The sequence below is a fragment of the Ahaetulla prasina genome, chromosome 1, assembly GCF_028640845.1.
Source record: "Ahaetulla prasina isolate Xishuangbanna chromosome 1, ASM2864084v1, whole genome shotgun sequence".
Lineage (NCBI taxonomy): Eukaryota > Metazoa > Chordata > Lepidosauria > Squamata > Colubridae > Ahaetulla > Ahaetulla prasina.
The window spans coordinates 232222529-232510886 of record NC_080539.1 but is presented as its reverse complement, the minus strand read 5'-3'; positions in this window follow the sequence as shown (position 1 = coordinate 232510886).

Genomic DNA, 288358 nt, shown 5'->3' with positions numbered 1-288358 from the left:
AATTGATTTTTATATCTCACAGAGAATGTAGCTCTCTAAGTAAGTAAATACACAAACTAATAGAATAAAGACACCTAAATTATCATGCAGCACTTTGATAATGAGGATATTATATTGATAGTCCTCTTTGTGCTTTTGCTAAAGCCGATTTCTCCTCTAAATAAATCCTTTTGCCAGATTTGAAGGTCAGGCATAGTTATCTTTTTCCAAGCCATTCATACTTTCTTTAGGATGATGTGAACTGTCAATCAGTGTGGAGACTGTCACTCCCACAGAAATGTCACTGCCCAATTGGGTTTCTTCGATATATTTCTTTAGGTATCATGAGCTGCCAAAAAAGAAAAAAAAATGTATGAAGCATTGGATTGATTTTGGAATAAATCAATCTATTCAAATCAGCTTCTCTTCATTTTTTGCCCTCTTTCATTCTCTCTTTTTGTGCCATTTTTCTCCCTCACTCTCTTTTTGCTCCATTGACATGTTACAGACTTTTTTTAAAAATAAATATGGTACACATTTTTCTTACTTTTTTTTTTCCAGAATTGTTTGCAATTTTTCCAAATGTACACAGGTTCTGGAACCCAGTTTTCCTATTGTGATATAGTTATATACATTATTTTCATAAATTCATTTATTTTGGTGCAATGCATGTTTCTTTTTTCCCCCCCTTCAAATGTAGGTTTTCTTTACCATGGTTGAATCAGTTTGAAAAGGTTCCGGTTACCACCTTTAAAGCACTCTATGGCTTAGGGCCCGGGTACTTACGGGACCGCCTGCTGTTACCTCATGCCTCCCACCGACCCGTTCGCTCCCACAGAGAGGGTCTTCTCAGGGTGCCGTCCGCCAAGCAATGTCGGCTGGCGGCCCCCAGGGGAAGGGCCTTCTCTATTGGAGCACCTACCCTCTGGAACGAACTCCCCCCCGGTTTGCGCCAACTATCTGACCTTCGGACCTTTCACCGGGAATTAAAAACTTATTTATTTATCCAAGCGGGACTGGCCTGATTTTTTAGATTTTTTAATTTTTTTAAATTTTTAATTTTGAGTAATTTTATATGGGGTATTTTAGGCTGGGTCAATTTGACTGTTTTAATTTGGCCATTATTGAATATGTATTTTAATTTGATATTTTAATTTTGTATATTTAACTGTTTTAACTTTGGCTGTACACCGCCCTGAGTCCTTCAGGAGAAGGGCGGTATAAAAATTTAAATAAATAAATAAATAAATAAAATAAATAAAAATTCAGATACGTGTGCTGACTTTCAGTTCACTTGAAAATATGGCAGAGAACTAAGTGTTCATGCCAATATCACCAAACTAATTTGTCCCTCCCTTCTACTAATAGCTGGCTTTAGATGATTATTTCACATTAGGTTGCAAATAATGGTCAGCGATTGGAGACACCACACATTGCACACTGCATTTGGGCAACATATGCAGCGGGTGGATAATGTTTCCAAGACACGTCATTCACTCAGAATTTTTAGCTGCTATTTCTTGTTGTGATGGCTTATTTCTACATGTTTCCTAGTTGGAAGGAAGGATGAAAAAAATATTGATAGAGTGTTATATAATGTGTATTATTTACTTGAGAGCTGTTCTGGTCTATTGGGTAAATATATAGCCAAGCAGTTTTAAAAAACACGTATTATGTACCCAAGAGACCAGAAAGCCTTTGAATGAGCGTTTACAGTCTATTGGGTAAATATGTATTTAGGCAATTTTTCAAAATACATTACAACTGCTTCAATGCCATTCTGGTCAATTGGTTAAATATGTATTTAGGCACTATTTTTTTAAAGTATGTTTTATGCAGCTGATAGACTAAGGAGCAGTAGCTGCTATATATGTTGCAGAATTCTAAAATTTGATATTATTCCATACATTTGGAGCTGATTCTTGCCATTAAGAGTTTCATTTCTCAGGTATAAGAGGTAAGCTTTGCAATATACGAGGAGAGTTAACAAAAAAACATAAGGTCTCAGGGACATGAGTCCAGTTTGTATGTGTTACACATGGAGCTGTGTAGGCCTTTGCTTTTAGTTTCAAAAAGGTACTTCAAAGTATGTGTCTGTGTGTGTGTGTGTGTGTGTGTAAAGAGGGCACCTCCTACAATTCATTAACATTACTATATCTGTTCCCAGATTCACCTTTCAAATGAGGAGAGTAGTTGCTCAGCCCAGGTGAGATATCTTGTGTCCCTTATGCTCCCAAGTATATGTTTGATATATGTTGCTTAACCTAAACGGTTTATCCATGCATGCATACATATGTTAATAATGGTGGTATTATCCATTCAGTCATGTCCTTCTCTTAGTGATTTTATGGGCCAGGTCTCTCCATATCATCCAATCTCGCACAACTCCTTTGAGTTGTTCTATGCTCTGGCTAGTGTGAACTTTGATGGTGTCCAGCCACAGTGTTTTTTGGTGGCCTGGTTTCTTTTTTACTGTTAATGCTTCCAAATATGATTGCTTTCTCCAGTGAATTCCCTTGCATGATATAACTATGCATACATGGATATCTAGATATTATATCTGTATTTCTCAAAAAAAAAGAGCATATCCATTACACTACCTCAAAGAGACTTGCATGCTCAGTTATATTAAGTGCGTATACATGTGTATCATTCAGCCTACAAATTCAGTTTCTAGAAGAGAACTCAGAATTCTTATCAACCTTTGTAAATGAAATGAAATGAAAATGCCAAGGTTCTCATTTACAAAGGTTGATAAGAATTCTGAGTTCTCTTCTAGAAACTGAATTTGTAGGCTGAATGATACACATGTATACGCACTTAATATAACTGAGCATGCAAGTCTCTTTGAGGTAGTGTAATGGATATCCAGATACAATGGTTCTCAATCACATTTTATATAGTAAATTCACACAGGCATTAAGCCAGGAATGTCAAACTCAAGGCCTGAGGGCCAGATTTGGCCCATGGGATGCTTAGAACTGGCCCACGGGGCCATTCTGGAAGCAACAAAGGACCGGCCTGTGGTGCCTCTGCCAGTGAAAATGGTCCTCCCGAGCTCCTTTTTCGCTGGCAGAGGGTTGCAGAAGGTCGCTACAGCTGATAACGGAGCTCAGGAGCCCGTTTTTGCTGGCAGAGCACTCGGGCCACTATAGGCATCCCTGACAAGAATGACATCAAATAGGCCATGTTCACCTTTGCCATGCCCACCCTGGCCCCCTTAGGTCAAACTACCCTGATGCGCCCCTTAATGAAATCGAGTTTGACACCCCTGCACCAGGGATGAAATCCAGCAGGTTCTGACAGGTTCTGCAGAACCGGTAGAGGAAATTTTGAGTAGTTTGGAGAACTGGCAAATACTACCTCTGGCTGGCCAGAGAGTGGGGTGAGAATGGAGGTTTTGCAGTATCCTTCCCCTACCACGCCCACCAACCCACACCATGCCCACCAAGCCACAGCCACAGAACCAATAGTAAAAAAAAAAATGAACTTCAACATTGCCCTGCACTAATCGGTAAGTTAACATCCAAGAGGTAGTATTCTGGAATATTTTAAAGCTGTGAATTATAATCAACATAGAACACATATTTCTTACATCTCCAACCAATAATTGATACATTGTTTAGATGAAAACTTTCCATATTTTGGGTTACTCAATATATTATACAAAATACATATGATACCTATTTTATTATAATTTAATTTTAATAAGTTTGCTAGTATATTATTCTATGTTACTTTTTGGTCTTAATATCAGGAAATTTTATAAAGATCTTTGTGTTTTAATGTTATAGAACTGTGTTGTTGTTTTTAATATCTCACAGGATTCACAATTATTGAAATGATTGTAATTCTTATAGATTTTTAAAAATATTTTCTATCGTCCAAAATAAAGGTTTGAAATTTGGACATCTTTAAGTACTAAATTTAGATCACAAAAACAAAATGTACACCCAAAGAAATGATCTTGCCTTGTGTTCACAAGTTCTGTTTCCAGTTCATGAAGGAGAATTAGTTTCTGAAATTGATTCAGAGGGAAAAAAAGACCATTTGTTCCCAATTCTATGATGAAATTAGTGTTAATAGATGTAATGCATATCCAGAGCACTTGTAAAACTCAGAACTATGACATGTAAAAATTATGATACAAAAGGAAAAAGCAATGGAAAAATAGATTCACTGAAGCCCTGGAATCTTCTTAATCAGTTTCAGTGCTAATGAATTTAAACCTAAAGCAGACAGAAGGATAACTGAACATTGGTAGATAGGTGTCCCAAGATTGGGACGTAAGCTTTCAAAAATAAAATTTATTAACATCAGAATTATGAATGAAAAAAATAAAATGAAAGGTGGAGTTAAATTTAATTGTATTTGTAGAATGGAACCGAGCAAGACAAGCTAGCTAGCTAAGGAGCTATGTTGGTAGGAATGAAGAGATCTTGAAGTTTTTAACTCACGTCACAAATTTGAAATGACTATATATTTGTCAATTAACCTATGGAATGCTAAGAGTGAGAAAAGGTTTCAACATGGGCATGTTTGCTTCATTTTTTAAAATTGTTTTCCTGTCTTCTTTTATTATAGTTGTCTGCTCTTTTTATTCCACTTTTCTTTCAACCTGCTTTTCTTCTCTTCCTTTCCTATTCCTTATTATGGTGTGCTTTAAGACATAAAAGCAAATTAATTTATTTCAAAAAATGTGCATAAAATATCTTAATGACCAGAAGGAACGGCTTTCTATAGTATCTCAATGACCTTGAATTGAAAGCAGATTACATATATACCTAACCTACATGTGATACAGTATACAGTACATTGCATAAAATTATATAGATAAAATTTCTTTTCTGCATTAACACCATCTTCTATTGATGCACATGTACCGAAATATTCTGAAACAATGGTATATTCATTTATCTGGGGAGTTAATTAGTTTAAGAATGCCACATATTTGCCAGCTTGCTCCTCTGCTTTCACTGCATTCTAAATTGCTGTCATCTAAATTACTGGTCCATGGCTGACCTTGACCTCAGGTTGAAAAAACATTAGCAATTGCTTTCCACCTGTTGTTTTGTTACGCAGTGGGGTCTTTGCAAGGTGGACATTCTGTATCTTGGCTTATCACTTAAACTGCAGGTGGGAATGGACATGACTGAATGTTTCTACATACAAAAACACTTATCTCTGTATAGAAGGTTAGATTTCTAATGAAAACATTATATATGCTTTTCTTGGCTGAGTTTGTGTATGTATGTGTGTGTGTGTAGAGAGAGAGGTGGAGGAGGCAAAGAAGAGGAAGGAAGGAAGGAGGAAGGAAGGAAGGAAGGAAGGAAGGAAGGAAGGAAGGAAGGAAGGAAGGAAGGAAGGAAGGAAGGAAAATTAAATCAGTATATGACTCCATTCAGAATGTGAAGTGCTGGATCAAGCCAGGTACACATTTTCTGCTTCAGTGACCACTAAGCCAAAATTATATCATAATGTTAAAATGTTACAACCTTTCAAGTCCGCACTTGCCAATTTCTTAAAGGCAAACGAGTGAACTTCTTGAAGTTATTACCCTCCAGAAGTCTTCAAACCCTCTCCTAGAATATTGGCAGTTTGGAAATTAGGCCAAAGAAGGAAACAAAAGCCTTGATCCTGAGCAAGAAAGTTTAGCGACTTACCCCTCTAACTCAAGAAAAAGGGAAAAGCCTAACAAGCCCCACATTCAAAATGTAGGCCAATTAGGTTGCAGAGCCCAACAACCACAACATACTCCGTCTCACTACCTAAATCCCATAATTAAAACTGAGGCACTAAGAGAGTCAATACTTTGATTTCTTGATAATGTTTCCCAGGCTTCTTTACTGCATCATGGACAAAGAAGACTTTCTCAGAGAAGTCTAAGTTAGGAACCAGTGAAAGAGGACCATAATTTCAAAAAGAATTACATTTGTGTACGTTGAGGGGGATTCAGTGGTGGGTTTCTACCAGTTCACCTTGGGTCGAGTGAACCGGTGGCGGCGGCAGTGGGAGGCTCCGCGCACCCGCCTGGACGTCATCACGGACACTCTTTGCATGTGCAGAAGGTTCTGCCCATGTGCAGAAGTGCTGTGCGTGCGTTCACAGTTCCAAATTGGTAGCGAAAGTAAGTGAAACCCACTACTGGGGGGATTCACAAGATGTCTTATAGCAGGAGAATTTCCATTTTTTTTCTCAGCTATTCTATTTAGAATAACTGTTCTAAACCTAGCCAAGTAACAAAAGAAGACAAAGGCTTACCTAGCTATTTGGAAGAAGGGATGGATAGTGTATGACATTTCTCCATCAAAGGAAGCTATGATATCTGTGCTCATCCAAATAAAATAACTAGTTGTTTCAGTATGAGAGCTTAGCATAAATTAATTCTCTTTTTGGAATCTGTATAATCCTTTGGATCAGGATATAGTCCTCTCACAATAAACAAATGCTCCCATATGGAAACCAAAGTTCTAATATCGGAGCAGAAAATCTACGAACATGATTCTCCAAAAATATTTGTTACTGTAGAAATTAATATTTGTTTTGTTAGGAAACTGAGGAAATGATGTGTAGAGCTACTTGATTTTGAGGTCTGTTCAAGATCTCATTAGCCTATTTAACCTAGTTACTGCATACAAATAAAAAATAGGTATATGAAACAAACTTTTGATGTGCAAAATAAAGACATATTTTGCTTTTTTACTTGTTAGCATTCTTCCTTGCAATTTTGTAGCATGTCTTTTTAATTTATTTATTAATCTAGTCTATTAATCTACATATCCACCTGTCTCAGCAGAAATAAGCTAACTTCAAAATGAAAAGGGTTTGTTATCCAGGGACTATATATATATGTGCAGGTTTTGGTATGTTCAGGTCTTTTCCCATTTAAGATTGGAAGTATTTAGGCAACGTTTTGATGAGATCTCACTCATCATCTTCGGGCTTTGGCTTTGTTCTTATGAATAAAGGAGCACGAAGCTGATAACACCAGCCTGAAGATGACGAATGAGATTTCGTCAAAATGTCGCCAAGACACTTCCAATTTTACGTGGGAGAAAACCCAAATAACAAAAGACCTACATACAAACACCCACGAAAACCTCAGAAAACATATATATATATATATATGTGTGTGTGTGTGTGTGTGTGTGTGTGTGTGTGTGTGTAAGTATGTAAGTATGTATATGTATATGTATATGTTTATGTATGTATGCATGCATGCATGTATGTATGTATTTAAAGTCCTCATAATCTAAATTCCCCAGGTGAACTCAAGATATAGCTGCTTTGAATAAGATTAAGGTGAAAACATGAAAAAGGAAATAGATTCATGATTTTAGAGTAACTCTAGATCTGGATGCCAAGATTTTAGCAGTGGCGAGGAATGTTTAGGTTCTATTGAAACTTGTGGACCAACCATATCCATTTATGGCCATGGTGATAAAAATTTTAATTACATACATAATTGCATATTATTTGAATGATTGGAGCACTGTATGAGAGGCTGCTTTGAAGACTGTTCATAAACTGTAGCTGAAACTTGAAGCTAGAAAATTGATTAAGGCTAGTTATAGTCAGCATGAAACTCATAATTGATGGCCAAATATATATATTTGCTGCTGGTTTTGACCTGTGGCCATAAAATATTTACAAGCACTTACTTACTTACTTACTTCCAAATCTGTCTTTTATTGTAGAAACCAAAATGGACCACTCAATTTTAGAATCTGATTTAGCCAAAGCCTGGATTCCTAGCAATTACTTTTGAAAGGAAGACCTTCAACAAGTAAGGTATAATGCTTTTTCATGGATATTAATAGAATTGGAAGGGATCTTGTAGGTCTCCTAGTCCAATCCTCCATCCAAGCAGGAAATGCTACACCATTTCTGACAAATGGCAGTCCACTTATGAAGAGGTCTTCCCTCTGTTCCATCACTATCTGTTGCATATTTAGTGGAAACTCAAACAGATCTTTGCTGGTGACATCAACCAAATTTGTAGCCAACAAAAGATCCCGCTTGGATTATTGTAATGCTCTCTACATGGGGCTCCCTTGAGGTGCACCCGGAGGCTTCAGTTAGTCCAGAAAGCAGCTGCGTGGGTGATAGAGGGAGCTTCACGTAGCTCCCATGTAACACCACTCCTGCGCAGACTGCACTGTGGTCTTTCGGGTGCACTTTAAGGTTTTGGTCACTACCTTTAAAGCGCTCCATGGCTTAGGGCCTGGGTACTTACGGGACCGCCTACTGTTACCGCATGCCTCCCACCGACCCGTACGCTCACACAGAGAGGGACTTCTCAGAGTGCCGTCCGCCAAACAATGTCGGCTGGCGGCCCCCAGGGGAAGATCCTTCTCTGTGGGGGCTCCTACCCTCTGGAACGAACTTCCCCCTGGTTTACGCCAAATACCTGACCTTCGGACCTTTCGCCGTGAATTGAAAACACATCTATTTATTCGCGCGGGGCTGGCTTAAATTTTATTGGGTTTTTATTGGGTTTTTTAAATTTTTATCATGGATTTTAATGGGTTTTTTAGTTTTATATGTTTTAAAGTCTTAGGCCAATAGTGTAATATTTTTTTAATTCGGGTTTTAATTGTATATTGTATTGTTTGTTTTATTTTGGCTGTACACCGCCCTGAGTCCTTCGGGAGAAGGGCGGTATAAAAATCGAATAAATAATAATAATAAATAATAATAATAATCATCTAGTTTCCTTGTTGGTGGTCTTTGATGAGCATGTAAAAAATGCCATAGCATTTTTTTCCTTTAGTCCTCAAAAGACTCACCCAATAAATGAAAACAGTACTGGCTAACTGTGGTCTGGACTGAACCTGACTCCATTGCCATGGCTAAAATGACAGAAGAGTTGAAATCTAGAAAATGATTGCTTCCTTTCACACAGGTGATTTACCCATCAAAGGAGACAAGCAGCTGAAAATGGCTCCGTGAAAAAGTTTGAGACATCCAGAATTTTCATCCCATTCTGCTGAGAAAAATAAAAGTTGCAGCTGTCTTTTTTTTTTTTCTCATGCTAGATAGTGTTTCTTTGAATCTGATTTTAAAACTAGAATTTAAGCAACATTGATTGTCTTCAAAGTGATTCCTAGCAGAATAGGCTTCTTTCTGGAGCTCCAAATAAAGTCCCCAAATCCAGCTAACTAAGCTTTGTACATCACTAGCAAAAATATGTTTCATTTATATAGGTTTGGTTTACAGAGATATGTGTGATTTCTCTTTTGCATTTTAGCCTGAATTTAAATTAAAGATATTTTAAATTGATGCTTGTTCTAATGCCTTTAGTGTGTGTGTGTGTGTGTGTGTGTGTGTGTGTGTGTGTGTGATATAGTTCTTATTTTCTTATTTTTTATTGTAGGTTGCATTGCTGTCACTCACTTTGCATATTTTTTATGGGAAGGTGGTGTGTACAAATGCATTTCCTTAGTAAATTACCTAAATAAGTAAGAAATGTATTTATTAGTGTGGTAAGTAAATACCAAGCACACATTTTGCTGTCTGATATAAAGTTGCTTGTTTGTGAAAATGTTTCTGACTGGGAACTCTTCCAAAAAACACTTCAACATTGCATCTTGGAATTTTCTCAGCAGTTGCATTTGTTCCTTCTCCACACCTCATCCCTAGTGCATAGAGACACATCTGTCTGTTTTCTGCCTTATCAAGCAGACATCTACATCTGTGAGAAAATTCCATTTCCTCGGCTAAAACTCTATATCTGATTGTAGTAATAAAGCACTACTTCCGAAGTTCAAAACATACATCTGACAAAGCCTATTACTTCAAATGACTTGGAGCAACAGGCACAGCAAGGGCCTTGTTTCCTTAGGCTTTGAATGTTTGACTTTTACAAAGTCTACTAAAATACAGTTACGAGATGACTGTCTCCTGACTGCCAAATTAATCATTTCTAGCTTTAACCTTTGATATTCTGAATTGCTGGATGGCAGAAGGAGGAAAAAGAATTCATTGAGAAAAAGGGGATTAGCAGCATCATCATCATCACTACTACTATCACCACCACCATCACATTCTTGATCTTGGAAGAACAACATTCAGGATCAATCTGAATTGTGTTTTTCATATAACTAAATGATCAAGTCAATCCAAAGAGCCATATGACACCGAATCCAGTCCAAGACTGCTGAGTACATTTGACAACATTTTAATCATTTATTGCAGACTAGATTGTCCACAGAGTTATTAGCAGGAGTTGGACTCTTTCACCTGCAGGTCAGCAGCTTGGCTATAGGTCAGGTTGGCAGTTATGGAGGCTTGGTACCATCTGGTGGCCATTGGGTCATCTGTATCAAATGAGCTAGTGGACTCTGTCCAGCACATGGCTGAATCATGCCTGATCTCTCTAAGATTACAATCTGTACTAATTGGCGTATTGATTGAGCAGCCAATGCCAAATGCTTGGGATCAGGTAGGAAGAGGCCTCGCTCAAGAAGAGTCTTACATTCATGTATCAATCCAGACTTTGCATTTCTTCTGTAACATATCTATGTTTTTATATTGTGGGATCCTAACAAGAAAAGATATTTATTTATTTATTTATTTATTTATTTATTTATTTATTTATTTATTTATTTATTTATTTATTTATTTAATCACATTTTTATACCGCCCTATCTCCCAAGGGACTCAGGGCGGTTTACAGCCTATTAAAAACACAAATACACAAATATAAATACAAGATAAAACACTAATTAAAAAACTTATTGAATAAGGCCGAATTAAAATTTATAATTAAAATAATAAAACCCCATTAAAAACTAAATTAAAATTAAAATCCTAGCCCAGTCCTGCGCAAATAAATAGATGTGTCTTAAGCTCGCGGCGAAAGGTTCGAAGGTCGGGAAGTTGATGGAGTCCCGTTGGAAGTTCATTCCAGAGGGTGGGAGCCCCCACAGAGAAGGCCCTTCCCCTGGGTGTCGCCAGTTGGCACTGCCTGGTGGACGGCACCCCAAGGAGTCCCTCCCTGTGAGAGCGCACGGGTCGGTGGGAGGCAGTCAGTGGCAGTAGACGGTCCCATAAGTAACCCGGCCGTAAGCCATGGAGCGCTTTGAAGATGGTTACCAAAACCTTGAAGCGCACCCAGAAGGCCACAGGTAGCCAGTGCAGTCTGCGCAGGAGTGGTGTCACGTGGGAGCCACGAGGGGCTCCCTCTATCACCCGCGCAGCTGCATTCTGGACTAACTGGAGCCTCCGGGTGTTCCTCAAGAGAAGCCCCATGTAGAGAGCATTGCAGTAATCCAGGCGAGATGTCACGAGAGCATGAGTGACTGTGCATAGGGCATCCCGGTCTAAGAAGGGGCGCAACTGGCGAACCAGGCGAACCTGGTAAAAAGCTCTCCTGGAGACGGCCGTCAAATGGTCTTCAAAAGACAGCCGTCCATCCAGGAGAACACCCAAGTTGCACACCCTTTCCATTGGGGCCAGTGACTCGCCCCCAACAGTCAGCCGTGGCTGCAGCTGACTGTACTGGGGTGCCGGCATCCACAGCCACTCTGTCTTGGAGGGATTGAGTTTGAGCCTGTTTCTCCCCATCCAGACCCGTATGGCCTCCAGACACCGGGACAGCACTTCGACAGCTTCCTTGGGGTGGCCCGGTGTGGAAAAGTACAGCTGAGTATCATCAGCGTACAGTTGATACCTCACACCAAAGCCACTGATGATCTCACCCAGCGGCTTCATATAGATGTTGAACAGGAGGGCGAGAGAATCGACCCCTGTGGCACCTCACAAGTGAGGTGTCTCGGGGTCGACCTCTGCCCTCCCGTCAACACCGTCTGCGACCGGTCAGAGAGATAGGAGGAGAACCACCGATAAACGGTGCCTCCCACTCCCAATCCCTCCAACCGGTGCAGCAGGATACCATGGTCGATGGTATCAAAAGCCGCTGAGAGGTCTAATAGGACCAAGGCAGAGAAATAACCCCTATCCCTGGCCCTCCAGAGATCATCAACCAATGCGACCAAAGCCATCTCCGTGCTGTATCCGGGCCGGAAGCCGGACTGGAACGGGTCTAGATAGACAGTTTCTTCCAGGTACTGGGGTAATTGACGTGCCACCACACTCTCTACAACCTTCGCCACAAAGCGAAGGTTGGAGACCGGACAATAGTTACCTAAAACAGCTGGGTCCAGGGAAGGCTTCTTGAGGAGAGGTCTCACCACCGCCTCTTTCAAGGCGGCAGGGAAGACCCCCTCCAACAAAGAAGCATTAGTAATCCCCTGGAGCCAGCCTCGTGTCACCTCCTGTGTGGCCAGTACCAGCCAGGAGGGACACGGGTCCAGTAAACATGTGGTGGCATTCAACCTCCCCAATAACCTGTCCATGTCCTCGGGAGCTACAGAGTCAAACTCATCCCAAACAGTCTCAACAAGACAGCTCTCCAACCTCTCACCTGGATCCACCCAATTTTGATCCAGACCATCCCGAAGCTGAACGATTTTATCGTATAGATAACCACTAAACTCCTCGGCACATCCCTGCATTGGGTCATCCCGCTCCCCCTGTTGAAGGAGAGAGCGAGTCACCAGAAACAGGGCGGCCGGGCGGTTATCTGCCGACGCAATGAGGGAGGAGACGTAGCCACGTCTCGCTTCCCTCAATGCCACTAGGTAGGTCCTGGTATATGACCTAACTAGTGTCCGATCAGCCTCCGAACGACTGGATCTCCAGGAACTCTCTAGGTGTCTTCTCCAGCGTTTCATCTCCCTCAGCCCCTCGGAAAACCAAGGAGCTGATTGAGACCTTCGCCGAGTCAGAGGCCGCAAAGGCACGACACGGTCTAGAGCCCCAGCCGCGGCCAGTTCCCAAGCTGCGACTAGTTCTTCAGCCGTGCCGTGGGCCAGACCCTCAGGAAACGACCCAAGCTCTGTCCGGAACCTCTCCGGGTCCATCAGGCACCTGGGATGGAACCAACGTATTGGTCCCATCTCCCTGCGGTGTTGAGTGGTGGTCAGAAAGTCTAGATGAAGGAGAGAGTGATCTGACCATGACAAAGGTTCAATGACTAAATCTCTCAAATCCAGATCCTTCAACCACTGTCCAGAGATAAAAATCAAGTCCAGCATGCCACCCCCAATGTGAGTGGGGCCATCAACTACTTGAGTCAGGTCCAAGGCCGTCATGGAAGCCGTGAACTCCCGAGCTGCTTTGATGACATGCCGGTCGATGGCAGGTTAAAGTCCCCCATAACCATAAGTCTGGGGGTCTCAACCGCCACTCCAGCATGCACCTCCAGGAGCTCGGGCAGGGCTGCTGTCACGCAGCAAGGAGCCAGGTATGTGACCAGCAAGCCCATCTGTCTGATAGACACAGACAGATAGGTCTCAGTAAAGTATTTAAAATACTTCAAGTTCCAACTAGTGATACACATTCTTGATTTACTCAGGAATAAATGGAATGTGATTTAAACGCTTCCCTGGCAAATGCCAAACAGGATTGTAATCAATAACATGACTCTTCTAAAGGGGAAAAAAAAATAGATGTCAAATTGCACAAACCATCCGTGGAGACTCTTTGCAGATTTATTCTCTACCTCCCCCTCACAGTCTCCTTTTTATATTAAACATACAATAAACCTTTTTCAGTTTGAAGGCTTAAGTTATGTGCAAAATGAGACCTGGAAACAGATTTTCTTTCTTTCTTTCCTAGAGGCCTCTTTTATTTTATTTCCAGGTATTGATTGTGAAAGTGATATCAGACCACAAGGTGCATTGATAGGGTGTTGAGTAACAGAAAACTGCAAAGAATCCTCACTGTATAATCAAAGCTCCTGTTCAAGACTAACACTCTGATGAAATTCAATCAATAAGGACGATTAAATGACTCACAGAGAGCTATCAATATTAAATACAGTCTATTTCCTGTACACAAGCTAGGCAAAGTAAAGGGGACAAGATAAAACTTAAATAAATAAGTTATTTACAGTGACCACCCAGAACTAAGAAGCAGTGGCAAAATACTCTTTTAGTACTAGTGGCTTGGGGGAAGAGGAAAGGGCTTTAAATCACAGCTACATCCATGTATCATCATTATTACAAACAGTAATAATATAGAGGTATTTTTCCCTTCGTAGTTCTAATTGAAGAAAAAAAATCTTGAGTAGTGTATAATGCTGGGAATGGTAAAAGAAAAGAATAGAAGAAAGCAATAAGTAGTTAGCCAGATGAATGCACCATTGGAAAACCTAAAGGGTCAGACTGGGGACATATCATCCTGTAATAGCTTCATATATGTGCATGTTAAGAATTGACACCAATATAGTATTAGTAATAACACTTAGACTTATATACCGCTTCACAGTGCTTTCCAGCCCTCTCTAACTAGTTTACAGAGTCAGCCTATTGCCCCCAACAATCTGGCTCCTCATTTTACCAATCTTGGAAGGATAGAAGGCTGAGTCAACCTTAAGCTGGTCAGGATCGAACCGCTGGCAGTGGACAGAGTTGGCCTGCAATACTGCATTCTAACCGCTGCACCACCACAGCTCTGTATGATATGATGGCACATCTTATTTATTTATTTATTTATTTATTTATTTATTTATTTAAATTTTTATACCGCCCTTCTCCCAAAGGACTCAGGGCGGTTCACAGCCTGGTAAAAATACAAGATAATACAATATACATATGATTAAAATATAATTAAAAAACTTATTGAATTGGCCACGGTTAAAAATTTAGAATAAAACCCATTTAAAAACCCATAAGTTTAAAAACTAACCCAGTCCAGCGCAGATGAATAGATGAGTTTTAAGCTCGCGACGAAAGGTTCGGAGGTCCGGAAGTTGACGGAGTCCTGGGGGGAGTTCGTCCCAGAGGGCGGGAGCCCCCACAGAGAAGGCCCTTCCCCTGGGCGTCGCCAGACGACACTGTCGCGCCGACGGCACCCTGAGGAGTCCCTCTCTGTGAGAGCGCACGGGTCGGTGAGAGGTATTCGGTAGCAGCAGGCGGTCCCGTAGATTAATCTTCAATTAATCAATTAAAGAAATCAAATCAAGCAGCAGGCGGTCCCGTAGATTAATCTTCAATTAATCAATTAAAGAAAGACATCTTGATGCTGAGAATAATTTGTATCCATGCTCTGCGTACCAATGGAAATGAAAAATAAAAAGAGAGGGTGTCACTACAAAGCTGTAATGTGAGAAGAAGTTGAACAAAATCTGCAAAGTTCTCTCAGTTTTGTTCATGGTTTCTTTCAGTTTATATTTTCAGGGATTCTGCTGATTGTATCTACTCCACCTTACAACACACCATGGTCACTATGCTACCCATATATTTGGAGATTTTACAAAGGGGCTCTACTGATGTATAATGCGTAGAATTATTTCAAGGGAAGAGGCAACTGAGTGAACCCCTATAGAAACATATTCATGCCTCCCGTTAGATCTGGCACCTGAGCTAAATTTCTATAAAGGTAAAGGTTCAGGAGTGGTGTTCTGTCCCCTCTCGCCTCCGTCCGAGCGATGGCTTAATTAGCTGGCACTATCAGCTCTGGCAGCATCTGCCAAGTGTCTCTGTTATCTCCCTCGATGCTGATGAGTCACCCAGGAACAAACAGTACTTCAGCTCTCAGTTAAGCAGTTAATTTGCCTGCTAAGAAGAGGCACAGCAGCTCTTGCTGCCTTTATATCCTGTGGGGTGTGGCTCCATGACTCAGCACTTCCTAGGCCTGCCCCACCCCTGCTTCTGTTGTTCCCACCTCTCCTGCCTACGAAACCTAGGATCCAGCCAGGCCTGATTGCCATAAGCTGGGTCTGGAGGCATGGCCTGGGCGGGGGGGAAGAGTCAGGGGACGGAGGCCTTGTTATCTCTTCCACCTGGCCTGCCTCTGGCTCCTGGAGCTGAGCCAGGGAAGCCGGTGCTCCCAAGGTAAGTCCTGATGGCCCTTCCCCCTCACTTTCCAAGTCACTTTCTGGCAGGAGGCCCGGATCAGGGGGCACAGACACAACAGGTGGGTTTGACTTACCTTTACTACTGGTTCGCAATGGGGCTGCGCGCTCGCTCCACTCACACACATGTGCGCTTCTGCACATATGCAGAAGCTTCTGCACATGCACAGATTGTCATTTATGATATCCGGGTGGGTGGATGGAGCCTCCTGCTGATTTTACTACCAGTTCTATAGAACCGGACAGAACCAAGAGCAACCCACCAGGGTAAAGGTTCTCCTCGCACATATGTGCTAATCATTCCTGACTTTAGGGGGCGGTGCTCATCTCCGTTTCAAAGCTGAAGAGCCAGCACTGTCTCCATGGTCATGTGGCCAGCATGACTAAATGCCAAAGTGCACAGAACATTGTTACCTTCCCACCAAAGGTGGTCCCTATTTTTCTACTTGCATTTTTACGAGTTTTCGAACTGCTAGGTTGCCAGAAGCTGGGACAAGTAACGGGAGCTCACCCCATTACACGGCACTTATGTATCTTATATACACTTATATATACTTATATACCTGCACCTATTTTTTCTAACTGCATATTTGCTGTGTTGAAACAAAAATAGCTGTGTTTCTTGTCCCCTTTAGCCTAAAATTAGGTACTGCTAATGAACCACTCAGAAAATCTAATGAAGTCACATTGGTGAGAAGAAAAAGGACACCCACACTCACACAGAGACACACAAAGAAAGTTACCGTATATCAGGCTTACAAAGTTCATGTTGATAGATCAATAATTAATAATGCCCTTGTGACACTAAGTGTTTGAGCAAGGCTTACTGGGAAGAGACATGAATATCCTAGATTTGGCCAGAAAGTGAAGTTTAGAAGGAAGACAAAAGTGAACAGCGTGAACATCTGTCCCTTTTCTGCTGACAGAACTGAAACCAAGATTTTTTTGTTAGTTCCTTATCTACAGTACAAACAACATAAAGCAACAATGGGATTGATGTTGAATATTACACAAAATGTTTGCTTATAATTATTTCTAGCACTCTTTTGAAGCTCAGGAATAAAACATTTCTAATTATTCATGAACCCTGTAGAAGTCCAAGGTCTTCGCAATAAGAACAGTGGTTAATATACACGGATTTAGCTGATAGTAGAACATTTGAAGGGATTCTTTAAACAAATCATAAAAGAAGGAATGATTCTTTGAAGGAGTTACAACAATATCGGGTAAGATAGTGAGGAAAAGAGAAATCATGCTCATTGATACATACATATCTGCTTAAATATTAATTTGATCTGTTGCTTGGTTGCCAAAAGTGCATTGCCTGTAACTTTCATTTGACAGAATAATTCTATCCTTATCTTAAGTGCACCTTCCCTCTCTCATAAATACTTCTTTACGCACATGTGTTATCTATCAATGCTCAAAAGCAAAATCTATTTCTTCAGAATATAGGAATATAACTTTGGAATCTTTGGTGCTTTCTGAGTTTGGTTATTTTCTTTATATACAATTGCTTGCCTTTCCAGTGTTGGTTTGTGTGTGAGGGAAGGAGCATACCGTGTATATAAACAGAGAAGAAACACCATTCTCACTAGCACTGATGATGTTACCAAGTTAGGTGATGAAACATCTACAACCAAACATTCCAGCAGGTTTGTTTGAACCATGAAGCTTGGTTCAGAATCATAATTGCCTTCTGGGCCCTGTAACAGAAAGGAATTTTTGCAGGTGTGATATATCATCTGTCTATTAAATTTATATCCTACCATTCCTCCATGAAGTCAAAGTAACTGGCTATATTTATTTATTATTATTATTATTTTGAAAAAATAAATGGCTACCCAACTCTCAATGACTCTGGGTGGCTTGCTAAGATAAAAAACAAATATATAAAACAATAGACAGCAATAGTGTCCCACTTCCCTGACAACAACTGTCATTCATTCAGTCAGTCAGTCAGTCAAACAAGCCACTCAATATGCTCTAGCCCACTCTGGGTTCCCCAGGCCCATTGTCAAAACTTGTAAAAAAGTGTCAAAGTGATTTTTCTAATTTTTCTGTGAGGATGATGTCCTATAGCAGGGGTGTCAAACTCCCGTCATTATGGCAGTGTCACATGACATATTGGGACCTTTTTCCCCTTCACTAAACTGGACATGGGTGTGGCCAGCCCATAACACTTCTGGCCTGCAGCCCACGAGTTTAACAGCTCTATTCTATAGGGAGGGAACTACCACAGAAAAGGCCAAGCAGGTGGTTAGACTCGAACAGGGGTTCAAACTCGATTTCATTGAGGGCCGCATCAGGGTTGTGTTTGACCTAAAGGGGCCAGGGTGGGCGTGGCAAGGGTGGGTGTGGCCAACTTGACATCACTCATGTCAGGAGCACCTGTGGTGGCCCGAGCAATCTGCCAGTGAAAATGGGCTCTGGTGCTCCATTTTCAGCTGCAACAACCTCCTGCAACCCTCTGCCAGCAAAAATGGAGCTCAGGAGGGCCATTTTTTAAAATTTATTTACATTTATATCCCGCCCTTCTCCGAAGACTCAGGGTGGCTTACAGTGTATAAGGCAATAGTCTCATTCTATTTGTATATTTACAAAGTCAACTTATTGCCCCCCCAACAATCTGGGTCCTCATTTTACCTACCTTATAAAGGATGGAAGGCTGAGTCAACCTTGGGCCGGGCTTGAACCTGCAGTAATTGCAGGCTGCTGTGTTCTAATAACAGGCTTCTTACCAGCCTGAGCTACCACGGCCCTTGCAGAGGCCCCATGGGCCGGTCCTTTGCTGTTTCCAGAGTGACCCCATGGGCCAGATCCAAGCACCCCATGGGCTGGATCCAGCCCTCAGGCCTTGAGTTTGATACCCCTGGACTAGAAGATCTTTAAGGTCCCTTCTAACTTTGTTATTCTTATAAGCATTCTTCTTTAGTACCAGTATAAGGTTCTTTCAATTTCCTCTCACAAAGTCACCCTGTTTGGTTGAGAGACGGAGGGTGGGGTTGCCAGTCTTGCTATGCCCAAAGTGCATTACTACAACTATTGTCATAATACTGTAGGGTGACAAAAATCCACCCATTTTGAATTTCTATCATTATGCAACAGTTCACAGAACAGTCTCACTTCTTGGTGTATCAGATCACTTTGGCTGATATGAATGGCATGATAGGTGTTTGAGACCAGAGTAGGAAAAAAGATTTGGGGAAGTATAAAATGAAAACAACAGAAGTCTCAGTGGTGGTAAGGAAGGAAGCTGAAACAGGGAAAGGAGAGATGGAATAAACCAACTCCCCTTCATGGAAAGAATAGCTTCCCATCCCAGCAATTGTGGTTTAGTCCCCTTCAAATGCAAGAAGCAATTATTTTGAACCTAAAACGTTCTGACTCTTTGTGACTTTTGTTGCCATTGCTTTTGAAAAGAGTTTGTGGAATGTTGCTGCTAGGTATTTGAAACGGCATCTTTTTTGAAGTGGCTTATTTTAAGATTGTTTAACTTGAAGGTTCTTTTATCTTTTTTTGCACTGAATGTTACTGTTTTATATTGTCAGCCCCCTTGGGAAAAGCAGAGTACTGAAACTTGGCCAAGAAATGTATCAAAGAAAGGAAAGGAAAATATTTAATTACAAAACCACATTTTGGATATAATTTTGAGGCACCGTCCTCAATCCATGCAGGAGAGATCAGCAAGGTAGCCTTTAGAATGTAATTTCAGCAGCTGTTACATTTCAGCATATTGTGGTTTATAGATTTGGACCAGGTGGGTCAGGAAAATTCAAGGCAGACATTTTTGTCACTATCTCACACTTCAGGATATGTTATGCCATGCCGTGCCAGCCATGCATTTGCCTTGTCAAGATGCACAACTTTCATCAGTGGTGAAATCCACTTACCTTCGCTACTGGTTCGGGAACGGGAGCACGCAGGAGCTCACGCACAAACCTCTTCTGTGCATGCACAGATGGTCAAAAACAGGAGGTAATGACGTCCTGGCGGGTGGCTGGAGCCTCCCGTCGCTGGCACTACCAGTTCGCACGAGCCGGATAGATCCAGCCGGATTTCACCACTGACTTTCATCTAAAGCCGACTTTTCGTTGGACCAGGTCTCATAGATGCACAAAGTGAGACACCTCCTTCACTTTTTGTTTAGCAACAAAGGAACGTGTTGTGTCAGAAACCAACTCTCAGCAACTTTCCCAGAAGAGGAACTCGATTTCAAGGTTTTGCCTAGCTCTACTGAGAATTGGGAAACAATTGGCAACCATTCTTTTATCAGAGTTACCAATTTTGGTATTGGTCTGGACAGAGAGATGAGTGGCAAATGAATTTCACAAATATATGAATGAATAACATTGTTCATGATGCATGCGATCTTATTGCGATCTTACGAGACCGCCTGCTGTTACCTTATGCCTCCCATTGACCCGTACGCTCTCACAGAGGGGCCTTCTCAGGGTGCCGTCCGCCAAACAATGTCGGCTGGCGGCCCCCAGGAGTAGGGCCTTCTCTGTGGGAGCACCGACGCTCTGGAACGAACTCCTCCCTGGCTTACGTCAAGTGCCTGATCTTCGGACCTTTCGTCGTGAGCTAAAAACATATTTATTCATTCAAGCAGGACTGGCATAAATAGTTGATTTTAAATTGGGGTTTTATTAATATTTTAAATTTTTAAATCTTTTTTAATTATCAGCCGTTTAGTAATAGTTTTATTTTAAATTCTTTTAATTGTATATATTCTGTATTTTATTCTGGCTGTACACCGCCCTGAGTCCTTCGGGAGAAGGGCGGTATAAAAATTTAATAAAATAAATAAATAATAATAATTGTGATATTATCAGGTGTTTTAGTCCTGAGTGAAGGGTAGTAAGCCATGTTGGCATGGTGATTAGAATGCAGTATTGCAGGCTAATTCTGCTGACTGCCAGCAGGTTGATCCTGACCTGCTCAACCTTCCATTCTTCTGAGGTTGGTAAAATGAAAACCCAGGTTGTTGGGGGCAATATGCTGGCTCTGCAACTGCTTAGGCAGGACTGTAAAGCACCATGAAGAGGTATATAAGTCTAAGTGCTATTGCTATTTACAAGGAAGGTGCCATGGAGGATGAGGGTCAAGGCAAGATGTCTGAAAAGGCATCATGATGCAACTACTTGCCCCCTTTTGACACTCCTCTCACCCTTATGAGGATGCTGGTGGACATTTCTTTAATGCATTGTAAAAAATGTATCTAAGAGAACAAGACATGGAAGAAATCAGAGCTGTTGACAAAAAGTCCATATGTTTGTCTCCCTTCCCAATAAGACCACCATTTCAATCCAAGTCAGTCACTAAGCTAGAAGAAGCATAGAGAGCATTCAATTCACTTACCACAAATATAACTGGATGCTTATTCATTTATCTTCTCCCATTCAATTGTGTCCAATTCTTGGAGACTGGCCTGGAGAAATCCCTGAAGTTTTCTTCGCAAGGTTTTTCAGAAATGGTTTACTATTTTCTCTTTCCTAGGTCTGAGAGAAAGTGACCAGCAAAATGTCACCCAGATTTTTTTTTTTTTTTGTCTAAAGTGGGATTAGAACTCATGGTCTCCAATTTGCTAGTTCGATTCCTTAACCACTACACCAAATTAGCTCTGCTTCTGTATTCACTATGGTCAAATCACAAGACTAACTGACTAAATGGGATGAATGGCAGGCAAAAACAAGGAAAGGGAGAAACATAACTTATAGACAACAGATTAATATTACCTATATATCTCTGCATTTATTTATGAAAAGACACCAAACTTTCTAGACCCACTAGAAAGGGGTAATTAGCATGGACGGTCTCAAAGGAAGAGGCCTCTGGGGATTCTGGTCTTAATCTTGTTATATAAATAACAGCAGCAGGAGTGAGATGGAAAGTAGGACACCAAGTGATCCCTCCCCTTATTCAACATGACGAAAAACACAGTGCTGTGAATGGGGATGATACAGCCAACAATTTGCCTAGTTCATTACTAACAAACCAGAGGACTGATTTGCCAAAACCATTCATCCACACCTTGCTACGAATTTATACTCTCAGTCTTTAAAAATCCATTCTCTCTCTAATCTGCTCCGGGCTTTGTTTTCCAATTTTGATATAGATGGCAAGCACAGATTTATTAGCGCAGCCTTCTTTCCGATGTTTTAGTGCCTTTTAATCTGCAGCGGGAGAATCCCTGGAGTCCATTTCACATGGGTAGAGAGATTCAATTCAGGTTATTATCTTTTCTTTCCAAATGAATTAAGAACACTAAGAATCCCATGTTTAGCTGAGATTTGGAGAGTTAATGCTTGTCACCTGCAAGCCATGTCATCCAAGTAAGGCTCAAACATGTCTCTGCCCACTGTTATTGGATTTTCAGGGTGTATCTGAAGTTTAATACTCAAAGGGCATTACAGTTAAAAGAAAAAAAATGGTAATGTCTGTATATAAAATGTGATTTACTGTAATAAGGTTTAGGAGCAAAACTCTTAACGTGATACTTCCTGCTTTAATCTGGGACATACAGGATATTTTATTAAAGAAAAACCTACATTACAGCATCCAGACTTTGTAATGCTAATAGTTCAAAACTACTTAAACACTGTAGCTCTGTTAAAGAGGGAAAGATGATCCACTAATTATTAATCAAAGAATAGACCAAAGTATTGGTTTCTTTAAGCTGGTTCAACCCCGTTAAATTGAAATAAATAAAATCACTTTAAAACTGCAATAGTGAACTTATTCCAGAAATATAAGCTTTTGTAGGGAAATAATGCCTTCCTTGTCCTTTGGATGGTGTGCCAAAAGCCACATGGCAAAAAGTCTGCACTTCAAAGTTTCATTTAATTATCTATATCTATTGAACATTAGACATAATTAATATGATTACTCCAGTCGCATATTTAATCATTTTCTCCTTCTGACATATTGAAAACCTCTATATAGGAGCGAGTTTGAATGCCCAGGTTAAGCACCTGTAAATTAATCTGCCAATCAGGGAAGAAATGATAATTGGAATGAGATTCTCTTTCTGAGATTTTGACAGATAACCTCTTTTCAGAAAGCTGCTGATCCAAGCAAAGGTGTGCTGTTCGAAATCCCACAATTCAAATGTAACATTTCTACCTTAAACTGCCTGCCCTGGTTGCAGCTAATGTTGAAGTCACATTTTCATAAAACAGTCGCTATGTCAGGTGGCTTTGTAATATTATAGGTGTGCCTATCCCCATTTCCCATGAAGGTGCCACCACGCAGAAGCCACCTTGAGCTATAAAATTTGGGTGAAATTAATAAAGACTGAAATTAATGCATCCATAGGACAACTTCTTGCCCAAGTTATGGAAAAGAGATTGAAAAAAAGCATGGGAAGCATCCCTTCCCACGCTTGTCACACATAGGTACAAGGGAAAGAATGTCAGAGGGTGAGGCTATTACAATTCCAGCGCAGGATTCCTTTGTGGTTTTAAATCTTCCACAATTAGGGAGCTAAACCTAAGGAGAACTTAGGGTTAAGTTCTCAAAGATCAGGATGGAGGCTTAGAAACAGATTTGTAGAAGGATCAAGGGGTTACAGGGCATGTAACTGAAAGCGCCCCAAAAGATACGTTTTAGAGTACGTAAAAATAGAGAAATTCCCACACACATTCCCAGGAAGGGAGTGTGGAAATCATATAAAGAAACATCATACTTGTGGGCATGACATAATATAACATCTGTATCATTCCACTCAGAAAGCTTAAAAGAAGATGATCTGTACAGGGAAACTGGAATCCAAGTCAGTAAAAATTCTATTTTTAAAATATTCAGCCATTTTTTTCACTTTCCTTTCATTTGCCTCTAAGATAATGCTGTATGCTTTACAAAATTGCTTTAAAAGTAACCTTGCCCGAGTATTTCTTTTCATACTCGGAGGTGATCATAATTAGAAGTGACTATAGAATTTAGCTTGAATCCCAGTCCAAGTCAGAATAATTTAAGACAGATTCAGGAGAAACTCAGATTCCTTCAAAGACGACAGAATAATAATTTGAACTATCCTGCATATTCTGCCATTTTCCCCCCCAATATTATCAACCACTCCTTTAAAAACAAACAATGAAATAAAAATGCAAAGGCAATTGATACAAATCCTTTTTCATTTACTAAGAATTTTGTAGAATGGGTTTGAAATTTGTATAACATGGATTTAACATCTCTGAGTGTGACAACCACTTCAGTAAAACAGAAAAAAAAAGTTGTATCCACGAATTAATTTCCACTGAGAAACAGAGGTTTGGATTTTTAAACTGATTTGAATTGAAATGGAAATGGGTTGGTCACATAGCAAGAAGAACTGATGGCAAGGGGATTCCCCTTGTGTAAGGGTGTCAAACTTGTGGTGTCACGCTGGCGTCACGCCGGTGTCATGTGACATAACACAACTTTTTCCCCTTTGCTAAACCAGGAGTAGATGTGGCCAGTATGTGATGCATCCAGCCCATGGGAAGCAAGTTTGACAGGCCTGCCCTTGTGCTTCATCTATCTATCTATCTATCTATCTATCTATCTATCTATCTATCTATCTATCTATCTATCTATCTATCCATTTATCCATCATCTATCTATCTGTCTGTCTGTCTGTCTATCTATCTATCTATCTATAATCTATTTCTGTCTAATGTCTTACCTTTTTTTTAAAAAAAGAAAAGAAATAAAAATAAAATAAATCCCACATTCATAGTGATAGTCAATAAACCTACAGCCTAATAATCAATTGCTGTTTGTAGCAGCATGACTAGCAGTGGAGGCAGATCAGCACAAATTGCTGTCACCATGTGCCGCTGTGTTGCTACAGCCAGGCTATATGCTGTGAGACAAATGTGACCATGCTCAAGGCTACCAGACGGTGCTTAGTTATACCTATTCAATAGACTCACGCTTAGAGCTGGCTTCACATTTAACTGGATCTTTTAAGGGGGGGTGGGAATAGTTGGATGGAAATCTGGCAAATAGAGGAGAGAGAATTTCAAATTAATTAAGTTAGCCTAGAGCTGCATTGCCACGATTTTAAAGTTTTTTTTTCTTCCTGGGTTTGGCATCCGGCTTCTATGGAGATGCTAAAGGAGGAGATTTAACTTTAAAAAAAAATTCAGTAACTCAGCTCAGGACTGCCTTAGCTCATTTGAATTCCATTTGCCAGATATATATATACATCCAATCTTTCTTTCTTTCTTTCTTTCTTTCTTTCTTTCTTTCTTTCTTTCTTTCTTTCTTTCTTTCTTTCTCTCTCTCTCTCTTTCTTCCTTCCTTCCTTCCTTCCTTTCTTTCTCTTTCTTCTCTCTTTTGTTTTCTCTCTCTTTCTCTCTCTTTTTGCTGTTACACACACACATACACACAAACGTGTGTGTGTGTGTGTGTGTGTATATCAATCAAGCTGTATGTTTTTCTCATGGACAAAAGAGTGCCATTGCTTTAATTATCTAGAGAATTAGATATTTTGCACATTCCCTCTGAATTATATTTGAAGAAAAAAGGATTCAATTTTTTAATCTCACTGGGTGGCAAAACTGTTAACTGAGGACAGAGTTTATGAAGTAGCAGGTCAAACAGGTACATTTGGGGGGGGGGAAGGTACTCTGTATTGAGAGCTTTGCCTCTCCAAACAAGGTAATTTAATGGAATCCCACATGACTCCTGATTAATGTAAAAATATGTTTATGGCATCAAGAGAAATGAAAATATATTAACCAGAGATAAAAGGGTATTCAGTTGTAAATGAGAGATTAAAAGCTGTTCATCTGTAAAACTGAGATTGGGCTAAGATTGTGAATGTTCAGAACAGCTTCCCAAGAAAATGTCAGCAAATATTTCTGCCAATCAGCAAATTCTGCAAAGAGTGTATGAATAAAGAAAGCTGAATAACCATTCTAGCAAGATTGGCCAAAGTGGGGATGGGGAGAATCAAGCTAATGGGAAAAATCATAGAGAACTGATCCATCTGAGCTCCTAAAATTTGGGTGACTTCATAGCTAAAATTGCCACCAATTTTTCTACCTAGTAACTCTGCGTTTTTCCTTTTGACATCATCATCGTCATCGTCGTCATCATCATCATCATATTTGTGTACAGGTTTTTATCCCAAAGGATCCCCAAGTAGAAATATACAAAGAATACATTCAGTGAAAACAAATAAAACAAGCAATAATGAATTCCAAACCACAATAAGAAAGTTGCAAGAATACAAAGTTCATTTAAAAAAAAAAACAGTTTAAAAGGTATTAAACATGGGACAGTTGTAACCCTGAAATTCATCTTCAGTTGTTTAGAATGAGACACTGTGAAGCAACTGTAATCAGTCATAGTGTCACACCGGTTAAAATGCAGTATTGCAGGCTAATTCTGCTCACTGCCAGGAGTTTGATTCTGACCGGCTCAAGGTTGACTCAGCCTTCCATCCTTCTGAAGTCAGTAAAATGAGGACCCAGATTGATGGTGACAATATGCTGACTCTGTAAACCTCTTAGAGAGTGCTGTAAAGTACTATGAAGCAGTATATAAGTTTATTGCTATTGCTATATGGTTTCATAACTGGAGGTTTGCCCTTGTGAAGACTTTACTCCTGGTGGCACATCGTAAACTGAATCCATAGACAGGATCACAAGCAAAGACTCATCTCAGATGACCTCAGTGCACAAACGAGTTGGTATTTGCAAAAGTGACCTTTCAAAAACTTTGCTTCATTGTTCAAACCAAAGATTAAAGAGTGACACATCTAGAATTTTCTGAAATTCTTTCTTTTCCAAGAGAGATTTTTTTTTCCCCAAAGGGACTACTAGTGTCAATTTAAAAAAATAATAATAATCTTCCCCCTTGTTTCTAGTGGGGAATTTTGAGAAGTACCTGGAGACGAAATAGTAAAGCTTTTCAGAATTTGTATAGTGATCCTATTCCACATGGGGGCCTCAGTATTTATTTTCAATTTTTGTTACAAATGAAAAAAAAAAAAGAAGGAAAAACCCCAGTATAGCTTTGCTGTAGCTAGGAAATTAATGTGATATTATTTTCACCTCTTTCCTAAAAAAACAAAAAACATGGAATCTTTTAAGAGGTTGTTTAACAATATAGGGTTTATATTCATTGGGGATTAAAATTAAGTCCTGCTGGAATCCCAGTGAGAATGAAGTAGAATATTTCAGTCTCTCCAATTCGAACAAGATGAAGACTAGCCAGAATTAAAGTAGCTATGAGGTACTTTCCTTTCTTTAATCACCGAGAAAGCTTGGCAAACTTAGAGCAGTGCCAAGTTCTCTAAAGAACATTTTTTTTTTGCCAGTGTTTTTTGAAATACTGCACTGAATTGATTGTATGAAAGGAAACTATAGGGTTGAGATATGCTTTGTGTTAGCTTTCTTCCAACTGATTGCCTTACTTCAATAGCAGCAGGCAGACATGCTACAAGAGAACAGTTGTGCCTCTGCTACAACCCGGACTAATTTTTCAAGGTGTCTCCAATGGAGGAAATGATGGATATGTTTAACATGAGCTTTGGGATATGCAGGTCCAAAAAAAAAACTGGAAGGGGAAACAAAGATTATTTTAACCCATTGGCACATTAGTTAAGAATGAGCTGTCATGATTTGATCCAGGCCAGAACAAAACCATTGACCTCAAGGTGAACATCTCTGGTTTTCGTTTCTGAATCTCTGAGCTGTAGAGTCCTTGAAAGAATATTGACAGCCTTTCGGGGGGGGGGGGTATGGGAAGTGCTTAAGTGATGCTTAAGAGAATGAAACAATAACCTGCCGATTAAGGAAACTAAAACGCTAACCAGGCTGATAGAAATATTTTGTCTTGTTTGGATTTGAAGTAGAATTCATCCAAAGCTCTTTCCAGCTGCTCATTTTCTACCTCCTCGTCCTCCTCTTCAGATCTCTTTAAGGGCCAGTAGAACTTAGGTGAAAGTCAGACATGACATTTTTGGCAAAGCCTGAATGTCAGTGGAAACCTGAGGACCTGTTGTTTAGCACACGGTAAGTATTATGGTGGTCAGTGAGCAGAAATCACCTGGATGATTGAATGAGAATGTCAGTTGCTTTGCTCGATTGGTTGAGCCATGCCTGCTGGCTCAAGAGATTCACAGGCAGAGAGGGACTTGTAGCTTTTGCTCCTTTGTGATGGGAGCAGAACAATGACACAGTGCTTGGACTGGGGGTACACGCACATGCACCATTTTGAAGAAAACACTGCACTTCACCGCTATTATACAGCAAAAAAAAATATTTCACTTTGTCTCTCAGCATTATGAGCTTAAGTTTAGTGCTCTCTTTCTCCCTCCCTCCTTCCGTCTCTCTCTCTCTCTCTCTCTCTCTCTCTCTCTTTCTTCCTGTTGATACTGTTTGCTTATTCTTGATAACAATGCCTCTTTCTCTTTTCATCGACTTAAAGAGGATAATTTTACAAAGGAAATCAAAGATTAGCCATGGTGCATGATTGCGCTTGTGTATTATACAGTATGTCTGTTCTGGCTAGAAAGCCAACATCGGAAAGCATGATCACTTCAAAGATTGTTTTAGCTACGCGAGAAACATTTTTCGCTTTGCAGTTACAAAAGCTCTTGTGTTTGATTTTGATTTTCTTCAGAATGTCAGATGATGCGCCACTTTTTTCTTTTCTTTGAGAGATGTTTAAGTAATGGAATTTTCCTCTGTGAAGAATGGAGTTAACTTCAAATGGTGTTTTAATTAAATGAAATAGAAGAAGCTCTGGCAATATATCTCACAAGTACTGACTGCACTGTTCCTGGACATCCATATCTCCTGGGTTCTTAACCTGCTAAGTCATCGTTCTCTTTGCTTTAGTGTCACTGCATTATCTTCTTACCTACCAAAAGCATATGATGGCTTCTGCTGCTAGATACTGGGCTTTTACAATAGGTAAAATCATAGGTGAGTTATTATTTATCTTCAGAGGATACAATGTTCTTTATAGAATATTTTCGTTTTTAACCAGTGACCTGAATATTTATAAAGAACTATACAACATGTTTGGAATGGATGTAATGATGTGTTCTGGTTCTAAAACAGAATCTGGATTAAAATCTGGGTTGGTAGTCATCGCAAAACATTTCTCAGCTCAAAACTGTGTATACTGAGAGGTAGCATAAATATGCATAAAGTAAAATATATCTTTTAGACAACACTATACAAAAGAGTGTAGGGATGTCTGATTGCAACAGATCTATCCTGATATGACTTTTTTTTCCTCACACAAAACTGTGACATATTATCTTGAGCACTACAAGAAGAGCTGATCAATCTCCATTGACCAATCCACCTTACAATCAGTTGTTTCTGTGGAAGGCTTGTATATATGCAGAAACGACTGTTCAGATGAAGGTGTGCAAACACTTTGCACTGCTGATCTGGATTTTTCCTCCATATAGGGATGGACATTCTGCTTATATCTCCATAGAAAATATTTACTTATTTATTATTTAACAACATTTCTGAACCACCCTGTCCATCAATGAAGAAAGATTTCTTCGCAAGAAGAAAGCTATCCTTGTATCCTATCCCATCAATTAACATAGCAAGTTCAAAAAGAAAAGATAATTGTCCAGTTTGACGCATCTTAAAAGAAAGATTTTGAAGGGATTGAATTGATCATTGGACAGTGATCATTGGGGTTAGCACCAGGACATCTGCTTTCTTCTTCTTCTTCTTCTTCTTCTTCTTCTTCTTCTTCTTCTTCTTCTTCTTCTTCTTCTTCTTCTTCTTCTTCTTCTTCTTCTTCTTCTTCTTCTTCTTCTTCTTCTTCTCCTCCTCCTCTTCCTCCTCCTCCTCCTCCTCCTCCTCCTCCTCCTCCTCCTCCTCCTCCTTCTTTTTCTTCTTCTTCCCTTTTTACTACCTGTAGGAGAAGATCCTTCATTAGGCCTCTCCAGACAAGCAGATTCATTCTGGACAAGAAAAAGAAAAAGAGGAAACTAGCACTAAAGAAAAAACAAATGGTGGAATAAACTTTGCTTGCTCTGGGACTTTTCTTCTCAACCTTGTAAAACTCTTCACTCCCTTCAGAGAGGCCTGGTACAACTCACTTCCTTGATATAAAGTTGAGCTGAGTGTAGGGGCAAAACAAATTCTACCCACCAAGAGGTTTTTGTTTTCATCTGAGTTGGAGTTTATAATTTGTTGGGATGACTTGACAGACTGATGTTGTGAAGTAGACTATCCTTATACTAATGTTCTGACTTAGGCTCCCTTAAAAAGCAGGAAGCAGAGTTTGGTCCCAACAAAGCCTTTTTAATTTACACAAGTGTGAATAACTTTCATTCACCATCAGCAAGGCTTGTCCAAACAGTTTTTCAAAGGAATATTTAACAACACACCTTGGCAAGCTGCCAAGTAACTTGTTTCCAAATGCAGAGTAAGGCACAGAGTCTCTTAGAGTCAGGAACAGAACTTTCCACTCTTGAAATCTTTGTTGAAGAGCAACAAAGATGATTAGAGGACTGGAGGCTAAAACATATGAAGAACGGTTGCAGGAACTGGGTATGTCTAGTTTAATAAAAAGAAGGACTAGGGGAGACATGATAGCTGTATTCCAATATCTCAGGGGTTGCCACAAAGAAGAGGGAGTCGGGCTGTTCTCCAAAGCACCTGAGGGTAGAACAAGAAGCAATGGGTGGAAACTGATCAAGGAAAGAAGCAACTTAGAACTAAGGAGAAATTTCCTGACAGTTAGAATAATTAATAAGTGGAACGACTTGCCTGCAGAAGTTGTGAAGTTGAAATGACCAACTAACTAAACAGATTGTTTCCTGCAAAAGCCCCTTCCCCATTTGCTCCTCTTTTGCTTCCTATGGGGGGGGGGGCTTTACTCCCAAGTTGACCCTGCTTTCTGAATTGTTCTTGTCTTCTGGCAGCTCTGCACATTTGCACACTGGGAACGGGCTCCAACTATTCCTCTGCCTCACTGCTGTCTATTTCCCTCTCTGCCGCCGACACAGAGCCCTCGTACGAGCTTTCCCCAGCCCCCAGGACTGGCCCATGTTCCTCCCCAACCTCCTCACTGTTTGACTCTGCTGCCAGCTCTGCTGGCTGCCAGCAGGCCACAACAACTAAAGCTCTGGCACCCGATCACAGGTGTGAATAAATTATCCTCCCTGCTCTTGATTTATGTAACATTTCCCTTCTGACATTTGCGAGTGCTTACTGGGTCCCCAGTTCTCTGCAAAAAAAAGGGCCACCTCCATACTGAGTCATCTCCAAAGGTGAAAAGGCATGGCAGTAGTCCAAGTGGGCAGTGCTCTTATCCTTAAGGCTTCCTGATTAAGAGAGAGAGGCACTACAACATTGAAGAAATTTTGGGTTCTAGATATTGTAGAGGAAAACTGCAATACTGGAATAGGGTGGAAAGGATACCCACTTGCAGAGATACAAAAGGTAGCAGCGAATAATGTTACAGCAGCTAGAGAAAGTCCATTCTAGATACCCTGAACAACCCCGGTAAGGGGGAAGGTTAGATAATTAAAATCCTAATCAATGTCTATATGTTCGTTTTTATACACTTCCAGATCCATTCTTCTTTCTGGGGAAAGGGAGGAAGGAAGAGAGGAAGGGAGGGAGGGAGGGAGGGAGGAAAGGAGGAAGGAAAAGAGGATATGTTGTGCTAGTTCTCAAATTCTCAAATCCACTTAGTGTGTTTTTATTTCCCTATTTCAATCATTTCAGCTGCATAACAAGAGTTCAGAATGACAGTTGAATACATCAGTGATATCTTTTCCCTGGGAGCAAGTCTCACTGAATTTCATAGGACATATGAAACATGTCCTATGCAGGGCTACATTTGAAATCAGCCCTGTGCAAAGTCTTTCCTGAAAAGGAAGTCCTAGGATTCTGGTTGAAAGGAGCTGTTGGAGCCATGGAGTTCAACCATAAGATCCTTGCAGGCATGCAGATGAAAGCATTCCTGATGGATGGATGGTTATCTAGCTTCTATATGAATGCATCCAGAGAAGGGGAACTCAACTTGTCTCCTGGCAGTTGAGGCCTCCTGACCGAATAACTTCACTACCCAAGTGTTCAACAACTTTCTTGTCCTACAATTTCAAGCAGTCAGTAGAAATGGGAAGTTTTTATCAAACTAATAATGGGATGCAGCCTATTTGTTACATTTTGTTTGATGTGTTACATGCATATCAAGCATTGGATACAACATGCCTATTGTTGTTCTCTGTTATTAATTCAGCCTTCCCATCCATCCATCATCAGGGATGGATATATGAGCAAATATATAATGCTGAAACATAACAGATCCACATCAGTATAAAATACAATTCAATAAAAACGAACAGCATTTTTTTTTTTAGATTTCTTATCACTTTGTTTTACTTCAATTTTTTTTTGTGGGAGGGGGGAACCTTTCATCTTCAGTTTACAGTGTGATGTGTAGGCTCCCAGGAGCTAAAATCTGAAAGGAATTAAATTCCATTGTTATAATTTCAAAGGGAGGCAAATTTTGGAGAACTGTCCTTTCAAAATTGGTCCCTCCTCCCTCTCACACTAGAAGCACATGGTTCAGCCAAGCTTTGAATCTGGTTACAATGTCTGCCCACCATGCAAGTATTGATAATCAGACTATGTAAAAGATGACAATAACAGCACATTGAGAAGAATATTTATATCCTCACGTTTTAGGATTCAAATATATAGGGCCATGAAGTGAAGAACCCAGCCAATGTTAGCCCAGTGAAAGACCTCAGTGTTGTACAATTGACACAAGAAATGACAGAATCCTTCTGCTCACCATTCTCCATTCTAAGAACAAAAGAAAACTCTGTCCAGGTACCTTTCCATTTAGCTTGGGTCCTTCTTGTTCTTATAATCCGGATGCAGATTGCAGAGGGAGAAAAGAGAAGCTGTTCCATTGTTCCTGCTGAGAGATGCTGCCCTTAGATCTGCCTCAGTTATCAGCCACTGGGCAGCCATTCTATCATTCTGCTGCCGAATGAGAGAAGTGGACAATTTCATCATCATTACAGAAAGATTAGTGGCTTGGGGCTCTCCCCAGCTGTCACATAGTCCATCGCAGTTCCATCATGCCATCTGAACTGTCGGATCCCAGCTTGTCATGTTGAAAGTCAAAATGTTAGGAAATGGTCCCTGAGTTTCTTTTTCTCTATATATCCCTTGTCCATTATCTCTTTAAGTTTTCAAAAACTACTTTACATCCATAGGTGAGGCACTAATCTAAGAACAGGAAAAACTAATTTCTACTCTTGCCTCAGCCAACGGGATGACCTCCAGTCACTCTGTTGTTTATTGTATCTTTTTTTTATTCCACCTTTATTACTTTATAAGTAATTCAAAGTGGCAAACATACTTCCTAGTCCTTCCTCCTCTCTTTCTTTCTTTTTCTTTTTTTATTGAAAAAGTTTTACAAAATTTTCCCCCCTTGCTCCTCCCTCCCCCCCAACTTCCCAGAACAAACACAAGGTATAGTAAAAATAAAGCAAACATATACTAATTTCTTTTCCTTCCTAACTAAATTATAATCCTTCAATTCTCATCAGTTCCTAACTTCCCCCAAAACAATCAAAAATAATACATCCTAATCATTCAAAGGCAGTCTGATAACTCTTAGTCTGATATCTGTTTTCCTCCTCTCTTTCTTGACAACAACCCTGTGAGGTTGTTGGGCTGAGAGAGAGGGACTGGCCCAAAGTCACCTAGCCAGCTTTCATGCCTAAGGCAGGTCCCTAGGAAGAAAGCAACGGCAAACCAATTTCAAAATGTGGCTTAGAAAACCACGTAGACTTGTCCACATAAAGCCAAGGCTGATTCGACGGGTTTTTTTTTTAAAAAAAGCTTTTTCTGGGAGATTTTAGAGGAGGTTAAACTGTTTCAACAAAACAACTAAGACTGAGTGTTAGATTTCTGTGGTCTGTTTATGCTGTTTTCCCTTCGCCAGCCCTAAAGTACAGGCTGAGTGGCACATTCGGCCTCAAAGCAGGTGGATAGATTTCCTCTTTGGCTGCTGGAGCCACACATGGCCGAGAAATTGCACTGTACTTCCACAAATAACTACAAGTTTTTCTTCCTTTTTGGGATTTTTCAATTGGCTCAGGATCATTTGCATTTATCCATTTTTATGCACTCGGTCTCAGTTTCACATGAGTTTAATCATATATCCAATCCAACATATTTTCTATGTCCTATTGAAAAATAACTAATTTAGCTGCGTAAATGTTATACCAAAAAGAAAAAGAAAAAAAAAGAAAGGAAAGGCATGGAAAATCTTAGAAACGGGTGTGTAACTGCATACACACAGATTACTGGATCTGATGAGACAGACATAACTGCATGATTTCTTGATATATTTTTTTCTTGATTTTTTTAAATCCAGAAACAAAGTCACAATTGAGTAGTTTGGTCACAAGTTAAGCCTCATCAAAAGAGCCTAGTGGCACAGTGGTTAGAATGCAGTATTGCAGGCAAACTCTGTCCAAAGCCAGCAGTTCAGTCCTGACCGGCCTCAAGGCTGACTCAACCTTCCATCCATCCAGTAAAATGATGACCCAGAGTGTGGGGGGCAATGTGCTGATTCTGTAAACCACTTAGAGAGGGCAGTAAAGCACTGTGAAGCAGTATATAAGTCTAAGTACTATTTCTATCAGAATATATAAGAAGTTTCATTTACCGTGGGGCCGGAGGATTTCAGTATCTGTTCTTGGGCAGGTTTGTCTGGAAGAACTCAAGTGCACAGAAGCCATCAAAACTGATTTAGTCATAGTTAGTTCAGAACCACCACATGACGGAGATCACACACTCAATTTGATTTTTTTTTCTGGTCAAAATATTGTTCTGACTCTGGAGATGGCTTAGGGTTTCTCACTATCAGGGATGGACCACTATCCAATTAAAAATTGGATTAATAGCTATGAAGGGATAGTAGAATTCTGAAGGGATAGTAGAATTAATGTAGATAGTTTGCTCAAAAAGGATCCCCATAGATTCCAAGGTGACTTTGAAATGTTGGGGATTGGTTATATTAATGATTCTATTTATACTCTCTTTGGTAACCGAGAAAAAGAGCCTGCTAGGATGATGAACGGAACCGTTCCTAAGGACCCTCTCTGACCCACTTCACAGATGATCCCATTCATTCCAATGATTTTGTGCTTAAAATCTCTCGTGTTTGAGCCAGGCTAGATGCCCCTTTCAATGCAGAATCAATTACAGGGGTGTCTGGTAATTTCCCTCAGATAATTAGACTGTTTCAGGTTCTGTTTATTGTTTATGTAACTTGTATGCCATCCATTTCCATAGGCTGAAATTGCTAATAGAATATCCAGAATATCCAGAAAATCTCAAATATATACATACACACATGTTCAAAAAGAGAAATATAAACATATACCAAGTGCCATGTCCTTATAGCCTTGGTCACCCTGATGTATTACTTGTATTAAGGCAATAGCAGAGACCTCTGTTGGTTCTACTTGATCTCTCAGCAACTTAGTGCCATTGATCATCTTTCAGGGATTACTTGGAAGATTTTGGAAAGGGGGCATAAATTTGCAAGGTCCATTTCGATTTCTAGGATAGTTTTCAGATATTGAAGGCAGTACATTTTCAAAATAGTATAGTATAGTATATTATAGTATAGTATAGCGTACTATATAAATATATACTATATAAATAGTATAGCATACCTCAGGGCAGTATTCTGTCCACAGTGCTTCTCAACATGGACATAAAGCTGATAGAGAAGATGATAATTGGAAGATCTGAGTTCTGGTCCATTAATATGCACACAGATCTATTTTGGTGAGACATCTTCAGGAAACAGTGTGGCTATCCTGAGGTCCTGCTTGGGGTCAATTGGATGAAGGGTATTAAATGGAAATTTAATCCAGACAAGACAGTAGTGCTCATTGCATAGCCATAAATCCTGAGAGGTGGTAGATCAATCTGATCTAAACTAATACTCTTCCAGAAGAAAGAAGGATGCAATTTGGCCTGAATCTTTTTCAGATTTTTGGATTTCTTTGGAGTTGTGATTTTTTTTTTTTAATCAGCCTTAGTTGATATGCCAGTGTTGTCCATTCCTGGATGAAAATTATCTCAAAAAAATACAATGCTGATAATCTCCAGGATCAATTATTGTCATGCACTTTATTTGGGGCTGTTCTCATGCCAAATTTGAAACTTTCAGTGATATGATACTTGGCAGTCAATTTGGCTGGAAATATCCAAACAGTACCAAAAAACAACAACAAAACCTGAAACATATTACACAGTGTTTAAAACTCAACACTAACTGCATATTTGTTTCTGGGGGAAATACAAAGATCTAGTTATTACTTTGAAGGATTTCCATGGCTTAGGCTATTTGACAGAACATCTCCTTCTGTAACAACTTCCTCATTTAATTGTGATAATCTGAGCAGGGTGCACCGGGTGACTGCACCAATTTTTTTTTTTAATATGAAACATTTTGTAGCAAAAAAGAGTAACATTCTGATTTTCTTTTTTATATTACAATCATATGTTTGTTGTTGTTGTTGTTAGTTGCGAAGTCGTGTCTGTCCCATTGCAACCCCATAGACAATGTTCCTCCAGGCCTTCTTATCCTCTACCATCCTCTGGAGTCCATTTAAGCTCACACCTACTGCTTCAGTGACTCCATCCAGGCACCTCATTCTCTGTCGTCCCCTTCTTCTTTTGTCCTCAATCTTTCCCAGCATTAGGCTCTTCTCCAGTGAGTCCTTCCTTCTCATCAGGTGGCCAAAGTATTTGAGTTTCATCTTCAAGAACTGGCCTTCTAAAGAGCAGTCAGGGTTGACCTCCTCTAGGACTCACTGGTTTGTTCGCCTTTCAGTCCAAGGGATCCAAATTCATATGTTAAGCTAGAATTTGTTTTAAAAAATAGTAAGCATGGCTGTAGAAGCATATTTGGATGCTTGTATTTACTCACATCCTTTGGCTGCTGTGTTCCTTTAACGCATTGCTGGCCAATTGTAAATTGATCACTTACAATTTTACTTGAGTGCTTAGTGACCAGAAAATGTATAAATGCTGTCTCTGCCAGAGTATCTGAAAGTGCATGAGCAGATATAGAGAAAGACTACAGGCAACAATTAGACATCACAGTTACCCCTGCTAATACTGCAGAAAATTGAAATGTTTGCCTCACTGAGAATTGAAGAGCATTTCAGAAGTTTATCCAGAACTAAAATGGGGGGGGGGGGAGAGAATTCTGCCTCAAAATACTATACCTTCAGAAGCCAGCAAATTTTGCTTTGTAGTGCTTTCAAGAGCATCTTTTTTTCTCAAAGCCATCCAAGATCAATGTGTCCGGCTAAACAGAATGCTGGCAGTCTTGCATAACATTTCAAACAGGAGGAGAACATTGTTCCACATGATAATATCTTGGAGGCTAACATTATCAGAAGAAGTAGACTTGAAAATGACCCACACTGATCTGTAACACATCCAGCTAAAGGAACAATATTAAAGTCCACATATGAGAGATCAACCACCTAAACTTTTCTTACTGTTGGCTTATATTTCTTTGGCTTTTAGGACACCAAAAGAATGCAGTTTTTGTTCTGTGTTCTTCCAAATCCAATTAGAAAGCCATTCTGACTCTGGAATCTTTGGATCTAGCAGCATTCCATATATGGACTAAGTGATCAAAGAAATCACTGGCAATTCATTAAATGGTGATTTACTGTAATCTATAGGTTAGCTTTTAGGGAAATTGTTATTGAAGCATTCTACTAAAACATGATAATTTGTTAACTATCAATTTTTTCCACATTACCATTCAAATATACCTGGTTAATATACCCAAATATAAGTAGGATCTGATCAGTTTCAGTTGGGAAATGGATGAGTCAACTGTGTTACTCATCCATTCGGCAAATACTGGTAAATTGGTTTCTCATGTCCTCAATTTCCAGAAGGAAAATGGAAAGATGAATACCTAGATCATTATACTTCTGCTGCAAAGTTTTTCACACACAGCACACACACACACACACACACAGAGAGAGAGAGAGAGAGAGAGAGAGAGATACACAAAATAGAAACCTGCTTAGCAGAAAACACAGACAGTTTGTTATTTTAAAAAGGACTGTAAAGTAGCACTCATTTAAAGGTATTCAGACTTTTTTTTGCTTGTATACTTTAAAGATTTGTATGATTTTAATTTATTTTTATTTTTCATTTAAATGAAACAAAGTTCTGTAAAGTATAACCTACCCAGTAGGTTTAAATGTAAACAGAAACATTGATTTACAGTATAAGTGCAAGAGAATTAAAGCATAATCTTTAATTTATATGTCAGATCTTTGTTCTCCAACCAATATTGTTGTCAATATTTCTGTCAAGTACACTTTTTTCAACACCTGTTAGAAATGCTACAGGGCTTTTGTGCACACATGGCACCATATTGGAGCAATACAGCTGATTTGGCATAATGCAAATAGCTAGGTAAACGTTATCTAATATGCTTAACGTTATATTGAAGTTTGAGCTAAATTGTCTTTTAAAACTAGGTCTGCAGCTTTACAACATGGTTTCATATATTCTTCAAGCAGTGGAAATTTTGGGCTGTTAAAGATCGGAAATATTTTATTTTATTTATTTTATTTAAACATTTTATCAAAATTAGGAAGCAGTCTTTGGATACTGGGACAGCAGGAAAGCAGCCAGAGAGCCCTTAGGCCATATCCATGCATATTCTTCATCTGGATGCAATGATGGCTTGCTATCCATTTCTAGAGGACATCCCTTCATGCCATTTTGTGCTAGGCCATTTAGTTGTTAGGTCATGTCTGACTCTTTGTGACTCCATAGACTATAGCATGCTAGGTTCTCCTGTCCTCCACTGTCTCCCAGAGTTTGCCCAAATTCATGTTCACTGCATCAATGACACTATCTAACTTTCTCATCTTCTACCTTCCCCTTCAAAGCATATATTCTAGGCTAAATATCTACCCATAGCTACGCCACACTGATATAGATTACGATATTCCAGTCTAAAAATGATATTTTCTCTAATATCATGGCTCAAGATGATGCATGTTGGACACATGAATGAGCATTAGAGAATTGGGCTAAAAAGATATTGTCGAAAGTCCTGCATCTTCTAGTGGTTTCCAGTGGGACTGCCTCCTTCCATAAAATAGATTTAAGCTTAATGTGAACCGCTCCAATCTTGATTGCAGAAAATATGACTTCAGAAACAGAGTTGTTAATGCCTGGAATGCACTACCAGACTCTGTGGTCTCTTCCCAAAATCCCCAAAGCTTTAACCAAAAACTATCTACTATTGACCTCACCCCATTCCTAAGAGGTCTGTAAGGGGCGTGCATAAGAGCTCCAACATGCCTACCATTCCTGTCCTAATGTTCCCTTTGATCGTATACAATTTCATATAGTTATTACATACTTATGGTTATATATATGCTCATATATCATATAGTTATTTCATGCTTATGCTTATATATAATGTTGTGACAAAAAATAAAATATAAATAAATAAATAAATAAAATCCCCACTCTCCTTACCTATCCCCAGATGGTGAGTGGTTAGAGTGCAGTACTGTAGGCTACTTCAGCTGACTGCTAGCTGCAATTCGGCAGTTCAAATCTCACCGGCTCAAGGTTGACTCAGCCTTCTATTCTTCCAGGGTTGGTAAAATGAGGATCCAGATTGTTGGGGGCAATATGTTGACTCTGTAAACCACTTAGAGAGGGTTGTAAAAGCACTATGAATTGGTATATAAGTCTTATTGCTATTGCTATCCCACAGTTCTCTTTTGGCTGTCATGCAGACTAGATCAATGGTGTTCATAGTTCATTCAATTAATGGTTTGGTTAATTCCTTGATCCAGTACAGTGCAGCAGTTAAAGTATTGTATGATGAGTGGAAGACTTGGATTCTTGTCCACACTCAATCACAGAAGCTCATGAAGTGATTCTGGATCAGTCACTTTCTTTCAGTCTAGCCTATATGTTAGGGTTTCTGTTGTAATAGCGCAGACAAGTTATTTTACAGAGCAGAAAAATGAAAAAGTAGAGGAGAGTACAATGTATATCCTCTTCAGCTCTTAAATGAAAGGTGGAATATAAATAAAAAGTAGAACTCTGTAACTTAGTGTTCAGAATTCTTAAAATGGTCTGCTATGAACACATTTGTCTGCATAGTCTGGTGGTTCCCAAATTCTTCATTAAGTTTTAAATTGTTAATTGACTCCAAACATTAATGATAAGAACATAATTTAATAAATACTACTTGGATACTACTGCAAATAATAACAACAATAATGGAAGGTTCCATCAATCCTTGGGAGTTGATATCTACCATCTGTGGGGGATTCCAGTATAGTTTAAAACTAAAAATTGGCATTTAGATTTCTTGCTTTAAATTAGCATTTTAATTAGTTAACTGGTCCATCACAATGATTTCTTAAAAAAAAAAAAAAGGCCAATAGTGACAATATATATCAGAAAAAGAAAAAAAAATAGCCACACATGGAGTCTCCCTATTGCTTCTTGAAGGAGCCACTTAAGGAATAGGAAATCTGGTGAGATGGTTATGTTGGAACAACTTACTGCTGCCTCTACTGTATTGCATGCCGAGTCTGCATAAACAGCAGTACTGCACCAACCAGTTGTGGGTGCATAAATGAGGAATCGTTGCATAGAGAACCAAATGCCAGAACTGCAGATTCTGGCATGGGATTGAAGCCCAGTGAAGCAGTTGTGTGGAGTTTGCCATTAACCACATCACATTTCGCCCTCCCTCCTCTCCCTTCAGTTTTCTCATGGAGTTATTCCACTTCTACAATCCAGGAATATTTATTAGCCATTAACCCTGGCAACTGTTCAATGTCAGGTGGAAACTATACTTTTCCCAAGCCTTTTGCGATCAGCTCAATGAAAAAATTCTGTGAGATTGTTTCATTTTGAATACTTTATCATTTCTTCTTATTGGACCTTTTATAACCCTCCTCAAAAGATAAATAAGGGAAAAAACCATATTGTAATTGCCTGGGGTTGATTCAACTGAGGATCCTAAGACTTCTGTTCTGGCAGTGTAAGGATTATGTGGGGAGCTCTGTTTAACAAGCAAGCCTTCAGTTCTATTTGACTACAACCACCTGGCCTCTTATATAATACATGATTTGGTGGAAAGAGCGTAAAAGAACTGCCTGAGGCAATGCCATGGCCATTGGGGCACTCTCTGAGCATGGTTGTTTTCTTGCATATGTTTCATTACCCAAACTAGGTACCCCTCATTTCAACCCTGAGCTACAAATATTCTCACCAATCAAAAAGAACTGCCAGTCTGAATGTACTTTTGAAATCATTGTAAGGTTATTTTAGATGAGGAATGATTTATTATTCAAGTCATTATTATTTGGTGAATCTGTTCAGTTTTCAGTGTGATAATGTAACGTTGGTTCTTATGGATTTAAATTCATATCATAACATTGAGCATCCCTAAATGTCAGCTTTCTTGAAAATTTATTTGCTAGAGGTTGTGTTTTTATGTCTCAGATATTCACAAGTATTATTGACAAGATCCTGGATCCTAGATGCATCACTGCTTCAAGAAAACAAGACGTTTGCCTCAGGCTGTAGTTTATGCAGTATGATCTCTTGGTCTATGTAGTGACAAATGATAAGTGATTGAGGATCCACTATCAAAAATGGAAGGAAGCAATCAACTGCCTTGCAAGAGATTATTATTATTATTTGGGGATATAAAATTTGTGATAATTAATGTTTCAACTACCAAGCATATTTGTGGAAATTCTGCCTCTAAAGAATTGCACAGGGCATATTTTGTTTTTGCCTTTGATCTCACATCTTATGTCAAGCTTGAGAGCAATCAACGATTAACCTTTACTTAAGCTTAAGGAGTACTAAACAGAACAAGGAAAGTTAATTGGTACAAGCTACATTAGGAGACAATGTTTCTCATAGAACTTTAGTCACTAGGTATAAAAAATGGTGCATTCATTGGTAATTCAAGACAATGATTCAAAAATTGGCATAGATCATCGGCAAATAAAATAGGCAATCCCATAGTTTCATGGTATATACAGAGCTACTCTGGAGGCATGTGAAATAAGGATGCTTGAGAAATTCAGCCTTTGTAAATACTTGTACAATGTGATCTAATTCAATACATCTCAGATACTCTGATATTGTTGGCTCACAGTGGTATGGAATGTGAATATAAAGCATCATACCAAAGAATATATGAAAGAAAATATATTTAGAATGTCATGTTTTGTTCAAAAGGAAGATTTTAAAATGCCCGTTTAAATTGCAAAGAATATTGCAATAAGCACTAAAATTACAGAGAATATCTTATTTATCACTACATAAACTTTCATTTATCACCAAAGAGGGCTAAGCTTCATGAAAGCTTAGATGGCAATATATTTGTTCCATAAATTCTCTTTAGAATATTTAATGCAGTAGTATACTTGACAATAAGATAGGAACAAACAGCTGGCCCATTCGGATTTTCAGTTCAGATCATATCACTTCATTGTAGCTTTACCAAAGGAAACAGTACACTTCCCTCCCTCCTTCTCTCCCTCCCTCCCTCCCTCCCTTCCATCCGTCCTTCCCTTTTCATTTTTTCTCTCTCTCTTCTCCAGTTCCTACAGAGCAAATATTCACAACTTACTGCAGTGCTAATCATAAGCATGTTATACAGTAAGTTTGCCTGAAGCTAAGTTAAGCAGGCAGATTAAGACTGTAATATAGTATCAGGGCTCATAAATCAAGTGGGCTTGCAGATTTGCTTTCTCTTACTGCTCCTTCTTACAGTTCAGACAAGTCATAATTACACATCAGTAGGCACTGTGAGCAGAGGAATGAACTACAACATAATGCACAATAAACCCTGTCATATAAAGCAAACTGGATAAAATAACAGAAGCAATACTCCATTTTACATTTCACTCAAGAACTACATCATGTCATTGCGTAATGTTCTGATCAATCAAAAGCCCATCCATTTAGACAGATGTAACTTGTCTAAAATGTAATGTAGAAGGATATGTTTTTGCTTTACATTATGGGCAACGGAGCATTGGGAAACATAACAGGTACAATATGTTAGTTGACTCCAAACATACCCCAAAGAGAAAAGTTTTTTGAATACTAGGTGTATTTCCATTTTATTATATAAGCTTTCAATAATACAAAATGGAAAACCTCTGGCCACCTTCCTTTCTGAGTGTCCTGTAATTTTGTGGGGATCCGGTTATGATTCTTTGTTATCAGGATAGTTATTTTCATCCAAGCTGTCTATGTCATTGTATGTTTTAACAGTTTAAACATACACATTTATTTATTTATTTATTTATTTATTTATTTATTTTGATTTTTATACCGCCCTTCTCCCGAAGGACTCAGGGCGGTGTACAGGCAACAATAAAAATACAAACACCACAATATACAATTTAAAATACGAGTTAAAAAACTTATTATAATTAGCCTAGAACCTTAAAATTATAAAACCAAACCCCATTTAAAATTAGTAGAAAATTTAAAATCGATAAAATTTATGTAGTTTAAAATTTAAAATGTAAAATTTAAAATTTAGGCCAGCCCTGCGCGAATAAAAAGGTATGTCTTCAGTTCGCGGCGGAAAGTCCGAAGGTCAGGTATTTGACGTAAGCCTGGGGGAAGCTCGTTCCAGTGTGAGCCCCACAGAGAAGGCCCTTCCTCTGGGGGCCGCCAGCCGACATTGTTTGGCGGACGGCACCCCGAGAAGTCCCTCTCTGTGAGAGCGTACGGGTCGGTGGGAGGCATATGGTAACAGCAGGCGGTCCCGTAAGTACCCAGGCCCTAAGCCATGGAGCGCTTTAAAGGTCGTAACCAACACCTTAAAGTGCACTCGGAAGGCCACAGGTAGCCAGTGCAGTCTGCGCAGGAGCGGTGTTACGTGGGAGCTACGCGAAGCTCCCTCTATCACCCGCGCAGCTGCATTCTGGACTAACTGAAGCCTCCGAGTGCACTTCGAGGGGAGCCCCATATAGAGAGCATTACAATAATCCAATTATTTTGTAAAACATTCCATTGTATGTTTTAACAGTTGTATGGTCTTTGGATTTTATAAGTTTCTCAAGTCTACTAGATAATTTAAATACATTGTTTATAACAGATAAATACATTGTTTGTAACAAATAATTTAAATGTGTTCTATGTGGAACCTCTCTGCATTTTTCTTTGATTTCTTTCAATATTCTGTTTTATTTTATTTTTTTAATAAAAGAAAATAAATTCCTAATGATCATGCCAATAAATGCAGGAGATAAGTGACTGAATCTGATATTCTCCTGTTTTCTGTGTACCCTGTTTCCCCCAAAATAAGACATCGCCTGATAATAAGCCCAATCGGATTTTTGAGCGCATGACAATAAGGCCAAGCGTTTATTTCAGGGTTCAAAAAAAATATAAGACAGGGTCTTATTTTTGGGGAAACATGGGGAAACCTATTTGAAACAATATTCCTTTCCAGAATGCATAGGAATCCTCGGTGCTGATTAGAATAGCATTTATTATTTGAAAAAAGAATAACTATCTGTAAAGCTGTAAAGAACTGGGAATATAAAAGTGCAGAGTGGGATGTATAAGAGCTCTTTTTGGTCAGAAGGATGTGGAAAACTTCATTTTCCACATTTTTGTATGTCAAATGTAAAATATGATATTGACTGCCTTAGGAAAATATATGATTAAAAATAACCAATTGCTTATTGTTAAAACTGGCACAAGATTTGGTAGCCAGTAGGTAAATACACAGAGGAAGTGAGAAAGGGAAGAAAACCCACAGGGGTTGATTGAAAATCTCTGAATTAACTAGTTGTATTTTGTTCAAGACTCATTGTGATTTTGTATGTAGAAGTTGGGTCCTACAGAGCACTTTTACTCAATCTTATACCTTCCATACAATATGGTCTTCATTTCCCATAAGCCTTTGGGAATCTTTGCTGGAAGACCATGGAAGGACTGAAGAAGGCTGGTATATGATAGCTAATATGATCCATATTACCTGAACTTAATACTGTGTGAAACCGAGGCCTTATGGTGCTGTTTCTACAGGAAAGCCAATAACTTCTCCAAAGGCTTAGCTCTCTTGAAACGCTTTCTTCTAACCCTGTCCTATGGAGCAGGGGTCTCCAACCTTGGCAACTTTAAGCCTGGTGAACTTCAACTCCCAGAATTCTGGGAGTTGAAGTCCTCCAGGCTTAAAGTTGCCAAGGTTGGAGACCCCTGCTATGGATACTGATGCAAAGAAGGATTAGGAAAGATGTGCCAGGATAAGAGTCCTATGATCTTCAAACATTGCATAATTCATTCATGTCCGCTATGTGTAATTAATTCATGGTAGCAATGGTCACTAGTTTAGATGCTTTAAAAAGAAGATTTGAACACATGCACAGTGCAGAAACCTGTTAATAGCTAGTCAGTCTCAGGTCTAGATGGAGTCTCCATATTCAAAGAGAAGCAGTTCTATTTACTTTTTTTATTTATTTGAAACAGTCATTGCCTGTTTTTCTATTATGAATAGATAAATAAAAATAAATAATTATCCATTATGCAAGAAAAAAAGAGAGAGATGCTTCTGAGTTTAGTACCAGTTGTTTTTGATAATAGAGACAAGTTCAGATGAAAGTTGATTACTTCAAGCCTTGGAAGTATTTCTCTGACCCTAGATGGAAATAAGCTAGACTTTGGTCTGATGTTCTTATACCAGTTTATATGATTAAATGCCCAGAGACTAAAACATGAAGAACGGTTGCAGGATTTGGGTTTGGCTAGTCTAGAGAAAAGAAAGACTAGGGGTGATGTGATAACAGTATTCCAGTATTTGAGAGGTTGCCACAAAGAGGAGGGGGTCAACTTATTTACCAAAGCAGCTATAGATGGGACAAGAAGCAATGGATGGAAAATAATCAAGGAGAGAAGCAACCTGGAACTAAGGAGAAACTTCCTAACTGTCAGAACAATTAACCAGTGGAAGAGCTTTGCCTTCAGAAGTTGTGGGTGCTTCATTACTGGAGGTTTTTAAGAAGAAACTGGACAGTCACTTGTCTGAAATGGAATAGGGTCTCCTGCCTGAGGCGGGGGTTGGACTGAAAGTCTGCCAAGGTCCTTCCAGCTCTATTCTGATTGATTGAATCATTTCATTAAATTTATATCTTCTGAAAATTTTATCATATATAGTTATATAGGCTAAAGAAATTGTTGTTTTCTTATCGTTGTCTTGATTATTTTTATTTATTCAAGTTATGTAAGTGGGCCGATGCTTATTGAACATATTGCAAGCATCACAGGATGATGATTATTCTTAACCTGAAGAGAGATGTTTTTAGGGGGGGAAAAATATGCAGCTGCATCTAAATTGAAACCTTGATAGTGAAAATCTGGAATGAAATAAAAGCAGTGTTTCTGAAATCCTTCGGACCAATAATGATCTACATTTGTTGTCATCATTCATTATGTAATTTTTTTTACATGCATCACCGTGCTGTCATTCCATGTGTTTGCTGCATTCGCTGCGTAGTAGAAATCCCTAATTTACTATAAATTACCAAAGAGTTTATTACTGCATGCTTAACGGTAAGAGTTTGTATATCTATTTCAGGGGTGAGGAGAGAGGGAAAAATATTATCATCCCTCCTCTTTTTGGGGGATGGACATGAACTGTTGGAGCAGAGTAAACATGGTCAGAGATTTACACAAACTCGGGCAAACCTTCCTTTTTTTTTTTTTTTTTTTACTCTTGCATAAAACAACTACAAAAAGGGTCAGAGGTCCAATGTCTTCATGCAGAGACAGATCATGTTCTAGCTGGTGCTGAGGAGGAAAAAAACAGTAGGGTGTGCTTTAATGAATGGCTTATCATGTGGAACTCACCATGTGATAATAGTAGTGCCAGTGCGAGAAGAGGAAATAAAGCAACATAAAGAGGTTTAGCTAGGTTGTGTCTTGCTTAAAACGTTCCATTTCAACAACAGCAGAGGAAGGGTGTTTATTAAAAACTCAGAGTTAATCTGAAGCAAGTTGAAAGGCTCCTTTGAATATTTCTTTAATGCATTGGAAATGCTATCTGTGCTCTTTCCCATAAACAAAAAACATAGATACTTTGTGTTTGGTATCTGCCAATATCTATTACTTCTTTTTCCTATATACATACACATGCAAGTATGTACACACACCTAAATTCATGCTTATTGCATTTTGTAACAGAAACAAAGCATAAGTATGTCGCATGGTGCAAAACCACTATAGAATAAATTTGAGAAAGGACGTCACCGTTTTATTTAATTTTGGTTTAAACCAATAACCATTGGGACATATGGAAGTGATTTAATATTGTCAGCTAGTTTCTGTTTAATGTTAATATGCTACAAACATATAAACCTGCTTTATGCTACACCAGATGATTAATCCAACACATTCGCTGTTACCTGCACTAAATTACCATGGATCACTTGGGGGAGTTTTTCGCTGTAATTGTTGTTGTAGATGCCAAGAAAGTTAAACAATTACTGTATCCTCCTTTTCTTTTTCAGATATCCAATAACCCTGCTTAGGGCTAGAGTCTTTCCCTGATCCTTTTTATACCCTTTGGCACAGGATGAGGAATTACCAGTATGCTGAATATCCAATCATGGTCTCATCCCTTGGACATTCAAACAATCTCATCTAGGGTCTGCCCCAGTGCTTGGGAGATGATGGCTCTCCTAATAAAGGAATCATTGATTTAACTACAGGAGGTTAATCGTGTTTGGGAGCCGGGTCAGGACATTTTCTTTTTCACTATCTCCCTGTTAAAAATGGTTTAGTTCGGTCAATTTGATGAATTTCCTTCCTAAAAAGTTATATCACTGCCAAATAGTTAATACAGTGTTAATTTCTTGCAATATACATTGGTCTTTTCAGTGTACTACACACAAATACCCTGTTTCCCCCAAAATAAGACATTCCCTGATAATAAGCCCAATCAGGCTTTTGAGTGCATGGCAGTAAGGCCAAACATTTATTTCAGGGTTCCAAAAAATATAAGACAGGGTCTTATTTTGGACGAAACTCAGTAATAAAGTCCTATTGTTACTTATCTCCCGTCCAGTGGGCTTACTTATAAGTAGACATGGAAAGAAGTGAATTCTTGGAAATGAAATATATCTTTAAAATATGCCTAGGGAAGAGTTTTGATGGGAGATGTTTGTTTTGGCCCTAGTACTGATAATCAACACATAATCATCTGTCTGCCCAATATTAGTGATTATTCTCATTCCTTCAAATCTGAGTGCTCCTCAAATATGTTAGATATAGCAGCTAGGAAACATGAAATAAAATAGCCTATCTGAATGAATGTATATTAAGGTAGATTGGTTCATAATAGCTGCAAAAAAAAAAAATGACACTATGGACAGAAAAAGGTAAAAAAAAATTCCCCATGTGAATGACCCAAAGATATATATATGTTAGTTGTGTGTGTGTGTGTGTTTTTATAGGTTTTCACAGGTATAGGTATGTAGGTCTTGGCATATATATATTCCTTTTTGTACTGTCCATGGGTTTTCATGGCAAAGATACTGGAGTGGGTTGCCATTTCCTTCACCAGTGGATCATGTTTTGTCAGAACTCTCTGCTATGACCTGTCCATCTTGGGTGTCCCTGCACGGTATAGCTCATAGCTTCATTGAGCTACGCAAACCCCTTCACCACAATAAGGCAGTATTTGAAGGGGTAAAAACATGAAACGGTATAGTCAAGGCTATGATTTTCTCAGTTGCGATGTATGGCTGTGAAGGTTGGACCATAAGAAATGCTGAGCGCCAAAGAATTGAGGCCTTTGAACTCTGGTGCTGGAGAAGACTCCTGAGAGTCCCTTGGAGTGCAAGGCGAACAAACAAGTCAGTCCTAGAGGAGATCAACCTTGACTGCTCTTTAGAAGGCCAGATCCTGAAGATCAGCGGTGAAATCTAAAAATTTTCCCTACCGGTTCTGTGGGCGTGGCTTAATTGGTGGGCGTGTCTTGGTGCTCAGATGACTGGGTGGGCGTGGCCAATAGCAATAAATAATAAAAATAATAAACAAAGTATAAAAAACAATAAGAGATATCAAAAACCAACTTTCACACTTTACACACACAAACACAACACAACACAACTGACTCACACAATGTAAAAGCAGCTGCACTTCAAACTTCACACAGCCACAAAAAGCTCAAAATCCAACTTTCACACTTTACACACACACACCTCACACACACACACACACACACACACACACACACACACAATATGCCAAATACAGCTTTCTGAGATTTTATGTGTTTGTGTAGTTAGAGTGAAACACTACAGAAACACACCAAATCTCAGAAAGCTGCACAAATATTTTATTTTATTATTTTATTTTATTTTGATTTATTGTAGACTGGGTTTTTTTTCTTTCCCCCCCCCCCCTTCGGCTGAAGAGGGTTTTTTAAAAAAAACTTTTAAAGGGTTTTGATCTCTGCTCAGCCCTGCGATCATCAGAGGGTTTTTTTTTTACTTTTAAAGGCATGTTTCGGCTGAAGAAATACTTTTAAAAGTAGGAAAAAAAACCTCTGCTGATGATACGGCTCAGCAGAGGCAGCGGGGCGGGGCCAGGGATTTTTGTTACCGGTCCTCTGAACCAGCAGCTGCCATCGCTACCTAATCGGGGGATTCGGTGCGAACCGGGAGCATTTCACCCCTGCTGAAGATGAAATTCAAATACTTTGGCCACCTAATGAGAAGGAAGGACTTACTGGAGAAGAGCCTAATGCTGGGAAAGATTGAGGGCAAAAGAAGAAGGGGACGACAAAGGATGAGATGGCTGGATGGAGTCACTGAAGCAGTGGGTGTGAGCTTAAAAGGACTCCAGAGGTAGAGGATAGGAAGGCCTGGAGGAACGTTGTCCATGGGGTCGCGATGGGTCGGACATGACTTTGCAACTAACAACAAATATATATATTCATTTCACTGGACTGAAGGTAGGAAAAATTTATTACAAAGGCAGAATTGGAAGCTGGACAATTAGGATCCAATTAATTGAGGACTAACACACCATGCTCCAATTTCACCTTTAGGGTTTTTTGTTTTGTTTTTTTTAAATGGGAGCCTATGAAGAACACGAAAAAGTCTGACCATACCAGCTTAGAAAGTGTTGATAAGGTTTAGCTACCTCTCAATTTGTCCTTTCAGTCACCAATTTCAAAATCTGAGAAAGGAAAACTGAGCCATCAATAAAATGAATTGATAGAAAAAGATCCCAAAGAAATAGAAACAACAGGAGGAAAGAGATGAAAAAAAAGACAGTTGTGGAAACAATGAAACTTAGAGGGTTGTTGGTTTTTTTGTCCAAGTGCATTCAATTTTACATACATAAAAATATGTTTAGTTGAAGGATCTTTACTCCTTTAAAATAGCTCAGCATGGATGGAGCAAAAGAAGAATAACTTTCTTCTTTTGCTCCAGCAGGAGGGTAGAGAATGAAAATTTCATAAAGCACCATGGCCCTTCTTATGACAGGACAAGCCTCTTAGTTATTTCCTTCCTTCCAGGTCTTGGCTGTTTCTCTCATCTCTAGTCAGATTTCAATTTTTACCATGGGACTTTTGGAAGCCCAGGGGACCGTAGTCTATATGAATCAACCCCTATCCCCCATTGACAAAAATGTGACTTTTCTCATCTTTCATTGGATCCTGCTACATAATTATTTTATTAAAAGGCAAATCTTTTGTCTCAATTTTCTTCAGCAGTTGGGTGGGATATGTGAGGAAATAAAGTCCTGAAGTGAGATAATTTCTAAGGAATTGGGAGAAGCTACTGATTGCCCCTGATATATTGATACAACACATGTTTTCAAAAGAAAAGAACATGATTGAATTATCCAGGAAAAGCTGTTTTTTAATCTAGGCCACAAATACACACACACACACACACACACACACACACACACACACACACACACACTCTACTATAGAGCTAGGTTTGGGAGATTAGAAATTTACCAGTGAGATTTTTTCAAACATAAACAAATGAGATGGGGTGAAGAGAGATTTCTATCTTCATCTATGTAAAGTAAGGTAACTACATTAAAAATCGGTTATACATTCCCTTGTTATCCCTCAAAAAAATGACTCAAATCCCAGGCAATGTATTTATCGCTTCATTTTACAATTAAAGAGTCAAGTATGTTTCTGAAAGCTCTGTACACAAATTTCTCTCCCAATAACAATATTTGCATGGGGAAATACTCAAATGTTGGATGTTTTGCCTGAAAAATGTGGGAGAAGATTCTTCAAAGAACATGGGAAGTGCCGGTCTGGTAAAGTCCTGATAGCTATCTAAGAAATAGATCATCTTCCTACAAGGGGAAAAAATTCCTTGGTACAAATAATATGCAGCTAGAAAAGTAGGAAGTCTGTGTTTTACTTATAAGTCCAGTTGTAGCAAGTATAGGCAATAAGATAACAAAAATCTGTTTTCCTTTTCAATCCTGAAATCACAGTGGTTAGGTTTAAATCCTGGCATCCCATGGTGCTGCTACTAGATCATCATGTGTTATTTTAGAAGAAAGGGGAGTGTCTAAGACCGTACCCCAAATGTGGGGTTTCGCCCTGTTTACAATAGCTGTCCAATGCCTCCACTCCGGACTTGATTTCATTCCATGGTTCAGGCTGAATTGCACAGCAGGCATCAGCATTTCCTGGGCAAAGGCAATCTGAAGTGAGAAGACTAACATGCTGCCTGTGCAGGTAGAGGCCTGCATAATAGAGCTGTGAGATTCTGAAAGAAAGTGTTCTATTTTAACAACTTTTTCAAGCGTGGAGTGAAAGACATAATGCAGGCAGGGTAATTGAAGTGGGAGAATGAAACATTAAACATGTACCAAAAGGATTAGAGAAGATGATTTGGGGAGTTATTAAATTTTGGCTCACTTATCTATCAGTCTTGTCTGGGGATCAAAAAAAAAAAGAAAAGAAAAGAAAAAAAAGTAGCACACATATACACACACATGCAATTTAAAGTTCTTTGCCAAGAAAGAAGAGAAAAATATTATGATTTGCCTAGAAGTATTCAAGACCTTGTTAAAATAGGTAACTCGAAGAGGAAAAAACATTATTTATTATGTGACATTAAGCTCTGGAAGATCTCTTTCCTTGTTTAACTCCCCTTTCTTCATTTTTATATCACCTAATTGTGCTGGGGACTGAAAGCATGTTCTACATCAAATGAACTTGCTGCCAAAAATGCCTTCATAAGCCTTCTCATCACTACACTGTGGTTCAAAAAACAGTAAACCGAACACTGGAAAGATGTTTATTTATTTTATCTTGCCAAGCATGTATTAGGTAACTATACTAACATGTATTAGTATAAACATGATTATGAGTACATGAAATGGATATGAATAAAAGGGAATATTAGGACAGGGACGATAGGCACACTGGTGCGCTTATGTATGCCCCTTAAAGACCTCTTAGGAATGGGGTGAAGTCTACAGTAGACAGTCTAAGGTTAAAGTTTTTGGGGTTTGGGGAAGAAACGACAGAGTCAGGTAGTGCATTCCAGGCACTGACAACTCTGTTACTGAAGTCATATTTTCTGCAGTCAAGCCTGGAGCGGTTTACCATAAGTTTGTATCTCGTGTGCTTGTGTATTGTTGTGGTTGAAGCTGAAGGCTGTTACATTGACAGGTAGGACATTGTAGCAGATAATTTTGTGTACTATGCTTAGGTTGGACCAAAGTTGGCAAAGTTCTAAGTTTTCTAAGCCCAAAATTTCAAGTGTCATGGCATAAGGTATTCTGTTGCGATCAGAAGACTGGAGGATTCTTCTTGTGAAATATCTCTGGACTCAGTTGTGGGTGCTCTATCACTAGAGGTTTTTAAGAAAAGACCGGACAGCTACCTATCTGAAATGGTATAGGGTCTCCTGCTTGAGCAGGGGGCTGGACTAGAAGATCTCCATCGTGCCTTGCAGCTCTATTCTTTGGTTAATTGATTACCATTTCTTTCCATTCAACAGCACCCTGGCATAAAGAATGTAAGCAGTTCCAATTTTCCGGCATGGACAGAGAGAAAAGAGGAAAGAAAGAAAAAGAAAACACTTGTTAAATTTCTGATTGCCAGGTTTTCTTGAAAGCAAAATGATCCTGGGCCATTTAATGGGCTGGCACCTTTAGTCATCACATTGTTAAGCTTAGCCAATGGGCAGTTCGGGATTAAAAGGCAGCTGGGACTTGCAACTTTTTTTAAAAATTTTATTTTGTCATAACAGTATACACAAACATCGTCATAAATAAAAACAACACATCATGAAATATATATATATATATATATATATATATAAGTAAAAGTATGTAACAGCTATGTTAATTTGATATAATGAAGGGAACAATAGGACAGGAACGGTAGGCACTTTTGTGCTCTTATGCACGCCCCTTATAGTCCTCTTAGGAATGGGGTGAGGTCAATAGTAGACAGTTTTTGGTTGAAGATTTTGGGATTTTGAGTAGAGACTATGGAGTCAGGTAATGAGTTCCAAGTGTTAACAACTCTGTTACAGAAGTCATATTTTCTGCAATCAAGTTTGAAGCTGTTGACATTAAGTTTGAATCTATTGTTTGCTCTTGTATTATTGCGATTGAAGCTGAAGTAGTCTTTTACAGGAAGGATATTCCATTAGATGATTTTGTGTGTTAAACACAAGTCATGTCGAAGTCGGCGGAGTTCTAAATTTTCTAATCCCAGGATTTCTAGTCTGGTGGTATAAGGTGTTTTGTTATTTTTGGAGGAGCGAAGAACTCTTCTAGTAAAATATTTCTGGACGCGTTCGATTGTATTTATGTCAGAGATGTGGTATGGGTTCCAGACGGATGAGCTGTATTCAAGAATAGGTCTGGCAAATGTTTTGTATGCTCTAGTTAGTAGTGTAGAGTTTTTGGAAAAGAAGCTGCGTAAAATTAGGTTTACAACTCTTAGAGCCTTTTTTGCTATGTAGTTGCAGTGGGCTTTGGCGTTTAGATCATTTGATATGAAAACGCCAAGATCTTTCACAGGGTGGGGGTCGTCAGCAAGGTAATACTTTGGCTGTACACCGCCCTGAGTCCTTCGGGAGAAGGGCGGTATAAAAATCGAAATAAATAAATAAATAAATAAATAAATAATGACCATCAAGTTTGTACTTGTTGATAGGGTTCTTTTTTCCAATATGTAAGACTGAGCATTTGCTGGTTGAGATTTGGAGTTGCCAAGTTTTAGACCAATTGGAAACAAAGTCCCCCCTCACAACTACTTCCCAGGGAATTTCATGCTGGTTGTAGGTTCTGTATTGGAGAACGTGAGACAGAAACCATATGGTTCCATGGCATGAAATGTGTTCTGTTCAAAAAAATGCTTTTTGAGGCTAACAATCTTTTTTTTTTTTTTTTTGCAATGGCTTCACTACTCCAGCAAATGCAGAAGGACTTGAGGGCTGTTTTCCCTTTGTTTGGGTAGATAAATTTATCAAAGAAGGCTTTACAAACTTCCCACATCCTGAGCACTTGGGAAGCATCACTGACCCACCTCCTTGCCATGTTTGGTTAACAGTAAATAAAAGCAAGAACCTCCACCGTGCCTTGTGTGTAGTGTTTGTAGCATGTTAGCAACCTGCAAGAACTTGAGAAAGAAGAATATATCTGTGGATGAGATATAGTCACTCTTTATTCTTGTCAGTGGGCTTTGCTTTTGACTCCGTGGATCAATATTAGCCCTGCACCGGTTACTATGGGAATGAAGCTTTTCACTCAATAAACCTCAAGTTCCTTTTAAAACAAAGGTGAGCAAAATATTTTTAAAAGAAGGCTTTATCCATTTTGTGCCTTGCGGGACTCTGTAGCCCTCACTTTAAAGGTACTTAGACACTTTGAAATGTAGAATATTATGAACTTGCTTTGGGCAAGTAAAGACTTAAACCCACTTGTTTATCCTAGAAATCAATGTCAAATTCATGTAGAAATCTATAGCCTCTGTGTGCTCAGCCTGCACATTTGAGTTCACTGCACCTATGAGTACCATGGTCTTGTCTCTCTCCCCTACCCACCAAAAAGATAATCTGTCTGTCTGTCTGTCTCTGCTTCTCTCTCTCTCAATCTATCTATCTATCATCATCTATCTATCTTTTTTCTTTCCTTCCTTCCTTCCTATCTATCTATCTATCTATCTATCTATCTATCTATCTATCTATCTATCTATCTATCTATCTATCTATCTATGCAAGTAAAAAAATCCAAACCAGTGAAAATCACACACCAAAAATTCAGTCAAAATCTACAGTACATTGTTACCACACTCAGATGCCTCAAATATATGCACCTCTTTTTTGTTGTTGTTGCTGCCTACCATAATTCATTTGTTTTGTTTCATTCTTTTTCCTTTCATTGATTATTTTCTTGTATGTAGTTAAAGTTTCTCTTCTTTTATTTCATACGGTAAGAAGAGATACCTGGGAATTTGCACAATTACTGAACCTCTCCGCTCTTCATGATGGCAGTCACAACTTTTTTTTTTGGTCGGGTTTGAAAGAAGGTGCCAGTTCTGGGTTGAAAGCAAAGGATGGTTATGCAATGCAAAACAGCCCTTGTTATTGAAGCTGTATTTCCATTTTCTGTAACTTTCTTATTTACATTTTATGGTAGTAATGTTACTATGTAACTAATTGTCAGGTATTTTGCTTTTCAGAGGATTAGAAGCACGTGTATGGATTTGGATTTTTTTTAATGCAGAGGTCTCCAATTCTGGCAACTTTAGGATTTGTGGACTTCAATTCCCAGAATTCCTCAGCCAGCATGCTTGCCTGAGGAATTCTGGAAGTTGAAGTCCACAAGTCTTAAAATTGCCAAAATTGGAGACTCCTGATTTAACAATATGAGGATCAAATGTTATCTGGATTTTGGCTGGTGCTTCCAGAGGAAGCCCACATTTCTGTTTGACCTCTACAACAAATACTAATATAACACTGAGAGATTGTTATTAATGATTTTTATTTTTTTTAAAGAAAAGGATTGGGGATTGGACTCTACTGAACATATCAAACTAGTCTCTTTCAAATTTACTCTATTCTGTGACTCTAACAAGTGAGAAGGTTTCCTTCCTTTTGATATAATCCAGACTGACACGGGACTCTGAATGTCAGGGAGTTTTGTAGCACCCTATCATCTTTATAAATCTGCTTTTTTATAACCTCCCTCAGTCTATCTGGTAGGATTTATTCCCACATTAGGAGAAACAATGACTGCAAATGTCATGCATTTCTCTTCAAAGACAATCACGTACAGGCATTGCTCTAAACAATAACAAAACTATTTTAAAATGGGGACCAAACATATCTATTTTCTTTGAAATTGGGCTGCCTTCTTTTGAAGAAGGTGAATGGAAATGACCATTTATGTTTCAATTATGCTAATTAATCTGAGGCCTTTCTTGCTTTAGATGGTGCCTTAGAGAAAAAAAAGTGGGTTATTTTCCAAAAGAGGAACTTGGATCCCTAATAGAATCTTTTGGGGTTAGAGAATGTTCTCAAGATTCATGTTAGTATGAAAAACACCTTCCCAGCACTTTAATCAGTGGTGGGATTGAGCCAGTTTTCACCACTTCAGGAGAATTGATTGTTAACTTTCTGAGAAGTTTGGTGAACTGGTTGTTGGAAGAAATCATTAGGCAGAGAACTGGTTGTTAAATTATTTGAATCCCACCACTGACTTCAATGATATGCTGCTGTTCTTACACCATAAAAATATGTATGTGAAATTGCCACATAAAAGTCTGATGTTTTAAAGGAAATTAGAACTAAAGTTCTAGGTATTTATGCAAAGGTAAGTATTTTTATAACCATTATTTTCCAATGGGATTAATGTGTAGGAATAAAAAAAAGGGGGCGAATTCACAAACTTCCTCTCTTTGCTTCTGCAGAAATGCTTTTAATATGATTTTTTGAAAACTTTTTAAAACCTTCTTTCTGTACCTTATTAGCTCATTTCTTACTCCCAGTCTTTGTAGAGATCAACTGAGGAAGGACTTCAAAAATTCTCTTTAGGGTTCAATCTATGGCAATCTGTTCTTTTCTGCTGATGATATATCCTATTGAATACTACTCTAAAATATATTGTATGCAGAATGATATCATGAGAGTACAATGCCTGTAGATGCTTCTGCGCCTCTCCTGAATTGTATAGTAAGAACCATCTCAATTATCCAAGTTACATAGCAGACCCATGGTGGGTAATTTATAACACACTTTTCATTGCCATCTTATAAAACAAAGTGCTTTTTTGACCATGATAATTATATGGTAATGTTGAGAATGCAGTGAAAAGAGGAATCAGATATTCAAAGAAAATATATGGTATCGTATATTTCATATATTCCCATGAGGATAAAGATTTTCCACAATTTAAGAGGCTAGACCAGAGGTTCAAGTGTAAAATAGCATTTTGTGCTACTCTTGTTGACTTTTATAGATGATCTAAAACACTGGGTTAAGATGCATGCTGAATACAGAGACATGTTACCCTAAAACATGGAATTTGGATCAACAAATGGACACCTGAGTATGTCAGGAACATGTGAGATTACAACTCCTTCTGTCCCTTTTTATGTAAAAACTGGTTTTTTCCACTTTATGTGTGAAATGTATTCCATCAAAACTAGTGCTCAACCCTACCCATATATAGATATATACACACCACTTTATCTTTGGCCAATTTAGTCACTGAATGATACTTTATACCATGATGATATTAACACCAAATTCACACTCATAAACAAACATATTAATGAAGATAATGGAAAAAGTGTGCAATATGTTGGAGATATTTGTATAGCAAGAAAAAAAAATTACAGTTCATAAAAGGAGATCCCAGGGTTTCGAATTTTCTTGGTTGTTATATTTTCCTGCTGAAGAAAAAGAGGTCAATCCTTGGAGAAAAGGAATCAACCTCAAAATGTTTCTTTGGGTCACTGCAAAAACTTTTTCCTACAAAATCTGAAAGGGAAATGGGATCTTCAGGATCTACTATCCTTCTGGCCCCCATTCATGCTCCCAAGCTACTAAACTATAGTACTTTTGCAACTGACCAGTTACTTCCCAAGGGTTTCAAAGGAAGGGCATGTGTTAAGGGTAAAAAACGGATATAAGAAGATATAAAATATAGGAATATTTTCTTCTCCTTATGCAATTAGGCAAGGCTTTTGAATCACTGGAGGATTGACAGAACATCTGGCAGGATTTCTTTGCCCAGGATCTTCTTCCATGTCTACAGGAAGCAGCTTGCTGAAACTTGAATGATGGCACTTTCTTTGCAGAATTTCCTGTTTCTTTCTGAGCCCAGTTCCCCATTTTTCCACACAATGACCCTTATGTTTTAAGATTCTATATCTAAGTCTGATTAGATAGGCCAGCCACATTCTAAACCATGGGTCCCCAACCTGTGGGTCATGGCCCACTAGAGGTCCACCAGGTCATGTGAGTGGTTGGCTGGTGCACACAGATGCACAGCGAGTGTTACTCACGTGAGCATCACAGGTGTTGAAGGCCTCACTCATGCGACCATTGCGGGCACTCTTGGCCTCACTCATGTGATCATCATGGGTGCTCTTGGTGGGCAAGCTCATAACGGCTCCTCCTACAAAACCATACCCTCTTCCCCTGCTGCACCCCCTGCTGTGGGTCGGCAACCCAGAAAGATTGGGGAACTCTGTTCTAAACCACATACTTTTTGGGTGGCATTTATTTCACAGGATGTTTCTAGTAAGATCTCTTTGACCAAACTGGCCATTACCATTATGCCAAGAGGAGCAATATATCTCTGCTGCATTTTGACTGGTGTGAGGAGGAAAATAAATGCTTACAACACTATTATAATCTCCAATATAGGTGGAATACAAAACCAAATGCCAAAGAGAAGCTGCTTCTGTGATGAAAAATCCACCAGAACTACAGTGCATATTTTGAACGTATAGTTGAACTGACTCACATAAAGAAAAAAAATATTTTTAGCCATGGAAGCACCAGTCACTGAATCATGCATAAGGCTATAATAGAAATCTTCCCATGGTTACGTGTTCTCAAAAATTAAATGTATGTGAAAGCACTCAAAAATCTAAGTTCTGTTGGAAGTGTCTACAGTAGATATAATTGGACATTGCCATAAACATATTTAAAATAATTAAGATTTAGCATTTACCAGAATACTTCCAATAAACACAAATTAGTAAACAAATCGGTACAAGAACAACTCCAGAAAAATTAGAGTGTCTCATGAAGATCAGTGAGGGAACTTAATATGTGTTTTTTTGAGCATGCCAGTTAATTTAAGGCATTTCTAATTTAAGAGTAATAATTTGTTTTCAAGCTAATAACAATTTAAGCAATTTGAATAAACTACCTACAGTTGCTGACTCCTCCTGTCTCCTCTCTGGAGCCCTGAAAGGCTGTGAGAAAAAGATCCAGGAAAATCTTGTCCTATTTTAAGTGCAGAAATACAATGTAGTTTTTAAATTGAAAATAATTCATGTGCTGGAATTCTTACATTCTGATATCTTATTATTAAAGCTTGTTAAAGAGAACGGTGAATTTGTGCTTGTGAAAAGGTAAGGCTCTCTCATGTACATCCTGCTTGGTACTACCCACTACCACAAATGCTTTATGTTGTATTTGGACAGTTGAATTAGACTTTTTTTTCTGGTACTCCACTTATTTATAAGTTCTTTCTTATCAGACATTCCAGCTTTGATTGGAAAACAAGCTTTGGTCAGCTTCTCTCTGCAAGTGAACTGAGCTATGGGAAAAATGCAGGAAATTCTGCTAGCAAGACGCATCCTTATCAGTGGTGGGTTGCTCCCACCCTGGTAGTAAAACCGGCAGGAGGCTCCGCCCACCAACCTGGACATCATCATGGACCATCTGCGCATGTGCAGAAGCGCGTGCGAGACAGAGTGAAGCGACCGTGCATGAGCTCTCATGTTGCAAACCGGTAGTAAAGGTAAGTAGAACCCACCCCTGATCCTTATCCTTTTACTCAGTTTCTAATCAATTTAATAACTTTCTATAAGAACAACCTGTCCAGTTTCTTCACTCACCTTTCAGCCTTTAGGTTCAAGCCAGTCATTATTCCACTTCCCCCCTCCCTTTGCCCCATGCACAAAGGATTTATTTTACAACACTGGTGAAAAAGCAGCTGGTAGCCAAAATGCTGTCATTTAATCCTCCCAGTGTCACAGCTAAAAGAGATTTGTTTTAACACTGAAGCCAAAGGAACTGTACTGTCTCAGAAATATTGATCCCTTCTATAGCAGCTGTTCATATACAGCCATTGAGGTGAGGATGGGAGACAACTTTTCTTCTTTCCTTCCTTCCTTCCTGCCTTCCTATCTAGCTACTTACATATCTATCTATCTATCTATCTATCTATCTATCTATCTATCTATCTATCTATCTATCTATCATCATCTGTCTATCAATTATCTATCTATCTATCTATCTATCTATCTATCTATCTATCTATCTATCTATCTATCTATCATCTATCTATCAATTATTTATTTATTTATTTATTTTTCAAATTTATATACCGCTCTATCTCCCTAAGGACTCAGGGCGGTTCACAGGCAGTTAAAATACATATAAATAAAGATTAAAAACAATTAAAAAACTTATTCTATTGCCCCAAATTTAAAATAGTATAAATAATAAAAACCCCTTAAAACCCATAACTTTAAAATCTAATCCAGTCCCGCGCAGATAAATAAGTGTGTTTTAAGCTCGCGACGAAAGGTTCAGAGGTCCGGAAGTTGGCGAAGTCCTGGAGGGAGTTCGTTCCAGAGGGTGGGAGCCCCCACAGAGAAGGCCCTTCCCCTGGGTGTCGCCAGACGGCACTGCCTAGCTGACGGCACCCTGAGGAGTCCCTCTCTGTGAGAGCGCACGGGTCGGTGAGAGGTATTTGGTAGCAGTAGGCGGTCCCGTAAATAGCCCGGCCCTATGCCATGGAGCGCTTTAAAGATTGTCACCAGCACCTTGAAGCGCACCCGGAAGGCCACAGGTAGCCAGTGCAGTCTGCGCAGGATAGGTGTAACACGGGAGCCACGAGGGGCTCCCTCTATCACCCGCGCAGCTGCATTCTGAACTAACTGGAGCCTCCGGATGCCCCTCAAGGGGAGCCCCATGTAGAGAGCATTGCAATAATCCAGGCGAGACGTCACGAGGGCGTGAGTTACCGTATAAGGCATTATCTATCTATCTATCTATCTATCTATCTATCTATCTATCTATCTATCTATCTATCTATCTATCTATCTCATCATCATCTATCTTCATGCCTGTAGAGATTCTCAGTCATCCAAGAAACTTCTTCAGCTCTGACAAGATAATGGGGAATGGAAGGATTTATATTCTTGGATGAGAAGTGAAACACGTTCAAAGAAAAAACAAGAAAGTCCAGTTGCCTCCTGAAAAAGCACCTTTGGGACATGACCTGGATGACTGAGAATCTCTACAGACTTTTAGCTATACAATTTGGGATGAATACCCTGTGAATGGTGTGGGAGTAGGAATGGATTTCCAGAGAAAAAACTGCAGACTACAGAAACCAGGAGCACTACTCAGGTGACTCTGAGGACAGATAAACCTCCAAGTGTTTCAATGACCCTCTAAAAGGATGCAAATGACAGCTGTCTGCAAGGAATATAAATCCTTCCATTCCCCACTATCCTATCACAGCTGAAGAAGCTTCTTGGATGAGAAGCAAAATGCCATCAAAGAAAAAACAAGAAAGCCCAGTTGCCTCCTGAAAGGTTGCCACCTTTGGGTTATCTATCTGTATCTGCATCTGTCTGTCTGCCTGTCTGCCTGTCTGCCTGTCCGTCCATCCACCCACCTACCTACCTACCAGATGGGGATGAAAATATTTTATTTCTTTTATATATTCAATTCCTCAATCTAATCTACAAGGTTTTTTAATGGTCTCCCAGCCAAATACTAAAGTGGTTGTCCACGGTTTAACTTCACACAAAAATTCTGAGCTGCTGTGAAAGTGTTTGAACCTCATTTGTCATACTACAACAGCAGCATTGAATAATTGATTTGATTTAATTTGATTTATTTCTGGCTCTTCTGCAGTTTTGAAATTATTGCAAGGCCTTCCTTCCTTCCTTCCTTCCTTCCTTCCTTCCTTCCTTCCTTCCTTCCTTCCTTCCTTCCTTCCTTCCTTCCTTCCTTTCCACTATGACCCAATTTTTATATTGCAGGGAGGTCTTGCCTCACCTCTCCTTCTGCCTTCTGAGTTTCAAATCCTGAAAATGAATTGCTAGCTTGATGGCATTGCAGCTCCCCTTCAGGAGAGGAGACAAAATGAGCAGGGGTGGAAATGACAAGAGTGTTATCACTTTTCCTTCTCTATTCAGCACCTATCAGCTAGGATGCTAAGCATCAGGCTGTTTGGCTCCCCACTCCTCTTGATTTTATTTTCCTTCTCTCTGTGTCATTTGGAGTAGAATGGCTGGTGAGATTTTTTTTTTCTGGCTCTAGGACTGGAAGCAATTCACAATGAGACAATCTTTTCTCTATTTGCTCTTTTATCCCCAGAATTTCGGCTTGGCAAAAAAAGGAAGATAATCAGGGATCACCTACAACAGGACTGTCAAACTAACAACTCGCGGGCCAGATGCGTCACATGCTGCCCCACCCCTGCCCTGTTTAGCGAAGGGGGGGAAAGAACCGATACGTCATGTAACGCCACCATGATAACACACATTTGACACCCTTGACGTACAACCTTATTCCAAGAGTTTGGGAAAAGAAAAAGTTGGGTATGTGGAAGTGTGGAAGTAGATTACCCAGAATGTTTTGTGAGAGCATCTGTTGAAGCTGCTGATAAAAGCTATCAAGGTGGCACAGAGCAAACCTAAATAAAACTTTGCACCACTTTATTTATTTATTTATTTATTTATTTATTTTTCACATTTATATACCGCCCTATCTCCCTAGGGACTCAGGGCAGTTCACAGGCAGGTAAAAAGTACATATAAATACAGACTAAAATAACAATTAAAAAACTTATTCTACATAGCCGAATTATTAAAAACTATATAAATAATAAAACCCATTTAAAACCAGTAAATTTAAAATCTAATCCAGTCCTGCGCAGATGAATAAGTGTGTTTTAAGCTCGCGACGGAAGGTTCGGAGGTCCGGAAGTTGACGAAGTCCTGGAGGGAGTTCGTTCCAGAGGGTGGGAGCCCCCACAGAGAAGGCCCTTCCCCTGGGTGTCGCCAGACGGCACTGCCTAGCTGACGGCACCCTGAGGAGTCCCTCTCTGTGAGAGCGCACGGGTCGGTGAGAGGTATTCGGTAGCAGTAGGCGGTCCCGTAAATAGCCCGGCCCTATGCCATGGAGCGCTTTAAAGATTGTTACCAAAACCTTGAAGCGCACCCGGAAGGCCACAGGTAGCCAGTGCAGTCTGCGCAGGATAGGTGTCACACGGGAGCCATGAGGGGCTCCCTCTATCACCCGCGCAGCCACATTCTGGACTAACTGAAGCCTCCGGATGCCCCTCAAGGGGAGCCCCATGTAGAGAGCATTGCAGTAATCCAGACGAGACGTCACGAGGGCGTGAGTGACCGTGCATAAGGCATCCCGGTCTAGAAAGGGGCACAACTGGCGCACCAGGTGAACCTGGTGGAAAGCTCTCCTGGAGACGGCCGTCAAATGATCTTCAAAAGACAGCCGTTCATCCAGGAGGATGCCCAAGTTGCGCACCCTCTCCATCGGGGCCAATGACTCGCCCCCAACAGTCAGCCGTGGACTCAGCTGACTGTACCGGGATGCCGGCATCCACAGCCACTCTGTCTTGGAGGGATTGAGCTTGAGCCTGTTTCTCCCCATCCAGACCCATACGGTGTCCAAACACCGGGACAGCACTTCGATAGCTTCGTTGGGGTGGCCCGGTGTGGAAAAGTACAGCTGGGTGTCATCAGCGTACAGCTGGTACCTCACACCGAAGCCACTGATGATCTCACCCAGCGGCTTCATATAGATGTTGAACAGAAGGGGCGAGAGAATCGACCCCTGCGGCACCCCACAAGTGAGGCGCCTCGGGGTCGACCTCTGCCCCCCTGTCAACACCGTCTGCGACCGGTCGGAGAGATAGGAGGAGAACCACTGATAAACGGTGCCTCCCACTCCCAATCCCTCTAACCGGCGCAGCAGGATACCATGGTCGATGGTATCAAAAGCCGCTGAGAGGTCTAATAGGACCAGGGCAGAGGAACAACCCCTATCCCTGGCCCTCCAGAGATCATCCACCAACGCGACCAAAGCCGTCTCAGTGCTGTAACCGGGCCGGAAACCGGACTGGAACGGGTCTAGATAGACAGTTTCATCCAGGTGCAGGGGAAACTGATATGCCACCATACTCTCTGCAACCTTCGCCATGAGCGGGTTGGAGACCGGACGATAATTACCTAAAACAGCCGGGTCCAGGGAAGGCTTCTTGAGGAGGGGCCTCACCACCGCCTCTTTCAAGGCGGCCGGAAAGACTCCCTCCAACAAGGAAGCGCTCGTAATCGCCTGGAGCCAGCCTCGTGTCACCTCCTGAGTGGCCAGCACCAACCAGGAGGGGCACGGGTCCAGTAAACACGTGGTGGCATTCAACCTACCCAACAAGCTGTCCATGTCCTCGGGAGCCACAGGGTCGAACTCATCCCAGACAATATCACCAAGACCACCCTCAGACGCCCCATCTGAATCGCCGCAATTTTGGTCCAGACCGTCCCGAAGCTGAACGATTTTGAGAAATCTATTATCCTTGCAATAAATTGTTGGGATTAACTATTATATAATAAGTGATGAATTAATTAAAAGAACTTGATAACCATTTTTCTAAAATAGTATAGGATTTTCTGCTTAAACAGAGGATTGGATAGAAGACCCTTCCAACTCTGTTATTCTGTTATATCTCATATCACAATAAAATTAGGACTGACAGAAGTGGGGACACATTTTTTTGAAACAGTATTTTTCTCTTTCATCCCCTGTATCACATTCACCAGTAGTCCAGAAATGATCAGGTGATACAGAAGACAGTAACATTAAGAAGGAGTTTGGAAAATGATGCTATTTCTCAGCAGTATCCTATAAGGTTTGCTGATCGGGACTCAAGCCAATTGTTCAAGCAGACTCGCCGAAGGTTAATGTGATATACACTAAAGTTAGGTTTTGTTTAAGCACAGGGCAAGGAGAGAAAGAGACTTTGCACCTTGAAAATCTTGCCCTGAAATTTTCTCAATACACATAGTGATATTGTCTTAATCACTGTCAAATTTGAAGGCTTTCCTATCATGACTACATCATTCTCATTGTGCTGCAAATTCAAATTCAACTCAACTCAACTCACATCCTGTCCTACTACTTACCACACAATTATCTATTATTTCATCTTGACTTAAAAATTATACACAAGAGGATGTCTCTTGGTGATTCTGCCCTTCATTCCATAGTTAATTTAAATTTCAGCTGTGCCAGAGTTTAATTTTGATTCTTGAAGAAAGATTTGTCATAGTTGGAAACTAAGGAATATTTACCAGGGCTATCAAGTGATCAAGAACATTCCTTGATCATTATCAGATTACTTGATTTTCATCCTAGCCTTTTCCCACAAGTGCATTTTCAACTGATCAACTTAGTGGGCTAAGGGTGTTTGAGCAAAATTATTACAGAAAAATCTTGACAGACTTGAACATTGGGTGCTATCTAACAAAATGAAATTCAACAGCGAAAAAAGTAAGGTTCTACATTTAGGCAAAAGAAACAAAATGCACCGGTACCATATATGTGGTACCTTGCTCAATAGTAGTACCTGTGAGAGGGATCTTGGAGTCCTAGTGGATATCCATTTAGATACGAGCCAGCAGTGTGCAGCAGCTGCTAAAAAAGCCAACACAGTTCTGGCCTGCATAAACAGAGGGATAGAATCAAGATCACGTGAAGTGTTAATACCACTTTATAATGCCTTGGTAAGGCCACACTTGGAATATTGCATCTAGTTTTGGTCGCCACGATGTAAAAAAGATGTTGAGACTCTAGAAAGAGTGCAGAGAAGAGCAACAAAGATGATTAAGGGACTGGAGGCTAAAACATATGAAGAACGGTTGCAGGAACTGGGTATGTCTAGTTTAATAAAAAGAAGGACTAGGGGAGACATGATAGCTGTGTTCCAATATCTCAGGGGTTGCCACAAAGAAGAGGGAGTCAGGCTGTTCTCCAAAGCACCTGAGGGTAGAACAAGAAGCAATGGGTGGAAACTGATCAAAAAAAGAAGCAACTTAGAACTAAGGAGAAATTTCCTGACAGTTAGAACAATTAATAAGTGGAACGACTTGCCTGCAGAAGTTGTAAATGCTCCAACACTGGAAATTTTTAAGAAAATGTTGGATAACCATCTGCCTGAGATGGTGTAGGGTTTCTTGCCTGGGCAGGGGGTTGGACTAGAAGGCCTCCAAGGTCCCTTCCAACTCTGTTGTTATATTATTATATTGATAGATTTTCAATAGATCCACAACAGCAGTTTTAAATAAAGGAATGTGTTAATTTATTTTAGTCATTTTAAAATAACAACTAGCCATGTTTATTATTCAAATAAGAAAAGCAGGCAATGTTTTTATGTTTAACAGTTTGTCCATAAGAAAAACCAAGCAGATAAGCCTGACTGATCTTTTTGTGGTATTAAACAGTTCAATTTTGGGCTGAATTCCATCGATTCTAGAAAACTGCTGTCTTTATACACTATAATTTCTTGTTATAAAACCAGTACAAACAATTTGTTTTTTAAATCAATACCCCTTTCCCAATAATTACATAATTTGGGAATTCTGAGGTTCTAAACTCTGAATTGCTACAGTATATTGATTAAAATAGGAAGCTCTCATATGCAGAACAGCATACATTCTTTTCAAGTACTGATCGCAAATGAAAACCAGTCACTAGGCAAAACAGATAGGCATAAAAATTTTAAATTCAAAAGGTCCACAAACTTGAAAAGTTCAATTTTGAGTTGAAAAAAAACCTTTCATAACAATTGTTTTAAGCTCCAAGTTTTGATTATTTTGATTGTTCTGAAAGAAATTTCAAGACTTTCAAGCTAGAAACACCTTAAGTATGAAAAAAGGGTTTTGAGCTCAAAATGGGACAAACCCACCTTAAAAATGTGTCAGGAATGGTCAAGGCAACCTATTTCAAATTTGACACATGGCGTGGTGTTACAGTAAAATGTTTCAGATTTAAAGCAGATGGCATACCCTGAGAAGAGAGTATTGGAAACATGGCATATTGGCCAAAATATTGTTCTAAATGTATCTGGAACCTTCCTGGGGTACCCTGATTTCTGGAAATAAACCCTTTTTCTCATTGTTGCCTAATAAAGATTAATATCAGCTGCTATTAAATTTTATAGTCCTTAGAATATGAGATAGGTTGGATGTTGTTTCAGTTTAAGAGCCAGGAGCACAAGAACTAAATAGCCCCTTTTTTGTGAGGGGGGGGAAGGGAATTCCTCCAAATGCCTTTTGTTCCATGACAAACTGATATGATGGTGCTTCAACAAAAAGAATGAAAAATGGCTTGGCATTTGGTCCATTTGATTGAAATAGGGACTTAAAAGTGAAACAGTTACTTTGGCTTTCTTTACAGACACCTATTTGTATGGCGAGAAGTGATGCAGTGGATTTAAAGTTTGACCATGTCATCCGCTTTCTACATTCATTATGACTGCTAAATAATCAGTGTCAAGATTTTCCTGTCAATATATTTGTTGTTACTATAGTATAGGCAAACAACTAGGATTGTGTTCCAATCCTCTGATTGTGAAGATGGCCTTTGGTGCCAAACTTCTTTCAGCTTCTCCACAAATCATAAAATATGCTATTAGATCTTTCCTTCTTCAGAAATTGGTTGCAAAGCACTTATTTTCTGGCCTTGCAGGGCTGAATTATTTGGGCCTTAAGTATGGAAGATCATACTGCAGAATCCTTAGAGAAACTGACTTTGTCCTGAACAAAGTTGCCTGTTAAAAGTTGTTGGTAACTATTTAGAAATCTGTCACTTGGTATCATATATTGTTGTAAGTTTGGTTCTGCTTTTTAGTTGTTGACTAAATTTGATGAATTACTGCCAACAAACTCGCTGACAAAGTTATATTCTTATTCTTATTCTTCTTCCTCTTCTTCCTCTTCTTCTTCTCTTTTTCCTTTTCCTTTTCCTCCTCCTCTCTGTTGGGTCTTATTTTCAGAAAGATGACAGGATGCTTTTGCTTCCTAACTACAGTATACCTCTTAGGAACATGAATAGAGATGCAAATAAATGAAATATATCAAATGAAGAACTTAATTTTCCTAAACTGTATGAATGAAGTTTTTTAAGTATTCAACTTTCAAATTCTAATCACCTTACCCCTTCCAAAAGAAATGTGAGTTACTAGCAACAACACCATCTGTCTCTAGTGCTTGTTATATCTGATAGCAAGAAATATGGCAATTCTTCATTTCAGCTGTTAACTGTGATACATGTAAATGGGTATTTTCAAGGTTTTTCATCTTGAGGCGTTAGGGCTGCAACAAGATACAATTGCATACAGGAGAAACGTGTATGCAGATAAAGAACCGATAGTCCTCCAAATGTTGTTGAATTCTGATAATCAGCCAGCAAGGGCAATGGTCAGAAATAAAGACAGATGCATTTCAACATGTAATAAGTCACAGCTTCCCTGTTCCTATACTAGTTTAAATAATAGATTAATAGTTAACTATATGCTTAGAGTGCATATTTCCATTATTTTGCCATGTATTGGTTATTTTTAAGTCTATTATGTGATTTATATTTTTTAAAATACAAAATTTGCACATTCAAATGTATATTTATTCATCACAAATGCAATGAAAAATGGGAGAGAGCAGACTTGAAAGTCAATTCATATTGGAATATAGAAACACCAAATTCCTAATTGCTCTCCAAGGATCTCCTTTTGCCACTCTAAAGCTTAGAGGTAGACAAGAAGGGATTTAAATCTTAAAATATGTTAACCCAGAAGTTCAATGGGACTTAGCTTGTGATGAAAGAGACAGACATTTCAAATCACATACCTTGGCGTGTGTTGTCAATAAAGGTGATCAGTGAGGAAGAAAGTATGGGAGGAATGATGTGAAAACCTTAGCATTGCAAAGCATTTCATTAGTATCCTAAAGGCATCCAAGTATCCTTTCATTCAATACCTGGTTATATTCTAGTAGTCACAGAAAGATGTACAATATGATATACTATTCCTCTAAATGGCCCTTCCTTTCTGAAAATTCTGCAGAATTTGAATTCTTGAACTGAGATCAAAAGAGTCATTGGCTTGGGGAGTAAAGGATTATCTAAGAAGGAAAGCAAGTCAGAATATAGAAGTCAAGAAGGAAGGAAGAAGAAAAGGAGGGAGGGAGGGAGGGAGAAGAGGAGGAGGAAGAGGAAAAAGAAAAAAATAGAATTATTTTATTGTTGTCTTCAAGAAGAAACAAAACATTTTTGTTTAGCTGGCCTCCTAAATTAAGAAGATAAATAAGAAAAATATCTGTTGGCCAAAACCTGAAAGTGCTCAAATTGCCCACAAACAAATAAACAACAAAAAATCTCTCTTGGCACGGATATGACTAATCATGTTTTCCTTGATCAACATGTGACCTGCATGTTGCCAACAATCCATGTCTCTGGTAGTGTAACCTTTGGCCCAGCCACTCATGTTCCAGTGCAGGTGTCCCCCTCTTCCTTATATGCAATCTGCTGAGCTCAGATTGGTAAGGAGGAGCCTTTGCATCGCTCTGTGCCCACTCACTTTTGAAATGACTCAATGCACTGTTTATTCCAAGGTTTCCATGGCAAATGTATGCACAAGGAAATGTTTTCTTTAATTTTTGCAATATTGAGCTAGATATTCCATGCTAACAAACTTTCAATATGAATGTTCCTTTCTAAAAGTGGAAATTCACAGTAAACCAGACAAAAATGTCAGCTTAGTGATCATTATTGTTTGCTGGAGCTATTTTTCTAAGCAATCCAGATGCAAAGGAAGGCAACATTCCAAGATTGATTGATTGATTGATTGATTTTTTTCCTTCCTTCCTTCCTTCCTTCCTTCCTTCCTTCCTTCCTTCCTTCCTTCCTTCCTTCCTTCCTTCCTTCCTTCCTTCCTGGTTTACTTATAGCATTTCCCGGCAGATGAATCTTTATTGAGTTTATGGCCTTACTATATAGAATCCAGGGATGTGGTGGGTCAGTGGCTAAGATGCTGAGCTTGTTGATCGAAAGGTTGGCAGTTCAGCGGTTCGAATCCCTAGTGCTGCGTAATGAAGTGAACTCCCGTTACTTGTCCGAGCTTCTGCCAACCTAGCAGTTCGAAAGTGTGTAAAAAATGCAAGTAGAAAAATAGGGACCACCTTTGGTGGGAAGGAAACAGTGTTCTCTGTGCCTTTGGCATTTAGTCATGCTGGGCACATGACTATGGAAACGTCTTCAGACAATGCTGGCTCTTTGGCTTTGAAACGGAGCTGAGCACCGCCCCCTAGAGTCGGGAATGACTAGTGTGAGGGGAACTTTTACCTTTACCTTTACCTTTACCTTTATATAGAATCCAATTTGCAAGATATTTTTCTGGAAGGGACAGGCTCTTTTCATTACCTGCACCCATGTTTGACAGAAACTTTTGTCTAATCACAAGCTACATACAAAAGTACAGAACTAAGAAGGTACCCTTAAAGCTAAAATTACTGAACGTGCAGTATAAACTGAATCTTGAACAGAATTCAACAAGCAGAAGACAAAAACCAGGGATGTGCCAACTTATTTTAAAATATTTTACAGGTAAAATGCAGTAAAAAAAAAAAGAATAGGTTAGTTACCTACATGAACATCAATCCTATTCATCTTTTGTTCCAAGCAAATGCAAGAATGTTGATAAGTTCCACCTCCCAATCAGATTCTAACACTGACCTTTAGAGACTAACTGATTTCTTATAATAAAAGTTTTCATGGATCACCACAGTCTACTTCATGCATGGAGTATTGTCCTGAGAAAAGGATGTTATCTGAAAAAAAAAAGAGTTGGTGAGAGAATTGGAAGGAGGGACATGGAAACATGATGGAAGATAATGAGAAATACCTATTTCAATCATCCATAAAGCAGTGACATGAAGCAGTTATGTAGTGTGATAAACCACTTTGATATTTGTTTATTTATTGAGAAATGTGAACAGATTTTGCATTCATGGCTGCCTAAGGGGTTGGATCCTGCATTTATGTCATTCTGGTATATCATCTGTTGCTTATGGATTGTGGTTATGTGGCTGCTTATAGTCCTATCACCTCAAATCTCTGAAAGTCCATTGATGATGTACTTGAGTGGTGTTATGTAGTATCTACAGACAACAAGTGGTATTCTCTGGTCATCTTTTATTGTTGTTGTTTTTAACTACATTGGCTGAACACTAAAATTTGAGAAATGCCTGATTCTTTAGCTATTTGAACATATATGATTGTATTGTAAGACCTGGTTATAAAAATACATTTTGTGAGATGTCTATGGGTAACTGCACAACCATTTAGAGAAGTCAAAGTAATTCAATTGTCCAGAACAATAGATATCAGTATCATTGTTCTTCACGTTTGCCACATTTCAATCACAGAACTGGTAAAGTCTTACCTACCCAATATATAATCTGTATCACTTGCACTTTGCATGGGCTGAAAATAAACTATTGACAGTATTCTAGTTTAAAAAATATATTACATTTCATACTCAATGTCCACCAATTCTCATTGATTCTCATTCTCATTTACAGGAAGTTCATTAAATCAGTGATTCGAAATGATCATCCCACGTTTCCTAACACTTGAACTGACTAGCCATTTACAAGATAAGATACCAATGGCCTTGCTTTCTGTCTCCTAATTGTTTATGTCACATTTCATTTCTGCTAGTTTCCCAGCCTCACCACAATCTCTCCCACTCAGACTGTACAGATTAATCTCTGATTAGTAGCAATAAAGTAATGTACATAGGGAAGAAAATGAATGAAGAGTGGCTGAAGCTCATGGACAGAACACTTGCTTCACACGGAAAAGGACTTCTGTTCCAGACACCCCTTGGGATGTCTTTCCAAAGGTGCTTTTTCAAAAGGCAACTGGGCTTTTGTTTTTCCTCACACCCCCCCACTTCTCATTCAGTTCTGAAGAAGTTCTGAAGAAGCTTCTCAGATGAGAAATGAAATGTCTTCAGGAAAAAACGAAGTCCAGTTGCCTTTTGCAAAAAGCACTTTTGGGACAACCATGACCTAGATCAGGGATCACCAACCTTTCAGATCTCAAGGACCACTAAATTCATAATTTTAAATCCCGCAGACCACTAATATGATTTTTTTTAAAAAAGATAAATAGTATTTAATGCAATATAAAAAATGCAAATAATTTTTCTGCGGACCACTAAAATTTTCTCATGGCCCACCAGTGGTCTGCGGACCACTGGTTGGTGACCAGTGACCTAGATGACTGAGAATCTCCATAGACACTCTAGAGGTCTTGAAAAAAATCCTGAAAGTGTCAGGTGCAAGGAACCAGAACGACACCATAAGCTGAATTGATTCTTTATTGTTGCCTACCTATTTACAAGAATCATGCCAGACTGACTACATTCCCTTGGGAACTTCCAGATAAAAGCTTCAGAAATTCTCAGTGGATGAGGGGGGACTGGCATCTAGCGCTTCCTTCCCTGCGAGGACTCTAAACTCATCAGTCTTTTTTTCACTGCTCTGCCCACTTTAGCTGGAGATTCCATCATTAGTAGTATCATTATCAGATACTATGGATGTTACCAAGAGAATGGGCCAATTGTCTGATTTGGTATAGTAGCTTCCTGCATCTCAAGGAGTGCCTTCACAAATGCCATGCCTTCCTGTGGAGAGATATATATATATATATATATATATATATATATATATATATATATATATATATATATATATATATATGTGTGTGTGTGTGTGTGTGTGTGTGTGTGTGTGTGTGTGTGTGTGTGTGTGTGTGTGTGTGTGTGTGTGTGTGTGTGTTTTCTGAGGTTTTCGCGGGTGTTTGTATGTAGATCTTTGGTTATTCGGGTTTTCTCCCGCGTAAAATTGGAAGTGTCTTGGCGACGTTTCGTGAAGTCTCATTCGTCATCTTCAGGCTTCAACCGTGCTTCTGGGAGCAATGTGTGATCGCAGCTGTTTCTTCCTTTTAACTGCTAGTGGGGTTTGAACTGATTGGGTGGGAGCTTGGCTGTGCTCTGATTGGATGGGGTTTTTGTGCTCTGATTGGCTGGGGTGTGTCCTGTGTTGGTGGGGGCTTGGTTGTGCCCAGTTTAGTCTTTGTGGGAGGGGGATTTGAGCTGGTGAGCTGCATAGCTGTTGTTTGGCTTTGTGGTCGTGCTACATCTTCATAGTGGGTGTCAGTCTGCTGCATGTATGGATTGGAGGGTTTGAAATGGCTAATGTTGCAGCTGCGGTCTGGCTTCTGGTCCTTGGTCGTGCTTCATGATCAGTGTGGGTTTGGGTCTGCTTTCTGGGTGGATGTGGTGGTGACATCCTGTGTGGACCTCGTGAGTGTGGGTCTGGTGTCATTCCTCGTGTTAGGGACTCGTTTGTCAATAAGGCGGGTTTCAAATGGCTGGTAGGCGGAGGTGTCATCTCGTTTGTTCATGCTGTGTGGGCGTTTTCTATCTCAATGGCTTCTCTGATTATTCTGTTGTTAAAGTGTTCAGTTTTGGCGATAGTTCTGGTCTTTTAAAGTCAATATCATGTCCTGTGACTTTAAAGTGTTGGACCAGGAAGAAGTTGGTTCCTCTTTTTGAATGAGTTCTTGTGTTCTTCAATCGTGCACTTATTCTTCTGTTGGTTTGTCCAATGTATGTGGTGGGGCAGGCGGTGCATGGGTTCATATACTCCTTGATTTTCTAACTCAATTTTGTCTTTGGGGTTTCTTAGGATGGTGGATATTTTCTGTTTGTGCAGAATGCTGTCTTGATGTTGTGTTTGTGGAGGATCTTGCTGATTCTGTCTGTGGTGCCTTTTATATATGGGAGGAGGGCTGTGCCGTTTTCTTGTTCTCTGTCTTGAATTTTAGTGGGGGGTTCTTTTTGGATTAGCTTGGTAATCTTATTTCAAACAAATAAGATTACCAAGCTAATCCAAAAAGAACCCCCCACTAAAATTCAAGACAGGGAACAAGAAAACGGCACAGCCCTCCTCCCATATATAAAAGGCACCACAGACAGAATCAGCAAGATCCTCCACAAACACAACATCAAGACAGCATTCTGCACAAACAGAAAAATATCCACCATCCTAAGAAACCCCAAAGACAAAATTGAGTTAGAAAATCAAGGAGTATATGAAATCCCATGCACCGCCTGCCCCACCACATACATTGGACAAACCAACAGAAGAATAAGTGCACGCATTGAAGAACACAAGAACTCAGTCAAAAAAGAGGAACCAACTTCTTCCCTGGTCCAACACTTTAAAGTCACAGGACATGATATTGACTTTAAAAAGACCAGAACTATCGCCAAAACTGAACACTTTAACAACAGAATAATCAGAGAAGCCATTGAGATAGAAAACGCCCACACAGCATGAACAAACGAGATGACACCTCCGCCTACCAGCCATTTGAAACCCGCCTTATTGACAAACGAGTCCCTAACACGAGGAATGACACCAGACCCACACTCACGAGATCCACACAGGATGTCACCACCACACATCCACCCAGAAAGCAGACCCAAACCCACACTGATCATGAAGCACGACCAAGGACCAGAAGCCAGACCGCAGCTGCAACATTAGCCATTTCAAACCTCTCCAATCCATACATGCAGCAGACTGACACCCACTATGAAGATGTAGCATGACCACAAAGCCAAACAACAGCTATGCAGCTCACCAGCTCAAATCCCCCTGCAACACAGACTAAACTGAGCACAACCAAGCCCCCACCCAAACAGGACACACCCCCAGCCAATCAGAGCACAAAAAAACCCCCATCCAATCAGAGCACAGCCAAGCTCCCACCCAATCAATTCAAACCCCCACTAGCAGTTAAAAGGAAGAAACAGCTGCGATCACACATTGCTCCCAGAAGCACGAAGCTGAAGCCTGAAGATGACGAATGAGACTTCGTCGAAACGTCGCCAAGACACTTCCAATTTTACGTGGGAGAAAACCTGAATAACCAAAGACCTACATATATATATATATATATATCAATTTTTGTCAAATTTTTGCTTGCAACATTTATTGCACTGGAATAAGAGATAAGACCTTCTGGTTATGTGGAATTTCAATTGCAGGCTATGAAGTTGGGATGTTGAAAAGAAGCCATAGCTTCGCCTTTGCTGATTGGTCCTTAAGGCATGCACAGTTCAAGTCCTATCCTGTGGGCACTTTGCTTTCATGTTCCTCTGATGTGCAGATTGGATGCATACAAATGTTTTGTTGCCTTTCCTCAAATAGCTAGACTAGCTGAATGTTTCTTCCCCCCCCCCCCACTTCTCTCTTTCCTTGTCTGGGAAGCATGTACTCCTTATTATGAAAGGTTTCTGGATGGCCTACTGTGTAATAGCTCAGCTGAATGAAAACAAATTTAAATATAAGAAATATACTGGCTTCTTATTTTTTTTTTTTTATTTTTTTTTTTTGCAAGTTGTAAATACTCTTAGAAACAGTATGGGGCCTTATTAAGTTTGAACCTCAGGTCTTTCAACTTCCTGGTGAAAAAGAGAACAAATGGAAAATGCATGAGAAAATAAGTAACCTCTGCGATTTCCCACTTTAGCTCAAGCCCAGATATATTTGTCAGTTGTTAATTACAGTCATATTTTTCTAACACCTTTAAAAAAGAAACAGCAAGTGAAAGATTTCAAAGAGAGAAGCTGAACCAGCTGAGAAAAGTTCAGGTTTCTCTAAATATGTGGTAACCCGTTGGGCAGGGACGGTTTTGTGCTTCCTGGGAAAAAAATCACGTCCTCAGTAGAGAGAAGTTTGATTACTTTCCAAACTCATTGAAACAAAATCAGCTATTCACTTCAAAAAGGAGACCACCCTGGTGCTCCTGTATAGGCCACTCTTATTATTTTGTTTTTTAACCCACTATTTGTTATAGATGCCAATCTGCTTAAATCTCAGCCTTACTCCCCGCATATTTGGGACAATTTGCATGTTACAGCTGAAAACATTAGTTTACATGGGAAGGCTGGAATCAAGAAATGCCATTTGTCAGCGACATCACCAGTAACAGCTTAAAATGGTCATGACAGCAGCAGGCTGGACTTATAATAGTCACCAATTCAAATAAAAGCCAGCCCCACATTGCAACTAATATGTATTAAGTCACTTGTAGACTTGCCCTTTGTTTAGCTGATTTTGTTTCTCAGTCCACCAGAGAACTGTGGACTATTGTGGTTATCACTGGAGTGCTCTAAGCTGCTGCTGAAACAGGACTCCTGGGATGTCACACTGAATGAATGATATCCATAGTTTTAGTTATGAACTATGGATATCACACGTTCAATCCACAAGGGGAATTCATCTGCAGCCATAGCATGCTGAGTTCACACATGGTGCTAAGTCATAAAGTCATCTGTTCCAGTTCGTCAAATTTTGTGACCCTAGCTCTTGTGTGTTTTTTTTAAATAATGGTTTATGGCTTATCACATTATATGAACCTATGGAACGATGCTTTTGCCCATAAATTGTGTTTAAACAAACCATGGTTTAGCATTAGGTACAAACTAGACCAGGGGTGAAATCCAGCAGGTTCTGACAGGTGTAGAGTGTACAATGAGAAAGGAAAACAGATTATGCTTTAATAATATGAAATGAACCGGGTTGAAATCCAGCAGATTCTGACAGGTTCTGAAGAACCGGTAGCAGAAACTTTGAGCAGTTTGGAGAACCAGCAAATACCACCTCTGGCTGGCCCCAGAGTGGGGAGGGAATAGAGATTTTGCAATATCCTTCCCCCAGGAGTGGGGAGGGAATGGAGATTTTGCAATATCCTTCCCCCAGGAGTGGGGAGGGAATGGGGATTTTGCAGTATCCTTCCCCTGCCATGCCCACCAAGCTATGCCCACAAAACCGGTAGTAAAAAAATTTGGATTTCATCACTGAACCAGACCATTAGCTGCTGATAGCAATTGAGCTTCAGTCTAAAACTTTAACCCACTTTGAATAACCTTGCCAGGGTTTGATGCCATCGGATTGACTTCTGCATGAAAACCTTAGCAGCCTTTGAATTGCATCAAAAAATATATACAACCTCTTCCTGGTCAGGTCTGCGCTGTGCAAGCTGACATTTTAAAGTGAAAGTCAAAGATAACAATATAGAGTAAAAAAAAATTCAATTTGGCCCGTTTGTAGATAGCATCGAGAAGATTATGGGTACCAGATTTCCATTCATCTGTTCGACACATGTCTTTTTAGATATGCAGCAGCATTTGGAAGTCTATGATTTCAGATCTTCTTCTTCTTCTTCTTCTTCTTCTTCTTCTTCTTCTTCTTCTTCTTCTTCTTCTTCTTCTTCTTCTTCTTCTTCTTCTTCTTCTTCTTCTTCTCCTCCTCCTCCTCCTCCTCCTCCTCCTCCTCCTCCTCAGCCCAAGTTTATCAAAGGAAAAAATTCTGGGTCCCTTTAAGATAAATGGAATCTTGATTATGAATCTTCCCAAGAATTGTAATGCATGTTACCATAAATGGCTGAGAGGTAAGGGGACATTTGTTTACACATGCTTGTTTAATGGCATACCTCAAAGTCAAACAGGTAAGTGTGAGTTTACACCGAGCCTGCTTTTTATGGCCTTTATGTCATTTGGGCCTTCTTCAGATGGGAAGATGGGGGAGGCCCGATGGGAGAGGATGACAGTGTATGGTATTCAAAGCATTCACTATTTCTGCAAAGGCACCCACACCTCTCTCACTGAAATAGAAAAGTCAACTTGGCAGTGGGAAACAGAAGCCTTTCACACAGCAGGTAATAGAGCAGATCTAATTAGTGTTAAGTACCTGTAATCCTAGGAGATTTGCTTTCTGATAAAAAGTGAGAGCATGTCCCTCAGGTATGAATAATAGGACTCTTGCCAGGTTGCCTGGGTCAGGTGTAGTGTGTCAACTCCAGCGAAAGCAGCCTTATCGATCCAAAAGTGCCTGTATTCTCTCTTCCAAATTGAATTTAAATTGCTTGTGCAAGAAAGACATCTGGCATGCTCAGATTTACCTATTTCATATTCGGAATAATTTTCTCAGCCAATAAATGGCTTTGCAAGGTTCTTTTTCTTCCTTTCTAGAAGAAGCCAGCCTTGCCTCTCTGTACTCGCCCCCACCCCCAGGGGTGAAAACCAGCAGGTTCTGACAGGTTCTGGAGAACCGGTAGCGGGAATTTTGAATAGTTCGGAGAACTGGCAAATATCACCTCTGGCTGGCCCCAGGAGTGGGGAGGGAATGGGGATTTTTCAGTATCCTTCCCCTGCCATGCCCACCAAGCCATGCCCAAAGAACCTATAGTAAAAAAAAATGGATTTCACCACTGGTACCTCCTCTCCTATCTGTTACAGAAAATTTGTGTGGCCAACTTATCTTGAACACGTTAAAGTAGATATTAAAATAATAGCACGTGCAAGTACACACATTTATGTCAACTAAATATATTAGGAATGTGTTAACCTCTATAGAATGTCTTGCCTTTTGCTTTTGATGCCCTTAGTAAAGTAATATAAAGTTCCTCTGCACTCTCATGAAGATCTGAGCTAAATAATTCCTATTTGTTTGGTGTGTTTTTTTCCATTGCATGGTTATTGTATCAGCATATTTTATTTTTTGTACAGTCACACTTTATTACTCCACAAGGTTAGAAAAGTTACTATTGAGATAAAAGGTATGTTCCCTTAAACAGGTAGAATGTATTACTTCTATTTTTCTGTAAATAAAAGATCTCTTCTGAATTTGTTACCTGAGACAGGTCATAGCACTGATAAATTAATTAATTAATTAATTAATTAATTAGCCTGCATTTTAGAAATATAATAATTGTTTATTTTTTAAAAATGCAGTCATGGGACTGATAAGGATTCTTTCTCTGAACTAGATAATCCTTAAAATTCAAACATGTATTGAATAGTAGTTCAGGTAAAGACCCTTAAGCATTAAAAAACTCAAAACATCATCTTCTTCTTCTTCCTAGCATATTCCCACTAGTGCAGGGTCCGCTTTTCGGATCATTGAACCACACTTTGCACAGTTAGCTGCATCTCCAGGGCACAGGCCTATGGTTTGAATATATTTGTTGGTGGTATCTTGCCATCTCTGTTTTGGGTGCCATCAAGGTCACTGGCCATTGACTTCTAGTTGGTAGGCAGTCTTGGCAAAGGTGGAAGGTGCTGCTTTCAGGACATGTCCATACCAGTGGAGCTGGCCTTCTTTCATCTGCTCTATAATTGGTGCCACACCAAAATGTTGGTGAATAATGTCATTTGTGATGTGGTCAGGAAGGGAGATGTCCGATATCCAATGGAGCATTCGCATTTCCATGGCATGGAGGTAGCTTTCAGTCCCTGTTGTTGCTGCCCAGCATTCAGTGCCATACACTGCAACAGGGCGGATGGTTGTCTTATGAATCTTAGATTTAAGGAGAAATTGCCTTCAGAATTGTATTCATAAGTTTGGAAAAGTCACAGATTAGCAACACCCATCTCTCATAGTGTCACAGCTATTTTCCATCAGTGTTCAAATCTCATTCCTAGTAAACTGAGTAAACAGTTTACTCAGAATATTCACACACTTGCTATCATGTATTTATTTTATTTTATTTTATTTATTTTGTCACAACAATATATGTAGGTATCATACAAAAAGATTATATAGTATATAAACACATATTTATATACTATAACATTATTATACTACAACATTATTTCACTCAGAAGATCTTTGGGTGTGTGGCATCATTATAATTTTACATGTTGCCCTAAGGTTACAATGCTAGTTAGCCTCAACCACTTAAAGCTACATAAGAAGCTGAATTTGGGGGAAAAAAATTAATGAATCAGAATGACTTAAATTAGAATGTGTCACACTACTTTCACGTATGTGAAAGTTAAAGGTATAAAGACCCTTAAAGTTTAAAAGTATGTAGATCGTTGCTCATAGATATGTCAAGATATAAAATAATGAACGACTTATATTAGAGTACTAAAAATCCCTTGTAGAAAATCTTTAATATATGTCTGAATGCCTACATTAAGATGATTCTTTAATAATATAAAAATAGGAGAGGATATTATACTCCTGAATATAGTTCCATTAGATAGCATCTCTAAATGCCTGGCCTCCTTATATAGTAAAATTAGTGTCAGGTATGGAGATGAGATTCATACTATGTATATACCCTGCTACCAAAAAACACATATTTCAATTAATTTGTACTTCCAAAAATGCATATGTTAAAAATAAGACTGCCAAATATGCATTTTTTTTTAAACACAGGGGAAGAATTCCAAACCGATGTATCCAGAAATGAGAAACTTCAAAACTGACACCCGTACATTAAAGGATGACATTTATTGCAGTACCATCATCCGAGCCACTTGCCACTTGAGGTGGCATGATCCACTCCACGAACTCCAGAATTTTACGTATCTAGATTAGGCCTAAGTAAGTATAGCTCCACTTTAAGACGCCAACTATATATATATATATTTTAATGAATTCTTAAGTTCTCCAGTGCTGTTCTCTCTTCTCTAGACTAATAGCTCTTTTAACGTAATTATCACTCCATCATTTCTGCTTTAAACTTTCTGGCAGAATCCCATGATTGCTTCAAATAGTACTTGCAAGTATGGAATGCTACTTTAAATGTTTTTGAAGGGTCTTGTAACCACAGTTTGGACGATGCTGCTTCGAAAGAAGGGAAGATGCAAGTCTAGGCAGCTGCCTTTTTTCTCATTCATTTCACTCTCTTATTGGTTAACTTAGTGGAAAAAATGTAAATTTAGGTTGGGGGTATCTCAGCCAAGGTGAATATATGCTTGACTTGAAGCCTAATTTAACTCCCATGTACTATTGATTGTTTCAGATCGCCAGGGACACTTACAATCTTTCTTGGCCAAAGATAGACAATAGTATAAAAGTGAAGTGTAATAAATGCCTCTGTTAGGTCCCATGTCGATCTACAGCTGCTGCTTTCACCTCTTTCCTCTCCACCTTTTTTTTTCCCCTTTTGCCTTTTGAGTGCATCAGTATTTCACGTTTATTGTAGTGTGATGAAACACCTTTCAAAATGGCCAGAGGGACACTCAGCAGTAAGTGCTTAAGCAAGGCGCACTGGAGTAAATGGGAAGACAGTCGAGGTCAAGGAACCTGAAACGCAAGCTGAATCAGCTGAAAGCAAAGGCACAGTAACTCCTGGAAAAATAAATATAGATCACAATCCTGAAGACACATCGATCTGCTAGAGGGATGATAGTCTTTTTGGCATGAAGCAGCTCATCAGGAAATGAAGTATCTTACCCTTATCAAGGATCTGGGTGTCACGGATAGGTTTCACTTTATTTTAAAGCCTAGAAATGATGTGCTCCAGGGGTAAATGACCATGTAAGGATTAAACAACTTTTGAAAAATATCTGGAAAAAAGAGCTTTCAAAGAATCAAGATTATTAAGACCCGTAACAGATGGATCCTCTTCGTGGATCACCATCTTGTCAAGGCAAAAGGGATTGTGCAGCTCAAAGAAGCTATGAGCTAAGCTGTGCAAGGCTACCCAAGATGGGCAGGTCATCATGGAGAGTTCTGGTAAAACATGGTCCATTGGAGAAGGAGATGACCACCCTGTCCGGCATCCCTGCTAAGAAAGCCCCATGGACAGTACCAAAAGGCTAAAAGATATGATGCTGGAAGATGAGCTCCTCAGAATGGAGGGCGTCCAATAATCTACTGGGAAAGAGTGGAAGGCAATGACAAGAAGCTCTAGAAAGAGTGAAGGGGCTGGGCCAAAATTGAAAGAATGCTCAGCTTTGGAGGTCTTTGGTGGTGAAAGGAAAGTCCAGAGCTGTAAAGAACAATATTGCATCTGGAATGTAAGATGAGATAGTTGGATAGTGTCATCAACACAGTGGACATGAGTTTGAACAGACTCCAGGAGACAGTGGAGGATAGGGGAGCTTGGTATGCCATGGTCCATGGGGTCACAAAGAGTTGGCTAAGAGTTACCACTTAGCTGCTGAACAACCACAAAACAGATGAGTTTTCCCTTACTGTCTTGCAGTGATGGATGCTGAAGACAGACATCTCTCTGCTTCCTAAGAGAACCAACATGGTGAGACCTAGCATGGAGGTATACCTCAATTTCTCAGAGATACTGGGATGCTTGGGCATAAAGGTCTGTTTTCCCCAAGCAAGATATACTGAAACCAACATGTATTTTTCAATCCCTGACTGAATGAGGAATGGGCTGTTAATATACCTTGCAAACCGAACAGGCATTTTGTGCCATATTCTAATATAGGCTAAAGAAAAGTGTGTTTTTATATCTGTCATATATTTGTTAAATTTATATTGCTGCACAAGACAAAACCAGTGGTGGGTTGCCCCAGGTTCGGTCTGATTCTATAGAACCGGTAGTAAAACCGGCGGGAGACTCCGCCCACCTGCCACAACATCATCACCGGTGATCTGTACATGCACAAAAGAGTGTATGAGCGTGGTCCCATTGCGAACCGGTAGTAAAGGTAAGTAGAACCCACCCCTGGACAAAACAGGTGACTCTGGGAAGCTCTTGGCATTTTGAATAAGAAGCAGTGGATAATTAACAAACAAGCTGGCCTCTGTGGACTGGACCAATGCAGGGCAGACAAGCCAGGCACCATGGGGTGGGTGAGTCTTAGGAATGAGAATTAGAGATTCTATGTGTAGTAAACATCCACTCCTCCAGGATGACGAGTGATCAATCTTACTTTAAGATTGTTCTCCCAAAGGTTCTTTTTGAAGAGGCAATTGGACTTTCTGGTTTCTCTTTGATGCTTCGCTTCTCATTCAAGAGGCTTCTTTAGCTCTGACTGGATGGTGGGGAAGTTGCCTCTTCAAAAAGCACCTTTGGGACAACCATGACCTGGATGACTGAGAATCTCCATAGACATTTAGGATTATTCCTAAAGTTATTATCCATGAAGGCTCAAAGGGCCTCTAGAGTTGACAACTTCTATATCAAATACTCCTTTTCTTGAGCAGGACTACCGTAATGTGGTACATTATGTATGTACATTACATACTGTATATTAACTTCATATGTGTCAGCCTCTATAATGTTCTCTAGGACATTATGCTATTTGGTCTAGAAACTCTACTTGATACATGATAAGGTGGCCAGGACATTGAACAAGGCACTTAGCCATGCCCACACATTTATATCTATATTGAAATAATTACCTTGGTTGCAAGTACCTAGCTAGTACCCATTAATCACGAGGACAGGTTTTATTTTCGCTCTACATGTCTATGCCACTGGTCAACTTTCTCATTATAGGTCTGAATACTTACTAAGATCATCTAATGAGAATTGACCAATTTATAGACGATCATTTTATGATCTCTCACAGATGACTTTATCTGTGGTGTAACCTACTCTGTGAAAAGTACTCCACATAATATTTGCATGTTTCAGCAGCCATTGAAAATGATTGCTTCATTTAGACCTTCATTGTGTAAATGTTATGGGTGACTGTTTTTCTAATGTAATTATTTAATACATGTTTTACATTAACTATTTTATATTTTTATATTAACTATTTCTTAAACTATTGTAATTTTGCTAGTATAGCTTTTTAAAAAATAAACATACTGTAGTTATTACATTGAAAGTTACACACACACGGAGAGACGACTTCCGGTGTCCAGCGGCAACGGTCGTCTGGAGGCTTCTCCTGCCTCCAGTGCCCGAATCCGGCCGCCGCCGAGGCCCTCAGGGGCCAGGTGTTCCGAAAAGGACACCTGCCGCACGGACGGCTCGCCAGGGGTCTCCCAGCCGACATACAGGACTGTGGGGACCGATGCTGGCGCGTCCTAGGCTCGGCGGGGTTTGGAGGCCACGGGCCACGGCCATTACTTTGGTCGTCGCCTGGGCGCTGTGCCCGTGACACCGGGCTTTGGATTTATAACTGCAGCAGCCTGGTGGTGAACAGGAGCGGAGAAGAATTGAGGAATGGAGAAGGAAGGGATATCGGTGGCAGTGGAGTGCTCCGGAGTGCGGGGGTTTTCTCCCCTGCGGTTGGAAGGAGCACGAGTCATTCTGGAGAGAGGAGAACTTAAAATAAGAAGATTACGGTTTTGTGGAGCTCTGGAGAGAAGAGGTGATGGAGAAATTTAGGAGGGAGGTTTGAGGCCCCCTCCTCTGGGGAACAGTGGTGGCGTCCAGCTTCCGCCTTCACTATGAGAATTTTGATGACATCACTTCCCTTGACTTCCTGGTTGACTAACTGTACTCTGGACTCGTTGCTCCTGTGAGTGCCCCTGGTGGATCCGGAGGAAATTACAAGGATACTGTGCTTGCCTGAGGATTTTGTATTTTTTTTTTCAAATGGCAAAGGTCAGAGACCAACTGCTGGAGAGATGGAGAATTCTGGAAAAGTTATCTAATATGGACAAGAAATTGGATGATTTGCAAAGAGGCCAAACGGAAATAAGAGTAGAAATTGTGACTATCCAAAAGGATTTAAAGGATACTCAACAAGTCTCAGCAGAAAACAAGCAGAAAGTGGAAGGTCTGGAGGGTGAGATGCGGGCAGTGCAGAAAAGAGAGGCGACAGGCAATGCTGTGCTTGGACTACAGATGGATAAAATGTCTTATTTCCTTAGGTTTCAAAATTTGGAAGAAGTGGACCAAGAAGACTTGAGAGATGTTGTGACTAAATTGTTGGGAGAATTTCTTGGGAGAGGTGTTGATTTCATGAATTGGGATGTGGATCGAGTTTATAGAGTTAATTCACAATATGCACGCATGCAGTTCCCAGAGAGGTTCATGTCAAATTTGTGAGAAGAGAGACGAGATGAAATTCTTAGAAAACATAGGAGTGGGGCACTGATTTACAGGGGCAGGAGATAGCCATTCTGAGGCAGATTCCCAGACAGGTGCGTGAAATGAGAAAGAAATATTATTTTTGTCAAGCAAATTGTACCAGAAGGAGTGGGCTTCAGATGGCTGATGCCAGAGGATTGATGATTTTCCGGGAGGGCATTACGAAAAAATTAGTACAATTGCGGAGGCTACGGCCTACGTGGAGGAACACAAAGCCCTCCTGGAATCAGATGACCCAGGAATTGAAGAAGGGGAGGTTATAGACCATGGGGCGGAGGCGGCTGCCGCTGTTGCGGCCCTGGAGTTGGGTCAGGCTGAACCCAGAGTTCTGAGATCCAAAACTAGGAAGTGATAAAGATATTTGGTATTGTGTTGCTTTTCCTTATTCTCTTTTGTACGATATTCTGTTTATTCTTGACCCTTCTTTATTGCGTATCTAAGATTTGTAAATTTAGCTACTTCGTGTCACCTGCTTGCCATATGGCTGTTGTATGTGTTAAAAAATTTGAGTAAAATTCTTATCTTGGATAAGAAAAATGAAAATTTACCATACCTGATATGTATTTGTATAAACCTTTTTTGACCAATAAAAACTTTTTGAATAAAAAAAAAAAAGAAAGTTACACACACATACATATAACGTGTGTGTATGTGTGTGTGTGTTTCCATTCATTTGTAATATAAATAAATTCATAATCTTAGTGTTATGAAATTGTTAACATCTATATTCATTACTTCTGTCCAAAAGAACACTTATACAGATGGAGATTAATCTATTAAGAATTACTTAGTTATATAGCTAACATGGAGATAAAATGTGAATAACATAATGTTTAATTAAATAATTCTTCCTGAGTATTTGCTGTTGCTTTATTTTTTCAAGTAGTGCTATTTCCCACACTTTTAAACACCACTGATCCAAAGAAAAATCCACTATAGTTTTCCACTGTTTTTGCTGTAGTAAATCTGGTGGCTAACAAGAAAAATTGAATTAATTTCTTATATTGCACCACTTTGAGTTTCACAAAAAAAAAAAAAAAATAAGACAATAAATCTACCCTAATATTGATCATTGAAGACTGTTATCAGAGAGGGTGGGATATTCTACTTTGCTTATAATTCCTCCAAAACAATTTAAGAAGACTTAGTTAAATATGATGCAGTTCTTGGAAGCTATAGAACCGTTTATGAGTTATAGTGAAATCAGTACTTGATGACTTGCTATAACCAATTTAAAAGAAATTGTATGCCATAAATAATTCTTTAGTAACTCATTAAATTCAGATCTCAAAGTCTATTTTGCATACTTTTTAAAGACATTCTTGTAATGTTAGTGTTGTATTTTAATCATTTTTTAAAAAATGTTTTGGGCTGATGCGTGGGAAGTGAAATAGATACAAAAATAGCTAGAGAGCAGAGTGATTGGTGATGTACACACATCCATGGCATATATATATATATATATATATATATATATATATATATATATATATATATATATATATATATATATATATATATATATATATATATATATATATCTCCCGCATATTTATTTATTTATTTATTTATTTTCGGAGGTTTTCACAGGTGTTTGTATGTAGGTCTTTGGTTGTTCGGGTTTTCTCCCGTGTAAAATTGGAAGTGTCTTGGCGACGTTTCAACGAAGTCTCATTCGTCATCTTCAGCTTCAGCTTCGTGCTTCTGGGAGCAAGAAGCACTGCTCCCAGAAGCACGAAGCTGGAGCCTGAAGATGACGAATGAGACTTCTTCGAAACATCGCCAAGACACTTCCAATTTTACACAGGAGAAAACCCGAACAACCAAAGACCTACATATATATGTGTGTGTGTTTTCTGAGTTTTTCGTGGGTGTTTGTATGTAAGTCTTTGATTATTCGGGTTTTCTCCCGCGTAAAATTGGAAGTGTCTTGTCGACTATGTCGAAACATCACCAAGACACTTCCAATTTTATGCGGGAGAAAACCCGAATAACCAAAGACCTACATATATATATATATATCACAGCTTGATTTTTTTTATTTCACTGGGAGGGATTTAAAGCATCCACTGATATTGTCTGTTAAAATTGATTGGACAGACTTTCTTGTCAAAAAACGTTTCCAACATAACTAACTTTTTATAAAATGAATGATAGGTCCAATTAAAAAAATGTCATAACTGTTCTGTCTTCCTTTGCCTCCGTCCGAGTGATGGCTTTATTAGCCAGCACGATCAGCTCTGGCAGCAGAATAGCGAGCGTCTACCAAGTGTCTCTGTTATCTCCCTCGATGCCGATGAGTCACCCAGGAACAAACTTCAGCTCTTAGTTAATCAGTTGATTTGCCTGCTACGAAGAAGTACAGCAGTTCTTGCTGCCTTTATATCCTGTGGGGTGTGGCTCCATGACTCAGCACTTCCTAGGCCTGCCCCACCCCTGCTTCTGTTGTTCCCTCCTCTCCTGCCTACGAAACCTAGGGTCCAACCAAGTCTGATTGCCATCAGCTGGGTCTGGAGGCGTGGCCTGGGGGGGAAAAGTCAGGGGACGGAGGCCTCGTTATCTCTTCCACCTGGCCTGCCTCTGGCTCCTGGAGCTGAGCCAGGGAAGCCAGTGCTCCCGAGGTAAGTCCTGACAGCCCTTCCCTCTCACTTTCCAAGTCACTTTCTGGCAGGAGGCCCAGCTCGGGAGGCGCAGACACAACAATAACCAGTGTGAAGAACATAGTGTGGCTCAGGCTGTAAGATAGCCTGTTATTAAACATAGCTGCCTGCAATTACTGCAGGTTCTAGTCCCACCAGGCCCAAGGTTGACTCAGCCTTCCATCCTTTATAAGGTAGGTAAAATGAGGAACCAGATTGTTGGGGGGGCAATAAGTTGACTTTGTATATAAATATACAAATAGAATGAGACTATTGCCTTACATAATGTAAGCCGCCCTGAGTCTTCGGAGAAGGGTGGGATATAAATGTAAATAAATAAAATAGATAGATAGATAGATAGATAGATAGATAGATAGATAGATAGATAGATAGATAGATAGATAGATTATTAAAAACTAAGTTTAAATATTGCTTTCTCTCAAACCCTGCTTTCTTTCCAGGATCTAGAACAGTGTTGTCAAACTCAGAGCCCGTGGGCTGGATGCGTCATGTGTTGGCCACGCTCACGCCTGGTTTAGCAAAGGGGAAAAAAGTCCCAATATGTTACGTGACAGTGTGAGTTTGACACTCCTGATCCAGTGGTGGGTTTCAACATTTTTTACTACCGGTTCTGTGGGTGTGGCTTGGTGGGTGTGGCATAGCTTGGTGGGTGTGGCAGGGGAAAGATACTGTAAAATCTCCATTCCCTCCCCATTCCAGGGGAAGGTTACTGCAAAAATCCCCATTTCCTCCTGATCAGGTGGGAATTGGGAAGCAGAGAATAGATGCGGGTGGGGCCAGTCAGAATTTTTACTACCGGTTCTCTGAAACAGGGGTGAAATGCTCCCAGTTTGGACCAGATTGCGTGATCCAGTAGCGATGGGGGCGGGTAGTTCAGAGAACCGGTAGCAAAAACCCTGCCCCCCGCCCACTGCCCACAGCTCGCTGTTCCTCTTCTCTGTCTCTGAAGCTCTCGGTGGTGATATAGCTGCAAATGGCCTTAAATGACTGCCGTGGCACTGATCAGTACTGTAGGCGGCTAGTAGACCGGTGCCTCTATCTTTAAAGAAGGTAGACCGGTACCTCCCAAGTTTTGTATACTTTATTATTTTTATTATTTATTATTATTGGCCATGCACATTCAGTCACCTAACCACCAAGCCACGCCCACCAATTAAGCCAGGCCCACAGCACCGGTAGGGAAAATTTTTAGATTTCATCCCTGCTCTGAACTACTCAAAATTTCTGCTACCGGTTCTCCAGAACTTGTCAGAACCTACTGAAACCCACCCCTGCGCTGATCTAGAAGGAAGGGTCTTTCTGCATTGTTTAAAGAGCAAATTACTGTTGTTTCTCTCAAAGTACCATTGGTCTAGTGTTATACCCACTGCACTTTTCCAGGTTTTACATTATGACCATGGAAAATTATGCCTGATAGAATTCCAGGTGGGTTGGCTAATAAAGTGTCTCAGTGCCTACAGGCATCACATAGTTTTGGTTTTTTTTATCACTTTTCATTTTGAATATTTTTTTCCATTGTTACTACTCTGCTGTTTCATAGGTTCAGCATCTAAAGTCAAATGTGATAAATAAAAAGCAGGGTTGGCCAGATTTTGACAGGGAACAGAGAGTTAAGATATAATGATTTCTATATATGGAAGGGGTTTTCCCTGCCGCCTTGAAAGAGGCGGTGGTGAGACCCCTCCTCAAGAAGCCTTCCCTGGACCCAGCTGTTTTGAGAAATTATCGTCCGGTCTCCAACCTTTGCTTTGTGGCGAAGGTTATAGAGAGTATGGTGGCACATCAATTACCCCAATACCTGGATGAATCTGTCTATCTAGACCCGTTCCAGTCCGGCTTTCGGCCCGGATACAGTACGGAGACGGCTTTGGTCGCGTTGGTTGATGATCTCTGGAGGGCCACGGCCAGGGGTTATTCCTCAGCCCTGGTCCTATTAGATCTCACAGCAGCTTTTGATACCATCGACCATGGTATCCTGCTGCACCAGTTAGGGAGTTTGGGAGGCACCGTTTATCGGTGGTTCTCCTCCTATCTCTCTGATCGGTCGCAGACGGTGTTGGCAGGGGGGCAGAGATCGACCGCGAGGCCCCTCACGTGTGGGGTGCCTCAAGGGTCGATTCTCTCGCCTCTCCTGTTCAACATCTATATGAAGCCGCTGGTTGAGATCATCAATGGCTTTGGGGTGAGGTACCAACTGTACGCTGATGACACGCAGCTGTATTTCTCCACCCCAGGCCACCCCAACGAAGCTATCGAAGTGCTGTCCCGGAAGCCATATGGGTCTGGATGGGGAGAAGCAGGCTCAAGCTCAATCCCTCCAAGACGGAGTGGCTGTGGATGCCAGCACCCCGGTACAGTCAGCTGCAGCCGCGGCTGGCTGTTGGGGGCGAATCACTGGCCCCAGTAGAAAGGGTGCGCAACTTGGGCGTTCTCCTGGATGGGCGGTTGTCTTTTGAAGATCACCTGACGACCGTCTCCAGGAGAGCTTTTTATCAGGTTCGCCTGGTTCGACAGTTGCACCCCTTCCTTGACCAAGATGCCTTATGCACGGTCACTCATGCTCTGGTTACCTCTCGCTTGGATTACTGCAATGCTCTCTACATGGGGCTCCCCTTGAAGAGCACCCGGAGGCTCCAGTTGGTTCAGAATGCAGCTGCGCGGGTGATAGAGGGAGCCGCACGTGGCTCCCATGTAACACCACTCCTGCGCAGACTGCACTGCCTACCTGTTGTCTTTCGGGTGCACTTCAAGGTTTTGGTGACTACCTTTAAAGCGCTCCATGGCTTAGGGCCAGGGTATTTATGGAACCACCTGCTGTTACAGAATGCCTCCCACTGACCCGTACACTCACACAGAGAGGGACTCCTCAGAGTGCCATCCGCCAAGCAATGTCGGCTGGCGGCCCCCAGGGGAAGGGCCTTCTCTGTGGGGGCTCCCACCCTTTGGAACGAACTTCCCCCTGGACTTCATCAACTGCCGGACCTTCGGACCTTCCGCCGCAAGCTGAAGACCTATCTATTTATTCGCGCAGGACTGGCATAGGATTTTAATAGTTTTAATATTTGATATAATTTTATAAATTTTATGGGGTTTTATCATTTTAATGTTTTAATTCGGCCATATGTCTAATAAATTTTTTAATTTATTGTTTTATTTGTATATTGTTGTCGTTTTTATCTTGGCTGTAAACCGCCCTGAGTCCTTCGGGAGAAGGGCGGTATAAAAATTCAATAAATAAATAAATAAATAAATAAATAAATAAATAAATAAATAAATAAATAAATAAATAAATAAATATATATATATATATATATATATATATAGGGAATGGGAGCACAGAACTGATACAAAGAGCTGGTGTGGTGGAATGGTTTAGGTAGTAGATCAGGAGTGGGAATGCTTAAGTTCTGCTCCACCATTAATCATGGAAGTTCACTGGTAGACTTTGGGCTAATCACTAATTCACAGTTCAACACTCCCCACCCAGACTTTGTTCTTGTGGGAAAATTTAGGAGGTAGTGCTATGTATGTTACATTGAACTGGCATCTGGATATGAATCTTTCTACACAGAGGGACACACATGCACATAAATAGATCAATGAAGAGCAAACCTTGCCATAAAATAAGGGCAATCATGCTTAAGATCTAAAATTCAATGAAACTGACATTTCCTCTATTGACATTTTTTTTAAAAAAATTGTCCAATAAATGTCCCCCAAAAATATCCTCAAAGGCTAGGTTGTCATTTTGTATAAGGCAATTTGTTGTGGTAAATTAGGGCATCAGGTTACAACCAGAAGACCACAAATGCTAATCTCACTTTAGATATAAAGCCAACTGGCAAGCCGTGGGCTAGTCACTTTCTCTCAGCCCTAGGAAGGAAACAAGGACAAACCCACTTCTGAAAGATCTAACCAAGTCAAACATTCATTCATAAGGCAAACCTTATATCATAATGGATAAAATGAAAGAAAAAATGTCCCATAGTTTGGGGATAGAAAATATGTGAAATAGAGGGAAGAAGGAAGGATTAACTACTCTGGTTTTGCATCATTGACCTGTTTCTTTTTCTTTTTGTCTCCTCAACAGGTGTTAAGTGTGATACCAGATCACCAACAGGTTGCTTGAACTGACATGATTGTCAGCCTACAGATATTCAAGAGCATTTATTTAGACAACAGCACAATGTTCTCTAACATCTATGCTTCTTGCATAACCTCTTACTTGTTTTCAGAGGCTGCAGAAACTTCCTCCAATATCTGCATATCTGTCCATTTACCTTTCTTTTTGCTCTCTCTCTCTCTCTCGGTCTCTTATAGCTATAGTTGTTTGTTACTAAGCCTTTTTTACTTTTCCTACTCCTCTGCTTACTCCTCACCTTACCCTGGCTGATGTATGTATGTATGTATGTATGTATGGTATATTTATAGATACCCATATATTATATAAATATAATGGGTATCTAGAAGTTTTTTCTGACTATGATTTGTAAGCTGACATCACATAGTTGACAAAGAAATGCAATTTATGGTACAGAGGTACATTATTATTATTTTCTCTCTCTCTCTTTTTGTACTATATATGTATGGTCTTAAAGGCTCTTTAATGTCAAGTATGGAGCTTTAAGGGCAGTGCAGTGGCTCATCAGTTAAGACACTGGACTTGTCAGCTGGAAAGCCAGCAGCCCAGTTCAAGACCTGAGCATGATGTGATGGGGTGAGTTCCCATCATCATCCAAGTTCCTGCCAACCTAGCAGTTTGAAAGCATGTAAATGCAAGTTGATAAATAGATACCAGTTCAGTGGGAATGTAATAGCACTCTATGACACCATGCTGGCCATATGACTTCAGAAATGTCTTTGGACAGTACTGATTCGGGGGTCTTGAATTGGCGCTGAGCACCACCCCCTAGAATTGCCAATGACTAGCAGAGTAAAATCTGCAGTGACTCCTATGAAGCTTTAAATTGTGTTTCTGTAATGGTGACAATGCCTTTCAAACTATGTCAGTATCTCTTGAAGTCCTACTCCAAAAGAATTTAATGTTAATTTGAACTCTATTTTTTGACGGACCATTTATGAAATAATAATGTAAATTTAATCCCATTACTGATGTACATTATAATGTTAACATCCCTTTTTCTCTTAAAAGAGCTCAAATCAGCTAATGATGAATCAGTTATATTATACAATAAACTTCAAAGAAGCAAAGAATTATTTTTTTAAAATTAAAGAGTGACCCCTGATGGTAATGTGACCAGAATAGGGAAGGAAGAAAGGAAAGAAGGAAGATGTTATAATAGGCCACAACCCCATATACCTCTTAGAACAGGGGTCCCCAACCCCTGGGCTGTGGCCTACTACTTGGCCATGTTTGAAACGGGGTTGTGCAGGTGATGGATAAGCACATATGCGCAAAGCTCCATTTATGTGAGTGAAGGGCACTTGTGCTCACATGCAAAGCTCCATTCACATGAATGGAGAGTGGTCATTCAAGTGGAGCTCTGCATGTGCATGCTTGCCTATAAGTTATTCTTCCTATTCTTGCATTAAAGTTATCCATTAGTACAGGTAAAACTCAAAAAATTAGAATATCGTGCAAAAGTTCATTTATTTCAGTAATGCAACTTAAAAGGTGAAACTAATATATGAGATAGACTCATTACATGCAAAGCGAGATAGTTCACACCTTGATTTGTCATAATGTTGATGATTATGGCTGACAGCTCATGAAAATCCCAAATTCACAATCTCAGAAAATCAGAATATTGTGAAAAGGTTCAATATTCTAGGCTCAAAGTGTCCCACTCTAATCAGCTAATTAAGTCATAACACCTGCAAAGGATTCCTGAGCTTTTAAATGGTCTCCCAGTCTGGTTCAGTAGGAATCACAATCATGGGAAAGACTGCTGACCTGAAAGTTGTGCAGAAAATCATCATTGACATCCAATGATTTATTTATTTATTTATTTATTATTTATTTATTATTTAAATTTATATACCGCCCTATCTCCCAAAGGACTCAGGGCGGTTCACAGGCATATAAAACATCAATATACAAAATTAAAATAATCTTTAAAAAACTTATTCCAATGCCCTATTATTAAAAATAGAAATATAAATATTAAAATCAATTTAAAACCCTGTAAATTAAAATCTAAGCCAGTCCTGCACAGATGAATAAATGTGTCTTGAGCTCATGACGGAAGGTTCAAGGTCCGGAAGTTGACGGAGTCCTGGGGAGCTCGTTCCAGAGGCGGAGCCCCCACAGAAGGCCCTTCCTGGGCGTCGCCAGGCAACACTGCCTAGCTGACGGCACCCTGAGAGTCCCTCCTGTGAGAGCGCACGGGTCGGTGAGAGGTATCTGGTCGCAGTAGGCGGTCCCGTAGATAACCCGGCCCTATGCCATGGGCGCTTTAAAGGTGGTCACCAAAACCTTGAAGCGCACCGGAAGGCCACAGGTAGCCAGTGCAGCCTGCGCAGGATGGGTGTTATGCGGAGCCACGAGGGCTCCACCTATCACCAGCGCAGCCGCATTCTGGACTAACTGTAGCCTCGGATGCCCTTCAAGGAAGCCCCATGTGAGAGCATTGCAGTAATCCAGGCGAGGCGTCACGAGGCGTGGTGACCGTGCATAGGGCCTCCCGGTCCAGAAAGGCGCAACTGGCGCACCAGGCGAACCTGGTAGAACGCTCTCCTGGAGGCGGCCGTCAAATGATCTTCTAGAGACAGCCGTTCATCCAGGAGGCGCTAAGTTGCGCACCCTCTCCATCGGGGCCAGTGACTCGCCACCGATGGTCAGCCGCGGATTTAGCTGACTGTACCGGGATGCCGGCATCCACAGCCACTCTGTCTTGGAGGATTGAGCTTGAGCCTGTTTCTCCCCATCCAGACCCGTCGGCCTCCAGACACGGGACAGCACTTGATAACCGTTGGGGTGGTCGGTGTGAAAAGTACAGCTGGGTGTCATCCGCATACAGCTGGTACTTCACACGAAACCACTGATGATCTCACCCAGCGGCTTCATGTAGATGTTGAACAGAAGGGCGAGAGAATCGACCCTGCGGCACCCCACAAGTGAGGCGCCTCGGGGCCGACCTCTGCCCCCTGTCAACACCGACTGCGACCGGTCGGAGAGATAGGAGGAGAACCACCGATAAGCGGTGCCTCCACTCCCAATCCTCCAACCGCGCAGCAGGATACCATGGTCGATGGTATCGAAAGCCGCTGAGAGGTCTAATAGGACCAGGGCAGAGGAACAACCCCTATCCCTGGCCCTCCAGAGATCATCCACCAACGCGACCAAAGCCGTCTCCGTGCTGTAACCGGGTCGGAAACCGGACTGGAGCAGGTCTAGATAGACAGTTTCATCCAGGTGCAAGGAAACTGATATGCCACCATACTCTCTACAACCTTCGCCGGCGGGTTGGAGACCGGACGATAATTACCTAAAACAGCGGGTCCAGGAAGGCTTCTTGAGGAGGGCCTCACCACCGCCTCTTTCAAGGCGGCCGGAAAGACACCCTCCACCAAGGGGGCGCTCGTAATCGCCTGGAGCCAGCCTCGTGTCACCTCCTGCGTGGCCAGCACCAACCAGGAGGGCACGGGTCCAGTAAACATGTGGTGGCATTCAGCCTCCCCAACAACCTGTCCATGTCCTCGGAGCGACAGGGTCAAACTCATCCCATACAATGTCACCAAGACCACCCTCAGCCGTCTCACCCGTATCACCGCAATCTTGGTCCAAACCATCCCGAAGCTGAACGATTTTATCGTATAGATAACCGTTAAACTCCTCAGCACGTCCCTGCAACGGGTCATCCCGCTCCCCCTGGTGTAGGAGGGAGCGGGGCACCCCAAACAGGGCGGCTGGGGGGGTATCTGCCGATGCAATGGGGGAGGCGTGATGCGCCTCGCTTCCCTCATTGCCACTAGGTAAGCCCTAGTATAGGACTTCACTAGTGTCCGATCAGCTTCTGAATGGCTAGACCTCCAGGAACTCTCTAGGCGTCTTCTCCGGCGCTTCATCCCTCTCAGCTCCTCGGAGAACCAAGGAGCTGGTTGGGACCTGCGCCGGGTCAGAGGCCGCAAAGGCACGACCCGGTCTAAGGCCCCCGCCGCGGCCCGTTCCCAGGCCGCAACAAGTTCCTCAGCCGAGCCGTGAGCCAGACCCTCAGGAAATGGCCCAAGCTCCGTCCGGAACCCCTCCGGGTCCATCAGGCGCCTGGGACGGAACCAACGTGTCGGCTCCGTCTCCCTGCGGTGGTGAATGGCGGTCAGAAAGTCCAGACGAAGAAGAGAGTGATCTGACCATGACATGGCTGACCATCATGGGCTGACCATGATAGCCCAATGCATATTTTTGAGTTAAATCAGCAGTTCTTCTAGCAGTTCTTGAGCATCTATTTTGATTGTTCAAATGTCAACAGTTCCTATGTTCAAAATCCAAATGCAGCCAGTGATTCTTAGCACCCTCTCCCTTCAGGCAGGTCTTCCCACTTGCCATGGGTAGTGTTCTGTCCTCCCTCGCCTCCGTCCGAGTGATGGCTTAACTAGCCGGCACTATCAGCTCTGGCAGCAGAATACCCAGCGTCTGCCAAGAGCCTCCGTTATCTTCCACAATGCTGATGAGTCACCCAGAAACAAACTTCAGCTCTTAATCAGTGGATTTGCCTGTTACAAAGAGACACAGCAACTCTTGCTGCTTTTTATATCCTGTGGGGTGTGGCTCCATGATTCAGCACTTCCTAGGTCTGCCCCACCCTTGCTTCTGTTGTTCCCTCCTCTCCTGCCTACGAAACCTAGGGTTCAGCCAAGCCTGATTGCCGTCAGCTGGGTCTGGATTTGGGGAATTACGTGGCCTGGGTTGCATGGCCTGGGTTGGGGAAAGAGTCAGGGGAAGGAGACCTCGTTATCTCTTTCATCTGGCCTGTTTCTGGCTCCTGGAGCTGAGCCAGGGAAGCTGGTGCTCCCGAGGTAAGTCCTGACGGCCCTTCCCCCTCACTGTCCAAGTCACTTTCTGGCAGCAGGCCCAGCTCCAAGTCACTTTCTGGCAGGAAGGCCGGCTCAGGGGGTGCAGACATAAAGGTAGTTGCCCTAGGGTAAACCTTGCTATAAGCCATGTTTAGGATATTGGTGAGCAGAGTCACATTCTTATTGGTGTCATTTTTCAGGATGGGTGGTTATCTCACACTGAAGAACTGTGAATGGGGCCAGTTTCTGGCACTCTCCTTCCTTTCTTCCTATCTACCTTTCTATCTGCTAGCCAGGAAAGAACAGATCCAGTTTACTAATGCTAAGAATTAGATTGTTTGTGAAGAATTTGGGCAAATAAGCTAAGGATTGCAGGAAATTGGGCCAAAGGATATGTGTGACTCAGAGGCTACAAGTTGCCTGTTCCTAGAGATATTTTAAAAGAAGGTATGGAGAAAGCATTAAGGGACATGGTGCCTCAATGGCTAAGATGCTGAACTTGTTGATTAAAAGGTCAGCAGTTCAACGGTTCGAATCCCTAGTGCCACGTAATGGGGTGAGCTCCAGTTACTTGTCCCAGCTTCTGTCAATTTAGCAGTTCGAAAGCATGTAAAAAATGCAAGTAGAAAATAGGGACCACCTTTGGTGGAAAGGTAACAGCGTTCTGTGCATCTTTGGCATTTAGTCATGCCGGCCACATGACCTCGGAAATGTCTTCAGACAGCACTGGCTCTTCGACTTTGAACTGAAGATGAGCACCATCCCCTAGAGTCGGGAATGACTAACACGTGCGAGGGAAACCTTTATCTTTTTATGGAGAAAGCCCTTAGTAACCATAGATGTCTGTTTTACTGGTTATTCATTATATATAACCACTCCAGCCACATCATTTGTAAAAAAGGCAACAACATCTGAGGAACTATCAAATTTGATATTAACAGTTCTAGCAACTATATTCAGATATTTCACCTTGCCCACCAAAAGACTATTTATAGGAAGAATATGTGGTTTTGGAATTGTTCTTTGCTATAAATGTAAATTCTAATAAAAATAAAACAAAGATAGAATCTTCATTTGGATTCTTCTTTACTTATTCCTGCATACATATACACACATACCGGGGTGGATGGGAGAGAATGATTTTCCAGTTTCACCAGTGAACCAGGAGCAAAAGCAGACCCTGTTATTGCTTGAAACAATGTTTTATTTTAAATCACATTTTTCAAATATGTAATCTCACCAAACAGTGTGAACTCATTAAGAGTGTAGAACTGCTGCATTTTATGCTTCTAAGGGTATTTCATTAAATCCCTACTCTAATTTCATGAACGCTAATTTATACTTGTACTTAGAGCATAATTCTGTAACACTGGTAAATCTCATATATTTGAAGAAGCCTACAAAAATTTATATATTTAATGAAAAAGTGACAGATAATGCTGTAAACATCTTCCTTCATCCATGAAGTTGGCATAGAGTATCAATTCATGTCCTCTCTCTCAAGCAGCAGAAGCACAATTCCTTGCAAATAAGTAAGAACTAATTCAAAAATATTGAAGTCCTTTCGAAGATGAGGTTTTAAAACATAAGTATCCAGGGCAATGATTCTCAACCTTGGCAACTTTAAGATGTGTAGACTTAAACTACCAGAATTCCCCAGCCAGCCTTATTGTAACAGGACATAGGGCAATTCCAAATTGTCAACAGTTCAGCAGCTATTTGCCATAGATCAGCAAGGTTTTGATTCTCAAATACAAAGTAACAATAATGATGATTTAAATAACAACATCTACCTACCCCTAGGTCCTTGGGGAGGATTTGATAGGTGGACAAAGATGTGACCAACCGTCATCATCATTATCATAGTTTTCCTCTCTGGCAAATGAAGCTGGTGAATTATAGACAACTAATTGAATGTGTGTAAAAAACTGAATTGTGAAACAAGTGAAATGTTAGGAACAAAAAAAAAATGATTATATTTCCATGGGATCCTAAACCTGTTCAGGTAATACATGTTCTGATGTCAATAAAGAATCCGTTGATCATGGGTACTGCATAATAACTGTAACTGAGACATTTTGCATGTCACTTGAGCAGGATTAAATTGCTGCTTAATTATACTTCTCAGACTGTTAGACTTATTAGTACTTATCATTTCATTTTAATTGTTCATATTACTGATGTTTATAAAAAAATAATGCAAGAAAAATCCCTATATGACATGTCATTATAACAGTAAACATTCTATATATACTTGTCCAGTGTTAATATTGCTCGATACTTCTAATATATTTATACAATTATCTTTTATTTTAACCTGCTAGAATCTGTCTAAATGATCTATATTTCATTATACTTGTTCATGCAAAGTTTGCCTCTGTAGGCAATCTGCTCACAGATGGCAAATGCAATCAGGTCTTCAATCCATTGTGTGAAAAGGCCAAGGGCCATAAATGTATCTTTTCAATTCTGCAAGATCAGTTTTTTTGATCATAGTAAGGGCATGGAGAATCCATTTACCTTGTACAATTGTCAGATTCCATGTACTAGGTATGTAGTTTAAGAGAATAATATCCTCTATGAATTTTAGCTTTTGTCACACACTCATATTGACATAATCCACTTCTTTTTCCCAACACTTAGTAAGTACAGAATATTACAAAAATAGGTGTTTTAAAGAAGCAATGGCCTTATTACATCTCCAAAAAATGCTGTTTTTGACAGTCCTTTTCGATACAAACATAATGGAGTCTAATAAATTCTAAATATTATTTTGTTGTATAAGTAATTTGAGATCTATTGACACTCTTTCAATCTAAGCAAGTTAAGACATTCTCTCATTATGTAGACAATATAGGAACCTCACTTACTTTATTACATTCATTTCTTAGCATCTGCCTATCAAATTGATTTATTGATAACAAATAGCCATAAAAATTAACTAATAGTAGCTGTTTTCCATTTTAAAGGATTTAAGAAATTATTGTAGCATCTTGGATGTCTCAAAAGCTGCAAATGTTGATGGTCCAAACAATATTGTTAACAAATTTTATGATTGTAAATATTGCCATCTGATAAATATTCCTCTCTTAACACAGAGCATGCTAAACTTTCATCTTCATCATCTATCAATTGGTCTAAAGTCAATATCTCTACTTCCATCCAATGTTTCCATATCATCATCTTCTTCCCAATTTTCAAAGTTGGGTTTCCCCATAAAGTCAATTTGGCATTGAAAAAAAATGATTTTTTTTTAAATTAGACATTCCATTCCATAGCCTCCTAATCAACATAATTATTTCCAGAGATTCCAGACTTTAGTATATTTAGATCGTCCTATCTAGATCTGGGGTGAGCTGCTTCTTATCCCTTCCCTTTCCTCTTAGGAAAGTGTTCCCTTCTTCCTCCCTCCCTCCTGTAGTCCATAATACCACTTCCTCCCTTTTAGACACCATTCCTCATGGGGCTGTCTTAAATTGAATTTTATCAAATTTTTAAAATTCTTATTAACTAATTTTAAATGGGGTTTTTAGCTCACTGTATATTTTAATTTTCAGGCCAATTTTAAAATAAGTTTTTTAATTGCATTTTAAATTATATATTGCACTGTTTGTTTTATTTTTGCCTGTACACCGCCCTGAGTCCTTTGGGAGAAGGGCGGTATAGAAATCAAATAAATAAATAAATAAATAAATAAAATTCCTCATAGAATTACAGTCTACAACAGGGGTAGTCAACCTTTTTATACCTACCGCCCACTTTTGTATCTCTGTTAGTAGTAAAATTTTCTAACCGCCCACCGGTTCCACAATAATGTGCCATGTATCGTCATCTGCGCATGCCTCTCGTGCATCATGGATTGAGTTTGGGGGGGGGGCGCGCCGGCTACCAGCTCTGCTTGTCTGTTACAGCTGGGTGGTGTGGGGGGAGATACACGAGCTATTCTGGGATGAGGCTCTTTTGTTTGCAGTCACACTATAGCACCATTTAGTTTCACTTACGTAACGTGAACTGAACTTATGCACGGACAATACAAATACTATATGTTCAGAAATTTAAATTGTCTCAGGGAATTTTATGAAAACCTAATGAAAATGTTTTTAAATAATGCTATGAATTTTTTTAAAAAAGTCAATTAAATTTAAAAAAAGGAAAGTGCTTCAATATCGGACAAAACCCCTACCGCCCACCATGAAAGCTGAAACGCCCACTAGTGGGCGGTAGGGACCAGGTTGATTACCACTGGTCTACAAGAAGGATATGGAAAATGATAAAATATTGTACAGACAGATGAAACCAACTGATGCTTTAATAACTATAAATAGCACACAAATAACGCACTAGAAAAATTTATACGGAGAACATTTCTACATTGGATTTACAAAAGGGATTTGTTAGTGTTATCAGTGATTTTGTGAGAAGAGATTAAAAAAAAGGTAAAAAAAACACCACATAAAAGCACCCAAAAATTCAGTCATGTGACTGTGGGGGAGGGAATGGCCATAGTATCTCTGAAAACAGGTCATAATTAAGTTTTGGGGGATCCATTGTAACTTTAAGCAACCAGTCATAAGTAGACAACTACCTGTATTAGCCTTGATGGCAGTATGACTGCATTTGAAGACTATTTGCCAGGGCCTCTGGTGGCTCAGACTGCTAAGACAGTCTGTTATTAACACAGCTGCTTGCACCAGGCCCATGGTTGACTCAGCCTTCCATCCTTTATAAGGTAGGTAAAATGAGGACCCAGATTGTTGGGGGCAATAAGTTGACTTTGTATATAATATACAAATGGATGAAGACTATTGCTTAACACAGTGTAAGCCGCCCTGAGTCTTCAGAGAAGGGTGGGATATAAATGCAAATAAAATAATAATAATAATAATAAATAAAATAAAAAATAAAAAAAATAGTAGGCCTCCTCATGCAGTTGGTTGGCCACTTTGAAGTCAGACTGATGGGCTAGAAGGGCCAGGATCCAATTCAGTTGGGTGGTGTTTTTCTGATGAAAAGAAATATAATTTTGATTATCCTGGGTTTATGAGAGAGAAAATTGGATGACTGACCTGCTGACCAGTTAGCCCAGAGGTCTGCAAACTTGGCTGTTTTAAGACTTGTGGACTTCAACTCCCAGAGTTCCTCAGCCAGCTTTGCTGGCTGAGGAACCCTGGGAGTTGAAGTCCACTAGTCTTAAAAGAGCCAAGTTTGCAGACCCTTGAGTTAGCCTATTCAGCACAGATGCCTTCCATGTATCATGATCTGGAGGACAGTACAGTATTTGCATTCAGATATAGTCCTTTTAAAGACTATTCCATAAAATATCTGAATCACTACGAGAGTACAATATGCAAAGAATACATCTCACTTTCTAGTGACAGGTTTTGCATAAAAGCCCCCTCACAAATCTAAATTTACAAATTACCAAATTGGGAAAAATCTTTAAAGCAAACAAATAAATTTATAACAGAAGCTGATTTGGTATCACATAGAGAAGTAGTACCTGTAATATCAAGCAACCCAGTGACTGTAATTTCTGCAGCTCTTTTGCATTTTTATTAAACTTTTTTTAAAAGATCAATACAGAGATTGATAGGGAAATATATGTACAAACAAACACTATGCGGTGTGGCACGGCTGTTTTTATTTAAAAGGAAAATCTTCCTCAAAATGAAGAATTCATTCCCTTGATAGTAATTCTGTCATTCTGTAAATTAACCAATTTCAGGCACCTTAGTTGAAAAAGTTTTGTTCAATGATGCACTATTTCACCAATCAAAGGTCATGGACACAAGAATGTTAGCAGTGTATAGATGTATAAGGAATCTGTTATATTTTGCAGACACTCGGGTCTTCAAAGAAGCAAGAAAAGTTGCAAATGTACACTGCTAAAGTACATTTTCGGTTCTATTACTTGAAAGTCCTATAATAGAAAGGTACACATTCTTTTTGTGTGTTGTGGGGGATGGGGTGTAACAAAGTTGCTGTCTTTGAATTCTGCAAACAACTCGGTTAGGAGCAACATCTTAGCTTTGATTTTGTTAGCCTCGCTGTAGACTCTGCAGGAGTGCTTTTAACTAATAGGAAACAGGAAAGCTCTGAATATCCGCAGTATAATTTTATATTCCAGACATCAGACAAGAAAAGCTGGGCCAATTATTTATTTATCTCTGCCTCCACCTCTCCATTAATCAGGATTCCAAATATTGTCCTGCATATGATTTCACATGTATGAATGGAGGTAATAATAATAATAATAATAATAATAATAATAATAATAATAATAATAATAATAATAATAATAATAATAATAATAATAATATTTTTATTTATAGACCGCCCTTCTCCCAAAGGACTCAGGGCGGTGTACAGCCACAGGTAAAATACAGAAAGAAAACAACAGTACAAAACTAAAAACAACCCTTAAAAAACCTATTTAATTTGGCTACTTATAGATAAAAATATTCCCACTAAAATTTACTAAAAAATTTAAAAACCCATACAATTTAATAATATAAAATCTAAAATTTAAAATTTAAGCGAGTCCAGCAAGACGAAATAAGTAGGTTTTGAGTTCGCGGCGGAAGGTCCGAAGGTCAGATATTTGGAAGGTGAAGTAAGACAACAGCTGAGAACAAGTCTTATTTTGCCACAGAAGTTTAATTGACCCAATAGGGATACACCTCGCAGAGTGTTGGCTCAAGTCTGAGAACTTTAACTGGTAAAGAAAAAGGTCTTCCTCATCAACTGTTACCTGATCGTTTCTGGTAGGAATGGCCAAAGTGGAACTGAGAGGTTTCTGCATGCACAGGATGAATTCTAACAATGAATTGTGGTCCTTCTATACTTCTAGTGCATGATCACATGAGACTAGAGGTAGTCCTCAACTTAGGCTCACGATTGAGCCCAACATTTCTGTGGCTAAGCCAAACAGTTGTTACATGAGTTTTGTTCCATTTTATGATCTTTTCTGCCACAGTTGTTAAGTGAATCACTGCAGTTGTTAAGTTAGCAACACGATTGGTAAGCGAGTGGCTTCCCCATCGACTTTGATTGTCAGAAGGTCACAAAAGGTGATCACATGACCCTGGGACATTGCAACCGTCAGAAATACATGCCAGTTGTCAAGTGTCCAAATTTTGATCATGGATGGGGATGCTGCAACAGTCATAAAACAATTTATAAGTCACTTTTTTTCCAGGGCCATTTAGTGACTTTAAATGGTCACTAAATGAATGGTTGTAACTCAAGGACTACCTGTATGATATTCATCCTTCCAAACTAGCCATCATCAGAAAATGGCACTATAATAATTCCAAAGGTCCAGGTTGCACTGCTACTATAATATATTAAAAAAAAAAAACACCCAGCATTGTAAATATTGTTTTCTATTGGATCTTGCTCCAATTCATGCAGCCAATTCATAAGAACCTAACTTTGTAATATTATTCCAAACAAACAGTTTTAAGCCAGCAGGCATCTTGATAGGGAATTGTTCAGGTTCTAGTATTCTGTATTCACATTTAGAAAGTTGCAGCATAAATGCAGTCAAGTTGTTAGACTGCATTTAAATGTCATGATTTTGGTCAATGGATGGTATTTGTATTGCATTTTGATTCTGAATTTGTGTAGTACAGCTTAGCTGGAATTGTTAACTCTCTCCCCCTCTGTGTGTGTTTGAATGTGTGTGTTTGCCCCTTAAGGCTTTTCCTGCCCATTTCTCTGCTTCCCTGCACCCTGTGGTTTCCCTTGTTCCTGCTTTCTCAGTTTCCTTATTATTGGTATCTGGACTCATGCAGAACTATAAAGCAGAGAATGGATCCCTTGGCGTAAACTTTCTGACAGAAGTATACTAGCAACTGAAAGGAAAGAAAGTCTCGTTTATTTCATTCATTGCTTTGTGTCACTCATCAATCGAACAGGAGACAACTTATTTCATTTCTGTGACACAGTATGATGGACTCATGTTGCAGCCTTGACTTATTTTGAGAACTTCAATTTCTCAAGCTGAAAGCTTGAGCATCCCATGCTTGGAAGGACTATTGATCTGATGAAGATGGACAGCTCACAAGGAAGTGATACATTAGAGCCCTTTATACTGACCATATTAGAAAGTAGACTTTCTCAGTGTGTGTTGGCATTATTATTTTTTTCCTTATTCTCTCCCCCCACCCCTCTTTCGATGCATTATATTTTGTATCTGGTTTTATTCTTATGTATTCTTCCTGGCATAAAATGAAATTAAATCAAATTAAATGTGGAATTGTTTTTAATCATACATTTGAAAATGTTTTATTTGATTGGAATGAAACAATAGGGTTCAGAAATTGACCATGGGTAAGTTCTGCCTACAGAAATATATCTGCTCGAGAGGTGCCTGTTGCTGAAAAGTGAACCTTTGCAGATTTATCCCCTTTTCCTATAGCTCCTTGTATCTAACTCTACTCTACTTTAATAATCTCCTCGAGAACAATTTGAGATTGCCATTGGTACAGTATTATGTAGGAAAGGGGAACTATCCATCTATAAAATCAAGACTTTGCAGAAGAAATTGTTCCATTTGTGGACACCTCATTGTCACCTCATTGAAAGCCTGAACCACAATAACTAGCAGGTTTCATCAGTTCAATGCCTTGCCCTATTGTCCACATAGATCGACATATTAGTGTCACTGAATGAAATCCTCTTTCCATAGCAAATCTTAACCCAGCTGCCAGTTTTACAGATAAATTAAGAACTGACTTTCTGGAAAGTATAGCATGATCATCCACCATGGGCCTGCCTGCCTTCCTTCCTTCCTTCCTTCCTTCCTTCCTTCCTTCCTTCCTTCCTTCCTTCCTTCCTTCCTTCCCTTCCCTTCCCTTCCCTTCCCTTCCCTCCCTTTCTCCCTCCCTTTTCTCCTTGCACATCTTCACTTCTGTTATTTAGAATTTGAATTTCTTAATTCAGAATACAGCTTCTTGTAATCTAGATTTTTCCAGCCTTGTAGCTCCCTAGATATGTAAGAACTTTTAAAACCAAAATTACCAGGTAGCATTGTCCAAAACAGATCTGCAAGTTATAGTCCCAATACAGACTGCAGTTAGGATAAGCTGATCTAGTCCTATAGAAATACTCTTCAAGAATGCTCTTTGCATTCTTTGCAATGACTAAAGCATTTTAACAGAAGCTTAGGAGGAGCAGTTGCCTGGTATTAAATGAGCCGCGGAGGTCAAAATAATGTTGGCAATGATTATGCTTATTGAACAGGACAGTGCAATAAAGATTTCAGATGTCATGCTGACTCGTTGTCACCACAACAAACTGGATCCTCCCTAGTGGTGCTAATTAGAACTGTTACTTTTGGGGAAAAGCTTGACTGGGCTACTCAATGCAGTTTAATCCCAGGAACATCTGCATCAGATTGCAGGCTAAATCTCTTTCTTTCCCCCCTTTCTTTTCTTGACAGAAGACATTAGTGTCTAATTCATACAAGCATACAGAGCATTTGCTTTCTCTAAACTTGATGAGTAGCAGCTGAACATGTAAGCTGACTCCACTTCAAACTGTTACATTTGAGAGGCTGCCCAGCTGATAGCCATATTGCATTACTATATTAGATCCTGGAGGGTAACCTTGTGATTCAGTTGAGATCTCTATCCTATCTTTCTTAAACTATGAAACATCCTTAGCATGGACAGAGGTGTGGGTGGCTTATCATGGGATGGGTAACTTGCTCTCTCTTCCCCCCCACCTCCACCCCTTTGTTCTTGCTTCCAAGAGCCAGATGGGTTGTAGCAGTGATATGAGAATATCAGCAGATGGGTCATGGTATCAAATTTTCAGGGGCCTTTATGCTCTTCCCTGTATTAGAACTATGGCAGGCATAATGCCTTAATGGGTTCAGAGCTTATTTTTTTTTTTTAAAAAAAAGTTGCTGAATGTTGATCACAAAGACAGTGGTGCTGCAAAAATGCAAGTGATTTCAGAGCCATCGTTGCCCTAAACATGCCTTAGGACAGGGGTGTCAAACTCACATTATCACAGAAGAATCACGTGATGTATCGGGACTTTTTACCCCTTTGCTAAACCAGACGTGGGCATGGCCAGCACGTGAGGCATCCAGCCCACGGGCAGGGAGCTTGATAGCTCTGCCTTAGGAGATATCAGATTCTTGACTTGCATAACCAATGCAATTTTAAATTTTCAACTATTGCGTCTATAAGGAGAATAGAACTTAGCAATAGCACTTAGACCATGGGTGTCAAACTCGTGGCGTCACGTTGCCGTCACATGATGCATTGCAACATTTTTCCCCTTTGCAGAGCTGGGGTGGGCATGGCCTGTGCATGACACATCTGGCCTGTGGGCCACCAGTTTGACACCCCTGACTTAGATTTATATACCACTTCACAGCCCTCTCTAAGTAGTTTACAGGGTCAGTATATTACCCCTAACAATCTGGGTTCTCATTTTACTGATCTTAAAAAGATGGAAGGCTGAATCAATCCTGAACTGGTCATGATTGAACACTTGGCTCAGCTAACTTGGCTAAGTTAGCCTGCAATTTTGAATTCTAACCATTATGCCACCAGGGAAAGGGTTAGAATTTCTGTCACCTGGTCATGCCCACCATTTGCACATCACTGATTCTCTCCCACATGTGCTCCTGGAGGAGGTAATTGCAGAACAAGAGACACACATATTTCTTATTGTCATCTTGTCTGTAGACCCAACTCATGAGGAATTGATCCATGTTGTTTTTTTTCCCCTACATGGCATGACGCTGGATTAAAAATTCAGAAGAAAATTTGGGCATAGCAAAATTATCATACAATTAGCAATTAGAGTATTAACATACACTATGTTAATTAGGGATTGGGAGGTATGATCAGTGGTGTTCTGCTGGCTGCACAGTAAATTCTCAAACTCAAACTCATCTCCTGGTTGCTTTTGGACAGATCATGGTATCATTTTGGGGTCAAATGGTTAGAAGCAGGAGTCCTTGTTTTATGTGGTTCTCTTACGTTCTCCAAGATTGGTTTCAGACAGTGCTGATGTGTGTGTGGGGTGGGGGGAGAGAATCTAGTCCTACTTTCCTTCTCTCTAGGTAACCATTGGCTTCTTCTCTCTCCCTTATCTGTGTGAGGCAGTTGGGTGAGGTCATCTGATGAAGATTAGGGCTGTGAATGCTGATGTTAGTTAACATTACTAACACAGGATGACCAAATGATGGTTTCCTGAAAATTATAGGTTTTTTTTTAATAAGGTCTGTATCCTCTGGGCCTCTGGATGGGAATAGATCCAGATCAAGTTTAATTTTGGCAAGACCAAGTGCCTGTGAGTCTGGGGACTTACTATCTTTGATTCTGAATGGGTTAATACCCCATCAGACAGAACAGTTGTTGTTTAATTTGGAGAACCAATAGATATTTGCTAGACCAATTCTAGAATACAGCTCGCCTGTTTGGAACCCTCACCACATCTCTGACATCAATACAATCGAACGTGTCCAGAAATATTTTACAAGAAGAGTTCTCCATTCCTCTGAAAACAATAAAATACCTTATCCCACCAGACTTGAAATCCTAGGCTTAGAAAGCTTGGAACTCCGTCGCCTCCGACAAGACCTAAGTTTAACTCACAGAATCATCTATTGTAATGTCCTTCCTGTTAAAGACTACTTCAGCTTTAATTGCAATAATACTAGAGCAACTAATAGATTTAAACTTAATGTCAACCTCTTTAATCTAGATTGCAGAAAATATGACTTCTGTAACAGAATCATCAGTGCTTGGAATACTTTACCTGACTCTGTGGTCTCTCCTCATAATCCTAAAAGCTTTAACCAAAAACTTTCTACTATTGACCTCACCCCATTCCTAAGAGGACCATAAGGGGCGTGCATAAGCGCACAAATGTGCCTACCGTTCCTGTCCTATTGTTTTTCTTTTCTTCTTCATATATATATATATATATATATATATATATATATATATATATATATATATATATATATATATATATATATATATATATATATATGTATATATGCTTATACCTCCTAATATTTACTCATATATGTGTTTATATGCTATATAATCTTTTTGTATGATACCTACATATATTGTTGTGACAAAATAAATAAATAAATAAATAAATAAAATATTCCACTGTTGATAGTCACATTTTGTCTGTCTGTCTGTTTGTCTCTCTGTGTCCCTTTTTTTGTCTCTGTTTTTGTCTCTCTTGCCTAATAAATCAAAATAAAAAAAAACCAAGCAAACAATAAAATATCCATGATTTTTCAACCTCCCAGCAAGCCAGTAGTCCTTGGGATTCCCTGGCCTCTCCCATCCAAGTGCTTGCTGGATTTATCCTACTTAACTTTTTAAGATTACTCAGGCATACTTGGTAGCAAATTGAAGCTGGCTTCTGAATAATGTATATAATGGTTCTTCATAATGAATATTGTTGCTATCACTTTCTTATCTATTCAGCTTAATGGTAGCTGGAAGGCAATGCATATATGAAAGACTTCATTTTCATAGCAGTTATATAAACGTCCATTTAAACTTTTACAATAGTAGTAATACCAAGTCAGTCGGACCATTAGTTTTGCTGGAGCAGCATTGGTCTGGTGGGAACAACTTCAGGTCATGAAGAAAAGGCTTAGCCCTGGCCTAGCACTCACCATTTCATGTCACAAATGGAAGATGCTTTCATTCACAAATGAAGAGTTTTGTTTATAGAAGGATTTCTAATATTCATTTCAGTACAATTTCACTTTTATGACCTGTTCAACAATATACCTGAGGTTATAATCAATCAATTTTTACTGTTGACTGTAATGTTTGGAACTGGGCTTTTGAACTAAATTCAGTAATTTCTCAAAAAAATTCCTCTTCTCTTCTCTTCTCTTCTCTTCTCTTCTCTTCTCTTCTCTTCTCTTCTCTTCTCTTCCCTTCCCTTCTATTCTATTCTATTCCCATCCACACATTCACAGTTGATCTAGAAATGTATGAGAGGTCTTCTACCTCCAATTAAATTCTAGGAAAGACTATAAGAATTTCTGAACATCTCAGGATCTCCAATGAACTGTGAAAAGTTAAAATATCTGTCAGGATCAGGCCCATATTATTTGCATGTCAGGTGTGTCAGAGACTGAGATGTAAAATATTACAGCGTCGGTTATAAAAAAATGTTTCTGATTGAAATGGCATGTGTTCTAAGGAAAAATATTGCATCCTGAAAGCATTTTTGACAAGCTTCCACTTTGGAGGTTAATGGCAACATCTGAGGTGTGGGTGTTGGAATAAGTGGAAAATTGGCAGTGAGTACTGAAGACAGAGTGCAAAAAGAAAAAAAGAAAAGAAAAAGAAAACAGGAAAAGCAGAGTCACTGTCGGATGATACAGCACTCATAAGTAAGGAAAACAGTGCAGAGCCCCAATGCCAGATGCAAAAAGATTCAGATTCCTCAAAGGGAAAGAGAAGCAAAGGAAACCATTCTGTGCAGATAAATTAAAGAGCTATCACCCATTATTGTCAGGCAGTATCTTCCATCATAAATTGAATCTTTGCATGGATGTATCCCACACGGGGCTGGTAATGACGTATTAGATTTTAAAATGGGAATAAACCTTCTTGCTTTATTATTTCTTCTCTTCAAGAAGACAAGGCAAGGATGAGGAAACGGCATGTACCTTTCATTTCCACATTAACTGCAAAAATAAAAAAAAAGGGTATTGCTTCAGCGACAGGGCAAATTGATGGCTCTAAAATTTGAATAAACAGGCATTTGGAAAAAGTGGGATTGCAGATTGGGCCAAATGGCATGAACATTAGGGCAACCTCTGGAAACACCATGAATTTGGGTCACAGGCTTATGAATAAATGAATCTGGCCTATGGATGTTTCCCTCTGAACAAGTCATGAATAAGGTTTTAATATTCACCATGAGATAACAATGTGGGCTTTGCAAAAAGCCCCAAGCTGAGAAATGAAGTCCACTGAGATCTCACCTGGGTAAGAATTGTACTTCCCCAAAATGGGACCATCAGATATTGGTGAAATAGTTCTATGAAGCCATATCTATTCCTTTTTTTTCTCCCCTTTGGAAGCAAATATCCCGCTTAGCACTGAATCCCAATGCTATCACTTCAGTTATTTCTTGAGTCGGTTTGATTTTAGTATAATATTTTTCCTTTTAATATAACTTTCGTAAATAAGCAGACCATTCCCAAAGAATGCATTTGATGTACTTCATTAGCTGCCCACAAAACTTTAGTTATTTGCTTAATTACCTCATAGTACTCCTATTTTTAGGATGAACACCAAGATCTGCCTAACACTGGGGTCTGATCTGTGAGGAAATGTACAAGGATTGTGTCATTACTTATTGTTTTTTCATCCAATCTTTCTGTTTTTATAAACAAAGAGATCTTTCTGAAATAGCTAATAATTCATTAAAGAAATTCACAAGCAATTTCCGATTTCAGCGATGAGACTTTCTTTATTGTTTCCTCATGCTTCTGAGTTCCCCAAATCTGTTCCAGAAGGTTCCACAAATGTCTGAAACATATTTGCCAGGGCAGCACAGCTGTCTGTGGAGGATAAGGGATGGGGACAAAAAAGAGCAAGAAGACAGCTATGGCTATGCGATGCATACCTCCACCTCTTTGTGCATTTGTATTACATTGCAATACATACAAAGGGGCAGGGCTTTGGTTATGCAGTTGGGCCTGCTGCTTTGGCCTCATCTGAAATGGAAGCAGTTGAAATGGAATCTCTGCTAAAGGAAGATGCTGTTTCATCAGTGAACAAATCCCACAGGATATAGTCTTTAGTTGGAAACTTGAGATGATGAGAAAAACCATTTCAGAGTAGCCAATTAAACAACAACAACAATAGTAGAATAAACTCAGACATAAGGGGATAAATAAAGAGCAGCATTTTCCACATGGGCTTAGCATAAACCGTGGACTAAGTTATACTTGTCTTAATTTCTAGAAGAAATCTCAATGTTCTTGAGATGTACTATATTTGACTATGAAGGTCTTACTGCAAACAAGTGATTTTCCATGTGCTATAGTCCTACTATTATAGATCACAAATAAACCCTTTTATGACTCATGTGTTTATATAAACACAGATAATATAACCTGACTCACACACCCTATTAAAGCATGTTAGACTTGATTAAACCACCATTGACTGAATTGGAACAACCCCTCTTTGGTTTCAGAACAACCAGAAATGAAACCAATGACAAGCCATAGATTCCAGTTCTAGTAAAGGTAATTCATTAATCCTTTCAAGCATGGTTCTAGGTTTTGAAGAAAGAAAAAATCTTCCATGCCTTATTTTAATTTATTCGTGTGTATCACTTACAACTTGCCTTTCTGCCCATAAGATATTCTGTGAAGAGGATACTAAATACATGCATTCACAGATTCAGCTTAAAGGGCTCAAATACTATAAGACTGGTTTAACAGCCCTGTTTAAACTGGAAGGTCCTAGCTGAAATGGTCAACTGAGTCTCCTGCATCTTTGACATTAGTGCAAAGTTTCTTTGTGTTTATGTTTATTTTTTTTAAAAAAAAATTATTTACATTTATATCCCGCCCTTCTCCGAAGACTCAGGGTGGCTTACAGTGTATAAGGCAATAGTCTCATTCTATTTGTATATTTACAAAGTCAACTTATTGCCCCCCCAACAATCTGGGTCCTCATTTTACCTACCTTATAAAGGATGGAAGGCTGAGTCAACCTCGGGCCGGGCTTGAACCTGCAGTAATTGCAGGCTGCTGTGTTCTAATAACAGGCTTCTTACAGCCTGAGCTATCAAGGCCCCTTTTTGCCTTTGCATCTCTCATTCTTCCAGCAGCACCTATAAGCAAAGTGGGAAGCCCAGAGGTGGGTTTCAGCAGGTTCTGACCAGTTCTGGAGAACTGGTAGCAGAAATTTTGAGTAGTTCAGAGAACCGGTAGTAAAAATTCTGACTGGACCGGCCCCCATATATTCTCTGCCTCTCGAGTCCCAGCTGATTGGGAAGAAATGAGGTTTTTCAGTAACCTTTTCCCCTGGATTGGGGTGGGAATGGAGATTTTACAGTATCCTTCCCCTGTCACGCCCACCAAACCATACCCACCAAGCCATGCTATGCCCACTAAGCCACACCCACAGAACCGGTAGTAAAAAAAAAAAATTTGAAACCCACCACTGGTGAAGCCCCAAAATAAACCAATGTACTAAATTCCAAATACTCCAAGAAATAAACTTTTCTCTACTTTGGGGTCAGCGGACACAGAAACGGATGTTTGCCTGCAGATAAGGTTGAACGCGGCCACAATTTCCAACTCTAGAGTTTTCCAAAAGGGGCAGTCACAGATGGAAACAGCCCTGGTTTCATTTTCTAAAGACAGTATCTTCTTGGCAGTTGCAAGAGTGTGCGCCTATTTTTAGTCTCATTAATTATGTTTTTTAAAGAAGGGGGAGGGAAGCAATGCCAAAAAAGAGATTGTATATCTGTTTTATTCCTAGAAGTTACTGAGCCACACGTCCAAGAACAACCCATAAAGAAAATTAGAACTAACTTTGGATATGGGGGGAGGGGGGGGAAGGAGCAACAGATTAGAAAAGTTCCAAGAAGTAAACTTAAAAGAGCCTTCCTTCATTTTATCTTCATATTGGATGAGAAAAAGAGAAACCTGGACAGGTTTCCAAGATACTGATATTCTACCTTCAATAAAAAAAAAGAAACCTTCCTTGAATCTCATTTCCCTTTGTTGACTTGACCTACCTAGAAGAGTTGATCTAAACTTAAATGCTTTCACTTGCTAAGCAGGGAGATGGCTGTCTCCCGACATGTGGCTTTGTACTGTAGCAATTTTTTTAAAAAATGGTGAGTATCACATTATATAAAGAGAATGTTAGGGGAGTTTCCTGATCCCGATGTAATTTTTAAACAGGCAAGCGTGGTTGGATAATACTTGGAGAAAGCGAGGCCCTTACAAATGAAGATGGTTAGTAGATTGATAGGCAGGGAGATACTCTCCCATATAGTGGTGGTATTCTGCCGGTTTGAACCAGTTCGGGCAAACCGGTAGTGGAGGGGGCAGGAGGCTCCGCCCACCTGCCCAGATGTTATCACATCCCGTTTTTGATGCTCTGCGCATGCGCAGAAGTTCTTGCATGCGCGCTCACATTTGCGAACCAGTAGCGAAGGTAAGTGAATACCACCACTGCTGCCATAATATCTGCCTGACCAGGTTAACCTGGCAGGATTGACACACTCTGGGTGCCATCGATTAAGGAGTGCCATCAGTATGATCTGATACCCCTTTCTTCCCTTCTGTTCCCCTCCGGTTTGTTTTCTTTGCCATCACCATTCTTTTCTTTTGCGCTGTTTTGGTGCTTTTTATAACAGTTTTTAAGCTGCCCAGGGTAACTCAGAGTCGAGGACCATCTAAATTTAATCTATCATTGTTGGTCGCATAATCAGTCAATCAACTCTATTGAGGCCTTCTTAAGGACTTGGGATAGTTGTATGTATGTATGTATGTATGTATGTATGTATGTATGTATGTATTTATTTATTTATTTATTTCAACTTTTATATGGCTGCCCATCTTCTAATCAACTTCAGGCAGCTCCCAATTTAAAGTTAAAACAATATATGAAACCATATTAAAACTATCACACTAAACATATAAAACCCACAAAAATGCAAGGACCAAGTCAGTGCTGGGTTTCAAAATTTTTTACTACTGGTTCTGTGGGCATGGCTTAGTGGATATAGCATGGCCTGGTGGGCGTGGCAGGGGAAGGATACTGTAAAATCTCCATTTCCTCCCAATCATCTGGGACTTGGGAGGCAGAGAATAGATGGGGGCGGGGCCAGTCAGAATTTTTACTACCGGTTCTCTGAACCACTCAAAATTTCCACTACTGGTTCTTCAGAACTGGTCAGAACCTGCTGAAACCCACCTCTGGACCAAGTCAAGTTGCCAATATGCAGTTACCTCATCTTATAGCAGTGCTAGAGGAGAAAACCTGGGTCTTCAGGGCTTTAGGAAGGCTAGGAGGGTAAAGACTGCTGAACTTCAGGGAGCAGTGTATTCCATTGGGCAGGGGCTGCCATGGAAAAGACATGCTTCCCAGTTCCAATCTGATGGTAATATTTAGGGGAAGGGGCTTTTAATAATGTTAAAGGTATTATAGATACCAAGGGAGGCATCTACAGGCATGTGGATACTTGTAGGCACCTCACAGAGCTGCAGGGTTCGTAGGTTGATATCTGGTGATCAATTTGAGGCTATTCACAAATGCAGTTAGATTCCAGATGCAAGGTTAACCAAGGTTAACACATTTCCTGTCCATGATCTATACCTAGAGATTAAATATTATTGCTTAAGCAGAAATAACCAGATCCAATCTGCTATTTTTTTCCCTCCTTAACACTAAGGAAATGCCAAGGCAGCAACTGGCAAGCCACGTTTTTCATACACGCTCCAATTATAGTGGAAATGGCTTTCAAGAAAGTGTCTAAGAGCTTATGCGCATATTATTTCTCCCTTCTGGATGTTGAACCAACTGCTCTTTTCTAGGTAGATGTTCAAAAGATGAATAAAATCTCAGAAGGTAAAAGAATGTGCAAAAGACCAACCCAAATCTGTTCCTGAATTACTCTGCAAGGCTGAAAGTCCTCTTGTCTTCCCATAAACCCGCACTTCTGATTTCCATTTGCTTTTTTTCTGAGATTCCTAGCATCAAATCATCCATGCCACAATCCTCTCCTGCTCTCAGCTGAGTAAATTCAGCTTTTATTTACTTAGAAGTATTCAATACGATGAAAAGATACTTGCTACAATATTCGGCAGCACCATTGTTGCTCAATATACTATATTAATTGAAGTGGAATGGAGAAAGTGCAAGACTAAGACTCTGGCAGGATTTATAGCAGTGAATAACCCTGGCTTGAATGTTGTTTCCCCAAATGCTTCTCTATGTTTGTAAAAAAAAAAAAAAGAGTTTTCTCTCTGAAGAAACAAATCTGCACATTTGATGGGAGAAAAAAAACAACCAACCAGTGTGGCTCATGATACACCCTTGGTATTATTTCTGGGAATGCTACAGCTGGCTTGCATAGCCTAGTTAAAATATTATAATTTACTTCGCTGCACGTACAGGCGATTTGGAGTCAAAACTGCCACTTACTACATGGGTTGAAAAACAATGACTTCTCTGCTACTGGAAACATCAAAGGTACTTTTTTGCACTGTTCTCTCTCTCAAGGCCTCCTGGGGAAAAAAAACCCTGACTCATAATCTTTCCATTGGTTACTAGAGTGCTATGGAGGGGTGGGGTGGGCTAAGGGGGAGATCGGATTTTGCTACAGTATTTATGGGGGGGGGGAAATCCTCCACCAGCAAAATGGATTGAAAAATTGAAGCATGACTAAAAAGTACATTCCCCACTAGTCAGTGAATTTTGCTCCCGATTTGTCACTGCCACCTTGGAGAGCAGTGAGTATTAATAATGCATGGATGCTAGGAATGTATTAGCAACTAACCTTGTGAAGAAAATCAGCGAGGGATTCAGAAGGGCTGCTTAAAAAAAGAAAAAAAAAAGACAAAGCATAAAAGAGAAGGGGAGGGAGACGGAAACAAATCACAACAAACAAACAAACGCTGAGAGTCAGGACTCTTATTTATTGAAGATAATCGTCAGGTAGGGCGGCAACCATGCATCATCGCAAGCCCAGGATGGGAGTCCTGCAACAGGGGGATAATTGAGTTCATTGATCAAATTCAGGGAAATCTCTCCCGCTCGCTGAGCAAGAGATTTCAGCCCACCTTCCTCTAATTTCAGAAATTCCTGGCATGGCCATTGATACCTCTGTGTGTAAAATTACCAGTGCTTCTGGAAACTTGGTCTCAAGAAATGCATCGGGCTTCATATTATACCTGAGAGTAAAATGGTAAAACTTCTCCCTTGTTATATTAGCCGTTGGCATTTTAATTCCTTCCGAGACAGATGTTTAGGATCGAGAATACAAATCTGGATGCAAAATAAATCCTCTTTCATTCTGTCTGTATATTTGTTTTGAAAACTAAAATATATAGTATAAATCACCCTTTGATAAAACAAACCCAGAATAATGTTTATGGAGAGTCTCAGTCAGCCAGGTCAAGGTTGACCCAAAGGTGCTTTTACAAGAGGTAACTGGACTTTCTCTGTTTTTTCCTTGAAGACATTTTGCTTCTCATTCAAGAAGCTTCTTCAGTTCTGACTCAGGGAAAGATCAGTTGCCACTTGAAAAAGCACCCTTTGGGACAAGGCCAGAATAATTTAATCTTGAATCTTATTTTTCTTTTACTGGATGACAATTATTTTTAAATGTTTATGGCACAATTTACATATGTAGTAATATAGGGATTATGGATATTATTCCGAACTATTTTAGCCAGTTCACTTGTATAGAAATGCTCTCCGTCATACTGATTTCTCACCAAATAATTGAATAACCACTGATCTGTGTCATTTTGTCACAGTGGTGTTATAGAAGTTCTATATTTGGTTGAAGTTGTTGTTATGAAATGAATATGGGCAAAGTCAAGCAATTCTTCATAGAAAATACATAGAAAATACATCAACAGGAGTTTTACATTATCAGTTATGCTATACAAACTACTAACTAAACTAAATGGACTAAAATGGACAGAAATGGGTGAATTTAATTCAGATGACCATCAGGTATACTACTGCGGCAAGAATCCCTCAGAAGAAATGGAGTAGCCTTCATAATCAATAGAAGAGTAGGAAAAGCAATACTGAGATATAATCCCCAAAATGACAGAATGATCTCAGTTTGAATCCAAGGCAAACCATTCAACATCACAGTAGTCCAAGTCTATGCCCCAACCACTGGTGTTGAAGAGGATGAAATTGACCAGTTCTATGAAGCCCTATAGCATCTTATAGAATTAACACCAAAAAATGATGTCCTTATCATCATGGAGGATTGGAATGCTAAAGTAGGAAGCCAAAAGATAACTGGAATTACAGGCAAGTTTGGCCTTGGAGTACAAAATGAAGCAAGGCACAGGTGGATAGAATTTTGTCAAGAAAATATGATGGTCATAGCAAACTTCTTTTCCAACAACCCAAGAGACAAGTCTACACATGGTCAGACGGTCAACATAGAAATCAGATTTACTATGTGCTCTGCAGCCAAAGATGGAGAAGCTCTATACAGTCAGTAAAAACAAGACCAGGAGCTGACTGTGGCTCAGATCATGAGCTTCTCATTGTATAATTTAGGCTTAAATTGAAGAAAGTAGGGAAAAGCACTAGGCCACTTAGGTATGAACTAAATCATATCCCTGATGAATATACAACAGAGGTGACAAATAGATTTAAGGAATTAGATCTAATAGATAAAGTTCCTGAAGAACTATGGACGGATGTTTGCAAGATTGTACAAGAGGTAGCAACTAAAAAATCCCGAAGAAAAAAAATGCAAGAAAGCAAAATGACTGTCTGAGGAAGCTTTGCAAATAGCTGAGGAAAGAAGGGAAGCGAAAGGCAAGGGAGAAAGAGAAAGATACACCCAGCTGAATGCAGAATTCCAGAGAATAGCTAGAAGAGATAATAATACCTTCTTAAATGAACAGTGCAAAGAAATAGAAGAAAACAATAGAATAGGGAGGACCAGAGATCTCTTCAAGAAAATTGGAGATATGAAGGGAACGTTTCATGCAAAGATGGGCATGATAAAGGACCAAAATGGCAGGGACCTAACAGACAAAGAAGAGATTAAGAAGAGGTTGCAAAATTACACAGAAGAACTATACAAGAATGAGCTTAATGTCCCTGATAACCACAAGCCAGACACCCAAGAATGTGAAGTCAAATGGGCCTTAGGAAATCTGAGCAACAACAAAGCTAGTGGAGGTGACAGTATTCCATCTGAGATATTCAAAAGACAATGCAGTAATAGTGCCACACTCAATTTGCCAGCAAATTTGGAAAACTCAACAGTGGCCACAGGATTGGAAAAGGTCAGTTTACATTCCAATTCCAAAGAAAGGCAATGCCAATGAATGTTCAAACTATTGCACCATTGCACTTATTTCACATGCTAGTAAAGTTATGCTTCAAATTCTACAAGCTAGCTTCCAGCAGTATGGGGATCGAGAACTACCAGAAGTACAGGCAGGATTTTGAAGAGGCAGAAGAACTAGAGATCAAATTCCCAACATACACGGGATCATGGAGAAAGCTAGGGAATTCCAGAAAAACATCTACTTCTGCTTCATTGACTATGCTAAAGCCTTTGATTGTGTGGATCACAACAAACTGTGGCAAGTTCTTAAAGAGATGGGAGTACCAGACCATCTTATTTGTCTCTTGAGAAATCTATATGTGAGTCAAGAGGCAATGGTGAGAACTGGACACGGAACCACTGATTGGTTCAAAATTGGGAAAAGAGTCCGGCAAGGCTGTATACTATTGCCCTGCCTATTTAACTTATATGCAGAGCACTTCATGAGAAAGGTGGGGCTAGATGAATCAAAAGTTGGAATTAAGATTGCCGGGAGAAATATCAACAACCTCAGATATGCAGATGATACCACTATAATGGCAGAAAATGAAGAAGAACGTCTTGATGCTGGTGAACAAGGAGAATGAAAAAGTTGGCTTGAAACTCAATTTTAAGAAAACTAAGATCATGGCATCTGGCCCTCTCAATTCCTGGCAAATAGATGGGGAAGAAATGGAGGTAGTGACAGATTTTATTTTCCTTGGCTCCAAGATCACTGCAGATGGGGACTGCAGCCAAGAAATTAAAAGACGCTAGCTCCTGGGGAGGAAAGCTATGGCAAATCTAGACAGCATTCTAAAAAGCAGACACATCACCCTGCCAACAAAAGTGCATATAATCAAGGCTATGGTTTTCCCAGTTGCAATGTATGGCTGTGAAAGTTGGACCATTAGGAAAGGCTGAGTGCCAAAGAATTGAGGCCTTTGAACTGTGGTGCTGGAGAAGACTCCTGCGAGTCCCTTGGACTGCAAGGCGATCAAACCAGTCAGTCCTAGAGGAGATCAACACTGACTGCTCTTTAGAAAGCCAGATCCTGAAGCTAAAACTGAAATATTTTGGCTACCTAATGAGAAGGAAGGACTCACTGGAGAAGAGCCTAATGCTGGGAAAGATTGAGGGCAAAAGAAGAAGGGGACGACAGAGAACGAGATGGCTGGATAGAGTCACTGAAGCAGTAAGTATGAGCTTAAATGGACTCCGGGGGATGGTAGAGGACAGAAAGGCCTGGAGGAACATTGTCCATGGGGTCACGATGGGACAGACATGACTTTGCAATTAACAACAACAGTACAAACTACCTAAGTGTTCCTCAAACTGCTGACTAGAGAATTTTGGAGTTGAAGTCGACACATGTTAATACCACTTTATAATGCCTTGGTAAGACCATACTTTGAATACTGCATCCAGTTTTGGTTGCCATGATGTAAAAAAGATTTTGAGATTCTAGAAAGAGTGAAGAGAAGAGCAACAAAGATGATTAGGGGACTGGAGGCTAAAACATACAAAGAACGGTTGCTGGAATTGGGTATGTCTAGTTTAATGAAAAGAAGGACTAGGGATGACACGATAACAATGTTCCAATATCTAAGGGGTTGCCACAAAGAAAACAGAGTCAAACTTTTCTCCAAAGCATCTGAGGGCAGAACAAGAAGCAATGGGTGGAAACTAATCGAGGAGAGAAGCAACCTAAAACTGAGGAGAAATTTCCTGACAGAACAATTAATCAGTGGAACAACTTGCCTCCAGAAGTTGTGAATGCTCCAACACTGGAAGTTTTTAGGAAGAGAATGGGCAATCATTTATCTGAAATAGCGTAGGGTTTCTGCCTAAGCAGGGGGTTGGACTAGAAGATCCAAGGTTCCTTCCAACTGTTTAGTTTAGTCTAATCGAGTCTAGTCTAGTCTAGTCTAGTCTATCTTATTATTATTTTTATTTATTTTATTTTATTTAATTTTTATACCGCCCTTCTCCCGAAGGACTCAGGGCGGTGTACAGGCATAATAAAAACCAACAATACAATATACAAATTTAAAATCCAATTTAAAAAACTTATTTAAATTAGCCCAATAATTAAAATTTACTCTACTAAAACCCCATTTAAAATTAATAAATTTAAAATTTAAAATCCCAATTTAAGCCAGCCCCGCGCGGATAAAAAGGTGAGTCTTGAGTTCGCGACGAAATGTCCAAGGTCAGGAATTTGGCGTAAGCCGGGAAGCTCGTTCCAGAGTGTGGAGCCCCACAGAAGGCCCTTCCTGGGGCCGCCACCCGACATTGTTTGGCGGACGGCACCCTGAGAAGTCCCTCTCTGTGGGAGCGTACGGGTCGGTGGGAGGCGTATGGTAACAGCAGGCGGTCCCGTAAGTACCCAGGTCCTAAGCCATGGGGCGCTTTAAAGGTCGTAACCAACACCTTAAAGTGGACCCGGAAGGCCACAGGCAGCCAGTGCAGTCTGCGCAGGAGGCGGTGTTACATGGGAGCTACGTGTAGCTCCTCTATCACCCGCGCAGCTGCATTCTGGACTAACTGAAGCCTCCGAGCGCACTTCAGGGGGAGCCCCATGTAGAGAGCATTACAGTAATCCAAGCGAGAGGTAGCAGGCGCATGAGTGACCGTGCATAAGGCATCCCGATCAAGGAAGGCGCAACTGCGGACCAGGCGAACCTGGTGGAAGGCCCTCCTGGAGGCGGCCGTCAAATGATCTTCAAGCGCCAGCCGATCATCCAGAAGGACACCCAAGTTGCGCCCCCTATCCTTTGGGGCCAGTAACTCGCCACCAACAGCCAGCCGCGGCTGCAGCTGACTGAATCGGGGTGCCGGCATCCACAGCCACTCCGTCTTGGAGGGATTAAGCTTGAGCCTGTTTCTCCCCATCCAGACCCGTACAGCCTCCAAACACCGGGACAGCACTTCAACAGCTTCATTGGGGTGGTCCGGGTGGAAAAGTACAGCTGAGTGTCGTCAGCGTACTGCTGGTATCTCACCCGAAACCACTGATGATCTCACCCAGCAGCATCATGTAGATGTTGAACAGCAGAAACGAGAGAATCGACCCCTGAGGGACCCCACAAGTGAGGCCCCTCGCGGTCGACCTCTGCCCCCCCGTCAACACCGTCTGCGACCGGTCGGAGAGATAGGAGGAGAACCACCGATATCGGTGCCTCCACTCCCAATCCCCCCAACCGGCGCAGCAGGATACCATGATCGATGGTATCGAACGCCGCTGAGAGGTCTAATAGGACCAGGGCAGAGGAATATCCCCTGTCCCTGGCCCTCCAGAGATCATCCACCAATGCGACCAAAGCTGTCTCCGTGCTGTATCCGGGTCGGAAGCCGGACTGGAACAGGTCTAGATAGACATCTTCATCCAGGTGTTGGGGCAGCTGTCGCGCCACGGCACTCTCTACAACCTTCGCAACAAAGCGAAGGTTGGAGACTGACGATAATTAGCCAAAATAGCTGGGTCCAAAGAGGGCTTCTTAAGGAGGGGTCTCACCACCGCCTCTTTCAAGGCGGCAGGGAAAACCCCATCCAACAAAGAAGCGTTGATAATCCTCTGGAGCCAGCCTCGTGTCACCGCCTGAGTGGCCAGTACCAGCCAGGAAGGGCACGGGTCCAGTAAACATGTCGTGCCGTGAAGCCTCCCCAACAACCTGTCCACGTCCTCGGGAGCCACAGGGTCAAACTCATCCCAAATGTGCTCAACAAGACGTGCCTCCTCTCCCTCGCTTGGATCATCCCAAATTCGGTCCAGACCGTCCCTCAGCTGAACGATTTTATCGTATAGATAACCACTAAACTCCTCGGCTCGTCCCTGCAAAGGGTCATCCGCACCTCCTGATGTAGGAGAGAGCGGGTCACCCAAACAGGGCGGCCGGGCGGTTATCTGCCGGCGCAATGAGGGTGGGCGTGGGGCGCCTCGCTTCCCTCATTGCCACTAGGTAGGTCCTAGTGTAGGTCCTAACTAGTGTCCGATCAGCTTCGGAGCGACTGGACCTCCAGGTGCTCTCTAGGCGTCTTCTCCGGCGTTTCATCTCCCTCAGCCCCTCGGAGAACCAAGGGGCCGGACGAGATCTCGCCAGGTCAGAGGCCGCAAAGGCGCGACACGGTCCAGGGCCCGCCGCGGCCTGCTCCCAGGCCACGACCAGTTCCTCAGTCGTGCCGTGGGCCAGATCCTCAGGAAATGGCCCAAGCTCCGTCTGGAACCTCTCAGGGTCCATCAGGCGCCTGGGACGGAACCACCGTATAGGTTCCGTCTCCCTGCGGTGGTGAATAGCGGTTCGGAAGTCTAGGCGAAGGAGAAAATGATCCGACCATGACATTGGTTCTGTTACTAAATCATCTAATACCAGATCATTTAACCACTGTCCAGAGATAAAAATCATATCTAGCATGCCTCCCCCTGTGTGCGTAGGGCCATCATTTACTCGAATCAGGTCCAAGGCCGTCATGGAAGCCTGGAACTCCCGAGCTGCCGTTGATGACAGGCCAGCCGATGGCAAGTTGAAATCCCCCATAACTATAAGTTTGGGGGTCTCAACCGCCACAGCAGCCAGTACCTCCAACAGCTCGGGCAGGGCTGTGGTCACGCAGCAAGGAGCCAGGTACGCGATCACCAAGCCCAACTGATTCCTATAGCCCCAGCGCACACAGAGGGATTCGCAGCCAGCAATCTGAGGAACAGTGGTCTCCCTCGGCTCTAGATCTTCCTTAATAACAACCGCCACCCCCCCACCCCTACCTTGGACTCTCGGCTGATGAAATGCTCGGAAGCCTGGAGGGCACATCTCAACAAGGGGGACCCCCCCCTCAGGGCCCAACCAGGTCTCCGTAATGCCCATGAGGTCCGCGGACCTCCCCTGAATAAGGTCACAAATCAGGGGAGCCTTATTAACCACGGACCGGGCATTACATAACATCAGCCGAAGGTCCAAGCTCTGAGGATCATGGCCACCCGAGGAACGGGTAGGGACTGAGGGGCCGGAGCACGTGATCGCTCTCAAACTTCGAGCACGTGCCCCCATAACTCGATACGGCCCCTCCCCCCGCCATATCTGCCTCTCCCACTTACCGTACAGATCGAACAGCCCTCTAAACCTGGAACGTCCTCCCCCCCTGCCTTCAGACAAGATGGCGTAATGTCGCGAACTAGCACAGGGGCTGGATCCCTCCCCGACGGGTCCTCCCCCCCACCCGTCGAATCCCTCCCCCCCCTTAAAAAACCCTTATTTAAAAAACTATTTAAAAAACCCCACAAATTCTTCTTAGCCGCATGCCACCTCTCTGGGTCCCAAGACCCTTCGTTAAGGTAAGCCCTCGATAGCTTAGAGGGCCATTCCTGCGAGGCGGGGGAACCTCGCAGTCGTAGTAGATCGGCAAATGAATATCTCATGGAGAAATAGGCCCAAAAGTCGTGTTTTTAAAGTTTAAAGTTGCAAAGTTTGAGAAACACTGGCCTAAACAGTTGTGATGGGAAAGAAATAGCCACATTACAAGCTGAACAGCCTCATTGTTTCAACAGAGATACAGATAGTCCTCAACTAACAACCATTTGTTCAGTGACCATTTGAAATAACAATGGCACTGGTTCTCACACGTATGATCATTGCAGTTTCTCCAAGGTTATGTGATCAAAATTTGAGAGCTTGGCAACTGGCACGTATTTACAATGGTTGCAAATATCCAGGATCACATGTTCATCATTTGTCATCTTCCCAGCTGGCTCTTGACAAGCAAAGTCAATGAAGAAAGCTGGAGTTACTTATCAACCATGTGATTCCCTTAACCTCACAATCCATTTAACAACTTTGGCAAAAAAAAAAAAAGATTGTAAAATTGGGTGCGACTCATTTAAAAACCACCTTGCTTAGCAGTGGAAATTTTGATGCCGATTGTGGTTGTAAGTCAAGAACTACCTGAGTACTTTCCCAAAAGGATGATCTTGGCAGCATCAGTTACTGAACATGATATTTATTCACTTCATGCAATGTGTTATTAAGTTAAAGAGTATTCACCAGTATATCTCTTTACCTTTTTAGAGGAAAGGCAGGATATAAATACAATAAATATTGTAAGTGTAATGAACTACCGTGTTTCCCCAAAAATAAGACCCTGTCTTGTATTTTTTTGAACCCTGAAATAAGCGCTTGGTCTTATTGCCATGCACTCAAAAGCCTGATTAGAATAGAATAGAATAGAATTTTTATTGGCCAAGTGTGATTGGACACACAAGGAATTTGTCTTGGTGCATATGCTCTCAGTGTACATAAAAGAAAAGATACGTTCATCAAGCTATTGGGCTTACTATCAGGGGATGTCTTATTTTTGGGGAAACAGGGGACAACCAAACAAGGAAGTAAATAAATAATAACAGTTCCCATTCACTTTTTTATTGGCTTGTGACTTTCACGGTCTATTTATCCCTGGTATCATGGAAACTCTTTTCTTTTATTTTACTGGTCTTCAACAGCCTTGCCACTGCTACTTCTGATCTCAGAAAAGATAGATTCTGTCTGACAGTTGGGCTCTTAAGGCTGTGCAATGGCTGTGGGCTGGTTCTTGAAAAGAGATGAAGTCACACACAATGGGAAGCTTCCCTCTATATTTTCAACTCTGCCTGGCTATAGGCAGGTATTGAGAAAGGTCAGTCGGCTACTCTGAGAAGGTCGGTCTTCAGAGCAATATGCCAGAAGATTATAATGAACTCATATTATTCTGGAATGAAGGGTATGATACAGGTGGGTAAGTATGCCAGATGAGCTGAAATCCTAAATAAAAGTACTAAGGTTCAGATTAACAGAGTTGGAAGGGACCTACAAGGTCCCTTCCAACTCTGTTAATCCCCTGTCCAGGTAGGAGACCAACCCCCTGCCCAAGTAGGAGACCATACACCATTCTGACAAATGGCAGTCCGATCTTTTCTTGAAAGCTTCTAGTGATGAAGCTCCCACAACTTCTGAGGGCAACTTCTGTTCCATAAGTTGATTGTTCTCACTGTCAGAAAATTTCTCCTTATTTGCAGGTTGAATCTCTCCTTGTTCAGTTTCCAACCATTATTCCTTGTGTGGCCTTCGGGTGCTTTGGAAAATAGCTTGACCCCCTCCTCTCTGTGGCAGCCCCTCAAATACTCGAAGACTGCTATCATGTCTAAGAGTTAAGTCCAATTTAGCTGGCTTGGATTTATTCCTAAGGAGCCATGCCTGGCCATTTAGTCTGGAGCTTAGTCTGCCCTCATTCACGCAATCTAGGAAGAATGCTTCAAAGTCATCTGAAAGATGATAAAATTATTTGGAGTGGTGTCACGCAGCCTGTAACTATTATTTTAACTATAATTAGCCAAGGGAAATATTACGCTTATACATCCTCCACCCTAATGATTCATTCTCGCAAATAATCTATATTTGTACCGTAAATGCCTGATCTCGAATGTGGAAAAAAAAAGTGGGGGGGAATCAAGCAAACCAAAAGCAAATATACTTTTCCTCCTCTTTTCTTGCATGTAGAATAAGTATGAAATCATGGCCATGCTTATGAAGGGGATTCTATTGAGGAGCTGCAATAGAATTAAGCATATTTCCACTGCTAGGGGTACAGCGGTTCACGTGGTTGGGATGCTGGGTTGGAGGTTGCCAAACCCATGCTCAAGACCTGAGTGCTGCCATGGGGCAGGGTGAGCTCCTGTCCTTCACTCCAGCTCCTGCCAGGGCACATGAAAAGAGCATCCCCCATCCCCCACAACAGTGATTTTACCAGCTAATCCTTTCAACCTGGAAGCGCCTCGGTGCTTCTGACCCGAGTGCAATGCAATTTCCACTACTCTTGTTCTTGATTATGAGGTTAAATTAGCATGTACTTACCTATATGTTTAACTTTTGTCGATGTGCAGATCAATGATAAGTAGAACAGAAAGAACTGGTCAGGGATCAGAGCTGTGGTCTGTTTCATTCTGAATTATTTGTAGGAAGTAATTTTTTTAAAAAAGCAAATCCATGGTTTGATATTTATTTATTTATTTATTTATTCAATTTTTATACCTTTTATACCTTTTATAATACTTTTATATTAAAGAGATACTGGAAAAACAATTATTTACAACTGATTTTGTTGGATCAATCTCTGGTATCAGAGATGCTAGCCTAAATGCACCTTTTATGAACTCAAGTTGATGTACCTAGCCTTAATAAGCATAGCTTGCCCACTGTTACTCTTTTTCTTATAAGTTTAAAATTTAATTAAACCAGAACATGAGGCAACCTTTGGATTTTACAGTCCAAATTGTGATGTGGATAACCTGATAGAGATTACTGAGCATCTCTGAGGCACCATTTGACCTATGAAATAATCTCCCTTCTGCATAAAACAGGTTTCATGACTTTCTGATCTCTTTTGGAGGAATGAATTCCTAAAATGATGCTACCACAGGCATAAGCCTTTCACTTTTCCATTCACCTTAGATAAAGGTGAAGCAACTAAATCTTAATCATAACAGAGGCTGAGATCTTACGGTTCTGAAAATCTGATGATTTTGATAGAAAAATACTGTATGTCTGAGGCCCATGCAAATGACATCCAGGACCTCTTCTTGCTAGCTTCATTTAATCTCCTAGCTACAGCTGTATCTGGGGAAAATTAATTTTGTCTCAGCGATACCAGTGCAGTAGCTGTATCCATCATTATTTACTATAATATACTCAGTATGGAGCTGCCTTTAAAGACAGCTTGTGGATCAAGCTTCTAAAAGACAAATCAGACATAATTGAGATTTTAGGATCAACCAATATGAGCTTTTAGGCTCAACCACCGAAGCTCTGCTTTCTAAGCCATCAGTAAATAATGTTAGCCAGTTTGGGCTAGTGGTTAAGGTGCTGACATAGAAATCAGGAGACTGCATGAAAGCCAGGTGAGTGATTTTGGGCCAGTCTTTCTCTCAGCCCAGCTCACTTCAAAGAGTTGTTGTTGTGAGGAAAACAGGAGGAGGAAGCAATATTAGATATGTTTAATGCCTTGAGTTGTTTATAAAAATAATAAAGATACGTCAACAGGCAACAGCATAGGGTCAGTATTAGTTTCATCAATCCTTCCAACTTTCAGAAAAAAATGTCTTGAAACATTTAACCTTCAATTCATTTTATGATCAATGTTATGACAGGTAAATTGCTACTGCTATTAAAGAAGGTAAAATTATTTAACTGACAACTTTGTAGAATATTATTTTTATAATATTGGATATTTGATCTTAGAAGAGTGAATGTGTTTGCATTCAAAGTATTGTTTATTTGTTTATGGGATTTAGTTACTGCTTCAATCTAACAAGAACTGTAGGCAATGTACAACATTCAAATTAGACAACAACAACAGCAATAATGCAGTTAATACTCATAATACAAAATCTTAATCTCATCCAGTCATCCATGACTGTACTAATTAATTCTCAAAAGCCACCCAGAAATGTCAATTACCTACATCTTGGAGACTGTGTTCCAGAGAAGGGACACACTACAAAAAATACTAAGTGTTGTGGCCTCTCCTGTTGGAAGGGACTGCCTGGAGTAGGTAGGCAAAATTTATCAAGGAATGCCAATTGTTTAGATACCAAACCCTGAGCAATAAAGGGCTTTATGGATGATAACAAGCACTTGAATTGCACATGGCAATATATTGGTTCTAATAGAAGAGAATATGTAGCTGAGGATTGAACAGTGGGATCCTTGGTGCTGTCTTATATTGGTTATTTTCTTGCAGCTTTTTCATTACCCAACTAGATAATATCATCAGTGCTAGAAGGGAGTGGCATTTGCTCTTTAACAGAATAAGAGCTTTAACAGAATAAGAGGGACCTTGGAGATCTTCTAGTCCAACCCTTACTCAAGCAGGAAGCCCTATACCATTGCAGACAAAAGGTTATCCAATTTCTTCTTAAAAACCTCCCATTTGAAGTCTCCATAACTTCTGGAGGCAAGTCATTCAACTGCTTGTTTTAACTGTCAGGAAATGTTTCCCTAGTTCTAGATCTGTCCTTGATTAATTTCCACACACACACACACACACACACACACACACACACGGAAATTAATCAAGGACATATATACATACTGTATTTCACCCAAATTACTTTTGGACTTACCCCAAAAATAAGTCCTAGCTTGATTTTTATGTCTGTGCCCAATATAAGCCCTAACCCCTAAAAAAGCCATAATTAAGACCCCACCCACTTCAGAGTGCACAAGTAAAAATTAAGCTTAAGGTGGAGATGGAGGGGGTGGAGCTGCCCTTCTACTTACCTTTGGACAGTTGTAGCCAGGCCTCACACACCCCGACACCTGCCTTGCTGGCCCATTTCTTCTGCAGCTGGCAATGCTTTCCTGAAGGCCTCTGAAGCTGATAACAGAGCTCCAGATCGATCCAAATCTCTGTTATACGCAGAAGAGGCCTTCGGGAAAGCCTTGCCAGCCACAGAACGAGTTCCTGAAGCGAAAAGGAGGCCAGGGGTGGGGGAGCAACATACACAAGTGAGGTGAGTCAGTGGACGACACCCCCCAACCCTCCGAAATTAAGACGTAGTGCTTTTTTTGATGGGAAAAAATAATTTTTGGTGGAGGGGAAAAACAGGCTTCGACTCAACCCTTCCAAGACTGAGTGGCTGTGGATGCCGGCATCCTGGTACAGCCAGCTGACTCCATCACTGACTGTAGGGGGCGAGTCATCGGCCCCCATGGAGAGGGTTTGCAATCTAGGCATCCTCCTGGATGTAGAGCTTTCTTTAGAAGAGCATATGACGGCTGTCACCAGGGGAGCTTTTTATCAGGTTCGCCTGATATGCCAGTTGCGTCCCTTCTTAGACCGGGATTCCCTATGCACAGTCACTCACGCCCTTGTCACTTCCTGTCTGGACTACTGCAACGCTCTCTACGTGGGGCTCCCCTTGAAGAGCACCCGGAGACTCCAACTAGTCCAGAATTTTTTTTATTTATTTACATTTATATCCTGCCCTTCTCCAAAGACTCAGGGCAGCTTACAATGTGTAAGGCAATAGTCTCATTCTATTTGTATATTTACAAAGTCAACTTATTGCCCCCCCAACAATCTGGGTCCTCATTTTACCTACCTTATAAAGGATGGGAGGCTGAGTCAACCTTGGGCCTGGTGGGATTCGAGCCTGCAGTAATTGCAGGCTGCTGTGTTTTAATAACAGGCTATCTTACAGCCTGAGCCACCACGGCCTCTATGCAGCTGCATGGGTAATAGAGGGAGCAACTCGAGGCTCCCATGTAACACCTCTCCTGCTCAAGCTGCACTGGCTTCCGGTGGTCTTCCGGGTGCAATTCAAGGTGCTGGTCACCACCTTTAAAGCGCTCCATGGCATAAGACTGGGTTACGTACGGAAGCACCTGCTGCTACCAATTGCCTCCCATCGATCTGTGCGCTACCATAGGGAGGGTCTCCTCAGGGTGCCGTCAGTCAGACAATGTCGACTGGTGACCCCCAGGGGGAGGGCCTTCTCTGTGGGGGCTCCTGCCCTCTGGAACGAGCTGCCTCCAGGGATACGTCAACTCCCTGACCTCCGGCCCTTTCGACGTGAGCTAAAGACATTTCTGTTTCATTGCGCAGGGCTGGCTTAATGTAGTTTTAATGGGGGTTTTTTATTTGAGTTTTAGTCTCTTTTAGCCAAATTGAATTAGTTTTTTAAAAATGTTTTTAATTTTTGTGATTTTTGTTTTACTTGGCTATAAACCGCCCTGAGTCCTTCGGGAGAAGGGTGGTATATAAATTAAAATAATAAATAAATAAATAAATAAATAAATAAATAAATAAATAAATAAATAAATAAATAAATAAATAAATAAATAAATAAATAAGACAGGGTCTTATTTTTGGGGAAACATGGGTAATAATTTGCCCTGTTAGTGTTGGTGAAGGTGTGCATGTTTTTCAACAGACTTCCCTCAGCAGCAGTGTAAAACAATAATGCGATTTGCCATGAAAACATGGCTACATTTGCATCAGCTGAAGTTTCTGAATATTCTCAAGGAGAACTCCATGTAATGGAAATTACTGTAATCTTTGTGAGATGACAATGGAATGAATGGGTGAACCTTAGTTCCAGGTAAAGCTGTAACTGCTGCACAGTCAGGTGTAAATAACCAGGAGCATCATTGAGTTCAAAATGCAAAGTGCAGAAGACTTTATTATTACCTATATACAATCAATATAATCAATGAATGGTCAAAGCTAAATCGGTGCTTGATAAGAATAAACTGAATTCATGGGGGGCTGGAATTAGGTCTCTTGTGGCAATGCAATCACTCCAGACTGATGACACATTTAACCTTGCCTTCCAACTCAGCTTGCTCTCCTCTTACATGCATCATTCGGAGCTGGGCAAAATCTGTCTAAGCAATGACTTCCACCTGCTTTTCGGTAGGACCATTAGACTAGAAAGGCCCCCCAGATAGAGAACCTGGTCTATCCTATTCTGCAAAACAATGTAGAAAGGCTTTTGCCACAAAACCTTTAATAAATGCAAGGATTGTCTTTGAAATAACACTTGGCATTGTATCTAAGTTGGGATTCAATACACCAAAGAACCGCTGCCAACATTTCAGCCAAAGTTTCCATTTAAAAAATGTGTTATCAAGCAAAAGGGAGGTTCCAAGGTGTTTTGACAAGATAAACTAATCCTTCTTAAGTTCCTGTATATTCATTTTTTTTATCCCCAGGTTTCATTTTTAGAAAATTTTGCAGTGAACTTCCTCGTGGGAAAAATGAAATGTTTTCAGGAGATCTCCAACAACATAAGGCAAATTGCAGTCTCCTAAGAGAGGTCAAAAGCCAAGTTTATTAAATTACTCCTGTGTATGTGTAACTCTTTCAAAAGTATTGGCTCTTTATTATTTCCCAAATTTTAATTTAATTAGCTTTTCACTTTCAATTAAAATGTATTAATTCATTCGAATTATGGTAAAACGTATAATTTATATTTTTTTGCATTAAAAATGAAAAGTAGAATGTAATTATTTAAAATAAAAATAAAACATTTCCAAAGGTACAACAGTGGATTGCTTTAATTGCTACTGTTGTATTGATTAATGTTCTCCAAATTTTTAATGAAATAGATTGTCCTTTAACATCCTCCTGGTTGGTTTCATCCAATAGTGGTTATGTGTTCTTTCCCATTGCTACAGTGAACATTGGACAAAAAAACCCTGTCCTGTTATTTGAAAAATTGTTTTTCTTATAGCGCTTTTGTTTTGTTTTTCTTATTTTACTATTTTGTTTTCGATTGTAATGATATTAAATTTATATGCTACCCAATTCTCAGTGACGCTGACTTTAGTTTCTCTTATTAGATGTTGTTCTATCATACTGAAGTCTGTTGGGCTGTCTCTGCTATCTACCGTATTTTTCGGAGTATAAGACACACCTTAGATTTTGGGAAGGAAAATAGGAAAAAAAAATCTGCCTACCAGGTATTCATCTGGCTAGCATCCTGGCTAGCATCTGGTCAGCTTCAGCACATTACTTTGCGAGTTTTGAGTGTGTGTGTGTGCTTTTTATCTCCTGGTTGGGGATAAAAAACAGCTGATCATCAGAGAGAGAAGCAATGAGAAAAGCAGGCGAAGTGCGAAAGATAGCTTAACTCGCTAGCGCCTTGTTAGGGCTGAAAAACAGCTGCTAAAGCACAGCTGATCATCGGAGGGAGCAGCAATGAGAAAAGGAGGCAAAGGACAGAAGATCGCTTCACTCTCTAGCGCCTTATTAGGCTGAAAAAAAGCTTCGAAAAAGCTACATTCGGAGTATAAATCGCACCCAAATTTTCAGTCTCTTTTTGTGGAGAAAGGTGTATATTATATCCCAAAAATATAGTAATTTGAGAATGTATCGGGGAGGGACTTTGTTCCTGTCTTCTCTTTGGATATAACAGAAACATGGAGTCTTAAGGAGGCCTATAGATTAATGGAGAGATGGATTAGAAACAGAAAATGCATACACGTCCCTCAGCCACAAGATAGGAAGCCCCCACCCAATCCTGCAAAATTCACCCCAATCCTTGAGAAATTCACCATTTTTCTCATTCAAGAAATTTAAAGGAACTCCTTTTCACCAAACTGAAAAATGTGACTACATTTTTCAGCATGGCACTATTATTTATTTATCGTATGGTACATTCACACCACATTTTGATAAAAACACAAGAGATAAAAAAAATACAAAATATGAAATATAAAATATTATGCACATATGTCTAGATTTCATATATAGTTGGTTTTTTGTTTGTTTGTCACAGCCAGGAAATCAGCAAAGTCTCTGCTATAGGCTCTGTTTTGGCACTCTGACACCATATGTTGGATTGTTTGTTTTTCGGCCTCACAATCACAATTTGGTGATGGTATTTTCCCTTAGGTGGCTGGATGGAGTCACTGAAGCAGTTGGCATGAGCTTAAATGGTCTCCAGGGGATGGTAGAGGAGAGGAAGGCCTGGAGGAAAGTTGTCCATGGGGTCGCCATGGGTCGGACATGACTTCGCAACTAACAACAACAAAATTTTGCCCTAATTATAGAGGACATCTGTAAATTGCCATGGCCAGTGCAAATTTGGTTCATTGGTTCATCAGATTGGACCAATCCAGGTTGTTTTTCTAAGATGCAAGGCAAACATCAACGTGGTGGTAGGCAATTTCCTATCCAATCTTGTTTCCAGATACTGTGAATGTTAAAACCGTCTTCTTTAGCAGTAGCAATAGATGGATGCCTGGATCTCAACCCATTTCATTTGACAACATGCATGGAGAGGATTTCCACCAGCATGTTCCATGTCTGTGTCCATGGTCTTTATCCATGCAGAATCTTAAGATGGAAAGGCATAAATTCAGAGACTGCCAATATAGAAAAGAAAAATGCAGGGCAAACCTCTCTAGTGGAAAAAGTTTGAGTTCTTCTGAAAGAAAATGGAAGCCTGCAATGCCTTCTTGGACGCTCGTCTTTCATAATATTGTTACAGACCATTTTAAGACACCAGCAGTTTATTTTTGGAGACATGGAACTTTGAAACTGCAAGAGTGGTTTAAGGAAACCACGGACCACCCTTTGATCTCAAGAGACCCCTAGAACTGTGTAACAGCCAGACTGACAAAAGCCCGTTCTGTTTGGATAAACGGTGGGAATGGAGCCGTTTGTCTTGGGAAACCTTGCAATAAATTGTGGCTTAGCCAAATTTAATTATTTTCACAAGATCAAAATTCACATGCAGCAGACTTCAGAGGTGAGAGTGCAATTTTATATATGCTTACTTAGAAGTAAAGCCCATTATCTGAGACTTACTCCCTGATAATATTTTTAGAGGATTGCAGTCCTATAGATACGTCCCTAGATTTAAAAAGCGTTGAATGCTATTACATTTATCCTTGAGTAAATGCACACAGGAATACAGCATATTTTTTTTTAATTTTAAATCCATTAAGGTGGCCTGGAGAAATAGCATTAGTTTAACTTGAACTTTCACTCTGGCTTTATTTTCCTAATAAATATGCACGATGCACTCAATTTCCATCATATTATACCTCCACAACCCAGAACTAAACACTTTCCTTAGAGATTAACTTATTTAGTGACAATCAAGTTAAATCAACTTTTCATACTTTACAACATTTCTCCGGCTAGAAATGGCTTTATGGAAGACAGCTGATTTTGTTTTGAGAGGCCTTTAAATAGCTTTCCTGAGAGGCAATAGCCTTAATCTCTTATAATTCCAAAGTGGGGGGGGGAATGACAGATTAAGAAAATGCCTGACTGGCATTATGAGATGGAGAGGAGGACCAGACCAGTCTGTGAAAGGTTTTAACATTGTCCTTATTGACAAATGAAGTGGTAATTTGTGGTGGACTGCAATATTTGCAAACATCACTGAATCTATAAGGATGATTTTTACAATTTTCCTCTCTTGGAGTATTGTGTTTACCAATGAAATTTAATGCTACTGTTGTCTTGATGACAGCCTAGCATTTTCTTGAATCTCTTTTACTAAGCAGTAATCTGAAAATAAATTATCTTCCCTTATTTCTACATTCTAGAGAAAAATATATATACATTTGCAAGGTTATCCTAAATCACAACCATGTCACGTTGTTGTTATTCTTGGATTTCAGATCTTATAATTGAACTGGTTTGTGAACTCCGGACAATTCACTTGATTTTAAGTATGTTGGTTCATCATTTAGCTTTCTTTCAATTAATATCTAGTTCAGATTATAGCCCAGTTTAGTCTATTGTTTAATGCACTGGTTTAGAAACTAGGAGACTGTGAGTTCTAGTCTCTCCTTAAGCATGAAAAACTGTCTGGTTGACCTTGGGCCAGTCACTCTCTCTCAGCCCAACTAATTTCACAGAGTTGTTGTGGGTAAAATAAGAGGAGGAGGGAACATCACTGCCTTGGGTTATTTATAAAAATAATAAAAGTGGCATAACAATCTAATAGATTAATAAATAAAATTCGGGTAGAACAAATTATTTCTAACAACACAACTCTAAAAGTAAGGAGCTACTTTAAGACAGGAAGTTAGTTTCTCTCTCTCTCTGAAATATAGAGATAAAGGCAGGCAACATACAATCCATTCCAATATTCCTGGTTCATTTAGAAATAGATGTGACACTCCTGGATTTGTAAAATGCCATCTCAAAAGACAATTGATTTTTTTTTTTATTCAAAAAGTTTTACAAAATTTTTTTCCCCCTTTCCCCCCCTCCTCTCCCCTCCCTTCACAACCCCCCTCCCCCCCCGACTTCCCGGAACGGGCACAAGGTATAGTTAAAAATAAAACAAACATATGCTAAAAAATTTTCATCCCAACTTAATTATACCCCTACAATCATCAATTCCTAACTTCCCCCAAAAACAATCAAGAATAATACATCATAATCATTCAAAAACAGTCTGATAACTCTTAGTCTGATATCTACATTGAATATAGTCAATCCATTTCCCCCCCCCCCTTTAAGTATCTTTCTTGCGTATTGTCTTTCAAAAAGGCTGATATCTTCGCCATCTCAGCCAAATTGGCAACCTTCAATATCCATTCTTCTATTGTAGGTACTTCTTTTTTCTTCCAGTATTGTCCTATTAGTAATCTTGCTGCTGTTATTAGGTTTAAAATCAATTTAGTCTCAATTACTGTACAATCCGTAATAATTCCCAACAAGAAAAATTGCGGCAGGAATTTTCCCCTTTAAGTATAGGAGAGCTCACTTCACTTCATTAAAATCCACACATAACATTTCTTATCTTCTTAGTTACACCGGCTGTTTGAAATTCCATTCGTCACTTTCACTCCCTTTCAGGCGCCATCTTTAAGAGTCAATTAAAACAAAGAAAAAAAAGTTTCTCTTTTTTAAAAGGTAGAAGTCAGGAAATCAAAAATACTTGCAATCCAGTAATTGTTCGCTCGCACTCATTCCGTCTGCTTAAAGAGATCCATAAAGATAAGACAATTAGCAGAGATGGACACTTTCTTCTTTTCCTGCTTTTGCAGGCACGCACTGAAGTCGGAGCATGGCAGGAATATTTATGGGACCGTCGACCCTTCAGGGCTCTGCTTAATTAAAAACAAAGCCCCTGGGGAGGTCTACCAACACTTCCCTGCTGCTCTTATCTTTTCCCTTTCATCCAGGGAAAGAGATTAAAGCCGGCTTTTCCTGGCTTTTACGATGTTCAGTACGGAGCCCCTTAATTAGGAGCTCAGCGAAGAGGTGGCGCCACCGGAAGTCGACAATTGATTTTGTTTTGAGGGGCCTTCAAATAGCTTTTCTGAGAGGCAATAGGACTTTTGCCTGTCAGGAAAGCGAAGACTCTGAAATATAAAGCTGTTGGTTGTGTGAAAGTCAATGTCTTTATAGACATGCAAGAATCCTTTTCCATCACAAGCATGATCACTACATGTGTGAATAATATGCAGAGGCCAACTTCATCTGAATTTTGAATTCAGATCTGGGTACCATACTTTGAAAAGTATTTAAATAAACTGAAAAAAAAATCAAAAAAGTGCAGTGTGGATGATCAAGGTGCTAGAAACTATAGGGACCTGGACATAATATTCTCCAAAACATCTCAAGGTAAGACAAGAAGCAATGGATGGAAACTTATCCCCCAAAAAACCAAGATCCAACCTAGAATTACGGAGAAATTTCCTGACATGAGAACAAGGATTCAATAGAATGGCATGCCTTCAGAAGTTGTGGGTGCTCCAAAACAGGAGGTTTTTAAGAAGTTATTGGACAGCTATTTGTCCTGAATGGTATAGGGTGTCCTGCTTGGGCAGGGGATTGAACTGGAAGACCTCCAAGGTCTTTTACAACTCTGTTATTCTGTATTCTGAAATGATAGCTGTGATCATATATTTGCAAATGTGTCAAACAGAAGAAGATTAAAATCTCTTTTCTTTCACAATAGAGTGCAGGACACAGAATAATCTATTTAAGTTACAAGTAGGCTAATTTTTCTTGAATATTAACAATAAATTTCTAGCAGGAAGAGTAGTTTGGCCATGAACCGAATACTCAAAAAAGTGGTGACCTCCCCTTCACTGATGTATTAAAGCAGAGACTAGAAAACCAACCCTCTTGATCACTTTTCATTTGGATTGCTGCAGTAAGCAAAGGATGAGTTTGAATGGCAAGATTACTTCTAGGATTCTAGATTTTTCTTTTTAATAAAAAAAAATATTTTCTCTTTATTGGCAAAGTTGGGTCATATTGGGACTTTTTAATGAGGTGAGGGTTTTTAGCTTCTAAACATCGGAAAAAGGTTATTGGCAGATGGTAGCACAGAATAAAAACTTTATTGTCACATTAAAGGTACACTAATCAGCATACAGCATATATTAAAATGAAATTTCATTGCATTCAGCTCTCAAAAGATAACCATTATGCATATACCTATACATGGGTATATGATACAGAGAAACATCACAGTCTAATAATAGCACTTAGACTTATATATCGCTTCACAGTGCTTTACAGCCCTCTCTAAGCAGTTTACAGAGTCAGTGTATTGCCCCCAACAATTTTGGGTCCTCGTTTTACCCACTTCGGAAGGAAGGAAGGCTGAGTCAACCTTGAGCCTGGTAAGATTTGAACTGCCAAATTGCAGGCAGCTGGCAGTCAGCAGAAATAGGCTGCAGTACAGCACCACTGTACCACGGTGGCCCATACATTTTAGTTTGAATGTACACATATACATGGTGGGGAAAAAAAGAATCCTGCAAGTTTACAAGATGGATGTCATAAGGAATAAAGCTGTTACAGAATCTAATAGTCCTATTTATAGATACTTTGAAACACAAGTTTCAACAGAGGGAAGCAACAGAAACAGACCATGGGGTCTCTAACAATGCTTTGAGCTCTAAGCACATAGCGCTTATAAGCAATATCCTTAATAAACGGAAGTGAGCTTCCTATAATCTTCTCAGCTGTCCTTAACCACTCTCTGTATGGACCTTCTATCTGAAGCACTGCTGCCACCATACCAAACAGTGATGTAGTTTGATAAAATGGTCTCAATCGTGCCTCTGTATTTATTTATTTATTTATTTATTTATTTATTTATTTATTTATTTATTTATTTATTTATTTATTTATTTAGTTGAATACATATTAAATAATATATATAAGTATAAGCATGAATTGAATACATAAAATGAATACAATTAAAAGGAATATTAGGACAGGGACGGTAGGCACACTAGTGCTCTTATGCACGTCCCTTACAGACCTCTTAGGAATGGGGTGAGGATTGTCAACAGTAAACAGTCTTAGGTTAAAGTTTTGAGCATTTTGGGATGAGACCACAGAGTCTGGTAGTGCATTCCAGGCATTAACAACTCTGTTACTGAAGTCATATTTTCTGCAGTTGAGATTGGAGCGGTTCACTTTAAGTTTGAATCTATTGTGTGCTCATGTATTGCTGTGGTTGAAGCTGAAGTAGTCATTGACAGAAAGGACATTGTAGTAGATGATTTTATGAGCTATGCTCAGGTCATACTAAAGGTGGCGTAGTTCTAAATTTTCTAAACCCAGAATTTCAAGTCTGGTGGCATAAGGTATTTTGTTGTGAGCAGACAAAAAACGTGGACAAAAGGAGAAAGGATGTGCTCTCCTCATCCAATGCAGGAAATGCAAATACTGGTTGCACACTTTACTAAATATAATGTGTGAAGAGATCAAGTCAGATTGCTAGTTATCTGCACCCCCAGATATTTAATACTATTGATCATCTCCACAGCTACAGCCTTGATACAAACCAGAGTATGACTATACTGGCTCTTTCTAAAGTCAACAATGATCTCCTTTGTTTTTTTAACATTCAAAACCAAGTTATTTTTATTGCACATGTAAAATTTAATATGAGAGAAACGAATTATGACTGTTGGCCATGTTAACTTTTGAAGGAAGATAAGGAAAAGTCTGAATTTCCATTGGGATTTCTATCTTGTCTGGATTTTGTTTCAGCTTCTTTCTCATTCTCAAACTTGGGCAAGGTTCAAGCATTCCAATTGCATTCTTGGAGGTGGAGACTAAGAGGTGGAAGAGTTAGGAGTTACCCAAATGCTGATAGCAGATAACCTTCTCTAACAGTTTTCCACACCTACTGAGCATATAAGAGGCAAGAAATGGTTGTCCCAGGACTTGCAAACGTTGGCAAGAAGATAATGGACAACAGATTAAAAAATTGAGTTCTTTATTTCCTGCTCTGAATTTGTCTTTTTGAAGAAGCTACACCATGGAAGGTAGAATAGAAATATATATATCAACTGCTTTGAATGAGTTCAAGTCACCTGGACCAGATTGCATTCTTGGTTCTGAAAGGAATTGGCAGATACCATCTCAGAGCCATGAATTGAAATTTTGAAGATATCCTGGAGCACAGGAGAGGAGCAGAAAACTAGTAAGAGATGGTCTCTGTTCATATGGAAGGAGAAAAGAAGTTTAGCTAATCCAACATCATATCTCAAATTATCTTGGTGAGCCCAGGGAAAGACACAGTTAGGTAGCAAAATGGACAGTTCATTTAACAATATCTACATATCCAGGTTGCCCAAATACTTGTTCACACTCAAAATTGTCAAGCTCTGCTTAAGATGCTAGAATTCCTACTTCAGGCATATTCTATCTGGGAGATTTCAAAAGTCTCTTGATTTCCAAGAATCTTCATGTAAAAACCACAAATATTTAAGGTGAGTCGCCATTGTTTTCTTACATTTGCTGGATGAACTCTTCAAAAAATGCTACAGTTTTTGCTTCTTACATATAATTAGGTAAAATCACAAACAGTGCTGTGATTATCTATTGAGATGATCGTGCTTATTTTATTCTGTATTTTTTTTAAAAAAAATTGCTCATTTTGAAAGCAAATATATCAGATCACAAAAAAGAAAAGAAAGAAAAAAGAAAGCAGTAAGATTTAGGTTTGTGCTGTCTATTGAATTGATTATTTCTGAAACTCTCTTGAGGTATCTGTTGCCGTTGGATAACGCTACATTTTATTAAAGATTTTTGAAGTGCTTCCTGAAATGTTTTCTCCTCCCTTCTTTCTCCAGACAGTAAGTTTTACAAATTCCTCCTGGCTTTGTATAGGTGATAACAGAAAACAAGTATAATGAGATAAAATAAAACCTTTTCCTTCAGGTTTTTTAATTGAGGAACAAATTATTTCATAGTTTCTCATTAATTATTCCCATATATAGATTCTAATGACAAGGTGTCAACTTTCACACTTTAAACAGGTTAATTAATCAGGTAGTAATGAAGTTGGGTGATACCTGAGTGTTGGTATGCTGAACAGTCACATCTCCTAATAATACATTTAACTGTCTGTAAACCCAAGAAGATGAGATGAAACTCTTCAGATCTGCATAAATCCATTTTAGCCACTGGGTTTTTGTTCTCATAAATATTTCCATATTTATATTTTAATGGGGAGGTGTTCTTTCTAAGATCTTTCTTTGACAAATAACCTTTATTGGCTAAACTCATATTTAGTTTCCTTATAAAGGCTAACAGAATGGCCCTATTTTTTCTGCTTTATTTGTGTACAAGAAGATCAACTCATGTGCTTTTAAGCTTATTTGTTTCCTGGGCACTTAAGAATGCAATTCACCTCGTCAACTCAAAGTCATGAAAAGTGTTATTTCTTAGTTGGCTCCCACAGCTGACTGCAACTGAGGTCTCATTGAAGGATGCTGTGAAGTGCCAAAGCGAAGGTGTTAACAGCTGAGTCAGTCACTGACCAACCTGTCAGCAAGTTGTTTGCTAGTCCTCCCTGTCTTCATCACCATCTTGTCCTTTCAAAATCAGGTCGCAGCTAAATATTATTTTTAATTAAGTGTCATCAGGTTAATGTCACCTTTTAGTAACCACATAGATATTTCCTCTGGATGGCCTGTCCTCAAGCAGACCTTTTAAGTCTCTCAATGGTGCATTCATTGTGGTTGTAACTTGTAACCGAGTCCAACCACATTGCTGCTGCTCGTTTGCTTCTGCCCTTGCCTTCAGTTTTCTCCAGGATCATACAGTAGACATCTCAACAGGGATGGATCTTCACAGATCCACAAAGAATAATATTTTGAGCCAGCACATTGACACCTCAAGTGAGAACTCTGGGTTAATTTAGTAAATTTGTTTTCCTCGCTATCCATGGTATTTTGAAGAATCTTCTTTAATGCTGAAGTTCAAAAGTCTCAATATTCTCTCTATTCTGTTTCTTCACCATTCAATGTTCCATACACATCATAATGCAGGAAAATAAACCATTGTCTCTCCACTTCTATTATTTGTGGGTACAGACATGTCATAGCATTTGAATATTTTTTCTAAGACTTTCTCTGTTCTCCTGTCAAGTGCTAGTCTGGGGCATATTTCTTGGCTACTGGTACTCTTCATCTTAAAAAGGACAACCTATTTACCACTTCAATGTCTTTACTTTCAATTTGATTTCTACATTTTTTGTTATTATCTTTATATTTAATTGTAGGCCCTTTTTTCCCAACTAGGTCTCTTAACTTTCATTATTAGAGTTTGGTAATAGATTTATTTCCTGGCTAGCTCAAATTATATTGTAGAACAATTCATTCAGGGTACAGACCAAGGGTGAAATCTAAAATTTTCCCCTACTGGTTCTGTGGGCGTGGCTTAATTGGTGGGCGTGGCTTGGTGGTCAGATGACTGGGTGGGCATGGCCAATAACAATAAATAATAAAAATAATAAATAAGGTATACAAAACAATAAGAGGTACCAAAAACCAACTTTCACACTTTACACACACACAATGCAACACAAATGACCCACACACAATGTAAAAGCAGCTGCCCTTCACCCAAAATGGCCCCTGCAACAAGCAGGAACCTCACACTTTCACACTTTACACACACACAACTCACACACACACACACACAATGCCACATACAGCTTTGTGAGATTTTGTGTGTTTGTGTAGTTAGAGTGAAACACTACAGAAACACACCAAATCTCAGAATGCTGCACAAATATTTTATTTTATTATTTTATTTTATTGTGGACTTCAACTCCCAGAGTTCCTCAGCCAGCAAAGCAGGAAGTCAAAGCAAGCTTTTTTTTTTCCTTCAGTAGCTGAAGAAAGCATGGTGTTGCCACCCCGAAATAGCAGTAATTATAGGTAAGTGAGGAAGGGGAATTGGCTGGGCATGGGTGGGGGCTCTTGTAAGTGGGGTCTGTTAAAAAGTGAGTTTAAAAGCCTGTGAGGATCAGGAAACTCCTCTGGGATTGCCAGAGGAGGCTTTTAAAACCTTGGTTTTTTTCTTTTCTTTTTTTCCCCCTTCGGCTGAAGAGGGTTTTTTTAAAAAAAACTTTTAAAGGGTTTTGATGATCTCTGCTCAGCCCCGCGATCATCAGAGGTTTTTTTTTTTTTACTTTTAAAGGCATGTTTCGGCTGAAGAAAAGCTTTTAAAAGTAAAAAAAACCCCTCTGCTGATGGTGCGGCTCAGCAGAGGTGGGGGGGGGGGGCAGGGATTTTTGCTACTGGTCCTCTGAACCAGCAGCTGCCATCGCTACCTAATCGGGCGAGCCGGTGCAAATCGGGAGCATTTTACTCCTCGTACAGACTTTTTTTTAAGTATAAAGGATTATTTTTAAAGTCAAATGTGGGCTTTAATGTGGACCAAAGTTAGCTAACAGTCACCATTTTCTGTACAGTCCTAACTGCTTATTGAAGACACCTAGCAAATTCAATCGAAAATTATTGCTTGTCTGGAAAGTAAAACTATTATATTTGGCCTAATAGCAACTATACTGCATTCAGGAGGGAAGCAGTTGCAAATCTTATAGAACAGGGGTGTCAAACTGGTGGCCCATGGGATGCATCACACACAGGCCACGCCCACCCCAGCTCCGCCAAGGCAAAAAACATCGCAATACATCATGTGACATCAATGTGACTTGGTGAGTTTGACACCTGTGTTATAGAAAGAGGACTATGGAAGAGATGGGCTTATCTAGTTTGTTATCTAGTTCACTCTTTCCCAGTACCATTGACACACTGCTGCATGTGACTATAAAGAAGCTTAAGCAGTTCATCTCTCATTTGAAGATCTTGCTTCTACTATTACCTCATGCTATAGTGAAAAATAAGGTTTGTGGGAGAATGAATGTTTGAATATGTAAATATGGCCGGGGTAGAGTAAGGAGAACTATTACAGTCCACGATGGTCTCTCCTGCTTTACTTATCTGAATGATTAATTGATTGATTGATTGGTTGGTTGTTAGTTGATAACTCTGAACAAAATTGCTTATATGGGAACTGTTGAAAATACACAGGTAGTCCTCAACTTACAACCAGAATTGGGACCAGAATAGCAAGATGTTAAGTAAGTCACACACTATTTTGCCACAGCGTTAAACAAATCACTGAATTTTTTAAGTGAGTCAAGCCTTCATTCTTCATAAAAGCCATGGTGGCACAGTAGTTAGAATGCAGTACTATACCGCAGGCTACTTCTGCTGACTGCTGACTGCCAGCAGTTCGGCAGTTCGATCCTGACCATCTCAAGATTGATTTAGCTTTCCATCCTTCCAAGGTTGGTAAAATGAGGACCCAGATTGTTGGGGGCAATATGCTGACTCTGTAAACCACTTAGAGAAGGCTGTAAAGCACTGTGAAGTAGTATATAAGTCGAAGTGCTATTGCTATTGCTATTGCTATTAAGTAAATTCAGCTTCCCCCACTGGCTTTGTTTCTTGGATGACAGCTGATCACATGACCCTGGGATGCTTCAACCATTGGAAATATATGCCAGATGCCCAATGATCGTAAATGTGAGGACCGGTCATAAGTCACATTTTTTGTGCCATTAAAAAGATGCTTAAATGAATGGTGGTTAGTCAAGGATTACCTATACCTAAATGCCAAATTTACCTCCCTGCTGGAATCAAGTCTTAAGGACTGAGTGACCTGAAATGATTAAAACTGGAGAGTGCTAAGAAAGCTCAGTATTATGTTGTTATATTAAGGTTGACTCAGCCTTCCATCCTTTATAAGGTAGGTAAAATGAGGACCCAGATTGTTGGGGGGGCAATAAATTGACTTTGTAAAAATATACAAATAGAATGAGACTATTGCCTTATACACTGTAAGCCGCCCTGAGTCTTCGGCGGGGTATAAATGTAAAACAAAAAAAAATGTCTGTTGTTCATTGTATCTTAGCAATATCATGGCCAGGTGTGATAATCATTTGTGTCTCATTGGTCGGTATGGTCCAGAATTCTCATTTGCAACAAAGTCTGAAAGCCTCGGATGGTTGCCAGAAAGCCTTGGATGCTTGTTGCTGCTGCTTCCACATAAACAAATTCTCTTCACTAGGCAAGTGATATGTCAATGTGCCACATATTGTAACGCATGCTCTTTCAAGGCATTTGCTTTAGAAGATGCGGTTCATGTATATAATTAGAAGAAAGATGGGGGAACTGTGTGCTTGTGTATATATGTGCGTATGTGCTAGAATTGGAAACATGTACCTGGATAACATTAGGTCAACCGCGTTCCATTTATCCCCATTTGCCAAACAAATTACATAAATGGGGTTTGCATTGTTAGCTATACTTCATCCTGAGATTGGGATAATTAGGTTTCAGCTACAGGGATGTTTTAAAATGCATTGAATTTAGAGGGGGGGAAATGCTAAGGAAGCTACTGCAATTAACAAATAAAAGACAGAAGTTTCCTATGCCTTACTGGGCCATTTAGGGGCAAATTCAGTCGATGGCATTAGAAGTACAAAAGGTAACTAAAAATGCCATTAAATGAAATGTTCCAAGTCCAAGCAATTGCCTTCTTAACAGAAAGCAAAATGCAAGCGGAGATTATGAACAACCCTGCTGTGTTTAATTTAGGTGCATGCAAGCCTTTTCCTCAGAGTTATTTTGTCTGATGATAATCATGTATATCCTCCGTGGTCAGAGCTGGGAAGAAAAGTTGCTCATGCTTTGATGCCACCTTGCTGCTGTCAGCCGTGTTTCAGATCATGCACCCTTGGCTCATTTATCTTCTGACAGGTGGGTTTCTCCCCTAGTTAATTGGTTGCAATTAGTTGGGCTGAATTCTTGATGACTGTATGGATGAATGCTTGCAATTTCAACATATCCTATAGCAATTTTAACGACACCGGAAGGAATCCTCTTTGGTTCTGTCTATCTTAACTGTGGCCTTGCTTTTTGTACCCCTCAACTTTCAGAAATACGTAAACTTTCATTGGCCAATACTAGACAGGGATGCTGGGATTGGAAGTTTGGGAACATCTGGAGAGTTACAAAAACTTGTCTTTGTTTAGGCCAATATGCATAATTAACAGTAACAATAACAGCATAATTTTAAAGACTGTAAAAGTCAATATTTGCCAGTAGTTCAGAGCCCAATTCAATTTTTGTCACCGAGACAATTTTCACTCAAGTAGAATAGAATAGAATAGAATTTTTTATTGGTCAAGTGTGATTGGACACAGAAGGAATTTGTCTTGGTGCATATGCTCTCAGTGTACATAAAAGAAAAGATACCTTCATCAAGAATCATAAGGTACAACACTTAATGATAATCATAGGATACAAATAAGCAATCGGGAAACAATATCAATATAAATTGTGAGGATACAAGCAACAAAGTTATAGTCATACAGTGATAAGTGGAAGGAGATGGATGATGGGAACAAAGAGAAGATTAATAGTAGGGCAGATTTAGTAAATAGTTTGACAGTGTTGAGGGAATTATTTGTTTAGCAGAGTGATGGCATTTGGGAAAAAACTATTCTTATGTCTAGTTGCTCTGTAGCGTCGTTTTGAGGGTAGGAGTTGAAACAGTTTATGTCCTGGATATGAGGGGGGTCTGTAAATATTTTCACAGCCCTCTTTTTGATTTGTGCAGTATACAGGTCCTCAATGGAAGGTAGGTTGGTAGCAATTATTCTTTCTGCAGTTCTAATTATCCTCTGAAGTCTGTGTCTGTCTTGTTTGGTTGCAGAACCAAACCAGACAGTTATAGAGGTGCAAATGACAGACTCAATAATTCCTCTGTAGAACTGAATCAGCAGCTCCTTGGGCAGTTTGAGCTTTCTGAGTTGGTGCAGAATGAACATTCTTTGTTGTGCTTTTTTATGACGTTTTTGATGTTAGCTATCTATTTTAGATCTTGTGATATGGTAGAAGCTAGAAATTTGAAGGTCTCTACTGTTGATACTGTGTTGTCTAGTATTGTGAGAGGTGGAAGTATGGAAGGGTTTCTCCTAAAGTTTATCATCGTTTCTACGGTTTTGAGTGTGTTCAGTTCCAGATTGTTCCGGTCGCACCACAAGACTAGTTGTTCAACCTCCTGCCTGTATGTGGATTCATCATTGTCTTGAATGAGACCGATCATTGTTGTGTCATCTGCAAACTTTAGTAGTTTAACAGATTGATTATTAGAGATGCAGTCATGTCTCTCTTGGTATACAGAGAGAAGTGGGGAGAGCACACAGCTTTGTGGGGGGGGGGCTGTGTTAATTGTACAGGTATTTGATGTGATTTTGCTTAGCTTCACCTGCTGCTTCCTGTTTGTTAGGAAGCTTGTGATCCACTTACAAGTGTGTTCAGGTACCTGTAGCTGGTTTAGCTTAGTTAGAAGAGTGTCTGAAATGATGGTATTGAATGCTGAACTAAAGTCTACAAAGAGGACCCTTTCATAGGTCTTTGAAGATTCAAGATGTTGTAGGATGTAGTGCAAAGCCATATTAACAGCATCATCTGTTGATCTATTTGCTTAGTATGCAAACTGCAAGGGGTCTAACAGCGGATCCATGATGGTTTTCAAATGGGACAGCACTAGCCTTTCAAGGTTTTCATGACTACAGATATTAGAGCAACTGATTTGTAGTCATCCAGTTCCTTGATGGTGGGCTTCTTTGGCACTGGGATGATAGTAGAGCATTTGAAGCAAGAAGGAACATAGCACATCTCTAGCGATTTATTGAAGATTTGGGTGAAGATGGGGGCTAGTTGGTCAGCACAGATTTTTAAGCACGAAAGAGTTATATTTTCTGGAGCTTTTCCTGGCTTTTGTCTGTGAAATAGGTCTTGCACTTCCTTTTCTGTAATCACTAGGCATTGTGAATCCAATGGGATGGGGTCAGTTGTAGGAGACTTGGCTGTTGTTGGTATGTCTGAGATGGGGGTTGTGAAGATAGGTGGCTGTAGTTTCCTTTCAAATCTGCAGTAGAACTCATTCAGGTCATCTGCCAGTTGTTGATTTCCTTCAGCCTGAGAAGGAGGTTTGCCATAGCCGGTGATATTTTTAAGAGTTTTCCACATGTTTGCTGGTTCATTTGTTGAAAACTGATTCTTTAGCTTTTCAGAGTAGCTTCTTTTTGCTGCTCTGATTTCCCTTGTTAATACATTTCTGGCCTGATTTTATCACCTTTTCTGTAGGCTTCCTCTTTGGAATGACGTAGCTGCTTAAGTTTAGCTGTGAACCAAGGTTTGTTGTTACTGTATATTTGCAAGTTCCTGGTCGGTACTCATAGGTCTTCACAGAAGCTGACATATGATGTTACAGTATCTGTGAGTTCATCCAGGTCTGCAGAGGTATCTTCAAAAATATTCCAATTAGTGCAGTCAAAGCAAACCTGTAACTTTAACTTTGCCTCCTCAGTCCAAATCTTTTTGGGTTTTGTTGGTTTTGTGGTTTTAAGTCTTTGCCTGTAAGCAGGTACAAGGTAAATCATGCAATGATCAGAGTGTCCTACAGCTGCTCATGGTAAAGACCGATAAGCATTGTTTAGTGTTGTGTAGCAATGGTCTAAAGTATTCTTGTCTCTAGTGGGACAATTGACATGCTGAAAGTATTTTGGTAGCTCTTTCCTTAAGTTTGCCTTTTTTAGATCTCCCAAAATAATGGCCAGTGAATCAGGGTATTTGGCTTCAGCCTCCATAATTTGGTCAGCTAGAGTTTGTAATGCTTTGTTTACACAGGCTTGTGGTGGGACATAAACAGCAATTAGAAGAAATGCAGAAAATTCATGAGGTGAATAGTATGGTTTGCAGTTGATAATTAATGTCTCTAAGGTTTTGTCACAGAATTTATATACTATAGTTATATTCTGAGACCAGCTGCTGTTGATATATAAGCATAAGCCTCTTCCCTTCTTTTTACCAGATATTTCTGCAATTCTGTCTGATCGTTGAATCTGAAACCTTGGGATATGCAGGTTGCTATCTTCAATTGATTCATTTAACCAGGTTTCAGAGAAGCATGAATTGCAAGTAAGCTGAATTGTAAAAATCAGAATTTTATCTGTTTAAAAGGAGTATTTCATCCATCTTATAAGCAAGTGAACGTATGATGGTTAGGAAAATTGAAGGCAGAGGAGTTTTAAGTAGACTCAGGAGCTACATGGTTCAAGCTGAATTAATTTAAAGAGAAGCTTTATGTCTCCAGAGAATAAAAATAGCAACCAAAATAAGATGAAATTGGTAGGACCATTAGATATTTCTAAAATATAAACATTTTGAAGTTCGACTAGTTTCAGTTCTGATTTCGTCTTTGCCCTTTCATTATTTTAAAAAGTGCCTTCTATGTTTGTTGGGTTGAAATAGTAGGAGATGACAGGTATAATTAAGTCTAACATCCAAGGTATTACATTTTAGGGAGATGGGTTGAAATTTATTTATACAAATTGGGATAGATTTTGTTAAGTACACTCCAATGAACAATATTGATAAAACATCAAGGAAAGAAATTCTAGGCTTCTCTCTTTCTCTCTCCTTCTATCACTCTCTCCCTCCCTTCCTCCTCCCTTTCCCTCCATCTCTCTCCCTCTCTCTCTCCTTCCCTCCCTTTTTCTCTCCCTCCCTCCCTCCCTCCCTCCCCCCTCTCTCTCACACACATAGTTATGTCATGCCAACTGGAACAGAATCCAAGGGAATCAGGACCATGGGAAGGAGAAGGAGAAGAAGAAGAAGAAGAGGAGAAGGAACATCATCTTCCAATGATTTTAAACAAATCAACCCATTGCACTGAGCATTCATCAGTATCCTCTCTTGGAAACAGGCTAAGGCTTCTTCTTATATCTGTGACTAGAACACCTCTGACAGTACATCTTATATTTTAGAGAAGGCAGTGAAAAGTTTGGGATGGCTGGCCAAGAAGGTCCCAATATTCTAAAGGATGGCATACTACCATGAAGAATGTTGTGTATTGAAGAAACAATATCTCTCTTCCCGCCACCCCCCCAAGACAATGCACTCCTCTGAATTCTTCAATGCTCCTATCTACTAAATAAATGTTTATAGAATAACAGCACACTGGGGAAATACCCTTTATAATAAAGAAGTCACAATCAATTCAAATAACAATATTAGAGACCTCAAATTCATGAAACAACATCAGCCAGAGGAATACCTGAACTCATTGAAAGATGTGCAGTGTTGGTTATTTTTTCCTTTTGGCAAAGCTTTCTACTATTTTGGTGCCACTGCTGAAAAGACCATGATCTTTCTACCTTTTTGCTGTACAGCTGAAAATGCAGATATGGAATATTAATTCAATAGATGCTTGCAAAAATTAAATGGAGTCATACAGGCAGGTGGGATAGGAATGTTACTTTAGTTTTAACTTCTGAAAAATCTTGAGTAGGTGTCATTTGGAAATGTCATTGTTGAGATACAGTGATTTATTAAAAGAGGGTTCAGAACAAATAGATAGAAACAAAAAGTTACAAATAAAGAGAAAGGGAAAACATAGATGCATAGACTAAACAGATACCAGCAGGCTGAGTGGCAATGCTATCATACAGGTTTTTGCTCAAAAAATTGCAATATTTCTAGAGGCATCAGACTGAGGTAATTGAAGCAAACTCATTTTCTGTCCTCAAATTTCTTGATAATTATCAACTTAGATACTAACTGTTAGCCTAACATTAATTCTCATTTCCATTACTTTTATTGGGCTTCTCCCCTACATTTATGGTGGATTGTTGTTATAATATTTGCTGCCCAACTGGCAGTTCAAGGCAACTCTGAGCAACTGTTTCTTCAGTTATAAGATATCTCAAACTTTCTTAGACAAACTATGCATTTTGGATGCTTTCTTAAAATTTAATCAGTGTGTTTATTTCCACATACGTACTTCAGACTCACTTCATCTAGCACTGTGATCTTGAGCAATAAGGAACTGCTTTTAACATTTCTGATTGAACACACATAAGGATGTGAATAATTAGAATTACAAAATACTGTTGCTTTATAGTACTGATGGAACATAGCTAAAAATTGTTTCTCCCCTAAGTTAGCATCTGCTGATCAAAAGACCTGTGTGATTCTGATATCTACATGAAGTTTTATGTACATATTATTTTCATGTTATTTTCAATATCGATCACTTTACAATGAAACATGGCCAGACCTTGAGGTAAACAGGCAATAGAGTACTGTCCCACCAAACTTTCTCTCTGTGTGCTTCTCCTCTCTTCTCTTTCCTCTCTTCTCTTCTCCTCTCCTCTTTTTTTGTTTGAAATTCATTCTTGTGGACTGTAACATCATTACAGGAAGACAGACAATCTGCAGATTAGCAGAAACATAAGGAAGGGGGAAGCAGAAAAATAACACATTGCTAATATTAGATTCTGAAACCATAGGGGTTGAGCCAGTCATTGGTACTTATTAACAGGACAGGAAATAGAGCAAATTAAAAATGGTAGAAGTTTGGGCTGCCTTTATATTTGGGTACTTGTGAAGGAAGGAAAAAGTGACACATAACAGCAGTTAAAAAATACCAATTTAAGAAGGTCTTGATATGGGGGGGATAAAATATATTTTATTGTCAATTGTGAAAAATTAGTAACTTTGCATCAAATCCATAACGTATGAGGTAAAGATCACCAGCTAGTTTAAAGGACAGTGGGCCCACACATTCTACAGCAATTTTATATACCATTTTTTTCCTCAAAAGCAAGAAATGTAAATTTCATTGAATTCAATGGAACTTATTTCCAGATAAGATGTTAGGCATCCAGCTGGCAAAAAAAAAGTTCTTATAAGTTCTCCTTTATTATTCTGAGCTGTAGCTCATCCTTCCATTAATTATTATTTTTTATTTGTATGATTTATATAGCTATCCACCTCAAACAATTGGAGGGCTTACAAGGATTAATAACACAAAAAACGCACAACATATAACCTCTGGCATGCAAGGTTAAGCAGTGACACTACTCATAGAGAAAAGCAAACTGATAACAACAGATCAGATGCTGACCCAAACCTGGGCAGCCAGTTTTTTTTCCCCCCCAATAGTTTGTGAAAGGCTAACAGAATGGGCACAATCATGGGCCAAAAGAGATTGTTTCCTTCTAAGAAAGATAAATCAGGAGGTGCGGGATCTAAGAAAGATAAATCAGGAGGTGCGGGATGACCCTTTGCAGGGACGAGCCGAGGAGTTTAGTGGTTATCTATACGATAAAATCGCTCAGCTGAGGGACGGTCTGGACCGAATTTGGGATGATCCAAGCGAGGGAGAGGAGGCACGTCTTGTTGAGCACATTTGGGATGAGTTTTACCCTGTGGCTCCCGAGGACGTGGACAGGTTGTTGGGGAGACTTCACGGCACGACATGTTTACTGGACCCGTGCCCTTCCTGGCTGGTACTGGCCACTCAGGCGGTGACACGAGGCTGGCTCCAGAGGATTATCAACGCTTCTTTGTTGGACGGGGTTTTCCCTGCCCCCTTGAAAGAGGCGGTGGGGGGACCCTCCTTAGAAGCCCTCTTTGGACCCAGCTATTTTGGGTAATTATCGTCAGTCTCCAACCTTCGCTTTGTTGCGAAGGTTGTAGAGAGTGCCGTGGCGCGACAGCTGCCCCAACACCTGGATGAAGATGTCTATCTAGACCCGTTCCAGTCCGGCTTCCAACCCGGATACAGCACGGAGACAGCTTTGGTCGCATTGGTGGATGATCTCTGGAGGGCCAGGGACAGGGATATTCCTCTGCCCTGGTCCTATTAGACCTCTCAGCGGCGTTCGATACCATCGATCATGGTATCCTGCTGCGCGGTTGGGGGATTGGGAGTGGGAGGCACTGTATATCGGTGGTTCTCCTCCTATCTCTCCGACCGATGCAGACGGTGTTGACAGGGGACAGAGGTCGACCGCGAGGGCCTCACTTGTGGGGTCCCACAGGGGTCGATTCTCTCGCCCTGCTGTTCAACATCTACATGAAGCCATTGGGTGAGATCATCAGTGGTTTGGGGTGAGATACCAGCAGTGCGCTGGCGACACCCAGCTGTACTTTTCTACCCCGGACCACCCCAATGAAGTTGTCGAAGTGCTGTCCCGGTGTTTGGAAGCTGTACGGGTCTGGATGGGGAGAAACAGGCTCAAGCTTAATCCCTCCAAGACGTAGTGGCTGTGGATGCCGGCACCCCGATTCAGTCAGCTGCAGCCGCGGCTGGCTGTTGGAGGCGAGTTACTGGCCCCAAAGGATAGGGTGCGCAACTTGGGTGTCCTCCTGGATGATCGGCTGTCGTTTGAAGACCATTTGATGGCCGTCTCCAGGAGGGCCTTCCACCAGGTTCGCCTGGTTCGGCAGTTGCGCCCCTTCCTTGATTGGGATGCCTTATGCACAGTCACTCATGCGCTCGTTACCTCTCGCTTGGATTACTGTAATGCTCTCTACATGGGGCTCCCCTTGAAGTGTGCTCGGAGGCTTCAGTTAGTCCAGAATGCAGCTGCGCGGGTTATAGAGGAGCTACGTAGCTCCCATGTAACACCGCTCCTCAAGACTGCACTGGCTGCCTGTGTTCCGGGTGCACTTTAAGGTGTTGGTTATGACCTTTAAATCGCTCCATGGCTTAGGACCTGGGTACTTACGGGACCGCCTGCTGTTACCACACGCCTCCCACCGACCCGTACGCTCCCATAGAGAGGGACTTCTCAGGGTGCCGTCCGCCAAACAATGTCGGCTGGCGGCCCCCAGGGGAAGGGCCTTCTCTGTGGGGGCTCCCACACTCTGGAACGAGCTTCCCCTGGGTTTACGCCAAATACCTGACCTTCGGACATTTCGTCGCGAACTCAAGACTCATCTTTTTATCCGCGCGGGGCTGGCTTAAATTGGGATTTTAATGTTAAATTTATTAATTTTAAACGGGGTTTTTTAGTATGGTAAATTTTAATCACTGGGCTAATTTAAATAAGTTTTTTAAATCGTATTTTAAACTTGTATATTGTATTGTCGGTTTTATTATGCCTGTACACCGCCCTGAGTCCTTCGGGAGAAGGGCGGTATAAAAATCAAATAAAATAAAAATAAAATAAATAAATAAATGCAAAGTGCAAATTAAGAGATTCTGACCTCTTCTCCTCATCCATTATTGATTCACCTCTTTCTCCTTTCGACAGGCCTATATATTGCTCTATTTTATTATACCCCAAAAGTACATCTCCTTGTGCATTTTCTCAAGCACTCTCAGTAAGATTTCTGTGCTCCGATTCATGAGTTTCTGTGCAAGCTTACAGTTTCTCTGTATGTATGTACAACCCTTTCTTTTCTATTATGTTTCTTCCTTTTAACTACCAGAATCTTCCAGGACTATCTTCAAATCATTTCTGTCACCCCATCAAGTTTTAGTGATGCTAATTTATATTTGTCCCCGTATTATGACTTCAGGTTCTTCTTAAACAGGAATGTCAAATTCATGGCATTATGTTGTTGTCACATGACTTTTTTCCACTTCACTAAATTGGGGGTGGGCGTGGCCAGTGCATGTCACATCCGGTCCACATGTCGTGAGTTTGACACCCCTGTTCTTAAAGATTTGTCTTAGAAAGACCTGAAATGTTTGAGTGCCGATCCTACGGGATTTGCTACTCAATCTTGATTATTATTATTATTTATTATTTATTAGATTTTTATACCACCCTTCTCCTGAAGGACTCAGGGAGGTTTACAGCCAAAATAAGAACACAAGCAATATACAATTAAAACAAAATTTAAAAACTTATTATATAATTGGCCGAAAATTTTAAAAAACATTTAAAATCTAAAAAACCAATTAAAATTCATCTAGAAATTTAAAATTTAAAATTTAAGCCAGCCCCGCGCGAGTAAATAAATACGTTTTCAACTTGTGGCTGAAGGTCCGAAGATCAGGTACTTGGCGCAAGCCAGGGGGAAGTTCGTTCCAGAGGGTAGGAGCCCCCACAGAGAAGGATCTTCCCCTGGGGGCTGCAAGCCGGCGTTGCTTGGCGGATGGCACCCTGAGAAGTCCCTCTCTGTGTTAGCGTACGGGTCGGTGGGAGGCATGGGGTAACAGTAGGCGGTCCCGTAAGTACCCAGGCCCCAAGCCATGGAGCGCTTTAAAGGTAGTGACCAAAACCTTAAAGTGCACCCGAAAGACCACAGGCAGCCAGTGCAGCCTGCGCAGGAGTGGTGTTACATGGGAGCCGCGTGCGGCTCCCTCTATCACCCGTGCAGCTGCATTCTGGACTAACTGAAGCCTCTGAGTGCACTTCAAGGGGAGCCCCATGTAGAGAGCATTGCAATAATCCAAGCGAGAGGTAACAAGAGCATGAGTGACTGTGCATAAGGCATCCCGATCAAGGAAGGGGCGCAACTGGTGAACCAGGCGAACCTGGTGGAAAGCTGTTGTGACCCAGGTTCCTGGACCCGGACTCCTGGACTCGGATGATTCAGAAAGTGAGGGAGAAGACCTGGCCAGCCCTGCTTCTCTTGAGCCCTTTCCCTCCCTGGCACCCACTCAAAGGGAGGAGGAGGGGCCGGCACAGCCTGATTCCATGGAGCCTCCTTCTGATTTGGCAACGCCCCAAGAACAGTTTTGGAGCGATGCAAGATTACGTAGACGTGATCGCCGTGCGCAGCAGCGGAAGAGTTGGGACAAAGCCAAGTCATAATTGTCATGCAGTGACATCTGCAGAGACTATAAATAGGAGGCGGGACTTCCTGGTTTTTTGTCTTGGACAAAGTAATGAGTTGGCGCAAGCTAATGAATTGGCGCGAGCTAACTGTTTCAATGGAGGGAAGAATATATTCGTGAGTAATTCTGGCCTTATCTATAATTTCCTCGTTATCTCCAGAAACTTGGCAAGCCCGTGGGTAGACGTGGCCAGGACATGTATCTATGTAAATAAAAGGAAAAAAGGAAGGCCTCTGACGGACTCTTTGCTGGGAGTATTGGGGGAAGGGAAACAGAACAGCCTCCTCCCTCATTGCATCGGCAGATAACCGCCCAGCCGCCCTGTTTCGGGTGACTCGCTCCCTCCTACACCAGGGGGAGCGGGATGACCCGTTGCAGGGACGTGCTGAGGAGTTTAACGGTTATCTATACGATAAAATCGTTCAGCTTCGGGATGGTCTGGACCAAGATTGCGGTGACGCGGGTGAGATGCTCGAGGGTGGTCTTGGCGATATTGTTTGGATGAGTTTGACCCTGTGGCTCCCGAGGACATGGACAGGTTGTTGGGTAGGCTGAATGCCACCACGTGTTTTCTGGACCCGTGCCCCTCCTGGCTGGTGCTGGCCACACAGGAGGTGACACGAGGCTGGCTCAGGCGATTCGACCGCTTCTTTGGTGGAGGCGTCTTCCGGCCGCCTTGAAAGAGGCGGTGGTGAGGCCCCTCCTTAAGAAGCCTTCCTGGACCCAGCTGTTTTAGGTAATTATCGTCCGGTCTCCAACCTTCCGCGGCGAAGGTTGTAGAAATATGGTGGCATATCAGTTTCCCTTGCACCTGGATGAAACTGTCTATCTAGACCCGTTCCAGTCGGTTTCCGGCCGGTTACAGCACGGAGGCGGCTTTGGTCGCGTTGGTGGATGATCTCTGGAGGGCCAGGGATAGGGTTGTTCCTCTGCCCTGGTCCTATTAGACCTCTCAGCGGCTTTCGATACCATCGACCATGGTATCCTGCTGCGCGGTTGGAGGATTGGGAGTGGGAGGCACCGTTTATCGGTGGTTCTCCTCCTATCTCTCCGACCGGTCGCAGTCGGTGTTGACAGGGGGCAGAGGTCGGCCCGTGGCGCCTCACTTGTGGGGTGCCGCGGGGTCGATCCTCTCGCCCTACTGTTCTTTATCTACATGAAGCCACTGGGTGAGATCATCAGTGGTTTCGGTGTGAAGTACCAGCTGTATCGGATGACACCCAGCTGTACTTTTCTACGGACCACCCAACGAAGCTATCAGTGCTGTCCCGGTGTCTGGAGGCCGTGCGGGTCTGGATGGGGAGAAACAGGCTCAAGCTCAATCCCGCCAAGACAGAGTGGCTGTGGATGCGGCATCCCGGTACAGTCAGCTAAATCCGCGGCTGACCATCGGTGGCGAGTCATTGGCCCCGATGGAGAGGGTCCAACAAGCGTCCTCCTGGATGAGCGGCTGTCTTTAGAAGATCATTTGGCCGTCTCCAGGAGAGCGTTCTACCAGGTTCGCCTGGTACGCCAGTTGCGCCCCTTTCTGGACCGGGATGCCCTATGCACGGTCACTCACGCACTCGTGACGTCTCGCCTGGATTACTGCAATGCTCTCTACATGGGGCTCCCCTTGAAGGGCATTCGGAGGCTACAGTTAGTCCAGAATGCGGCTGCGTGGGTGATAGATGGAGCCCCTCGTGGCTCCCGCATAACACCCATCCTGCGCAGACTGCACTGGCTACCTGTGGCCTTCCAGGTGCGCTTCAAGGTTTTGGTGACCACCTTTAAAGCGCTCCATGGCATTGGGCCGGGTTATTTACGGGACCGCCTACTGCTACCGAATACCTCCCACTGACCTGTGCGCTCTCATAGAGAGGGTCTCCTCAGGGTGCCGTCAGCGAGGCAATGTCGTCTGGCGACGCCCAGGGGAAGGACCTTCTCTGTGGGGGCTCCCACCCTCTGGAACGAACTATCCCCCGGACTTCGTCAGCTTCCGGACCTTCGGACCTTCCGCCGCGGGCTTAAAACATACTTATTTAATTGTGCAGGACTGAGCTAGATTTTAAATTTATGGTTTTAATTGGGTTTTAGTTTTATTTTTATATTTTAATTAACGGGCTTTTAGAATAAGTTTTTTAACTGCTTTTATATTGTATTTATGTGTTTTTTAAGTGCCTGTGAACCGCCCTGAGTCCTTCGGGAGATAGGGCGGTATATAAATATGATTAAATAAATAAATAAATAAATAAATAAATAAATCGTATAGATAACCACTAAACTCCTCGGCATGTCCCTGCAAAGAGTCATCCCGCGCCTCCTGATGAAGGAGAGAGTGGGTCACCCGAAACAGGGCGGCCGGGCGGTTATCTGCCGACCAATGAGTGTGGAAGCATAAGAACGCTTCGCCTCCCTCAGTGCCACTAGGTAGGCCTTAGAATAAGTCCTAACTAGTATCCGGTCAGCTTCGGAACGACTGGACCTCCAGGTACTCTCTAGGCGTCTTCTCCGGCGTTTCATCTCCCTCAGCCCCTCGGAGAACCAAGGGGTTGGCTGAGATCTGTGCTGGGTCAGAGGCCGCAAAGGCACGACACGGTCCAAAGCTCCAGCCGCGGCCTGTTCCCAGGCCACAACTAGTTCTTCAGCCGTGCCATGGGCCAAATCCTCAGGGAACAGCCCAAGCTTCATCAGGAACCTCTAGGGGTCCATCAGGTGCCTAGGATGGAACCAACATATTGGTTCCGTCTCCCTGCGGTGGTGGGTGGCGGTCCAAAAGTCCAGGCGAAGGAGAAAATGATCTGACCATGACACAGGTTCTGTTACTAAATCATCTAATTCCAGATCATTTAACCACTGTCCAGAGATATAAATTAGATCCAGTGTGCCTCCTCCACTGTGCGTAGGGCCATCAATTACCTGAATCAGGTCCAAGGGCTGTCATGGAAGCCTGGAACTCCCGGGCCGCTGTCGATGACAAGCCGGTCGTTGGCAAGTTGAACTCCCCCATGACTATAAGTCTGGGGGTCTCAACCGCCACCCCGGCAAGCACCTCCAACAACTCGGGTAGGGCTGTAGTTACGCAGCAAGGAGCCAGGTACATGATCAACAAGCCCAATTGATTCCTATGGCCCCACCTCACAAAGAGGGATTCACAACCGGCTATCTGAGGAACAGTGGCCTCCCTCGGCTCTAGGCCTTCCCTAATAACAACCGCCACCCCTCCACCCCTACCTTGGGCTCTCGGTTGATGAAATGCTTGGAAACCCGGAGGGCACAACTCGACAAGGGGGACACCCCCCTCCGAGCCCAACCAGGTCTCCGTAATGCCCATAAGGTCCGCGGACTCCCCCTGAATAAGGTCGCAAATCAGGGGGGCTTTATTAACCACAAACCGAGTATTACATAACATCAACCGAAGACCCAAGCTCTGAGATCATGGCCGCCCGGGGAACGGGTAAAGACTAAGGGGCCGGAGCCCGTGATCACTTTTAAACAGCGAGCACATGCTCCCAAAAATCGATACGGCCCCCCGCTTCCGCCATATCTGCCTCTCCCACTTACCGTACAGATAGAACGACCCTCTAAACCTGGAACAAACCCCTTCCCCTCTGCCTTCGGACCAGATGATGTAATGCCGCGAGCAAGCGCAAGGACTGGACCCCTCCCCGACGGGTTACTCCCCCCACCCGTCTTATCCCCCCCCTTAAAAAACCCCTTCTTTAAAAACCTATTTAAAAACCCCCAAAGATTCTTCTTGGCCGCATGCCACCTCTCTGGGTCCCAAGACCCTTCGTTAAGGTAGGCCCTCGATAACATGGAGGGCCATTCCTGTGAGGCGGGGGAACCTCGCAGTCGTAATAGCTCAGTAGGCGAATATCTCATGGAAAAAATATAAAATAATAAAACGGCAGAAAAGGGTCCGTCCCTAACCGGTGTGGATGTTACACTCGTTCTGATAGTCCATCAAGACCCGACATAAGATGGTAAACGATTTGGGCAAGTTCAGTCTCCCGTAGGACAATAGATCTCATAGTGAAAAGTCCCCGGGTCAATGCCACACAGCATCGGGTCATTGAATCATAGACCGACCATATTGTCTGCTTCACCCCTGTCCTTATTGTAGATGGAGAAAACACGGCCAGAAATCAGGCCCTGGCCAAAAGTCAGGTCGGGAATCGGCTGATGGATATCATGGCTGGAAATCAGGCCCACCACTGATGCTGCTGATGACATTCGCGGCCAGGGAATCAGGCTGAACCAGGCCAGAATGCCGACCCGTGCCACCAAAATGGCCAACACGCGATCCGTCGAAATCCGGGGAACCAGAAAGACTGGCCCAAGTCCAGAGAGTCCGGTAAACAACAAGAGGGTCCAGAGGTCCGGCAAAGTCCAATGACCTCCCCCTCGGATGCCGGCATGATGATATCTCCCTCGGTTGCCGGCCGCCAAGATGAAAATGTCTCCCTCGGATTCCCAGCTTAACACTGTCATGGGGTAGGGGCTCACGCAGCTCTGTGGTCAGTGCCGCCAGTGCCGCCGCCGCTAGAGCCGCCATTAATGCCGCTGGGCACATGGTGCCAGCGTGCCGCTGATGGAAATCAAGGCCAGGCCGCCAATATGCCGCTGATGGAGATCGCGGCCAGAAAATATGCCGCTGATGGAAATTGCGGCAAAAGCAAAGCCATGGCCGAAAGTCAGCTGGGGGATCAGCCGATGTTCAGGCCAATGGGGATTCCGCCCCGAAATGGCCCACCACGATGCCACTGAGCCAGGCCGGAACGTTGCCCCATACCCCAAAATGGCCACCGCCATCTGGCTGTTCATCCGGAACTCTGGCTCTGCTCTCGGCAGCCGAGGGTCCACCGAGGTCCAAAGACCTCACCCTCGGCTGTTGACCAACCTGGAGCAGGAGACCAAGCAGCCCGGTGATCGGCAGAATGGCGTCTCCGCCCAGGAACACCCAGCCCGCCGTCTCCACGGGATTAAAACGCCGCCATTTCGCACATGCGCAGAAGAACCTAACCCTACACCTGATGAGGTGTACCTCTCTCTTACTTGGAATTCTTCATATCAATAGTACAACTTATTTTTGAAGAACCCAGACATTTCTCAATGGCACTATCTAGGTGGCCAGTTGTTCACTTCCAGGATCTCAGACTCTTTGCTTAGGCCATGCCCCTCAGTTGGAAACATGGATGAAAGCATCATTTGAGCAAGCAGTTCCTTTGCCTTCCTGTCCAAGACCTTGCAGGATTTCGTACATGGTTTAAAATTAGATTGCATGACATTAAAGTTATTGCCAGCATTTGATTTTGTCTAAAATAGATGGGCTTCATAACTATTAAAAATATTTGTTCACTCTCATTTTGAAAATACACTGTTCATCTCCTGTATGTGCTGCATCGATCTTTTTGGAAGTAATGAAGAAATTATGTTTTTAAAAAACACCTCCTTGTCTTTTTTCCAGGTTTTTATAATAAATTGTCTTTATATAAATGGCAAGTAGAATGTTAATCAAACATAAAACCTTCTCCAATAAAGCACAGATTGGCAGCATACCTGTAGGCCCTATAGTACATAAAATATTCTCAGACAATGTCTTTGGGATCCCACTAACAGTAGTAGTAATATAGAAGTAGCAGTAGTAGTAGTATGGGTAACCCTAGACGTATGACCACAATTGAGCCCAAAATCTCTCTTGCTAAGCTAGACAGTTGTTAAGTGAGTTTTGCCCCATTTTATGACCTTTCTTACTGAAGTTTTTAAGTGAATCACTGCAGTTTTTAAGTTAGGAACATAGTTGTAAAGTGAATCTGGCTTCCCCATTGACCAAATATGATCTCATGACCCTGGGACACTGCAACCGTCATAAATATGAGCCAGTTGCCAAGCATCTGAGTTTTGATCATATGAGCATGGGGGTGCTGCAGCAGTCATAAGTGTGAAAAACAGTCATAAGTCACTTTTTTCAGTGTTGTTGTAACTTTGAGTGATCACTAAATGAATTATTGTAAATCAAGGACCACCAGTAGTAATAGCAGTAGTAGTAAGACTTTGAGCTGGAAACCAAGGACATTCCAGTTCCTCCTTAGACAGAGTGGAAGATATTGTGCCAGTCCCTCTCTCTTAGCTCTAAGAAGAACACAAGAGCAAACTATTTCTGAAAAAACTTTGTCAAGATAACTGCAGTTGCCAGGAATCAAAAATTGACTCAAGGTACACATGCTAACAATAAAAGTATATATTTGTGCAAATGCTAACATTTCACATAGAACAGAAGAAACAATATTTCAGTAATTCAACATTGTTATAAGAGAGTTGCAGCTATGGATTGTTTTGGTGTTTGGTAATGTCCAAAATTGTCCACATCATTATAGAACAATATTGGTAAACACTGTATATACTATTTGCCCTAAAGCAGGGGTGAAATCCAGCAGATTCTGACAAGTTCTGATAGTGGAAATTTTGAGCAGTTTGGAGAATCGGTAATAGAAATTTTGAATAGTTTGGAGAACTATTCTCGCCTGGACTACTGCAACGCTCTCTACATGGGGCTCCCCTTGAGGAGCACCCGGAGGCTCCAGTTGGTCCAGAATGTAGCTGCGCAGGTGATAGAGGGAGCCACTTGTGGCTCTCATATAACACCTCTCCTGCGCAAGCTGCACTGGCTGCCTATGGTCTTCCGGGTGCACTTCAAGGTGTTGGTTACCACCTTTAAAGCGCTCCATGGCATAGGACTGGGATATCTCCGGGACCGCCTTCTGTTACCATATGCCTCCCACCGACTGGTGCACTCCCATAGAGAGGGTCTCCTCAGGGTGCCGTCAGCCAAACAATGTTGGCTGGCGACTCCCAGGAGGAGAGCCTTCTCTGTGGGGGCGCCTACCCTCTGGAATGAGCTTCCTCCTGGACTTCGTCAACTTCCGGACCTCCGGACCTTTCGCCGCGAGCTGAAGACGTATTTATTCTTCTGAGCAGGACTAGTGTAAAACGGGTTTTTAAATTGGATTTTAAATGGGGTTTTATATTATGTATTTTATAATTTAAATTATTGGCCATATAGAATAAGTTTTTTAATTGGTTTTTATTGTTTTGTATTGTATTGTATTTTATCTGGCTGTTAACTGCCCTGAGTCCTTCGGGAGAAGGGCGGTATAAAAATTAAAATATTATTATTATTAAATTATTATTATTATTATTATTATTATTATTATTATTATTATTATTATTATTATTATTATTATTATTATTATTATTATTATTAAGCAGCAAATATCACCCCTGGCTGCCCCAGAGTGGGGTGGGAATGGAGATTTTGCAGTATCCTTCCCATACTATGGCCAAGCCACACCCATCAAGCCACACCATGCCCACCAAGCCAGCCCATAGAACCGGTAGTAAAAAAAATTGGATTTCACCACTGCCCTAAAGCCATTATGGGATGGCCTTTCCTAGTGTTAATGGCCCCATTACCAATGAAGGTGGATGATATTAATATTAGTTTTGGTGTAAACACTGTACAGACTGACTATATATTGCACAAAGGGGTGAGGACACTGGCACATATTCTTTTTCCTTCTTCTAAAAATTAAGCGTAAAAAAGATTTGGAACATCAATCTCTCAATCTTTTTTTTTTTAAATGGTATTTAAAACTTTCCTGTGATTTTTAAGGATTGATTCTGATTTTTGGAGGGAAACATACATAAAAGATCCAATGTAAAACAAATGTTTCTGTGGTGTGCCCATAGTAGTCTCATCAACCAAGAACAGATGACGTTAAAAAAGACACACACATTATGACCTTTAAATAGAAATAATCAAGATTCCAGATTCCTGAAGACAGTTTGAGAAGCCTGCAATATATATATTTGTTTTCTAAGGTTTTCGCGGGTGTTTGTATGTAGGTCTTTGGTTATTCGGGTTTTCTCCTGCGTAAAATTGGAAGTGTCTTGGCGACGTTTCAACGAAGTCTCATTCGTCATCTTCAGGCTTCAGCTTTGTGCTTCTGGGAGCAATGTGTGATTGCAGCTGTTTCTTCCTTTTTAACTGCTAGTGGGGGTTTGAACTGATTGGGTGGGAGCTTGGCTGTGCTCTGATTGGATGGGGTTTTTTGTGTGCTCTGATTGGATGGGGGGGTGTCCTGTTTGGGTGGGGGCTTGGTTGTGCTCAGATTAGTCTGAGTTGCAGTTTTGGCGATAGTTCTGGTCTTTTTAAAGTCAATATCGTGTCCTGTGGCTTTAAGGTATTGGACCAGGGAAGAAGTTGGTTCCTCTTTTTTGACTGAGTTCTTGTGTTCTTCAATGCGTGCACTTATTCTTCTGTTGGTTTGTCCAATGTATGTAGTGGACCAGAACTATCGCCAAAACTGAACACTTTAACAACAGAATAATCAGAGAAGCCATCGAGATAGAAAAACGCCCACACAGCATGAACAAACAAGATAATACCTCCCGCCTACCAGCCATTTGGAAACACACCCTTATTGACAAACGAGTCCCTAACACGAGGAATGACACCAGACCCACACTCATGAGGTCCACACAGGATGTCACCATCACACATCCACCCAGAAAGCAGACCCAAACCCACACTGATCATGAAGCACGACCAAGGACCAGAAGCCAGCCGCAGCTGCAACATTAGCCATTTCAAACCCCTCCAATTCATACATGCAGCAGGCTGACACCCACTATAAAGAGGTAGCACGACCACGAACATGAAGCCAAACAACAGCAATGCAGCTCACCAGCTCAAATCCCCCTGCAACTCCAACTAATCTGAGCACAACCAAGCCCCCACCCAAACAGGACTATATATCAGTGCTTGATAATGTAGATTAACTAAGTATTTACAGAAGACGGGTAATACCCATAGAACTGAGTTGCCCACAAAAAGCTCAGATTCAGTTACAAATTGTCTCAATAGATACCAACAAAAGAGAACCCTTCTCTTGGATGTGCATATAATAGAATGGGAAAAGTAGCAGGATGAAGCATATGACTTTCTGCATTCTAAATCGGCCATTTTTGAAGTATGGTCATATCAAACCATCCTGTAAATAATTAAAGCCAGTGAAATAAAATGCAGCATAGGATTGACTTTTTTTTTTCTTTTGTCAGTTCAACTTGCCTCTAAGGTGTTTTTTTTTTTTTTAAGGTATTTCTATTACTCTATTAAACTGCATATTTCACTATAGCAACATTTTCAGAGTTCAGTTATACACATATTTGGATATTCTAAATCATATTTTTAATTTTCTGTTTAGTTTTTGAACTAGATTTTTCTTACATTTTATATATGCATGCATGCATGCATGCATGCATGAATGGATAGAAGGAAGGAAGGAAGGAAGGAAGGAAGGAAGGAAGGAAGGAAGGAAGGAAGGAAGGAAGGAAGGAAGGATCTGTTGAAACTAGAGCCCAGAAAACATATGTCTGATCCTTCCTTGTCTGGAGAAGGATATATATATATTGTAGGGATGTGTTGATTAAGTGGCTAAGACACTGAGCTTGTCAATCGAAAGGTCAGCAGTTCAGGGGTTTGAATCCCTAGTGCCCTGTAACGAGGTGAGCTCCCATTACTTGTCCCAGCTTCTGCCAATCTAGCAGTTCAAAAGCACGTAAAAAAGGCAAGTAGAAAAATAGGGACCACCTTTGGTGGGAAGGTAACGGCCTTTCGTGCGTCTTTGGCATTTAGTCATGCTGTCCATATGACCATGGAGACGCCTTCGGACAGCACTGGCTCTTTGGCTTTGAAATGGAGATGAGCACCACCCTCTAGAGTTGGGAACGACTAGCACATATGTGTGAGGGGAACCTTTACTTTTTTATATATACCTACCTATCTTCCTTCCTTCCTTCCTTCCTTCCTTCCTTCCTTCCTTCCTTCCTTCCAAATATTTTTCCCTTTTTAATTCAGTCTGGTTATTACTGAAAAAAGCTATATTTTTAGTTCGTATGAAAAAGATTCGCATCCATGAATATTGTAGGGGGAGAAATGTTAAGATATTTATTCATCTATGCCCCTTTTCCATTTTTTTCAGTTGAAAAAAATATTTCCTAGAAAAAAAAATGCCCCAGCTCCAAAATCACAATTCTTTTGATGTGCTTGCATTCTTCAGATGTACCATTTCTTTTTGTCTCCTCCAAATTTGACGTTAATGTCAAAGTTCAACCCATGCCTATTTTGTAAAAGTGTATCTCATCAAGAACAGTCGAGTTTACTCCCAGGAAGTGAAAATTAGTTCCCTATTTCATAACTTTGATCCAATGGAAAATCCAGCTCTGTGGTTTGCTGTTCATCACCCCAGAAGGGGGAAAAATAGGAACCCCAAAAACAATTTACATCTGAGGAAACAAAAATGTAGATTTCTGGGAAAGAAACTGAAGATTGGGAAAGAGAGCAGGGGGAGGGGGATGAACGGAAGCTCTCCCTTCATAGTAGGAACCAGAATGGTCCCAGCAACACCCCTTTTCGAATGGAAATGAAGCTTCTCTCCTGAACACAGAGGACAGATCAGTAGCAAAAGCTTCCATAAAAGAAGAAACTTGACTCACGGCTACGAGACAGCAGGAGTGGAGAGAAACCAGCTGGAACCAAACTGCACATCAAAGCAAAGAGGGCCCTATGGCTGAAAAAATTACACAAGTATGATAAACTAATAACTTTTAATAGTGAAAACAGCTTTTTCAGAGGGAAGAAAAGGATACATTATTTAAAACTCATCTGCCCAAGGTTAACAAGCACACCAAGTGAGCGCCTTGCCTTAGAAGCACAGACTTTTACCTTGAAGCCACCCAGGTAACAAAGTGAATGTTTTATCTGCCCTGGTTTAAGACAGCAGCTTGCTGTAATTTGTCTCCCCCTGCCACATTGTGCTATTAAAAAAAAAAAAAATCTGCGTTAAGCTGCTGTGGTTAAGGAAAGTTTCACAGAATGTTCTGCTTAAGAACAAGGAAACATATGCAGCTTTCTGCCTCAATCCACCATCAAAGCGACAGCTTGCAATTCAGCATGGCTTGGCTTTTCCCTCCTCGGCTAAAATTAGGATTTATAGAGTTAAATTTAAGGCCTAATTCTCTTTCTTAGAAGGACAGGAAGAAAGAGTGTGGGGGGGGGGGGAAATCCCAAACAGATCTCATTTGCTATCAGTCTGTGCAAATCTCCTCTTTGCCAAATAATTCAAGGAGAGAGCTGAGCATTCTTTCTAGTTTCCTGCTTGACTCCGGTTGCTTCAAAAGGCAGCTTACATGTATCTCTCTTCCTTGACTTAAAATTGTTGTGCACCAGTTTCCTAACAATGGCTCATTAAATGCAGAAGAACTTGTTCACAACTCACCTTCAAACACTTTCCCTCGTTAACCCCATTCTCAAAGGATTAAAAATCTGCAATTTTGGGGACCGTAAACTTTGGCCACTGAATCACTGAGAAAATAGTCTGCAGTGCAAGTTTTATATATTTTTAACAACAACAAAAAAGCCACAGCTGAAGCCTTACAGAAATGGAATCTATTTATCACTCTCCCCTATTTCAAAGCTCTTACTACTTTTTTTTCTCCTTTTTGGCTATAATTAAAAGTCCATCTTGTTGAAGCAGCATCTCTGGATTCTTGCCAATCTTTGGAATGTTTTCTCTTTTTATGGATCAGAAATATATCCATAGTCTTCTTCTACCTCTGTTGGAATGATTGTCATTTTTTAAAAAATCACTAAAATCTAGTCTAAATTACAGTTTGTCCCAATTATATGATGATGAAACTTTAATTTCGAATGTGAGAAGGATCAGGAAAAAAAAAGACCCAATCTCAACGCCATTGAATAACTGTCTTTTACCTTATTTTATTTCAGTCAAGATGACTCAGAAATAGGGATTGGCAGACTTAGCCTAAATCTGGCCCCTTTCAATTTTTCACCTGTTATTCTGTTTTGCCTGTTTGCAAAGTGAGTGCATTTTTTTGAATACACTCTTTTCAACAATGCAACAACCTAAATGAATGATGTTCCCTAAATATATCTCATTTCTTGGATGCATGTTTCTTAACTATCTGCCCCTAACCTGCTTTTTTTTTTTTTTGAGGAGGGGTAAGCTGGAAGCTTGACAGATTCTATGTTCTTTCCTTTGTTGCTGCTGATCTGTAATAAAATGTTTTTGGGTGGATGCACTCTTTTGCTTTCTGAGAAATCCATGCTCACTTACATCATTTTTTCAAAATAAGAATAATATTTTATCTTCTGTTCTCTGCATCGTAACGCTTTGGAACACCTTACCTCCGGAGACTTAATATTATAATAATTAAACAAAAGGTAGTTGAGTCAGTAGTAGGTTTTTCTGCCGTTTGTTTTACTGAGATTTCCAAAAGAAAAAATGTCAATGAATTTATAATTCTATACAACACTTTCAGGCAAGCCATGATAACTAAGTTTGCTAACTAGTTGTTACTACCTTTTAAAAATAGATTGAGTATAAATAAATGAGAAGGTAAAGTGATTATAGGTATTTTAAACTAAAGGGGAAAAAACACTCTAATTTGATAAGGATAACTTATAAAGAAAAAAAATAACATAGGGAAATAGAAAGGAATGAATATTAGTAGAAAAAAATTCCCCATTTTTCTTAAAGTAAAATAAGCACTTGACAAAGCTGTTAATCATGCCTAGTGAAAAGGATGTAGAGATTTAATATTAGGATTATATGTTTCCAGTCGGTTTTAGAAGTGGCACAGTTGGGTGAGTCTATTTCTTTCACAAACCGTTTAGATAAAAAAAAAAGTATATTGACAGAGATTAAAAAAATAACGGTGGGATTGCTGGAAAATCTTCTATTAAAAATGTATTGTCTCAGCAGCAGATTCCATAATACTCCCCGATAATCGGCAGTGAGTATCTAGGTCAGATGATAAAACATTTACAGTTCAGGTTTCTAAGTGTCTGTACAGAGGTATTGTGTGCTAAATTAGATAGCATTTACTCCTTGGGTGTGACAGTGTGTATAGCCTAAGGTAGCAATCTTTCATAAACCTAAACAAGAGTAAATCCTATTCATGTTTGAATGAGTATCTTGGAAATTGCACAGCTTGGCTTGTAGAACAGTCTTATATCTGCACAGAGCAGATATTGAGATGAGTCTGGGGAGATTCTACAAATACAAAACAACAGGGTGGAGAAGAGTTCATTTGTAAATTGGTGAATGGGTGAGAAGGACACCCAAAGGTAACTCCACCTCTTTAATTGAAAGAAACCTGTAGTTTCAACTGACTTTTACAATTCTACATTCACCCTACAAGGGTAGCCTTATTTCACCCAAGGACCGCATACCAAAAAGCAAGTGGAGGCAAGGAGGGAAATTCAAAGTCACAATTGAATTAACTGTAATTGGAAATATTGATAGGATTATTCCTGAGATATATATTTCCCCCCTTCTGTCAAACTTTATGATCCAATGTCAGTTTTCAGTAGAGCTCTTGAACCTTCTCCAAGGCTATGGAGAATTGTAGCTATTCTTGAACTATAGGTGCATTCCTTACTTTGGTCTCTACGTTATTCCCATGGAGATGGGAATGGCTGCTTGTATGTAAAATGAATCTCTTTTAGTGCCCAAGCCAAGGATGCACTGATGCTTTAACATCATAAACATCATCATCATCAAAGATGCAGAATTACCAGTGTTCAACTTGTTCACACATTACAGGTAGTCTTCAACTTACAACCTTTCATTTAGTGACTGCTCAAAGTTACAACTGCATTGATTGTTTTTCACACTTATGATTATAGGTAATTCTTGACTTATGACCAGAATTGACCCCAACATTTCTGTTGTTATATGAAACATTTCTTGACTTATGACCCAAATGGTGTCCAAAATTTCTGTTGCTAAATGTAATGTATTACTGTAAGTTTTGGCGGGAGTTTTAGGCGGGAAATATCTCGTTTCTGATTGGATGCAGCCTCAGGCTGAAGTGTATATAAGGAGAGGTTTTTCTCCAGAGTTTTGCTGGGTCACACTATATTAAAGAGCTGTTGTCACTAACCTGGTCTCCTGCCTCGTCAATACCCAAACTTAACATTGGCGACGAAGGTGGGATATTGAGGCAGAGCACCAGAACAGAGCTGAACTCACTACGAGAATCAAACCCAGCAAGGTGACGGCGAATGCAGCGATGACCGGCTACACGCCACCCACTCCGTTTGACCCTGCCCAGGAGACATGGGGAATATATATGACCCGTTTCGAAAGTTTCCTGGAGGCAAACGAGCTACAGGGAGTCTCCGACAACCGCAAACGGGCTTACTTCATAAGCCACTGTGGGTCAGCAGTCATCGCCGTCGCAGAAGCCCTAGCGGAGCCAACACCGCTACACTCCGTATCGTGGCAGACCCTTCAGACCCTCCTGAAGAATCACTACGCACCAGCCCCGTCCAAATACGTTCGACGGTACGAGTTTGGGGGGCGCAGGCAACAAGAAGGCGAGTCTATCAGCGACTACATGGCAGCCCTGAGACAAGCCTCCAAGCATTGCGAGTACCGCGATCTGGACGAAGAGCTGCTGGAACAACTTATACGGGGGGTCAGAGACATCCGTTTGAGGAGACGGTTGCTAGCCAAGAGCAACCTGACATTGGCAAACGCTCTGGACGAAGCCAGAGCCCATGAGATGTCCAACCATGCAGCAGACACCTTACAAAAGCGACTCACGCCGATGGCGGGCGCAAAGCCGAGCACAGTCCACCACGAAGAAACCTATCGTGAGTCAACCAGCGAAGAGGAGGAAGAAGTCCACTACACCGGAAAATCGACAAGGAAGACCGGAGGAATGCGGAAGTTGCGGGCGACATCAGCGCCAAAGATGTAAGTTCAGGGCGCCATTTGCGGCGGTGTGAAAGGAAGGGCACCTGGCTCAAGTCTGCCGAGCACCCCAACCTTCCGCGAAAATTCAAATCGGCCAATCAGAGCGGCTCTGAGTCAGAGATGCAAACCCACATTCCTTGAAATTTCAAACCAGCCAATCAGAGCGCGAGATCGGCGAGGCGACCCGCGATTAGCCAGGAAAGAAAGAGCGCGAAGTCAAACCGAATGACTGTTACCATAGACCACGCAGCTACCGCATCGAAGAAAAGATCTTCACAAACCCGACAATTGAAGGCGTACCGTGCCGACTGGAAGTAGACACAGGATCAGCTATCACAATCATGTCCTGGGACACTTTTGTGAAAGCCTTGCCGCACATCGCAAAGCGCAAGCTACAGAAACAACGGCTCCGGGTGCAGGATTACCAGGGCAACCGCATCCCTGTTCGAGGACAACGACCGTCGAGGTCAAGTACGGACATACGAAAAGACCCTGCCCATCACGTTAGTCGAGGAACCTTGCCAAGCTTGCTGGGGCTAGACTGGTTCAGGTGTTGGGAATGGGGGTGACTGGCGTCCACCGGAGCGGATGCAACCTGCAAAACGCCCTACTGGAGGAATTCGCAGACGTATTCGAGGACCGTTTAGGCAAGTACAAGGGGACCCCTATCTCCTTCAATTTAGACCCCCAAATAGCTCCCATTAGGTTAAAGGCAAGGAGGGTTCCTTTTGCACTCAAACCTAAAATCGACAAAGAGTTAGATAAATTAGTCAGCCAGGGGATACTAGTGCCAGTTGACCATGCCAAATGGGAGGCAATCGTCACCCTATAAAACCAGATGGGTCCATAAGAATTTGCGCTGATTACAAGGCTACCTTGAACAAAGCATTGCAAAAGCGCCTACCCAGTTCCAGTAGTGCAACACTTATTGCACTCACTAGGCACGGACAAGTTTTCGCCAAATTAGACTTGGCACAAGCGTACCAACAGCTACCCGTAGATGCTAGCACAGCTGAGGCCCAGACCATTGTAACGCACCGGGTGCCTTTAAGTGCACCCGGTTACAGTTCGGGTGAGTGTGGCCCGGGCTATTCAAAATTTGATGGAGCGGCTCCTACAAGGGTTACCGAGTCGTACCCTATTTCGATGATGTGTTGGTATCAGGGAAGATTTAGGAGAACTGGGGAAGCGATTAAGGAAAGTTTTGGCCATTTTAGGTCGGCAGGATTAAAAGTCAAAGCAAGCAAGTGTCAGATAGGGTCGAATCTGTTGAATTTTGGGCTATAGAATAGACAAAAAGGATTCACCCACTGAGAGCAAAGTCAAGGCGATAAAGAGAGCCCCAGCACCCAAAAACAAGACAGAACTCCAGGCTTTCCTGGGTCTGGTAAACTTTTACGCCGTGTTTTTAAAAGACAAGGCAACCGTTGCTGAACCGCTGCATAAATTGCTTGGAAAAACACTGGTGACAAAGGTGGGATCTGACCAAGGACAATAGACCCTAGGTTCGAACAGAAAAACCAAGTGGAAGCAACGGTCATTGTCATGTCCCCCTCCCCCTCCGACGACCAGGTCTAGGAAGTCCGTATCAAGCATGGCCACGAAGCCTCCGCAGCTTTGCCAAATTCCTTTCAGATTTCTCAGGGCAGGCAGGAATCCAAGTTGTGACTTCAGCAAACTAAATGAGACTTTGCTTGACTCAAAGTTGCTTGACTCAAGCTGGTCCTTTATATAGGCTGTGGGGTGTGGCTCCATGACTCAGCACTTATCCAGGCCGTCCCCTCCCTTCCTTCTGCTGACGTTGCCTCTCGGATCTCCGGAAGCGGGGATCCTCCCACTGTGAATTCTCTTCCGCTGGAACTGATGCCAGTAATTCCAGCATGTGGCTGGCTCCCTGCTCACACACTGTAGGAGTGAGGTTTGTTTCTTCATTCCTGACATCCTGTCTAGCATAAAATAAAACACATAACACTGAGCGCAACCACACACAGAAGCCCTGCAGAACTATTAATGGGGAAGAAGCTGAGATCGCAATTAGATAGACTACACCCACAATATAATCCAGAAAGACTAGTAGACTCCACTAGCAAATACAGATCATTTAAAGTGGGGAACAAGGTATATGCAAAAAACTATAGTGAAGAACTGTTGTGGATAACAGTTCAAATAACACAAGTTACGGTCCCATTATCCTACAGAATAGAAACAGAGGATGGCCGGGGGTGGAAGAGACACATTGATCAATTCCAAGGGTGAATAGTTAGAAAAGACCCCTGGGAGGAAAGAGGGAAACACCAGACAGAAGCCACAGAAGAAGACCAAGCCCTACAGCACACACAAAGACAACCCTCAAGTCCAGAGACTCTCAGCGGCCACTTAGCTGAGATCCAGCGACAGGGTCCTGAAGTCAGAGGCATCCCAGAAAACCATCTGGGGAACAACGCAGCTAATATCCAAAAGAACAAACCAGGCCAGTAACTAGGTTCCAGACTGTTCCAAATAGGAATGCAGAGACCTATTGTAGGATATCATAAGAACATGTATTCTACAGGCATCTCTTGTCTGCTGTAATAGACTAAGATATTTAGACAGATATCTAAATATGAACATATGAACATGTATAAGCAAAGTTTCCTATATTCACCCACATTATGGTGGCATTTTCTATACTATCTAGAACTACAATATATTGCTTCTGTTTATTACAGAGAAATAAAAATAAGATTACTTACACACACACCATCTATCTATCTATCTATCTATCTATCTATCTATCTATCTATCTATCTATCTATCTATCATCTATCTAAGTGTGTCTCTATGGTTGCTCCTGCTTGACTTAGCTTCTGGTTGTACAAAAATGGAACGGAGTGGCGTGGCTTGGTGTGGCGTGGCGTGGCGTGGCATGGCGTAGAGTAGAGTAGAGTAGAGTAGAGTAGAGTAGAGTAGAGTAGAGTAGAGTAGAGCTGAGTTGGAAGTCTTCTAGTCCAAACCCTGCTCAAGCAGGAGACTTTTTACCATTTCAGACAAATGTCTCTCCAATCTCTTCTTAAAAACCTGCAGTGATGGAGCACCCACAACTTCCGAAGACAAGTTGTTCCAATGATTAAGTGTTCTCGCTGTTAGGAAATTTCTCCTTAATTTTCGATTGGATATCTCATTGGTCAGAGTCTATCCATTGCTTCTTGTCCTATCTTCAGGTGTTTTGGAGTACAGGTTCACTCCCTCTTCTTTGTGGCAGCCCCTTATATATTTGGAAGACTGCTTTCATGTGACCAGTACTCCTTCTCTACATTAGATTGGTTCCTGCAACCATTCTTAATAGGTTTTAGCCTCCAGCCTTACACTGATAAGGTGCAAACGATACTTTGCGGATTTTTTTTTTCTGATGATCTGCCCCTCTTCTCATGAGGAAGATCATCTACCACTACCAAAAGGGAAGGAATGCGGAAGAGGACCTTTAGCAGAGCAGTTTCTTAGGCGATGTAACGCTAAGCCCCCCGAGATGCATCAGGTCTCTTTCACAATGTCATTTAGCTGCCAAGTGAAAATCTATACATTCCAACAGGTGGTGGGATTGTGAAGTGTTATTGTATTGGTTTTAAAATGTGGCGTTTGCTGTGTGGTCTGTGCTTTGTGGTTTTAAAAGAATATGATTTTTTTCAACAGGTGACGTTAAGTGCTTTGGGAGTCTCCAAAGCAAGTGCAAAATGTGAAAGGTAAATCATTGAGGGGGAAAAAAACACGCTTCCGTCAAGACAGTTGTCTAATAGGAGATGAAATTCAAGAGCAGGGGGATCTGAAAACCAACTTGCCTATGATTCCAGCTGCTATGTGGTATCATTTCAAGAGGCATTCAGGGGAAGAGAGGAAAATGACAGCCCAGTCTTACCTGCAGTATATCACTAGAATGAAATCCATTCATTCTAAAAACGAATTCTACTGGATCACTTGTACAGGTAAGTCCTCAAGTTTCGACCACCAGTGAGCCCAAAATGTATGTTGCTAAGCAAAACATTTGTTAAGTGAGGTTTGCCCCATTTTGCTACTTTTCATGCTACAGTCGTTAATGGAGTTTTAATCTACCTACAGGTAATCCTCGATTTAGGACCATAATCGAGTCCAAAATTAGCAAATATGCTAAATGAGGCAGTTGTTAAGTGAGTTTTGCCCCATTTTACGACCTTTCTTACCAAAGATTTTAAGTGAATCACTGCAGTTTATTTATTTATTTATTTATTATTTAAATTTTTATACCGCCCTTCTCCGAGGACTCAGGGCGGTGTACAGCATAAATAAAACATAGATATCGAAAAATTTTAAAATACAATATTCAATTAAAAATCTAATTCAATAAGCTGCATGTTAAAATTGTTGAATAAAAAGTAATAAATAAATTAAAACCCCTTAAAAAAAACCCTAAAAACCCTCAATATTAAAATTAATCATTAGGCCAGCTCCGTTGTTGTTGTTAAGTTAGTTACATGCTTGTTAAGTGATTCTGGATTCCTCATTGATTTTGATGGTCAGAAAGTCGCAAAAGTGAATCACGTGACCCCAGGACACTGCAACCATCCGAAATAGGAGTCAGTTGCCGAAATCTGAATTTTGATCACATGACTATGGGGATTCTGCAATGGTCATAAGTGTAAAAAACGGTTATAAATCACTTTTTTCAGTGCCGTTGTAACTTTGAAGGGTCACTAAATAAACTGTTGTAAATCAAGGGCTATCTGTATGCACAAGGAGTTAACTTACAATAAAGCAATTAAGGGACTTTTGTCGTGTTATACCTTGATTTCATGTCTAACCATTTCATCATTTCCCTGCAAAACCCAAACTGATTTAGTGATTTTCATCATAATGAAAATGTCACTAATATATGTAATCCCTTAAATATTGAGCAATGCTTCACCAGAATGAACAAAGGAGTCATAATAGTTTCTACTGTAATAATAGCACTATTAAGACTTTAGCAAATAATATGGATTAATTTCCATGCAAACACATTGCAAGCAGCTCTCTGTTTTTTTGTCAGCGCATACATTTTTATAGTTTGCTCAGGAAAAAAAAGATATTTTAGAAACAATTCAAGCACATTGCGGCTATTAGCAAACATTATGAAAACACATAACTAACAAGAGTATTATAGCAAGATAACATGTTTCAGCATCTTCACATTCCTTTATTTCTTGGAGGTGTTGTTTTTTTAAAAATATAACTGCACACAATAATAATAATAATATTTTAATTTGTTTTAATAAAAGGTTTTGCACTGCACTGATTTCAATGCTTATCTCGATCTCCAAAGGAGAGGACTTTTTAAAAATTATATCTTTGTCTTCTGTCTTATTCTTGAAAAGATAAAATAGTGTTAGGAATTATTAAGAAATTGACTGGAAAATAAAATTCAATATCTACATGAATGCTTTGCCGGATAAATTTCGTTTTTAGTTTCTCTCATTTGACTTACGTTATAAATCTGGATATGATTTCTTTAACCAACAGTAGTCAAGACTGCTCATTATCTCACCCATCTAACTTAGCACAAACTTTGATACACACATACTGAAATCCAGTTAATGATCCAAAATTGAATTAAATGAATATTAAAAATTTGCATACATCTATCAAAGATGCTTGATATCTTGGCTTGGTGACATTATGTACTTTGCATTTATATATTTCTTGCTTCTTGCTTTTAGATTATTTTTTTAACATTTATTGGGTGTTTATGTTGTATGCTTTCCAGAGTCAAATGGACTGAGCTGGGAGGTTTTATTAATCAATTAATAAAAAGAGAGACTCCCCTCTTCAAAATTGTCTTTGCCTCTAACACTGATCAATAGATTTATTTATGCTTCAGTAAAGGTGTGCTGTGGGACATGGTGGATCAATGGCTAAGCTTGTCGATCGAAAGGTTGGCAGTTCAGTGGTTCAAATCCCTAGTGCTGTGTAACAAGGTGAGTTCTCGTTACTTGTCCCAGCTTCTGCCAACCTAGCAGTTCGAAAGGACATAAAAAATGCAAGTAGAAAAATAGGGACCACTTTGGTGGGAAGGTAACAACGTTCCGTGTATCTTTGGTATTTATTCATGCCGGCCACAGGACCACAGAGATGTCTTTGGACAGTGCTGGCTCTTTGGCTTTGAAATGGAGATCAGCACTGCTCCCTAGAGTCAGGAACGAGTAGCACATACGTGCGAGGGGAACCTTTACCTTTTTAAAGGTGTGCTGGTATCCAGTTTAAATTAATTCAACCATTCTCTGATCCTAACTTGGATAAAAGAACACTGGCTCTAATTGACACAATTTCCAAAATCTGAGGATCTTATTTTTTTTTTATTTCTTTTTGTCACAATAGTATACACAAACAATTGTCATAGATAAGACAACATATCTTGAAGAAATATATATATATATATATATATATATATATATATATATATATATATATATATATATATGTAAATATGCATCAACTATATTAATTTGATATAATGAAGGGAACAATAGGACAGGAACGGTAGGCACTTTTGTGCTCTTATGCACGCCCCTTATAGTCCTCTTAGCTGGGCTGCCCATATGTTGAGGCAGTCCAGGGTCTCTCTCAATACTGGATACTATTTGATTTTTGTTGCTTTTGTTTTTGTTAATGTCCAAAAACAAAACCCTCTGTAGGACCAACTTTGGATTATTCACTCAGTAATATGTATTTTTATGTCACTTTCATAATGGTCAGCAACTGATGGGTTTTGTTTGCCAAATATATGTTTTGTTTGAATCCAATAGTGCTAACATATATTCTACTACAAAATTTCCCCAATACACTTGGCTTTCTTTATGTAGCAAATTAACCAAATTACTCTTAGGAACAGACTTCAGGTACTGGTTCTATCCGTACACGGTCCACTTAGTCAAATCTGGGTATTCTATGTTATAGAAGAGTTGTGGAGGTTTTTTTTTTTCAAACCCTACTTCATAATTCCAAAATTGTGCTCTTCTACTGAGTTGTAGTCCTTTCATAAATGGATGCAGCACGTAGGGGGGCTAATAATGTTTTCTTAATTAAAAACATGGTTGCTACAAGTGGAAGAGAAGGTAGAATTCTTTGAGAATTCCTCAAAACTTTGTGAAACCGGCAGTTGATCATTCCAAATTGGGAAGCCCTATCTACCTTCCCATCGACCTTAACCCTCACTTGAAACGTAGACAAAGCCGCATTAGATGTTTCAAACTCTCCATATACTTTATTTTAATGAACCAAATGTCAGTTAACCTGCTGTGTTTAATTGGTATTGAAAAAGATCCAGAGCAGATGGTGAAGTCCAGGAATTCATACTAGTAGAAGTGTGCACTTTTTAACGTGCGTTTTGATAAAAAAGATACAGATATTGCCAATTTCATGCTGCATACAACCCTTCACTTACACAATATGCTAGGAGATCAAGAAAAGGGATTACATATCTAAAGTGCTGCTACTTAACTATACAGGAATTCCTAATTATTGCATAGGTGATACCACAAAGAATGAAGGTAGGTCATATGAAATAGTTTAACGTGGTGCCAATATTTATTGCCGTCCAGTGTTCGTTTATAAAACTCAACTTATCCACTTACTACGTTCTACTCAAAAATTTACCCATGAGTTTATTTTTCCAGATAATTGATCATTTCAAATAATACACCATATGATTTCTAAAAATAATACACTGGCTACATTGGTTTTATTTCCAGCAATAGAATATCCGTTGCTTATACTTGGCTAGCAATCAAGTAGAATATTTGTATGAAACGTTTGGCTAAATGATTTATTTTTTTATTTCTTATTGGAATTCATAAGATTTCAAAGGTAATATTCAATTATAAGGTTTATTATAGGCAACTGATTTGCTTAAGTAAGATAGCTTATTAATTAAGGGAAATAAAAAATATATTTTAAAAAAAACTAAGTAAGATGGCGTTTCATGACTGAATATATGCTTTGCATAGAAAGATACAAAATACAAACTGTGGTATTTTTAAGGTCTGTAAAAACTATTCTTGAATTTTAAGTACAGTAATCCACCCAGATTATTGGCCAGGTAATACTGTTTTCCCCAAAATAAGACATCCACTGATAATAAGCCCAATCGGGCTTTTGAGCACATGGCAATAAGGCCAAGCACTTATTTCAGGGTTCAAATATGATTCTTTTAGTTGCCTCAAACAATATAGGCTATTATTTGGCTATTATTTGCTGCCTATCTTGCCCTAGGGCTACTCTAAGCAGCTTACAATAATAAAAAGGAAGAAAAGGAATGCAAACAAAAGAAAGAAAAACAATAAAATAAAATAATCGAAAAATAATCGAAAAATAATCTATGACAAAAGAAAACCATGGGAATAATATATCAATATGATAACCCAAAAGATGGATGGGTGGAGAGCAGAGAGTCTTGGGGGAGTGGGAGGCTTCCATCAATCCAGCAGCCACCTCCAGTGTGGAATTACCCTATCTGATCCCCAGGCCAACCAGCAGAGCCAGGTCATCAGAAGGATAGGAGGATGGGGGCAGATCTTACCTTAGAGGGAAAGATGTCCCAAAGGGCAGGCGCTAAGTTAGAGAAGGCTCATCTTCTGGATTCTAACAGTCAAAGTTCTTTGACCCATGGGATTCGAAGTAGGCCCGCTCTGCCAGCACTGTCTGAACTGCACTCAAAAACAGTCTGGTAGCCAATGTTGTTCATAGATATCTATTTACATGGATTTCATGGTAATACCTTAGTTAGAGAAAAGAAGTAGCCAAGGTAGCTTTTGGAAGGATATTGTAGACTGGAAAGAACTGGAACTGATTTTGGATGGAAACACTGGTACACATTGATGCAAGATCAATTTGGGGTTGAAAATTTACCTCATGAACCTTGATGAGAGTTTTTAGAGTTGCTTTGATGAATTGCCAAGCTCTTGTTTTCTGTTGTGTTAAAATGGCTGTGAACATTTTATCCATAGTTTAGGCAACTTATTAATATGTCTAGGACAAGTATTTATTATTAACATCAACGCCCCCTGTTTTTCCAAAGCTGCATCGGGTTTGATGTGAGACATACTTAGGAGATTTTTCTCCCACTCGGAATAGTTTAATATTTAGACAATAAATCATCATATGATTTCAAATTAAATACTTTTGGTTGCATTTATGTTCATGAATCAAATCTGACATTTCCTTGCATTACATGGGCTTGTGCTGCTTTCAACCTCAACCTTTGCAAATGACATTTTCATTTAGAATCTTATCATTTCATAATTATTACCTTTCAGAACTCCCAGGGAGAGAACAAAAGCTTCCTCTTTATATTTCCATTGTTGTGTTTCTTTGAAGATCAAATTAAATTTCAATCCTAGCCAAAATAAACTTTTAAAGCATAAAATAAATGAGAAATGTTTTGAGGTGAGGGAAGGCTCATGGGGTACTGATTTGATACAGGCTCTGTTGTACTCAGGTAAAATCTGAATAATACATTTTCTTTAATTAGACAAAACAGAACCAGCATTTCCATTATGAGACTGTATATAAAAAAAATACCTTCGTTGAGAGAAAAATATTTGGTTTCTATTTTACATTCTGGTGAATTGGGAAACCTACATTATATTACAGTCTCCAATTTATGTCCACTTGTGTAACAATTGTTTGAAGTTATGACCATGTCAGAAAAGTGATTTATGATCTGTACTTGCTCTTATGACCACCACACCACCCTGCAGTCATATGATTGCAGTTCGTGCTTTTGGCAACCAGCTTGCATTTATGAGCAGTTGCAGTGTTCTGATTTGTGACCCTTTTTGCTAATTTCTGGGGGGGAAAAAAGGTGAAGGGGAAGCTGGATTTGTTTAATAACTACCATAAAATTATCATAATATTGAATCCAATTTATGACTATAGCAACTTACAATGCAAAGAACTATCTGTACTACTGCCGTTGCTACCACTAATAGGTATACTTTTGCAACTGCTAGGATTCCTAATCCCATTCTTATTTTTGATAGATCATTCAAGATGGTCTAGAATCTTGTAGTAATACTCTTTTTCTTTTTGTTTTTGAGCCTTTTTATTCATTTATTATTCCTCTTCCAAATGTAGTTGCACAACGAACTGTAGTGTTCTTAAAAAATATTATTTTATTTTTAAGATTGTTACCATAATAGTTACTTTAGGTGTACTTCATTACCTTTATAGCTATTGGAATCATCGTCCCAAGGAGGAGAAATCATAAGGTAACCTACTTTTCTTCTGTCTTCATTATGTGAATAAAAGGATTAAGGTTGGAATCAGTGGTGAAATCCAAATTTTTTTTACTACCGGTTCTGTGGGCGTGGCTTTGTGCGCATGGCAGGGGAAGAATATTGCAAAATCTCCATTCCCACCCCACTCTGGGGCCAGCCAGAGGTGTTATTTGCTGGTTCTCTGAACTGCTCAAAATTTCCGCTACCGGTTCTCCAGAACCTGTCAGAACTTGCTGGATTTCATCCCTGGTTGGAATAACCAAATGCCACTCCTTTTAGGACAGTCTATGCTATTTACTACAGTACTTTTTCCTGTGGCTGGGGAAAGTTCTGAGTTTTTTGACAGATAAATATCCAGAGACATATTAATTTTTGCCTATTGTTTGTATTTTTCCCTGTCCCAGTTGCGCCTGTCTTTTATCCCGTTTTCCCAGTTAACTGTTTTGATGTTTGCTGATGCTTAATATATAAACATCAAGCTGTATTTTTTTCTGGCTGAAGTGAGTGACAGGTGTACTTGCTCTGTTCTGAATACAGGGATTTCCAGGGAATGGGCTGCGGGCAACTTAAACTGGAAATTACTTACAATAATTTTCCAACAATAACAACTCCAAAAAAGAAGTCAGTTACTAATGGGCAGGGGAAGACAGAGCTAACTGCTTGTTTAAAAATCATATGCTAAGGTGATAGCACTGAGGTAATTTAATCTCTTTGTGGGTATCTTCCAACCCTATTTCCAGTCTTTCTCTCAGTCTCCTAGCCCTTACATTTGGTTACCACATTAATTTCTGTATTATTTGGTACGGGTAATCCTTTACTTATAGCCATGATTGAGCCCAAAATTTCTATTATTAGGCAAGATAGTTATTAAGTGAGCCTTGCCCCATTTTACAACTTTTCTTTCCACAGTCGTTAAGTGAATCACTACAGTCGTTTTATTTATTTATTTAATTTATTATTTATTATTTATTTTGATTTATATACCGCCCTTCTCCCGAAGGACTCAGGGCGGTTTACAGCGAGGTAAAAAACAAGAATACAAAAATTAAAACATTATTAAAAAACTTATTCAATTTATCGAAAGATAATTATTCAATTTATCGAAAGATAAAACTCTAATAAAACTCTAATAAAAAAATCCCCTGCGCAATGGAACAAAAATGTCTTGAGCTTGCGGCGAAAGGTCCGGAGGTCAGGGAGTCGACATATCCCTGGGGGCAGCTCGTTCCAGAGGGCAGGAGCCCCAACAGAGAAGGCCCTCCCCCTTGGGGTCGCCAGTCGACATTGACTGATGGCACCCTGAGGTGACCCTCCCTATGGGAGTGCACTGGTCGATGGGAGGCAATCGGTGGCAGCAGGCGGTCATGTAAATAACCCGGTCCTAAGCCATGGAGTGCTTTAAAGGTAATAACCAGCACCTTGAATTGCACCCAGAAGACCACCGGCAACCAGTCGTTAAGTTAGTAACATGGTCATTAAGTGAATCTGGCTTCCCCATTGACTTTGCTTGGCAGAAAGTCACCAAAGGTGATCACATAACCCCAGGATATTGCCGCCATCATAAATATGAGCCAGTTACCAAGAGTCTGAATTTTGATCATGTGACCAGGACGATGCTGCAAATGAAAGTGTGAAAATGATCATAAATCACTTTTTCAGTGCCATTGTAACTTTCAATGTTCACTAACCAAATGGTTGTAAGTAGTTCTACCTGTAGAACTAAAAAGGGGAAAGAATCACCTTCCGTTTCAGAAAAAAGTTTTGCTTATGTCTCTCTGTACTTTTTATCAGACAAACACCTAAAAGCAACATCCACTTTAGATTTGTTCCTTTTGCAAAAGACCTGGTGGGAGTTTAGCAATAGAGCTTAGATTTACATACTGCTTCACAGTGTTTTACAGCCCCCTTTACAGCCCTCTCTAAGCAGTTTACAGAGTCAGCCTGTTGCCCCCAACAATTTGGGTCCTCATTTTACCCACCTCGGAAAGATGGAAGGCTGAGTCATCCTTGAGCCTGATGAGATTCGAACTGCCAAATTGCAGGCAGATGGCAGGACAGCAGACGTAGGCTGCAATACTGTACTCTAATCACTGCGCCACCAAGGCTCATTTGCTTCTCTGCAGATGTCTTATGTTCATCAAAATCTCAGGAGATATTACTAACCCATTCATCTTACTGTACCTAAAATTCTCTCTGGGTGAACATCTCAGAATAACCACTCGTTTAAAACCTTTGCATTCATTATGTATGGTATGCAAAACTCATGTTGGCCCAGTTTATATGGAATGCAGCAAAGAGGAGTAGCAGATTCAGCCTTGCACCCTCTCCATGGGCATGACTTCTCGTCCTCTATCTACCTTTTCCGAGTTGATTTGAGTCTCACACAAGTTCTTTTTTTTTTTTTAATAGTTGAAGGCATTATTGTTTTCCATTTTCTTATCCGTTCCAACTGGCTCCCCTCAGCTGGATAGCTACAATGATATTGCCAGTATCAGGTAGAACAAAGACTGACTTGAGAATGTGGGGCACTATTTACTTCTCCACCTTAAACATCTTGAGCCAGCTTTATCCCAAGAGTTTGGAATAGCACATTAACAAGGCTCTGTCTTTAAACAGCACACTGGTCACATTCTCTTTCCCACATCCTCCTCAAGCAGTAACCAAATTATGATTACAGTTTTGTTCAAGAGAGGACACATTCATTCTGTGGTGATTTGCTACCTGATCAAGAGACTTACATCCATCTTATTCCTAGAGTGATTGTCATGACGTACCCTGAGGTTTGTGTCACAGATCTACTATCATTGCAATGCATCTTAGATTTAATAATGATGGCAAATGATACCCAGTGGCTTCCGATATATACAATTTCACATTTACACATTCTACATATCTACATACCATGCAGGCGTATGCATGCATTTATATCTGGAGATCAAAATCTGCATAATGTCACTCTCTGTAATCTAAGCTCCTCTTTTTTTTTTCCAAAGCTATCAGGAATTTGCTATTCTTTCCTAGCTGATTGAAGAATCCACATATACACTGATAAGGAAAATAATTAAAATCTTAAGCACTGGGCTGCTAAACCACCATCACTCCAACCAGCTTTTAGGGCAAAAGATCATGCAAGTTTCTTTGGAATCCTAACTAGGTAAAAAAAAAAAGAAGAAGAGACAATATGAAGACAAATTACTATGTGGGTCATGACCTGGTAGTTTTCTGTTTTTGAAACCATGGAAAATGTTGTTAGCAACAATTTCAGAAGGCGACAGATTTTGAGATGAAACAGAAATATTAACAATCCTCTTTAATATTTAAAGCTTACTTAACCAGTTGTACTTCACTTGAGGCTGATTTGTATCATTTCCTTTCATTCTTTTGATCAGTTGCAAAGCAGTTACATGACTGTAAATATCTGATTGTATTACCTTCTTGTAGGCGTAAGTGTTGAAACAGTGTTATCTCCAGTATAATGATATGTCATGTATGAGGGGAGTGATAGAATATTTAGAATTAGTCAAGAACTATAAGGGGTGTGTGTGTGTGTGTGTGTGTCTTTCTCTCTGTGTATTTGTGTACTCATCCTAAAGGAATGCAATATGTACAATTAGCAATGAACATGAAGCTTTTTGATCCACCACAACGTGAAGACCTTTCCAAAAACCTCACTTGAATCTCACTGTGGTCGATGAAGGAAATCACCAGCCCTTCATCACACAACTGAACAGAGAATTAAAAGCCCTTAAGCCAATTTATTACAACAGGCATCAGTGTGCTAATTTATGCCAAACCATGGCCTCTGGTTACAAAATCAATGAAACATATGAATTGGGTCGGCCATTCCAAATTGCAGTCTTCTAGATCCAAAGAACTCTGCAAGCACACAATGAACCACAGGCTGCCAGCAGGCTGGCAGGGGGATGTACTCAAAGACAGCCACAAAATCAAAACAGATCACCGAACATCACATTTGGCATGTGCAGCAAGTGATCAGAAATTGTCAATTGGGTTTTTAATATAATAATATAAAAACAGATGGACGAGCTTGCTTTTTCCACTTATAGCCACTAGCTCTTCTGTCATTTTCTTTCTGACCTCTCAGATACAGTATGGGGCGTTTGCTTCCTTTCCCATACTTAGTCTCCAGTATAGCTTCTTCTTCTTCTTTTTTTACTCAGACTTAATTCTCCAAGTCTGGTCTGTCAGGCTGTATAAACAAGAGTTGATGAATGAGATTCAAGGTGTTTAGTCACCTGAAGCAGCTGTTTGAAGTAACTCAACACACAGCCTGAGGCTGATGTTTTCACAGCTGTGGGAACTCTTCAAAAGCTTTCCCTCTTGGTCTGGCTCTTTACCGGGCCTGTAGACATGGAGTGCACAATCTGGACAATTTCAGAAAAGGCAGAATGAAACGAGAGACAGTAATTTTTGATGAGGCCGAGCCAAAAAAATGATCTAAAGTAAATAAATGAAGTACACTTGAAAGTGCATTACCTAGGTGGGCTCCCTATCTGAGAATAGCAGGCTCTCCTGGTGCACTCACTTTAAAAGGGAGACCCAGGAGTGAAATCTAATCCTTTGTTTATACAGCAATGTGTTCATGGTCTATTCTTGCAAGGCAACCCTGAACTGAAAGGGTTTATGGCAGAGCACACACAGATACCTGGAATGAAGGTTGACAGTTTAGTGACACCGAAATCATTCCAAAACATACCTTTCTTATGGTAATGAACAAACATGATCTTGGTGAGGTCAAAATGTGGCTCTTGGCCCCCATGTTATGTGGCCAAATTGGTGATGTACCTGGAACCGAAAACAAAACAAACAAATTAAAAAAAAAGGGGCAGGTAACTTTATGAAACTTAGGGAATTGGGGAGGAACCTCATGAAAGTTACCTGCCATGAAAACTAAAGTGTTAACCTGAAACCCAATCACTGAGCTGTAATCCAGCATAATTCAGAAGCATTGTACATGATACAGTAGAAAGTAATATTCTATCTGTAGGGGAGAGTTAGATGAACTGGGGAAAAAATAAGTTAGCTGCTTTGTTTTTCTGTATAATGGAAACTTGATAGATGATCTAGGTTGTATTTTGCACACACAAAGAGGGAGAAGGGTGTAAGTGCAGTATTTGACAGTAAGGGAATTTCATGCACCAAAGAGCATACTTTGGAAGAGAAATGGAAGATTTGTTGACAATATATATCAACCTCTTGATTCTGCAAATTCAATTGGAACTGATGATCACTTCCTCCCCAATTCCTTATGTTTCCTAATACTTGAGATTTAATAGAGCAATTAAATGGCATAGTGCCTTAAACAATAGAAAATCTTGGGACAACAGAAGAATCAGTCAACATCACTGATGTTGATTTTACATATTTCTTATAATAGCTGCAGACCAAAAGTTAACAATCAAACAGTACAGTATACTCAAAAACAATTTAGCAAGGGTATCATAAAAGGCACTTAACTTGATAAACCAGTCTACACATTTATAGCAATAGCACTTAGACTTATATACTGCTTCATAGTGCTTTACAGCCCTCTCTAAGCAGTTTACAGAGTCAGCATATTGCCCCCAACAATCTGGGATTTTATTTTACTGACCTTGGAAGGATGATAGGCTGAGTCAACCTTGGGCCTGGTGATATTCGATCTGCTAAACTGCTGGCAACTGGTAATCAGTAGAAGTAGCCTGCAGTACTACACTCTAACCACTGTGCCACCACGGCTCATCAAAACCCTCGCCTTGTGTATGCATAGCTCAGTAGAAACCTGGTGCTTTCTAGTAACAATGGTATGGCATAATATTGTAGACCTTACCAGAGATTTTGCTAGACTGATTCTATAATTAAAAATGTTAAAGCCTCTCTTTGGAGCCAAATAATTGCTAATAAAGGGGAAAAATAATCCTGCAGGTGAAGTATAATGGGAAACTCAATAGTATATGTTCAGCTGTCTCAGTCTTTATTTCCAAGAATAAGTAGAGGTGTTCCCGGTAAGGAATGTTTTGAAATTGCCAGTCCATGAGCTTCAAATATTGCTGACTTGATACAAAATGTTGTATTTGTTATCTGATAAATCTAAAACAAATTATGTTTAATGTCAGCCAGGATTTTTTTCTGGATGAGGATGAGTAGGGAATAACTAGAGAGCCAAAAGTAGACCATATCCAAGTCTATATATTTCTTCCAGGGTGTCTAGATACCAAGATGAACTGGTTAATCCGAAATATTTGTTACAGCCAATACTTAAAACAGCAGGGTCTCACATGGGCTTCTACACAGAAAGAAGGAAGGCTGTCCAAGAATCATCTAATCCAGTGTTTCTCAACCTTGGCAGACTGAAGATGGGTGGACTTCAACTCCAAGATTTCCCCAGCCAGCAATGACAAAGTTGACATCTATCCAGCTTAAAGGTACCAAGATTGAGAAACACTAGTTCTAATCCAGCTCTTCGCAACATGGAGGAAAACTAATTAAACAGGGGGCAGTCCAACCTATTCTTAGGAATCTACATAAATGGATACCCATAACCCCAATATTTCCCTGTGGTATACATTTACTGCTAGGATGAATTCTCTCAATTTAACTGAAATCTGTTTAGCTACCATATACTGTATACCCATTATTTTTGGAGCTAGTTTCTGGGGTTATGGACAATAGTTCCTGAGTAATTTTTTTGTAGTTTTCCAAAACAACTTAGATTCAGATTGGCTGTAATAACAGAATCTTGCAAGTCTGACTGTGCTTTAAGTTCTTATCCTTCTATGCTCTAATGAATTAGGGAAGTGTCTGAGCTTATTCCAGATGTTATCTGGCTGTCATAGAGTGTTTTTTTTTAAAAAGGTGCTTCAACTCCTTTTGTCTAGACAACAGTTCCTGCATATCTTTCTGAAGACCTTCTTCCTTATTTTCCAGACTATGTTCCAAAGGTCTAGTCCTCGAGCGCTTGCATCATTTTTGTTACCCTCTTCTGGACCTTCTTTAAGCTCTCTGGAAATGTGGTAGTTATAAATAGAGAAACAAAATCAGAACAAATTCAAAGATTTAGTGAGACTCTGGGGAGTTTTTTAAAATGAAATTAAGATAGACATGTTTCAAAATGTCTACCTCAACAGGACAGAAGATCAAACTAGTTGAGACTGACAGAAAGAAGGAAACAAAGATACATAAGGAAAGACATAAATGAATCTGAGGGACAAGTAATACAGAGAGTTCTGACACTATTTCAGAAACTGGCTATTACTGGCGGGAGCGTGGGGGGGGGTACTCTGGATGACAATCAATTTGGAGCAATGGAAGAAATGCATAAGTCCTTCACAGGGACAGAAGCCTGGAGCATTTCAATTGTAGACAAAAAATATCTTTCAAAGTCCTCAGATATAAGCAAAGAACTTTTGATAGCAATTGTTGGCAATAATTAAACTATTAGAGCTTGGAATGTAGCATAAAATTGTCTAGAGGAATTGGCTTGGGCAGAAATTAAATTTCAATAATAATTGCTTGACTTGTTTCAGCAACTGAAAAAAATTGGTAAGAGCTGCATGAAAGGAATCCTTTTCCATTCTAGCTTATGAACACAAGTTTTAATGTTCTGTAAATTTGGAGATGGCCAGGGAAGAGGATTCCTTTCACAGCCCTCTTTTTTCAAAGGCTGGGGTATCACTGAATGTCTTTTACAGAAATATTATCTACTAATGAACAAATGGATTGTACAGATTTCTAGCAGGCCTATTTCCAATTAACTTGGAAGATTCTAAAAGTCTAATGGACCAGCTCTCAAAATAATTTCAAAGTCCATGAAATTACATGTTACAAAAATCTCAAAATGATCTTTCCTTTGATATTTAGTTAGTCATAGTAGACTGGGAGATACACACAAACTTGGCTCAACATAAGAGAAAAACACAGTTATTAGAACGTAGCAGCAGTAGAAGGTAAGGTTTTTATAAAGTTGAAAATTCATAGTCACATCTGTATTCTAACCGAACCTTGATTCAGACGTTACTAAGCATTTGGACAAGGGTTTTATAGGGTTTATTTTCCTCCTTTCTAAACTAATACCATGCCATTATTTGAGTTAATTAAAAAATGTATAGGTCATCTATGCCAGGGGTCTCCAATCTTGGTCCCTTTAAGACTTGTGGACTTCAACTCCCAGAAGGACTCTGGGAGTTGAAGTCCACAAGTCTTAAAGGGACCAAGGTTGGAGACCCCTGATCTATGCAATATGATCATTTAAAAGCTACCAAGTTATTCAACACTATTAAAATATTGAATTGTGACCAATGTTTATTTCAGATAAAATATATGGGTTCATTGCAGTGATGGAAGAGTGATGGATGGATGGACATCAGAGCTTCATAGAAATGTCACAACATGGACTTGAGTTATGCATTGGATTTGAACAAATCTCAACATAAAATAGGACAGTTAAAACAGAGGAATCAGGGCAACCCAATTCAGCCATGGTGGACCTCCACACAGATCTGATCTTGAGGATTATTATTCCATACCATGAATTATATGATCTCAGAAGTGTAAAACCTTATTTTTTTCCCATCACCTGGATGTTTGTTCAACGTTTGCAGGATACCTCTGATTGAAAAGGTGTTTTTCAAGTATTCAAAGGTATAAATGGCAAGTCTATTTGAAATTCGATTTTCCATTCCTAACTCTACATGCAACATGCAAGATTTCTACAAGATGAATAGTAATTGATCCCACAAGGACAACTACAAAAGTGGATTGGAGATATTGAAAAATGTTATTGCAATTTAGAATCAAAATAAGATCCTGACATATAATCTACAATCATTTACAGGATGTATTAGACGCACAAATGCAAGGACCACTAGTCAGTTAGAGCGGGGATACCAACATTCATGCTCATTTTGAGGTAATGCTAGTGAGTAGATGTGGGCAGCAGTCACTATATCTAGATTGTTGAAGTATAACAAATAAGTTGCCCATTGAGAAGTGGAACATAAATTTCAAAAGCCTTTCTTCTGATTATCTGCAGATGATGATGATGATGATGATGATGATGATGATGATGATTATTTATTAAATTTTTATACCTCCCTTTTCCCGAGGGACTCAGGGCAGTTTACAGCCAAAATAAAACGACAGCAATATACACATAAAACCATGAGTTAAAAAACTTATTACACAAATGGCTGAATTAAAACATTAAAATAAAACCCCATGAATTATAAAATAATAAAAACATTAAAACTAATTAAAATACTATGCCAGTCCTGCGCGAACAAACAAATAGGTCTTCAGCTCGCCACGGAAAGTCCGAAGGTCCGGCAGTTGACGAAGTCCAGGGGGAAGTTCATTCCAAAGGGTGGGAGCCCCCACAGAGAAGGCCCTACCCCTGGGGGCCGCCAGCCGACATTGCTTGGCGGACAGCACCCTAAGGAGTCCCTCTCTGTGCGAACGTACAGGTCGGTGGGAGGCATTCTGTAACAGCAGGCGGTCCCGTAAGTACCCTGGCCCTAAGCCATGGAGCGCTTTAAAGGTAGTCACCAAAACCTTGAAGTGCACCCGAAAGACCACAGGTAGCCAGTGCAGACTGCGCAGGAGTGGTGTTACATGGGAGCCACGTGTGGCTCCCACTATCACCCGCGCAGCTGCATTCTGAACCAACTGGAGCCTCTGGGTGCTCTTCAAGGGGAGCCCCATGTAGAGAGCATTGCAGTAATCCAAGCAAGAGGTAACCAGAGCATGAGTGACCGTGCATAAGGCATCCCGGTCAAGGAAGGGGCGCAACTGGCGAACCAGGCGAATCTGGTAAAAAGCCCTCCTGGCGATGGTCGTCAGATGATCTTCGAAAGAGAACCGCCCTTCCAGGAGATAACGTGTAATTGGTTATGTACAGTATCTAGTATAAAGTATAAAGTTTATAACATACATTAATACTTTTGATGGGTTCAAATATTTTACTGGTAGGTTTTTTAAAAAAAAACATATTGTTATTAATAGTGTCACAAATAAAGTAAGTTTCTTTGTTTCATTTACTTTATTGTCATTGCACCTCATACCACAGAATTAAATGCCATCTTCAGTGTATATTATAACTATAAAAATAAAACACAACCACACATCCTTCAAATCATCATATTTGTATACATTATACCTATTAAACAAGGATACTTGTATTAGGGGCATCCAGAGGGAGTTTGAGAAATTAAGCTGATGGATGTCACAGGGTGATTGAACCCTTGCACCCTTTTTTATATGTGTATGACAGCTAAATCACTTAATAAAAAATTGGGGGAAACATTGGCATATAAAGTTTGTGACCTTCCTTGTTGAAGGAAAATAAGCAAGATGAATGTTCACCTCACTCAATGCACTGTAATTTGACAGACATATCAAGACTTGGTGGGATGATCCAAATAATTGGGTAATGCAATTAAAGGATATAATTTGTTTCAAATAAACAGAAATAGAAAGAAAGGGTAAAAATTGTCTTGATTATTCCAGGGCAATAATGTAGTTCTAAAAAATTAGCATAGTCAATGCAGAAATTTACAGTGAAGAAATTCACAAGCTAAGGAAAAGGTACATGCCACAGAAAAACAACTTGGGAAAAGATATATGACTATTTGCAAGTAAATACTTATATGCAAATATAAACAGGAGTGTTGGAATTCTCCTGTTTATAAAAGAGTATAAATGCAGAAAACAATACAGTCACTTCTTGCTTAATGACAACCTCTGTTAGAAACCATTTAAAAGTCTGATGGTAATAAGCGGTAATAAAAAAGTTCATTTTCTGACCAACGTGTGCATTTTACAACCAAGTGCGGAGCGCACACTTCCGAACCGGTAGGAAAGGTAAGTAGATTTCACCATTGGTCATAAGACACTTTTTTCAGTGCCCTTGTAACTTTGAAAGCCACTAAATGAACTGTTGTAAGTCGAGAACTAACTATAATGACCAGGAACATAGGAGCTATCAGAGTCAAGAAGGCATCCTTTTTAAAAAATGGAAGCCTTCTCAAATGAGAAAAACAAACAAGATCATAAAGTTTGGCAAATTAAATTCAAGTAGGAAAAGAAGTACCTTGATACTCAATCAAATAATACAAATATTAAGAATTTAAATATGTTTCAGCAGGATAAAAGCCCTTAGATGAGAGTGGCACTATTAGTCTGTAGAAGAAGAAGAAATACAGAAACTTGATGAATTATTTGCTTCTGACTTCATTGCTGGGAACATAGTTGTGCCTAAGCTAACATTTTCAAACAGACACAAATAGAACTGGTAAGAATAAAGCTGTAAGCTTCACTGACACATTCAAAAATAAACAAATCCTCAGGTCTAGATATTAGCCACAGAAAGATTTGTAAAGAATTGAAATGTGAATATGCTGAGCTTCTACCCCAAAGCAGGCAAAGGAATAGAACAGTCTTTTTCAACTTCAGCAACTTTAAGATGTATGGACTTCAACTCCCAGATGTCTATGTATTTTAACGTCTTTGAGCCTGAGAACAGGGATCTGGAGTTGAACAGATCCCTATAAGGGAAAAAGTACCCAAAGAATTGGAGCTTTCAAGCATAGAGTGAGAACAGGTAAGGGAAGGGGGAGAAATATAGTAGAAGTATACCAAAATGTGGATTTTCTACGTTTGTTAAGGAAAAGAGAAGAAGGGAAGGCTCTGGAGATATAATTATAGCCAGTTGTTAAGATTTAGAGCAGATTAAAGAAAATCATTCAATCTGTAAGCATCACAAAACAACAAAATATTACAATTACAACTCTTCTACAATTATTGCAGTTCTTCATGCATTTCTTAAGGGCAAATAGAATTATTAGGGGGACTGAAATTTTGCTCCTCGGAAGACTAACTGAGAATTTCTCTGTTGGATCAACTAACGGGGTTTCCTTAACATCGGTTAAAATCATTGCTTCAATTTCTAAGCCTGAAGAGAGGAAAATAAAGAAAAGGAATAGGGAAAGAAAAAAGAGAACAGAAGAAAAAAGAGAAAGTAAAATAGAGGAATAGTAGAGAAATCATATCCGTTCCTACATGTGTGCATCCATTACCCACAGAAGCACCACACATTTCAATTGAGAAAGCATCTGATCCAAACATTTTATGAACACATAAAAATATGACTGGTCTCAAAAGTTCTCTGGAATCAGCCTTGAATTGCAAGGAATTAATTTCCTTTCCAGTTTCAATATTTAATTAATTTTTTTTCTCTCTCTTTCTTCCCCATATTTTCTTTCTTTCTCTTTTTCCTTCTTTCTGAAACGGGTTAGGCAGCTAACTTCTATTTAAAGTAACCTCCTCTCCCTAGTGATTGATTTTAGAGACAACAATTGGCATGCCAGTGCTAAGGCTAATTCTTTGCAGATGTTGTCAAATTACAGGTTAAATGGGGGGAAACGTTTCGGTCTTCCGGCCACCCACTCTCCTTCCCCTGAAATAGGTGCAGAGCACTGTATATCCTGTGCTGTAGGTGCAATAATTCTGTCTTCTGTCACTCATCTGGTTTAAATGATGACCATTTACCATTTCAAAGGATGACAGCATGTTATGTTATTTTGCAGGTATCAAAATGTCAAAATGCTCGGTTGTGTTCTCCCTGAGAGGATGTGTGAATTGAACCTGGCAAGGCCACTGAGGTTTTAAGTGTGTGTGTGTGTGAGAGAGAGAGAGATGGTGGTGGGGGGAGGTTGCTTTTAAAAGAAATGACATTTGGCATTGTTCAAAAAAGAAAAAGGAAAGAGGAAGAAGGCTGGATTACTTACTTCTTTGTAAATCTTCACATTCTTTCATGATCAAAGGCTTTTTATCTTAAGGGGCTTAATCATAATTGATAATGAGTACGACATATGGGTACTCTTTTATGCCAGACTGAGGAGCAATTTGAAGGATCCCGAGGACAAGATCACCATCAAAATCTCAGGCTGCAATTTTAAGCCAGTTGACAATAGAGCCCTCCTTCTCGAACATTACATCTTGTATTCACATGGTGGTTTAGAAGTAAAGCTCAAAAAATACCCAAATACGACACAGTTTAAAAAGTGCAAAAAGCCACACACTTCTTACAACAGCAGCTCCCACAGTATATCAGCAACCATGCCTTTAAGTAGAGTTGTTGTTGTTGTTGTTGTTGTTGTTATTTACACAAAATGACAGTATACACAGCAAACGAGATAACTATGCTGGATTTCAGATCACAGATCACTAGTCGAACACTTCCCAAGCGTTTAGTACTGCATGATGTATTCGCGAATTATGCGAGCAGATCCCAGTAAGGTGGCCTTCTGCAGCTGACCAATGGTGATCTTGTCAGCACCAATTGCTTTTAAGTGCTTGTCTAGGTCTTTATGCACAGCTCCCAGTGTGCCGAGTACCACTGGAACCACCTGCACTGGTTTATGCCAGAGTCTTTGCAATTCGATTCTCAAATCTTGATATCTGGTGACTTTTTCAAGTTGTTTCTAATTGATTCTGCTGTCACCAGGTATAGCAATGTTGACTATCCACACTTTTTTCTTTTCCACAATCGTGATATCCGGGGTATTGTATCCCAAAACTTTATCAGTCTGTATTCGGAAATCCCACAGTAGTTTTGCATGCTCATTTTCAATCACTTTTTCAGGCTTATGATTCCACCAGTTCTTTGCTACAGGCAGATGGTAGTTGTGACACAAGTTCCAGTGGACCATCTGAGTGACTGTTGTGATGTTTGTTTTTTTTAATATTTCTTTTTGTCACAACAGTATACATAAACAATTGTCATAGATAAAACAACATATCTTGAAGAATATATATATATATAAGTAAAAAAATATGCATCAACTATATTAATTTGATATAATGAAGAGAACAATAGGACAGGAACGGTAGGCACTTTTGTGCTCTTATGCACGCCCCTTATAGTCCTCTTAGGAATGGGGTGAGGTCAATAGTAGACAGTTTTTACTAGAAAAATATATTTTAGAATGGAAAATGTGGATTGATTATATTCAAAATAAGTATCAGATAAAAAAATATCGAATAGCATATGAGTAAATTTAGGAAATATTTTGTATTAGATATATTTTTGAAAGAGAGGGGAATTGAGAGTGTGACTAAGTGTGGTGTGACTAGAGATTATAATTTAGGAATTATTTTGGATTATGATTGTTAGTTTTGATACCCTGCATTTTGTTCTGGGAAGTCGGGGTGGGGGTGGGGGTGGGGGTGGGGGTGGGGGTGGGGGGTTTGGTAGAGATGGAGTGATGGTTAATGTACAGGGATTATTGAAGATGTATAAATATAATTAATGCAGGGTCGGGTCTGCCCAGTTACCACTTTAGAACGGTGGGAGGAGAAAGAGAGAGTAGGAGGTAGGAAGAGGAGAAGAGGAAGGAAGAGGGGTAGAAGAGGGAGAAGAAAGGTGTAGGGTGGAGGGAGGAGAGGATGTAGATAAGAGAAGGAGAGGAAGGTCTGGAAAGTAGAAGAAGGTAGAGGGAAGAGTGTTAAAAAGGGGGGTGGTGACTGGGCAAGCCCGACTAATTGTATATAACTGTACATTGGATGAATTATTTGATATGATTGTAAAAATAAAACTTTTTATAAAAAAAAAAAATAGTAGACAGTTTTTGGTTGAAGATTTTGGGATTTTGAGTAGAGACTATGGAGTCAGGTAATGAGTTCCAAGCATTAACAACTCTGTTACAGAAGTCATATTTTCTGCAATCAAGTTTGAAGTGGTTGACATTTAGCTTGAATCTATTTTTTGCTCTTGTAATATTGCGATTGAAGCTGAAGTAGTCTTTCACAGGAAGGACATTGCAATAGATGATTTTGTGTGTTAAACACAGGTCATGTCAAAGTCGACAGAGTTGTAAGTTTTCTAATCCCAGGATTTCAAGTCTGTTGGTATAAGGTATTTTGTTGTTTTCGGAGGAGTGAAGAACTTATTTCTGGACTCGTTCTATTGTATTTATGTCAGAGATGTGGTAAGGGTTCCAGACGGAACAATGTTGTTTGTAGTCGGTCTGAGCTATCGTCTTACAACAGCTCAGTATGTGATCAATGGTTTCATCTGCTTCTTTGCAGAGTCTGCATTTGGGATCATCAGCAGATTTTTCTATTCTGGCTTTGATTACATTTGTTCTAATGGCTTGTTCTTGAGCCACAAGAATTAGGCCTTCTGTTTCTTTCTTCAATGTTCCGTTGGTCAGCCATAACCAGGTCTTTTCCTTATCTACTTTTCCTTGGATCTTTTCAAGGAGCTGTCCATGCAGTGCTTTGTTATACCAGCTGTCAGCTTGAGCTTGCATCATTGTTTTCCTATATTGATACTTGGTTTGCCGTACTTTTAGCAGCTTCCTCTTGACCTCCATCAAAGCTGGTTCAACACCGTCTTTCACATAATCTGCCAGAGCATGTTTCTCTTCTTCAACTCTCTGCTTCACTTGCAAGAATCCTCTGCCACCTACCTTTCTTGGCAAATATATTATTATTATTATTATTATTATTATTATTATTATTATTATTATTATTATTATTATTATTATTATTATTATTATTATTATTATTATTTACTTTATTCATTAAACATGAAACTCAGTCAATTAAGCATTCAAAAATACATCACAAATATCATTGACTGGTGCTAATGGTTGATACGGGTTCCTGCCAGCGTCCTAGGTATCAACCAAGTACCTTGTTAAGATATACGATGTTCCAAGTAGCGCAGTTTTTTGCAGTTCTGCTGGTGTTATTGCAGGAAGCTGCCATTTGTTGATGTATCTTATAAAATTCTTGGACATTGTATTATTATTATTATTATTATTATTATTATTATTATTATTATTATTATTATTATCGTCATCTTCATCATCATCATCATCAACCAGGAATGACAGGAGCATACATTCTTTTTCGAGGGGATAAAAACTACAAATGTTTTTTCCCCCTGCTACCATCAATGTATAATGAACTTTTACTAATAGGCCTGGAAGTTCATTAATAAGAGTTCAGGATTCATTGACCAGACAACATCTTAGAAAGTCAATTTAACATACGTGTGAAGTGTTGGGCTAGGCCCAGAAACATCAAGTTATCTCTCAGCCATGATGCTTTTTCCTGCTTCATATCCAAACCTACCTCCCGGAGGTTATTTTAAAGGCTAAACCATGGGACAAAACACACAGATAAATCCTGGGCACTACCTTAAACTCCAGAGAAAAGGCAGTGTATGCATTTAATAATTATGTAACATTATAAACCAGAATGTGATCCTCGGCAGCTTAGGCAGACAGAGGCAATCCTTCAAATAACCTTGCAAAAATGTTTTAGAGTCTTAAAGATCAAAGTGAGCACCTTGCATTGTGCTTGGAATGGAAAGAAAAGACTGTGCAACTGATGCAAAATTGCTGGAATCGCTGACTGCTATTTTTAAGCCACTGTCAAGGAGCAGAGTACATAATCTAGTCTAGATATAACCAGAATATGCTTCACTGAGGCAAAATCTGCTTCTGGTTCTAACTACTGACCTCTGTCTCCTTGGATAAGGTCCTGCCCATATTCCTAGCTTGCACACTGAAAGAATAATCCATCAAGAAACAATTATTCACTTCCGTAATTTGCAATTCACAATGTCTTAATTATTATCTGAAATAAGAGTGGCCTTTTTAAACTCACTGATAGTCCCAGTCTGTTGTTTTCCCACATATTCTCCTGATATTTAGGATGCATTATTTTGTAATCAATAGATTTTGCAAGAGCCAAGACTTTGTCCACCTTATCTGTGGTAGCATCCATTCCAATGTGTTACAGAAGTGAATTTCATACATTGAATGCATATGAAATGGAACCTTCCTTATGCCTAGATTGAATGCTTAAAAATCAGAGAGAACTTCTTTCCAAATTCCACTGAATGTGAAGAAGCAGGACAGGTTCTCACCAAGCCTCCACATCAGAACCTGAAAATCTAAATAATTTCCTCCCATTCAATTTGTATAGCATCAAGGCTGACAGCATCCCCACTGGGAATAATGGAACTTCTGTCTAGTTGATGGGGCTAAACATTTGGAATCCTTCTTTGTTTTAGGAGCTTGAGGAGGCTTAAAGAATAAAGAAATTGCCTTAAGCTTTAAGGTGGGCTCCTTAAACATTCCTTTACCTAGCATTCTTTAGAAGTCTGCTGGTCAGGGCTGTAGTTCACTAACATCTGGAAGCCCCTAAATTTTCTGGCTATGGTGTGCACACTGGGTCAGGAAAAGTCAACTTGATTTTGCTTATTTGCCAATGAAATGTTGATGCAGAGACTTTCAGCAACAAAAAGACTCAAAAATCTTAGTTCCAATTTAGATTATACTCCTAGGTATTCCTTTGCAAAGTTTCATGGCTTTTTGTAGATAAAGCTTTCTTTTAAAAAATAATGTTGTACTTTCTGCTTGTATAGTCAGTTAGTTATGCTTTCTGCTAGCAAAATGTAGCTTTAGCCATATCCCAAGCAAAACATAACTGGAATTCCCAATATTTAGAATATGATCTCAAAAGACCTGTGACTCTACCAAAAAAAAAAAAAAAAACTACCCTTCTGCGTGTGGAGTAAACGTGCATACCTGTGGTTATAAGAAAAGATATAAAAGTTTCAATCTCCTTCCAAAATGAAGCATTGTGGAATTTGTATGCATCAAGACTTTAAATGGTTCGTATATGAGGTATGTCAGCCAGTTTCTCTGAAAGGGTAGAAAACTGTCTTGCCAGATTGCCTTCTGTTATGGTGCTCTAAGTAATTTTTATGATTTGAAAATAAAAGTGGTTTTGCTTGAAGCTCAAGAGAGTAAAAGAGTATAAAGTACAGTGGGTGTGTATTGTGAATTAACCCATATTCTCTAATCCAGTCCCCTTCAGATGTGCTAGTTCCTGTAATTCTAGCCAGAGTGACCAAGGCGGCTTGGAGACCAACACATCTGAAGTATAACAGTAAACATTTAGCTCAGAAGTGTCACGTGGGGCGGGAACTTGAAGGAAGAGCAAGAGCTGGGTTGTTTAAATAAATGTGTTCAACTAATGCCGCCCCAATTTCTCTTCTTTGGGTTCCCCCTTCTCATGACTTCTGCTTCCTCAATATTAAGGTCTGTCAACCTTTTGTTTGTTTTTCTTGGTCTACGTAAGTCAAGGAACTACTCTAAAATATGCATTCTGTCCCCCATGGACCTTGGTTTAGAATGTCAAGAAATATGAAATATGAGTAAGGAAGCAGGAAAAAAAATGGTTAATTGATCTGCTAGGGACATTACAAGTTGCCTTCACATTGTCTTGAACATCTGCTCCTAATTAAACCCTTTCCCCTTATAAAGTGTGAAATGTTCCCCTTTTTCCAACTTGCTAAACAGCTTCTTGCCCCAGTCAACTCGGTTTGGAAGAGCAGGAAATTTAAGCTGACAGATATTGCATGGCATTGAACTTGACACAATATCTCGATGGCGAAGAACCCACGGGGTTTAAAACATCCAAAATGGTACCTTTTTCCACATGATTATATAGAAATGACTATAGAAAAATCTGCCACTCTCCAGTTTAACAAGAGGCTGCCAAATCAGTCTTGACTCCTGACAACTAGGCAGCATTTTCAGAAGTGGTTGGCCATAGTTTTCTTCCTAGGATTGATAATTACTCAAATTTACTTTGCTGGCTTTGTGCCTAAAGGCAGGCTTAAAACCCTTCCTCCTCTGTGCCATAACTACTAGACAAAACTGCCTGACAGTAAGATATTACTGTTGGGAAATTAGGGGAGAAGGAGACCTGGTTTTAATAAAGCAATTTATGTATTGAAAGCATTTATTGCCATCTACAAGTTAGTATGAAAAGTTAAGAAAGATTTGATCATCTATTTTAGTTGTTGGGTATATTATTTATTTAATGTATTACCTATAGCTGCCCATCTTTCAATTAAATGTATTGCAGGTAGTCTATATGTATGTAGACTACCTGCAATATATTTAGTGAAAAGAACTTGATTTAACCAATCTTTTTTTAATTTTTCCATAGAATCACAGACTTGTGGTCTCCATTTTGAAAGCTTATTCAGTCCTATAATGAGAGGCAACCTCTGCTTGGGAGATGGGCACAGTGGTGAACTCCAAATTTTTTTACTACCGGTTCTGTGGGCATGGCTTGGTAGGCGTGGCAGGGGAAGGATACTGCAAAATCTCCATTCTCACCACACTCCTGGGGGAAGGATATTGCAAAATCTCCATTCCCACCCCACTCTGGGGCCAGCCAGAGGTGGCATTTGCCGGTTTCTCCGAACTACTCAAAATTTCCGCTATCGGTTCTCCAGAACCTGCTGGATTTCACCCCGGAATGGGCGGCTATATATACATGAAAGGAAGGAAGGAAGGAAGGAAGGAAGGAAGGAAGGAAGGAAGGAAGGAAGGAAGGAAGGAAGGAAGGAAAAAGACAGAAAGAAAGAAAGAAAGAAAGAAAGAAAGAAAGAAAGAAAGAAAGAAAGAAAGAAAGAATATGGCAAAACTCATTTAACAGCTGCCTTGCTTAGCAATGGGTACACACATATGTGCGCGCACACACACACACACACACACACACACACTGCTTTAAATAATTCTTATGTCCCACAATTTCTTCCCATTGGACAGGTAGCTGTCTGAAATTTGAAATTTGCAAAGAAAAAGAAACAGCGAGAAAGAAAAGATCTTCTGATGCGCCCACCCACCACTGCCCGATGGACAAAATGAACAGAGGGCATACTTGAAAATGAACCTCCACCTTTTGATTAATCCAAATAATAGAATGTTTCCTAAGTAACTTTGCTCCTGGGAAGATTCCAAGCAAGTAATTTACAAAATATGGCTTTCTTCATTGGAAAGGTTATAAAATTTTGTTTGTTGGAGGTAAGGAAGGAAATGTAATTAAAGGCTAAATTCAGTCTCACATTTCATTCTTAACCAAAAGAATATGTGTGATTTGGATAGGAGTCACCTAGGCATTTCCTTTCCTTTCCGTTTTTTTTAAGTCAAGCACACATTGTCAGCAGATCAAATGATGTGATAGCAGACCTACATCTGGCAGAGCTGAGTGTGCCAGGTAAGCTAAAATAGAAACTCTGTGGTTGTTAACTTAATGTTGCAACCCTGGACTCTTCTGGTAATGGAAATTCAAAGTTCTTCTTTGTAGTGTTTCTATAAAAATACAAATAAGGAAGAGGTGAAATGAAACTTCAAAGAGTTTGGGTTTTTCTTTCCTTAGTTGTTTTTCAAAGTCTCTACTCTAGTTGGGAAAGATTATAAAGGCTATTTATGAAGAAGGAGAGAGGTGGGGACACCCTGCATATGCTGCATATCAAATAAAGCAAAGGATTCAGCAGGGTAAGAATTTATAGGCAACAAAGATTAGAGACAGTGAGGGACTTTTATTATATGACATTAAACTCTCAGTCAGGCTTACCTTGTTGTTGTTGCTGTTGTTGTTAGTTGCGAAGTCATGTCCGACTGTCATGTCCATCGCAACCCCATGGACAACGTTCCTCCAGGCCTTCCTGTCCTCTATTATCCTCTGGAATCCATTTAAGCTCACGCCAACTGCTTCAGTGACTCCATCCACCCACCTCATTCTCTGTTGTCCCCTTCTTCTTTTGCCCTCAATTGTTCCCAGCATTAGGCTCTTCTCCAGTGAGTCCTTCCTTCTCATTAGGTGGCCAAAGTATTTCAGTTTCATCTTCAGGATCTGGCCTTCTAAAGAGCAGTCAGGGTTGATCTCCTCTAGGACTGACTTGTTTGATCGCCTTGCAATCCAAGGCGATCAAGACTCGCAGGAGTCTTCTCCAGCACCATAGTTCAAAGGCCTCAATTCTTTAGTGCTCAGCCTTTCTTATGGTCCAATTTTCACAGCCATATATTGCAACTAGGAACACCATAGCCTTGACTATACGCACTTTTGTTGGCAGCATGATGTCTCTGCTTTTTAGTATGCGATCTAGATTACCTTATAGAACTGACAAAAATCCATAGGTTTATCCTAGCCTTACCCTCTCTGAAGATGAAAAGACAATCAATCTCATATTGGAGACAAGTGATCACCTGGACCTTAGGAACAGCCAAAATGTATCACAAAACAGTAAGGTGCACACAACAATTCTGATTGGGCTGACTTTGTCACAGACAACCCTTTTTTAAAAAAAATTAAGCCAGTGTCAGTAGCTATAACAGCCTCAGTTCCATAAATGCTTCCTTGGAAATTTCGTAGGATCACATCCATGGTTTCTGAAGGCTATGTTCCTAGAACTTCAGGTATTTGACCTCTGTCCTCTTCTGTGTTTTTAAGATTCCAAAGATTGTTCAGATCACAAAAGTTGCAACAGAAGGAGGGGTTAGAAAAGACAATCCATTGACTTATTATCCATTTGATTTTCTTCATTAAGACTATTGCCAAAACTAGGATTCAATTTATGGGAAACCTGTATCTAAATTTTAGGTGTGGCTTATGCCAAATGGAGCATGTGAAGGATTGTCAGCCAGCATAACTATCATTTATAAGTCAGTTTCAAATAATCTCCCATCAGGTTTGATCATACCAAAGATTTCCTGTGTAATTCTGCCTTGGCAAAATAATATGAGACCATAACAGTAAAATCACTATGTTCTCAATGAAATTTCATGTTGGATTTCAATATACATCAAACTTGAATTACGTCTCAAATATGCTTTCGCCATTCTTCCCCTTCCCAATGTTAAATATTTTTTGTAAGAGGTGATTAAACAATTTCATTTTTTGGTTGGAAGTTCTTGTCATTACTGGCATAATTTGGTTCCTACCCCCTGCATTATCTATTTATCCTGAGAGGTATATCCTATTATAGTTTATGGAGTTCAGAATAATCTGAATATTTTTGCTGTCTACTGTCATTCCATTCCCTGTTACATAGGCAGAAATAGTAAGCCTCACTGTACACAACTGGTTTGTTCTCCAGGCATTCTTAACCAGAATTAACTCCCTTTGCTTTGCTTCCAGACACTTTCTAGAGCTTGATATGACCTAAAATGCAAAATTAAAGGGTAGTGCATGTGATTAGGAGCTTCTCCAGTCCAAACACAAAGGGCAGGAAACATAACTCTTCTTGTGAGTGTTCTTCTCAATGCAATAATGTGGAAGGAAAAGAAAGATATGTCCTGATAGTTATCAGACCAGTGGACACTTTGGCAGGTTGCAATGTAGCATTATTGGATTTCAGGTAATATTACAAGAGTACCTGGAGACATAGTATATAGTATTCTCTGCAACAGATATTCTTTCAGGACTTTATTTTGGAGCAGAATATACTGAGTATCAATCACATAGAGGATTATGTAGAAGCAATTATCAGCTGCCCAAAATACTTTAAATAAATGTTTATTGTCTAGGAGGGATGTGTCTGAATGTTATGATGTACAGTCCAATGAAATTTCTTCTCTCCAATGGTATTGCTTAATTTTCTTGCACAGAGAAATGCAGTCAAGGAGGCATGCCCTTTCTTTCATTATTATGTGTATACCTGCACATGATAATTGTCCTCAATATATAGGAACAATGATATGTATTTAGAATGAGGGAGTGAGTGCGCTGGAATATCATTCATCAGCATTTGGTGAACAAACTGGGCCTATTAGATTTAATGCTCCTTTATGTATTTGGATACTTGATTTCCTTATTGATAGGTCCCAATTTGTGCTAGATGGAAGAAAAATTTCCAACTCCATCTCCTTAAGTGTGGGTTCCCCACAGGGCTGTGTCTTGAATCCGCTACTGCTCATCTTGATGACCCACAACTGCTGTGACAAATCTACTACAAATCATATTGTGAAGTATGCAGATCAGTGGTGAAATCCAATTTTTTTACTACCAGTTCTGTAGGCATGGCTTGGTGGATGTGGTGTGGCTTGGTGGGTGTGGCAGGGGAAGGATATTGCAAAATCTCCATTCCCACCCCACTCTGGGCCAGCCAGAAGTGGTATTTGGTAGTTCTCCGAACTGCTCAAAATTTCTGCTACCGGTTCTCCAGAACCTGTCAGAACCTCATGGATTTTACCCCCTGATGCAGATGACATGGCAGTGGTGGGTCTTATCAGGGATAACAATGAAGATGCTTATAGGGAAGAGGTGAAGGCTCTGGTGGACTGGTGCAATAAAAGTAACCTGGTTCTAAATGTTAATAAAACAAAGGAGATCACTATAGATTTTAGAAAGAGCTGGCCTAGTCATACTCCACTCAGTATCAAGAGTGCAGCTGTAGAGGTGGTCAACAGTATGAAGTATCTGGGGGTGCAGTTAACTAACAATCTGAACTGGTCTCGCTACACGTCATCCTTAGTGACACATGCAAACCAGCATCTGCATTTCCTGCATTGGATGAGGAGAGCACATCCTTTGTCCTTTTGTCCACTTTTTACAGAGGCATAATTGAGAACGTTTTAACAAATTGCAGCACTGTTTGGTTTAGCGGCAGCAGTGGCTCAGAGAGAAAGTCCATACAGAGAGTGGTAAGGACAGCTGAGAAGGTTATAGGAAGCTCGCTTCCTGTTATTCAGGATACTGCTTATAAGCGCTATGTGCTTAGAGCTCTAACCATTATTAGAAAACCCATATACCCACTTTACTGACTGTTTCTGTTGTTCCCTTCTGGGAGCAGGTTTCAAAGTATTTCTAGCAGGATTACCCAATTCTGTAACAGCTTTGTTCCTTATGCCATCTGTCTGGTAAACTTGCAAGATTCATTTTTCTAGTCACATACATGTAAACATCCGAACTAGACTATGTTATTTCTCTGTCATATAATATATGTGGGTATATGCATAATATTTATTCATTTATTCATTTTAATTTATTTATTTATTTATTTTATTTTGTTGTGTTTATGCAGTGTATACTGGAGGTGGTGATCCTTTGAGAGCTATATGCAACAAAATTTAATGTATGTTGATTAATGTACATTCAAAGTGACAATAAAGTTATTCTATTCCTATTCTAATCTAGTCTAGTCTAACCTAGTCTAATTATTATTATCAACAAAAGCTCCCTTTGAACTACTCCAATGCTGGAATGTCTCAAGAAATTCCAAACCCTTTGGACTGTAGAGTGATAAAATGCTAATGAGAATGAAGGCATGATTTGGTTTTTCAAACATCCTTGAGGGCTTTCTTTAAAAAGTGACTTTTAATGGAAAAATAAGTTTAGAATTATAGAATCAGAAGGAGCCTTCATTTGGCCTTCATTTCCAAACCTCAGCTTAGTGAAATAATCCAAATTGAAGCAACAGATGGCTTTCTAGCTGCTGATCAAATGTATACAGTGAAAGTGATCCCACTATTTTTCCTGGTATTTGATTTTAAAATCAAATGCTCCTATTGTGAATCCCCCCCGCAACTTTCAATTGAAATCTTCCTTCTTGTAGCTTAAATCCATTATATTATCCTGCACTCTGGAAAAATGGAGATCAAATCTTGTTCTTGTATAGCACATCTTTTCAAATTTTTAAAGAGTGTTATCATAGACCCCCTCCAATCCAACATTTCTTCTCAAAACTATAGATGTCTGTCTCTTTTCATAGGACATGGTTTATTCTGACCCAGCCTTAGCAAAAGCAAGAAACAGACTCTTTGTCATGAAAAACCCCTCTTTATTTACCTCTTGTGAATTAATTGCATTCACCTAGTCAAAAGGCTCCCAGTCAAAAGGCTGCAAATTAAGTTCTGGCAAGCAGTCTTTGTGGCATGAAACACAATGAGCAAAATCTTCAGAAATGTGAACTGTTTTCTCCTACGACAACCTTCTATTTATTCCTCAACCAGGGAGGGGCCATTCAGCATCCATGTGTGCTTCACTTTCTGAGTTGACTCCTTGTCCTCCATTGTCCCCCTCTCCTAAATGCTCTGCGCATATATGCATCTGGAACAGGCCCCAGCTGTTCCTCCTCCTCACTCATATCAGCCTCCAAAGGCAGATGCCTCTCTGGTGGCTGGGGAATGTCGGACGGCCCTGGCTCTATCTCTGCATCTGACACAGAGCATCCATCAGAGCCTTCCCCAGACTCCAGAACTGGCCCAAGTTCCTGACCAACTTCCTCATCCTTCAAGCCTGCTGCCAGCTCCACAGGCAGTTGGTGGGCCACAACAGGTTTCTAAACTCTGATCAGTTCAGATCCCCTAATTATCACAGGTAGGAAGATAACGGTTGTCAAACTATTGGGGTTGTTAAAGTCCTCCAATGAATCCATATCTTCTGCTTGGCTGGACAGATTTTAGTATTCACAGATAAGACTATTGCTTTATTTTTTTTCTGTTTGTTTCTATAGATATCTGTAGGGAAGTGGCATGGGGCACGAGTGATGAAATGTGTATTGCAGCATCACCATGAAACTCCCAGTTGTTATATGGTTACATGTGGTCTTGCAGCACAAACACAACAGAACATATGTGTGTTTATGTCATGGCACATGTGTCATCATTTTGGCACATTTTGGCACATTTTGGTCATTAGGATTAAAAATCCAGGTTTGTCCCTCTTGCTATTTTAATCAAGATGTTCTCTTTCGAACAGCAAAAGGATATTTTTTATCCAGGTAAATTTCACATTTTTGTTCCTTTGCACTTTTTTTTTTTTTGAATTGAGTACAATACCACCAACTTCAAAGAAGTGCAAAATGAAACAAACACTACATTCTGGAATGTGAATTAGTTCAGGACATGAAAATTGTAACAGATACAAACAGATACAAACATTGTCTAGTGCGCTGTTATTTCAAAGCCAATTTCAGCTGTTGACATTGTTTAGTTACAACAGTTTTTTTTTTTTAAAAAAACTTAGTTTAATAATACTACAGTTTTGGGAAGGGAGTCCCCTTAAAACAAATAAATAAATAAACACGCACACACACAGAGGGAGGGGAGAGAGAGAGAGAGAGGGGGGCAGGCCCTTTGGAAGAGAGAGGTTCAAAAGCCTCCTCTGTATGGACTCCATTCAAATGTTCTCAAATGTTGACCTTCAGAATTAGATAACCTAATGAAGTTCCAGTGTAGGAATAGAGCAACTGATGTCATGTGTTTCCAGAGGTATCTTTGGGAAGGAAGTGACCAAAAAAATGAAAATGATTGCCGTGTCCCTGCAATCAAAGCCCCACTGTCTTTTGCATGCATCACATCTACAATGCAGACATTGAGTCAGGCTGTGGTCATGTTTGGCATTCTTGTTCCTTCCTGACGTTTCCAAAATGATACAATTATTAGGTTCTGTGGCACTTTTGAAGAGGAGTCATCTGACTCCTTGGATCAGTTCCAGCACAATCACTCTGCTTGCACTGAAAGTCAAGAGATAGAAGTCCCAAATCACTAAAAAAACACCTACATATGTAGGTAAATTATTTCTATTAGAATGGAACATAAAAGACTTCTTGAAATTCTGCACCAAACTTGTGGACAGAGATTTTGCAAATAATTTCTCCAGGGAAAGGAATGAGGATATTAAAAAGAAATAGCGAAGAAATTTTCCACAGAACTCTGTTCTAAAAGGGGCAGACAGCAGTCTCTTTGCCATTTATGATATGTTCACATATATTTATTCTTAAATCTTTTTTCTCTGTGTCCACATTAATCTGATGCTTTCAGTGAAGGGAATGAAATCTTGTATTTAAACCCAATTTCTGTGCATTTTTTTAGGACAGAAATAAAACATGCCATTTATTAGATTTCCAAATCTATTCTGGTGCAATTTGAACTGTGAGGTAAGACCTGTATTACAAACCTGGATACAAAACAAAAATAATTGTTCCAATGCATTGTTCATTCAGGAGGAATAGGGGAATTCAAGAAGAATCCATTGCTCATTCAGAAGGAACCCCTGGCTCAAGATATGAGCTTCTAGAAAGAAAAAGTCTCCACCTCACAAGAACTGGAAATAAAGCAAGACTTTTTTCTGGATAATCTTTCAGGTTATCCAAACAGCTTTAAGCTAATCTGGAGGGGGCGGGAGGCCAATTTCCAGAACCAAACCAAAACTCAAGACAATGAATTTGACAATGAGGAAGGAGGCGGTGAGAAGGAAGGGACACTCAAATATAAAACAGGAGCTACAGCAAGCAAATATAAGATCAGTCATAAAGGGCTCAAGATGCCTGTACGGGGGAACAAACAGACAAAACGTGAAGTCCTAGTACATGAGGACAGGTTATGGTATTGCCAAAATTTGGTGGGATGGAACCCACGTATGGAATATACTACTAAAAGATTACAATGTTTTCAAAAGAAACAGATCCGACAAAAGAGGAGCAGTTGTACTGTATGTAAATAATTACTGTACAAAAATACACAGTACCAATGGTGAAAACTTTCTTGAAGGTATTGGCTGAAAATTAGGGGAAAAGAAATGACAGGATATGCAATGACATAGTATGAGGATTCCTGCCTTGGGCAGGAGGTTGGATTAGAAGACCTCCAAAGTCCTTCCAACTATATGATTGATGAATAGGACAGATTGGCTTATTTAAAAATGTAGAATTAATGAAACCTTGTACGGCCCTATATTAAAATATAGAAATACACAACACCCTCCCCACAAAAAAAACAAAAAACAAACTAATACTTCCCTCCATGTGGCAGTATATTAACTGCATAGAATAGAATTTTTTTAATTGGCCAAGTGTGATTGGACACACAAGGAATTTGTCTTGGTGCATATGCTCTCAGTGTACATAAAAGAAAAGATACGTTCATCAAGGTACAACATTTACAACACAATTGATGATCAATAGGTAGTAGCAAAAGTGCAAGCTGCCTTTGAACAGGGGCTATTTGGTCTATTATTGTTAAGTTTTGCATATTTCCCAAAGAACCTAAGATCTCCCTGAAATATAATTTTTTCAGTGAATGGTTTTAAAGAACAGTTATTGCTCACATTATTAAGTCAATGTCCAAGTCTTAGGTCAAAGTTACCTAAACCTCAAATATGTCAATAAGAAGGAGAGCCAAATTGTCATCTGTGGTTTGCTACAGGGTTATGTGGCATGTTTGACAATTTGGCCAGCAACTGCTTACTAGTCATGTTCCTGAATGGCCAAGGTTATCCTCAGCCAGAATTCCCTATTCCTTATTTCTGATTCTTAGAACTTCACAGTTCACAATTTATAAATCAAGGCTCTGCTGTCTTCCACAGAACAGGCTGAGGTGGATATGGATTTTTCACCCCCATTTACAATCTGAACCAAAAATTCTAAGCCAGGGAAGCAGCTGGCATCATTAAAAAAAAACAAAACAAAACAGTAAAAAGCTCTTGCTGGCACCTCACACTGACAATGACTAGCCAAATCTCCATGGGCAAAAATGCCAGCGCAGTTTTCTGTGGCAAAAACAACAAAATAGATTTTTGTCAATGTGCACTGATTTTGACAGGAAGTCAGATAAATCTATCAATAGATAGGGACATACATCTGTGTGTAAGGTTTCCAAATGAACCGATGATTAGAAAGGGGGAATGTCTTTAATTGTCATGATTAGTGACTGAACTTATCTGTTCTTTTACAACACTTTGCATTCTTTTCTCTGGCCAGTTTCTTTTGCAATGCTCTTTATAACCAGAATTGGCTACTCTCCTAAGACATCTGCTGAACATTTGAAAAGGAAGGGTAAAAAAATTAAAATTCATCCTCTTTGTGAGATGGAGCCAATGTGCCCACTGCTAACATAGGCCAAGAGAAAAGTCGCAGAGGATAGAAGCTAGAAGTAATCCATGCAGCTCTTTAATCTGTGATTCAAATAAGTTGTTAATCATAGTAGTTGGCTAATGGAAGTCCATAAAAGCATAATATATGGTAGACCTTAAAGGTGTTACAAGGCAATTTGGGGTGGAACACCGGTGTGTTATTTTTATGTGTGTAATTCATGCAACTCATTTTCCTATCACACAAAAATAAAAGTGTCTATAGACCCTCAGAAAGGCTGTTTGGGTTAATAAGATTCAGTGGCTCCAAACATGAATAGATTGTGGAAATTGTCTTAAATAGGTGGGGTAGAATCCAGTGGCTTATTTCGGTGAGAAATTACCATTCACTGGATGGTGATTCCTTATTCTCATGCTATATGTCTAAGAGGGACGTGGTGGCTCAGTGGCTAAGACACTGACCTTGTTGATCGAAAAATTGGTAGTTCAGTGGTTCGAATCTCTAGTGCCACGTAATGGGGTGAGCTCCATTACTTGTCCCAGCTTCTGCCAACCTAGCAGTTCGAAAACACATAAAAAATGCAAGTAGAAAAATAGGTACCACCTTTGGTGGGAAGGTAACAGGGTTCCATGCGCCTTTGACATTTAGTCATGCCGGCCACATGACCATGGAGACGTCTTCAGAAAGCGCTGGCTCTTCAGCTTTATTTATTATTTATTTATTATTTATTTTATTTGATTTTTATACCGCCCTTCTCCCGAAGGACTCAGGGCGGTGTACAGGCAACAATAAAATACAAACACCACAATATACAATTTAAAATACGAGTTAAAAAACTTATTATAATAGCCTAGAACTTTAAAATTTATAAAACCAAACCCCATTTAAAATTAGTAGAAAATCTAAAATCGATAAAATTTATGTAATTTGAAATTTAAAATTTAAAATTTAAGCCAGCCCCGCGCGAATAAAAAGGTATGTCTTCAGTTCGCGGCGGAAAGTCCGAAGGTCAGGTATTTGGCGTAAACCCTGGGGGAAGCTCGTTCCAAAGTGTGGGAGCCCCCACAGAGAAGGCCCTTCCTCTGGGGGCCGCCAGCCGACATTGTTTGGCGGACGGCACCCTGAGAAGTCCCTCTCTGTGAGAGCGTACGGGTCGGTGGGAGGCATATGGTAACAGCAGGCGGTCCCGTAAGTACCCAGGCCCTAAGCCATGGAGCGCTTTAAAGGTCGTAACCAACACCTTAAAGTGCACTCGGAAGGCCACAGGTAGCCAGTGCAGTCTGCGCAGGAGCGGTGTTACATGGGAGCTACGCGAAGCTCCCTCTATCACCCGCGCAGCTGCATTCTGGACTAACTGATACAAAGCTTTGAAACGGAGATGAGCATCGCCCCCTAGAGTCAGGAATGACTAGCACATATGTGCGAGGGGAACCTTTACCTTTTCTTTTATATGTCCAAGAGAGCCCGACAGCCCCTTCAAACTTCCAGAGCAAATTTTATTGCATTTGGAGAAGGCGGGTGAGGGAAAGAAAATTATGGGTGTGAGGATGCATACTCACATAGCTTTAGATCTCACTTTTTATGCAACTTAATTGCATATGCAGGTATTGCAAAGAATGAAGATGAATATACATGTCCCAGGATAATGTTGCAAGATGCAATCCGGGTTGGTCACTGGGACCAGAGGTTTTGTTTTCCCAGCTTTTGGACTTCAGCTGGAGCACATCTTCAGGGAACTTCTCTCTATCAGATATTGCAAGTTTTTACAATCAGATGTGATCATACATGAAAAATATCATTTACTCAAAATCTTTTTGAAGCACCCTGCCAGTCATCCCAAATTAAGGTGAATTAAATTATAACTACATGGTTTACAATCCATCTTTCTCCATAAGCACATTTCTTTTACTCCAAATGGGGAAGGGAGAGGATGGGAGGGAAGGAATGACTTTATTAAAAAAAAATATGAATCTGCATTTTCAAGCGTTCTGTAAGGTAATTTCCCCTTCAAAATGAAAAATGGAAAAGAAGTAATGCTTTAATTTATTATCTGGAGTAATTTCTGTCTGGCCTTGAGGAGTTACTTCTACATTGAGCTTAACAAGAAAACCATTTAACTTGTATTTATTGTTGTAAAATGTCCTGAATGCTCAGCAAATACCTAATAATCTACAAAAAAAAAAAAAAACTCGCTTAAAACACCCTTTCCCAGATAATAAAAAATTATAGTTTATGAGACCAGAAAAGCAAAAGTAATATTTAGACAGTGACAGTTTCGTGAAAACCAGAAGAATTTTCTGTGAAAAGGGAGTAATGGGAGAATATTTGAATAAGATAGATTAGAGTTAGGTTTAGATTTTAGAAAAAAATGATTGAATTTAATTTAAAGGGTTTCAATTTGAAAAAAGTAAGGAGCGGGGTGGAAAAAGAAAAATTGATTAAGACTAGAGATTAGGGTAAATGGTAATATTGTTTATATATTAGAAGAAATAGAAGGAAAATAAAACAAAAAATTAGAGAGAAAGAATTTTATGGCGAAAAGTGAAATACATAAAATGGTGTTGGAGAAAACTAAAAGTGGTACAGATTTTGACTCAGCCAATACTCTGTTCAGAAAATATGTTTTGCTTGCTTGTATGTGTTTTTGAAAAAAATAAAAAAACTTTAATATTTTTTTTCCATTAGACTCCTTTTCCTTCCATTCTTCAGTAGAGCAATCATATAGAATCAGAATCATTACCTTTCATTTCCTACGTGTATATTTAGAGAAGTCCATTATAAGTGGGTTTAGACCCAACAACACATACTCATGTACATTAAGATCTCTGCTTCTCTTTTTCCGATTGCTTTACTTTAAGCCAGGCTCGGACTTAAAATAGGCAAACCATCGAACAGAAATTCTTCCATTCCCTGCTATCCTGTAGGAGCTAAAGAAGCTTCTTGGATGAGAAGCAAAATGTCTTCAAAAGAAAAAAACAAGAAAGTCCAGTTGCCTCCTGAAAAACCACCTTTGGGACAACCAGGACCTGGATAACTGAGAATCTTTACAGATATTAAACAGAAGATGTCTTTTTTTTTTAAATTTACATTTATATCCCGCCCTTCTCCGAAGACTTTATTATGTCTTCAAGTAAAAGATGTTATTCCATCACTATTTTGTCAAGAAGGAAGTCCTCAGGGTGTGGCCACCCTGCTTGGTGAAATTCTTGATGACTCACACTAACAATTCTTCAGAATACAGATAGTCCTCAATTTACAACAGTTCATTTAGTGACTGTTCAAAGTTACAACATCACTGAAAAAAGTGACATGGCCTTTTCACATTTACAACCATTGCAGCATCCCCAGAGTTATATGATCAAAACTTGGATGCTTGGCAACTAGTTCATATTTATGACAGTTGCAGTGTCCCGGAATCATGTGATAATCTCTTGGGACCTTCTGACAAGCAAGGTCAATAGTGAAGCCAGATTCACATAACAACCATGTGACTAATGTAGCCACTGCAGCAGTGGTGGGTTGCTACCAGTTCGACCCAGATCGGGTGAATCAGTAGCAGCGGCAGGAGGCTCCGCCCACTCACCCGGATGTCTCTGCGCATGCACAGAAGTGTTGCGTGTGTGCGCACATGCGCCCCCACGAGCAAACCGATAGTGACGGGATTTGAGTCCCAGTACTGCACTGCAGTGATTCACTTAACAATTGTGACAAGAAAGACGGTAAAGTGGGGCAAAATTCACTTAACTGTTCCACTTAGCAACAGAAATTTTGGACTCCATTTGGGTCATAAGTCAAAGGCTACCTGTATTAAAAAAATCTAAGGATTTAAGAAAATACAGACACATTATTTTATTATGCCTGACCCAGTGTCCTGTTTTAAACTATGATGCCCTTTAGCTAGCCGGATAAAAAACACTTCTTGTATCATTCATGGATACAGGGAGGGTGGTTTGACCTGACAGAAAAGCTAAGAAGCCTGGTAACGCTAAACAGGTCATGACTGGAAACTATTAAAGAGAAGGAAACAGAAGCAAACAATCTGTAGCACCTGCAAAATTATTAATTGCTGTGAAACAGGACTTTAAAGAATTCTAAAATAGCGATATATCTATTCCAGATTTGTATATCAAAGATTATAACTGCAGGCATGGCTGGATTTTTTTTTTTTTTTAAGATATGCTAACAGAATTTCTCCCTGACCCTTGAAAGCAGCTGAATTTTAAGACAGTTTTTCTGGTCTCTAGACTACCTACATTAATTAAGTTGGGAAAACATGTCATTTAAAAATAGAGGATCAAGTCAGCTGGAGATAAAAGGAAACATCCAAAGTAGTTTGGGGATCAAGAAACACAGATAATAGTAAACAGAAATTAGGTTAGCCAGTGATAAATTGGCTGAGACTCCATCAAGGATATATCTGTAAGAAAACAAGTTTTGTGTCTGATCTCTCTACTTACCTCTTTGACCTTCAGTTAAGCAGAACTTATATCCTTTTGCTGTTGATGGAAACAAGAAGCAGCAGAAAAGAGTGATGGGAGTTTGGTCACCAGAAATGGTTTATCATGAGGACAAATATTTTCCTCTTTTTTAAAAAAAAACCAGGTGTACACAGTCAATTTGGTCATCTATTGTCCCTGAACATTTAGGCACACTAAAACTTTCACAGGATTTGATATATAATAGATTTTTAGTATATCATAGAGCTGGGCAGGAAATTAAAGAAATTAGGGGGAAAAACCACTTTCACTTCTTCTTAATGTTATTATACTGTAGGGTTTTTTTGTGTGGGGTTGGGAGGCTAAGAATTTATGGTGGTCTAAAATCTGCAGTGCTTCTACTTGTACAATCTACTAGTAGATGTTTCTGATCTTGCTTTAATTGGGTATGCTTTAGGCTCATATAAAATATTAATATCTTAGCCAGAAAAGTTAGTGCCCAAAGCTCATACTTTCTACAATTGATGTAATCTGGTTGATTCCAGCAAGGCAGAAGAAGATCAAAATTTAAGATACTCCTTTTTATATGTATTTAGTTTTCTTTATTTAGGAATGTCTCAGCTCCCTGATGGTTTTTAAGGAACCCTAGAATCCTACATGTTATGCACATACATGCCCAAAGGGAAGAATTAAAGGTATGTCAAGTTCCTCTGAGGGGCTTATAAATCAAGGAAAATTGTTTGATCCTTTCAAATGCCAATAGGCTATACATGAAAATACTAAAGAAGCCCAATATAAATAATACTCTGAAGCTTACTTTAAAACGTATTTTTATATTCTTTGGGTATATAATTATTAGACAAAAATAAACAAAGGAAGCTAGATACGATAATTGGACTAAGTTGAATACTTCTTGAGGGCTTACATGGAAGGATATCAATATAGCAGTGGTATTTGAACTATGCACAGTATCTCTCCAGATATTTACTATATTTAAAATAGAATCCAATTTACTAACGTATTTCCTCCAATCAGCATGTAAGAAAACATGCCATGAAGCTGGCCATTCACTGCTGGAGGTGGTTGATGTGGTAAGGAGACCTCCTTCTCCATCCCATCCATCTCTTAGTTCTGGTTTTAAAGTGTTAATCTGTATAATTTAATGTTTTATTGTTTTAATTATTTTTCTACTTGTTTTATACCTTGTAAGCCACCCAGAGTCACCTTATAGGGAAGTTAGGCAGCATAAAAAGTCAATAAATAAACAAATAAATTTAAAAACATGCCCCAATACAATGATCTGGCTTATTGTCGTCGTGAATTTTAAAAAAGGACACACAGCAAAAACAAAACTTCAAAATCCCAGCAAATATCAAGAAATCCAGAATAACCCTGTGCCCAAATGATTGAGGAACATCAATAATGTTCCCAAAAATATGAAAGCACCCATAATAAATAAATGCTGAGAACTGAGTATATTTTGGTTAAACATTATCGCATTCTTCAATGATGCTCAGATTTCAAAATAAATTGATAAGAGTGAAATTAAGGTGTGGGTTCTCCCCTTTGCTGTTATCATTAGCAGCCTAGACACCTTGCCTGAGCTCAGGTGATCATGGTTAGTTCAGGGGTACTTCTGATATTCTTTCCTACATAGTAGCTGAAGCATATCAGGATTGAATGATACAGAGTGGTGTGGTGGCCTAGAGGTGGAGCTCTCGCCCCACAATCAGGAGGCTGTGAGTTCGATTCTAGGTAGAGACAGATATTTTTCTCTCTGGGCATAATGAGATTATATCTGCTGAACAAAGCTCCATATTGGCAACAGGAAGGGCATCAGGCCATTAAATGCTCTGCTGGCTCCATTCAGTTTCCCAGACTTCACCCCACAAGGGATTATGGGGTCGTTAAATGATGATGATGATATCAGGATTGAATGACAACCATGAAAATGTGCCATATTAGACATGGCAAACCTATTAGGATAATTGTCCCCAGAATAATTGAAATAGATTCTAGGAGGATTCATTTTATCATAGAATCAAAGGGTTCATAGGGGTCTTAGAGTTCCCTTAAACCAATTCCTTGTCCAGGAGAACCTATATTTGTGAGTGTGTGTGTGTGTGTGTGTGTGTGTGTGTGTGTATACTGCAAATCATAGCTAGGTACTTCAGATTATGCTTCTTGCTTGGCTGCTTCAGGCAAAGTTTATGTAGAGCAAGTATGCAGAGTTTTCATTAGTCCAAGGGTTGTACTGGTTTTTGTCCAGTCCAGAGAAGGTTGTATTGTAAAAATGCAAAAAGACGAGATGTATAGTGGGCCTTGTATGGCTTAGGTCCTCATTTTGGTCTTTAAAAAAAAAAAATCTACCTTTTATGATGAAAAAGAAAATCAGCAGTTTGGAGTCCATTGACTCCAGGTGTTCAGAGAATCACAAAAAGAGCAGATCTTATGTATTTTGTGAGTCATATATTTTGTACTTTGATAAAGCTCAAAGTTGAGGAGCCTGCCTGTAGTCAAAGAACAGGATGTCTTTAGGAACATCCTACGGGACAATATGGCATCAATAGTTCAGTCCCACCACTCTCCTATCCATCTTGAAATCCTTTCCTTACTTCATGGAAAGAAGCATGCTTCTTACTTTATTCTCAGTGAAGCAAGGGGTGATTATTCCAGACAATCAGAGGCTGGGGAAGAGGTGGGTTGGTGGTTCATGGCATCCCATCCTTGTTGAGAACAATAGTTTACTTCTCCATAGTATCGGCTACACTAGAGGTTGAAACATGAATTTATAACTGGAAGACACAGGATCTAGCGTAGCTCTCAAACATTTCAGTTTATGTACATCTGTTAATCTTCGTTGTTTAGAGGTTTTTTTTCTGTGGCATGCAAACACTTCTACCCTTTGCAAAAGCGCCACCCAGAAACATCTTTGATACCACCATATGTGTAATTTCAATTCACATTTGTTAAATAAACACAATTAGCTTAAAAAAGGAAAAGAATACTGTGGCAAATGATGAACGCCATCATTTTTCATGCAAAATAAAGTCATTTAAAAGTAAAATACATCAGATTAACGTTAACTTTTGGAATTTAACCTTTGGAAACAAAGTCTAATTCAGAACTGCCTAATCCAGGGAAGAATCAGATTAGGAAAGTTTGGGAAGCATGGGAATAATATATTCCAGCCAAGTAAACTTGGGATGCTATCAGAAGAGTTTGCAGCTATTTAAAAATCAGGCCAAAGAAAGATAGATTCCCTGGGGACAATTTAAATTCCTTTGTAGTTCGCTTGGCCACCGCATAAGCGATTCATTGTTGTCAGTTTCTTGTTTTGACAACCCAGCATAGCCTAGGATTCTGGGATATCTGAGGACCTCCCATCCAAGTATTGATCAGATATGACACTTCTTAGTTATTTCCTCCCTTCCTCCTGATTCTGCCAAGATTGGCTAGATGTTCTCATTTGAAAAGAAGTCCACCTTCACTTCCACTACCTCTACCTACCCATTTCATTCTCTCCATTTCTCTACAATTTACTGCTTCACTTTATGTTAGGCGTGTTCCAAAGTTTCTCCTACATCTTCTTAACAAAATAACAGAGCTGGAAGGGACCTTGGACCTTGGAGGTCTTCTAGTCCAGAGGTCTCCAACTTTGGCAACTAGAGTTCCTCAGCCAGCTTTGCTTTGCTCTGGGATCCTGGGAGTTGAAGTTGAAGTTGCCAAGGTTGGAGACCCCTGTTCTAGTCCAACCCCCTGCTGAAGCAGGAGATTCTATGCCATTTCAGATAAGCGATTGTCCAATCTCTTCTTAAAAACCTCCATGATGGAGCACCCTCAACTTTCGAGGGCAAGCCATTTCACTGATTGGTTGTTTATCGCCAAGCTGTCTTTACTATCTGCTTCCTTAGCTGTCAACATAATTCTATGTATATTGCTGCATTCAGGACAAAGTCTTCCAAAGAAGTTCATACTTTCATGCTTAACCTCACTTGATTTTTTTAAAAAAAAATACTTGGGACTATTTAGCCACTGTTTCAGGTTACATCCATGGCTTTGAATAAGATCCTGTTCAACACAGCAGTGCTTGCAAAGAATGCACGCGCTTTCTTAGAAAATAAGGCTGGATATGCTAGATCAATCAAACTGGATTTAGGGGAACACCTAGCCTTAGAACTGAAGGCATTACAAACAGGATACATCAATCTATGTGAAAGAAGCTCTGGAGGAAAGAAACAGCCATAGTGCAAAAATCTTTTGGAAGGAAGGTGTGAAAACTAGCTTTCAGGGAAGCTCTGGAGGATATATTCTGCAATGGAAAAGTATGTAGTTTGACAAATGTGTGTGTGTGTGTGTGTGTGTGTGTGTGTGTATTAGGTCTCACTCTGGAACAATAAATTTAGTGCCTTCATGCTAACAAAAATGGAAGCAAAATGAATCCATTGGGACACTGGTGTTTTTTTTTGAGTCACATACACAACTATCCTCACAAAACATCACAGTTAAATACTGAGCTATCGCCCACCCCCCCAAAAAAAACCTTTCCCAAAGATAACCAAGAGTACATATCATGAATAGATTGTTGTGTTTTTGCATTTATTCTACTTATGAGGTAGGTGCAGTAGTGGGTTGCCCCTGGTTCGGACCAGTTCTATAGAACCAGTAATAAAACCAGTGGAAGGCTCTGCTCACTGACTAGTATGTCATCAAAAGTGATCTGTGCATGTCATGCGAACCAGTAGTTAAAGGTAAGTAGACCCCACTCCTGGGTAGGTGCCCTGTGCAATGGAGCACAGCCACACTAGTATCAGCTCAAAGAGGGGAATTATATACATATAATTATGTATTTATTATTATATTATATTATATATTATATTGGGAGATTTGGTGGTACAGTGGTTAAGTGCAGTATTGCAAGTAAATAAACCCAGACACCAGGAGTTCGAGTTTGAATGGCTCAAGGTTGATTCAGCCTTCCATCCTTCTGAGATCAGTAAAATGAGGACCCAGATTGTTGGGGGCAACATGCTGGCATTGTAAACCACTTAGAAAGGGCTGTAAAGGACTATGAAGTGATATATAAACCTAAGTGCCATTACTAGAGCTAAGTGCTATGTACATACACCCGGCCTCATACAGATGTGCATTTTGTATGGGAGCACAAGGCAGCATACATGACATTCCCTTCTCCTATTTGTCCCCACAACAGTGGAGTTGATTCTGGTTCAGAGAGACAACATCTATGACTGAAAATGGACAAAACCCTGAATCTTCCCTCTCCAGCCTTTCCTAGAAAAAGTTATATTCCAAACTTTTAGTGTTTCTCTGCACATTCTTTCTACTTTACAAAGATACCTGCGATCCAAAATACCCTCTTCCAAAAACCAAGAGTGGCAAAAGAAACTAGGTGTCTCCTTGCAGTTTGTTGGGTTTTAACTGAATCATGAAGATTGCATATCACTGCCTCTATTGTAGTTATACCAGTGGTACAACTTTTCTTTTGTCATCTCCTTTTGGCCAGACGAGGCACTGCTGCAGCCTGGTGGAATGTTCTCTCCTCACAGTGTGCTTGTGCCAACTCTGCAGATGCAGAATATGATGGTTATCAGGCTCTTAGAGGTAAAAACCAGAGGTGGGTTTCAGCAGGTACTGACCAGTTCTGGAGAACCAGTAGTGGAAATTTTGAATAGTTTGGAGAACCACCTCTGACTGGCCCCGCTCCCATCTATTCTCTGCCTCCTGAGTCCCAGATGTTCAGGAGGAAATGGGGATTTTGCAGTAACCTTCCCCTGGATTGGGGAGGGAATGGAGATTTTACAATCTCTTTCCCCTGCCATGCCCACCAAGCCACGCCCACCAAGCCACACCCACCAAGCCAAGCCAAGCCCACCAAGCCACACCCATAGAACCAGTAGTAAAAAATTTGAATCCCACCATCGGTAAAAACATGTAAAAATTGTCCTCTGTGATGCTGGATACAAAGCATTTTTCACCACAAGAGTCAAGTAAGAAAATGGTAAATAATCCTCGACTTATAAGCATTCATTTAGTAAAATTAAATGTGATTTAATATTTTAAAGTGTCAACTTTTTTGCTTACAGAAACAAGATAAACAAGTTCAGGGTTGATTTAAGAAACCTGAAGAACTAAAGTTGTGCAAAATCTTTCTGAGATAATAACCCTATGAATGATCATTCTGAATCATATTCTGTCCTTGTTAATGTTGTTGGCAGAACAGAGGATTCATGTTTGGTTGTTTTATTTTCTTCCTTCTATTCTTGTCAAATGGATGAACTATTAGAATTGCACTTCTTTGTATGCAATATAAATCACCACCATGTTTTGACCTTTTCAATATTCTGTTGTTTGATTGGCCAGCTGCTCAAGATTACCATGTTTATTGACTTGAATATGAATAGAGCATTTCAGATCACCCAATCACAACAAAGAATATTAAAAAGGCCAAGTGCAATAAATCTAGCCTTCAATATATAGTCTTAGAGGTATTACAGAATATGTATCTAAATGGCATTTATATTTTGCTTTTCCTTGAAGGGACCCATGTTTAGAAAAATATATAGACTGAAAATAACCCTAATCAGTAAAGTTTGCCCTAATCTTTACAATCATTGCAATTCTACTGTATTGCAATTCTCCTTCTACTGTATAGGCATCCACTCATTTTTAGAATTATACAAATGTTAAACCAGCTTCTGGTCATTCTTAGGTTAGGGCAGAGATTAAAACCCGATGACCAAATGTCAAATATTAAACAGAGTAAATGAAGTAGCTTAACTAGGGCATTTTTATTGACTCTTTATACTGGATAGGTGCCGATTGAGTCAGAATATTTGACCACATGCCTATATATTTATATAAACATGTACATACAATGTACAAATATTAACCAATTCACTTAGGCTGCAATGGCTTACAACTAGTTGGAAATACCTCCATTGAACTCAGTGGGTTTTATTCAGAGTAGATTTGCATAAGATTGCTATATTGGGCAACAATTCTAAAATCTAAAACTGCAACCACAATTCCTAGCAGCCCCGGCTGGCATGGTTTGTAGTAAGGAGCTCTGGTGACAAAAGTGGTTAGAATGTAGTATTGCAGGCTAATTCTGCCAACTGTCAACAGTTCAATCCTGACTGGTTCAAGGTTGACTCAGCCTTCCATCTTTCTAAAGTCAATAAAATGAAGACCTAGATTGTGGAGGGCAATATGCTGAACAGTAAACTGCTTAGAGAGGGCTTGAAAGTGACATGGTATATAAGTCTAAGTGATATTGCTACCGGATGCTGAGAGACGTAAATGGAAAAAGGCTCAGGCAAGGTTCCATAAAAGCTGTTGTGTCACGACCATCTTGGTTCCACCTGTTGAAAAACACATTGTAGCAACATCTGGATAGCTGCACTTTGTGCTCCCATGATTCAGTATATCACAGCAAGAAAAAAAAAGCAGTATTTGACTGATAAAAGGTACAGTGGTTGAAATCAACAGCTTTTAAATACAATTAAGTGGATCCTGTCCTATGTGCTTTGAAAGTCAGGGGGTATAATATATCATCTCTTAAGAATTCCAGTCCTAGCCAGAAAAATACAATTTCCCCACAAATGCATTAGCTCTCTATTACTTACTTCATAAATGAGCTAATTTACAATGCCTTGTGTTCTTAAAAAGAGAAAAGAAAAGAAAGAAAACCACAGCCTTCAAACATTAGGCTGAATCATTTCAAAGAAGTCCATCCTGCCAAAAATGAATCTGTTAAGCAAAAGAATTTAAAAGGACTAAATTGACTCAAATCCATCTTAACTGATCGGTGGATTAGATATTTGTGCACTTTAATGGCCTACACTTTTTTTTTCAATTGAAGTTACGTTCTTTTAATTTCAATTGTGCTGCTCTCTCTCTCTCTCTCTCTCTCTCTTTTAAAAAAGATTTTTATTTGTAGCATACTCTGAGGCAGAGTTTTATTTTTGAACAGAAACGTGATCAGCCTGCTTTACAAACAGCTAAGCTTCAGTCCTTCCGTGCATTTCCCCTACAAAACGATTCACTTGGGCCATTACTGGGCAATTCTGCTTGATTGTGAACAGTGTTACTATGATGACCCTGCTTATATCAAAAGTGGGGGGAAAAGATTGCTAATATTAAATTGGAAGGCATACATTTTTTACAACTTCCCCAGAGTACCATAACTTTAAAACCCCATATATTTTTGCAAGATGAATAATTGTCATCAGCCTGCGCTTCATTAGGGACCAAAAATCAATTGTGTGGGAGGGACACAGATAGGGTGCTACACAAACTGTGGTTTTGCTGGGTTTCGTGATGAATAGCAGAGGAAGTGTTTCATCAGATGGCTCCAAGGTAGTTAAGCCAGGGACAGCTCTGAAGCGTGTAGAGATAATTGGGCAGGGAAGGAAAAGGAGGAGTATGTGGACTTAGGCGGGGGAGGAAATCTCATGAATAGTTTGGGCTACAAACTTCAAGCTTTCAACTCCAGATGATTCTTCTTGACTCTCTATGGATCCAGTAGCTTTAAGATTAGAAGACAACAGCTCAGTGAGCGGTTGAAAGAACAGCAAGGACATGTATTTACTAGATTTCATGCCTGCTAGCTACAGGGAGTGGATCAGAAGCAGTGGTGGATTGCTACCAGTTCGCCCCGGTTGTTACTGATTTGCCCTGGTTTGCCCACCCGCCCAGATGTCATCAAAAATGCTGTGCACATGCACAGAAGAGCCTCACACTCACAATAGCGAACCGGTGTGAAGAAAATTGAAACCCACTACTGATCAGAAGTGCATGCTGCATGGATAGAAGGAAGTGACCTTGGACAGAAAAGCAAGCAGAGGGGATCCAGAGTAAGTCCTTAACTATGGGTCCTCCTCCTTCTGCTCTCTTGTGGTGAACAGCATCATGGGGTGCTGAACTCTCATCACCATTAGATTTGGATCGCCAATCAAAAGGCAGTCAAAACTGTCCCCCCAAAACTAAGTTATGGCCTATTAAGTTTAAAAGAGTGTAGTTGCAGGACTGATGCGTTACCTGATGTCTTTGTGTGAGGGACATTTTTTTTGAGGGGGGGAGGGTCCCTTTTCACTGAATTTCCCTAAAGGGTAAATCAGATGAGTTTTTCATGGGGGGGGGGATAGTTGTGTTTTTCTGTTATGTTTGTTTTCTTGGGAACTAGATTCCCCTATAAGATCTTACCTTCATTCATGGAGGATTCATTTTTCAAATCTATGCTTCCTGTCTGCAGGAAAAGGTTAAAATAAAAGTCATAGGCATCCAATGGAAACCCTGTAACTTTTTTTTTTACATTGGGCATATAAGCAAAGGAGTGAGGAGTTTTTTTTTTTTTAAGTTTCTGACCCCATCCCCTTGTTGACATTCTTTCCTAAGGAAGAAGAAATAATATCTTTCTTCTGTATTCCTTCTTAAAAGGGTTGCTTTTTCTTTATCCTTAAAGTTTTACATGTAAGCTTTTAAAATTCTCTATCGGCCCTAAAATGTAGCATGCAAAAAACAAAATTCTGAAATAAATTATTGTTGTTCAACTCAATGGGAGATAAGGGTTGCTAGAGAAATAACTGACCTATGGGAGCAAATGAGCATGGCTCAACTGAAAACATTATTGCTAGATAGTTATTGTTTTAATAATGTTGATTAAATGAAGAAAGGCTTTGCAATTCGATTCACTACTTTGGCGTCTACCTAAGAAGGCAACCATTGCAGAGACTTCTTGCTTGAATTCCCCCCCCCCCGAAAAGCACTTTTCTCAGAAACAAAATTAGAGCAGAGCAAAGCTTCCTTTGGAATGGAATTTCCTGTGAAATGCAAATAGAACCTCTAAAAATCCCTCCCTCCATCCCCTTGCGGGAAGAGGAGAAAGTTCAAACTTTTCCTCTTCCTCTCCTGGTCCTGGAACTGCAATTCTTAGGGTTCCCTGTGGTTTCTAATTCCATTTTAAAAGTATACATGTTAACCACATTCAGACATTCAATATTTGAATCTAGTTTGCCTCTTAGTGCACATTGTATGAAAGTCAAGCAATTAGCTTGCGAAAAGGAAGTGTTTGGCCACACTTTTAAAAGTGTATGAGTCATTCTAAAACAATGCCACAGCAGTTTTCTGCCTGCAAATCTGGCCAAATGCACCTTCAGCCCAACTCAGGCTGTCTATAGTTTGAATTCACCGTTCATCCTTTCCAAATGTAAGATTTCCTGCATGTGGTGAAATTTGGTATTTCATGTCAAGGAAAAGAAAGGCAGATTTTCTGTCACATGCTCCTGTCTCCCTCTATCATTAAGTGCGTACAAATTCTGCTAGAAGGATATGTGGAAGTTTGTGTGTAGGTATGTAGAGGTGTGGCCTGACCAACACAGAAAAGAGAGGAACAATGACTTGTCAAGAAGAGGGCCGTGAAAAGGGTCGTGGTGGCTCAGGCTGTAAGATAGCCTGTTATTAAAACACAGCAGCCTGCAATTACTGCAGGTTCAAGTCCCACCAGGCCCAAGGTTGACTCAGCCTTCCATCCTTTATAAGGTAGGTAAAATGAGGACCCAGATTGTTGGGGGGGCAATAAGTTGACTTTGTAAATATACAAATAGAATGAGACTATTGCCTTACACACTGTAAGCCACCCTGAGTCTTCGGAGAAGGGCGGGATATAAATGTAAATTAAAAAAAATATATTTACAGATCCCTCACAACCTGGACATAAACTGTTTCAACTCCTACCCTCAAAACGACGCTATAGAGCACTGCACACCAGAACAACTAGACACAAGAACAGTTTTTTCCCAAAGGCCATCACTCTGTTAAACAAATAATTCCCTCAACACTGTTTACGAAATCTGCACTGCTATTAATCTTCTCATCGTTCCCATCACCCATCTCTTCCCACTTATGACTGTATGACTGTAACTTTGTTGCTGGTAATCCTTATGATTTATATTGATATTGATTGTTCCTGATTGCTTATTTGTACCCTATGATTATCATTAAGTGTTGTATCATTAAGTGTTAAATTTGTACCCTATGACCAGCATTAGTGTTGTAAAGGTTGTACCTTGATGAAGGTATCTTTTCTTTTATGTACACTGAGAGCATATGCACCAAGACAAATTCCTTGTGTGTCCAATCACACTTGGTCAATAAAAAATCTATTCTATTCTATTCTATTCTATTAAGCTTGACTGTCAACTTATGTTGAAGCAGCCTAGAAATGAATCTCCTTTTTTCCCCACAACTGCCTCACACTGTTGATCATTTTCATTTGTGATCCATCAAGACCTTGATCACATACCCTATTGCCCAGCATTATGGTTTTTTTTTCCCTACCCAAAGACCTACGATAATCTCCCTCCCTTCAGGCAACTATCTTGTGAGATACATTGGGCCCAAATCAACTAGTGAGCTCCACAGTAGAGTCTGAGATTTCTCAGCCACATTAACAAACATACTGGTTTAGGATGCCTAGTATATACTGCTATGCTTGGTCATCACAACCTTTTAGATATCCGATTTCCATAGCTTGTAACCAATGCGCTCCTGAACAAAAAGGGTGTGTTTATTTGTTACACAGAAGAATTTATACTCCACTTGCTTAGATACTAGCAAGGCAGCTATTCTGCTAATTTAGCAAGCAGCTGTCAGAAAGACTCCCCATCCCTGGTATGATACCATTGCTGCATACAGAGAATTGTGCTATTTGTGTTCATAGCAGGTCAGACAACAATGAGAACATCCTGTATGCCACTTTTTATGAGCAAATAATGAGCACTTTTATATCAACAGCTCTTTTTAAATTTATATCCAGACTTGATTGTGTCTTGAGATCTTGGTAAGTGTAGAATTATATTCAGGATGACTAAATATACATGTTTAGTCTTTTTATGAAGCATTTAAATGGAAGGAAATATACCCATGCAATCTCACTCCCATGCAGTTTATTTACTTTACTTTCGTTCATAAATTTGTTAGCCACTTGCCATTCTAATTGTCCTGGGCCCGGCATGGTGCTGCAAAATAAGATGAAATACTATCATCTTTCCGCCTCTTAAAGTTCTAAAATGGTAAAATCAAAGCCAAAACAGCAAGAAACAATTGGATTCTGCCTAAACGGTGGGTGAGCAGATACATTTTCAGCAGGTACCGAAAGCTTAGGAAGCTGGCAAAAGTTGTAATCAAGCAGGAGGTGAAATTTGTAGTGTAGGCATTCCTATTAAGGAAACCTGCCTTTGAGTTCTTAGAGAGAAATTCCTTTCAAATGAAATTTATTGTCAAAAAAGCATGCCAACCTGAATATTAAGGCAATAAAATTCTCTATTAAGTCTCCAGTATGAGAGAGAGACGGAGAGAGGGAGGGAGGGAGAAAGAGGTTAGAGATAGATAGATAGATAGATAGATAGATAGATAGATAGATAGATAGATAGATAGACAGACAGACAGATAGATGGATGGATAGAGATAGAGAAGATAGAGATAGAGATAGATAAGGTAGGTAGGTAAGTAAGTAGATGGACAGACAGACAGACAGACAGACATAGAGAGACATAGAGGTAGATAAAATGATAGATAGACGTTAGATGATAGATAAAGGCTATATCTATCTATCTGTCTGTCTATCTATCTATCATTTCTATATCTATATCTATCTATCATCTATCTAGAGTTTCTAACTAGCTACAATCGGAACTAGATGTTTGAAAAGGACTATAAAAGTATATTTCTGATACTAGATAACATTGCTGGGCTGTATTTTATTATGTTTTTGCAAGGAGGAAGCACACTAGACCCAATACAGGACATAAATATATGACAATTTAATGGTGAATTCATTATCTGTGCCATACTAACTAGTGTCAAATGTATTAGCAAATAACCTTCACAGACCAGGACTTAAGTGAGTGACCAGGTATACTGTTCCTCTGTGAGGGAGAATGAAATCAATGAGGTTTTGGACTCCCTTGAAATTAAAATGCATTTGAAAGCTATTAAATAACCCATGCAGATAGCTGGGCCTGCATAGGAGCCCTGAATGAATTCCTGACAATTGATCAGGTAGCACAGTCATTAAACTGAATCACAAGAAAATATCAGCACAATAAAACCGAGACTATTCACAGGAGGGCCCTCCAGGAAAGAGCTCCTGCTTACAGAAAAAGGTATTAACTTCCAAGATATTACCCCTGACATACCGTTAAAAAGGAACAAACATTGGAAGCTTTCCAGTGATATGCCAGAAATGCGCCTCTTCATGAATCACTTTCACATTCAAAGCATTTTTAAACCAGAAAGAAAGCCATTACAATAATTAAGCCAGAAAAGTTAGGTAAAAGGAAGGTAAATCATCAAATTTCTTAATGGATTTTTCAGCTCTAGAGAATTGAAAGCTGGAAGAAAAATTTGGCACATGGGCTTTTTTTTTTTCTTACCGCTTGCTATATTTTACCCATCCAACTTATTTCCCAGTATAGCAACCAAAGGAAAAAAAAAACATAGATAAAAAAGAGGGGTGGAATTGTAATTTCAGCTTTAAAAAAATGTAATTCTATGGAGACACATATTAGGTAAGTGGGTATTTTAATGTCAGCATTATGACAGAAGAGGCATGCATAGCGTAGGCACAATATATAATGGCAATCCACATATGAATCTTAAACTTCGTTTGCAATCCCTAGCGCATATTGAGCCCCAGAGCTGAAGGGATGCTGAACGGCTAAGCTCTTACAGCTGCATCCTATTCCTGATTCCCATGTGATTCCAATTGCCCCTGGAGCGGTTGATGAAGAGGACGGACTGAGCAGCTATTTGAATATACAGAAAGTCTTAAAACTTATGACCACAATTAGCCCAAACTTTTTGCTGCCAAATGAGACAATTGTTAAGGGAGTTTTGTCCCATTTGTACCCTATGTCTATCATTAAGTGTTGTACCTTATGATTCTTGACGAATATATCTTTTCTTTTATGTACACTGAGAGCATATGCACCAAGACAAATTCCTTGTGTGTCCAATCACACTTGGCCAATAAAAAATTCTATTCTGTTCTGTTCTATTTGTTTTTTACCTTTCTCATCATAGTTGTTAAGTGAATCACTGCAGTTTTTAAGTAAACCTGGCTTTCCCATTCACTTTGTTTGTCAGAAGGTCTCAAAAGGTGATCATATAACTCTGGGACACTGTAATCCTCATAAATACATACTAGTTGCCAAGCTTCTGAATTTTGATGATGTAATCGTATGGATTCTGCAGTGTGAAAAACGGTCACTTTTTTCAGTGCCATTGTAAATTCAAACAGTAACTAAACAAATGGTTGTAAGTGAGGATTAGCTGTATTGATGACTGAGACTAGCTAAGCATAAATAGCTGCTGTGCGGGGAGGGCTTCATTTCTCTCTGATATTTTTTTAAAAAAAATAATATTTATTAAATTTTCCAACAGTTAAAACACAAAACAGAAATTTACACTCATTACAGCTTTTCCATATTGGTAACAATATCCTTCGTAACAATCATATCTAGAAAACTACAATACATAATGTTATATATATTAACGGCAAGCAGAATAGTCTTCGCACAGAATTGGAAACAGGCTGATACTCCTCCAGATCAAATGATAACAAGGAAAATTTACGAATGTGCAGAAATGGATAGACTGTCTATGGAAATGAAAGTTAGAGAAGAAACCACTACCAAATTTGGAATAGATGGTATACCTGCCTTGAGAATAAGCGTAAAACTTAAGGTATAAGCTGTAAAAAAATATAATATATAATGTAAAATCTACAAGTAATATATAATATTGATGATAATATGATTGTTTGTGAGTAGATTTTTATAATCTAAACAATGGTATAATATAGGATAGTGAGGTATAGAAATAAAACTTATGTAGATATGATTGTTATGAAGGATATTGTTACCGATATGGAAAACCTGTAATAAGTGTAAATTTTCTCTGATATTTTAAATAGGGAGGAGATTTTTTTAAAAGCAGTGTCAAAAAAAACAAAAAAAAACCCCAGGAGTCTTGTAGCATCTTTCTGACTAACCAATATTATGGAAGGTCCGCTCTTTTAATGAAATTTGTTAGTTCTAAAGGTTAACACAGCTCTCCTATGAATCCTAAAAAGTGATCTGTGTTAAGAATAACTACAATGCTGTTTCTTACATATTCTCTTTTTCTACGCATTATTGTTTCTAATTATTCATTGACTCATTAACCTCATTTAGAAGGTAAGTTCCAAAAGGTGTAAATTACTAGGTATTTTGAGCCACTTTTCAACTAGACAGATAATCTGAAGAATTTCTGAATCTCTCTATGTCGCATGACGTTTAGCCCTTCTACTGTGATACAAAGCACAGAAAAGCAATCCTAGTCAAGGAATTAGAGTTTGTGTAGAAAGAATGTGCTCATTCTGAGAAATTTCCTGGGAAGAGAAACGTCTATTTACAACTGTAGATTTCTATTTGAGGAAGCCCCCATCTGAACGAATAAGGAATTGGCAGCGCTGACAAAGGGTTTTAAGAGATGATGCTTAATATCATGATGGAGGGCATAGCAAGAAGCAATCACAGTGGTATGTTTACATGAAAAGAAAATACTTTTTTTTCCCAGGAGCCCCTATAGCTTTGAACTGGGTTTAATGTCACTATGATTCCACACAATAATATCTTGTGTAAGGATGTTGAACGTTAAAAACATTTTATTGTGCCTCGGTTGGTATGACATAGAGCGACTTTCCATGATCTAAATCCTTTTTTGAATTCTACCAAAGCCTGCATTTCGAAGTTAGCAATACATCTTCTCAAAAGGACACATAGAATAAAAAGCCCACAGACCTTTCCGGCAGTGCAGTGGAGAAATCAGAGGGACTTGGTGACAGATCCTTAATCAGGATAGAGCTGGAAGGGACCTTGGAGGTTTTCTAGTCCAACCCACTGCTCAATCAGGAGACCCTATGCCATTTCACTTCCTTTGATAGTGGGCTGCCATTGATGATCAGACCTCATGGGAGGGCTAACATTAAATTATTCACAAGTTTCAGATATTCATGTGACTATTTAAACCTGTGATTTTAATATGTGATTGCAATAACCACATATAAAAACAATTAAAAACAAAAACTGTTAATTTCAAGCTTGTGTTTTCTAGTTATGATTCACTGGAACTGGACTATGAAGTGCTATTTAGTTGCTGCTAATAAATAATAAATAATACCAATAATATTATTATTATTATTGAAATTAGATAGATAGATAGATAGACAGACAGACAGACAGACAGACAGACTGTTTACAGAAAAGATATGTACCATATATTTATTTGCTTTTCATACCACCTTTATTACTTTATAAGTAACTCAGTTCAGCAAACGTACATAATACTTTTCCCTCCTCCTGTTTTTTCCACAACAACCCTGTGAGGTAGGTTGGGCTAAGAAAAAGAAAATGACAAGCCTAAAGTCACCCAGGTCACTTTCATGTCTAATCATGTCAGTTCGATCTAATGGTTGAGGCACCAGAGTAGAAACTGAATTCTAGTCCTGCCTGAAAGTCAGCTGGGTGACTTTGGGCCAGTTACTTTCCCTGAACCCAATTCCCTTCACAGAAGGGTTATTGTGGGGAAAATAGGAGGAGAAAGCAGTATGAATTATTTATAAAAGTAATAAAGGTGGGATTAAAAAAATAGCCTACATCTAATCTAATCTAAGGAATCTTGATCATCCTTTTCCTGTGTTTTAAAGATCTTTAGCAACTTTTTAATTTCTTTTACACTCAGATATCTAACTGAAGGAATATACATGACCTTTGAGAGGGAGAGGCAGAAACGGTACCAAAGGCTTTTTAGCTTTCATCAGCTAGCCAGAATCCCTTACTCAGATTCAAACTTGGGCTACCTGCATATCAGGCAGTTGTATTAACCTCTTAGCCACAAGTTCTCCTCCCTTTATCAGCTGAGCCAGGGAAACTAGCTGACCCAGGTTTGAATCTCAGAAGGGTATGGCTAGCTGATGAGAACTAAATAGTTTGAAATAGATCTATACTAGTCTCCCTTTATGTCTTTGTCAGTAAATTTAACACAAAATTTGTTTTGTGTTTGTCGTGACAACTATGTTGTTGTTGTTTCACGACAAACCGACTGCCTGGAGGGCTTCTGGTTTGGAGCTGAAAGGCAAAAGGGAAGCGGTATACTCCCTCCCATATTTGGGTAGACCAGGTTGCTTCAATAAGAAAAAGCCCAACACACACACACACACACACACACACACACACACACACATCAGAAAGACACAATACAAGGGAAGGGAAAGACAATGCATAAATAGGGTTGAGGTAATTCTTGGAAGATCCATGAAGAATTCTACCTATTGCTAGGCAACAGATTGAAATAATGAACGTTTGTCAATGCAACTAACAAAGAGTTGAACTTGGCTAAATGGCATGCAAATAATTTATTATTAATTTCCTATTGCTTTGCTTCTGTCACTAAACTGTACAATTTTGAGGCATCATTTGGATAGACGGAAGGGGTGACATCTGATTCTTGGTGAGGTATCATCCCATCTCAAGAGCCATGATGGCAGAGTGGTTAGAATACAGTACTGCAAGCTAAGTCACTGCTCACTCCAGGAGTTCAATCCTGGCCAGCTCAAGGTTGACTCAGCCTTCCGTCCTTCTGAGGTGGGTAAAATGAGGATCCAGATTGTTGGGGGCAATATGCTGTCTCTGTAAACTGCTTAGAGAGGGCTGTAAACCATTTTGAAGTGATATATAAATCCAAGTTTATACAAAAAGGGATCTTTGTATCTCATCCATTTCTGCTTCAGGTCTGTGTACCATTTTTAGGTTGATGAAGTTGTAACTTAATCAGGTTACAATAAAAGCTATTTTATTCACCTTATGTGCATAAATGGACCTTAGAAACTAAAGGGTAAAATTGTGTGGTAGTAAACACACACACTCACATACAGAGAGAGAGGAAAAAGCTGAAATGTACTTCTGGCTTGACATTGCTATGTTTAGCTGCAACACTTATTCAAATTAAAAGATGGCATGTGGAAACATTTTCCTTTCACTGCATATACTGTTAGCAGCAAAACTGTTAGCAATGTATATAGTTAACAGCATAATTCCAAGACTGTAAAGTATGTGTTATTGTTGGGGGCATATTTTTTTTTTATACTGAACCAGTAGTTCCTATATATGGAGTAGTGTATTCTATAAGGAACAAATCTCCAACTAATAATGTGACTATTTCCTAACTTTGAGCACTAGTCAAACATCTAATCATATAAACTGGACTGTTGTAAAATAAGTTTTTAAAACTAATATATAATCAAAGAAGTTGGGTAGCATTTAACTGATATGCATTTGTTTAAAGTGCAAATAACTCAAGGGAGATTGTAATGTATCTTTAAAAGTTTTGGAGGGAAACTTGGGCGGGAACAAGCACGTTGTTGATTGGTTGAAGCCTCAGCCAAAACTGTATATAAAGAGGGGTTTTTTCCAGACGGCAGTTGCTGGGTTCACTATAAACTAAAGAGCTGTTGTCACTCACTGGTCTCCTGCCTCTTTATTGCCCGAATCCAACATTGGCGACGAAGGTGGGATTTCGAGGCAGCGAGATCACAAGAAAGAGCTGAAGTAACCAGGAATTCTCGAACCCAGACAGTAAGGGGCGGAAAGCAGCGATGTCCAGCTACACACCGCCAGCGCCATTCGACCCGGCAAAGGAGAAATGGGGGTCGTACATGGCTCGTTTCGAGTGTTTCCTCGAAGCGAACGAACTCCAAGGAGTCTCGGACAATCGGAAGCGAGCGTACTTCCTAAGCCACTGCGGTCCAGAGGTTTTCGATACCGCGGAGTCACTTTCAGAGCCGACACCGGTACAGTCGGTACCGTGGCAAACACTGCAGACGGCACTTCGAGCACACTACGCACCAGTACCCTCAAAGTTCGTCCAACGGTTCGAGTTGAGGCAGCGGGTACAGCGCGAGGGCGAATCGATTAGTGTGTACATGGCGGCGTTGAGAAAAGCCACAAACCATTGTGAGTACAGAGATTTGGAAGACGCCTTACTCGACCAGCTCATTTGTGGGGTCAGCGACATCCGATTGCGAAGGCGGCTGCTGTCTAGAAGCAACCTGACGCTGGCAATAGCCCTGGACGAGGCCAGAGCTCACGAGATGTCTACCAAAGCGGCAGAAACCCTGCAAAAGCCGAACGCACCAGGGACTGCGGCGAAAACAACACCGGTCCACAATGAGGAAGTCCAGGCCGAGTCGGAAGGTGAGGAAGAGGAAGAGGTCTTTCACACCGGGCGGCCGGAGAGAGGGGACCGGAGCGAATGCGTGAGTTGCGGGGGCCAACACCAACGACAACACTGCAAGTTTAAGGACGCAGTTTGCCGGCGGTGCAAAAAGAAAGGCCACATAGCGCAGGCCTGTCGAGCCCCCCAACCTTCCCGCCAAAAATTCAAACCGACCAATCAGAGTGCGGGAGCAGCGAAGCGGCCCGGGATTGGTCCATTCAAAAAGGGCGCGAAGTTAAACCAGACCGCCGTGAGAGTGGGCCACGCATCGACGCGATTAGAGAAAAAGATTTTTACCAAGACACACATTGAAGGGATGCCGTGCCAACTGGAAGTGGACACCGACTCATCAATCACGATTATGTCCTGGGACACCCTCGTGAGAGACTTGCCAGCCGTCGCGAAGCGCAAGCTACAACCCCAGAAGCTGAGAGTGCAGGACTACCAAGGGAATCGAATCCCTGTTCGAGGGGTAACGTCCGTCCAAGTCAAGTATGGACAGTTCAAGAAAACCCTGCCACTCACCATAGTGGATGGAACCTTACCGAGTTTGCTAGGACTGGACTGGTTCCGAGCTTTGGGCATGGGAGTGACTGGGGTCTTCTGGAACGAAGTCGACCTCAAAGATGAACTAATGAAGGAGTTCGAGGACGTCTTTAAAGACTGCCTGGGCAAGTACGAGGGGACCCCTATTTCGTTTAATCTAGACCCCCAAGTTGCCCCTATCAGGTTAAAGGCTAGGAGGGTTCCATTCGCCCTAAAGCCCAAGATTGACCGGGAGTTGGACAAACTAGTAAGCCAGGGGATACTAGTGCCCGTCGACCATGCAAAATGGGAGACACCTATAGTCACCCCAGTCAAACCGGACGGATCGGTCCGGATTTGCGCTGACTACAAGGCAACGCTTAACAAAGCATTGCAGAAGAGTGCATACCCCGTCCCAGTAGTGCAACACTTGCTGCACTCGTTAGGACAAGGGCAGGTTTTCGCCAAGCTAGATTTGGCTCAAGCCTATCAGCAGTTACCCGTAGATAGCAGAACAGCTAAAGCACAAACAATTGTCACGCACCGGGGTGCTTTTAAATGCACCCGGTTACAGTTCGGGGTTAGTGTGGCTCCTGGGTTATTCCAGAACCTAATGGAGCGGCTATTGCAGGGACTACCCGGGGTGGTGTCCTACTTCGACGATGTCTTGGTATCGGCTGAGAATTTAGAGGAATTGGGGGTAAGGCTGAGGAAGGTTTTGGGCATTTTCCGGTCTGCCGGGCTTAAGGTTAAGCTGAACAAATGCCAGATCGGGGTAGGGTCCGTAGAATTCCTGGGCTACTGGATAGACAGGGAAGGGATCCACCCCACTGAGAGCAAGGTACGGGCCATCAGGAAGGCCCCAGCCCCAAAAAATAAGACGGAGTTACAGGCATTCTTGGGCCTGGTAAACTTCTATGCAGTATTCTTAAAGAACAAGGCGACAATAGCCGAACCACTACACAAATTACTAGCAAAAAAGACTGTGTGGTCATGGGGGAAGGCGGAAGCTAAGGCATTTGAAGGGGTAAAAAACCTTTTGTCCAGTGATAGCCTCCTTATTCAATACAATGGCACGTTGCCATTAGTGCTAGTTTGTGATGCATCTCCCTATGGGGTGGGGGCTGTGCTCAGCCACAGATTGCCAAATGGAACAGAAGCCCCTATAGCGTATTACTCCCGAACAATGTCTTCGGCCGAAAGGAACTATAGTCAGCTAGATAGGGAAGCATTGGCTATAGTCTCCGGGGTAAAGAAATTCCACGAGTATGTATTCGGACGGGATTTCGAGATAATCACGGACCATAGACCCCTACTAGGCCTATTGGCGGGCGACCGCCCAACACCCGTGGCCCTCTCGCCCAGACTGACCCGATGGACTATTTTCCTAGCGGCATACTCTTACAAATTGCTACACCGGCCAGGGAAGGACTTAGGGCACGCGGACGCCCTGAGCAGATGCCCGTTACCGGAGACCATCGAAGACCCTACCCCGGGGGTACCCGTCCTGCTAATTGACTCTTTGGACTCTGGCCCGGTCACGTCCAAGGAGGTGGCTAGGGCATCGTACAAGGACATTACGATAAGGACTGTAATTGGTTGGGTACAAAGGGGATGGCCCGCTGCGCCGGGTGAGCGTTTCAAAGACTTTGTGAAAAAACGAGAGGAGCTATTGGTTCAAGGGGGGTGTCTGTTATGGGGGGATAGGGTGGTGATCCCGGAGAAATTACGGGAAAAGGTATTGGAACTCCTGCATGTGGGCCACCCGGGAATCGTGAGAATGAAGGGTTTAGCGAGGAGCTATGTGTGGTGGCCCTTGATGGACAAGGAAATTAGCGACAGGGTAGGGAAATGCCAAGCCTGCCAAGAGTCACGGCCACTACCCCCTACGGCCCCAATCAGAGAGTGGGAGAAACCCCAGGGGCCATGGTCTAGGATTCACATCGATTTTGCCGTTTAGTAGATGCCTACTCCAAATGGCTAGAAATCATCCTCATGAGATCCACGACGGCCAAGTCAGTGATCTCAGTCCTGAGGCACCTATTTGTAACCCATGGGTTGCCAGACACCCTAATTTCCGACAACGGCCCGCAATTCACGGCAACCCAGTTTTAGGGGTACTTGGTGGAGGAGGGCATCAGACATGCCCTCTCGGCGCCTTTCCACCCGGCGACGAACGGACTTGCAGAACGTTTCGTTCGGAGCGCAAAAGAAGCATTATCTAGGATAAGGCCAGGCGATTGGCAAACAAAAATCGATACCTTCCTAGCAGTCCAACACAGAACCCCCTGTGTGACAACTGGCCGCAGCCCGGCGGAACTATTGATGGGCAGAAAGCTCAGGTGCCCATTAGACTGACTAAACCCAACCTACACCCCAGATGGGTACAAGGGGGCACACGGTAAAACAAGAGAAATGGCAGTAGGCGACCCGGTATGGGCACATAACTATAGCGAGGGCCCAACATGGCTAAAAGGGAAAATTCTCGAGATAATTTTTTATCTCGAGATAAAAATCATATCTGGTAGATATGGAGGATGGCCAGGTCTGGAGATGCCACATAGACCAAATAAGAAAACGAATAGCAAGTCAAACAGAAACAAATCAGCCAGGCCCTGACTACCAAATGTTTGAATTCACAGCTGACTCAAACCCGGGACAAACGGGGGACTTATCTGAGTCCGATGAGGTTCAGCGACACCAACCGGTTCCGCCTGAAGACAGCAGGGACGACTCTGCCAATAATCCAGGGCCGGATGGCCTAGAGGAGGAGCTAGAAGGAACAAACAGTCCCTCCGGCCAGCTCGACTCACTCCCAGAAAATGGATTGCGCAGGTCTGAGAGAATTAGGAGACGCCCAGTCTACTTACGTGACTACGTAGAGAAATAAGATGCTAATTTTATGTAAATGTGGGTAAAATGCATTCTGGGAGGGAAGGAGTGTAATGTATCTTTAAAAGTTTTGGAGGGAAACTTGGGCGGGAACAAGCACGTTGTTGATTGGTTGAAGCCTCAGCCAAAACTGTATATAAAGAGGGGTTTTTTCCAGACGGCAGTTGCTGGGTTCACTATAAACTAAAGAGCTGTTGTCACTCACTGGTCTCCTGCCTCTTTATTGCCCGAATCCAACAGAGATGGAAAATAGAAAGTAGTTATTCAGATTTTTCTTCCTTTTTTAAAAAAATATTTTTCATTAAACAGTTTTTTAAAACAATTTTTTTTTTACAATTTCCTTCTTTACAACATTTTCACATCAGTATACATTTCTTATGTATCCATTCTTCTCCCTTACTTCGTTTTACTCTTATCTACACATATAGTTCTATTATTTATTTATACATATTAATTATCAGTGTACTAAATTACAATCATATATCATGTGTCATTTCCATTTCTACAAGTTTGTTTCTACATTCATACTTCTGTGTCTTCCTCATTTTATCTTTTCTTACCCTTTGTACCTCTCTTCTAAACATTCATACCATTTATTCCATACCATGTAGTACTCTGTTTCTCTCTTGTCTTGTGTTTCTTTTGTAAGTGTGTCCATCTCTGCACAGTCTAAAACTTTTCTTATCATTTAATCTGATGGTGTATCGTTATTCTTCCAATTTTGTGCAAATGTTATTCTTGCTGATGTTGTGATATGTATAATTAAATATTGTATTTTTTTGTCATAATTCCCTGGAAGTATTCCTAACAAAAATAATTCTGGCTTCATATCTATTTGTTGTTTGATGATGTCTTCTAAATATATTTTTATTTTATTCCAATAATGTTTGGCTTTGGGACACATCCACCACATGTGGCAATATGTTCCTTGATTTTATTTACATTTCCAACATGTTGATGGGGTATTCAGAAACATTTTAGCCAGTCTCGCTGGTGGAAGATGCCATCTATAGAACATTTTATACATATTTTCCTTATAGGCCACAGACATCGTCAATTTATAGTTTTTATTCCATAATTTCTCCCATTTCTCCAATTCAATATTGTAGCCGAAATTTTTGGCCGAGGTTATCATTGTTTGTTTAACTACCTCCTCCTCCATTTTATATCACAATAAATAATTGTAAATTTTCTTAATCAATTTGTCCTCTGAGCCTTGTAGAGTTTTATCGAGTTCATGTGATTCTTTTTGAAATCCATACTGTTCTAAATCCTTCCTGTATCTGTTTTGAATTTGCATATATGGCCACCATTCGATGTCTATGCCCTGTTCTTTTAATTCTTATCTTGTTTTCAGTTCCCTCTGGCCATTTAGTAGATCTTTATATCTTTTTATTTTATCAATGTCCAATACGTTTGGGTAAATTAATGCCTCCATTGTTGATAGCCAATCTGGAATTTTATTATAATGATTTTTTTTTTATTCTTTGCCATGTTTGTAGCAGCACGTCTCTAATTAAATGTCTCTGGAAGTAACTATGAAATCTGTTTTTCCCATCCCAAAGAAAGGCATGCCATCCTAACTGCAAATTGTGCCCTTCAAATGTTAAAATCCTATTAATTTTTATTTCAATCCAATCTTTAATCCAAGTGAGTGTCATTGCCTGATAATATGTCTCCCAGTCAGGGAGTCCAAAGCCTCCTCTTTCTCTGCTATTCTTCAATAATGTTATTTTGATCCTAGATTTTTTCCCTTGCCAAATGTACTTCATTATTAATTTGTTTAAATCTTTGAATAAATTCTTCCCTAATTTTATTGGTATTACTTGGAAAAGAAATAATATTCTTGGTAAAATATTCATTTTGATAGAGGCTATCCTTCCTATGAGGGATAATTATTCAGATTTTTCTATAGAGAAAAGAATTCAGTACACTTGTTCCAGTGGTGAGTTGCTACCGGTTCACCCCAGATCAGGTGAACTAGGTAGTGGAGGTGGCAGGAGGCTCCGCCCACCCACCCGGACATCTCTGTGCATGTGCAGAAGGATTGTGTGTGCACATGAGCACACACGCACTCACGAGCGAACCAGTAGCGGCCGAAATTGAAACCCACTAATATTGCACATTTTTTATATATATAACTAATATAGTTCGATATTGCACATTGAAAGACTAATCCCCATTTTAAACAATGGTTAATGCAGACTACCAGAACTGGGTTGTAAAACTTTATCTGACCATTAGATGGTAATAAAATGTGGCATTTTGGGTATTTGTTTGCTGCCATCTAGTGTCATCTGGACTTTCCAACTCAGACCTGATAGCCTTAAGCTCTGCTATGGAGATACATGCATTGTCTCACATGAAAGGAGCAACTAAGCCTTGACCTCTTTGCTGTGAGGACTTGCTATTTTCTAATCAACTAAACAGTTTAGCATATTGTTTCCACACATTCCCGTAAATGAGTAGAAATGTCCTATTTTCTGGGATCAGGGCAATAGAAAAGGTTTCATAGCTCTATGATTTATTTATTTATTTATTTATTTAATCAAATTTTTATATCACCCTATCTCCCGAAGGACTCAGGGCGGTTTACAGCCAGATAAAATAGAACAAGAATAAATACAGGATAAAAACAATATTTAAAAAACTTATTAAATTAGGCCAAATTTAAAATTATAATTAAAATAGTAAAAAAACCCATTTAAAAACTAAAATTCTAGGCCAGTCCTGCGCAAATAAATAGATGTGTCTTCAGCTCGCGGCGAAAGGTTCGAAAGTCAGGAAGTTGGCGGAGTCCTGGGGGAAGTTCATTCCAGAGGGTGGGAGCCCCCACAGAGAAGGCCCTTCCCCTGGGTGTCGCCAGTCGACACTGCCTGGCGGACGGCACCCTAAGGAGTCCCTCTCTGTGAGAACGTACTCGATTGAATGAGGCCGATGGCAACCAGCTTCTTCCATGTGCCATGTACCTAAACAGTTGTCCTTCTGTCCTACTACCATCCCATCTTATGCTTAATTTCCTCTTTCAGTCATGTTTCAGTGTTTTTTTTATTATGCCTCATCCTTGTTCTTTCAGTGTGTGCCTGATTGTGGGTTTATCCTATTTTATCTTGCCTCGTTCTCATTTATGCTGAATATTTTATACTTTATATAATATTTTATATTCAGGCCAGTTTTGCAGTTCAAGGGACCAATTTAGTCTTGACCTAAACCATAGAAAGTTAAAAGTAAGGAGGCTCAGCACTGTAATGGCACTCTCTATGGTAGCACTTTTATATTATCTAAGTATAATAATACACTATATTTTATATTGCTTATAACAATGTGATATCTCTGCTTTGCATACAACAGTATTTTCCTGGCTGCCATCCACAATTCTAGGTCGATAGCATTCCATTCCAGGATAGTCTATGTACCCTGTTTAATTGAGGCATTCAAGACAGTACTGCATGTATTGCTGGGTTGCCCTCTGCATCCAGCTTGGAGTTCTGCATTAAAAATACATTTGCTAACCAAACATTTCACTCATCCAAAAGAAGAAACTACCTTTCTTGCTAATGGATCAGCCTCCAGAAACATATAGGAGGGTTGCTAAATCTTATGCGATTTTAATTGCTGGAAGAGAACTATGAGTTTCACACAAGAGAGGTTTATTAGTTGAGTTATTCTTGCCCCGACGTGGCTTGTATTCTTTTTATTAATTGTTTGGCTCTTATTGTAATAACTGTTTGGTTTATTTTATGTGATTGTGCTTTATTAGTCTTTGACTGCTAATAAATTAACTTGCATTCATAAATACAGAAGCTATGGTATTCAATTTTTGAGAAAAGAAACATTTTGAAAGGAATGCTAGCAGAGCTATGAATCATGGGTTTGTGTCACATTTTACATCCTGTTTTGCCTGAAAATAAAGCTCTGATCAGTTTCCACATACAAAACTTGCATCCGTAGATATGTATCCATCATTCTATCCTTTTTTTTTGGTGATTAATTCCCATTATGTTCAACTACTGTGTTTCATCTTATATACCCAACTCTTACTTCCACATAACTGAGTGGCCAAAATAGAATTCTTTTTGCTTCTTTCAACAAATATTCATTCCAAATAACAGACCACATGCTACCCATTTGCCACTCATAAAATTTCTCTATCCATTTTCCATTTTCAGCAATCCATAGTTCACAAAATTATATACCTGTTCTTATATTGTTTGTCGTGTGTGCACAACTTGCAATTGTTCAGTACATTTTCTCCATAAAAGACAATTAGCTTGATTTCTGATAGAGTAACTGTTAGGCTGATGTCCTTGACTGCTGCCTTCTTCTACTTCCAGGTTTCAATCCTCCATATACAAGAGTAGTCATAAATGATTGCATCGCTATTGACCTTCCTGCAGCCATTATAACTTTGGGCAATCACTACTTTTTAAAAGGTTGGGGAAGGTACAAATGGTTTAATAACCCAAATGCCACATCCAACATTCTCTTTGTAAACTCTGAAGCTGACCTGATTGAAGCTATCTTGCAGCTTCAGTGTTGCCACACTGGAGCTGAGGGATAGAGGGGAGGGGATTAGAGATAGCTGGGGTTTTGTAGCCAAAATAAAATACTTTCTCTTGGGAACTAAGGACATTCTCACACCAGGCCCGAGGAAGGAGGAGTGATGTCACCAGGCAGTGTCTTGATTGGACCATGTGACTGACTGACTGGGGTTGAGGGAAAACTTTCACTTTTAATTAGGTAAAAACTGTGGGAACCTTCAAAGTCAGTTTTCACCAGATCTGTGCCAATATTATATATCCAATAAAGTTATTCTTTAAGGAGTCTCTCTGCCTCAGAGTTCTGCTTGCTATGGATCTATTACTTGGAAGCCTGACACTTTTTTTATTTTAAGAACAGTTTAGCCATTTTCATACATTTTGGTCACTATGCTACAAAATGGAATGAAATCCCTCATGCTATTTTGTACAAGCTAGAACCTCTGATCCATTTGCACACCAGTTTCATCTTGTCCACGTCCCAGCAAGTAGAAGTATTATGTGGGAAAGTGACACACAAAGGATACATGATAAAACTGTACATCAGCAGTACATTTCACAAGACGTACAATCCAGTTTATTTTTATCGAGTGCCATTAATATTAGAACGCACTGGAAAATGTGAATTTTATTCTAAAATTCCACTATTGCCACACCAGTCCCCTGTAGTTACTTGAAACAATGCCCAAGCTTATGATGATGTGGATAAATTAGAATTTGTGGTGCTAGCTTTTGAGAATTTAAAAGACTTGGGGAAAAAAGTCCTCACTATTAAATGAGAGAAGATAAAGCAGCCAAACAAATTACATGTGTAATAAAATAATGAACTATTTTATCTTTTTCTTTTCACATAAAACTTTCAAAGGACCTCCAAATTAGGATTCTGCATCATTAAGCATTTGACATTTGTCCAGTTAAAACTATTGACTCATGCTTTCATTTCTTTCCTTGCAAATTACTACAGTGCCACAGCTGATCCGACTATATTTCCCATTTCTTATAAATAGCCACAAGAAAAGTATTAATTATCCGTGTGTGAATTAATGCGCCAACTGCCTTAACCTTTCAGGTTTCCTTAAACGCCAGCATAACAAGGCATATCCATGGTAGCAAATGTGATTTATGACAAGAATTTTTAATTTCTGTTTTTAAATATGTTACCCACCGATCTGCATACATTTAAATGTGCCCCTAACACTTTTCTCTGTCTTGAGGCTGTTGTTTAATATTCAAGGATGATTTTTGTCCACATACATTTTGGTCTGTGTCACCTCAGATTAAATTATGACTCTGCAGCCTTTTCGGAGCAGGCCTCGGGCCCTTATTTACAAGAATCAATGGGATAGTAATGAAAATCCATTTTTCATACTATCAGCTCTGGCCTGCTTTTATTTAGTTAGCTGTGTCTAAGCAAGCAATTCATTTTGGGAAAATGTCACGTTGATAAAAAGAGAGCGAGCGCGCGAGAAGGGAAAGGGTTAATCATGAAATAGAGCTCTCACGACCGCCGTGCTACCCATACTAAAATGAGCCAGAAGAATCTCTGTATGTGTGTGTATGTGTGTGTATAAATATTTTTTGTAATGTATGCAAAGTAATGTATATTGACAGATATGTGGGGCTTTTCATGATGAATATTGAAATATATATGCAAAACATAGGAAATGTGTAGCATAGTATAGATCTTTCAGTGTACATTTAGAGGAAATGAGTCATTTATATTCTACAATTTAGTGAATACCTACTGTTTATTGGGACAGAACACACCGGAGTGTATTTGTCTTAGTAATTTATTTAGGTAAATATATTTATTCTTCCGCGGGTTGGGGGTTTTTGTGTGTGCGCGCTTGTGCTTTCTTCCCTCCTGGTTCTATGGTGCTAGGCATAAATATTTAACCATGCATTGTCTCAAATGTTATTCATGTAATTTATCAAAGAAAACAGCCAAGTTATAACAACTTTAAAGGCTGCACCTTCACTTAAACCTGAGAGTGTACTGAAAGGCAGGCAAACATTTTATTCTCCTTCAAAACTGAAAAAAAATAAAAAAACCCTGAAAATGGGACATCCAATTAAAGAAATGTCATCTGGCCAGTTATAAACAGTTTGTGGTGTCACCTGGCTACCCTTGTTTTCAAGACAGACTCCATTGTTGGTGGGGGGGGGAGGCCATCCCTTGCCTTTTTAGAGATGGGATAATCTTGTATCTGTAAGTGTGCGGAAGACCTCTTCTTGAACTTTAAGTCCTTCCTCCCTTTCCAATAATTATTCATGGGTACAACTTTTGGTGTCTGGAACAATCAGAGTAAAGGTATGTCAGTCTGAAGTCAAAACAACTCAGAAATAGATGCTAATAAAATGCAATAACAGCAAATTAAATAATTAAAAAATTGATACTGTTTTGTAAGTTTGAACCCCTAATGCTTGAAGGGCTCACCCCATTCTGCATGTGGAGAAACAGATTTCCAAGCAGCTAAAGCAACAGAAGGACTAAGCAAATGAACTCTCCCTATGCTTGAGCCAGTGAAAAACATTTATCCTGGCATGAAAAGATTGCAATGTAGATACAGCTCCTATGTTCTATGGAAGTTCTATGAAGAGTCCTCCACTCCCCTGCTCGCAACAAAATACCTTATGCCACCAGACTTGAAATTCTGGGTTTAGAAAATTTAGAACTACGCCGCCTTTAGTATGATCTGAGCATAGCTCATAAAATCATCTGCCACAATGTCCTTCCTGTCAATGACTACTTCAGCTTCAACCACAACAATACACAAGCACACAATAGATACAAATTTAAGGTAAACTGCTCCAAATTTAACTGCAGAAAATATGACTTCAGTAACAGAGTTGTTAATTCCTAGAATGCACTACCTCTGTGGTGAGGTAGAATGAGAATGAGACTCTGTGGTCTCATCCCAAAATCCCCAAAACTTTAACCTAAGACTGTCTACTGTTGACCTCACCCCATTCCTAAAAGGTCTGTAAGGGGCATGCATAAGAGCACCAGCATGCCTACCATCTCTGTCCTAATGTTCCCTTTAATTGTATTCATTTTATATATTCAATTCATGCTTATACTTATATATATTATTTAATATGTATTTGAGAAAATAAATAAACAAACAAACAAACAAACTTAGTAAACACAACAGAATAGTTTCTCATACACACACACGCACGCACACACACACAGTGTTTCCCCAAAAATAAGACCAGGACTTATATTAATTTTTGCTACAAAAGATGCATTATTTTCTGGTTAGATCTTATTTTTGGGAAATATGGTACTAAATGCACCCATCTGGCTGACAATCTTAAGTGGGGCTTATTTTGGGAGGGTAGGATTTATATTACGAGCAGCCGGAAAAATCATGCTAGGACTTATTTTCCAATTGGGTCTTATTTTAGGGGAAACAGGTTATATCTACCTATCATGTGATTCCATTTTGGATTAAACAATATTATGCAAACACAGGGGGGAAAAAAGAAGTATGCTGTTGTAAGTGAAAATTGGAAGGAAATGCTTGCACAAAACAAAATCTAACACATTCTAGTTCAGATCAAAATCATTCTCTTACCTCCCCATTTCTTTCTAGCTTTGCAGATTGGTCTATGGCTGCAACACAAGGAAGAATAATTTATACACTGCCTTAAATACAGGTAGCCCTGGACTTATGATCACAATTAAGCCCCAAATTTCTGTGGCTAAGTGAAACAGTTGTTAAGTTTTTCCCATTTTACGACCTTTCTTTCCACAGTTGTTACTTACACACAGAGAGAGAATTTTTGTTTACTTTGACACTGAATCTTTGCAAGAGATCTCATATGATCCACTATCTTTCTACCAATATTAGCATGTCTGAACATTTCTCTTTCCATTTTCCTATCTTTAGTGAACATCCTACCAAGATATAGAAATTCATCTATTTAAAAAACTTTATGTATATTTATGTATAACTTAGAATTGTTCATTCCATTTCCCCAGTGAACTACATCTACTCTTTCTTCAGTATATTAAAGTTCAGGTTTACATCTTACTGCAACATACAATCTACCAAATTTCCACAGCAAATCATTCAGTTCTTAACAAATAACCCATCTACACATACTGTAAAAGTGCTCAGACTCTAACATCAATATACCCTTAACATCACCGTAAGTACTGCTTATACATTTATCCATAAATTATCAACTAAGAGGACAACACATCTTTGTCTTACTCCCTGCTTTGAATGAACCATTCGCTTAGCATTCCATTTATTTCCACACATGCCTTGCTTCCATCACTTCTAATTTTTTAAAAATTTATTGTTTTAATAAAACAAAAGAAAACAAAACATATCAAGTACAGAAAAGGAAAGAGCAGAATAACTAAATAACCTGTAACAATTACTTATGAAATAGGAAAATTCACATTTTTTAGACAATGGATTAAGTGTTAACCACATGGAATCATCCTCTCCAGTCCTTAAATTATGTGAAACACTAGTACAAAAGGTGTGTGTGTGTGTGTGTGTGTGTGTGTGTGTGTGCGTGTGTACTGTCAAACTAACATTGAGCACAGAACATTTTCTTTGTCCAGCAATCCATCCAAGATAAATACCAAATTCTTAATAAATACTTTTCATATTTTAGAATATATTTCAGCAATACATGGACATCTTTAAATCTTAACTACTTTACTAGAACCTCATTTTATGATACTGGGAAAATTAAACCAATATGGAACAATCAGAAGGAAATTTCAAATTACATGTGCTAATGCATTTTCAAAAGTATTGCATTTCCAGCACAGAAGATTATAAGACTTTTTAAAATATCCACTGAGGTTTCCAATAAGCCTCCAAAACTATTTTTGATTAATTAGTTTTATCTTAAAATCATACCAAATAAATTTAAGCAGTCATGTACCACTCTTACTGTAATCAACAATCAACCTTCAATTCTATATTTGTGCAAAGTGTCCCATCACTCAAGCCTATTCACTTAGCTGTATGCTTTGTTTCAATCAACAAAAATGTGCAATAATCTTCCTTTCCCACATACATATATTTCTTCACAAGAAATGTTATTTCATTTCACTGTTATTCCCTAGTGAATAATTTCATTCAAATTATGTCTGGTTTTTTTTTTCCTGATTAACTCTGCTTGTTCCATTTTTCAGTCCCACAGAGAATGTCCACCCTGTGTCCCATATGGTAACAATTGAGAGCAAGTCTTCAGATCTCCCTGGCCATAAGTGGTTCCTGATCATTCCAAGGTAATTTAGCAATTGTTAACTAGGTTATTGTTTTAGTTTGGAACAGACCCGTGATAGCGAACCTATGGCACATGTGCCAGAGGTGGCATGCAGTGCCCTCTCTGATGGCACATGAGCTGTCACCCCAGTTCAGCTCCACCGTGCATGCGCCCATGCCTCCTGCCAGCCAGCTGGTCTTCAGGTCTCTGCCATGTATGGGCGGGGGGGCAGAGGTGAAATGCTACTGGTTCTCTCATGTTCAGGTGTGGTTTGGCAAACCAGTAGCAGTGGCAGCACGAGGCTCTGCCCACCCACCCAGACGTCATTACTTCCTGGTTTTAACCAAGAAGTAACCTTTTTTTTGACCCTTTGTGCATGCGTAGAGGGTCTAAAATCGGACATGACAATGGTGTGCACGCACTTCTGAACCAATAGGGTTCAGATTTCACCCCTGGTGGGGGGCATGCAAGGGAGGTGTGCACACATCTGTGGGAGGGGGCACATGTGGGGCCTGTGTGCATATGTGCGGGGATGGGGCACATGCACGGCAGCTGCACAGGCATTTTGGGGGTTCGGGTGCATGCTTTGGGCATTTGGTCTGGAAAAGGTTAGCCATCACTGGAATAGACTATTGAAGATATTCATAATTAAAGTTTTTTCATGGCCAATGTGTTATCTCCAGTATTATTAATAATCAGGGTCTTTTAGAGCTTTTCCAGACCAAATGAAACATTTGCAAATGACTGTGTAGTCCTCTCATTATTGATACCTCTTAGATTGGCTACACCAACAACCCACATTTGAACATAGTTATCTGAAAACATTCTGAAGCAAAGGTGTGCCCAATTCTCTACACTTCTGAGTCACTCACAACAATCCAACAAATAAATTACCATAAAGTTAATAAAATATAAAGATTAAAAGTGGCAAGTGTGATGAAGCAAAGAACTCTTCCTCACCAAAGGCCTGGATGAACAGCCAGGTCTCTAAAGCTCTTTTAAACAATAACAGAATAGAGGAACAAATGTGTTTTCTCTGTCTTCTCTCTCCTCTGTATTTGGTCACATAGGAAACTTTTTGAAAATAGGTATAAATAGTGTAAAATCCTCCATCAGAATATTTCTAATGTCAGCATTGTTTGAATTATTCACACTAATCAAGGATACTTTGCAGTACACAATGCACTTGTAGGAATGAATCAATTTTGTAATATATTGATGATAGCTGTTCTCTGAGAAAATGCTTCTTACACTTGTTTGCAACATGTGAGACCTCTTTCTGAACAAAAATTTTCCTTACTTGGAAGATCATGAAAATCCTAGAGGACCAAAGTGTCTTCTCTAAAACCAGACACACTTATTCTGATTTGTACATTCCTCTCCAAAATAACAGCTTATTTTGTCTCTTTAGAATAAAGAACTGTAATATCACATTTAACATTGTAAACTATATGCCAATGGATAGACAAACATATTTCTCAGCTGTGCATTCCCTTTTTAGATAAAACTGGTGCAAAATACTTCTGAAATTACTTGTATGCTGCCTGATTCAACAACAACCATCATCTCCAATTAGCAGAATTAATAGCTGAGAAAAATGAAAATAGGAGACATCAACATTTTGGGATCATAGGGGTATCTGATTTACTTCAATTATTATTTATCTGATCATTTTTAAGAGGCCTCCTTACATCTCATTTATAAATATTGAGGTCAGATATAAACAACCAAGTGTTAAAATTAAATAATTTCCAGCCATAGCCCATAGGCTTCACCAAAGTCTTTAATGGACAGGTTTTAAAATTATTAGAGACAGTCACTGTAGAATCAATAGGCAACGCCTTCATTTGAGTTTGGTCCAAATTTCAAGATGCATAAAATTCCTTATTAGTAACCAAAATACAGTTCACAGAGGACTGTTCGGCCTAGTTTTCCATAGAGGCAGACATGATCTGAAATTAAGCATGTCTCAAACTGTAAGAAACAGTACTTAATTTTTTATGATGGAATATTCCTCCTTCACCCAGCCACAACCAGTACTGTACATCTTTAATTTCAAAGCTAGTTGTTAGAATCCCTCCTGAATTGCAGCTTCATGGGACCTGGCCAGTTATGTATCATACACTCTTATTATAAGGCCTTCATGATAACATTCGATGTGGGACTCTTTAGTTATACAATAGCCACAGATCTTTCTTCAGGATTCAGAAATGCCATCAAAATTGTCCAATCAAGTTTATAGATGACTCCCTCAACACATCAATACATGATGTGGTAAAAGAAGTAAAGAAAAAGTTTATAGTTCAGTAGTTAAGATGCTGAGCTGGTCGATCGAAAGATCGGCAGTTCAGTGGTTCAAATCCCTAGAGCCATGTAACGGGGTGAGCTCCCGTTACTTGTCCCAAGTATGTAAAAGTACTTGAAAGTGCGTAAAAAATGCAAGTAGAAAAATAGGGACCACCTTTGGTGGGAAGGTAACAGTGTTCCATGCACCTTTGGTATTTAGTCATGCCAGCCACTTGACCACAGAGATATCTTCGGACAGCGGTGGCTCTTTGGCTTTGAAACAGAGATGAGCACTGTCCCCTAGAGTCAGGAACAACTAGAACATATGTATGAGGGGAATCTTTACTTTTACCTTATAAACAGGTACCCAGATTTTGGAACTCCATAGTTTTACAGAAAAGAATTTGTGCAAAATGTACTGTCTCTAGGTGGTCAATAGATATAATAACACCATGTAATATTTACAGTCTGTAAAAATAGAACAAATCTAGCCCAGGGGAGGAGCAAAAAAAACCCAAACAACCTATCACCATGTGAAATTACATACAGAAAGACAACATAATGTAACGTCTGTATTTCTCTGTTTTGAGAGCTTAATAAAGGTGGATTCTTTAGATCATTCCAATATCAACAGAAGTGGATGCGAAAATCATTCTAGGCACAGATTGTCTTATCAATGAATATCTACTGGTAGGGCAGAATTCACTGGTACACATTTGTGCTAGATGTGAATTTAAGTCCTAGCTTTCAATCAATCAACCAACCATGTTCTTTGCTGCAGAGATGATGCTTTTAGGGTTATAGTTCTCCATGATCTTTTGTCCTGGAGAAGCACACTCTCCAGGCTCACTCAATATATGGTTTAGAAATGACTGAACTGGATTTTCCTGCATCCATCACTGTTGGGCATTAAGGAAGTATGGTGGGAAGAGGTATCCTGTCTTTTCTAAGAAGATATTCCTTTAAGAATTAAATAGGTATTGTTTCCTCCCCTGAGTACTAATATAGTGCTGGAAGATGACAAGTAATGGACAGTTCAGTCTTAAGAGATATAGAGCCAGGTGTGTTTAAGCATATGGAATATTCTTTTCCCTAGTGAAAACAATGTGGGAAATGTATAAAAAGTGTTTTTCCAGTGAGACGGGTCTATCAGGACAACCTGGTCTACCCAAATATGGGACAGAGCATACTGCTTCCGCTTGTCAGTAAATTTAAATTTAACACACTATAAATTGGGTGGGAATAATATTGAGGGTCTCGGTGCATGCTATGAATATTGTCATATATGGTCTCTGAAAAAAAAAAGTATGCTTATTAGGCTGTTGAAAATAAAGGAGGAGTCCATTTAACATACGTCTTAAAATTCTATTTATTTTAAGGTGCTTTGAAGGAATTTATTGAGAGAATTTTGTCTCACAATGAATTGGAGTTGGGTGGCTAATAAATTCAAATAAATTCTACTGAAAAATTCCATGGTAAAAAGAAAAAAAATACAAGAAGAAATTACAAGATAGCAACATGAACCTGCATAGGAGAACAAAATCACACATTTTCATTAACTTTTAAGAGTCCCCTTTTTAATGCACTAAAAGGTCAGAAGTCTCTAAATCTAATGAGCAGGACATTCTCTCTAGAGTATTTCTGTCCATGAGCTTACAAACCTGGAACTTTATTAGTCATGTTTAGCAAAGTGCAAGGCCAAAGAACCATGCTCTAGATTTGCATCTCTCTCTCTCTTTCCCTCCCTCCCTCCCTCCCTCCCTCTGTCTCCCATTTTGTGTGTGTGTGTATGTGTGAGAGAGAGAGAGGGAGGGAAGGAGAGAGAGATCCAGTGCTGCTCTTATACCACAACCTTGATATTTTCCTCAGCATCGTGAAAATAGCATAGCATTGGTGAAACATAGCAAACTATTTATACAAGCTACCTGAAAGGGTGTTCCATTTAGAAATCAATTAATAATGTGAAACATTCTCATACAATGGGAAAATATGTATAAATATCTAGAGAATCTGTCATTGTATGCATTATTCCCAAATATTTCAACTAAACTTCTGAACAAGTAAATATTTCTTGGATTATAGTTCTAAATCCTTGATGGGTAGTTTATAGTTTATGGGTCAAATGGACCTAGAAACTATCAAAATTCAGTGGCAAGCTACTGTCATTATAGTCCCTGTCTTTCTTTTCTTTTTAAAAAACCAACACATTAATACACTGAAGATGTTAGATTGTCAATAGACTTAAATAGATTATTTTATTAAAATTGAAAAAAAAAGAATGTTTGGAAAAGGGGCTTCAACAGCTGTTCCTCAATGACCTCATTACATCACTTGCATTCCCCCTACAACCATTCAAAATAAAAGACTAAAAATCAACATGTCCTTTATACAGACAAAGTATGTACCCCATGTAAATTGCTCCAAAAGCCTTAAGATACCAGGGTGTTGTTGTTTTTTTTGTCTTTAAAACTCTAAATCCCTAATCCTCAAAATGGTTAAAAAAAAACAAAGGTCAGCTCCACCGATTGTAGGAAACTCTGAGGTATTTAAATAATATTTTGTGTCTTATTCACTATAAGTATGTGAATTGTCTGGATTAAACCAGATACAATCCATCTAATCTAAGATGTGAGGTTGAAACCCCTCTGATTTTAGTATGAAGATTCAGTGGCAGAATCTTAATACTAGATGTTTCTGTTGTTACAGTAGTATTAAAAAAAATGCTTCCATTTTATTACAAATAAGCACAGTTGCTTTACTTTAGGGTAAAAGCATGCCAAAGATTACCTCCCAGCTTTCAATTCCAAGAAATGTATATGGGATACATTGGTAAATATGATGGTACATATTGATGCAGTTAAATTTGCATATTCTCGTCTATTGTTGTTGTTTTTTAATTCTGTGCCCAAAATTCACTGGCACAAAAAATACTAATTGAGATTTATTTTATAGTAATGAGATGGGATGGTGGGGATGATTATGATGATCATCTCTTAGAATTGTACTCAAAATAATATATAATATGGCTAAGGCATCAGATTAGAAACCAGGACACTGTGAATATTAGTCTCGCCTTAGGCAAAAAGCCAGCGGGTGACTTTGGGCCAGTCACTCACTCTCAGCCCTGAGAAGCGGGCAAAGGCAAACTGCTTCTGAAAAACCTTGCTAAGAAAACTGCAGAGACCATTCCATGTACTCCCCAGGACTCAAAAACTGACTTAAAGGCACACACACACAAAAGTAGCATGTTTAAAATTTTAGTTACAAAATAAATAAATATTTAAATTAGAAATTAAAGTACTTTCTAAAAAATATACGGAGACCCAATCTGGGGACAAAGACAACGTTCTTAGAAAATGAAACACAGTGAGTGGCCCTTATTTAGATGCTTAGCTAATCTGTTTAGGACAAGGGCAAAGATCAGTTGAGTACCATATTAGGAAGTTTAGATATAACAGAACCAAGTGTACCAGGTTGCAATCAGAGAGATCGTGTTTCCAGACTATCCATGACTACTAGGCGGGCCTTTTATCAGAGCTTGATAAACTTCTCAAATGTTCCAGGTATGCTATTGGTTTAGAAATCTAGCTAGCTAGTTTGCTCCAAGCTTTATTAAATCAATGGATTAGCCAATGTTCAAGCATTCAAGGTCTACAAGAAGCATTGCAAGGTCAAGTTCTTGAATTCGATTTGATGGAGTTCAGCATTCAGTTAGGGAAGAGTAGCCAAATCTAATTCGGGGAAATGAATTTTTTTCCCCACTGTGCTGCTTTCTTCATTCTAGATAGAGCAGAAAAGTGCAGTGAAATAAATAAATGCATAATTTTGGATGAAATACAGTATTCACTGTTTTTTTAAAAAAAAATAAAAATAACAGGGCTTCTTTTCTCCGAAGGCACCTGAGACAGAATCCATCCAGCTGATGGTTTTATTCGGTTTTAAAGCCAGATTGTCCTATTTTGGCATTAATAGACCTCGTTGATTCAAATGGACAGCTCCTAGAAGCTATCTCTGCCATGATATTCTTATGGCTCCATTTACAGGCTTTCTTATAGGGTCATAAATGGAAAAGAGGGAGGGAGGGAATGGAATGAAATTTAATAACTGAATAAAAATGTAAATAAAGATTTGCCTAAAATTACTTGTCCAAGAAATAATTCTCCCTCCCCCTTAAGCTAATACTTTGATAAGCTCTGAACAGTGATCCTGATTTGGAGCGTGACCTTTGAAAATGCTCTCCAGCTTGATTAAAGATGTATTAAATTTGTTTAAATAAACCTCGTTGTAATGGCACATCATTTGTAAGAAGCTATTAGGGGGCTAGACACTGTGCTGTATTTGCATGAAAATGTGCCCTGCTCAAATCGAGGATCTTTCCTGAATTAACTACAAAGGGAAAGTGACACTTTCATAATTTTTTTCCACCAAATTAAAAAAAAAAATCATTGGCAAAAACTTTACACTAAATTCCAAGTGAGAAAGCAGAGAGCTATGTGTCAAAAGTGGAGCTATAATACTTGGGGAAGAGAGTCTCTCTCTCTCTCTCTCTCTCTCTCTCTCTGTCTCTCTCTCTCCTCCCCTTAAGCTAATACTTTGATAAGCTCTGAACAGTGATCCTGATTTGGAGCGTGACCTTTGAAAATGCTCTCCAGCTTGATTAAAGATGTATTAAATTTGTTTAAATAAACCTCGTTGTAATGGCACATCATTTGTAAGAAGCTATTAGTGGGCTAGACACTGTGCTGTATTTGCATGAAAATGTGCCCTGCTCAAATCGAGGATCTTTCCTGAATTAACTACAAAGGGAAAGTGACACTTTCATAATTTTTTTCCACCAAATTAAAAAAAAAAATCATTGGCAAAAACTTTACACTAAATTCCAAGTGAGAAAGCAGAGAGCTATGTGTCAAAAGTGGAGCTGTAATACTTGGGGAAGAGAGTCTCCCTCTCTCTCTCTCTCTCTCTCTCTCTCTCTCTCTCTCTCTCTCTCCCTCCCTCCCTCCCTCCCTCCCCCCCCCAGAAAAGACAACTTACTTTGTACTTCACATATTACAATATAGCTCTGTTGGTTTCTAGGAGCACATGGAAAGATCCCTTAAATACTTAAAACAGGGGATGTAGAGATGTATAGTACATCTAAGGACAGGGGCTAGTTCAATTAGAAGCTTCCACAGCAAGCCAAGATTTCATCAAAACAACAGACTTACATATACAAAAGGAGAAGAGTTTTCATCACAAGATTGCAACATACATTTCATCATTTGCTCCTCATTACCCCTTCCGTTCCCAATGGCTCCAACATTACTTTTTAAACAAAATATGCCAAGAAACGTATGGTGACAAACATTTGCTGTCTTTTATTTTGTGTAGAGCCTTTGGGTTGCATGGATGTGTAAAGACTATACTTTACAGAGATGCTGGATCTGTATTGCCACTGTCGATGTGTAAAGACTACACTTTACACATGGTCAGTGGCAATGCAGCTCTAGCATGGCTTCACTGGCTCATCCGTAGCTCTGAAAACATATACTGGCCGTAATTTTGAAAGAATTCACGTTCAGTTTATGGGCCTGGGAATCATGCAAACTATTTTTAAACCAAACATACTATTTATTTATTTAGTTTCATGGAGTTTATAAGTTTGATATATCATGTATTATTCTATTTATGCCCAGCTTTCTTCAAGGTGCTTAAAGTAGTATCTGTGGGTTTATTTATGTTTTTGTTCTCACAGTAGTTTAGGCAGAAAAAAAGAAAGAAAGAAAAAGAAATAACTAGCTCTAGGATATGAAAAAGCACAGAGCATGAGTAGGGATTTGAAACTTCCTCTACTCTTTAAGGTTCAATAACATTTGCTAATTTACATAGATAGATAGATAGATAGATAGATAGATAGATAGATAGATAGATAGATAGATAGATAGATAGATAGAAAGAAAGAAAGAAAAAAACCCAAATGTTTATCTTTTAAAAAATGTTTTCTGGGACTGCAAATAAGTTTGGAATGTCTCGTTTCATTTATGCTTAGCTAACAGGAAATAAGGTATAACCACAAACTTTCACATATTTTTTCATGACATTCTTTTTTCATTTTCTGGTTGCCTCAGCTGCACCCTAGTTCTTCTTCTTGCACATTCCTCAAGATAATATTCCCTTTAATCATCGCTTCATTATTTTTCCTGTTTCCCATCCCTGAATGTTTATTTCTCCTTTCTCCCATGTCCTTTTAACATTTGCTAAACCCCAGCACATAGACAAGCTGTATTTGAATCAAATCATAGGTCACTGAGGCAAACTTCCTGCTCAGTTGTGAAATCTAAATTAAAGCAAAGAAATAGAGGTGCTATTTGGTAGCATCCTTACAAGAAGAAAACCAAGAAGCAGAAGAGTTAAAGCCAGGATACAGGAAAGACTGGCTGTTAGCCAGGAAAAGCCCAAGCATTTTTCTGGGGTTCTTTATACTTCTACTGCATTAGAACTGTTCTGAAATGGATGGAATCCTCTTGGTAGATTTGATCATTTCTTCAATTTAAAGACTGATCTAAATAAATAAATAACTAATCAAACAGTGACATTTTAGGATATATCACCCCTGAAACCTCTTAACCATCAAAAACCATGCTGGAATTATTCTTGGAACCAACCAAAATGGGTTGTCATTTTTAATGCACTGACAAACCTACTTTAAAGTCAAGGCGAATGAATGGATATCTTTGGATATTCCATCTTTTATTATGCAATCATTTTTTAAGCAATGTCCAATTGCTTTCAGTTAAATCCCATGAGTTTTTTTTCCTTCTGTATAGCCAGGAAAGCTACAGAAGAACAGAAAGTTCTACAACAGCAGCAATAGCATCAATGGCAATAGAGGTGCATCGTTCTTTTGTCCCAGAGTAATAAGGGATGCTCAAAAAATGGTCATTCTAAATTTCAGGAAAACTGGGGAAGATTTCAGAACACAATTAACCACATATCCTCACACTGTGATCTTGAAATGACATAAATTCAGGTCTTAGTGCTATTCTTGAGGTATTGTGTCTTCATAGAAGGGCAATAGTGAGTCTCACTAAGCAGAGATGATGGTGAGGAATGACCCTGGAACACTGGAAGTATTCTGGAAGTGATCACCGGAAGTGTTAGTCCTGGTAAGACCACATTTGGAATATTGCATCCAATTTTAGTTGCCATGATATTAAAAAAAAAGATGCCGAGGCTCTGGAAAGAGTGCAGAGAAGAGCAGCAAAGGTGGTTAGGAGACTGGAAGATGAAGACATAAAACAGATGAAGAATAGTTGCAGGGATTGGGTATGTCTAGTTTAATGAAAAGAAGGACTAGGAGTGATATAATAGCAGTGTTCCAATATCTCGGGGCTGCCACAAAGAAGAGGGAGTCAAGCTAGTCTCCAAAGCACCTCCAAAGGACAAGAAGCAATAGGTGGAAACTAATCAAGGACAGAAGCAACTTACAACTAAGGAGAAATTTCCTGATAGTTAGGACAATTAATCAATAGAATGATTTGCCTCCAGAAGTTGTGGATGCTCCAATACTGGAGGTTTTTAAAAAGAGACTATTTGTCTGAAATGGTATAGGGTTTTCTGCCTGAGCAGGGGGTTGGACTAGAAGACCTCCAAGGAGCCTTCCGACTCTGTTATTCTGCTATTCTTTATATAAGATACCATGACCTGGTACTGAACCAAGGAAACATAGTTTAAGAAAGGGAAGGAGGCAGGTTCCTGCCCCCTCACTACTGCTAGGGGCAAACCAAAATTGGGGGAAAAAAGAAATGGGGGAGAATCTGGTGTTGCCCACCCCAGTAACAATACCTGGTGTTTTTTGGGGGGCCCCAATAAAATCTCTCCTCTTTGAAAGATATAATTGATTGTTTTTCTTTTATGCCTCCATGCACTTCTCCACCCCACATCTCATGTTTGTGCAATGGGCAGCTATATAAATTTGATAAATAAATTTGACGAATCAATATTTAAGACTAATTTTCTCATTAGAGAAATATCTTGCTAGCTCTGCCACACATCTTCGGGAAAACTGGTAACCTCCTCTCAAAATGGAAAACAGTGAGCTAGAGACTGACTTCTAAAAGGGGAATCAATTCCTCTGGCCCGAACATTATTATTATGCACAGCCCAAACAGCCTTCAGGTATAGTTCCCAAGTTGGTGAAAGAGAAAATTGGTCTATTTTGTTTGCAAAGAAATTAGCATTGGAGAAGTATAAATGGACGTGGCTGGATGGAAGGGGAGGGTGGATTGCATTGCGAACAATGAATCATGACTGCCTCCATCCCCAATAGATTTACAGATGAATTTTGCAAAAGTTTAGAGAAAGGTAAATTCACCATCCAATGCCCCGACATTTAGATGATTGGACAGATAGGTAGATAAATAGAAAGATAGATTTCACTCCCACATGAAGCATATAGATTGCCAAATGTACTTTAATTACTTGCAATGGCTCCCAACTGAGTGGGTAACTGATACACTAATGAAAAAGTGTCTCTCCTTTAAATCAAACCTTAAATTAAAACCTTTCTCATTTGCCTGGTGATGCTGGAGCACTGGGACATCTACCAGAGCTCAGTACCACAGGCTCAGTCTGTTGTATCCTCCAATCTTATTAACCCACAAAAAGAGGCTGATTGAAAACATCAGCTCCGACTCTCCATCATGCATTCAGCATGAAAGAGCTGGCAATACATGAAGACACAGCCGTTCTTCAAGCCAATATATTGCCTCTGTGCAAGAGGCAAATAGCTGTTTTCCTTTTCAGCCATTTACACACACATAGACACAAATGATTTTGAAAACTGAAGGAATGTTTATTTTTACCCTGTTGTAATTGGTTTTACTCCTTTGCGGAGCTTATCTTGCTGATTACGAACTAAGGATAGTCAATTAAGGGCAGAACACTCCAAAGAATCAGTAATTAAGAACTAATCAGGCCAGTCAGAAGAAATCTAACCTGGAGCAAGTAACAGTGGTCTGTTACATTCCACTTGTTAATATCCCCTTCTTAGACTGGTGTTCAGGTGTTCATACACATATGCAAAGCTATATATATCTATATCTATATATATATAGGTCTTTGGTTGTTCGGGTTTTCTCCCGTGTAAAATTGGAAGTGTCTTGGCGACGTTTCGACGAAGTCTCATTCGTCATCTTCAGGCTTCAGCTTCGTGCTTCTGGGAGCAATGTGTGATCGCAGCTGTTTCTTCCTTTTAACTGCTAGTGGGGGTTTGAACTGATTGGGTGGGAGCTTGGCTGTGCTCTGATTGGATGGGGTTTTTTCTGTGCTCTGATTGGGTGGGAGTGTGTCGTGTGTGGGGGGGGGCTTGGTTGTGCTCAGTCTAGTCTGTGCTGCAGGGGGATTTGAGCTGGTGAGCTGCATAGCTGTTGTTTGGCTTTGTGGTCGTGCTACATCTTCATAGTGGGTGTCAGTCTGCTGCATGAATGGATTGGAGGGGTTTGAAATGGCTAATGTTGCAGCTGCGGTCTGGCTTCTGGTCCTTGGTCGTGCTTCATGATCAGTGTGGGTTTGGGTCTGCTTTCTGGGTGGATGTGCGGTGGTGACATCCTGTGTGGACCTTGTGAGTGTGGGTCTGGTGTCATTCCTCGTGTTAGGGACTCGTTTGTCAATAAGGCGGGTTTCAAATGGCTGGTAGGCGGAGGTGTCATCTCGTTTGTTCATGCTGTGTGGGCGTTTTCTATCTCAATGGCTTCTCTGATTATTCTGTTGTTAAAGTGTTCAGTTTTGGCGATAGTTCTGGTCTTTTAAAGTCAATATCATGTCCTGTGACTTTAAAGTGTTGGACCAGGAAGAAGTTGGTTCCTCTTTTTGAATGAGTTCTTGTGTTCTTCAATGCGCACTTATTCTTCTGTTGGTTTGTCCAATGTATGTGGTGGGGCAGGCGGTGCATGGGATTTCATATACTCCTTGATTTTCTAACTCAATTTTGTCTTTGGGGTTTCTTAGGATGGTGGATATTTTTCTGTTTGTGCAGAATGCTGTCTTGATGTTGTGTTTGTGGAGGATCTTGCTGATTCTGTCTGTGGTGCCTTTTATATATGGGAGGGGGGCTGTGCCGTTTTCTTGTTCTCTGTCTTGGATTTTAGTGGGGGGTTCTTTTTGGATTAGCTTGGTAATCTTATTTGTTTGGAATCCATTGGATGTTAATATGTTAGTGAGAGTGTCTAGTTCGGGTTTTAGGTGTTGTTCATCAGCTAAGCATTTTGTTCTGGAGATGAGTGTCTTGGCTACGGAGTTGATCTGTGCTGGGTGGTGGTGTGAGAGTGCGTGCAGATAGCGGTTTGTGTGTGTTTTCTTCTGGTAGATGGTGTGTCCTAGGGAGCCATTGGGTTTTCTGTAGACTAAGACATCCAGGAAGGGAAGTTGGTTATTAACTTCTGTTTCCATGGTGAACTGTATTTTGGGGTGTAGGCTATTGAGGTGTGTGAGGAAGTTGTCAAGTTTTTCTTTCCCGTGTGGCCAGATTATGAAGGTGTCGTCTACATATCTGAGCCAGAGTTTGGGTTTGTGATCAGATTTTTCTAGAGCTTGGGTTTCAAAGTGTTCCATGTAGAGATTGGCAATGACAGGTGAGAGGGGTGATCCCATGGGTGCTCCTTCTACTTGTTTGTATTTTTGTCCATTGTAGATGAAGTATGTGTTGGATAGGCAGTGGTTGGTCAGATCTAGGATGTGCTTGGGGGGGTTATATCCAAGACAGAGAACAAGAAAACGGCACAGCCCTCCTCCCATATATAAAAGGCACCACAGACAGAATCAGCAAGATCCTCCAGAAACACAACATCAAGACAGCATTCTGCACAAACAGAAAAATATCCACCATCCTAAGAAACCCCAAAGACAAAATTGAGTTAGAAAATCAAGGAGTATATGAAATCCCATGCACCGCCTGCCCCACCACATACATTGGACAAACCAACAGAAGTATAAATGGACGTGGCTGGATGGAAGGGGAGGGTGGATTGCATTGCGAACAATGAATCATGACTGCCTCCATCCCCAATAGATTTACAGATGAATTTTGCAAAAGTTTAGAGAAAGGTAAATTCACCATCCAATGCCCCGACATTTAGATGATTGGACAGATAGGTAGATAAATAGAAAGATAGATTTCACTCCCACATGAAGCATATAGATTGCCAAATGTACTTTAATTACTTGCAATGGCTCCCAACTGAGTGGGTAACTGATACACTAATGAAAAAGTGTCTCTCCTTTAAATCAAACCTTAAATTAAAACCTTTCTCATTTGCCTGGTGATGCTGGAGCACTGGGACATCTACCAGAGCTCAGTACCACAGGCTCAGTCTGTTGTATCCTCCAATCTTATTAACCCACAAAAAGAGGCTGATTGAAAACATCAGCTCCGACTCTCCATCATGCATTTAGCATGAAAGAGCTGGCAATACATGAAGACACAGCCGTTCTTCAAGCCAATATATTGCCTCTGTGCAAGAGGCAAATAGCTGTTTTTCTTTTCAGCCATTTACACACACATAGACACAAATGATTTTGAAAACTGAAGGAATGTTTATTTTTACCCTGTTGTAATTGGTTTTACTCCTTTGCGGAGCTTATCTTGCTGATTACGAACTAAGGATAGTCAATTAAGGGCAGAACACTCCAAAGAATCAGTAATTAAGAACTAATCAGGCCAGTCAGAAGAAATCTAACCTGGAGCAAGTAACAGTGGTCTGTTACATTCCACTTGTTAATATCCCCTTCTTAGACTGGTGTTCAGGTGTTCATACACATATGCAAAGCTATATATATATATATCTACATCATAAAAAACCAGACAAAAAATACATCTGACTATTCTTTAATTTGGGGTCTATATTATGTAGAGTTTAGATCTCTTGAGAACTAGATGACATTGGCCAGACATACTTTTTATATTAAGAACTTTATATTTTTCAATGAAATATGCAATATATTTTTACATTACCCATTTACTGTTCTGAACATACTTCTTACTTGAACAACAAGAAGTAGCCACACATGTGGCTAAGATTCAGCATGGATTGATTATATGCCATCAAAACGTTGTCAACTCTAAGCAGTCACATAGATTTTCTCCATTATAATTGTCCCTAATCTGCTGCACCTATTCCCACTGCAACTGAGTCCATCTACCCTGCTAATGGTCATCCTCTTCTCTTTCTTCATTGGTCATTTTCTTTTCTTTTCTTTCCTTCCATTTTTTCCAGCATTAGAATCTTCTCAGAGGACAGGGTCTTCTGAGAATAATGTGACTGAAGGTAGACCATTTGAAGCCAACCATTTGTGTCTTCTGGGTTTTTGTTTTTTTGATCCGAAGACTCAGGGCGGCTTACACTGTGTTAAGCAATAGTCTTCATCCATTTGTATATTATATACAAAGTCAACTTTATTGCGCAGACTGCACTGGCTACCTGTGGTTTTCCGGGTGCGCTTCAAGGTTTTGGTAATGATCTTCAAAGCGCTCCATGGCATAGGTCCAGGTTACTTACGGGACCGTCTACTGCCACCGAATGCCTCCCACCGGCCCGTGCGCTCTCACAGGGAGGGACTCCTCAGGGTGCCGTCGGCCAGGCAGTGCCGACTGGCAACGCCCAGGGGAAGGGCCTTTTCTGTGGGGGCTCCCACCCTCTGGAACGAGCTTCCCCCAGGACTTTGTCAACTTCCTGACCTTCGGACCTTCTGCCGCGAGCTCAAGACACATCTATTTATTTGCGCAGGACTGGACTAGATTTTTTAAAATTTTTAAAATTTTAAATGTCTAAATTTTAGATTTGATTTTAAATTGGGTTTTATTATTTATATGTCTATTTTAAATTTTGGCCTATATAATAAGTTTTTTAGATGAATGTTTTACTTTGTATATTTATGTGTTTTTATATGGCTGTACACCGCCCTGAGTCCCTAGGGAGATAGGGCGGTATAAAAGTACGAATAAATAAATAAATAAATAAATAAATAAAAATATTGCCCCCAACAATCTGGGTCCTCATTTTACCTACCTTATAAAGGATGGAAGGCTAAGTCAACCTTGGGCCTGGTGGGACTTGAACTTGCAGTAATTGCAAGCAGCTGTGTTAATAGCAGACAGACTTAGTCTGCTGAGCCACCAGAGGGGTTGAATTGTTTGATGATTCATTTATTTTCTTGGCTGTCTACAGTAGGAGTCTTCTCTAACACCAGAGTTCAAAAGAATCAATACTTTTCCTATCCTATTTTTTCAATATCCATCATCCATTTTATATTTTCTATCCATGTAGAAATCCAAATGGTTTTCTTGGTTTAAAAAAAAATACAGGACTTGTTTCTGCTTTCTCCCATGTCTAATTGATGCCTTTGCCATTGTCGCTAAAGTGGTTGGCTGTCTCCAGCAACTTCCTATTTTGCTGGTGCCCAATGTAGGTGCCTGCTTGCTTTAGCTGGACAACTGAGATGACTGTCCTGTCTTGGATAACCCTGATGGGAATATATCTAGTCATGGCACATGTTCCCAACATGCTTTGTTCCTTCTTCCCAGAGCACCACCACACATACAGGACCATAAGGAGTCAATACAGCAAGACCTGAAGTGTGTGTGTGTATTTATATGTTGGGAGGAGTGTTTTATCTTATTTCAGCATGAACTTTAGTCTATTTTTGATTAGATAAGACATTGTAGGAAAGCTATCCTGCTCACAGCTGATACCTATTGTGAAAAGTTCTACCTAGATTCTATGTTGCTTTGAGTTTGGTCAATCATTTTATTCCATAGCTTATGTTTCATGCTGGTCAGTCTACCTGTATGGTTTCAATTCTACTAGAATTTTACCTAGCAAATTTCCTCTGTGGCATTGTGGGTTGAGGACCCAATGGTATAGGAAGTATTCTTCAGTTATCTAGAACTATGCATAATGTGGCAGTGGGGGTTCAGATATGGTGGCTTGATTTTGGAGAACGTCATCTTCTTATACAAGCTCCTAGTATGAAAACTTTCCAATTTCTCTGAGTGGCAGTCTGATGTCTGGATTCCCAGTTTATACACAGATCAAAAAATATGGTTATCTGTTTCTTCAACAGTTTGACACATGCCTTGGCTTAAAAAAAATATCCAAATATGCCCCCCACCCCACCCCCACACTTGATAAGAATTGATTAAAAAATTCTATCATGTTACTATCAAGACGCTGGTCTCATATCACCTAGATTCTGATGACAAGATAGTCTCATTTGATTTTGTAATTAGAAATATGCTGTGCTTTTTATCATGGTGGCCTTAACATTACTGTTTGATTGACAAAGGGATTTTTAGTATGGTAAATAGCCTGTATTAATTTGATGCCTCTGTAACTTACTTGATATAAATCTTATGGAATGATCTACAGCAGTGCACATATACACCTGTATAAAATATGTCTGTTTAGATACCATGTCCTTAGAAATGCTTACAGTAAGATTGAAATATGTAGTCAACACAATTGAGATGCTTAGGCACAAGGCTTTGAGGCTGAAGTACTTCAAAACACCCGCGAACTCTTCTATCAATGATCAGTAAAACAGAAAAGAGGAAAATGGCTTTGTTTATTGCTTTTCCTGTTTGATTGATCGGCTTTTAAAAATAAAACAAATTATCTCCCATTGCTCATAGCAGGAAATAATATATTTAGAAAATACCAGTTGCTGTTTTAAAATTTTCCCTGGGTTAGGAACGCGGTCAATTGGCATTGCTGGTTTGGATGTAGGAAAAGGAATACGATTATCGGAAAGGAAATTCAGTGTACATTATAAGCCTCAAGACACTACGATCTTAAAGGCCATAGAACTTTGACATAAAGTGATATTCACGTTGGATTTTCTTTGCTTGTTTGTTTAAAAGAAAGCAGCTAACCAACAAATGGATTTGGCTATTTGTATCACAGCTTGCTATTTGGTGATTAATCCATACTGTTAGAATGCTGCCTAAGACTCTTATATTGTTAGAAATACTCCATGTAACTTTCCCCCAACTAGTTTACATGATATAATACTTCACCATTTAATTATGCTTCTGTTTGTTTGCTGAAATAAATATGTTTATTTCAAAGCTTGTTTTTGAGAATGAGTTAGCATAAGCACACAGAGCAAAAGAATTTATAAATAGGACCATGATTAAAGATTATAAATTAATATTTGCTGCTGGCCTTGCTTATGAGCTACATATCAACCAAGTGAAACACTTTTGTTAATTTGCTTTGTTTTATTTCTCTCTCCGCTTAAGTCAGTAATAGCCTGAACTAACTTCAAATCTTTCCGATTTTTACAACAACTGTAAATCAGAACAAGGAATACTACTAAATTTTTATCTTCCCATCTTCCCCTGAAACTTTTCAATTTACGCTAGATAGAAACTGCAAAACAGTCAGTTGTCATGGACATTGCATTGGTTCTTCCACTGATTTGCATCTAGTGCCATTTTCAGATCTTTGAGTTACTTAAAATTTCAGTTGTGTAGGTTTTTTTTTTTTAGTTTAGTTTTTTTTTTTTTGCTTTTTTTAAGTAGAGCTGCTACATTGAATTGAAGGATTGAGTGAAAGAGGAAAATAATTAATAAGGCTATTTTAATGATAGCAGTAGCAATTTGTTAAATGTTTGTGGCATATTTAACATAAATGGCCAATCATTATTTACAAATAGCAACCATGATAAATGCAATGTTGTCAGCAATATAGCAGAAGAGAATAACTTTGAAATAGCGTCTACTGCAATTAACATGCAGTAAGACCTGAATCCCAAATCTATTTATAAAATGTTCCTAGTAGTAGAAACAATTAAATGATTTTTTTTTTAAAATCACAATTGGGGGCCTTCTAGAATAGTATTGAGACCATTCTTATGACAGGAAAAAAAGGCACCCAAGAGCTCTTGTTTTAATACATAAAGAGCTCTGGGTTCAAGAAACTGGCTTTCTCTAGAACTCCTAATCCAGTGTTTCTCAATCTTGGGAATATTAAGACGTGTGGACTTCAACTTCCAGAATTCTCTAGCCAGCTTGGATGGCTAGGGAATTCTGGGAGTTGAAGTCCACACATCTTAAAATTCCCAGCATTGAGAAACATTGCCCTAAGAAATTCATTGTAAAGAATCTTCTACCACAAGGATTGTATAAATAAGGAAAATATAAAATATCGCCTTGTATAGATAAGGAAAATATCCAGCTTGTAATCATGAACAAGCTAACTTTTTCATTATCATTATTGGCCTTAGAAAATATACACAGATATACAAAAACACAAGAAAAATTTGGAAACAATGGGAAACTGTTGCGGTCAGAGGAACCTCTCCTTGTATCCCAAAGGAAGGCTTGCTCAGAGTTATTAGTTTTAACTTGACAGTCCTCAAGTTAAGAAAATCCAACTTAAGGACAACCCTTAGATGTAAGCAGGCTGCCTACTGCTAAAAATGGTGGATGGCAGAATGAATTCATTTATAGAAGAAATCCTGTTGAAGTATTTACTTGTGTGCTGGAGTGCTGCAAACTCTAACAATGTTTTACATAGCACTTTCCACCCCTGGTTCCTGTCTGCTTTACCCCTTCCTTCTAGCTCAGGGGTCTCCAACCTTGGCAGCTTTAAGACTTGTGACTTCAACTCCCAGAGTTCCTCAGCTATCTGTGCCAAGGTTGCAGACCCCTGTTCTAGATCATCTGAATCCAGTCTACATCTCTTTTGATTCTTTAGGTATTGATTCCCACCAGCAGATTCAATAGGTGACTTCTTCACTGTTTGAAACTTGCCAAGTTCTCTCTATATATCTTGGATGAATTGCTAATTGATATTCCAGAATCTCTTGTACTCATTAAAAATTGTGCCTCTCCCCTGTAAGTAGAATCCCAGCTGATAAAATGCTTTCTCCCCATCCTCTCTTTCTTACCTCTATAGCTTTTCTCTCTCCCTCAATTTAAATCTGGGTCTCTTATTCCCTTTATTTGTTTTCTAGGCTAACCTTTCTAATCATTGCTCCAATTTATTATGATTATTTCCTTTCTTCTCCTGTGCATGTGTGTGTGTCTACATACCCACAGCTCCAAGAATTGTTTTTCTTAAGTTTTAGTTTTGCTTCCATGGGACGAATCCCTTCCTTTGCTAGAGGCTCCTTATTTGGATTATTTTAACTGTTCCAAACTCACAAACAACTATTGGCTCCTTTAAATTCTAACTACCATAGCATCTTAAGGATGGGTTTCTGATATCTCCCTGTGACAAACTTTTGCAACCAGTTCTTTAGTACCCAACGTATTCCGGCACTATCTTGCCTATTTGACCAAACTTTTTTTCCATAGCTTATTGTCCAGCTTTATTACAGTAGTTGGGTTGTTCGTGTGGATCAGTTCTCGGAGGGCTATTTGGCACAATCTTAAGCCATTGCCCAGAATGGGTTGTAAATCACTTGTGATAGGTCTGAATATTTTTACTGGAACCTGCAAGTGAAGACTTGCTTTCTTGTATGTGATTACTTCTAGACCAAGCTCTTTCCTTGACTAGAAAGAGCTTGTTCCTGCTAATAAAATGTATGAATCAAACAACTGAAATTATTTTATATCTTTACTTCACAGCTTGTTCACTACTGTATATAATTCTGTAGTGATTTATCTGAGAACAAGTCCTATATAAGTCGGTGGGACTTATGGTTAGTAATGAAGTACAAGTGCATTTAATCTGTTCCTATCCACATGCATACATACATACATACATACATACATACATACACACACACACACATGCATACACATACACAAACATACACACATACACACACATACACACACCTAATATGCATGCAATACAGGGTCATAAAAATAAATTAAATGATCATCATCATTTCTGAGTTTCATGATAATTTCCATGTTTGTGAATTTGTTTATTTTGTAACTTTACTCAAATAATAAGAATTGCCTATGCACATGCACATGCACACGCACATACACACACATACACACACAAGCACACATATACACAAAATGTGCACATTTTTATGGCAAAAATAGGGACATAAATATAATGTAATAGACAGCACATGTGCAAGAAAAAGATTGTCTAAACTCTAATTTGGTAGCTTAAGACAAGAGTTGAAATTTACCCTCTACCAAGCTGATGAGTGTCACTCATCAGGCTTGTTCTGTGAGTTAAAATTCTTGTTTTGGTTGACATCGCAAAAAAGTGGGGACTGTCACGTCAACGGTAGTTGACAGTGCATGGTTGGTGAGTTGTAAAGGGACTTTGTGAGAGACAAATTGCATATGTTTAGCATAAACCAGACTGTACATTTTTTTCAGCTATCACCTGAGAAAGAAAAAAGTCCCTAATTAAATGGTGCAAAAATAATGGCACTCATTGGCTAAAAGATCTTTTTTAAAAAAAATACAGCATATATCCCAGAAAAATGAAATTGCATCAACGACTTCTCCGCAAGTCCTTTTTCTTCTTCCAAATCACCTGGCCAAGTGAGCTAATCTGAACAGCAGCTAGTGCTGTCAGATTTCTGTATGCAGTTGGCATGAAACCTCACTCAATGAAATAAATTATTCACCTAATAATATTAGACATGGCAAGCCGTAGACTGGATATGACTATAATCTTCTGCTTCTTTCTCCAAGATAAAAGGAGGCTGAACTACACGGCAATTAGGATTCTGACAAAAGGTGTTTTAAGGACCTTGATACAAGGTGTGGTGACATCTGGGCAATATGAGCTGTCACATGATGTTTTACATCATGTCATGATGATGTCACGAAACATACTGTAGGTTTTCAAATAATCCGCAACATCACCTTACAGCATCAGGGTCACAATTAATTTAAATGAGTGCTGCTCATTTTGAATTAATGTAACTGCTCAGAGACACAAGCAAATAAACACAACGAGGTGACTTTGGACATCTTTAGTCATAGCTGTCTTTTTGGGGGCTTTTGAAAGGCACAATGCAAATTGCACCTGACACCTAAAATCAGGGGGGGAAAAACCAGGTTAAGTGGAAGTCGCAGTTTTCATGTGGATTCTGTCTGCTAGCAAATTATTGCCTATGGGCAACAGTTCTTTATGTCTTCAAAGATCAATAGCACAATAACTCACACTGAAAAAGTCACAATTGGATGTTTCAATGATAGATGACACCTGAGAACCTTGCCCCTCTCTTATACAAAACCAGGGTCAAGTATCATCTGGCAACATGTTTTGTCCATTCTGCGCCCAGATTGCCTTCATCTCAACCCCAGGGCATGAGTGAAATAGGGTTAAATAAATGTTTAGCTATGCCAATGTTAAAATAGTATTTTATCTCCTTGATTCACCATTCTCCAAGGACTGCCTCATGGTGTAAAAGAATCGCTTAAGTATTTCAGACTTGGAGAAAGATTTGTCTATAAGTGTAGGCGAATGTTACTATAACTCCGCACTGAATAAAGGGTCTCTAAATGTCACTTATATGTTTTGTAGCAGCGGTCCAAGTTAGGACTTTAATATTGATATTTACAATCGATGCGGCATCCCAGGATCATAGGATTGCCTAAGTTGACTGGAATAGGTCCTTGCTGAAATCATCTTCAGGTCATTTGCTTCAGAAAAGATAACCCTTACTCCACCCCACAAATAATCTCTAGAGCACTGATGGCAAACCTTTTTGGCACGGAGTGCCCAAACTAGAACATGCATGCATGTGCACACATGTGTTTGAGCCGGAGTGCCAGAAACCCAAAGACCAGCTGGCCAGCATGTGCATGCCTATTTCTTGGCTGTTTTTGGCTGTTTTTTGGGCCGTTTTCAGACCCTTTTTGGACTGTTTTTCGGGCTATTTACAGGCTGTTTTCAGGCTGTTTGGTGCTGTTTTTAGGTTGTCTTTTGGGCCAATTTCTGGCCATTTTGGGGCCATTTTTCAGGCTGTTTTCAGGTCATTTTCAGGGTTGTTTTTTGGGCTGTTTTCCAGTGCTCCAGCACCTGCAAAGACCAGCTGGCTGGCACGTTGGAAAACAGAAGAGCAGCTGGCGATGGCACATGTGCCCATAGAGGGGGTTCTTCATGCCACCTCTGGCACATGTACCATAGGTTTGCTATCACAGCTCTAGAGGCTGCACAAGAGCATACATTCTCCCACAACCTCCAGTGGGTTCAGAGAATGTGTGAGATTCGTGCATGGTCTCTTCAACCTCTGAAAATTACAGGAGAAAGGGATATGCTTTTTAGAATAGGTGTTGGGTATTGGTGGATGTCGGCATGACACTCAAAGCATTGTGATGTGTCATAAATTCCCCACCACTGCGCTAGTTTACATTATCAGGAAATCAGAAGCATATCTTTTAACGTTCATTTTATCCTTCAGTGTGCCTAAAACCATTGACACAATATTCCACCATGGCACTGGATTGAGGAAGCGTTGTTTCCCATCCCCCTCTTTCCGTTTAAGAAATGAAATCTGTTAAGTGAGTGGTCCACAAGACAGCAATAAGGCTGTTGGCAATTTGGAAGACCAAATTAAAAATAAGCAAACAGCTGAGACATTGAGTCTTAAAATGATCTTCGGCGCATATACAATAAAATGTTTCTGAAATTCTCCAAAGGATGTTTAATTATTACAGATTGTATTAATTAGGAGATTATGCAATGAATTGGCCTGGCACCATTCCCATCTATTATGTTTACAATCTTAGGCACAATATGTTTCTTTAAAAAAAAAAACAAAGGTGATAGGTCTTAGGCATTTCTATTATACCTTTCTAATTAAAGCTATGATTTTAGTGAGGATGTTCCTCAGGCACCATATAGTAGTGAGCATTGAACAACAGTGCAGAGGGTGAGACAGTGAATAAAGGTGCCATAAATTGCTAGAAATGCCACGATGTAAGGTATGACAAACTCCTTAATTAAAAGGTCACATTTTATATTTCTAACCACTTATACTCCTTGTAATTTTTTTTTGCTATGTGGAATGAACAAAAGGATTAATGACCCCCATGCCTAGACTTGGTGAAAACTCCCATACCTTTAAAAGGGATCCATCATAAATTTTCATGAGATTCAATTTTCAGTGTCATACTTTCTGTTTCATGTGCATGTATATTAAAAAGTTAGCACGTTGGGGAATGGACGCTGGGCCTTTTCTACATTTTTCATGCTGGTATCAAGCCAGTTCCCTTGATCTCCTCTTATTGCTTTAGCGATATTATGCTTATCATTTTCCTTTTCCCCAATGGTGTTATTATTATTTAATCCAAAGTGAAATGCTGCTGCATTATTCCAGTCGTTGAGAGATCACAGGCTGAAAATGATGCAGTTGATCCAGATGGCCGTGCTAATTTAGCTGTGGTTACATCTTAAGATGCCTTCCACTGCCCTAATTTTAACACTAGAGCAGGAAGCAGAGAAACGTTCATTGACTAGGTGACATTTGTTATATTCAAATGCTGTTCATTACTCAACAGGTGTACACAACACGAATTCCTAGTTCTATTGTGCATACTGTAGTTATATTGGAAGTCCTTGACTTACAATCATTTGTTTACTGACCATTCAAAGTTACAACGGCACTGAAAAAAGTGACCTATGACCATTGCAACATCCCCACAGTCATGTGATTAAACTCTGAGTGTTTGGCAACTAGCAGATATTTACAATGGATGCAACATCTGAGATCATGGAATTGCTTGAGCAAGGGGTTGGATTAGAAGACTTCCAACATCCCTTCCAACTCTCTTATTCTATTCTATTCTATTCTATTCTATTCTATTCTATTCTATTCTATTCTATTCTATTCTATTCTATTCTATTCTATTCTATTCTACTCTTTTGCAATGAGGGAAACCAGACTTGCTTAATGAAATCACTTAACAACTTCAATGATTTGCTTAACAACCATGGCAAAAAAAAAGAGACATAAAATCAGGCATGACTCACTTAACAACTGTCTTGCTTAGCAATGAAAACTTTGGGATCTGTTGTGGTCACAAATTGAGGATTACCTGTAGAATATAACCACTGAAGTATGATATTAATAAAGTCTATACTTCACCATATTTCAACTTCACATTGGGAAGCTTTTCAAGGTGCTTCCCAGAGAAATTCCACTTCATCGATTCAATGGCTGATTCAGTGAAGTCTCTTTGGTGAGGTATATGAATCCCATTTTCGCTAACACTTTTGTTCAGGTAAGTAAGTTGGCAAACATTTTACAAAAGGTTTTAAAGGATAGTTAGGTAGCAAGGAATGTGTTGTGCCTTGTCCACTCTCACCGCAGCCGGGGTCTGCTTATCTGCTCCCGAACACGGAGGAATGTATGCCTCCCGGTCCCAGCCCTGGCTCCATGCCCAAGCAGGCTGCAGAGGAGGGAGCATCCCCCGGCCCCAGCCCTGGCTCCATGCCCAGGCAAACGGAGCAGCTAGACTCCTCCCCCTCCTCCACAGCATGTGAGCCTGAGGAAAGTTTACTTCCAACAGCTGCTGATTGAAGTGACCCTCGCATCAGAAGATTGGATAGGCGGAGGCAACAAAAGGAAGGGAGGGGCAGGCCTTAATGAGTGCTGAGTCATGGAGCCACACCCCATGGCCTATATAAAGGGTCTGCTTTCTGGCAGTCTCTGAGTCAGGCAAAGTCGAACTTATCTTGCTGAAGTCACTTACTGGTCTCCTGCCTGCTCTGAGGACTTTGCTAGGACTTTGGGCAGAGCTGCAGAGGCAAGCCTGATTCGGATTTCCCTGACCCGGCTGTCAGCGGAGGAGTGGGACACGACAGAATGGTCCAGATGGGTGGGGCAGGGTATGATCTAAAAAGGACCCTTTGTTAAATTCAGCATTATTTTAAGCTTCCCTAAAAGAACTATCTCAGTAGGCATCACATTTTCTCTTACTTCACGGGTGTCAAACTCGCTGCATCACATTGCCGTTATGTGATGTTTTGTGATGTTTTTCACAGTGATGAAATGTAAAATTTGTTACTACTGGCTCTGTGGGCATGGCTTGGTGGGATGGTGGTAGTAATGTGACTGGGTGGGTGTGGCCAACTTTTTTTTTTTACTTTTGAAAGCATTTTTTCTACAACCTCTTCAGCCAAAGAGGTTGTAAAAAATGCTTTTAAAAGGCTCCTCTGATGATCCCAGCTGAGTTGCCTGATCGTCAGAGGCTTTTCTTTTCTTTTAAAAATATTTTTTTTGTCTTTAAAAGAAAAAAAAAGCCTCAGACAATCAGGCAACTCAGATGGGATCTTCAGAGGAGCCTTTTTCGGCCAAAGAGGTTGTAGAAAAAATGCTTTTAAAAGCCTCTGACGATCCCAGCTGAGCCGTGTGATCATCAGAGGCTTTTCTTTTTACTTTTGAAAGAATTTTTTTCAGCCAAAGAAAAAATGCTTTTAAAAGTTTTTTTAAAAAAAACTGTGATGAGCACGTGGCTCAGCCGGGCATGGGGAGGCAGGGATTTTTGCTACCAGTTCTCCGAACCACCTGCCGCCATCACTACCAGATCGGGCAATCCGATCCGAATCGGGAGCATTTCACCCCTGGTTTTTCCCCTTCGCGGAGTTGGGGTGGGTGTGGCCTGCACGTGACACAGCCAGCCTGTGCGCCACCAGTTTGACACCACTGTCTTACTTCAACATCATGCAGATCCTTGTGCCACCAACTTTAATCACATTGGAGTTAATTATTCAAACTGTAAAATAATTGAAATGTATGCATGTGCTTCAATTAAAGCTGATCCAGCTTGGGATGATCCAAGCGGGGGAGAGGAGGCACGTCTTGTTGAGTCTGTTTGGGATCAGTTTGATCCTGTGGCTCCCGAGGACGTGGACAGGTTATTGGGGAGGCTCCATGCCACGACATGTTTACTGGACCCGTGCCCTTCCTGGCTGGTACTGGCTACTCAGGAAGTGACACGAGGCTGGCTCCAGAGGATTATCAATGCTTCTTTGTTGGAGGGAGTTTCCCCCGCCGCCTTGAAAGAGGCGGTGGTGAGACCCCTCCTTAAGAAGCCTTCTCTGGACCCAGCTATTTTAAGTAACTATCGTCCGATCTCCAATCTTCGCTTTGTTGCGAAGGTTGTAGAGAGTGCTGTGGCTCGACAGCTACCCCAGTACCTGGATGAAGATGTCTATCTGGACCCGTTCCAGTCCGGTTTCCGACCGGATACAGCACAGAGCGGCTTTGGTCGCATTGGTGGATGATCTCTGGAGGGCCAGGGACAGGGTTATTCCTCTGCTCTGGTCCTGTTAGACCTCTCAGCGGCTTTTGATACCATCGACCATGGTATCCTGCTGCGCCGGTTGGAGGATTGGGAGTGGGAGGCACCGTATATCGGTGGTTCTCCTCCTATCTCTCCGACCGTCGCAGACGGTGTTGACGGGGGCAGAGGTCGACCGCGAGGGGCCTCACTTGTGGGGTCCCGCAGGGTCGATCCTCTCGCCCTGCTGTTCAACATCTATATGAAGCCGCTGGGTGAGATCATCAGTGGCTTTGGGGTGAGATACCAGCAGTACGCTGACGACACCCAGCTGTACTTTTCACCCGGGCCACCCCAATGAAGCTGTTGAAGTGCTGTCCCGGTGTTTGGAGGCCGTCTGGGTCTGGATGGGGAGAAACAGGCTCAAGCTTAATCCCTCCAAGGCGGAGTGGCTGTGGATGCCGGCATCCCGATTCAGCCAGCTGCAACCGCTGCTGGCTGTTGAAGCAGTTATTGGCCCCAAAGGATAGGGTGCGCAACTTGGGTGTCCTCCTGGATGATCGGCTGTCGTTTGAAGATCATTTGACGGCCGTCTCCAGGAGGGCCTTCCACCAGGTTCGCCTGGTTCGGCAGTTCGCCTTCCTTGATCGGGATGCCTTATGCACGGTCACTCATGCGCTCGTTACCTCTCGCTTGGATTATTGTAATGCTCTCTACATGGGGCTCCCCTTGAAGTGCGTCCGGAGGCTTCAGTTAGTCCAGAAGCGCGGCAGCGGGTGATAGAGGAGCTGCACGCAGCTCCCATGTAACACCTCTCCTGCGCAGGCTGCACTGGCTACCTGTGGCCCCTGGGGTGCACTTTAAGGTGTTAGTCACGACCTTTAAGGCGCTCCATGGCTTAGGACCTGGGTACTTACGGGACCGCCTACTGCTACCACATGCCTCCCACCGACCCGTACGCTCTCACAGAGGGACTCCTCAGGGTGCCATCCGCCAAACAATGTCGGCTGGCGGCCCCAGGACGGGCCTTCTCTGTGGGGCTCCACACTCTGGAACGAACTCCCCGGGCTTCGCCAGATATCTGACCTTCGGACATTCCGTCGCGAACTGAAAACATTCTCTTTATTCGCGCGGGGCTGGCTTGAATGAAATTTTAAACTTAAATTTTTAGCAATTTTAATGGGGTTATTGGTTTTATGGTAAATTTCTTAAATTTTTCAGGCTCATTTAATAAGTTTTTAACTGATTTTAATTTTGTATATTGTATATTGTTCTTTGTTGGTTTTATTCTGCCTGTACACCGCCCTGAGTCCTTCGGGAGAAGGGCGGTATAAAAATCAAATAAATAAATAAAAAATAAATAAATAAATAAAAGATAGTTTAAGAATATTTTAGACTTAATATTTATTCCAATCTAGAAGTAGCTTCATAGTCCTGTAGCACTGGGTGGGTTGCAATACTGGATGGTGACAAGCAGAATAATTAAACATATAATATATGGCAGGTCATGCGACCTGTAGACCCACAACATTTAATAATTGCCAAATAACTACGGTTTTTAATGTGACAGAAAAGGAATGCAATTAAATACCTGGGCCAGAAACAAAATTCATCATATTAAATTGATTTAACTCTTAATCCAATCAAATGTAGTTTTTTTCCTGGACCTGCCTAGGTTTTGAAGTCTGCCGCCAAACTCACTGCTCAAAACCTATCAAGCTGCCAGTAGCCATCCAAAAGTTAAACCAAGAACACATTTTCCTACCATAACATTTTGATGCTATGGAAGTTGGCCTTGTTGTTAACTAGCCTCTAGAAACAGATGAGCCACTGTCTGATTACCATCAACAGTGTCCTGAAAGGTTACTGTTTGGTGACCCTTTCTAAAGTTCCTTCCAAACAGATAGTGTAAGTCTTCCTATGCATGTCACAATGGCAAAGAATGGACAAGGCATTGGGAGTTTTTCCCTGTCCTTTCCTTCCAAGTATCTTGACACTGAGGATGAGTGACAGTCCCCAAATAGATTTCTTCCTCTACTAGGCACACATATTCCCCAAATAACGTTGACATTCTGCAGCATGTACTTGTAGGTAACTAGATCTAAGAACTGGAGTGACAACTTGCTTGGCAGACACATGCTGACATAGGGACCCAAAGCACCAATGGAAAGTTCAGTTTACATGCTTTTTGTGAAGAAATGCCTCTGGTGCAGGGGAATCTGCAGAGCTGAGCAAGTCCTTCTGTTTTGGGGGTTGCTTGTCAAAATGATCCTTCTTTTGTGTCCTGCTATTTTTTTTTTTAAAGCTACTTATTAACATAAAACTTTTCTATCTTTTTGAATCCCATGAAATAACTTATCCCAAGCATATCTTGTGATGTGTCAAGGCTATTTTTAATAAAAAAAATAATAATAGAAACAACTGATGCTGTTAATTAAACCTATTTGGAGAGATACTTCCCTCTCCCTTTGCCATTCCTTGTTAACTGGGCCTTTACTTCTGTAGAAAGATATATTTGAAACAAATGTCCTTTCTCAAACAGTATTCATGGAAAGAGGACAATTTTTGAGGGGGAGGAAGCTCACCTTTCCCTTAACGGGTTTTGCAAAGCCCTCCCCACCGATACCTTTCAAGTGTCTCAACCTTTTGATGCCTGGGGAGCAGGAAATTGGAATTTGACAAATATGTAAGGATTTTCACACTAGGGAGTATGTGAGAAGTATAAAAGCAAGAAACCAGAGAATGTTTTTGAGGGGATGTAAGTTGACATTCTTTCATGTGACAACAGCAAAAATAAAGATTAAAGCACACGAGCTTTTCAATTACGAAGAAAAAAAGATTGTATAAACTGGGATAAATTATATCAAACCAGAGATTTCCAACTTCTTGCAATGCAGGATTAGAAGGATTTAGACATTCTGAAATGTTTGGAGGTCAAGGGACACATTCCATCCTAAGAAAGTGAGTGACGATGTCCCTTCTCACTATCTTCTCTTCTATACTCATTTCCTTCTCCTAACCATCTATCCATCTGTCCATCCATCTATCTGCCCATTCACCTTTCACTGACTTTCTCTCACACATACAGAGAAATATGCCTCCTTCTCTGTGCAATATCGCCCTTACCTTATCTTCAGCTAACCTTTGTCATTCTCACCTATTAATTCCCAGCGCATAAAGCTGTCCAAAGGCTGCTGATAGAAAAACATAGAGGTCAGGCCCTAGCATTACTTTCCTGAACTGTTGCTCTGTGGATAAGTCATTCAGCCGCACAAGCCAGTTTCTCTAGCACAAGTTCAGGAAGCCTGATGCAGCTTTATGCACAGTTGTGGAAGCTGTCTCCAGAAGTGGCAGCAACAAAATAGAAGGGAGTAGTAATGCATCCCTGTTGTAACAGAACAAAATCGAGACGCTCAATCGCTATGTATTGGATAGAAAGGAAGGGTTATCCTAGCTTGGTGGCATGATCTGTTGGACAACTATGAGCCAGACAATAAGAGCCAGAAACAGAAGCACAGTGGACAGAACTACACTCATCACTCATTACAAAAAAAACATGAAGGTGGAAGAATCTTATGAGAACCATTTATCGTTATATGATTTGTTATGGTTGGTCACACAGTCAGCCCAGGGGTGAAATGCTATGGGTTTGGACCGATTCGGGCGAACTGATAGTAATAAAAGCTACCGGTTCAAGTGAACTGGTAGTATAAAAATGCTACCAGTTCAGACAAACAGGTATTTCTGATGATCAGCTGTGCCGCACGATTTATATAGGAAATCCTGCTTTCTAGAGAATTTAAATCGCGTGGCACAGTTGTTCCCCTCCTTCGCTGTCCTACTTACCTTAAAAAAAGGCTTCTTAAGCCTCCTTTTTCAGTGCTGTGTGGTAGCACCTATGGTGCGCATGTATGCGAAGCGCACATTTGGCATGCACTGCAAATGCACACATGCAGAGTACTGGTAGTGAAGCGAACCGGTAGCAGACCTCAGAGCATTTCACCACTGAGTCAGCCAGATGTTTAGACTGGGTTTGGCATTTTTGTCCATCTACAGAATCTTTCCTGAGGACCTGGGATAGGCAGTTGTTTGATAATATTAGTTTCGATTTCATACATGTTAATTATGAAGAATAATTGACTTTCTATACAGTATTGCCAAAGCATCTGAGTCATCTGCAGTAAAAAGATCAACTTCTAAAATCATGTTAAAACCAAGAATATTACAATGAATTAGAAGGATTCATAATTAAATTGAACAATTGATTTAAGGACTTTAAAAAGTCAAGAAATGAATTAGAACTCTCAGCTCAGCAGAGAATACATTCCAAAGAACTGAAAAGCTACAGAAAACATCCAATCCAAGTTGCCATAAGAAGAGACTTTGGCAGCTATAAGCAAACTTCCTCAAATGACCTCAGTGGGAGAGAGGAATCATTCTTCAAATATCCCAAATCATTTTGCTTTCCAAATCATCTCAGATTTCAGCCGGGCAGAATCCTCTGTGAACAGCAAGCCTACAAAATTGGTATGTATCTTTGACTCAGTTTTCTACAAATGCAACACTGACTGTGTATCCTTTGGGGCTAGGCAGGATGATACATCCTCCAAAAGCGATAATTCAGAGCATTTGGGAGTGGTATCAAGCACTTGTTTTCAAATTATTAAAGCAGCCACATCTCTTTGCATGTTCAGCTGATCCATAATATGCTCCTAGCTGTTTTCATATTTGTGTAAGGTAAAGGTAAATGTTCCTCTCACACATGCGTGCTAATCATTCCCAACTCTAGGGGGTGGTGCTCATCTCCGTTTCAAAGCCAAAGAGCCAGTGCTGTCCGAAGACATCTCTGTGGTCATGTGGCCAGCATGACTAAATGTCAAAGGCTCACAGAACACCGTTACCTTCCCACTAAAGATGGTCCCTATTTTTCTATTCACATTTTTTAAATGCTTTCAAACTGCTAGGTTGGCAGAAGCTGGGACAAGTAACAGGAGCTCACCCTTTTATGTAGCACTAGGGATTCGAACCGCTGAACTGCTGACCTTTCGATCAACAAGCTCAGCATCTTAGCCATTGAGCCACCACATCCCCCCATATATGTGTACATATGTAGTTATTATTATTTTGAGTAGGGGGAGAATCAAAGCCTGTTGAAAGAGTATGTTTGGTCTGGTGCTGAAGGCACCAGACTATTAACTGGGAAAGTGTGAGTTCAAATTTCTTCTTGAGCATGAATGCCAACTGGGTGATGTTGGGCCAGTCACCGTCTCTCAACCCAACCCATTTCACAGGGTTAGTGTTGTGGTGAAAATAGCAGGAGGAAGGATTGTTAGATATGTTCATTGCCTTGAACTGTACAAAAAAATGGTAAGGATGGGATATAAATAATAACATTTTCAAAGATATAGAAATAGCAAGGAGCAAGCAAATTTTGAAGCTGCTTTAGTAATTCAAAAATAGATGCTTCAAATCCATCCCCAATGTTCTGAACAAGATTCAAAGAATTTGCACAGTCCTTATTCTTGTGGTGTAAAAACGATTCTGTAGCATCATCCAGTGTAACTGAACACCTCTGCCTCTACAAGGGTGATCCTATAAAAAGAACAAATCTTAGCTAGTTCATGTTTACATAGCATGAAAGAAAATGTCTTTACTCCCAAATATTCACTCCCCATACCTTTTACCGTAAACTGTCTACCGTGGACCTTTCATGTTTCTTAAGAGGTCCCTAAGAGGGCGTGCATAAGCGCACCAGCATGCATACCACCCCTGTCCTACTGTTCCCAATTATATGTAATCATTCTATGTGTTTATGGCTATGTTTTGCCTATTTATATCCTTTTTTTTGTGCCAAAAGTTTTTCATGTGTCCATGTCTGTATCTACTCTGTTACTTACTTTCTTGTATTTGTTGATTAAATACATACATACATACATACATACAAACATAATCCAAGAAATATTTGCTTCCTTGATTATTAAGCTTCACAGTTACAAATATTCATCCACCTGAACAGACCTAGGCATTTTATAGCCTGTGGGCCACATCAGGCCCTTCGGCTTTCCTTGTCCAGTCTGAAGGATTGACGACGGTGGCAGGGAGATGAAGTGGGCAAGATGGCAGGTGGTGCAGCATGGGGATGGAGAGGGCAGAGGGCAGAGGGCAGGACAATGGTGGGTGGGGGGACAGATCAATGGCCCTCTGCAACAGTCCAAGTTTTTCATGTCACCCTTGTGAAAATTAATTGCCCACCCCTGTTTCTGAACTCAGTATCTTAAATAGTTTCATAAACATAACATCTCCTTGTTAGACACAATGATGTCACAGATGCAAACACACACACACACCTCCCTATTACAGATAGTCTGTAGATACCAAAAAGAAGCTCATATTATTTGCTAAGACAAGTTTAAAGTATTCTGATGTTCATATTTTTATTTAGTATTTGTAGAGTGTAATCTTATATGGTTCACTTCTGCTATTCCCTCCAAAATATTATCTAATGTTATTTTTTGCAGGAGTGATGAATATATGTTCACAGTAAAAGTGTTCAAGCTAGATGACCTTGAGTAGAAATGAGGCCTCCTATTATAAATTCTTTAACACCGCAGGCAAAAAATTATATCTTGCTATGCCACATTATCTCACTCTTAACAGCTGCCAAGCCTACTTTTCATACTTTGCTGATCATAAAGCTGGATAGTAACCCTTGTTACAGATACTGGCATATTCCAGTTCAATTACTGTAAATATTCTGTTTAAACTCTAGCAATAGGTCTATTCAGGTGTTCAGCATTTCACACGATATGAAAGACAGAATACCCCACTTTCTCTCAGAGGCCTTACTGCCCTCTAGGAGGTGAAAGCAAACCCATGTTACTTTCCTGGCCTTAAACAAGTTAATTCCCAAATTAAAATCCTCTTTTTCCTTAATTCTACTTCAGATAAGGATCCAATACAGGGGAAAAAATGACCTCCAATAGATATATCTTCATTTACTTTGAAGGAAATTACTTTTACAAATGAAGGCAAATATACGTGTCTCAGGATAACATTGCAGGAGCCAATCTAGGTCGGTCACCGGGACCAGAGGTTTAGTCTTCTGAGTTTTTGGACTCATGCTGGAGCCCATCCTGAGGGAAATTCTCTCTCGCCGTAACCACCCCAATTAGAAAGACACATCCTAGTGAGAGAGAATTTCCCTGAGGATGGGCTCCAGTATGAGTCCAAAAGCTCAGAAGACTAAACTCTGGTCCCGGTGACCGACCTAGATTGGATTCTGTGAAATTAGTTTTGCTTTATTTTTTCTTCCAAAAAGGAAAGAAAAACACTTTCATATTTTGATGGTACCATTCTGCAGTGAGATTCATTTAGAAACATCATCAAAAGAAATGGAAAAAAGTAGCCTGAGGATGAGGCCGGAAATCAGAAACAGGAGAAGAAATTTAGTGGAAACTGTACAGCTGCTTCCATAGCACTTACTTCCAAGCAACACAGATTTTATTAATTGTGTGCTTTTGTAACGTCACTATTTCTAATGATGTCAGGGATAATTTACTTTGGCATGAAATCATATGGGATCTTCTGAGGTTTTGTTGAAAATACCAGCTGCAGCTGATTAAAAAAAAAATCACAATATGGCTAAAATGTCTGGTACAGAGCCATTAAGAATCCCTGACTGAAGTTTCTCCATCACTGGACTCCTCCTGGGTAGTGTTACTATGCTGTTGTTATTTTCCCCTCCCCTTCTCTCCTTCCTTCCTTTCAGTCTTCATATCTACTTTGTCACCCTTCTATCTATGTTGCCTATTGATTTAAAACAAAGCAAGCATCTTCTTTTTTTCTTTCATCAGGCGACTAGGTGGTTTCTTCTTTACTTGTTTGTCCTCTACGGAAAGAAAATCAATAGCTCAGAGCTAATAGAAAAATCTTTTTGTCATACAGGTAGTGTTCTGTTAACAACACCCTGTAAAACATGTGCATTTTAAGGAAACGTCTGCACAATTAGTCATACACGGGCACACAAGAAATTTGCCTGGCTTTCCTGTAGAGGTTGAGTGTTGAATCTGCATATAGCTCGCAACTAATTGCTGGAGAGAAAATGCAAGAAAATAATTGTAGGAAGAATGATGGTGGGGAAATATGTGGGCTGATTTAATGAAGCGGCCAGATGAAAACTGTAGCTTCTCGTAGAAAGAAAATCCAGCTCCCAGTCTCATAAATACCTCTTCCTCTGCTCTGAAATACGGTATCTCCAAATCAGGTATAGCAATTGATTACTACAGGAGAGCAATATGGTAGTCAAAACAATTAGTGCCCCTAAAACAACCTCTTCACAGATTGTTGCCAAGACAAGAGGGGACTTCCACATTTGGCCAACTCCTCCAGGAACTTCTAAATTTTTCAAGCTAGTGTGGCTATTGCTAAGAATTCTGAGAGTTAGTCCATGCGTTTGGAAGTCACTCAGATTGGGAATGTCTAATACCCAAGAGCAGTATCTTACATATTTATGGAAATCTGTGATCAGGAAAAGTCACATAGATAACCGTAGCGGAGATGGATAGTCGCTTTCAAAAAGGAATTCCACCACTTGGCATGAGGTCCTATTATGCATCTCATCTGGACTTAGATGTCGAAAATGTTAACAAATTACAATTACATTCAATATTATAAAAACAAGGATATTTAAGAACAAAGGAATTTGTTCTTGCGCTTTGGACTTACTTAAGTTACATGGTGGCATTTAAAAAAAATACCAATCTTAAGATGGCAATCTTAAGGTTAATGAGGCCATGTAGATGTATCACAGTAGATAAAATGCTACTTCCTTTATTATGCTTGCCCAATTAGACATCATGAATCCATAATTATTTGGAGCAAGGTCAGGCACACCGTTCACCATCAAGCTTTTGGAATTCAGTATATAGTCAGAGAGTTAGTCTGGTGTAGGGGTTAAAGTATAGGTACAAAGTAAAGTATAGGGACGTGGTGGCTCAAGGGCTAGGACGTTGACCTTGTCAATTGAAAGATCGGCAGCTCAGCAGTTCGAATCCCTAGTGCTGCCGTATAACAGGGTGAGGTCCCATTACTGGTCCCAGCTTCTGCCAACCTAGCAGTTTCGAAAGCATGTAAAAATGCAAGTAGAAAAAATAGGGACCACCTTTGGTAACAGCATTCCGTGTGCCTTTGGTGTTGAGTCATGCCAGCCACATGACCACGGAGACGTCTTCGGACAGTGCTGGCTCTTCAGCTTTGAAACGGAGATGAGCACCGCCCCCTAGGGTCGACAACGACTAGCACGTATGTGTGAGAGGAACCTTTACCTTTACCTTTAGGGGTTAAAATGCTGGACTAGAAACCCCAAGACTGTGAGTTCTAGTCCTGCTTTAGGGATAAAAACCAGCTGGGTGACTTTGGGTCAATCATTCTCTCTCAGTCCAACCCATCTCACAGGGTTGTTGTTGTGAGGAAAAAAGACAAAGAGGAAACAGTATTAGATACATTGCCACCTTGAGTTACTTATAAAATAATAAAGGCAGGATAAAAATCTAAAATAAAATAAAATAAAAAAGGAAAATAAAGGAAAAAATGCCCCCAATTTATAAAAGACAGCCTTGTGGTCATAAAAATACTGGTACAACTGCCACATTAGTTTCAATGCTAATTTCAAAATAAAATGCATTCCAGCAGTGTGTACACTTATTGAAAACAAAATAAAACTAGCACCTCTTAAATGGTACAGATGGTACGTCTGAAAAAGCTCTAAACAGTTTCTGAGATTCTTTCTGCAAGGAATGCCATTTCTCTGCAATAGTGTTGATGAGGGTGCTTTGCAAATGGGGAAGCTGGGTACAAAGGTAGGTGTCAGGAGTGCAATTCAAGGCTGGTAAAAGTGGTTATCAGGAACCAACTAAATGAGCTCGAGGCTTCAGGAGCAGATTAATTGCATCCTAAAAGCACTAAAACAGTTTGCTGATGAACTTTCAGAACCTCTGTCAATTATGTCGGAGAAACTCAAGAGAAGACAGTGAGGTTTCTTGAGATTTGAGAGAGCTAATCTCTCAGTCTTCCAAAAATGGAGGAAAAAAATGTTTAAGACAACCATAGGCTGGTCAGTCTGACTTCAGTATTTAAAAAAGAAGAAGAAGAAAGTAGTGAGGAACATAAATTTTAGCAGAATAAATCTTGTCAGGCTAATGTTCTCTCTATTTTTTGGCAAAATTCCTAGCACAGCAGATTGTGGGAATGCTATATATGTAATTTATCTTGGTAGCATTTTCAAGATACCAAAGGAAGTATGTATTTCACTTAAGAATAGAAACAGTTTGAACTATCACTGAATTTTCTGTTCTTAAAATGGAACGGCATATTTTAATAGTCAGTTTGCTGAAGTAAGGCCAAGGATGAAGTAGGGTCATGAGGTGGACTGAAGTAGCTAGACAACTCTACTCATAAAGCGCTCCTCAATTCCTTCATTTTCCTGAAGAGAAGTTTCAAGTCAAGTATCTTTGTGCAATATTCTAAATTTAGCAGACATCAATATATTTCACAGTGATTTCAATGAAGATAGCAAAGCAATTCATTGTTACTGATCAGATTTCATATCCATGAAAAAAGTGGTTTACCAGGTGGCTAGCAGCAGGAAATACGATAGAAAGAAATCAAGTAAATATACAATTTAGATTGTGAGGTCTCATCCTGCCTTAGGCATAAAAGCAATCTTAGGTGACAAAATGGGTGGTCTGTTCCTGTCATTACCAATGCTACAGCAGTTGGTTGATCAAAACAAAACAAAACAAAAAAAGAGCAAACCCTGAACTTGTGGGAAATTATTGGGAGGGAGGGAGGGAAGGAAGGAAGGAAGGAAGGAAGGTTTCTCAGGAGAGCATGTAGTTTATCCATAGCACTAGTCATGTGAAGAATGATTTAAAAACCTTATTGAATCTATTCAGCATCAACAAAGAAATCTAAAACTCTACAAGTCAACCATTTTCTACTACTTGAAAGCCAACCCCACAGAATAGAATAATAATTTATTTAGCCATAGAGATCAACATTCCCTCTTATAGAGTGAAAGAAGAGAGTAACTCTTTGATTTATAGATTTCTAGAATACCTGCCTGTAAAAAAATATCCTCAAAGAGGAACATATATCCTTAATAAATGTCATTAGCTAAAAAAACTTCATAAATCCAATGAGGAAAAGCATATAATTATATAAAACAATAGTCCCGTAGAATAAAGAAACATAATTAAAGAAGAACAAGATAACAATCCCATACCTTGGGAAGATTTGGGAGAAGTGAGGAGATGATTCCTCTTTGGAGAACTTTAGAACTTCTGCTGGGTCCATCTAGTCCTATATTTTATGCATCGAGGAGAGAGCTGGATGAATTGTTTTACAAGTCTATCACACATATTTTGTACAAGATACATATTTAGGCAAAATAGAATGCTTAGAGGGTCACTTTCCATACAAAACGTTCCTCAGTTTAATCATGAAGTAGGTTTCTGGCCCTGATTTCAATAAATCTTAGGCCTAACCTAACCCTAAGTGGAGCTGAACAGGATTTGAATAGGATTTTCCTACATGTAAACATAGGCAGAATAGAAAGTTAAGATTTCTATCCTAATTACACGAAGTGGCAAACTTTAAGGAATGTTTCACTTTTTATGTGGGTTGTAGCTTTCACCTACACTAGTAAGAATAATGTGATTGATGTAACATGGCAGAAGCTCAAGATATTGTTCTTATTTTCTGACTTTTCTGAAAGTCCCAGCCATTTTTCCCTAAAACTCTCTGAAGGATAATGTAATAGAACTGTCTGAGATATTACTATCTAATATTTTCACTCTGAATGGCCACACCACTGATTCATTGACCACACTCTGGGTAATGTTCATTTACAGCATCACTTTATGTTTAAAAACTTCCTGGGCTGGGTGTGTAAAAGATAAACTTTACAACTCACTCTGGAAATCCCAGGACGTATAATTTATTTGCTGGCAAAGCATCGAGCTGTTTTTTCCACTGAGGGTGGTTGAATTAGACTTGGTTTAAGGTGGATCAAATGGATATACTTTCTTTTATGATAGCTTTGCAATGTTTTCCATGTGGTAATTATGTGCACTGTTTGATTTGAACTACTACAGGAATAATCAGCAGAAATCTGAGATTCAGGACAGTTTCTAGTTTGGAGGAACATCCTAAGAACTGGAAATAATAGAACTGTGGTGGGGATCAGGCAAAGAAGAGGATGGAGAATGGTTTTCAACTTGGATAAACTATCTGAGGGAACAGAAATCAAGAAAGCGCCCTGCGTGAAAGTAAATCCTCTGAATACATATACATACAAAGAGAAAATTATATGTTTAAGCATCAAAGTTGGATCACCAAAAGACACAGCTTTTACTAAAAAAAAATTCCATTCATTAGAATATGTAATGAAGCAGAAAAACAAACTTTAAACCTTCCAGATTCCATCTTCACAATGTTATATGCAAATCTGTTTTGATGAGGGCTACAGATAGTTGAGAGGACTGTGACAAAAAAGGAAAGCAAGAAACAATAGTAAGACCTAAAATGGGGGCATAATCTGTAAAGGAGAGGATGCAAATTAAGCAAGCAGAAGGAAACATCTGAATAGCCAGCACTCTGGGGTTGGAGGAGGGAGACAAGTAGCTTCACAAATTGAAGCCTCACAACCACTGGCTTATCCATTTCATTATTATCTACGCTAGGGAAGAAGCATGCTCATTGGTCACATGAATCCATTGAAATCAGTTCCCCCAGAACTTTATACCACCAAATTTTGAAGGCCAACCACAAGAAATAGCAACACAACTAATCTCCTTTATTTGACCCCAATTGCATTCGAACAAATCCATCCTTATGAAAAGTGAACTTCCTTCAGGGATCTCTTCTCTTTATTCTTCTGTCCACAATAGTTTTCCACTGTCCTTCTCAAAATATGTCAACTATATGATGGCATGATCAGTGATCAGATTCTCTTGTAATTTGGCTCTGGTTGTAAAATCCTGTGGAGTTTCCAGAGGCACAGTCTTGCCTGATTATTTGAGAGGGAATTTGAGCCTGTTGCCTTGATAAAGTGAGCAAGGCCCTCAGAGTTATTCTGGGCTTTCTTTCCCTAACCACAAAGAATATGCCAAACACATAGAGGTCCAGAAGTCTTCTCCAGGCATTCATTTCCATTGATGAGGTCTTGAAGGTGGGTAGAGGATGAATCCATGCATGTAGCCTTCTAGCTGCCATGGACATAGCCACTCGTGTTTCTTGATCTTCATATGAACTTAAGTCTAAGTCCTACATTAGGCACAAACTCTAAAATTGCCCAGCTCAATTGGCAGTAACAGAAAGGCAGAGGCAGGCCTCGGCTTTCTGTCCTCTACTCATTTTCAAGCCCTGGTATATTTACACAAGCTTTTGAAGAGTTATACTGTTCCTAGCTTTTAACCTTAAAGTTGTAACCCATGTCCTTTTATCAAATGCTTAAGAACTGCTTCTTAGGTATGTTTTCACAGACATTTAATATCAAGGCTTTCCTTATGAGGCACCCACATCAGCTGCTGAGCTTTAATACCAGAGAGAGAAAACAATATCTGATAAATATTTCCCCCCATCCAAACATATAGATGTGGCAGATGAAATACAGTAATCGTACTTGGTATTCAGACCAAGATTTGTTTGTTCTATCTCATTCTAGAGCCCATGACACAAAATAATAGATTTAAATTACAGGATGGCAGATTCCAAATGGGTGTTGGGGATGAGGGAAATAAAACATCCTGGAAGCAAGATTATTTTGACAAGGGAACTAAATCAGGGGTCTCCAACATTGGTCCCTTTAAGACTTGTGGACTTCAACTTCCAGAGTCCCTCAGCCAGCAAAGCTAGCTCAGGAACTCTGGGAATTGAAGTCCACAGGTCTTAAAGGGACCAAGGTTGGAGACCCCTGAACTAAATAACCAAAGAGATGTTGGGCTTCCTTTCCCTGGATGAGCACAAGGAGAAGTTTGGCAGCTGTTTGGGATGCTTTTATTTATTTTATTTTTATTTATTTATTTATTTAATTTTGTCATAACAATATACACAAGCATCACACAAAAAGATTATATAATATATAAACATGTATATGAGGAGAAACAAGGAAGTATAAGCTATATATATATATAGGTCTTTGGTTATTCGGGTTTTCTCCCGCGTAAAATTGGAAGTGTCTTGGCGACGTTTCGACGAAGTCTCATTTGTCATCTTTAGGCTTCAGCTTCGTGCTTCTGGGAGCAATGTGTGATTGCAGCTGTTTCTTCCTTTTTAACTGCTAGTGGGGTTTGAACTGATTGGGTGGGAGCTTGGCTGTGCTCTGATTGGATGGGGTTTTTTGTGCTCTGATTGGCTGGGGGTGTGTCCTGTTTGGGTGGGGGCTTGGTTGTGCTCAGATTAGTCTGAGTTGCAGGGGGATTTGAGCTGGTGAGCTGCATTGCTGTTGTTTGGCTTCATGTTCGTGGTCGTGCTACATCTTCATAGTGGGTGTCAGTCTGCTGCATGTATGGAATGGAGGGGTTTGAAATGGCTAATGTTGCAGCTGCGGTCTGGCTTCTGGTCCTTGGTCGTGCTTCATGATCAGTGTGGGTTTGGGTCTGCTTTCTGGGTGGATGTGCGGTGTGACATCCTGTGTGGACCTCATGAGTGTGGGTCTGGTGTCATTCCTCGTGTTAGGGACTCGTTTGTCAATAAGGGCGGGTTTCCAAATGGCTAGTAGGCCATCTCGTTTGTTCATGCTGTGTGGGCGTTTTTCTATCTCGATGGCTTCTCTGATTATTCTGTTGTTAAAGTGTTCAGTTTAGGACCAAGGACACCACCATCACCCCACTTCTCTTACTTTTCAGCCTGAACAACAGTGGATGCTAGTTTTACCATGACTGTCTGAAGAACAGAGAGAGCAAAAACTTGGTCTTAAATTAAAGGTGTGTGTGTGTGTGCGTGTGTATCTATGTATTAAATTTGTATGCCACCCATTTCTTTCAGAACCTTTCAGAATCAGAATAGAGCTGGAAGGCATACCTAGTTTTGGATGTTAGTAGGTTGAGGGTTATGTACAATTGGTGGTTGTATAGGTGGTTGGATGGGTGGATAGATGTTTTGGGTGGCGAGTGTTTGGATGTTGGGTACTTGACTATTTGTTGAGATGCTTGGTTGGATGTTTTTTTATTTAGATGTATTTGTCTGGGATGCTTTAATTCAGATGCCTGCACTGAGTAGGGTCTTGAGTAAAAGACCCAAGTCTTCACCGGTATTTTAATAAAAGAGAATATTTGTAACTCAGGGTTGACCTGTGGGGTACTTGGTGCTTTTTGAACTTGGTTGCTATTAGCCATTAATTGTATAGGATAATCTGAAAAGTTATTTCCATTCCAGAGTTGCTTGGTAGAGAAATGGTATAGGATCTCCTGCTTGAGCAGGGTGCTGGACTCGAAGATCTCCAAGATCCCTTCCAGCTCTATTCTGAAAGGTTCTGAAAGAAATGGGTGGCATACAAATTTAATACATAGATACACACACACACACACACACACACACACACACAGTTTAAGACCAAGTTTTTGCTCTCTCTCTTCTTCAGACAGTCATGGTAAAACTAGCATCCACTGTTGTTCAGGCTGAAAAGTAAGAGAAGTGGGGTGATGGTGGTGTCCTTGGTCCTCTCTGAAAGTTGGGTTGTTGTTTTTTGCAGATGTTTCATTACCCAAACTAGGTAATATGACCAGTGCGAGCCT